General features: G+C 31.8%; 2 protein-coding genes across 5 annotated transcripts; one reads left to right on the plus strand and one right to left on the minus strand.

Annotated features, from left to right (window-relative positions):
• The first annotated feature begins 12,219 nt into the window (after positions 1-12,219).
• Positions 12,220-170,663, plus strand: LOC136982856 (serine/threonine-protein kinase BRSK2-like). 4 transcript variants are annotated; one of them, XM_067279393.1, is made up of 18 exons: positions 12,220-12,544; positions 58,104-58,198; positions 74,300-74,385; positions 74,491-74,631; positions 82,802-82,952; positions 100,492-100,560; positions 106,196-106,342; positions 119,124-119,158; positions 119,232-119,283; positions 119,353-119,465; positions 119,708-119,814; positions 119,904-119,961; positions 123,938-123,997; positions 148,230-148,450; positions 166,127-166,175; positions 166,262-166,385; positions 169,144-169,369; positions 169,439-170,663. In XM_067279393.1, exons 1-18 carry the CDS (start codon positions 12,445-12,447, stop codon positions 169,816-169,818), a joined length of 2,214 nt encoding a protein of 737 aa, XP_067135494.1. In that variant the 5' UTR covers positions 12,220-12,444; the 3' UTR covers positions 169,819-170,663. The 4 variants fall into 4 exon arrangements, with proteins under 4 accessions (XP_067135494.1, XP_067135496.1, XP_067135498.1 ...); XM_067279395.1 differs by lacking the exon at positions 123,938-123,997; XM_067279397.1 differs by lacking the exon at positions 123,938-123,997 and having other exon boundaries at positions 148,293-148,450.
• A 10,939-nt stretch (positions 170,664-181,602) lies between these two features.
• On the minus strand, positions 181,603-217,027 carry Hip14 (palmitoyltransferase Hip14). The gene is made up of 14 exons (XM_067279407.1): positions 216,797-217,027; positions 200,757-201,100; positions 200,546-200,616; positions 200,334-200,472; positions 200,085-200,247; positions 199,884-200,009; positions 192,561-192,700; positions 192,224-192,324; positions 190,214-190,338; positions 189,963-190,119; positions 189,714-189,797; positions 183,200-183,351; positions 183,033-183,130; positions 181,603-182,968 (listed from the first exon to the last, which is right to left on the minus strand). Exons 1-14 carry the CDS (start codon positions 216,848-216,850, stop codon positions 182,818-182,820), a joined length of 1,905 nt encoding a protein of 634 aa, XP_067135508.1. The 5' UTR covers positions 216,851-217,027; the 3' UTR covers positions 181,603-182,817.
• Positions 217,028-226,822: the final 9,795 nt, after the last annotated feature.

The raw sequence follows: 226,822 nt of genomic DNA on the forward strand, positions 1-226,822 counted from the left end.
AAATTTTCAAAAAGTATGATCGATTTTCATAAAAATGTGTTACAAGTTTAAAAATGTAAAGGTTGCATTTTTTTTTTCTCTGAGGGCACAGTTTTTCCAGGCTCAAAATTGGCTGGTGAGGATGGGGTTTGATTTATGCAGGACAGACCTCTTAAAAGCTTCCTGCTGAATCAAATCCAGGACATTAGTTGATAGATCTGTATTTGATCTGGATAAATAGGCTGGTGTCTTGGCCATCTGGCTGGCTGGTAAAAATTACATTGGAAAGAGATATTTAACCTTTCCTATTCACATCTCAACCAGAGAAATGGATAGAATGGCTAGCCCTTTATACATGCTGATTTTACTCTTTATAGATAACTTGAAGCACACATTAGAAACAAAACTAAGTAGACTTCAGAATTACACAGATTTTTATTCAAAATATAGATATTTTGAGTGAAAATTTGTATAATCAAACTGAAAATGAAAATTATCCCAAGTTTCATTTCAGTTTTCTAAATTTCATATATATACATACATACATACATACATACATACATACATACAGTGACCTCTCAGTTATACAACTCTAAAGGGACCAACGATAAAAGTCGTATAAGTGAGAGTTGTTCAAAAGAAAGATTGACCAACTGGAATGAAAAATGTTAAAAATATAACTTTAAGTACCCTCCAGTAGCCGAATGGATAAAACAACCGAACACCGTTCGTGTTAGTTTGTCGTGTGTTTGGATGTGGACAACGGGCTTGGCCACGTGCAGTTTTCCGGCTTTTCTTCACGTTGGTAACACCTAATTAGGGCCCAGCTTTACATAAAAGTCTTCCCTGGATGCATTCCCCTTGGCAGATCGCTCGCGTGTCGCGTTGTCGTAACTAAATAAACCAAACTAATTCTAACGAGCGATTATTTATTGTGACATCGTCAGAACGCCGGGCTGCAACTTTTCGTCACGCTGCTCTCAAATTTTTTAGTGAGGATTTGCCCCTGCACATCATACTTTTACTGTTAGCAATGGAGTCGTGTCGGTTATCTAACTCCGTTCGGGGAAACATTTGAATTAAAATAACATAATTTTCGGTGGAAACCGAAAGTTCGTATACAGTTAACCCGGGCCTCCTGCTCTTAAGTTTTCCATATCTGGTCTCGACTTTTAGCTAAATCCCTCTCCAGATTAAAGACGGACAGACGACTGTTGGAATTTATAAGTCTACATTTTTTTTTTTTCCAAATCGAATAGGAAAATTACATAATACGAGGTAACCGGCGAGCAATTTAAAGAATTTTTAAAATGTGTTAGATTGGTCACTCGGCGTGATAAACCCTTACGTAACATATTTTTTGTAGTTACAATATATAAATTAAATACTAAAATATATAATAGAAGGGTTAGAAGTACGGAATAATCTAATAATCTTAATGTTTGTTCTTATTTTCTGCTCTGCCAGGCTTACCTGCTAGTCATATAATATAATACATTAATAAAATAATTATAAAAATATCTCATATAAATTATATCTCAAAGTTTAATTGCTTCATTGTGGAGTTATAATTCATTCCGACAGTGCTAAATACGAATAAAGTTCACAGCTACTTTATTTATGAAGAAAATTTTTTAAAATAAGACGGACGGCTTTCTTGTTTACCATAAAAACAGATTAAAGGAATCATCCGTCAGTTCTTTACCCCAAAGTCGAAATTATTGGTAATTAGATGATTCGTTCATTGTTATGAAACAGTTTAAACTCAGCATCCGTGCTTTTCAATGAAAATATCTTTAGAAAGTTTTAGCATTTTGTAAATATCCCTTACATTTCTGTTGACAAAGTTCCACAGAGAAGATTAAGACAACTCTAGTGTGTGTATATCCAGTGTACCAAAGCCCCTTTAGCCGTCACTCGAGAACATCGAGTAACGTATCCACTTCCCAGGACGAGGACCTAGGGGTTGGATTTCGGGAATCAGTGTTGGTATTATGTGACGGTGTCGTTTACGGTAACGAAGCGTGATATGTAAATGATTGGATGCGACGAACAAACAAGATAATGGTTCAATTGTGAATGTTACGGCCAGGGATGTTGGTATGGATGTGTTGTAATGAAACTGATGAAATCTTCCAAATAATGAAATTCGTGCCTCTACGCCCTTAATACAGTGGAGCCTGGATTGGGTCGTGGACCAAAGACTTCGATGTCTTTCTATCTTTTCGCCACTCCTCCGCAAACCACCGTTACGTCGTCAGTCCTTTTTCTTAGGTCATCGTCTATCTTGTCCATCTACCTCTTTTCGGGTCTAAACTTCGTGCCGATTGATGGGTTAATACCTACCTGGCGCCGAGGACAACTTATTGCACTCCAAACTGGGTCAGACGGAGCGTGTAATTTGTGGTATATCTGGCGCTAAGTATCTAGCAATCCTGTAATAGTAAATGTCGTATATCAACAATCTATACAAATTTAAAAGCCTTTTATTATAATTAATAAACTATCTTTAAAATACAATGGATATATATGAAACAGAATAAGAAAGTCAACTCAGCATTAAAGCTGAAGACGCGTGACCATGGGCACTTAGCCTGCTAAACAAGTTGGGTATTTACAGTGGATGTAGGAAACGCGAGTTAACATGGGCGCAGAGCCAGCTGAAAACGCGTACAGTATTTACACGAGTAGAAAGGCGCGTGACCACGGGCACATAGCCAGCCAAGAGGAGAATAAACATAGCTGAGAGCCCGAAAGATTGAGCTAGAAAGAGCAGCTCAGCGCAAGTTGGCGGGGCCTGAGTTGGCGCGCTGGTTACAGTGGTACTCAGAGGTGTTGTTCCTGAACTGGTCCCGTTGGTAGTTGTTGCTGTGACTGCCATTGAGATGTTTGATGTATATTTCCCTGCTTGCACGGATGGTATCGCTGACCATGAGCTTTTTCATTATTTTGGCGTAATTTCTAGGGATAGCAAGACGTCTGATGGTAGATTCATTGGCTGAATATCCACCCAGCCGCCTAGACCACCTACAATGAATGCATCAACAAAGGTGTTATAACCCTTACCTTTTAAAAAGTCCGCCAGAGCCTTGTATTTTTCAATTTTTGCAGATCTAGCAGTAGAAAAGGCATCCTCCCCGTTTTCGAAGGGAACTGTCACGTCGATTATTGTTGCTTCCTTCGCTGACTCGTTGAGGAGTACTAGATCTGGGGCAATCAGGGAAGTCTGGAATCCGTTGATTTATGAGATTACCCCCTTTCTTGTCAAAGGCGTTGGCCAGGCGATGAAGGATGTTATTGTGCCTCTTGGTTATGTCAACCATGCTCGGGAGGCAGTGGCACATGACGTGTGCTAAAGTTTCGTTGCGGTGTGTGCACCGTCGACATTTTTTGGAGAAGTTACCATAACGTTTATGGCCATGGAGCGGAACCACACTCATGCGGGCACGGGGATGAAGCGCCAATCCGCAAATTGAGTATATTTTCCATCCCGCATGAAGTGGTTACTCTCCCTACAGGCGTTGGTGATGCGAAAGGCCTTACCTTGGTCGGGTTTGTTATGGACTGACTTTAGATGTCTTAGTCTTACCAGGCCGTTCAAAATGTTAGAGTAGGATTTCTTCTGGATTAAGTTGCCGTTGACCGTCAGGAGGGGAAACTTTCACCAGGAATCCATTCCAGCGGGAACAGCTTGCGAAGGCGTCTGGTTGCAGATCGTAGACAAGTCCAAGTAGATCTGATGTCCTTAGACGCAAGGCCAAATTCATCCTGTAGAGAACCATTGAGATACTTACAGACATCTGATACTACATTATCTAAATAATACTATCTAAACAAATACTATATTAACAATCCAAGGATTAGTTTGACTATAATATAGTTAAACTAATCCTTGGATTGTTAATATAGTCAAACTCCCGGGCGCTTGACTACTGTACAAAATTATTCCACTCGAAATTAACGACCCTACGACATTCTAAACTGCCAATTCCGAAATAAACTGTCTTACAATGCAAGAATCGTCTTTATTGTTTCTGTAATAATAGCATCAAAACAATTATTAAATTTTCAAGTGGACTATATGAGCTACTAGCTGATCCGGCACACGTTGTTTTGCCATATAAATTATTTCTAGGTAATTTCTAGTGTAGACAAAAAATAACTAACTTATTGTAAGTGTGTAAGGATGTGGTATATGCGTGAAATAGGCATGGAGCGCTGTGAACGATGAGGGAATATAAAAATAACAAATGCCAAACATTATTATTTTTAAGTTATTATAATTTATAGTTATGATATAGTTAAATCTAAGGGGGGTATTAATAATATGGATGGGTGAAAATAAAGCGTAAGTGTGCTTAAAAGCACTTTTCTATTCTTTCCAATTTCAGAAAGAAACTTTTATGACATTTACATGATAATGCTATTTTTATTGTACCGGATCTTATTTTATTTATATTATGTTATCATTATTTGTCTGTGAACTATAGCAAGAAATTTCAACGTATTCTATTCAAATTATCTTATATTTTTGTAGAATATAAAACTTCGATTAATGTCAAAAGATATGATAAAAATTTTTAATATAATCATATATTTTTTTCTTTTAGCTCACATACAAACATTATTAATAATTCTATAACTGTACAAATTTTGCTCGTAATAAATGAGGATGTTTGTTTGTTCACTATACACTCTTAGGCCGTTCGACCAATTGCTACGAAAGTAGCAGTTACGTTTTTACATACTTCTAACTTGGATAATGTCGTACATCCCACTCCAAAATATTTATTGAGTTTCTGTAAATCAATTAGTTTTATTTACATTCAATTTGCTGATTTATACGTAACGCCATCTATTGAAAAAAAATTTAACAAAATATAGGCCACGTTTCTTTATGTAGCGAGTGAAGCGAAAATGATGTCACAAGCAGTTATCGCTGCATTATAGTTTAGAAACGCTTTCCGCTCGAGCTAAACATGGATGCCGTAATCGATGCTTTAATTCCAGTTACAGCCGAAAATAGTGCTTTAGTTAAAGAAGTACATTATTTAAATAAAGAGATATAAAGAATTGATAATTTCTTTTCCTGAAAATGTGAGCAAAGTAAATAGATAGGAGCTAGATAATTATATTTATAATATAGTATTTTCTTATTCTTTAGATAACTTTCAGAATCATTTTAGAAAATTTAATCCTTCTTAATTTTTCTATATTATTTTTTATCAACAGTCACTTCGACTTTTTTTTATTTTCACAGCATCTATTTATATCCATTATACACGCAAGCGTCCGTTTTTGCTTTACACATGTGACAGACGTAAAAGCTGCTTTATCCTTGCTGCAGCAACCCTTTGCAGCAAACATTTAGAAACGGTTCAATACTTGATAACGCGTCATTTAGAAACGCTAAATGAGACCATAGCCAACAGCCATTTCCTTTTTCTAAAAACAGATACTTTATCTAGTATGATAATCTTCTCAGCTTATCTTCCCAGGCACCTGTGTGATCTATGGCAAAGTGACCTCGCTCAGTTCTTGTGATTGACAATCACGACGGTAAAGTGAGGGAGAAATACATTAGTGTAAAACATTTTTAAGGGCGTAGAACAGAGATTTCAGACATTATTTTCCACAGGCTTCAGCCAGAGCCAGAACCAATGAAAAAGTCTCATAACTGAGAGTTGCTGAAGTGAGATCCGGTCACTATTGTGTATATATATATTAGTATATTAGTTTGAATTCTCTATGAAATACAATATATTTAGGAACGAATTTATGGAATAAAGCAACGAAACATATGGACAACACGCCAAGGGAGGCCGTCCCTCGGGAGAGCTATGGGAAACTGGTCCTAATTAAGTGTTAGACACGAAGAAAACCCGGAAAACCGTAGCCAGTTAGTTCGTGAGGTGCGAACCCGCGAACTACCAGTGTTCAATGGTCTTATCTACTCGATCACTAGTAGGGGCATATTTCAGTACGTATTGTATTGTAAAGACAGTATTAAATTACTTCGTTGAATCTTAGTTATTTTGTAATTTGCATATTGCATCAAACCTTTTATTATAAAACTTTGCTGAATTTAGCATATTTCCGTTAACCTAAAACAATATATTTAATTGTTTTAAAAAATTGCAAATTTACAGAATATAATAATAATCTGGCTCTGGACATGTATTCAGACATTTATTTCATAAATGCACTCACGCAAAGACGAATAATAATAATCATAAATAAAATGTGGATATTCTCATTTTAAGATGCGTAAATAATGTTTAGAACTATTTACGATTTAGTAATTGTTCTAGTAGCTGCGTGCTTTCATGTGTAGGTTAATTTCTGAATTCATGCAAAAATAATTTAAGTCGATTTTAAAATATGATTTGTATTATATTAATGTTGAATAATTTATTATAATTTTGATTTATAAAACCGTAGGAATCATGCAGTTTAGCGCTGCTTGTACTTAATTATTTACGATATACAAAACAAGACTACATACAACTTAAATTTATTACATATACGATATATGGCGCGATTGTACAAGTCAGACATAGAATGGAAAACACGTGTGTACACAGCGAGGTCCGAATCGAAAGTGAGGTCACAAGCCAAGAAAGGTCGAAGGTCAGGTTGCCAGTTTGTTGAGTTTAGTGTGGCGACCTTTGGAAGTAAGACCAAAGATCGCCACATGCAGTATAAACAGGGCCATCAAATATGGGAATTGGGAATTTTTCTGGGCCAGCAGAAAACTTAGGAATCACCACTGGCTCCTATTCCTATAAAATAATATTATTTTTACTAACGAAAAATAAAGTATTTAAGACTGCTTTTTATTAATAAATAAGCATTCTGCATATTTAATTTGTTCAAAAAATAAAAGACATGGTTAGAAGGACCAGCTCTACTCCGGGTCCCTACAAGCTCTCTCAGTCATGTGGCGAACTCTCCCAGTCATGTGGCCCAGGGGGTCCTTGCCCCTGGGCATATAAATGGTAAATTATTTTGAATTATCATCACATCATACTATATTTTTACTTTCCTGGCTGTTATATATAACAGAGGGAAAGTATAGCAAGTATAGCAATCGGTCAAACAATGACCCCCCCTCCAAGATTTTTACATTTTTGGACTCGGAACCTCGAAACGTCGAGAAATACAAAATAATTAGGGGATTTTCCTGTATGTATGGATGTTTGTGTAGGAGACACGATTTTGTTCACCGTCTTTGAAGCTTAATAACTCCCGTACCTTTCGACGAAAATTTCAGAAACTTTCCAGGGAGGTTTGTGTATTAGGAGCATTGATACCGTTAAATTTTTGTGATTAAAGATCGAGGGGTGGGGAGATAGAGGGCTGCCCATGTGTCATATCTAGTGTGAGGTCAGATTCAATGAAGATTTTATTTTTCATTAGCATTTACAACTTTTTCTTTTATAAAGCTTGTCTGTACCCTCAAAATTAAGCGTATTGCCATTTTTATAATTAATAAAAGTATAACTTTTTTAAAAAGTAAAATCTAATTACAGATGGATCCACTCTCAGTTTTAAATGTCGCCGAGAAAGATAAGCGACTCGTGGCTGGATTTTTTTTTTTTTTTTTTTTTTCTAGAAATTCTATCTTATTCACTCTTAATTCCTTTAAATTCGTACATTTACCTAGAATATGTTTTATCGAGAATAAGTTGTCACAAAATTTACAAGTACTTATACTTATTTAAATCGGTTTATCGTTGAGGGTCAGAAGATTGAAATTTTTTGAACTTTTATTCCGGCGGCTCTTTTAATTTTTATTGCTTTTCCTTCTCTTCGTGTTTTGTATTTAGTTGAGGAGATACATTGTCCTGATTTAACTTTGAAAACTGTTGGGCATCAGTGGTATTGAAGTTATGAGTATTCTGATATTGTTGATATTGAGTTTGATTCTTTTATACTTCCTTTAGAGAGGGGTAGTTTTCGATTATTGGATGTAGATAATCGTACTGTTTTGCCTTGGGGGTGTTTACTCGAATTTTGATTACGTCTTTTGATGTAATTCATTCTTGGGCTTGTGCTGGTTTAGGAGTTAGGATAGATGCAGTTCCAGGTCGGGTTAATCAAGTTTGTTTTTTGATTAACCGGCCTGGGTTGTATTGTGGTCAGTGCTCTATAAAGTGCAGTGTTCTATAAAGCAAGAACATTTTATTAATAATCTTGAGTTAAATCTCATTTAAATAAATACTTTTTAAAAATTTGAATATACAAAAGTGGCTTTACTTGTAAGTCGTAATTACTGCAAGAAAACTGCAACAGAAATAAAGCTAGGACTACCTGTAAAGAGATAGGGCGTTCAAATTGTAGAATGCCATCTTCTTACTATACAGGGCCGCTACCCTCCCTCTCTCTTCTCGGACGGCCGGATGGCCGGTGGCTAAAGTGGTCCCTCTGGGGAACCCGAGATTGAATCCGGACGGGACGAAAAACCCAAGGAATTTTCGGGGGTGGTCCGTTGGATATGTCGAGTCCCATCCCTCACTACCCGGTCGTTCCATTATGGGTTTTGCCGAATCCACAATGGGCTTGTTAAAAAAGGCTTTCTTACTGTCCATAGGACAGAGAGTTAAATAATACAGAGTTTCTTCTGGGCGCCGTCTATCCTTTGTTTAAAAAATTATTAACAGATAGCTGTCAAATGCCCAATCTAATTTTTCTGATAAGTTACTTAAATAAATTCTCAGAGAGATATTCACTTTTATTTAAATTCATGACTTAAATTGCAGTTTGAAAAACCAAGCTTCTCATTTTTAAGGAAAATATTTCTTTCTGGTGTATAAAAATTATTTAAAACTCATAATACTGTAATTTGAAAGTGGAAATAAAATGATGTATTTTACTTAAAATATATTCATTTATTTAATTTTACACAAAGCATTTTGATAATATAAAAAATGGCAAATTTAGAAAATGTAAATTATTGCAATTCCTGTGAATTTCCCATTAACCGGAATGCTCGGTAATTAATATAAAATCCAAGAAAATGCGATGAAAATACGATGAGTAATAAAAACTTTTTATTTCTTCATTGCATTTTATTCAACACAAAATTTCTCAACTTTGTAAAACTCGTGGTACCTTGAAATTAGAGATCGTAACACCACTGTACCAAATTATGTTTTAGATTTTCTCTCTAACGTAATTCTTAACAATTTACAGGATTATTTAATCTTTCTTGTAATTTTACACAAACAAAAAAACTTTTTATCAAATGTTATTTTCTGGATTTTTGCCATTTCTTACATTGCTTGCTTTCCTTAGATTCTGTTGTGGGATGATCTGAAAAGTACAATCAGAATGAAGAAAATTAAGCATTCTTTATCCCTCGCTGCCGACAAATGAGCATTCCTTATACGGTATACCCGCCAGACAATGTTCTAGAACAAGGGTGGCAAATCTATGACATGCGTGCCCAAAGTGGTACGCAAGCAGAAATCATCCGGCACGTAACGTATTACACGATTTCGATTTATCACCTGTCTTTTTCAACCATTCTTTCGGTTTATCACCCGATCATCTTTTTTTCAATCAGGTTTTTTACTATTTAAAAGTAACGCTAAGTATGCTTATGGCACGCGAGCTCAAAAAAGTTTGCTATCCCTGTTCTGAAATGATTCCGATACATCTAGAACAGCGTTTCTCAACCGGGCGAAGTCGCTCCCTAGCGGGAGTTTATTGTATTCTAAAGAGCGATAAGCTTTAATTTATGTTTTAGGGCGAATTAAAAATTTGTGGGCGATTTAGCAACAAATTTTTCTATTTGTATAATTTGGCTCGGCTATAAGGAGGCTTCTAGCGACTAAAAACTGCGTTATATAATCGTAATTAGGCTACGTATAAGAACAAAAGCTAGATTTTTGTAATACGCTTAAGTAATGGAATTTCCTTAGATTGAAAAAAATTAACTCATTGTCTTTATTCTCCCTAACCTCTTACTGAAATCGAGCATTTTCTTCACTTATGAATGCATGCAATAAATGAAGGTAGTATTAGCTGTATATATGGTCATCAATATAAACAACAGCTATTTTCATATCATATAGTTGTTGCATTTCTCTAAAATTGGCATGAAAATTGAACCATGGATTCGTAATCCTTTTCTTTCTGATATACACTGTATTGCAGATGCTGACTTAACCAAAGATGAAATTATTGATCTTAGGACAGAAAAATTACTACAATTTGAGTTTATCTCAAAAAGCCTTAGAGAATTCTGGTGTTCTCTAAGAGAAGCCTGAGTATAGGCTTATAAAACGAGCTATGGAAGCTTTGCTTCCATTTGCAACAATATATCTTTGAGAATCGGGATTTTCAACACTTGTAACAATGAAAACAAAAAATCGAAATCGATTAAATGTCCAACATGACATACGTTTTGACTTGTCAAATACCACACCACAGTTTGATGTTCTGGTTAAAGATAAACAACAACAGTCTTCATACTGACATGTCTTTAAAAAATATAATTTAACTTTAGCTTCTCTATATTTTAAATATACTGTATCATCATCATCATCATCATCATCATCATCATCATCATCATCATCATCATCATCATCATCATCATCATCATCATCATCATCTAATACGTGAAGAAAGAATCATTATGTTTTTTATTTTGGTCGCTATTTTTCAATAAAGCTGGATTCCTTTAAATTTTACATTTTGCATTTAAAAACCTTCTGAAAAGGGATCCGTGGCTTTCACCCGACTGGCAAAGGGATCCTTAGAATGAAAAAGGTTAAGATTGCTTCTGCTTTATGGTATTTTTTGAATTTTATGCACATGTATATATAGTAATTAAAGTATGTTTCTGCTCTCATAAATTAGTTTTGCTTGAATTTTAATTCATAAATAAGATAAAATATTGATTTTTATTATAAATGGTATGCATTAAATAGTGCCGTCGGATGTATTAAAAGAAATATATAAAAAGAAATATTGAAATGGATAAATGAAGCTTTTCATGTACATATCTCTGCTATGCAGAGAATATACATTTACAGGCTCTGCGGTTATCACTCGTTACTTGATCCTATCATTAATGAAAAAACTTTTCCTTTCACTAACATTCTTAGATTTTTCTCGTTTTATTCGTCTTCAGTTGTTAATAATTGTTATTTTAGTTGTAATAGTTGTTGTTATCATCCTTAAAGCTACTACATAACATATATAAAGCTTTCTCGAAAAAGATTACACGGAGCTCAATTAAAGAGAGAATTAAATAAAAATAATATTATGATTTATATGTAAATAATAATAATTATATTCAACAATTAATATTTTTTTTTCTCTTTTCATAGATTAAAATGTTTATATTCGTTAACATTGATTTGAAATATGCGCTTAATAAGTTTTATATACGTTTCGATTTATTTTCTCGAAATATTTTATGTAGAGAATATATTTTAAAATGTTGTTTAGAACTAATAATCCTCTAGCGTATAAAAGGTATTTATTTATATACATAATTTAAGCATTTTTTTCATTAGTATTGCTCAAGCAGGATTATTAACAATTTAAGTATCGTTAATTTTAAAAATTTGTTCTGTTTTTGAGGCAATCGTCGTATTATATATAGATTCTCCTATACAGATTTATACTGAATATACAATGCTATGTAACTAATAATGACGAGCCCATTCCATGGGGGCATGATGTAAAGATCGGAGGGTGGGAATTGCGAACATCGACCCCGGAAGCTTTTCGATAAAAGTAACTCTAAGAACTGTAGGTGATTACAAATAATTATTTATTATTTTCAGCCTATATTATAAATAATATTAATATATGCACCCGACTCAAAACTCAATAAGTTTCCCCGCTAACGTCGGAGGGCAATGCCTTTCATGAGTGGTGAAACTTCGCCCATGCTAATAATTTTAATCTTTATGTATGTTTTTCCATCTAAATTATTAGAATACTTTACGTAATCTCTTTGTAATAATTCAAACTTAAAAACGTGCTTAAAAAATTATTATTTAACTCAAAAATCAGAGATTTATGCTGAAGAAGAGTCGCATATTTTCGTACAAAATAATAATTAACATTCGGAAAATTTAACTAATACAAAAGAAATATATATATAATCATTCAGTTTAACGAAATTAAAAGTTGGTGTTTAATAATAATTTTATTTTTCAGAAAAATTTATTACTATTACTTATTTTATTAAGGAAAATAATTAGCAAGGTGTCCTCTATTGGTGAAAATACGAAACTGGTCAGTGACGCATTATCTTCTGGCCAATTAATGGTGGTATATAACGTGTGGCGAGTTGTATTTAGAGAAAATATTGTCCGGCAGGGCGAGCTGACAAATCGATTAAGTTCCCGGATAATCTGATACCACCTTTGCCATTATGGCGAGGATGTTACCGATGTTATATTTAGTCCGGACGGAATAACGATAGTTTTACTTGTTAACATCATGTCTTCTCAACGTCCGAGTTCGTCCAGTGGCGACGTTCATCATTTCCAATACGTTGGTTCCTATCGTTTAGAGAAAACATTAGGAAAGGGACAAACAGGTAAGATTCGTTAATATAACCAGACGCGTGCGTTACTATAGGGTTTACCGCCAATCGGCGGCATCTTCGGTGATGTAATGGTTTCATCACGTTGCGTTATGACGTCATGAGTTGGAATACTTTTCATGTTTTAAATTTTCAATTAGAATTTACATTCAATTTTCTGTTTAATTTGATAATTATGAATTGATTAAATTCGCAATTTTATTTAAATTTAATTATCGATTCGTTCTTTTTTTCCCTTCTAATTTAATATATAATATCTTGTTTTAAAATCAAGTTTCTTTTAAATGAAATATTTCAAATATTTTCACTTTAAAATTTATAAATAAATATTCATTATTTATATTTAAAATAACCAAGAATTATTTTAGTAAGAGAGTATTATATGTTACTATAGTGTAAATCACAGTTCTTAATTTGATTAGTATCAAATTGTTGGACTTGTATTGATATTACAATAGACTCTTGATGGCCACTAAATGGAAAGAAGCATTATCTTTTTCTCCATTTTCATAACCAAAAAAATATGTTAGGATATTGTTGACCGGATTCTTATTCTTAATTTACATCAGATACGTCATTACTGTACAGTGCATAACAATATATTTTCTATATTTTATCCAACAGTGATTGATAACTGAATATAAAATTATTCTCTTAGTAACAGTAAATCTTTATCTTCTCAATATAATATATAAAAACAGGGAACAGTAGTAAAGAAGAGTATGATATACAGATTTTTCATAGAATATTCTTTATATATCTGTATGTATATAGTCTGCCAATACTGTTATGAAAATGTCTTTTAAAATAAATAAACCAAAAACTGGATAGTTGAAGTAAATGGTGATTCATTTATTTACCAACACGATGCCAAGTTTTTTGAATTTTTATGCCTTTTTAAATTGATAAAATTTCTAACAGTTTACCAATTTAAATTGAGTAATAAGCTATGATTCTATTCTCATTTAGTTAACTATTATAAATGTAAGAAACATTTAGATGTTATACTAAACTGCAAGAACCTTATGTATTTTTAAAATGTTTTAGAATAGAAGAATCTATCTTGAAGAATAAAATGAAGAATAATTTAAATTATATATGTAAAAGTAGCATTAAGCTTCATTTACATAATAAATCTATCAGGTTTAACAGCATTAGACAAAATAATCCTTAGGAAAAAAAAATCATTAAATATCTTGTCACTGATCAAAATATGATGGAAGCTATTTTGCTCAGTTATAAAATAAATAAAAAAGTAATAGCTAGCTATCATCTATCAATATTAAACATTTATAAACTTAATTAAAATTTATTAGTTAAGAAAAACATTGCATGAGTGTAATTCAGAGTTTTCATTGCAAGAAAAATAATTGAATAAATATAATAAAGTGATGCTACATAATAATTAATCATAACTTGTATTAAAAATTATGAAAATATAAAATAGATAAATAAATTCTTCAGATAATTATAACTGACATTTTATATATTTTTAATGTAAACTTAGTTTAAATTAATTATAAATTTATTTGAAATTTTTTTGGATGAATTAATTAAAAATTCATTAGACAAAATAAACTTAAGGAAAAAAATAATTAAATATTTAAACAAATCATATTTTATTAAATAATATTAAATAAAATTTTGTCACTAATCAAAATATGATGTTTCATTTACATTTGTGTGAAATTGTACTGTACAATATCTTAAAAAATTATTGTGCATTTATAAACTATGTGAAAAGTATAGACTTTATATAAAAGTAATATTTTTTAGAATTACAGATATATGTAGCTAATTTCATTGTAGATTAAAAATTATAAAATTTAAAAAACTTTTATGGTGAATACATATCTAGTAAGAGATGTATAAGATTATATAAGAAATATTTTAAAATATATACACAATCAAACCTCTGGACAACCACCAATGATGGGAACATTAAAAAAAGCCAATGTTTGGAGGTTGTTTTGTATTAATTTTTGCTTAAAAAGGAAAAATCTTGTGGAAAAAGGGCCTTTGTTTAGAAGTGGGCGTTTTTGGAGGTTCGACTATATTTGTATTTTTCTAAATTGCATTAATGTTTTTAAAATTTATTTCTAAAAAAATGTAACCTTATGTTTAGAAATATAATCAAAAGAACATTAATCATAACTCCTAAGTTTTTTACATTAAAAATAAACAAAAAAAATTTGTTTTAGAGAATTTAAAAAAAAAATGTTGGAAAATATATTGCCCAGAGAATATAATTTCCTGATTACTGTTATTTTTTTGATATTTCCAAATAAATTTATAATTTTTTTCAAATGAGGTGTATCTAAGATATGATTGTAAAATCAATTAAGATAACGCTAAAGTAATATTGACAAATATACGATGATGCATGTTCTTATATAATAAATCTTGGGGAAAAAATGTATATATAATGTATTAAAATTTTTATTGCTAATTTATATTAATAACAGCTTTAACGGAAAATACAGCTTTTAAATTTTAGTTAAATGTGATAATGGAGTTTTGTAATACACTGATATTATTATTTAATTATTAAAAAAGTGATCAAAAAGAGTAATTTACTCATTTACTAATTAACGTAACTCAACGCTTATCATCACGTAAATAATTGTGAAAAGTTGTTAGTAACTTTTTCATGTTTATTTAATTTTTATACATTACTTAATTAACTTGTTACAATTATCTTCTTAGTCATAATTTATAATAATTAATAAACATTTTAAATTACTGTATTAGGTATTTTTTATCAGTGTATTAAACAAGAACAGTGTTCTATTTCTGTGTTTAGACATTTTAAGATGTCTTTGTGAAAGTATTTCTAAGGCTGTTAAAAACACTTAGAGAGGCAATTAGAAAAGATAGAAATAAGATAAAATTTTGAGCTTGATTGAGGAAAAAGTAAATGCAATGTTCACTTTGACTGTTTGAAATTCTTACGTTATTGGTTTAAAAGGTAAAAAGGATAAACAGTTAGATATAAGTAAAAATAATTATAGTAAGCTGTATTTTAGAATTACAGCATAGAAATGAGTAAAATACAGATATTGCTGTATTTTTCGTCTATTAATGGCCTTATCGTTGCAAAACTTTAGACTGAGGGGTTAAGGGGATGCCGTGATCGAATCTGGGTGGTCGCAGGAATTTTTTCGTGGGTGTTCTGTCCCGGATATTTTGGATCCGACTTTCACTACAGGGTCACCCCATTGTAAACGAAACTCACGATGGGTATGGTTAATTAAAAAGGCATTAGTGCTCACGAGTCGGAAAGAGACAAATCGTTTATTACTTTTAGTTAATAATAATTTCGATATATAAAATTAGTTAATAAAAAATTAAATAACTGTATTTATTTATTAAATTATTGCTGTAGAAAATATATTATAATCTAAATAAAATAGCAGTATATATTGGATTAACATGGGGATTCTACTACTCAGACTAAGATTTTAAAGTGTTTTTATTACAAAATTCGAAAATATTAATAGTTTTGTTCATGAAATTCATAACATGTATGCCTATCATTTTATTTCTTGTGTGTAAATTTACATCAGATTTAAATTTATGCCATAAATAATTTGTGATTATATATCATATATCAAATATTTTGGAAATGAACTGAATTTTATTCGGTTCTTCCAAAATGTAAAATAAAGAAGTTTAACAGTAAGTTACATAATATAACTTACTGTTGGACTCCTTTATTTTACGTTTTGCCAGTTGGATGGTTAGGTTGAGGCATCAGTCTATCGCTGTGGGGTAGCAGAAACGAATCCGGGCGGATCGAAAACAACGGGATTTTTGGGATAGCCTGTCCCTTTTAAGCCTTTTCTCACCATCCGGCCGTTTTATTGTGGGTCTGATCGAACTCGCGATGGGCTTGAAAAAAGCTCTCTTAGTTCCTACAAGGCATAAGATAACTTTTTATTATGACAAAATATTCTTGTAATAAACGGATTAATATTACTTTAAAAAGTAATGTTACGTTAAAATTATATCTTAGTTTCTAATATATATAATGAGGAAGGAGGAAAATATAGAATTTCTTATTGATACAGTCCTATATAAATTCATCAACAAAGTAAAGTGATTTTTATCTCATTACGACATACGTATTATTGAGTAGATTTAATATCAACGCTAATTATATTAATTAGATTTTCCTAATTTATGCCAAGAATCGTTTATTTTCAATCTATATTAATTTCTCATATAGATAAATTGATTATCTACAACTTTTGAAATTCATTAACGTTAATTCAAACGAGGATAGTCATAAGATCTTTAAATAGTTGCGTGATATTAATTCTGTATCGGGTAATAAGATGATAAAAATGTAATTCTCACTCACATCATCATAATAATCCTCGTTATGCTATCTAATCTTGTACGTTTGGAAAGAAATGACCTTGCTGTCACGAAACTTGACATTTTAAAAAAGTAAATTCGATATTTGTATGCTTAGGGAGTGAATCTGTGTCGTAATATGTATCTATAAAAAAATCGATTGTTATAGAAATATTAAATATTCCATCGTTTTATTGTAGCAGAATGGAAACAATATATAATGATTTTCTTAATATTTGAACTTTTATTTTAAAAAAACGGCCAGCTTTTTAAACATTCTATTTGCATTTTATTATCAAACCATGAAATTATAAAACACAGTAAAAGTAATTTAACTTCTTTTTTTGTGTTGCATTATTCCCTTATCTCAGGAATATTACTAGATTACCCGATTATCGATTCATTTATTTAGGTTAGACGATGTGAACTGCCTACCTCAATGATCATAAAGTTCTATTATTTGTTATATTATTTTGTTGGATTTGGACGATGTTCGATTAAATGAACGAGAGTGATTATACTCGTATTATTTATATTATTCAGGTTTGATTTGCACGTAAGATAAACAGAAGCTTAGGGCCTTGCTTTTTGAACTCATATTTTTACATTTATTATTATTTTGTGGGAAGGAAAGGTCTATTATATGTCATAGCTTAGGTCCACAACAAGTATAAGTTCAGCTCTATTATCACGTAACACGTATCAAAGGGTGTCATATACTGCTAGGCTGTACTTTTTCTTAGCGCGCTTCTACGATAGAAAGACTATAAATAATATTTTATATAAATATTTCAAAGTTAAATTAATTAATAGTTCGTTGATTTGGAATTTACATTATTCGAAATTACTTTGACGTTTATTTTTTATATTACATTGTTATGAATATATGTGGACATAGGTTCGCCATTTTTGTTATGATGAAAGTTATTAATGTAATTTATTCATAGAAATTGTTAAAATTTTGTAAATATTTATTTAATAACACAGGATGACTCAAAGGTCAGTTATCTGAGATATACTGGTTGTTTCAGAAATGTGTGTAAAAATGGAGAGATTGTAGAGAAATTAATTTTGATTCGAAGCATTCTTTTTGAGTTATAAGCGATTAAAAATCATGACATCATTTTTTGTTAACGTATGGAAATTTCTGTTGACAATTGCATTCAGTTCGATACCCTTTATCATGTCTGTCTGCAGAAAATTTTCCAAGGGAGGGCGAAACTTGGAGACAAATAATTACATCAATAAATTTTTATTTAATTATTTGGGAAATTTTTTTCACAAATAGATTATAGAATACAATGTTATAAAGCGTCCCATGGTCGAGGTTACATATCTCCAATCACTTTTTTTTATTATAATTTGTGGAATTTTTATTTGATCCCACGGGAGGCTAAGTGCCCCTCTGTGGACGCCCATGCCCTTAATTTGTTATCTGCCATATAAATTTATTATCTGAAATTTGATTTTTTAAACAATACGTGCTATATTGGGTTTATGGGGAAAATAAAAGATGTAGTATTCGTTAGTAAGCTATCAATGCTTTTACAGGCATTACTGAACAGGATGAAAAGGTCTAAAAAGTCAAAATAATAATGTCTAAAAAAGGATCAAAATTTAAGCAATAAATTAGTATTGCAAATAATACATGAAGACAATTAAACTAACATGAAATTATCAACAGATATTTTCATAGACGTCGTTTTTGCTAAACAGGAAATGACGTCATGATTTTTAAATCGCTTATAACTGAAAATGAAGCTTCAAATAAAAAGAAAAAAAGCATTAGAGTCGTGGAAAGGTTAATTTTGAATCTAAAACTTCTTCATTTTTACATATACTTCTGAAATACCCCGTATTTTGTCACTGGCGACAAAAAACATTTTAAAAATATATATCGGTTAATTAACTAACTTTTGTGCTAATTTGTACATGGTTTATGGTCAACCACACACAAATTAGAAACCTATTAGGAGTAGTTGATCTGGAAAGAAGTTTAAATATAATGTAATTTCAGCCAAACCTCCAATAACGTCCACCTCTAAACAACGGACATTTTTATGTTTCCGTCAGTGACCGTTGCTCAGTAGTTTGATTATACTTAAATAATATACTAAGTAAATTTAAAGAAATCTTGTTGTTATCTATCAAAAGATAAAAGAGTAATGTAATTATTGTCTCGATGTTTACGAATGTGGATTTTTATTTACAAAATGATCTTTTTACAAAAAATAAAAAACAATGATAATTTACATTTGCATATGTAAATTTTTAATGACTTTTATTTAAGTTCGTGTAAGCAAATTAGATTAACATCAATAAATCATTTTGATTTAATTTAATTATTATAGCTTACGAGTTAGTATGGACAGAATAGGAAGTTTTAACTTCAAAATTATCAAAACTCGGTACCATATTTTAAATGTAAAGTCGAAATAGCTGTTTATTAAGGAAACCAGAATAATTCATTAATTAAATTAAAACAAAGATTAGATAGATAAAATTAAAACCGATGTATATTCTATATCATATATTAAACTAAAAACATTATATTTAAATTTTTTAAACAAAAAATTAAATGCTTGGGAATTTGTAAATTATACTAAAACCTGAGTCGATACTGCTGGAAATTAATAGACAGCCCTCTGTATGTACTGTCAGCCTTTGACATGATGCTATGTATCCGTTGTGACGGAAACATTTTTTTGAAAGTATAGAAGAAATGATCCGTAAATATTTAATTGAAATCTCAATTGGGCTGGTTTAATGGAATACGGCAACGCAACACAAGATCGATCTGCGAAGAGGTTTTGCCTCCGGGAGGACCTTCTATAGGAAACTGACCCCTATTTAAGTGTTAGACATGAAGAAGACCCGGAAGATTTCACAAACCCTTGGTCAGGCGCCAGCTGTGAAGTGGTGTTATCCACTCGGGCACTGGTTGGCTCAAATCTGATTGGCAAAACAATATTTCTTTGGAGACAGACTACGGCTAGTAAAAATTCTCGATGCATAATTGATCCATTAAACCTCTAAACTGTATCATAAGACGTTTCTAATACTGTATAAATTAAATTAGGCTACTGGTAATAATTGGGATTATTTTAAATGAATTCTGAATCTTTTTTAATTCTGAAAGGAAGTCAAACGTTTCATTCGAATTTTTGTTTCTTTCGGTTCTTTTACTATATCAAATTTTTGCTTTTATAGTTGCAGCTTCTCTTTTGAATTAATGAAATTTACCATGCTTAAGAGTTTAGTTTCCGTTGATATTTGAATTAATTCTATTTTCGTATTCTGGATCTAACCGAATGATTTATGCTTTCTGTAGAGTCCGGGATTGAATCCTCGAATAATCAAAATTGATTATTCGTGATTATTCATGAATGACAAAAGTGAAAACATATACGGAAAACGCTTAAAACGAAAGCTAGGTGTATAATTATATTTTTACTTTCCTGGCCGTTATATATAACAGAGGGAAAGTATGACGATGGGTCAAAAAATGACCCCCAAGATTTTCACATTTATGGACTCGGGACATCGAAACGTCGAGAAATGCAAAAAAAATTCGGGAGTAATTGCCATATGTAAGGGTTTGTGTTTGTGTGTGTATGGCACGATTTTGTTCATCCTCTTTAAAGCCTAACAACTCCTGTGCTTTTTGTCAAAAATTTCTGAAGTTTTGCAGGGAGGTTTATGTATTCGGAGATTGATGCTATTAAATTGGGGATTAAAAGTCGAGGGGATAAGGAGATAAAGGAGATCGTGTGTATCTCCAGTAGGGCCGGACTTTACTCGTTATTAGCATTTACAATTTTTATAAAGCCCAATCCTATCCTCAAAATTAAGCTATTTGCTATTTTATAATAGTTAAAAATATAAAAAGTTTTTAATAATAAAATATCATAACAGATGGCTTCACCAAATGTTTCCGGGAAAGTTAAACAACTATTTTAACGTCTCACTTAGATGGCCGGATGGCTGAGGCGGTAAAAACATCAAACTGCTACTCTAAGGAACTGGATTTGAGTTCAAATTCGAGTCATCTTAAAAATTTTATGGATAGGTTGATTCAGATTTGTCGCGTACCATCCTCATCACCAGACCGTCTTGATTATGGATCGGGCCTAATCCATGATGAATAATGGAGTGTTCGTAGAGTGATGAGAGTTAAAATTTAAAAAGTTCTTCTCAATGTCAGATGTGGTAGCTGCATATACGTAATGTGAATGAATGTCTCTTTAATCCGAATAAATAAATCCGGTAGACTTCCTCACAGCTATCAGGTTAGGTACTCCTTCCAATAAAGGAGACTTTTCTATGGGGAAACTGATCCCTATTTAGATGTTAGACACGTGAAAAAAACCTGGAAAAAGTCCTGGTGGCTAGCCCATTGGTGAGACTCAAATTCGCGACCAACTAACTACCCAAGTGGATAAACGTCGGTCGTCTTTCCACTTGGACAACTTATGAGATTTGAGTGAGATTTTATGTTTGAATTAACTATCTAAATCCCTCGGTCTTCACAGAAAGTATTCTAAAATAATCTTTCTTGTTTTAATAACAGTAGAGACTAATTTGTACGAAGAGCATTTTGAAAATCGATCAACTAGTTTGTAATTCTACTCTGTACATCGAAAATACCATAAAGAAAAATACTTTATTGAAGTACAGACGTAGTTATTTCGTCAAATAACATTTCCGAATAGCCGGCATTAAGATCTTAATAAAACTTCGATTTCGTTAAGATCATATTTTGTTTTGTAATAAAACAAAACAAAAACAATGGACCGATCACTCAAATATCGTGAAGAGCTTTGTCACAGTTGGAGGTCTGGTTATCAGTTCCATTCACGTTTTTTCTATCAAAATCGACTTTTCTCGTTATCTTTACTTCCTTTATTACTTGACATTTTACATAAATGTCAAACACTCTTAGGAAACAATGAAAATTGTTTCCATTAAATTACATTTCATTTTAAATATTTCCGAAAATAAGAAATAAACTATTAAATGCTTAAACTATTCAATTTATATAATTATTCACACATTATCTAATTTAACTAAATACATTAAAAGTCATTACAGGTTTAGTTACTTGGGCAGCAAATTAAAGAATAAATCTGTTAAGGAAATTATTAATAGCGCATAATGTAGGCTTACAGAGAGATGGGGCAACTTATTAAAGGAAATTGTTCTGTAACAAAGTATATCACAAAACCGATATGAAGAAGAAAATCGGAGTTTCCGATAAGCCAAAATGGGTTTTTGATCGAACTTCTTTGCGTTTAAAATATAATGTTTTGTATAGATAAAATATATAAAAATTGATTACATAAATTTAAAAATCGGAAACACTTTTCAACAAATATATACTGTACAATATAAACAAATCTTATATATCAATACTATTAATAATTAATATAATTTGCTTATTTGGAGATAAATATAAAAAAGACTATAAGGTATTGTATGGGACTGTCCATAAAATACGTAACGCAGATGTGATTTGTATGCAGGTAGGTAGGTAATCGTGACGATGCGTTATAAGGAAGTAGTAATATTTAAAAATACGTTATGTAATGCTAAAGTTGCAACGCTCAGATGACAGGACGATTCATTTTTGTTCCTACTATCTCGTAGCGAACCGTACGTTTTATGTCACTGCTTTATACAGTACATTATACACGGATTAATAAAATAATGTAACGTCTGGTATCCTGGTACTATGTACTATTCCTTAGTGCAATTAAGGGGATCGATCGTAATTTCGGTAGTGGGTATGTGCGACATCGTTACGGAATGTTATAATAGTCAAAAAGTTTAAAAATAAGGATCGTCCATACATTACGTAACACTATGTGCAATGGACGTTTTTAGTTATGGTTAAATAATAAGTTGATATGAAGTCAAAAGCTGTCTGAAAAATACAAATTATTGATCTGTAATATATCATGAAAGTCAGAAAGTTTATTTGGCTATCTCAAAAAAATAAACAGATAAATGGATAAAAACAGAAATAAAAAATTATTTGTGATTGTAAATGGTATGATTTTAGACATAGATTAATCATAAGTTTTTGAACAATGATATTAATGATTAAAAGAACTGACAAGTAATTAAACTTATTAAAAATTAATTTTTTGAGATAATTGTAATAAGGATATTTTCCTAATATTCAAATAAAATTTAAGAGGACAAAATAATAACACTTAATAGAAAAGTATTTAACTTAGAAAGTTTAGTTTGTAGTTTGAAATTTTTTAATTTTAGATGGATTAATCGCCTGATTAGAATGGACGACAGCGCTCTGAAACTGACTTTAGAAATATTAAGTATCTTGGAAAAAGAATATAAGCTGTCCCAGAAGTAGGTTGTGAAACCAAGAATATTTTAAACTTAATACTCCGTTTGTCTTAAATGGATAGCGGCTCATGGCGTCGTGGTTTTGATTAATTTTAGGTTAAAATTAATGTTATTATCAAAGCCAGCGCCAATACATTATACGTGACAAAAACGATTTTATTAGGGAGCTGGCCGCGCGTCTTCCTGCGACAGCACCTCCATATTAACGCCACAATCAGCCACTGTCTTAAACTGTTCATGATAAGTTTTTCTGCCTTCTCTCCCTGTGCACTAAGAGCACATTTTTTTCCATACCTATTGTGGGTTCTGCAGACCCACAATGGGCGGCGAGGTTGTTTGACTTATCTGGGACAAATCGGCCGTGAAAAATTTCTAGGGAATTGCTGGCCCCGATTTGATTCTGGGTATCCCAGAGCGGTAGGCTGACTCATTAATATCCTCGGCCGTCCATGATTATTATAATTTCATCACCCAAATATTTTATTTGGTGCAATTTGATTAATATCACAACATTTTAAATCAAATTCTTTCAAATAAATTGTGATTTATCACAATCCATTTGAAAAAAAAAGTTATAAACAGTTTAATTTTGAAATTATCATTATTTGTAAAATGTGAAAATAGGACCAAATGTCCTTTAGTTTTATTTTAACTTGGAGATGATTTATTAGTTACAGATCAACACATTACATATTTAAAGATATTTTATAAAACATAATTGGTAAACAACAAGAAGAGAACAAGAGGCAATCAAGTACAAAAATAATTGGTATTATAAATTTAAAAATTGGCCGGATGGCCGAAGCAATAGCCGCGAGATGCGAAGGCAATAGGCAGAGGCATCAGCCTATTGTTCTGAGCGGTCGAGAAACTCCAGGAATTTTTCAGGGTGATCTATCCCAGATATGTCGGACCATCTCGTCGCCCCATTGTGGGCCTGACAGAACCCACGATGGGTGTGAAAAAAAGGCTTTTTTAGTGCCCACAAGCTGAAAGGAGATTTTTTTAAATTGCAATTATTTAATTGCATATGCTCATATTTGCCAACTTTATTTCTTTTAGATTGTAGCCAACTAAATTAGTAATAGTTGTAGGAGCGCAATAGGAGAATATGGTTGCTTAAAGTAGTAGCGATTTTTCTGACATAAGTGCTTTTTGCTTTATGTATTATAGAGCATTTTCTCTTTATATATATATATACAGGGTGGGCCAGCGAAAACGAAACGGCAGTGTGTTCGTGTTCGTCCAAGCAAAGCGCTCGGACAGGTCGATTTTACTCTCGAGGGGACATCTTTTGCAATAAAGTTTTTGCGATTCTGAATACAACAGACAACAAAAAATTTTAAAAACTCATTTATTTTGTATTAACTAAACAAGCATTTATTTCGAAAAAAATGTTTGTTTAGTTAATATTCAGAATCGCAAAAACTTTATTGCAAAAGATGTCCCCTCGAGAGTAAAATCGACCTGTCCGAGCGCTTTGCTTGGACGAACACAAACACTCTGCCGTTTCGTTTTCGCTGGCCCACCCTGTATATATAATAATATATATATATAAGTGAGTCTAAATTCCAGGTAACTAAATAAGATCTAGGACGAAAAGGGTATTCGTTTATTTTTTTTCTTCTAAGATAATTAAGTTATATCTTTATAATACGGAAAATATAATCTAATTCAAATCATTCTTCGAGTTTGTAAAAAACGTAAAGGAAATTTTCAAAATCTTAATGGTGAGGAGTTTTGCGTCTTTTACTACGTGGTCCACCTATGGCCGAATGGATAAAACAACTGAAAACTGGTGGTTGGTCCGGGACTCGTGCCTCAACAATCTGGTCACCAAGTTTACTTGATTTTTTTTTCAATGCACAGGAGCGACAAATTACGACGATGGCTGTATTAACCAATCACTTTGGCCCGGTGTCAAGGTCATAAGAGAAAATTAGTGATAATAATTGACACTGATGTTTGTCTTAATTTTGTTGCCCGTGTGCATTGGCCTTAACATTTAAATAGAGTAAGTTTCCCATCAAAGTCCTCCTAAGAAAAACGTTCATGTGTTGCTTTGCCTTATACCAGAGATGACGAACATTTTTGAGCCTGTATGTCATATAGTAAGATACTTAGTTTTAAAGATGTTTAGGCGTGCCAAAGTTTTAGACTTGAAATTACAATATTTAAAAAAATTAAACGAATATGCTTTAATTAGAATAAATGTAAAAAGAACCTGTTTGAAATAAGGCTAATCAGGTGATAAACCAATAGGACGATTGAAAAAAACATAATAAATCGAAATTGTATGATACGTCGCGTGCCTGGGCCCACCAGTGGTTAGGCGGTCTTTGTTCCCTGAATAATGGGAGTTCGGTCGTGGGTTCGCGTCTCGCTCGGACGGGTGGCCACGTGGAATTTTTCGGGTTTTCTCCACGTCTGTAACACCTAAATAGGGACCAGTTTCCCTTAAAAAGACCTCCCAGAAGGCATCCCCCTAGGCAGATCGCGTTGCCATAACCAAACAAATAAACGTTACATGCCGTTTTGGGCATGCGTGCCATAGATTTGCCACTCCTGCCTTATACCATCAATCCACATCAAGAATTTAAAGATGTTTCGATATTGAAATATCGTTGCATGCAAATTACAACTTGAGGATGCGTGTATGCAATTTGACTTACAGTAAGCTTAATTTTAAAAAATATCATTTTAGATAACGATTGCTTTAAAATTTTGTTCTAAGTAATGTGGTGGTTTTTAAAATTTAATGTTGCTTTTAGATAAATTATTTCTGTTTTTCTTGTGTATTTGTGTTTTATATTTAGAATTAAACAAGAAGTTTTTGTCTTTCAAAGTTTAGTTTTGGCTAAAATTGGTGTATTGAAATTAGTCAACGCACAGACAAACGTGTATTCTATTTATTAACTATCGTTCAATTTTATCAATTAAGAAAGTTAAATATTCTACTGCGCTGGACATTCTAATATCATGTGAACTCTAGTCTTGCGTAACTAAAGCATAAAAGTGCATTCTCTCATTGATAGTTGGTTTTTCTCGTTTGTAATGCTAAACGCTCAACTCCTCTTCAGCTCCATCAAATTAATTAACACTTCTTATTTTCATAATACCGATGTCTAGAAAACGAGCGATTAAGGGTGGATACACACATGGATGCAGTTTGTCAAAGATATCGAGCCTCATCCCTCACCATTGCAGGCTTAGCTGAACTCATAATGGGCTTATTAGAAAGGCTCTCTTAGTGCCACAAGGCGGAAAGTGTTTTGAAAAATGTAACTGATTCGCAGATTCGGCCACAGTGGGGAAACTGGGTAATGATGGGTCTGACATATCTGGGTCGAATCGGCCATTAAAAATTCCTGGGATTTTACGATCATCTAGATTGGATTGATCTCGGATCTAATTTAGATTAATTTTTACACTTTAAAAAAGTTTCAAAGAAATAAAATGTATGGAGAAAAATACACATTTTTTTTTTTTTTTTGGCTTGCTTAAAAGTGCTAAAGGTCAAACTACATGTACTAGTAGGTGCTCGATGTACTGTACACCATGACAAAAATCAGCTGCTAAAGTTAAAAACCACTGTGCGACGGATTTATTACGGTTAAAAGCACCATAAGTTCTGGATGTTAACTAATAACGAGGTGATGATAAGAAAATAAAACTTTCTTTTTCATTATAATTCATTTAATTATCTTACATAAGTAGGTAACCAAATTATTTACCACATACAGAAATGGTTACTTTTCAACAACATTTAATCATTCATGAAAATCTGTTGTGATCTCGAGATGTCAATATTTTCAAACAACTAATTTACTGAAAATAATTACTTTGTCAGGAACATTTATTAAGAAATAAGGCTTTTTTTTATGAGAATCAAGAACGTTGCAGAGTTATTTATTTTTACAAGAACTATTACCGTGATATTTCGAGTTGCATTTTACGTTCTTTGAGCGACATTTACATTTTTTATCAATACAGTATCTTTTACACATTATAAATCCTTGCTTACTTCCATATGGAAGTAACATGGAAGCTGTGCGAAGTGTTAATAAAGTTGAGGGTACGTCCTGAATATGAATAAAATTACTCTCAGAAATTGTAAATTCATTACTAGCGTAAAGTCGATCAAGACTTTCCTTGTTTCCTAAATGATGGAGACCTAATGGACTAACGCTCGTAACAACAGCTAAAACATTTCTGGGAGCTGCACGTCCCCTATTAACATCAGGCACCCTAATTAAAACATTCGAACCAATTACAACTGCAAGAAATTTTGAGTTGGATAATGAAATAATTTTATACGCCTGTTTCTCTAGACCGGATTTGTCATATTCTCTCTTAGAATTGATGCTGTTCTTTTTTAAACCGAGCTTGCAAGTAACATTTGCACCAAATCTCTCATTCTCGTTGCTTTCTCCGCAAATAACGTGAGCATATTCATGACACACTGAACACTTGTGAGCTTCTGAGGTTTCATTTCGCTTTGTGGTCTTTTTGAGTTAGTCACAACGCGTCATGGCTGTTTTTACAAGTGCCATAACGCATTGTGGACTTTTTTCGCTCAATGAGCGTTTTCAAATGAGCCTAACACTGACATATATATAGAAAATCCTCGTTAATTTCGAACTCATATAATTCGAAATGGAATTTCGAATTATATGAGTTCGATGAGTTCTTAGCTGTACTTTTGTCCCGGGCGAGGATATAGAGATTCACATGTTAAAGAATTCGGTTAGTTCGAAATTCGAAGTGAAAATTTTGAAGTGAAAATTCTGTCATATGCTGCATATGTTAACTCGTTCGTTTAGATCGAAATACCTCCATACTATAAGAAAACAGTATACCAAGAACAACTCTAATCTAGTCAATATGACTGCTTTTACGGTAACACATTTTCGGGTGTCATCTTACTTGTGGACTACCCTTATTTTTTCTTATTTCAATAAAATAAGGCTGGTTTTCGGGATAGCAAGATTGGGCTACGGGTAGCATATTGAAATATTTGTAGGGCTCTAGGCTACTACTTTTGAGCGACTTTAAAAATAATTTGGGTTAATTTTTCGAAGAATTCGAAAAATTAACCCAAATTATTTTTAAAGTCGAACCCATTTCGAAGAATTCGACTTTACCTTTTATAATCTGGCGACCTGGCAACTTTACAAAATAATATTAAATATCACCAGACATCTGCTGTTTACCTGCAGGCTGCAGTTTATTTATATTATTATTAATTATAAAATTAACGAAAATAGCGTTCTGTATAAGTAGCCATATTCTGTTTTCTTAAAAAATTACATCAGTTATATGGCATTCGGCGTATTGTACAGTACGTAGGTATGTGAATCTCGGATAATTCGAAATGGCGAATATTTCGTCCTGAGTTTCGAACTAACGAGGACTTCCTGTATATATAAGGTAAAACATTTTACACTATAAAATTGTGGCATTCTATAATGGTATATAGAGTTACATAGTATATTGAAAATTTTTTCAGTTTTTTTTTTAATTAATATTTGTAACTGTTTCATTCAATAATTAAATTTATTATAATAGTCTTACTTTCTCACTTAAAGTAAAATGACTATTATAATAGTCATCTTACTTTAAGTGATTTATCAGAAACTAGCAGGTAGGCCCGGCGTTGCTCGGGCAAAAGTAACTAGCGAAGATTAAAATTATTACTTTATAGTCACAAAAGAAAAAGAGTAATTTCATCAACGAACTAAGTATTTCTAAAGAAAGATCGAATTTGAAAATCGAATGTTCAAATATTGTTCGATTTTCACGACGTGTTCTGATTATATCGTTCGATTTTCATCGAATGTTCTAAAGAAGAAAGGTCGAGAAAAACCGAACTAATGTGTTTAAATTTGAAAATCGAATGTGTTCTAACATATTACTCTTTTTCTTTCTTTCTTTTTTTCTCCAGCGCCGGTAAATCTTGCACGTCGCTTTCTCTTGTTCTCCATTGTTACGTAACACTTCCATTGTTGACACTTCCATTGTTACTTAACATTTCCATTGTTACTTGACACTTCCATTGTTACTTAACACTTCCATCAATAATGGAAGTGTTAAGACTTAATCCTGCCCCTCTCCCCCGCCTCTCCCCCGTGGGGAGGAATTTCGAAAAATCCCTTTTTAGTGTGCGTCCTCGTGACGTACCTTAACTGTGTACCAAATTTCAACTTTCAACTCCTAACCGTTTGAGCTCTGCACTGATCATCATCATCATCAACTCGTCTCGATTATATATATAGATTAAAGAATTGCAGATAATTTTATCATTTATTCGTTATCAATTCTTCTTCTTCTTCTTCCTCAGCTTTTCCCACTCTATGTAGGGTCGCTGTTTCTGATGAGTCGCCTCCACTGCTCCCTGTCTTGGGCTGCCTCCACATTCAGATGCCTCCCTCTCAAGTCCTCCGCCACAAGATCCATCCACCGTCTCCGCGGTCGTCCCCGCCTCCTCCTCCCCCTCACTGACATCTGCATAACCCTTCTTCCCACATACTCTTCTTCTCTTCGTACCACATGACCAAACCACTTCAACCTTGCCTCCTGTATCTTTGCTTCTATGTTCGTAACTTTCACAGTCCCCCTCACACATTCATTTCGAATGTGATCCCTTCTCGTAACCCCACACATCCAGCGGAGCATCCTCATCTCCGCCACCTCCATCCTTTTGACATGGGTTTTCCTCAAGCTCACAGTCTCAATAGCATACAGCATAGCTGGTCTCACCACCACCCGATAAACTTTCCCTTTCAACCTAAGCGGCACCCTCTTATCACATAACACACCTGACATATCCCTCCAATTCCTCCAGCCAGCCTGAATCCTGCCTGTCACCTCCTTATCCACACCTCCATCCTCCGCCACAGTTGACCCCAGGTACTTAAAGGTATTGACTCTGCGAAATACGTCTCCCCTCAACTCCAGATCCCTCTCCCGGGCACCATCCACCTCCCCACTACACATATACACTGTTTTACTCCTACTCACCCTCAAGCCCCTCCCTTCCAACGTGCCCAACCACCTTTCCAATTTAACCCTCAGCTCCTCTTTAGTCTCGGCGCACAGAACGATATCATCTGCATACAACATGGTCCAAGGCGCCTCTTCTCTGACCCCGTCCGTGATCACCTCCATCAGCATGTTAAACAAGAAGGGGCTCAGTGCTGACCCCTGATGTAAACCAACTCCCACCTTGAAGCACCGGGACACTCCAACACAGCTCCTAACCTTTGTGGCCACATCCCTATACAGTTCCTGTATCAATCTAACATACTTTTCAGGAACTAGCTTTTCCCTTAGACACCTCCAGAGTTCTTGTCTAGGCACCGTATCATAAGCTTTCTCCAGGTCAATGAATGCCATATGCAGCTGGGTTTGCTTCTCCCAATATTTTTCCAACATTTGCCGAAGGGCAAAAATGGCATCGACTGTTGACCGTCCTGGCATGAATCCAAACTGCTCTCCTGCAATGGTCACCTCTGCTCTCAACCTTCCGTCTAAAACCCTTTCCAAAATCTTCATCGTGTGGGACATCAACTTTATTCCTCTATAGTTTTTACACTCTTGAACATCCCCTTTTCCTTTGTAGATAGGTACAAGTATACTTTCTCTCCATTCGTTAGGTATTTCCTCCTGCTCAAAGACTTTTTTGAATAGGTCCCATAGCAGGTCAATGCCCTTCCTCCCCAATGACTTCCACACCTCTACAGGAATTCCATCCGGGCCCTCCGCTTTACCGTTCTTCATCCTCTTTAGGGCCCTTTCCACTTCTTCTCTGGTTACCATCTGTACCATGCCCATGTTTTGGCTTCCTTCCTCTCTGTTCTTTGTTTCATTCTCTGTATTCAAAAGTCCCTCAAAGTATGCCCTCCATCCTTCTCGTATATCGTTCTCCCTTCGAAGGACCGTCCCCGTTGTGTCCTTGATCTGCCTTACATGCGAGATGTCCTTCGTTGCCCTATTCCTGATTTTGGCTAAACGATATATTTTCTTCTGTCCTTCCCTTGTATCCAACTCCTCGTATAAATTCGCATATGCTCCTGCCTTTGCCTGTGCCACTACTCTCTTAGCTTCACGCTTTGCCGTTTTATACGCAAATCTATCTTCCTCAGTACGTGACCTGTCCCACTTCCGTTTTGCCTCCTTCTTTACCTGAACAACTTGTTGCACATTTTCATTCCACCACCAACCTTCCTTTTGCACCCTAATCTTTCCAGATGTTACACCAAGCACCTCCTCCGCACAGTTCCTGATAGCCTGGGCATTATATGCCCACCAGTCCTGCACCCCCTCCCATTCTTGCGAGATTTGTAGCAGCACCCTCTCCACATACTCCGCCCTCGCCCTCTCCTCCCTCAAACGAAACCACTTGATTTTCTTCATCTGTGTATTTCCACTTTTCCTATACATTCTTAACTTCATGTCTATGCACATCAACCGATGTTGCGCCGATACCTGATCTGTTGGTATAACCTTACAGTTTATCACCGTCGCAAGGTGCTCTCGTCTAGTAAGGATATAGTCAATCTGCGAACTATGAGGCCCACTGTTGAAAGTTATCAGATGACTTTCCTGCTTGGTGAAAAACGAATTCACAATCCCCAGATCAAAAGCCACAGCAAAACCCAATATACTCTCCCCCTCCTTGTTGGGTTCCCCAACCCCATGGCCTCCATGGATCCTTTCATAGCCCATGTTCCGCCCCCCTATGTGCCCATTGAAGTCGCCTCCCACAATTACTCTCTCCCCTCCTTCCAGTGTCCTCATTTCTTCATCCAATTCACTCCAAAAACATTCTTTCTCCTCTGTTGCACATCCTACCTGGGGTGCGTACACACTAAACACCACAAGTAGATCATCTCCAAAACTCAGTTTCATTCGCATCATCCTATCACCTCTCCTGTACACCTCTAGTACCTCGCTCCTCCACTTGCCAGCCACCACTATTCCAACCCCATTTCTTCCATTCCTGTTTGCACTGCTATAAAACAATTTACATCCATCTCCAAGTTCCTTCGCCTTGTCTCCCCTCCACCTCGTTTCTTGCACGCACAGTACATCAATCCTCCTTCTCCGCATCATATCCACCACCTCCATTCCTCTTCTCGTCATACTTCCCACATTCAGTGTTCCCACTCTCAACACCTTTTCCTCATGTAGGGCTTGCTTCTTTAACCTCATCCGCCACTGGTGAGGTAGCCCTTGCCCACTTTTCGCAGTTTTAGGGCGATCTAGCTGCGCGTCGCCTACAGGGTACGCCCTAGTTCTCCTTCTATCACAGTTTCTGAGACTCATCATGTAGTTTTGGCAAGATGTTTTACGGCCGGATGCCCTTCCTGACGCCAACCCTCCTCCTTTATCCGGGCTTGGGACCGGCAACAGCCATTTTCAGGGCTGCGTAAAAGACAATAAATATTCGATAAAATCGATTAATTTCACTTCGAACGATTCACTTTTTTTAATTGAATTGAAGTTAATTGATAACGATTTATTCGTTATCAATTAACTTCATTATATCAACTCACAGATTTACAAAATAATGTAAACATTCATTAAATATGTTTTAATTTTTGAAAAGTGTATTTACTTTGATAAAATATAATAGTCCTTGTTTGATATCTGATGAATTGCATTATTGTCGTTGTTTGTTTTATTTACAAATTACACACACGCATTCTCGTTAGAATAAGTTTCCAAAATGTTTTTTCCATACAATGAGAATTTCGAAACTTGAAGAAATTCATTATATACTTAATGGAATGTTAAATTTTGTTCTAATATCCTAGTCTTGCAAACTCGCTCTTTCTTCTAATTTATCATAATCGACTTTGATTACATTAATTACAATAGCAGATAACATGCTAAAAACATCAAATCTTCATAATTACCAGCATTTATTTAAATTGTTAATAATATAATCTCAATTTTTTTGTACAATATTTAACATTATGTTAATAACAAAATATACCTAAATCTATTAACAAGTTTTAAACTTAATAAAAAACTTTTTGAGTTTCTTTTTGTTTTGATCATTCAGATTACTGAAAATTCGCCAACGAATAGGCAAAGCTCTGGGGACCTAGGTTCGAATCTGGATCGGGAATTTCAAGAATTTCACCTTTATCGCTTGACTGCCTTAATTGTGACAATAATCAAACGATTGATGGATATGATTTAAAAGGCTGTCTGAGCGCCCTCAGGGCAGAGTCAAAAATAAAATAGGTTTAAAAAACAGCAAACTCTTGATGAACGACATGCAAGAAATGAATTATTCGATTTATAATTATAGTAAGTGTCGTTATTTCAAGTGTTCCGTTCTCTCAAGCATATCATTAAATGACTTTTTTTTTTTTTGCAATGAATGGAATTATAACTAACTTTTCTTCCTATTGGAAAATTTTCACCATTCACATATTTTTCATTAAATTCATTACCTGTATGCTTAAATGAACAATTATATGAACTACGAATTGCAAAAGAAGTTAAATTCCTAGTTTAATATTCTATGTTTTTATTAGAACATCGCAAAAATACAAATACTCTGAAAACGGTTTGGTTTAATTTAATGGGATAAGGCAACGTAACACGAGAACAATCTGCTAATGGTGGATGCAGCCCTGGGGAGAACATTCTATAGGAAGTCGGTTCCTTTATAGAAATTAAATATTTGAAGAAAACTCAAAAAACTCAACGTGGCCGAACTCCTGACCAACTACAATGCTGGCAAAAAAGAATATGCAGTGTTTTTCGTTAATTATTTTTTGAAATACAAATTAATTTTTATTAAACACTACAAACATCAATTACGACCTTGAATGAAATATAGCAATAAAACGTTTTGCAATTTTTAAGGCAGAAAATCTAGAAATAGTCATAAAAATTGAATTTGTATATGACAAGCACTATAAAACGCTTTCTTATTACATAGCAAATCTCAAAAAGGCAAGTTTCACATAATTGACTTTCTGTATATATATTATTTAGGTTCTGAAATAACAAATTTAAGTTAAGCAGAGTGGTGGTGTTTAACTAATTTAAGATGTACGAAGAGCAGAGGAAAACTTCAAAACAACTTGTAAGCTGAGATTTGCCTGCCCCCTTTCACTTTCTGCATGTCAGAAGACAGATCAATTATCTATTCATTATACGTGAAATGGCTATAACATTGTTATTTCTGAATTTCTTAAAAATCCTGACAAATATGGAAAGAAAAAAAGTCCAGGAAGACCCAAGATCTTGAATGCACGAGATCATTGTCGTTTTTTACGAATGACAAGCAAGCAATAAGTATCTGTTAAGGGTCTCAAGCAAGCCAGTGGCACTCCAGAATCTTGTCGAACTGTCAATAATTGTTTGAATAGATATCCACATCTTAAATGGAAAAAACTTAAGATAAAACCGTCTTGTCCTTGTAACACAAAAAAAGATCGTCCTGATTTTGGAGAGAAACATATCCCGGACAAAAGAATGATAGACTGTAGTCTTCAGTGACGAAAAAACGTCTAACATGGATGATCCTGATGGTTTCAGCTACTATTGGCATGATGTTTGAAAAGAAACTGTGTTTTACAAATTAAGATCGTGGAGGGGTGGCCGATCGTACGGGCTGACTTCAAGTCGATAAAGCATAAATTTTGTTTATTGATGAATGTTTGAATAGACGCAAATACCAAGAGATGCTAGAAAATCATCTTTTGTCAATTGGGCTTCTCATCTGTGGCCCAAATTTGGAAGCATGACAAAGAAAATTGTCCAGCAAGATAATGTCCCTTGTCGTGCTTCTAAACGACTAATATTTTAGAAACATTTTCTTCAGCATAGACATTTCAGAATATAAAACATTTTAGTCTGACATGTCTATTATGAAGGAAAGCAATTCGCTGATGTTCGAACTCTGTTTGGGATGCGTGGACCACTTTGAAAAAATTCGTGAATTCAATGAAAAATCGAATGTTTAAAGTAATTAGAAGTGGTGATGGCTGTATTTCTTATAGGACATACTGCTAACTTAAAACCTATCTTTTTTGCCAATACGACTTTTAATTTACTTCATTTGTTTCTGGATTTTTTTTGTAATTTATTGAAGAAAATAATCACAAATAAATACATTTCCATTAAAATACTTTAACACTAACTCAGTTTGTTGCAGCTCTTTCAGAGTGAGCCCACAAGTACAGAGTGGTGTTATTCACTGGTACTGGTGACTCACTCAGAAATAGAGCAAAATTAATAATAAATAAAAAATTCATAAGTTAGGAAACTGTTAACAATTCAAAATATTTCAATTCTGTCCAATAAATACAGCATAATCAAAATTTATTTTTGAAAATAAACAAAACGTAAAGAATTAAATAAGAAAGTATCTAATTTAATAATAATAATAATAATTAATAATAATAATAATATGCAACACTCACAAATGACACATGCAGAAAATGTCACATCATGCCAGAAACTATACAACACATCACCTCTGGTTGCAAGCTCTTGGCACAGACAGATTATTTACACAGACATAACCAAGTAGCAAATATAATACACCAAGAGCTTGCAAAGAAACACAAATTAGCAGACATCCACGAACCATACTACAAATACATTCCACAGACAGTATTGGAAAACAACACGCACAAAATGTACTACGACAGAGCCATAATCACAGATAAAACAATTTACCACAACAGACCAGACATCACACTCATTGACAAACACAATAAAATCACATACATTATAGACATATCCATTCCAAACACTCACAATATACAAAACGCATGCACTGAAAAAATTAGCAAGTACACAGAACTCGCCCAGGAAATAAGGCATCTGTGGAGGATGGATAGGGTGCTTATTGTACCTGTTGTTCTCTCCTCTACAGGTGTCATACCACACACACTACACAAAAGCCTGGGCACATTAGAATTGAATAGAAACACATACATCACATTACAGAAGGCCACTATATTGAATACATGTCATATTGTGAGAAAATTCCTGAATACAGACACACACACTGATACACTTCTTTAATTTCTGTTTTGGTTACTATGCCTTGACTTTGGTCCGGCATAGTACTTAGCCACCGGTGTTAACCGAGTATATCTAACTTAACCCAACATAATAATAATAATAATAATAATAATAATACATAATAACTCTCCCGTGGTCACCACCTGGTCGTGGTGGGAGAGCCCAGTAATTTTACTGATCCATAGGGCAATGCAGGCTGGAGCATAAGCTCCTGGTAGGGACACCCATGCCAGTAAGGTCTATGGGGAGAAATGAAGCTAAGAGTGACCACACCCACATTCTGTGGAGATATTTAGTCATGGTGATAACTAGATCAAAGTGTGATACCGGCTCGGACGTCGCCCGGGTTAACAAGGTCCGCGTTCGTGGGTTAGGCAGAGGCTCACGTTCGAAAAATAGGCCACAGTCTCCCTTGGTTACCGGTGGCGAAAGCAGCACCGGCCCAAGCATGGCTACTGCAATGCCCTCAACAGATGTGAGGAACAAACCCAGCCTTGGTGTTTCTGTGGCAATGCATCCACAGACCACAAAGGCTGGAAAACCACGCCAACGGATGAAATGGACAACGGAAATGAACAAGTTTATCATCCGTACTTATTACACCATCACAAAACTCGAAACAAACATGACAGCATACAGACAACAACTACACCATAGATTCACACAACAGTATCCTCATCTCACTGTCACCGAACAAAGGGTTGTTGATCAAAAAAGAACAATTATACACAACAACCTTATTCCACAAACAACACTTGAACTTATCAAACAACAGGTTGCTGATCAAATACATCAACAGACAGAAACATCTAACATTAATGAAGATCATGTAACCTGTCAGGATAATCCAGCAACAAGCATTGATAATAACACACATACAACAATTACCACTAATGATACTACAGACACTTCCTCATCCATCACTGATAACATAGACTTAGATTTAGTTAATACGCTCTCACTTATATTTCAGGAAACACTCACTAAATATACAGGTACAGATCCCACACAACGACCACGAATACCAAAAATCAACACGTCAAAGGAAGTAGGAAAAACACTAAATTATGTAAACACTCACTTAATACCACACTACATTCATTCAATTTCTACACTCGCAGACATTCATACATTAGTTTATGCTGGGGCAGTCACAGTAGTGACACACCATGGACTGAAAGTACAATCACAGACAAATACACAGAAAACACAATTCTATCACAAGCCTGCCTGGCAGAGAAGAATAGAAACACAAATAAATGACATTAGACAGCAATTAGGCAGGCTGACACAATACACTAAAAACAACATAACACCCAAATTAAGGAAACAGCTCAAAAACATTTTCAAGAAAATAAAAACACACACAAAACACGAACATCACAACACACGCATTACAGAATACATTGATACACTAAAACAAAAACTTGCTGCCAAAGCACGTAGACTCAAACGATACAAAACATGTACACTACGAAAACAACAAAATAAATTATTTACAAACAATGAAAAACTCTTTTACAGACAAATTAATAACAAAGCAAACACTGATACACAGCACAGTGGCACACCAACAGAAGAAGAACTCACAACATATTGGTCTTCTCTTTGGTCCAGTGCTGTCACGCACAATGCTGATGCAGGCTGGATCGAGGAGGAGAACAGAAACTTGCACAACATACCAACTATGCCCTGTGCTGAAATAAACATACATGATTTCCAATACACTGTTAACAGAACACACAACTGGAAGACACCTGGTGTAGACAACATTCACAATTTCTGGTACAAAAAGTTTACATCACTGCACCAGGAACTAGCTAAACATCTAACACACATCATCATCAATCCACAAGACATGCCAAATTTTCTTACTCAGGGCATCACCTACATGAAACCTAAAAACAACAATACCACAGACCCCACACAATACAGACCAATTACATGTCTTCCAACACTCTACAAATTATTGACATCCTGTATCGCAAACAAAATATACAAACATGTTGAAGAACACGACATTCTTACAGAACAACAAAAAGGTTGCCGTAGAAACCACAGGGGATGCAAAGAACAGTTACTCATAGATTCAGTCATTCTACGGCAAGCACACAAACAACACAGAAACATACACATGGCATATATAGACTACAGAAAAGCATTCGACAGTGTTCCACACAGTTGGCTGCTACATATTCTACACATGTACAAAATACATCCATCACTCATTGCATTCTTTCAAAACACTATGCAGCACTGGAGAACAACACTACATCTCAGGGTTAGTAACACTTCCATACAAACAAACCAAATTTTTATTAGGCGAGGAATTTTTCAAGGAGATTCCTTGAGTCCTCTCTGGTTCTGCCTAGCCTTGAATCTATTATCCAACATGTTAAACAACACACAATATGGCTACAATATCAGGCATGAAAAAACAACACAGTATACACTGTCACATCTCATGTACATGGATGACATAAAACTTTATGCATCCACACAAAAACAACTTCATCAACTCCTACAAATCACACATTCATACACAATGGAATTTGGCCTAGATAAATGCAAAACACTTCACATAGAAAAAGGAATCCTGAAGAAAGAAGATTTTGCACTTGGAAATGGAGACATTATTGAATCCATGGAAGAGGGCGAGTTCTATAAGTATTTAGGATTCCAACAGGCCAAACTAACAGAACATACACAAATAAAGCAAAGATTAATTAAAGAATACCAAAGTAGGTTAAATGCTATTCTCAGAACACAGTTAAATGCAAAACACACAGTTAAAGCAATAAACACATATGTCATCCCAGTACTCACATATTCTTTTGGAGTTATACATTGGACTCACACAGATCTTGAGCAACTCCAAAGGAAAACAAGAACACTTACTAAGCATAAACAACATCATCCTAAATCCGCCACAGAAAGATTAACCCTTCCACGTAAAGATGGCGGACGTGGCCTGATTGACATAGTTAACCTTCACTACAAACAAATACAGTCACTGCGAGAGTTTTTCTGCAAAAAACAAGAATCATCACAATTACATAAAGCAGTAACTCTAGCAGACTCGAATAACACATTATTAAACTTACACTCACTTCATATGGACACAACGCAACATATAAAAAGCATAGACACCATTAAGCAATCGTGGGTTCGAAAGGCACTCCATGGCAGGCATCCTTATAATCTGGTTCAGGATTTTGTTGACAAAACTGCGTCAAACAGCTGGTTAGCTCGGGGATGCCTCTTTGGGGAGACGGAAGGATTCATGATTGCCATACAGGATCAGGTCATAAATACTAAAAACTACAGGAAACACATACTCAAAGATACAACACTCACAAATGACACATGCAGAAAATGTTATATCATGCCAGAAACTATACAACACATTACCTCTGGTTGCAAGCTCTTGGCACAGACAGATTATTTACACAGACATAATCAAGTAGCAAATATAATACACCAAGAGCTTGCAAAGAAACACAAATTAGTAGACATCCACGAACCATACTACAAATACATTCCACAGACAGTATTGGAAAACAACACGCACAAAATGTACTACGACAGAGCCATAATCACAGATAAAACAATTTACCACAACAGACCAGACATCACACTCATTGACAAACACAATAAAATCACATACATTATAGACATATCCATTCCAAACACTCACAATATACAAAACGCATGCACTGAAAAAATTAGCAAGTACACAGAACTCGCCCAGGAAATAAGGCATCTGTGGAGGATGGATAGGGTGCTTATTGTACCTGTTGTTCTCTCCGCTACAGGTGTCATATCACACACACTACACAAAAGCCTGGGCACATTAGAATTGAATAGAAACATATACATCACACTACAGAAGGCCACTATATTGAATACATGTCACATTGTGAGAAAATTCTTGAATACAGACACACACACTGATACACTTCTTTAATTTCTGTTTTGGTTACTATGCCTTGACTTCGGTCCGGCATAGTTCACAGCCACCGGTGTTAATCGAGTATATCTCACTTAGCCCAACATAATAATAATAATAATAATTAATTATATATATTATAATAATTATTATTGCTTCTCCATTATTATTATAATAATTATTATAATAATGGAGAAGCAAACAATTACACGGTCAATTTCCAAAAAGGATATTGGATCAAGGCAATATAGATAGAGAGCTTGCATTTGAATGGATTAAAAAGCAATAAATAGCCCCAAGAGTTGAATCATTAATATTTGCTATTCAGGACCAAGCTGTAATGACACGACAATATCAACGTGACATATTAAAGGAGCCACTGGATGGAAAATGTCGCCTTTGTACGACCAAAGACGAGACCACACAGCACATTATATCAGGATGCGAAAAATTGGCGGGGACTTGTTATGTAAAACGTCATAATAATCTTTTCCAGTACGTCTACTGGTGCCTGGCCCGAAAACATAAAATAGAAGTTCCTAACCAATGGTGGAAGGAAACATTAATCCAGCCACAAGTTAAAGAAAATTGTACGGCCAAGATCTTATGGGAAATGTCTGTACAAACTGATGTCACTGTATCTCACAATAGACCGGATTTAATTTATGTTGATAAAAATCGCAATAAAACATTCTTAATAGATATAACTGTACCATCAGATTACAACATTGGTGCTAAAGAAATTGAAAAATTAAGTAAATATCATCTTTTGAAATCTGAAGTTAGCCGTCTATGGAATACACAGACAACTGTCATCCCAATAGTAATAGGAGCAACAGGAATAGTAGCAAAAACCATAAAGAAATACATAGATCAATTAGAATCCAACATTGACATCAGCATTCTTCAGAAACAGGCAGCCATACACACATCGCTCATACTCAGTAGAGTGCTTGATAATACTATCTTTGTGGTCAACACACCAGATCCAGTCAAGAATAATATGCAGCAATCTCAAGACATACAGCAATCTTCAGACACGCAGCAATTATCAGATAGACATCATTCATCAGTTAATCTAGAGTTACCCAATACGACTGTTGAGACTAGTACACAATGCTCATCTGGAAACCTTTTAAGAAGAGGAAAAGGGGGGAAAAGAGGAACTACTTGCACTTAAAGTGCATCTAATACAATAAAAGGATGGAAACAGATACCTTCTTTTCTGTGGGTTACGGGACGAGGTATTTTTTACTCCGATGTAAATCGTGCAGAAATAAAAATAATAATAATAATATCTTTAAGGTTGATTTTTATTAATATACAACGTTCTGAGTATTTCATTTGCACAAAAAATGGCAAAAGAGGCCCGCATTATTATTATTATTATTAGTTTTAGATCGGGTTCCCTTTAATAATAATTAATGCGGGCCTCTTTTGCCATTTTTTGTGCAAATGAAATACTCAGAACGTTGTTATTAATAAAAATCAACCTTAAAGGTTTATTATTATTAAAATCATCTCTTAAAGATTTTATTTTCTGTTAGTAAAAGTGACATTAATTTATAGGGACAATTTTTCTCCAGGCCCGGGGAAAAACCACAACGCCTCCTCCTCTCTACGGCACTGATTAGTCTCAAAAATTATTCGGGCTTCTGAATTTTTCTTTTTTTTTTTGTTTTAGCTTTGTATTTTATTCTCGTGCAAAAACTAACTAACTAAATAAATAAAATAAAAACATTGCTCCTTTATTATCGACGCATTTAACTTATTTATGAGACGTCTATCTAACATAGAAGTAATTTCCAGTCAGTATATGAAAAATTTTTCATTTTCGAATTATTTCTATACAAAAAATTAACACTACTGTTTCTCAACAGTAGTATTAATTTTCTGTATAGAAATAATTTTTCATATACTTTAATTTCGATTAAAGTTTATATTTTTTTTTATCTGATTAATGCAGTATATGCAAAAAATAATGTGTAGTTTTGTTTGAGTAATCAATTCCGATGCGTTATCAACGAGGCTACAAATAACAAACGAACTGTAACTGGGAGTAACTGTAATGACGCCATTTTGTACTTCGAGGAAATTAAATGTAAGAATTTATATACTATATAGAAATATAATTCTCTTCGCCTGATTATAAAAAATCAGGCGAAGAGAGTTATATTTAATGTTTATAGAAAATTAGTGAATTTTCTTTAAAGCAAATTACGGGAAGAAGTCATTGATTTATTTAACTACAGAGCGCAGTATCGTTATAAGTTCAAAAATAAATTTTTAAATATCAGTTAATGGAACCGTTCGAGTATTACATCAGTAAAAGTTTCAGTCTTTTTTAATTCTCTTTCCCTATTGATACTACTACAACGATTAAAATGATTTGAAATAGAAATTTTATATAATAAATGTAATTATTTAAATTTTTTAAAATTAAAATTATTTGTAATTGTAAAAGATGATTTTGAAATAGAAAAGAGAGAGATATTCATCGAAAAATTTGATTATTGCTTCAATTTTACATATAAAATTATAGAAACAAATAATCTTATAAGGTATTTTTACAACAATTTAATTAAGATGTAAAAAAGTTCCAGTTAAAAGCTTATGCAGAAAATGTATATAATTGACCTTAGTATTAATCGATATATCGCAGGCATATGTATATATATACTTATCTTTATTATTTTATTTATTCACTTACACATAGCCAAGTAAATAATGATGACAGTGAATAATTATACAATCGTGAATAATCTCTACATTTTAGTAAACGGATAACATTTCATTTCTTACTCAATTTATATTCATTTTGTCATACGTAAAATGGTGTTTATATTTCTTTTATAACTATTCTAATTACGTTTTAGAGTTTATTCTTAATGTTTTAATTCTTAGTAGCAAATAAAATGACAAAATTGAATCTAACCATATAAACGCTTTTTATTTTAGATTTTTAAATTGATTTCGAGCAGGGCTTCTTAAACTTTTTTTATTCACGACCCCATTTATGATTGTGATTTTTTTCGCGACCTCCCTCCCCCAATATAAAATAAAGATATATAAATATTTTGCAATATACATATGAAATACAATGAAAATATACATATATATTGAAGATATATACAAATTTGCAAAAACAATAATGGTGTACTACCACAGTTCACTCTTGTGTTACAATGGAACAGAGACAACTGAATACACTGAAAAGCAACAACACTACACTAGTTCACACTACAATCAGTGTTGCTGAATCGTTGTCTCGCTGCACCAGAAGTGACACAAAGTGCAACTCACGAAACCTACGACACAAAGCATGCCATTTTCAAACTCTCACAAATTATTTTCAATATTTTGCATTAAAATCTCGTTACCCCAAGATTTCGCTAAGCGATCCTAAATGGGGTCGAGACCCATAGTTTAAGAAGCCCTGATTTAGAGCATCTCATTATTCACAGAACTGTTTTAAATATACCTATAACACGCAGACTTCTTCATATTTGAATCTATGTTAACATAAATACAAAATATTATTTGGCTGCCCAATAATATTTTAAATTCCCACTGTCGTTCGTTCGTCGTTCGTCTTTCCTCATTCTCGAGAACTGAATTAGATAAATGATATCCAAGACCAGATATGGAAACACGTTAGAGGCAGGAGGCCCCGATTGACTGTATACGAATATATATACATTATTTAAATTCAAAAGTTTTTCCCTGAAAGCAGTTAATAGATGATACGTCCAACTCTATTGTTAAAGGAAAAGTATCATGTACAGATACTATTAATTTGAGGTGGAGAGAGCATATATTTTAAATTAAATAAATTAAAAATGTGATTAAAAATTGCAGGTCGGCATTATGACGAACTCGCACTAAATAATCGTTCGTTAGATATAAATAAAGGAAACTTCAGAAATTCATCTCGTTCAATAATGCTTAGTTCTTTCACCACAACGGCGACTGGTTGCAGATCGTTCATAAATTATGTAACGCTATTTTTATACTTTTCGACTACCATCTCATCCCCGTAACACCGACACATATGCACACCCCCAAAATTACGTAACGGCAAACTCGATCGACTTTTAATTGTATTAAGGAATAATACAGGGCAAAGAGTGAGTACCCAATGTTATTTTGTTAATTACATGTGTAAGGTACGGTACAAAGCAGCGACGAACAGTATAGTTTGTTATGCAACATTTCAGAAACAAAACTGATTCGTTCTGTTCTCCAAGGGTCGAGTCTCTGGCGTTACGTAATGTTTTTGTAAATACCATTACCTCTTGTAAGGCATCGTAAAGATTATCTGCGTAACCACGCACTCACATCTGCGTTACATAATTTATGGACGACAACGCTAATGATGAATTAAATTTAATTACAAGAATAACGATTATGATACTACTGTAGGCCTATTTAATTGCATTAAAAGAGAGAAATACAGTAATTTTAATTTTACGCATAATTCAAGATAAAATTGAAAATAATTACGTAATTTTGGAAAAATTTTAGTAAGATATAATGTTTTGTCTATAAGTAGGAAAATAAAAGAGTATATACCTGTATTCTTTCTATTTGAATCATTTTTTTCATATTAATATAATTATAATCGATTTTTACTAATAGAATCTAATAGAATTTTTACTAATAGACTTCTGATTGTATTAAACAGTTTTTATATTTAATTAATTAATCTGTATTAAATAACAGAGGGAAACTATGGGAGAATTTTTACATTTTTGGACTGGAAACCTTGAAATGTCGAGAAAGGCAAAAAAGTTTCGAGGTTTTTTGTTCACCCAGTTTCAAGCTTAATGTTTCTCATAACTTTTATCGGAAATTTCTGAAATTTTGTATATTAGAGGGATTGGTGCTATTAAATTTTGGTAGTTAAAGGTCGAGGGGATGGTTGATCATATCTCGAGTAAGGTCGGACTTAATTAAGATTTCACTGGTTATTAAAATTTACAATTTTTTATAAAATTTATCTCTACCTTCAAAATTTGCCATTTTATACCTTTATATTTTATATTATATACCATTTTATACCAATTTATAATTTTATATCTTTTGCCATTTTATAATAACTAAAACTATCAAAAATGTTTATAACAAAATCTGAAATAACGGAGCCATACACAAATTTATTTATGTTAATTAAAAAATAAATTTTATATTATTAAAGATCTCATAACGGCCGGAAAAGTCATGCAACTCGATGCTGGATTTTTTTACTAGGTTATTTAACAACTCTTACTAGTCAAGACTCCGACCGGTACAGAAATAAAATTGTAATGTAGTTGATCCATACAAAAATTAGGAAATCGTTCTTAGAGAATCGTAGTTCATAGCCGAAGGTAGAATATGGCGACACCTTGTCTTAATAATCCAATTTTTAACTCTTAACCATACAAAAGCATGCAAATCACTTAAAGCTTAATTTTGTAGCTAGCAAGTGGCTAGGTTTATTCAAAGGAATATGCAAAAGACATTTTCATAAATCATGAATAAATTGTATATATAAGCAAAACTCATCACTATGGCGTCTATTCAGTTTCTGGAATACAGTGAATTTTGCCGAAAGCTTGTGAAATCAATGTTTCTCGGCATAAATTCTTACTCTGCCAAAATCTCCTAAATGCAGGCGTGCACCCCGCAGAATTTGATCATTTCTATAAAATACACTCATGTTTGTGAAAATTGCAACACCATGAAGGAATTGTCAGAAATTAATGAAATTTATTCCACATATTACTGATAGTGGTACAAATAAACGATCAAATTTACAAGACAAAAAAAACAAAAAGATCGTCGGAAATCAGTACTTTGTGTGTCCACCACGCTGAGCTATGAGAGTCTGTACACGTCGTAGCTTAGAATCATAGAGGTTCTGAATGTAATCCTGGGGAATGGCATTCCAGATGGCTTCAACTTGATGCCAAAGTTCAGTCTTATTGTGTGCCCCACCAGCTGTACAAGCGAGTCGCCGACCAATGAATTCCCAGATGTGCTCGATGGGCGACATATCCGGGAAATAAGCAGGTCATGGAAGAAGCAAAACCTGTTGTGCACTGAAGAGGGCTTGTTCAGTCTGAGAAACATGTGCACAGGCATTATCCTGCTGAAATACTGCACCCGGAATGCGTCAAAGAAGGGGGAGGACCTCTGGCTCCACAATTTCCCGTATGTAGCGATCACTGTTGAGGTTGCCCGCAATGTGCACTAGATGGGATCGACAATTATACCCAATAGCTCCCCACACCATGATGCCAGGAGTTTGTGCGGTATGACGCTGGATAACATACTGTGGGAGCAGACGTTCCCCTCTGTAATGTCTGACGCGTACTCTTCCATCATTGTACTGCAGATTGTAGTGAGATTCATCGGAAAAACAACTAGTTGCCACTGGGCACGCCACGCACCGTGTTGCTGAGCCCATTGAAGTCGAAGGCGTCTGTGAATCAGCGAGAGGGGAATCCTGCGTAGAGGAACCATTGCGCGCAGTTCATGCTGCAGCAGACAGCAACAAACTGTGGAGCTAGACAACAAAACACCTGTAGTCGTGTTCCAATGTTGTGCTAACACACGAGAGAATGCTGTACGGTCCATCACAGCCATGCGGACGAGGTATCTGTCGCCCCGTGCCATTGTGCTATTGCTTGCCCCACTGCCAGGTTTTCGCCTTATTTGGTTTTCCTCTGTCCATTTCTTTCAAACACGCATCACTATTGTGGCATTACACTGCAGGCAGGCTGCAATTTCTCAATACGAAAATTCACCCTCTCGCATACTGACGAAGCCAAGTACATACAGCCTAGTACGAACTCGTATTTGTTGGTTTGGCTTCCTCCGCTTTTGACGAGGCATATAGACCACCAGTAAAATGTTTACCACAGACAGAGGAAGATAAACGGATTTCAATGCATCTTTCAGTCCTTTATATACCTGGAACAAGCGGCTGATAAGGAGCCATTTCTCGTTCCACGCATCGCAATCGCTTTGTAATTCTAATCATTTGCATGTCTTACATCACTTTACATTTCCTGTAAGTTTGGTTCAATTTGCACAATTCCTTCATGGTGTTGCAATTTTCACAAACATGAGTGCAATATATATATTTTTTTAGGTCATAAAAAAACTATGAGATTTTTTTTCACGAGAGGCGGCGCTGAACACGATTTTGCCCTTCGCTTGTCGTCTGCTCGGCTTTCGACGCGCAACTTTTTTTTAGTGTTGATACTGATTTCTCGAAGCTACTAGAGTATTCTGCTTGTTTACGGTATTTGGTTTGAAAAGTTTCACAAGAAATGCGCGTTTCGACGAGGTGATGGTCGTCATAGCTGATAAGAACGACATTCGATAGTTGTGGCCACTTTCATATTCAGAATTTGATTTCAATGCATGGGCTTATGAAAAAGACATTGCTTGCAGCACCAAAGGCATCATATCGGTGAGTTTTGGTACCAATTTTTATTTTTACAGAAGTGCCTTACGCATGTCCTATATTAGCACGTCAAATTTGGTTCCATTTGGAGGTTAATGTTACCCTAGGTATTGAAGATGGCGGCTCGTCTCCGATTCCTGCAATCAGAAGACAGGGAACAGTGGGGACGCACGTTCTAACCCAACCTAACATATTCTAATAAATTACCATAATTATTAGCAACCAAATTATTAGAATAGGTTAGGTTAGGTCCCCACTGTTCCCTGTCTTCTGATTGCTGGAATCGGAGATGAGCCGCCATCTTCGATACCTAGGATAACATTAACTGGCGTTTAATTATTTATCCTGAATGACTATGCCGGCTTCGAGTAGCCCACTCAAATGTTCGGGGAGTACTTGATGTTATATAGTTTTAGGGGAGTGGGGTGCTGAGACCAAGGTATATGTTTACGTTCGAAGCGTGTAGAATAGGCCAGTGTTCTGCAACATTTTTCTACTCGCGGCATACGTATGACTCAACATGACACACCAAAATGTTATTCCCCTTAAGAACATGATATAATATTATTAATTATGTGAGTTATACTTGGTTGGCACTGATGGCTGTGTAGTATGCTGGACCAGTCAAGGCATAGCATCCAAAACAAAACAAAAATTAAATAAGTGTGTCAGTGTGTGTGTGTATTCAGGAATTTCCTAACAATATGACATGTATTCAATATAGTGTGCTTCTGTAGTGTGATGTATACATTTATATTCAATTTTAATATTCCCAGGCTTTAGTGTAGTGTGTGTGATATGACACCTATAGAGGAGAGAATGACAGGTACAATAAGCACTCTATTCATCCTCCATAGATGCCTTATTTCCTGGGCGAGTTCTGTGTATTTGCTGATTTTTTCAGTGCATGTGTTTTGTACATTGTGAGTGTTTGGAACAGATATGTCTATAATGTGTGATTTTATTGTGTTTGTCAATGAGTGTGATGTGTGGTCTGTTGTGGTAAATTGTTTTGTGATTATGGCTTTGTCATTTTATGCGTGTTGTTTTCCAATACTGTCTGTTGAATATAGGGCTATTTGTAGTATGGCTCGTGGATGTCTAATAATTTGTGTTTCTTTGCAAGCGCTTGGTGTATTATATTTGCTACTTGATTATGTCTGTGTAGATAATCTGTGCCAAGAGCTTGCAACCAGAAGTGATGTGTTGTATAGTTTCTGGCATGACATGACATTTTCTGCTTGTGTCATTTGTGAGTGTTGCATCTTTGAGTATGTGTTTTCTGTAGTTTTTAGTATTTATGACCTGATCCTGTATGGCAATCAGGAATCCTTCCATCTCCCCAAAGAGGCATCCCTGAGCTAACCAGCTGTTTGACGCAGTTTTGTCAACAAAATCCTGGGTCAGATCATAAGGATGCCTGCCATGGAGTGCCTTTCGAGCCCACGATTGCTTAATGGTGTCTATGCTTTTTATATGTTGTGTCTGTGTCCATACGTTGTGAATGTAAATTTAATGGTGTATTATTTGAGTCTGCTAGAGTTACTGCTTTATGTAACTGTAATGTTTCTTGTTTTTTGCAGAAAAGTTCTCGCAGTGTCTGTATTTGTTTTTAGTGGAGGTTAACTATGTCAATCAGGCCATGTCCACCATCTTTACGTGGAAGGGATAACATAAGTAATACTTCTATACACTATAGTTGCATTTATATTGAAGATGCTATGGTGTACTAGAATGCACAATCATACAGGTTGAGTAAAAGTAAAAGCAATGCATTGTTCACATTGTTACTTCAGTGCATATTAGTGTTGCCCCAGAGAGTATCAAATGAAGAGGTGGTGCAAGTCAGTGTGATACAGGAAATTTACTAATTCCTAATTGTTCCTATAATGAATTTCTCTCTGTATCAAACAACTGATAATTCCCAGCAAATGCATATACAAACATGTGGGATTTATCCAAAATGGTGGTATGTAACTATGTAACAAATAAAAATCACCTTCATAATCCTAGCAATGGTTTATTAAAATTAAGAAGGTTTTTGATCAGTTTGACTGATCTTCAGTTAACAGCAACATGACATAAAAGACTACAACTTAAAAATAAAATGTAATGTTTGAATTAAAATAGGAACAATAAATTTAAAATAACATAAAAATAATAAATATATGAATAAAATACATAATAAATAAAAATAAATAAATAATAAAACAGAAATTTTGATAAAAAATGAGTACAATTTAACAATAGTATGTAAACATTTGAACAATAGTATTGTAAACGTTGAATTGACATGTGAATGAGAAATTTAAATGACACGAGAAACGTAAATAAATAAAAAAATAAAATACATGTAATAAAAAGAAGCAATTAATAAAGGAACATAAATAATTAAACCTCAAAAAGTGACTGCCAAGCATTGGAAATGGTATTGGCATTATGATGATTAATGCATGTGGATTTTCTATGAGCTTTATAAATATCCATCTTCTCTAAGTGAGAAAGAACATGTATGTTAGAGGTAGGCCTGATGATTTTTGTTTCTTCCCAATTTATCTGTATGTCTTGTTGATGTGAATAGGTTGTCAATGCAGCATTACAGTGGTTCTTGTTGATTGTATAGTTATACTCCCTGATTCTTTGATATAGATTACTTCCATTGACACCTATGCATACAAGCTTTGTTGTCATCTATTGGGATTGAGTAGATGTCTGGTGCAGAGTTGTAATCATATGAAACCTTATCATTTTTTAAAATTTTAAAAGTTGTTGGGTTACATTGGTATACCAATATAAGCTTGTTAGAGTTGAAGATATACATAGTTTATCACAATAATAAATCATAATAAATTAAAAACATCTATTGTTAGTAATAAATGTATCTCAGAATAGTCTTCTATTGTCTTCTATCTAGATGGTTCTTAATTATTTAATAAATTATTAAAATTATAATTATTAATTTAGTTAAGAGATGGCACCTAACGTCTACCTCTAGTAGCAAATTACTTTGTATTAATTATTTAAATTAGCAGAATTATAGCCCAATTATTTAGGTAATTGTTTGGTGATGTAACTCAGAATTGTAAGTTCGCTGACCTGGTGGAGGTTGGGGACTTAAAATCCCACTTCTTGGACACCAGTGTACGTTACTGACTTTTAGGGAGGATTGTTTATTTCCGTGTCAGGATGATCTAGGGTCGTTCGCATGTGGGTGTGGCGGAGGAGACGAATGATGATAAGTATCTTACAAAAACCCATTTATTTTAACAGGAAATAACTTACACTATGCACAAAGTTTTTAAACAATTGAAGGTTCGAAAGTTTTAAGTGTCAAGGATGTTTTTTTTAAAATTCTTGAGGGTTGGTCCTGGGGCAGCAGCTGGTGAAGAGATTTGTCGGTTGGTGTTGGCGGCACAGCTCTCTCAATGGGCACAAGGGCGGAAAACTCTGTCTTCCGTGTGTTGATACATAGCGTCTTTTTGCTCCTGACTTCACTAACTGAGTGCTTACTTGCCGAGTGCATCATGACCTTGATAATCAGGGATTATATCAATCTCTGTTCTCTCCCTTTTGTCCATTCTGATTGGTTTCCATCTCTTTTTTCCACTTCCCATTGGTCCCTTGTCTGTCCCTAAGTGAAAGACAAGACCTGTTCGGGTCATGAGAAGGCTCAGCTTCGGAGAATCTACCTGACACCATCCGTTAACTCTGGACAGAAGGTGTTTATGGGACTTTGAACTTCCACTCATATTTTTACTCCATTGTTGTCTATGACGTCTTAGAATTTCAATGATCCGACGTGATGTCTTGTTTTATCATTAACTTTTCCCCTCTTCAAAATTTTGTGTTCTCAGTATTTGTATGCAAGTGCCTTGTCAGAGGTTTATCTCTACTGAAGGCCATTCATTTACATTTATTGTGTTATGTTTTACATTAATAGTATTTTTTTCCACGTCTCGGTTTCATATGACTAGCACAACTGATCTGATCTTTGTGGTTTTAACAATGGAAGTTTTTTCTAATTTTGTTTTAATAAATTTCTATAATAAATGTTTAATTTCAATCTGTTTTTGGAACTTCACAGAATATATTTGAAGTATTATGTCATTTGAAGTAAAATTTCTACTGTTTGAAGTTTATGCCATTTTTCAAATCACTGCAGGAAAGTTTTGATGAGGAAAGCACAAAAATAATTTTTTTTTTGTGCTTTACTTGTCAAAACTTTATTAACACCAAAAGACAGTGATCTTAAACTTTTATTTGATAAAAATCTGGTGTGGAAAAATAATAATAATTTTTTTCATACTACAGGAAATTTTCTAATTAATAAATTTAAGGGAACCAATATTTTGAATGTTTGATATTAGGAGACTCTTTATATATGGAGAACAACAATTGATCAGTTACAAGTTTACAAGTATAAAATGAATGTAAGAATAAAGTTATTTAATAAAGTGTGAGTAAAACTAAAAATATATGATAGTAATTTAATTTCTTTGCATTTCCATTGTAAACCATTTATAATAGCACTACAATTTGTCATTACTTGTGGCAGTGTTCCAGAAATCAATCAATGATTATGGAAATGCTTATCAAACAGTTGCAAAACATCATTGTTTAATTGTAAAGGAAAGCTAATCTAAAATTTAACCTTTTAATTAATGGATGTTAACTCTTAATATTATAAATTCACAGATATAGAATAAGAAGTCAGAAGTTATTGTTTTAATAAGCAAAAACAATTGTAACATTGACAAAAATGGCTGAAAATTTTGTAGCTCTCGCAGCTTGTTCTGTCTATTCAAAATTATCCATAATTGTGGAAGGTGATAATGCTCAGATTTAGAGTGTCTTTAATTGCTCCTCAAGCATACATTTTCAATACAGTCTGCCACAATACAAATGGCTAGACTTCAAAATAAAGGGAATTTTACCAGTAATTTCAAAATTTGTTCATTATATGGCTTACCCAATATGGTTTAATAAATCCTGCATAAAAATCATCTTTGTAATTCTAGCAATGTATTTGTTAAAATTAAAAACGTGTTTGATCATTTTGGCTTACTTTCTTCAGTTAAGACTTTCTTGAATATAAAATTAATATATGTAACAAGTATACATGTAATACATGTAGTAAATAACATCATGCAAGGGTAAAACCAAAACTGTAAAAAATGTCAATAACACACATACCAAATCTTTACTTATAAGCAACACTTTTTTATTTAAACAAATGTTTTCAGCCACATTAATAGACATTCTTTAGCTTGACAACTGAATTAGAACATTTCAATAAATGATGTTCAAAAATAAGTGTGTTCTAATTAGAAGTTATAGATTTAAAATTTAAAATCATAATAGTAGAAGGCAAGTAAAACAAAAAATTACAAATTAACAAAAAAAAATGTGCATACAACAAAAGCAAAAATTAAAGCTATTGAATTTATACATAGTATAAAACATAACTTCATATTTGTTTTACTTGCCATGTAGTGTTATTTTTAATTTTAAATCTATAATTTACAAATAGAACACACTTGTTTTTGAACATCAGTTATTGAAATGTTCTAATTCAGTGGTTAACTTGAAGAATGAAATTAACTTCACATTAACTGAATCAATAATTATAACTTAATCAGAAAAATAATTTCATGTAAATTTGTTAATAATGTAAATGTTTAAATAAACAATGCTAAGAATGTAAATGTAAATTCAACAAACATTTTTTATCTTACACAAGGTGTAAGATCAAAAATGTGTTCAATTTTCATTAAATTATTTGTGATTATCAAGGTTTTGATTGGTGTACTTAGTCATAACTTGAGGAATGCCTAGTTTGTTTAAATAAATAAACTGCTGCTGGTAAGTGAAGGTGTTGGTGAGTGAGTTATTAACATGATTATAAAATTAACAGTCATGTCCTTTCAATTATTTAAAAACTTTTAAAATTTATTTTTTTTTAAATGTTCTGTTCTTACTGTGTTAGATATACAATAAATACAGTATCTTCAAATTTTTCCTGTTACTCTATAATTCAATTTAATTTTTTGACAACTGAAAACAGGAATTATTCATTCTCAGAATAGTTTCTTCCGTGTAATCAATAGTTATTGGGGTGTTCCTTTTCTATTTAATTTTAGAAAATAGTTTAATAAAATTATATTCTCTTTATCTTCCTCTTTTTCTATTAAATGATTAAGAAAATAAAGCACATTCACCAATTGTACAACATATCTCAGCATAAAAATTTTAATATAAACACAAATGTGTTTGATCATATTTATGGACCTCTATCAGGTAAGAGAGTCATTCTATAAATTGAATAAGTTACAAAACTTTCAAAAATGGAACACAGGTTAAAATTGACTGTGACACAGGTTGCTATGATAAAGGTTAAAAGTTTAAAAATTATAAATTATTCTAGATTTAACCAGATGTGGTTTTTAAATTATAAATCATAAATTATTAAAATACAAAGATACATACATAGATCAAATCAGATAGTATTACAAATAAAATTAGATGAAAACTATGCAAACACAGATTGAGTGTTATAATTCACAAAATATTATAAACTGAACATAAACAATAAAGGTATACCTCAAACAAACCAGGATGAAGTGTTAAAGACTCAAGAATGATAGGAATATAAAGTAAATTCTCGTGCTTATGGTAGAAAAATGCTACCATAAACATTAATAATACAATATCCTTTGAGAGTGACCTTATAAATTCCACAATATTCTGAGCTCAGGGTGTCTCTCTGTTGGTAGAAAGCTAGACTAATGCATAAGGTATTTGATGAAAATAAGCTAAGAACTATATTAGCTATTTGTACTGAGTATATTTGTGTGTTTTCATTTACAATAAGCGCATGTTATCAACTCTTATTTTGGAAAGCTTTATCTCTAGGTTTAGATAGTGAGCATTAGTTTTCGATTATTAAAACCAATGGGATCGGTGGTAATATTAACACACTAAAAATAAAGAATTTTTAGTTAAAAACAAGTAAAAATTATACTCTTTCCATTTCCGACTTCGAGGATTCTATGAGCCAAAACAAGACAAACAAGTGGCAAGGAACAATCATTACTTTATTAATGTATAAATAAAGTAATGATTGTTCCTTGCCACTTGTTTGTCTTGTTTTGGCTCATAGAATCCTCGAAGTCGGAAATGGAAAGAGTATAATTTTTACTTGTTTTTAACTAAAAATTCTTTATTTTTAGTGTGTTAGCATTAGTCTTGCTAGATTGTTCTAGGTTTGGCCATTAAGCCAATACCCATTATTGTTGATTGCAATTTTTAAATTTTGGATGTTAGGTTTGGTTTTCCATATCATTAAAATATTTTCGATATAACATGCATATAATAGAATGTTAGGTAAAATTCTTTCAAAAATTTGATGTTCTAGAAGTCAAAGTACTAACTCACATAGATTGCCAGAAAGAGAGCTATCCATGCATTTCTGAATGTACTGTACATGTGGTTGTTAAAAGAGATGAAGGATGTATAGCATAACATGTGCCAGCACCAAGATTTGCTAGTGATAACTGTGTATCTTATGGACAGTGCAAAACAGGAGTCACATAATGCACAAAAATAAGACTCAAGTTGAATTAAAGGTACAGTACATCAGTGGCAAGCCATCCATGGAAACTGTGGAATTACCGCTTCCCTTGTATTTTCTAAGATATAAATACATATTGTGCGATTATTTTCATATTTTAACATACTTTGAATTAATTAATGTGGTGTGACGGGTTAATGAGAACCACATTATATAAATAATACACCACAGACTATCATGTATTTCAGATATACAATAATGGTATCTATTTATTTCCAATCAACTTAAATTACAGATCTTGAAACTGTTCACAATATTACACTTTACCTTTTCTTTTAAGTACAGAGTTCTAACTTTTTATTTCTCCTCATTAACAATGCTCATAGATCTAATTACACATGTGAGTCCCGAAACTGGCCAGTTCACAATCCATTTCAATTGTCTTATATTACTAATTAAAACTAACTTATATTAAACTAAAACTAATGCTACTTAGGTTAGGAAAAGACGATAGGAAGATTATGTTAGAAGGGGGAACCCATTTTCTTTGTCTTGCAAGTTGGGTAATTTGTGACATCTATCACAGTTAATTGAGAGGATACAACCTGACCATGTGCACACCTTTCGACAAGACAAAATATCCATATTCGAATCCTCCTTTATCTCTCAATAGTGCCAGTTCTTTAACACAACTTTGAATCTCTGCTGACTGAGTCTTCCTTGAGTTCCCTCCTTGTGGTCATTCCATGTCTCACGTCTTACCCCTTTCTTCTCTGACTCCTCTATCAACAATAGTCCTCCTACACTATGACGTAGGTCAAAACCCCTTCAAGCCCAAAACTTGCCAGAAAATGCACATAGGTTGGGAGAGTTGAATGGGGAAAATAGTCAGGTTAATTAATTAGGTAGATGAAGAGGTTACGTATAACATAAAAGATTAATTAATAAAACATATATACATGGTCAAATACATTACAATAGAAATGTACTCAGTGTTACATTTCACACAGAAGTTATTATCAATAATGCATAATTTTATTTTATTATATAATGTACAATGACTCCAGTTTACCAGGTTTTTTAAAAAGTTTTATATTATAAACATTTAGGTCATGGAACCATTATAAAGAAATATATTGGATTGCACAAGCAAAAGTTTGAGAAATACTGCCCTAAGGGATTGGCTAATGTGTTTATATATCCCTTGAGGTGACACAGAGCTTCAAGGTGTCAGGGGAGTTCACCTATGAATTTGTGAGACTTGACTAGATTTGTTCGCTTGAATTTAAAGACTCTATTCTGTAGTTTGTCAACAAAAGAAGTGTTTTTTTTTTTTACTTAATAGAACATTCTCTCGTACTGGAAACACTTGTAGTGCAACTGGTTTTAGGTGCTCTACTTTATTTACTACCCCTGCTTCATCAGTGCTTTGTAGGGAGATTTTACATTAATTCTGCGGACGTAGCCACAATACATAATTATCCCGACATTTGTTAGGAAAACAAAATATATGTAGATATGTATAACAATTGTTTTAAACAGAAACACACAACATACATACAATTGTATTTTGATAAGTCTCTAGAAATAATTGTTCATGTTGCCATTGTCAATTGTTGGTTTAGAGTGAACATACAGAAAAATTGAAGAAGTGTCTATAAGCTGACTTTCTGTGTCTTTAATATATTTATTAAGCAATTAGATATGTGTGTTTCTTTTCAACACAACCACTGCTCTTGCCAGCTATCTTTAATTAGGGTGGTGATGGTATTCTGGAGCCAACATGTTCTATGTGCAATATGGTTTCACATCATTGAGTCCTCTGAATCACTATTCTGGTGGTTGAGGTTGAAGATTGCCATATAAGGGAATCCTTGTAGGTTTCATGGTAAATGTGTCCAGATTGTGTAAGTAGCTTCTCCATACTAGAGATGAATGTTAAGGGTCTTGATGCAGTAGCCTTCAGGATGAACATGGGTCTTTATCTCAGTGCCTGCCTTAACTAGGCATTCAGGAGTCTTAATTTGATCCCAGCAGATAAGTGGCTTAGGATTACATTTCTTTTTACTTAAGATTCAGCAAAGTCTTGTAACTTAAGGCAGACTTGATCTTCTAATTTGATGACACTGTCATTTATTTGATGCAGTGCTTCTGGGTCTTCTAGATGGAGATCATACTCTAATTTTATAAGGGTAGGATACCTTAGAATACATGTCATGTTTGGTGTTAAGAATGGCCTTTCTAAGATAGAAGAAATGTATTTTAGGTAACAGAACTGCACAACTGTATGGTAACTTAATTCTAAATATCATCATAGGAAAATCTTTGTTTTGTTGGCAATCAAGTAGAATTTTTTTTTTATTCATGTTGAAATATTTGATTTTTTAAAAAAAGATAGTATTATCTAGAATAATTACAAAATATACACAAATTAATGCTCTAGAGTAGTGGTACCTAAACTTTTTGATTGGCTATTGGGCATATTTTTGATTTTGGTACCTGTGATTGGTGCGCCAAATTACACACAATCACGGGTAGTTGAGCTACAAATATTTTATATATGACATATGTACTGTACAAAAAGATCTATTTCTATTATTTATGTAATGTCTCAAATATATTTACAGGACAGATTAACATGCCAGGAGACATAGTTTGGACACCAGTGCTCTAGAGTAAAATAAAAATAAATTAGAAAAGATTTTATAATTGTTTTACTATATTAAATAATTTTAATATTTTTTTAATGTATGTATGAATAAATATGTAAAAATATTTATTTTATGTCTAGGTCTTGTCAAACTTGGTATTCATTGTGTTACAGGAAACAAAGTAGCCATTAAAATAATTAATAGAGAGAAATTAAGTGATTCGGTGCTACAGAAGGTAAATATTTTCTTGATTAAAAAATTTCTGATTTTTTTTATATTTAAATTCAGTAGTGATTTTAAAACATTTATTATTATTTTAATAAATACAATAATATAATATATAATAATTAATGTAATATAATTAATATATAATAATTAATATAATATAATATAATATAATAATAATTTGTGAGAATAACTTCATTAGAATTGGTAATACTTAGATATGAACATACAAAAACACCAAAACCAGTTGTACAAGTCCAATATATTTACTTAAAACAAATGTCTTCATCTGTTTCGAACAGACATTATCATGTTACATAGCCTAATGCAGAATCGAAAAATATTTTGAACTGAAGAACATGCTGAAATTGAATTTTTAAATAGATTAAGACTGTACATGCACTGTACTATAAACAAATGAAGCTTATGATTATATCTAAAATGTCATTTTAAAAAATTAAAAGACAAAAAAAGGAACAAAACAAAGAAAAAATGAAAAGGGGGGACAAAAGGGGTTGTCATATGGAGTTCATACCATGCCTGTTACATTGAAAAAAGAGAGTCCATCTCCTTATAATTAATGGCTGTATGATTATTTCTGTTATAGTCAATTTGTTATAATCCTAAAAACTATCCTTGAAGGCAAAATCCTGTGAAAGAAAGAAAGAGGAAGACTAAAGAAAAAGTTTCTGGAAGAGGACAATGCTTCTATGTGGTTCTGAAATTATTATGAATGAAAAAGGAATGCATTGGACAGAGTATCTGTATATTACTAAAAGCTTTGCTTTTAGTAATATATAGATAGATATTCAATTTACAATTAAACTCAATAATTTTATTTTGTTATACAAATTACAATCTATATATATATAATCGAGACGAGTTGATAATGATAATAATAATAATAACAATAATAATAATCAGTGCAGAGCCCAAACGGTTAGAAAAGTTGAAATTTGGTACACAGTTAGGGTATGTCATGAGAATGCACACTAAGAAGGGATTTTTCGAAATACCTCTCCAAGGGGGTGAGAGACAGGATTAAGTCTTAACACTTTCATCAACAATAGAAGGGTCAAGTAACAATAGAATTGTTAAGAGAAAGCGACGCGCAAGACATTTTTTTCATTTTTGCAGGAAATTGAACATATTTTTAGACCCATCTAAAAATTCTGTAATTAGTCTGGAAACAGGGGGACCCAATTTATGCATTCTGTGAAAACGGGTAAGGTTGACTGTAACTTAATAATCTTAATTTTCGCTAAAACGGTTAGGAGTTGAAAGTTGAAATTTGGTACACAGTTAGGGTACCAAATTTAAGTACCAAAGTGTTAAGTAACAATGGAAGTGTTAAGTAACAACGGAGAACAAGAGAAAGCAATGTGCAAGATTTATGGGCTCTGGAAAAAAAGAAAAAAGAAAAAGGGTAATAGGTTAGAACACATTCGATTTTTCAAATTTAAACAGATTAGTTTGGTTTTTCTCGACCTTTGTTCTTTAGAACATTCGATGAAAATCAAACGATATAATCAGAACACGTTGTGAAAATCGAACAATATTTGAACATTCGATTTTCAAATTCGATCTTTCTTTAGAAATACTTAGTTTGTTGATGAAATTACTCTTTTTCTATTGTGACTATAACATAATGATCTCAATCTTTGCTATCGTTACTTTTGCCCGAGCAACGCTAGGCCTACCTGCTAGTTCAATTTATAATTGAATATAACAAATGTAATTCTTTAGTTGTTAAGTATAAAATAAATGAGAAATTTAATTAGTGATGTCTCTTTTGAAATCAGTATTTGAACAGTCTAGGGAAGATATTTCAGAATTTGACTTTATATACAGCAAGAGAACAGTGATGACAAAATTAACAAACATCAAGTCTTTAATGGTATCCTGTATATGTGGAAAGCAAATTCATAGAAAAAAAATATTGAAGGAGATAACCCAAAACTGTACTTTAAGTGAGCAATTTATATATTGTTTATAGATTCTCTGATTTACCAATTTAATCTGAGATTTGATACAATAGCTAATAATGTGATTAAGGGATTCTACTGATTCCATCAAATATGAGCTGTAAATTAAAGGAAGAAATAACAAATAAAATTTTAAATTATTATGCAGATGATTTACCATGTGCTTACTCTCTCTCTTAAACATGAATTAAAACTACAGGAAGGCATTTGGATGATATGGATGATATGCCTGATAGTATAAGGTTGACATAATCTAATAGCAGAAGTTGTTCTGAAACGTTCCCAAATATTACTAATGTTTTAAATTTTTTATTAATACCAGTAACTTCATCTGGTATTGAAAGGGCAAATTTGTTATTGAGACACATAAGGGATGATCTTTAAATATATTTTAACGATAAGACTACATTAAACAAAAGAAAATATTTATGTTGAGAAGAAACCATAATGCTTTTTTCCTGCTGTTGACTTTGTGAAATTGTGAATAATCTTAATCAGATATTATGAATCAACATCATGTCTGAAAAGTTGGCTTATCTTGAATGGAAAAAATATTCAGTATTTTCTAAGTTAGCTAAAACTTTTGAAAACATAGGAGTATTATTATAATATTATAATCTTTATTTATTTCACCATCATTGTCTTCATCATCTAGTTCTTGAAAGTCAATAGTAATATCAGAAATAGCTTCAATAATTTCTTAATCATTTAAGGAATTTGATGTTAGATAGTGTAGTGCTATGTGACTATGTATTGTAACTTTTCTTTTGTGTATATATATATATATATATATATGTGTATATATATACACAAAAGAAAAGTTACAATAATACAGAATAATGAAATTATTCTGTATTATTGTAACTTTTAACAATACAGAATAATGGAATTATATATATATATATATAATTCCATTATTCTGTATTGCATTTCCATATATTATTGTATGGTGTGTTGCAAAACCTTCATCCTGGTTGCCATGTTTGGAGCCTTGTAATTGGTCTGGGATAGTGTCAAATGTCAGTGATCTACTTCTGGGGAGTGGGAATTATGAAAAGGATGGACATTTGCATCAAGATACTTTTTTCTTTTTGGACTCTTAAGAAAAGATAGAAAGTGAGAGTGCAGCAGCTGAGCCTGAAAGACTTTGATTCGGACAGATAAGCTACATGAAAAAAAGGAACAAGGAAAGGGGAGATTCAGAACCAGGAGATAGTTGCCATCGACAAAAGGACATCTTGATCTGAAATTGAATGATCCATTAGACAGTAGACCGTCAATGAGGGATACACATATTTATGAATTAGGCTATTCAAGGCTCCAATTACAACGATTAGTTATGAGAATATAAGTTTTGTATGTATATGTTGTTGTCGTTTTTGTGGCAACCAATGTCATCCCGGGATCATGCAGTGCTACTGTGTATAAGCATTGTATTGAGGAAAAGGAGATGTACTGTACATTGGTGGAAATCCATTAGTTCTTAAGACTAAAATCATTTCTTATTCCAGATTTGTATAACTCATGTAGTTTCATGACTGTACTGTACATCGTGTACTGTGTGCTGTTGGACCTCATGTCGTGTATTAAACAATTTTTGCTCTCTAGGTTAAGTGTACTGTACATGTTATTGATTAATGCTTAGCTCCTTTCACATTAATTTCTTCATACGCCCTGTGGATCTCGCTCTACAGGAGTCATTACAATAGTCTTGTTTAGAGGAAACATTAAAGTACATCAGTGTTTGTAGTGTCAACAATATTCATGTACTGTACCTAAAACATTTTTAATAGTTTTGCAGGTCTTGTTCACTTGCATTTTTAGTATTTTGTGGTCCTTCACATGCTGATATTTCAACATTAATCATAGGAAAAAAGGCACTGTGATTTTTTTTTCCAGCAGTGTTTAATCATATCTGGACTCAGTTGTTTCCAAACTTCATTCAGCATGTACTGTACACTACATCTTTTACTTTACCTTAGTAATTTTTGATCATGTTATGTATTAAGTAATACAATTGAGGAAAGTGACAAAATTGAGTTTTATAAGTCTTAACTAAACACAATAATAGAACTGAGGAAGTGACATTTATGAGGATGATAAAAACAAGGAAAGAGTGTATTTTGTTTTACTCTGTTCTATGCTATATTCACATATAAAAGCATCTTATCAACAGATTGTTGATATGCATATCTATGTATTATTTTTGTGTGTCTACATAAAAAAAATGAATTTGTATTTGAACAAAGAGTTGTTATATGAATTTACTCAAAGCATTTCAACAAGATATATTCAAAAATAGTTTATAACTGGATGATACAGTGTTAAAATTGGTGTTATCATAATAGTTGAAGACAAAATACGGACAGATTAGCATTAAAAGTACTCAGCCTGCGAGGCAAAATAAAGGGAATTTATTCATATTTTTCAATTTAGTAAATGTAAATACAGTAGAGCGTTGTTTATCCAAAAGCCGAACAATTGAAATGTTGGTTATCCGAAAGCGTTCCAGTCGGACTGTGTCGTGCTGAATCGAACATTTTTGTTACTAGATTAACTTCCAAAATATCATTTTTTTGTTTTTATATTTTTTAATATATTTATTTTGTTTGTACAAAATGAAATAATTTTTAATGATACAATAGCCACCATTATTATTTTTAAAAATTTACATTAGGCTTAACATCGACGAAAATTCAACGCGAAGCGACATGCAATGGAGAAAAATTTCAACATGGGATAGATTAATATATTTTTTTGTACATAAGCGGTTATCCAAAAAAATAAGTTATCTGAACAATCCCAGTCCCCAATTGATTTGTATAAACGACGCTCTACTGTATATACTATAAAGTTTCATTTTACATTTTCCCTTGGGGCACAGAATGAAATTTTAAATGTAAAGAAACTATTTTATCACTTAGACAACAAGTATTATTGAAGTAAATAAACTGTTATCATGAATGAATGTGTACATGTTTCCTAAGCAACAGAGCCATTACATTTGCTTATATAATGTTGCCATCTAGTCAAAAAATACAATAATAATTATTAACAAGCTATTATTTATTGTGACATTGTCACAATGCCGAGCTGAAATTTTTGGACTGCAATATGAAAAAAATACAGTATTATTCTCTTGAACAGTAATACAAAGAATTGTTTAAGTGAACAGGAAGATAAGATACATAAAATAGAACAAATATTTCTGTTCACAATACCTATATGTTTCTATTCACAACGTTCTGAATTATTGAAGAATATCTGTATGATCAATATATATTGTAGTGCTGAGATGCAATCTATAATATCTCTTCAATACAATGTATTTGGGAGATTTATTTTGGAATATATCTTTATAGATGAAATATTTTACTACATTCTTGAATTCAAATCTTTATCTATGACATGAAGCATCTAAGTTCTCCAATTGTAAAAAGGAATTATCTTTACAAGTAGACAGTCTTCAAATGTTTTTTTGGGATATTAAAAGCATAATTTATGTGGAATTCCAAAAAATGTGTGTCATGTTGAATTTCTGTTATCTTGTGTTAAGTGATTAAAAATCTGTTATCTATTGTAAATAAACAAGCTTGCTCAATGAAGGTAATAATTTTGTTAGATGAAATCTATCCACATACCATCATAATAATTAAAACATGTTTAGTCTTTTAAAAAATGTTCATGAGAAACTTAAGAACTTTTTACATCAAGGAGAAGAAATATAATCAAGTAAATACATTATGATGATGATAATTTGGAAAGTAATAAGATAATGTTTTTTTTAAATTTTGTAATTTTTTGTAAAATAATTGTAAATTAATTTTTTAGTAGAAGTTGTAATCTTCTGCTGAAGAGGGGCAGTAGTCTGAAATGCTAACGTACAGATTTGGGTTACCATAAATATCTGAAAACCAATTGTTGTCCTCTAGTTTTTCCTGATGTAACAAGTCCTAAAATAAAGGAAGGTTCTTGTGAACATTTCTTAGAATATTTAAAATAAGGACAAGAAGCAGTTAACATAATGTTTAGTCATCTTTAGTTGAGAATTATGACTTAGTTATTCCTGAAAATTTTAATAAATTTTGATAGTACAGTATTGTATTTTTGTGGAGATTACTCACAGGTTATATGTTTTAAAGACAATTTGAGAGGATACAGATTATGTGATGGGCAGTTTTTAAGCTAATTTTAAATTTCAGTTAAGAATTCATCAAATAGGTTTACCTTTGTCTGAACTCACTAAGAGCATATTTAGAAAATATGAAAAATCCTTTGTGCACACTGCAGACATATTCTTCTGCATCACAATTTTTCTCAAAGGAAAAGCTGTTTAAGTTTATATAGGCTTTAATTTTAATAATGTCTTTGCCTCATTACATCATACTTTTCCTGTTAACAAGAGAGTCAGATCATGATCATCCATGTAACTGTTTATTTTAATTCAAAAATGTTTCCCTAGTGTGACTTCCAGTTTAAACCAGTTTGTATATAGTCACTTGGAGCCTCCTGTTCGTAAACTTTCTATATCTGGTCTTAACTTTCCTCTATCTAATTCTGTTCTTGATATCAAGAAAGGACAGATGACATACAACAGAGAGACAGATGCCAGTCAGAATTTATAGGTCTGCAATTTTGAAATTGCAGACCTATAAATTCTGACTGGCATCTGTCTCTCTGTTGTATGTCATTGAGCTGCAATTTTGAAATTGCAGCTCAATGAAATAGATGATAATTCAGCAGCTCTATTTCTATGCTCTTTTGTATATACAATAACTATTTATTTTGAATTTGTAATATTACCTTGAAGGCATTTTAAAATGTTAAAAAGGAGAGATTTTAAACTCTTAAACTGTTTTAGACCATTTTTTTGTTTAAATGTATAACTCATGCTTTTAATGAATGTACACTTTATGATTAATGGATTGTTGAGGTTTGTAAGTTATAACTTTTGCTAATATTTTGTAGATAGGAAATTTTTAATTTATATCAATTGTAATGATTTTTTTTGGTATTATTAGATAGCATGCATTAAATTTTTAAAAGTAATTTTTGTAATATAAAATTTACAGTCTTAAATCTTAAATTGTGAGTAAATTTGTATGAAGGGTGTTCAAATGAAAAGGTATGAAAAGTTGGCACAACCAAACCAGTTGAAATGGGAATATGCCACTTTGGGATATCGTAATGAGACATCTAGGGATGCGAATGTAATGTCCGGTGTGGTTGTGCATCATGCGTGTGCACCCGCACATGACGCAGGAGAGAAGCAGGCAGTTGTGGGTTCCATCCAATTGACGGAGCAATGTGTATGAGGACATCATGGTGTTCACATTGCAAAAGTTGACGATTAAGTTGTAACGAGGTGTTATCAGATTTCTGACTGCAGAAGGTGTTAAACTGGCCGATATTCATTGTTGGATGGTGGCCATATACGGGAGAGATTATGTGTCCGACAAGTCAGTGAGAAAGTGGAGTGCTTGTTTTCGTGAAGGCCGGGAGTGTTTGAGTGATGACCCAAGACTGAGCCAGGCAAACACGGTAATCACGGCCGAACTCATTGACAAGGTGAAGACCTGGTGAGACGTGATCGGCATGTCACAATGCGAATGTTGTCAGTGATGGTGGAGGCCAGCAATGGAACAGTGTGGACAATTGTGCACTACAGGTTGGGTTACCGGAAGGTGTGCGTGCATTGGGTGCCAGAAGTTCAGCAAACCGTAAAAGGAACTGCATATGGGGTTAGCACCTCAACACCCACTGTTCTGGTATCAAAGACCCCACTTTCCTGGAGTGGATCATCGCTTGTGACGAAAGTTGGTGTCATCACCTTGAGCCAGAGACATAGTGGGACAGCATGCAATGGAAACATGCATCGTCACCTCCTACTAAAAAATTCAAAGCTGTGCCCTCAGCAGGCAAGATGATGCTCACCGTCTTTTTCGATGTCCGCAGTCTGATACTCATTGAATTCCTCAAGCATGGGAAAACCATTAACAGTGACGTGTACTGTGAGACACTCTGTAGCCTACACAAATCCATCAAGAGCAAACAGTCTGCTGCTCATGGAAGGAGTGATTTTGTTCCACAATAATTAAATAGTAACACAGCAAACATTGGTCTTTTGTTTTCTACTTGAACTTTTTCCAAAAAACAGTGTGATAAGTTTCTTAAATTTAGTCGTCATAGATGTGTTAAAAATTTTAATGATAAAAAAAAGAATATTAAATGCTTATTATCATCAAAGCTGATTTGAACTGATATAACTGTTGAGCAGTATAGCCAAAACAGGTGGTGGTGCTGACTGTCAAGGCTGCTGGCATGTTTTTTGATGAAGCTTGTCTGTAGCCTTTTAACATACTATTTGAAATTAATTGTTTTGGATTCTGAACAAGACTCATAATGTGGAAATTTACTAACTGTTTAATCCTAAAATTAATTATTTGTTTTCTGATAATGGCTGGAATAGAACCCAATCCTGGTCCTTTCCCCCATTCCCCTCAAGTGATGTGTCGTTCCAATATGTAAAAGAGGGGATGAGGCTGGCCTCGGAATGAAAGTGTTAAAGAATTAAATACAGAATATCCAGATGAAGAAATATTGAGTGAAGAATTTTTACAGCTTGAAGAGGATTCTATTGGATATAACTCTGAAACTTTTAAACCTTTGAAAATCTCTGAATATTTTGAACCATTATCTGCTAAGGAATCTCAGATACAAACAGACTCACCATATTCCTTAAAATCAATTTATGAATTGATACAAAACAATTTCTCACAGTTGAGCCATGACATACAAGGCATTAAGAATGAGCTACATCGTATGAAGGAAGAGACTAAAAGGTATCTAGGAGAAATGCAGAAATTATCGCAAGAAATGAAAAAATTAGATGTACAGTACTAGTTAAGTACAATAGTCATCTAAAATGTACCTGTACATTGGATTTTGAATTAGATAAAGAGTTTAATTAGGTTAAATGATAAAGGTATTAATCCTATGGTCAAAATATCAGTAGATTCCGAATATAGTAGAAATCTAATTTTTAAAAAATTCTGGAAATCAAGACCTAAATTTAACAATGAAGAGTATAGGAAAGTGATTTTTACTACTGATCTATGTAAGAAATCTAGAGCCAGACGGAAAAAATTATTGCTATCCATAGCCTGTTCTGTATTAATTTCTTTGCTAGGAGGTTAAGCACTGATACACTGATAGGTGTATCAGTTCACAATTCACATATAGTATATATGTATTCATAAATCAACTATTCACATTTATATGTGTGACCTAGGTGGGAAAATAAAGGCACCTTATAGTATTTACTTTGTGGTATCAGTTGGGATGCACATTGCCCTGGGTAAAACAATCAGAGAAGGTAACACCAAAATGACACTTTATAAAATTTTTATGGAGTGTTTTGACAGAAATTTATTATTTTTTAAAAATATCCCTGTAGTTCAGTTATACTGTAAGAACAAAACACATTTTTTTCTAAGCCCAACTTGTATATAGTAATACCTCGACTTATGCGAACCCAGAGTTACGCAATTTTCAAATCTCAACGATTCATCTTTTGTTTGAGCGCCACGCAACTCTTGATTACTCACCCCCCACACCATTGTTCAGCTTACAGTTTATTTCGTGTTATTTATTTCTGTGTTTGTTATATCTGTGGAGACTTGAGAGATTCTACTATGCCATCCAAACGAAATAGATTCTTCTGCATCAAATAAGAAAATAAAAACTTCATCTTTGGAATGTAAAGTTAACATTATTAACGACTTTGATACAAAAATGAAAATTTGTGAATTGGCAAAGGAGTTTGATCTACCGGAATCGACAGTCAGAACAATTATAAAAGGTAAAGAAAAATTCTCGAAGCTGTGAAAAATGCTCAATCTTTAAATTCAAGCATCATTTGTAAACGTCACTGTATTATCACTGAGATGGAAACAACGTTATCTAAGATTTTATTAAACATTTTTTTCTAAATTTGTTTTCTTTAGTCTCTGGCCCTAATTAAAAATAATTTGTATGTATTTATATGTGAAGTTATACCCCAACTGGTATGTATGGTCGTCGGAATTAGATTAAGAAGGATGGAGACGGATTCTTATGAACAAGTAACAAGCACGTCTTTATTGAACAAGAAGCGGTACAGAACTGACTTGTGGTGCGCAGGCGCGCTACAACATAACATATAAGAATTGCCAGAGATGGCGCTGCAATACATAGCATCATCCCCTCCTAAGGAGAATTACAAACAAACATAGTCTTGTAAGTAGGTAGGGGTTTTACGATGTCTACGACTTGATTCTTGAGTATTAGACGAGTCTGAAGCTAAGGCAGTATCTGAAGAGGAATTTTTCATGTTATCTTTCTGAGGAGTGTTTTCTACTATTAGATTATTTTCTTCTTTTTCTTCCCACCACAGCTGAAGAGGAACGAATGAAGCACCTTGAGATTCGATGGATGCAGATGATCGAGATCTCAGTTGATCAATGTGACGTTTCCATACGGAACCATTAGGAAGCTCAATGTTATATGTAACAGGTGAAAGTTTCTGAATAACTTTACCTGCAACCCAATATTCTTTAGAACAAAAGTCACGAGCAAAAATTGTGTCTCCTATCATAAATGAACGCTGTGGACGAACTACGTTGTTATTCGATAAGGTTAAAGGACGCAACAAATCTAGTCTTGAGCGAAGTTTTCTGTTGAATAGCATCTCACTTGGTGTTTTACCAGTAGAACAGTGAGGAGTAGAACGATATGAAGTAAGAAATTGAAGGAGGGATGTCATTAAATCCTTTTCATGAATTAATTTTTTTAAAGAAGACTTAAACGTTTTGATAAATCCTTCAACTGCTCCATTAGTTGCAGGATGATACAGCGGAGAGAATGTCTGACGAATTCCGTTCTGAGCTAAAAACATTCTGAATTCACGAGATGTGAATTGAGGGCCATTATCAGAATGAACATGTAGTGGAAGGCCATGACGACTAAACCAAGATCTAAGTGCCAGAATAGTAGCGGAAGAATCTGTGGATTGCATTATTTGAATTTCAGGATATTTAGTTTTTGCATCAATACCTATTAGAAACATTTTTCCAAGGAATGGACCAGCAAAGTCAATGTGCAATCTACTCCAAGGCTCTTCAGGAATTGGCCATCTTAAAGTATTAGTAGAGGGAGGATTTCGATGGTAAGACTGACATAAAATACATTCTTTCACTGTTCGTTCTAGATCACTATCAATGCCTGGCCACCAAACAATTGATCTTGCTAACATTTTCGATTTAACAATACCTTGATGTCCAGAATGTAATTCAATGAGAACATTTCTGCGAAATTTTTCAGGAACAAATATTCTATCACCCATAAATATTAAGTTTCCTTCTAGAGAAAGGGAATCCTTGAATTTAAGAAATGGCTTAACAGTTGTATTTATCTGAAGCCAATTATTCTTGATACACTTACGCAAAACATTGAAAAGTTTATCTGTACGACATGCTTCTATAAAGGCACTATTGGTAAAAGGAAGGGAGTCAAACTGCAAATTAAATAATGAACTTGGAACTGAGTTACTAAAATCTTCTATGAATAAATCATTAGTAGTATTTCTGGAAAGGCCGTCAGCTATGATATTAGTTGCAGAGGAGATGTACTTGATTGTATAATTATAGTCATTCAGTATGATGCTCCATCTTTGTAGTCTAGCAGCTACAATCTCATTCTGTCCTCTTTTATCACCGAAAATTGCAAGTAAGGGCTTATGATCTGTTTCTAAGATGAAATGGCGACCAAGAAGATATTGACGAAATTTCTTGATACCAAAAATAATGGATAATGCCTCTTTCTCTGTCTGAGAATATCGACGTTGAGCAGGTGAAAGTAAAGCATTAGCAAACGTAATAGGACGTTTTACATTGTCGATAATATGGAAAAGAACAGCGCCGACACCAAATTGAGAAGCATCTGTAGCCAAGTATAATTCTTTGTTAGGATCATAGTGTATAAGAAGTGTAGCTTGTTTTAATGAGTTTTTTGCACTTTGAAAAGCAGATTCATGTTCTTTTGTCCAGGTCCAAGAACATCCTTTACGTAAGAGTTTGTAGAGAGGGTGTAGATAAGTAGACAGTTTAGGTACAAATTTAGAATAATAGTTCAACATGCCTAGGAACGAACGTAGAGAATGGACATTACGAGGCTTATGAGCTTTTAATATAGGATCCAGTTTTGAGGATAAAGGAGCAATTCCTTGTTTTGAAATCTCAAATCCTAAGAATTTTACAGAATCTTGTAAGAATTTGCACTTTTGTTTATTTACTTTGATTCCTTCTACTTCACAAATGGATAGGATTCTTTCAATATTACTGAAATGGTCTGACTGATTTGTACCAGAAGTAACCAAGTCATCAAAATATGGTTGCGTTTTCGGAATTGTGGAGAATAATTGCTCCATAGCTCTTTGAAATAAAGCAGGGGCAGATGCAATACCATATAAGAGACGATTGCACTTATACAATCCAAGATGAGTATTGATAACCACTAAATTTTTACTTTCATCATCCAATTGGAATTGGTTATAGGCATCACTTAAGTCAAAGGTAGAGAACTTCTCACCTCCAAGTAATTTCATGGAAATCTCTTCCAAACGAGGTATTGGATGGACATCTATTTGTAACATCTTATTCAGGGTTAGATTAAAAAGTCCAGCTATCTTAACACTACCATCATTTTTAACTACTGGAATTATAGGTGTAGCCCAAGCACTGTTGGATATCTTAGAAATTACTCCAGCCTTTTCTAACCTAGATAACTCTGCTTCAACTTTATCCCTGAGGGAAAAAGGAACTGTCCTTGGTTTCAGAAAAATAGGATGTGCATCTGGTTTTAAGGTTAAATGAAGGGATATTGATTTAGAACATCCGATACCATCAGAAAATACAGTAGAGTATTTGTCTAGTAGAGTAAGCAGATTAGAGTTTGTATGAGAAATCCCAGGAGTAATACTGTTGATTTTACATGAAAGCTTTAACTCTCGAATCCAATCTCTTCCAATGAGATTAGCATTACCATGACGAACCACATAAAGGCGAAGTTTATGGCGAGAACGATTGTAAAGAACTGGTACTGTGATAAATCCCAATACATTCAACTTGAAATTTCCATATGTGCAAAGAAAATGTTTAGACTCATGTAAAGAAAAGGATGATAAGTCTCTGTTGAAGGTGGATTCAGAAATGATGGAAAGTGGGGAGCCAGTATCAACTTCAAAACTAATGTTCTTCTTGTTAATGGATAGAGTGAGAATAATAGGTGGAACTGGTGTGGAGACATCTTGAATATTGAAAAGATTAAAATAAGTTGAATTATCTATCTCTGAATAACCATTCGAATCTTTGTTGGTACGAGATAGTTGGTGTACGCTCACATGAGGATGCTTAGTTTTTCCACAAACCCTTGCAATATGACCAGGTATGCCACATTTATTACAGGTAAATGTTCTAAATCTACAATTCTCACGGGAGTGATCTTTGCTTCCACAAGATCTACAAATGTAACTACCAGTTTTCTTTGTTTCGAACTTAGTTTTATCTCTAGAACTATTCTCACTAAACTCCTTCTTTCTGTTAGGGAACTTTGTGGAACGAATTTTAAAACAATCGTTTTCGAGTGGCAATTTATTGAAACGACCTGCATCAATCAGAGCTTGTTCCATAGCAATAGCATAATTGATCGCTTTCTGAAGGTCTAATTCCGATTCATTTTTAGCAAAAAGATTTGAACGAATTCTAGGGTCGTACAAGCCTGACACAAATTGATCTCTTAAACGTGTTGCAAGGGAGTCTCCAAAATCACACTTTTCGCTTAAAGATTTTAACCCAACTATGAAATCATTAATCGATTCTCCTTCTTTCTGTACCCGGCGAGTAAAGTTCGCTCTCTCGGAAATTATACTAACTGATTTATTTTTATGTGATCTCATTATACTTTTTAAGTCAGAAAATGTCTTCGAAGAGGGTTTATCAGGTTGACAAAGGTTTCTTAACAATTTATAAGCCACCGGTCCCATCTGACTAAGAAGAGTAGCCACCATTTTTCTATCGTCAGTGATATTAGACGCTATAAAGAATTCTTCCAATTGTTCCACATATTCATCCCAATCACTATTCACGTTATACGGATTAACGTTAATCGTTGCCATTTCCGAATAAAGGAAAGAAAATAATGATAATAAGCAATTCGGTAACTTACGGGTCAAAGGTTCAAAGTCTAGCTTGAAGCCACGTGTTGACTTCGTCGAGGAAAAAAAAATAAACGTTAGTATTCTTGCTGAAACTTGAATAGAATTGAAGAAATAGACTATCTTTAATCCACCTCGTCGCCAGAATTGGTATGTATGGTCGTCGGAATTAGATTAAGAAGGATGGAGACGGATTCTTATGAACAAGTAACAAGCACGTCTTTATTGAACAAGAAGCGGTACAGAACTGACTTGTGGTGCGCAGGCGCGCTACAACATAACATATAAGAATTGCCAGAGATGGCGCTGCAATACATAGCACCGACTTACGCGAATTTGACTTACGCAGTTATCGCTTGGACCCCCCTATTGCGTAAGTTTGGGGTATTACTGTATATCGATATCTACAATGCCAAAACTCTATGCTAACTTACTTTTCGATTTTCTAATTCATTCTAATCAGAGCTGTCATTATTACCAAATCATAATAATAAATACAAAAATATTTTACTTTTTATGAATGTAAAAGTTACAAAAATAAATAAATGTAAATATATATAGGCTATGCATATAATATTGTAACTGTAAGGTGTAATTTTCAATTTGCTAATTGTTTATGTTATTGACTTATCATTCATTATATATATATATATATATATATATATAAATTTATGATTTACAGTTAACAATAGTTTGTATTAAAATATTAGTAATGATTCTGTATAGTCAGGTAGAAAAACAGTTCTTTGGGGCAGTAATATGAATTATCACACTGAGTGACACCATTGCTTTTAGCTTTTACTTTCATATTTTTTTTTTTTTTTCAGTATACTTTATCCTCTCTTTTTATTAAATCTATGAATGTTGTTTTTTGAGTGTTCCTGAAAGAATCAAAAATTCTAGCATATAAACTATCTACTGATAAAACCAGGACAGAGGAAAATTGTGATGAATTGCTTTCCAGTCAGAACTATCTTTCATGCCTAATATAGTAATATATTACTATTTCAGGCATGAAAGATGAATTGAAATATTTTATTTATTTATAAGGCTGTTCGATTTACTTCCAAGAATATTTCTGTAATAAAAGATTCCTAACTAGATAACTTAAATGTTCATTAACTGCTTCAGACAGTTACACACATTGTACAACTCTACTGAAAGAACAAAAAGAAATGATGCCAGTTTACATGAAGTATGATGTATATATTCAAGTGCTCTTTCATGTAATATAGTGTCAGTTTTTTTATTTACTTTTCCAGAGTTTACATGTCCATTATTACTAGTGCTTTCAGGTTTTTACAAACCATTCTCATAGACATTATTCTTTACAGTAAATATCAAATAGTTTAATAAAGTTGTCAAAAATCATACACCCACAAAAATCTATGAACACGCTGTGAACTGATTATTTTTTGGGATTGTGATTTTTGACAAGGACTGAGTTCCTATATCTCAATTACTATTCTCACAGTAACTGAGATATAGGAACTTAGTCCTAGGAACAATGAGAAATAGATATAAACTCTGAAAAATGCAGTTAATGAATATCTACATTATTGGAGTTTTTTGTATTAAGTAAGTAATTAAACTGGATGAATAAAGTTGTATATTTGTAACATATTAAACAGTTTCTTAAGCAAATTAATGTTTTTTAATTATGACCAACCTAACGTACTTTTTTTTATTTGGTTGCTGTATGGTTTATAACTTTAGATATATTTTTAGGAGCCATGTGATTTACAATTTGAGTTTTGTTTGTTAATTATCAAGTTTTCTTCACAAAGGATTTTATTTTCTTTTAAATAAAAAGTTTACTATATAAAACATTTGATTTTTACATTTTATAATAATATAAATATTATTTGTCTGATAGGTGGAAAGAGAAATTGCCATTATGAAACTTATAGAACATCCTCATGTATTAGGTCTTTATGATGTATATGAAAATAAAAAATATTTGTAAGTTATAAATTAATAATATAGCATACATTATTTTGATTATGTAATCTTAACTGATGATGTATTCTAACCAATTTTTGAATTCTTTATATTTTTTGATTTTAGATATTTAATATTAGAACACGTTTCTGGAGGAGAATTATTTGATTATTTAGTGAAAAAAGGACGATTGACTCCTAAAGAAGCTAGAAGATTTTTTCGCCAAATTATTTCTGCATTAGATTTTTGCCATAGTCATATGATATGGTAAGTTAAATTAAAATCGGTAGAGTATTAATAATGATAAATAATTTGATCTTAAATTGTTAAAATATGACAGAAAATTTATTTTATCATAATTTTTTGTGGAAAACTCATGATGACATATACCCTGCAGAAAATTGCAAGATTGAAAATAAAACCATATAATCCACCTTATTATATACTCTGCCTCTGGGACAACTGTTGAAAGTAGACAATTACCTGTATGCAGTTTAGAAGTTGCAATCTCAAGCATTAAAATATTCCTTTTTCTGTTTCATTTACATTAACAAATTGTAGTTATACATAACCAAACCCAAATACTGTGGTTCCTTATACTTCAGATTTAATTCATTCCAGCAGGCCATTTGAACTCTGAACTGTTTGAAGTTTGATTAAATTTCCCCCTATTTTTTAAAATGTTTTTTAGAAATATAGGAAAGTAAATTAATCTATTCCCATACCCTAAACTAGTGTTTCCACCAGGCCAGTTTTGAAATTCATGGTCCGGATTAATTATTAATTTTTCTGGTTTTTGTAGAAATTGTGAAATTATGATGAAACAAAATAAATTTATAAAAATATTTGTGAGTATTTTATTTTAACAGTTAAAGACTTTAACTTCACAATTCCACCCAAACATTCTTAACCCCATTTTATTCCTAAGCTATGAGTGACAGAAAATGTACTTTTAAAATTCTAACTTGCAAATATCTCTGGTGAATATTAGGTTTGTTTCAACACAAGTCTCTGACTGGTTTAAAACTGGCATGCCCATTGTTCAGTTCTTGACTATAAAATGACATTGCGCATGTCTTCTACAGTTTCAAATTCAAACCAGTCAGGGATTTGTGTTGGAACAAACCTATTGTAAAGTGAATGTGACAGTTTCGGTTTACAAGTTCATAATTTCTATTTTAATTATTTAATATGACAACTCAAGAAACTGAAAATCCAAAAAAGAGGAAGTGAACTTGTAAATTTAATAAAGATTGGCTGACACAAAACAAATTTCAAAAATGGTTATGACCTGTTTGAGACAGTGTTGCCACTTTTTCAAAATTTCTGACACTATCCAGATCAACAATTTTTAAAAGGTGGCAACACTATTCTAAACAGTAGCAATTTTGATAAACTTAGAACAGCAGATACCTGTAATTTAAGGTAAAAATAACACAATTAAATGCCCTAATAATAGATTAAAACCTAAAACAATAAATAAAATACATAAGTACTGTATAATAAAATGGCATTGTTGCACACTGTCAGCTTTGGCATCTTAAACATGGCTGCCAGGCCTGCCACATGTGTACCACTTTCAATAAAGTTTGCTTTGCAATAAAGTTTCATGTATCTAAATGCAACCATGCTTTGCAATAAAGTTTCACGTATCTAAATGCCTTTTACCGGTGCGCGTATCATCCACAACAAAGTAGTTACAAACATTTTCGAACCTAGTGGTTCTTCATCAGGTAACAATCCCCTAACGGAATGCACTTCGATTCAAAGTTGTGAAGAAATACGATCCAGAACATTGTCCTGACTCGATGACGTCAATACGGACCTGTGCGCTAAGCATGTTGAGTTCTAATTTATCGTTTTATCTAGTAGGGCCTGCCATGCTGTCGATAGAGCTATTTTGTCCTTGTAGTTAATATTATTAATGAAGGTAATTGCATTAACTACAAGGACGAAATAGCTCTATCAACGGCATGGCAGGCCCTACTAGATAAAACGATAAATTAGAACTTAACATGCTTAGCACATTGGTCTGTATTGACATCATCGGGTTGGGACAACGTTCCAGATCGTATTTCTTCACGACTTTGAATCGAAGCACATTCTGTTAGGGGATCGTTACCTGATGAAGAACCATTAGGTTCGAAAACGTTTGTAACTACTTTGTTGTGGATGATACGCGCACAGGTAAAAGGCATTTAGATACATGAAACTTTACTGTTCTTCAGTGTAGGTATTCTATCAGCTTTGCAATAAGTTTCTGTTTTATCTCAATCATCAATATTACAACTTCCCTCTCAGGCTTCATTGCTTCCACGCACTTCTCAAATTCCAATATCATGGTTAATAAGTAAAAGTTATATTTGGTTGAAAAATATTTGGTTGTGTATTTTTAACAACTGCCATTACTTAAAGTAAATGTGTGATTTAATTATAACAGTTATGAAATTTAACACATGATTCTTAATATAAGATTGTATTTGTTGTTCAGAAACTTATTTTAAACTTTTTACTTCACATTTTGTTTGGATAAAAAGAAGTTGAAATGCCTTCAGATAAAAAGTATATCAGGCATACCATATTTTTGTGGATTGACTGGCATGCCACGTATAACTACGGAGACCAGCATGTTGGAAACTCCAAGGTTACTGGCATGCCAGTTAAACTACAACTAAAAAATAAAATTAATCAGATATAACAAAACTAGCTGTTAATAAAATGTTAAAGAAAATATTCTTCCAAGTACAATAAGATAATAATGTATCTTGACTGACTTCAGGAATGGTTTTCATTCAGAGGGCAATAAAACAATTAGTGGCTTATTGAGATTAGTATTAGTAGTAGTAAGTCAGTCAGTGTGGATTGCACTGATGATCTACTTCGATTTTAAAGATAACACCTTCCTCTTAAATTTCACATAAGGTGGATGTTAATCTGATAAATTGAGATAATTTACAGCAAGTTTGTGAAATTTGATGTGTTTATTTTTGTGGTTTTGGATGGAATTACAATAAAATAAACATATGGAGTGTCAAAAGTGCTTTTGTTGAGTATTTTACATCATTAGAAAGAAGACGAAATGCAAAAATTAAATATATAATCATAGTTTCGATGTAGTGCTGAGTTTTACAGTTTTAGAATAAAACTTATTAGTTTTTATGTGACATAACTTGTTCATTTTTTTTCATGTGCTTTCTAGAGATGGATGTATAACCTCACTTAAACTGGCATGCCAGCATTCCCTGGGATAAACCAACATACTGGCTTTTACCGTATGGAAATATCTGATTTTACGATCACCCCTGAATAGACCAACAAGCCAGACAATCCACGAAAATATGGTCTATCTTGAGAAACGAAGCAATAATAAATATATCTATTCCAATAACCTTAAACAGCTTCGCAAAGTATAGTTAACCACAAACGTTTTCGGTCCCTTAGGACCTTGTTCAGGTGGGATCTGAGTAGAGAGTGACCCTACGTTCTAAACTCCCGTTACAGATGCATTCCAACCCTCGCTAAAGATGTGTACTATAAACAAGCAACAATGCGTTGGTGACTATAATGCTGGATCGTACATCGCTTGCCATGCCTTCGAAAGTTGCTTTTCATCCTTAAAGTTGATTGAGATCTGATGTATATCGGTTCCATGAAGAGATCCCTCAGACAATGCCTCCAAGAGCATAAAATGGATATCGAGAAGAAGAAGAGCAATATTGCCTTGGCGGTATACGCCAGCGAAAATGGCATTACACCTGGGCTACACCTGGCGACCTTGATACGGAGAACTCAGCAGGTACACCATCTTAAGTATTTAGAGGCGCTGGAGATCTTTAAAGTGGATCGCCTGAGCCTCTCAATCAACTTTAAGGATGAAAAGCAACTTTTGAAGGCATGGCAAGCGATGTACAACCCAGCGTTATAGTCACCGACGCATGCACAGCATTGCTTATTTATAGTACACATCTGTAGCAGGGGTTGGAATGCATTTGTAATGGGAGTTTAGAACGAAGGGTCACTCTCTACTCAGATCCCACCTGAAGAAGGTCCTAGGGGACTGAAAACGTTTGTGGTTAACTATACTTTGCGAAGCTGTTTAAGGTTATTGGAATAGAAAATATGGTATTATGTTTTGAGTTTCATAAAGGATATAATACCATACAAACACTAAGAAAATTTTTTATCTGTATGGGAAAGATGCTCCAAAACCTCAAATGTCAAATGTGGTTTAAAAAGTTCTGTTTGGAAAATTTTGAACTAAAAGATACAAAATGTACAGGATGCCCAAAAACTGTCAACAAAGAAAAATTGCAGGAAGAAATTGTTAAAAATCAATGAATAACAATATATATATAACGAAACATACCAAAAATAAAGCAGAAAAAGCACTGAAAATGCAAGCATAGCATGATCAAGAAAAAGCAAGAGATGATTTGGGCATAAAACAAATTGTATTTAGGTTTTGAGTGTATTTTTTCACTGTGCTCAGCTCAATCTTTGAAGCTTTGTTTGAACTCCAAAGTGAATTTTTGTTGAATTTAGCATTTGAACTTTAAAGTGTTTGAAGTTAGTCATTCAAAGTATGAGGTACCACTATATTCTTTAATAACTGATATAAAATGTTTTCTAAAAGCAGACAGTTAGACCACTATCTTATACTATTGATAACATTAACTAATAATTACAATAATTTTTGAATTAAATTTAATAATAATTAAATTTAGTTCAAAATAATAATAAATGAAATTGACACTAATGTTGACATTATTTTTTGCTTTATTTTTTAAGCTCTGTAATGTAGAAATCCATTTTACATTAATTAAAGTAACATTTGTGTAAAATTTAAAATATTAAATATTTTCAATCTAAGCATGTCTTAACACACTGTACTCACTAGTCAACCTCTTAATTCAATTGCAGGTGTTTATGAAATGTCCCAATTATGTAAATTAAATTTGAAAATAAATAAATATAATTTATCATTTTTATTTTATGACTAATTTCCTTTGTCCAGTAATATGTAATAAACTCAGAAAAAAATTAAACTGGAAAATTTTATCATCAGTATTCAAATTATTTTCCATTTAACATGTTAACTGTGGTAGCATGTTAAATGGAAGTGGTACCTCATGTTCCATTTAACATGAGGTACTACTTGTGCGACTCACTAAAAATTTTCCTGGTGCTTCAAGGTACCTCAATGACTGATTACACAATATGCTCCATGGACTGCCATTAGTACCTCACAGAGCATTTCTGTAAATGTAGTTTAATAAATAAAAAAATAACACAAAATAAACTTGTACCAACCTGCAAGTGAGACACAGTACAGGTATACCTTGAGTTACGTCGTTCTCGATTATACGTCGTTTGCCAAAAAAGTATATGGAAAAATAAAAATCAAGTTTAAGTCATTTTATTCAACTTTACATCCGTCCGCCACAAATATTGAAGTCGTAATATCACTAGAAAAGCGTTAAAAGCACATAAAATCATATTAAAATATGTACATTTACAGTAAATGTTAATATACTCATCATAAATCCTAGAGAACAAAACATGAAAACATCTGTGTTTCTGCATTGTCATCTTATTTAGCGATCTTTAAGTGCTCATTATTGGCGTTTTCCATCGTAGTTTTGACTTACGTCATAACTACACAAGTAAATTCGACTTACATCATTTTTCGACTTACATCGCCTCTCATGGAACCAATTACTGACGTAAGGCGAGGTATACCTGTATATGCAATTCACAGCCTGTACAGTACATGTAAATTCATTTGTTTAAGCCTTCAAGCATGTATGTTGTAAATCAAACAAAACTTTCAAAATTAGCATAAATATTTTTTTAAAATCATTTTAAAACGATATGAAAAGAACATAAATCTATATAGAAAAAAGAGAATGGCCCAATGGACATGAACATTTTTTCAGTGGTGGTGGTTAATATATTAATTTTGTTCAAAATGTTATAACCTTTTAACTAAACAGTTTTGTCAGTTGTTTTAATATTTTAATTTTGTAATGCATTATCAATTATTTTTGTAATTTTGTTGCTAGTCATTGATTTTGATATTTGTTTGAATTGTTAATGTTCTTTTGTTTTAACTCATCATTGGAATTTAAAATCAGCTTATAACCCACTCTATCACATAACCAGAGGAAAAGTATGGCAATTGGTCAAAAAATGACTTTCTGAGATTTTTACTTTTTTTGGACTCAAGGGATATTGAAACGTCAAGAAATGTAAAAAAATTGGAGTATTTTTTGTAAGCTTAATAAATTACGGACTTTGAAGCTTAATAACTCCTGTGCTTTTTGTTGAAAATTTTTGAAATATTTCAGGAAGGTTTGTGTATTTGGAGATTCATGCTATTAAATTTTGCTGGTTAGAGGTTGAGAGAGGGTGGAGAGATAGAGGGAGTCATGTGTCCTATCTCAAGTAGAGTTGAACTTATTGACAATTTTACTTGTTTTTAGCATTTACAGTTTTTTATAAAATTTGTCCCTATTCTCAGAATTAAGGTTTTTGCTATTTTATAATAATTAAAAATATAAAAAGGCTTCTAATAAATTATCATAACAGATGATGTCACATGCAATTTTAAATGTTGCCAGGAAAGTTAAGCATCTTGTTCCTGGATTTCTTTCTATCAGTAACATTGCTGTGACATTATATGAAATCTCACATCTGATGTGAGACTTGTGGAAAAACTGAATTCAGAAATTTTGTGGCTTCAGACTCATCCATCACTATTCCAGGTAACCATCCAATTAAAGCATGCCACTCTTTGTACATATCATTATGACCTGTACTGGAATGAGGCATGTAAATACTGCTTTTCTAAATTATTTCAGATAAAATCAAAATTGAAGTCTCTTTTTACACAAGAACATTTAGAAACTTTTATGTTTATGTAATAGAAAAAAAAGTGTTGCATAACATTGAACCAAATAAGTTTGGACCTAATTGCTAAAAATTGGAATTCTTAGAAAGGTTAATATGTTAGTAGAAAACAGAATTATTATAGAAGTATTTTGTAAATCTTGATTTACAAAATTATTCTATGATAATTTGGCAATTTGGGATTATGTACAGTTAAAATTTTTTTAAGTTATAAAGCCAATTTTATTCAAGTTAATTTATATTTTATTTTAAATTCTCGAGAAAAAAGTGGTGCTATAATCTGTGTGGAGGCTGAATTAAGACTGCCTGAAATAGGGTGGATTATTTGGTAACTTTAGTTCATTTTTGGCGAGGTAATTGCTCTGAATTCATCTCATGTTTTAAAATTTTTCATGAGGAGAAAGGAACATTCCTATCTCTGTTAGTGCTTCATGCCAATAACAACTCTTATGCACCTGTAGAAAGCATTTGCCACTGACAGTTAAAGTCCAGTCCATCACTGACAATAATGATAACTTTAACAGAAATTACTTTACTTACTCTTGACAGGAATAATTGCACTAACACTAGCTAATGCAATCATTTCTGCCAAGCCAGATTGCTATGCCATCTTTTGCCAGACTCATCTCGAACTTAGGTGGTTTTTAAATATTAAATATACTACACATACTATCAATATTTTAATGTTTACTATTTAATTTTCTCAGTGTTATTTTAGCATTTATTATTATTATACATTTTAATAATAATTGGTAAATACAAAAGAAATGAAACAAAATGGTAAAAGTGTTTTCATTCTTCAATAATTTTGTATTTTTGACACTTAATGCAGTTTGGGTAGTTCTGTTTCAAAATAGTTTTTTAGATTGCATTAAAAAATGTATTAGAAATTAAATCAGGAATACTGGTAAATGTCTAATGCAATAAAAAGAAGAATCTACGTTAACGCTGAACTCAGTGCTACTTATCAGAAGTCTAATGCAAATTTTCCAATACTAGTAAATTGATTTACATCAATTTACAAGTTTCCTAACAAATGCTTATGACTCAAAATCAACAGAACAAGTTCTCTTGTTCCAAAGCTTCTGATGGAGTAGAAATACAATACTTGAGAATATCAGATCAATTCTTCACATGTGAAACTCTTAATGTCTGCTAGGCAGCATGTTGGAAATTTTTATTTACATTCTTGTTTTGAAGTATAGTGTTTGTTTCCTTTGCACTTACCACAATGTAGTCTGTTTCTCTATTATAATATCTCATATAAGGTTTTATAGTTGTTCATGATGTCTTCAGATACAAGACTGTTTACTTTAATAGGTGGAAGCAATGGTCTGATAATCTGTTATGTCAAAATCAACAATGTAATAAATAAGCATCTAACACAATAGTAGCCTTAAGAAAATAAATAGTTATGTAAATAAATTGCTTTTTAGAAAAAATTAATTAGCATTAATTAGTTATGATATATGATTACAATAAATGTAGAATTTTATGTTTAAATAATAATCCTTTTTTTATTTATCAGTCATAGGGATTTGAAACCAGAAAATCTTCTACTTGATGAAAAGAATAATATTCGTATAGCAGATTTTGGTATGGCTTCTCTGCAAATGGAAGGTTCAATGCTTGAAACATCTTGTGGTTCTCCCCATTATGCATGTCCAGAAGTTATTCGGGTATTTGTTTCTTTTTAGTCTTACCTTATACAAGCAGGCTTTTTATATATTTTATTTAATTTGTTTTTAATTTAATAGCTAACTTGTATTAAAAAAATTTTTATTTTTTCTTGTTTTTTTATATTTTATTTTTTCACATGATTTTCATGTAAGCATAAATTTATTTCAGTCAGTAAAGTATGTTTTTAAAATATAGTTTCTTCTTAGAACAGTTTAATTTCTGTGCAACTACCTTGTATACATCTGTATATCATTAGCACCTGACATTTAACAGTGTGGAAAAAGGTAAGCCAGTGTCAGCAGAGAATCTATAAAGAGTTATATACAGTGGAAACTGGTTAAAAAATTTGCAAAATAATATGAAACTTATTTTTTAATCAGTGTATTTCTTTAACACAGTTCTTAACATGTGAAACTCTTAATTTTTTAAATCCTTTAAATCACATTGGTTATTGATATTGATATAATAGATGTATTAATTTATAAAAATGAATGAATAAAATGTCATTTTTTGTCTTACATATAAAATACAATTTTTTCTGTGTCTCTCTATAACTTTTTTCCTTTCTCATTAAATATAGTAGTTTAAATATATTGTTTAAAATAAAAATTATTATACAATGGTATCTTGGTACTCAGACTTACTTTGTGCCAGAAGTCTGTTCAAGTACCAAATGCATTTTTCCCAAAAGGAATAATGTAAATTATCAGGTAATCAAAAAAGTTTGTGCCATTTTTGAGGCTAAAATTAAAACGTTAAAAAGTGAATGAAAATATTTTATTTAGTAAAGTAAGCATCATCACAAGCTACAACCTTTTCTCAACAAGATTAAAGTGTGGGATTTTTTTCAGAGTGGTATTTACAATCTTTAGAATCACAGAAATTCTTCAATTCCATTTCCAGTATTGCTCAGTTTCAAAACTGTCAGTTGTGCATATGATTGTCCAGTATAATTCAATGGTGATATATCTGGTGAGTATGGATGGTGGGATAGAATTTCCCAACCAGGGCTATGGAGCTTGTGCTGTGTGTAGTCATACATTGTTCTGAAAGGAATGCAGTGCCTTTACAATTAATGAGTGTTTTTTCAGCAGTGTATTTTAAACTCATTGCAGTTGTGTTGGGTCCATAGTGATTGTTTTGCCAGAGGGAGAAGCTGATAATGAACAATTCCAGCTGTAGACTACCAGACACACAACAAAGTTTTTTTTTTTTTTTGATTTGATGTTGTCAACATTCATCAAAAGTGGTTGATGTATATGGTAGAGATTCACTGCATGATAACCAATGTTGGGAATGTTTGGTGTTGTCATATATAACTCATTTTTATCACACATCAACAACCAGTCCAGAAATGGCTCATTGTGTTGTGAAAGCAGTGGCAAACAGATCATAAGCCTCTGGAGCTTGTTATTGGCACTCAGTTCAAATGGAACCTATTTGCTCAGCTTCCAGGCTTTTCCTAGTTGATTAAAATGCAAACGAATAATTTCATCACTCAAATTGAATCTTTTTTTGCAAGCTCCTGGCACATTTGTCTTGAATCCAACTTGATGGGTGCTTTCATCCTCATCAATAATGCTTGGTCTTCCCTCATAAGGGACATCTTCAAGAGTCTCAAAACATGATGTAAATTTTGTGAATCACTTTTAGGCCATGCATTCACTCACTGTGTTCTCTCCAAATGCTCTATATATCTTCTGGGTTGCTTGAGTTATGTTAGTGCCCAGTTTGAACTCATTAAGCATCCTCAGATAACTAGTCAGAATAGCCATCTTTTCTTCATTTTTTCATCATTTCAAGAATTATTTTTTATGCTGTTTTGATATCATCTGATTCAGCATGACAGGCTGTTGGCTATTGGCATGTGCATACTTGCAACTTTACCCATGTAATTTAATAACATTACAAAAACTGCAGGAACATTTCGGTCACCTAATAAATTAATCCAGACTCCCAAGAGTCCACTTATAAAAGCATTTTAATCAGAATTTAACACAAATTTAACAAGAAGTTTACAAGCCTAGCATGCATAAATCATAAAAAAACTTAAAAAATACTCATATGTCATGCAGAGTAGCAAAATATGCCTATTCGTTTTATTGGGTTGAACAGAAAGTTTTTGTATATTTTTTAACAGCTGTCATTACTTAACACAGATATGTGATTTATTGGTAATTATAACAGTTATAACATTTATTGATAATTAACATGTTATTGCTAATATGAGTCTGTATTCTTATTTTAGAAGCTTATTTTAAACTTTTTACTTCACATTTTCATAAAATCAAGTCAAGATGTCTGCAGATGAAATGCATATCAGGTGTACTATGTTTTTGAGTTTTATGAAGGATATAATGCCATACAAACAAAAATACTTGTAATGTGTATGAGAAAGATGGTCCTAAACTTCAAAGATGACAAATATGGTTTTAAAAGTTCTATTCAGAAAATTTTGAACTAAAGAATACACAACCAAAAGGTGCCTGAAAGCTGTCAATGGAGAAAAATTGTAGGAAGAAATTGTTTAAAATCAACTAATAACTTGTAAACTTACAACAAATCTTAATGTGTCACCAACATGTATTGTTGAAACACTTTATTGACTTGTAATGATTGCAAAACATGATGATTGTGTTCTGCACACATTAAGTGAAAAAACAAATTTGATTGAATATAATTTTGTCTGATGACAATAGGCAACTATAAGGTTTCATTTTATTTTTAAATTAATGACTCATTTTATCATAGAAAACATTTTTATGGGTGACAGAATTAAAGTTAAAATAAAAATATTTGCTATTAACTGAAAATTTGTTCTAGTGGATTGAGATTGTTTAGTTGATACTGAGTAAGTGGTCAAGAACAGCAATTTTTTTCTCTGGAAATGAAATATTGTTTGAATATCTGTGGTATTCACATGGTATTGTTTGAATACCTAATTGTTTTAGTTCAGAGTGGTTTGAGTACTGAGGTACCACTGTATATTATTTAAATATCTGTTTAGATGTGTAGTTATGTTAAAAATTATGCATTTACAATACTACAAGTCAATACTAATTTTAATATAATAAAAGAAATTAAAATTTCTTTTACTATATTATTTAGAATTAGGAAAAGAAACAAAAACATGGGAATAAGGTAAAATATTAAATAAATTAATAACATGATTTAAATTTTTAATTTTTATTGCATAATTTTCATATTTAGTACAACTATATTAAAAATCTCCATAGTCTTAAAAAATGTACATTATATAAATATTTTTATCATACAAGAACTTTTTCTGCAATTATTTTTATACATGTACAGTGCTATTACCACTTCTTTTTCTATTGAAAATGAAATGAAATCATATTCACATTGGTAATGGATGCAAATAACAACTGTAAACAGAAAACTTCATGATCATATATTTGTAATGTTTTAAAAATTAATTTTGGTAAAAAGAAAAGTTAGAAACAGATTACAAGTATATTAATTAATGCCATAAGACTTGTTATTGTGAGATCGAGAACCCAATTTTGCACTAATTTAAGGAAAGTTTTAACATATTTCTCTGTTGCAATTGTTGACACCAATTAGGATAGAAGACATTGCCCAAGAAAACATTGCACAGAAAATGGATTGAATGTCACCCTTTTCATCAACAACTGTTAAAAAATTATTACAATCTATTGTTAAAAGAAGGAAAGTCAATCTTTGAATGAGTAAACAGGATGAGTCTAACAAGTCTCAAACCAAATATTTACTATCAGCTCCATTTAAATGCTATCTTAGCATCATCAATGGCTTATCCATGAACTCACACCTGCAACTTTGTCTCCAAATAGCCGATTACCTGATCATCTTCCCAGGCCTAAGGAGGATAAGAGGAACTCAAACTTGAGACTAGCGGCGGATACCAGCGGACTCGACCATAGAACCCAGTCTACCATCTCGCCATATTTCAGCAGACACCAGTGCACTCCACCCAAGATCCCAGTCTTGCCATATTCCAGATCAGATTCCCTCAAGGCTCCAGTCTCACCATATTCCAGAAGGACTCCATCCAAGGCTCCAGTCTCACAATATTCCCAAGCAGACATACCCAGAGAATAGAAGCAGCTCTACTTGCCAGCTACCCAACAGCCTACAGACTACTGAAATTGAATCCATAAACATCGAGTAATCATCTTGAGGTATTGTACTTGGATTTGTATTTCCACATGTGAACTCTCTCCATTAGAAGTAGATAGAATGGGAATGATTTCCCTAGAACCTCGTGAACTCTGTGCTTACACTTAGTATATTGATGTATGTGTCACAGTAGCTCTACCTTGTAATCTAGGGCTTAGATATATATTAAATGTGTTAGCTTGTTTAAACCTGGTGTCGACTCCATTTTTCAGACTGTGAACCCCCTATTGGACCTAACAGTCGAATCAACCTGGTGATTGCATGTAGGCATATCTGGGATTAGCCTTCAATAACTTGCACTTTCTATAGGGCCATATTTAATGGTACAGTCATGAACCTAGTAAAAGGGTCTTGGGGATTAGTAGGAAGGCAGATAATGTGAACCCCCTATTGGACCTAACAGTCGAATCAACCCTCCTATTCAACATTTGTTTACGATTCATGAATTAGGACGCAATCTTTTAACTATCCTAATTGGTGTCAGGTCCTGATGTTGGAAGGATCTTGCAATCCCGACGACAATTTATCGAATAGCCATCCAGTGAAAAAGTGAGTGGGTTTTACCAACTTATTGCCAACTGAGTGGTCAATAGGGAACTTCTCTTTGCTCCCAGTTTCTCACATTATATTAAGAAATATATAAAAGATATATAAATATCTTTTATATAAAATTAATAATAAAATTCATAATTTATTATTATTGGTTTGTTTTAGGAAAAGAAAGAACATTTCTTACAAATTGGAAAGAAACTATAATAAACAAACAGAATACTTTTTGGAAATATTTTTAAAACAGGATAAATATCTTCAAAATTCAGCATCTCAGCCTGAGATCATCCTTGAAAAAGTTCAAAAGTTTTGCTATATTTTTCTTTGATTTAAATGGGAATGAAACCATTGAAAACTATAATGAGTTTATAAGAAACTTATTGAATAAAACAATGCAGAATTATATAGATTTTTATTGCTACTGTTAAGAGTTTTTTATTATAAAAGGAGGAGAAACAAATTTCTAAGAGACATACCAAAAATCATGTTCATTTTATAAACTGCTTGTACTTTGCAAGGTTTCTTTTAAGTTATGGAAATTTATTGAATGACTAAGAGTTGTTTTCTTAAGTATACACAGATTTCTAAATATTTAAATTCCAATTTAGATGATGATAATTTCTTAGTGCCATGAGAATTTATTTTCATGCCTACATGTGTATTATATAATATATAATATATATATAATGTTACATATATGCAATGAAATTTCCTTAGGCATTCATCAAAACTTGCACGGAAAAAATCTTCAGAGGTGCTCTTTTGAAAGAAATGTACTTTTTGACAGTGTCATATATAGAGACATTACTTTAACAAAAGGTTTTATTTGTGTTTGAAATACACTACAGAATATGGTGACTGTTTATTCAAACATCATGGTTACAACTGAACACAGCAGAGAACAGTATTGCCCACTACCACACTTTCCCCACTTACATTACACAATATAATCTTTCAAATATAAAGGCTGACAGTGCTGTTTTAAGGTTGAGGTGACCAGTTTACTTCTATTGGAGCTGAGGAAGTATCTTCTTTATCTTCAGCTTGAGAGGAATGCAAGTCACTTTCATCAACTGAAGGGGACATTACAGGAACATTTGAGATTGTTTGTCCTGGAACCAGGGCAGAAATATTAGGAAGAACAGTGTCTTCCCTTAGTTCTTTTACCTCATGGAGCAATGTGTTAAAGGGAAACTGTTAATGTTTGCCCATCAGGATATTGCATGTAGGCATATCTGGGATTAGCCTTCAATAACTTGCACTTTCTATAGGGCCATATTTAATGGTACAGTCATGAACCTAGTAAAAGGGTCTTGGGGATAACAACTGAGTAGGAAGGCAGATATCTGTTCTTGTTTGAAAAATCTCTCATGAGGCATAAAATTAGTAGCATTGCATAGAAGGGACTGAATGGTATGTAAAGCATCACATAGCACATCTTTCCATTGGTATGTGTTCAGATTAGCAGAGTGGAGTGCCAAAGAGATTGTTTTCCAAATAAAATCATTGTAATACTCAATGAGGCCATTGCCATGAAGATTATATGGAGTTGAGAAACTAGAGGCAATACCAATAGATGTAAGAAAGGAACTATGGCTGTATGCCATTTTATAGCCCTTTGTTCTTTTGTTATTCTGCAAATCCTTCCTGTTCCTTGTTCTTTTCACTTTCTATAACTTTCAAATCATCTTAATTACTCTTCCCCTTGGTTGTTAGGTCCACTTCCTGGAATATTCAAACAATGAATGCAAGGTTTCCTGAGAACACACATGGGGAGAAAGCTACTTTTGAGCTGGTGCTTGAAGAATGAGGATGATGAGATGGCTGCAAGGTGATTTTGTCTAGTGCCCGAAAACTCAAGTAAATTGATTACTTCAAGCAGGAACCTTAGAATTTCTGGATTGAAGTAAGCATGTTGGAGTCAGCAGCCAGTTCAGTGAGGTCAGAGTTTAGACTGAGTGACTGTTGAATTTGATAGGACTGCAAGTCTTTGAGCACCAAAGAGAAGATGGAACTGTGAGTTTGGTGTAAGGAGTTGTGTGGCTCCTCAAGATGAAAGACATGTAAGAAGACAATCTTTAAGACCCAGGTTCCTTCATTCTGTCCTGTCTGCCATCTTTGCTACCTCTCACTCCCTATCATTTTTTTGTTTTCTTAGAGTAAGTTTAGTATCTAAGGTTAGTTTTAAGAAATATTTTTTTGTAATTATTATGCAGGTTTATGAATTGAATACTGTCATCTCATTCCAGTGTGTCGTGGCCATTATAGCGGTGTAATATTTCCACTGATGTTTGGGTTTATTGTTACTGCTGGACTATCGTTCTAGAGTTGGCATTCTTGATTGAATCTGTAACCATTTATACCACGTGTAAAAAAATTGTTTCTTTGTTGTGACTATGGTGTGTACTTTGTCAGGTATTTACCTTAGTGGGCTAACAAAAATCTCCTTCATATCTCACAGAACAAAGTTCAAGAGATAAGAAAGCTGCTCCTCTATCAACATGTATATATGAAGAGACTCTAAAGATTGAAAACATCTGATGAAAACACTTAATAACAGGACCACTGTTGATATCAGTGCAATGGAAAGCAAATGGAAACCTTGAATATTTATCTACTGTTGTGAGGAGGTAGCAATTCTTTGACTTAGAAGGAAGAGGACCTTAAATACGATATCTAGTTCTATCTTGAGGAAACCGTGTTTTGTATTTTCGTTTCTTTTCTTTTCTTTCGAAGACACAATGTAGTGACGTAAACTTAAACACTGGCATATTTTTCGGTATTCCATGTTAAAGATGTTTTGTTTTATATACAATGGTATATTTATATACAGATGCAAAAATTCGCCCAGTGTTTAAGTTTACGTCACTACATTGTGTCTTCGAAAGAAAAGAAAAGATACAATATCTAATTGTTCAATGGGAGCTATAGCTTTAATGAGATAGTTTGAAGACTTAAGAAATTTTTGTTTTATTTCTGCACAGATGGGTCAGGATGCTGTTAGCTTCTTTGCTTCTAATGAGAAGGGCAGGAGGTTCCTACTATGCACCCAATAATAGAAATGGGTTATTCCTGGATGACAAAGGAGTTATGGAGAGTAGAGAGACCATCTAAATCTGAGACTGCACAACAAATTCTTTAGAGTATCAGCCATGGTGTTTTGACTACCTGGGCAGTATATAATATCAAATTTGTTGCATGATACTTCTAATCTCCATCTTAAAATCTTGTCATTCATGATTTTATTATTAGATTTAGAATAAAACATAAAAACTACAGAATGTTGGTCAATAATTAGTGTAAAATGATAGACAATTAAGAAATGCCTCCACTTCTTTAATACTTCAACTATAGTGTATGCTTCCTTCACTATGCTAGAATGTCTTTTCAAACTTTCATTCAGGGATTGTAAGAAGAAAGCTACTTGCCTACCCTCCTGGGACAATGTAGCACTGATAGCCAAATTAGAAGCATCAGTTTCAACAACAAATGGCACATTGTCAATGACAAGAGTTAAGATAAAATGAGATTTTTCAGCCTTCAGATATGAAAAAGTTTTTGCAGCTTCAGCTGACAATGGAAACAATTTGCTATGGGCTAGTGGCTGGATTTTCTCATTAAATCTCTTTATTAGCTAAGCATAGCAGGCCAACATTCCTATCATTTGACAAAGAGAATTATATCTGTAGGTAGGAGTAATTCTAGTAGAGGCTGGTCATATTGTTCCACCTTCAATTAGAAGAGAAGGAGCATTTTGCTTTATTGAGTGTTAAATTATACTTGAGGATCATGTCCATAAAAAGAACAAGATTATGATCGTGTTTGTCTTGAGTTTTTCCACAAATAGTAACATTGCCAATAGTAACAAAGGTATCAGCTAAGCCTTCTTTAGTGATTAACTGCAATATGGAACATTGAAACCTAGTAACACCATTTGTGAAACCAAAGCTAATCACCTTAAACTGCCACAATTTGTTACAAGCTTTAAAAGCAGCATAATGTCTATTTTCTTTAGAGATGGGAATATGGTGGTAGGCTTGATGCAAATCTATAGTGCTGAAAATTTTATAAGAACCTATCTTCTGGATCAGATCATCAATCCTAGGAAGCAGGAATGCATCAAATTCAGTATATCTATTAATAGTTTGAGAATAGTCTATAACTAACTGTTTTTTTGATCCAGATACAATCACCATCTGGTCTCTCCATGGTTAGTTACTTTCTTTTATTATTCCATCAGCCGCCAACCTCTTAATTTCTGCATCCAAATAAAACCCTGATCAGGTTTTGAGAAATACCTAAATTTAGTAGCAATTGGTCTTATGTCTTTAGACAAATGTTTGAAGAGATGGGCAGGTGCCTTAGAGAATGCTGCTGCAGAACAGATTGATGATGATTTATGAGAGCCATCAAATTTGAATGAACCATCAGTGTGTAAAGAAAGGAAATCATGTCCTAAAATTACATCAGCACAGAGACCAGACATGGCCAACAATGAAACCTTCAAATAAGTATGGCTCTTTAAACCAATAGAAACAATACACTTACTCTTTATAGTTGAATTTAAGGTGGACAAAGTCATGGAAACCTGAGCAAAATGAGGATAATCTTAAGCTAATGGTGTAATGCAAAATGATAATCTATAAAACTCTCAGCACTAGCACTAGGGCTTTGGTTAAGATATGATTTAACTGTATATCTACTATAGTTCTAGACAAAGAGCTAGAAGCAATTATTGCCAGAGTCCCAGCAGTCATAGTTGCTTTACTCTCCTCCTTTTTACAAACTCTAGAAAAGTATCCTCTCTTTCCACATTTGTTACAATTGTTTTGAGCAGAACACTCATTGCAAAGGTGATTCATATAACCACAAAAGGACATTTTCATTCAATAGCAGCCAACATGTGTGGGGACAAAGTAATATCTCCAAGAATGTTTAGATTGTCTTCTGCAGGTTCTTTTTGAGTGAAAATCCTAATAGCATTTATTATACTAGTATTGGAGACAAAGGTTTCTGACTGGATACAAGTAGATTCTAAAGCACAGGCACAACAAGACATCCTTGAGTTCTAAAAGACATTGGCAAATTTGACAGGATGATAACCCAGTGATAAAAGCATCACATACATCAGGGATGGGCAACCTTTTTCTACGTAAGGGCCACATTTCAAAACTTTTAAACTGACACGGGCCGCACACAATAGAAAAGAGGGAAAAAATGTTGGTAAATCATAATTCTTTTTTCATATATAATTATAAATTAGCATAGGTATACTTAATATAGCTTCTGGCACTGATCTAAATGTAATATCGGAAATATTTGGTTAAATATTAGTCACTGCTAGTTTTAAATTAGTTTCATATGTGTGTCTGTTAGCTGGTTTCTTGTTTTAATCTTTACTAAATTCATTGCGAAAAAACTGTTCACGAACATAAGTTGTAGAAAATAACGTTTGAATTTTTGTTGAATATCTTGTTAAACTGGAAATGAATATATTTATTCATATTTTATGGGTTGCCCATCCCTGACATACATATTCACTTTTATATTCTTCAGCAGAGACAGAAGTGAAGTTGCAGTCCTTGCTTAATGCCCTGAAATTCTGATAATATTAGTCAATAAACTCATCAGGTTGTTGGCAATGATTAGTGAGACAATGGCAAGCAAAAATTTCATTTACAGGCTTCACATATAGAACAGTCAAAGTCTTAATGGCACCTTCAAATTTAGAGCATTCTGATATATAGGAGTAGACTAGGGAACCAACAAAATTAATGAGAAGGCTAAATTTCTTCACAACTTCATTTCTGTCGATGATATGAAAAATCTCAAAAATTCAGTACCAAAACCATTCTTGAGAAGCACCACTAATTTGCATCATAATATACTGTATTTACTAGCATATAAAACAAGGTTTTTATTCATTTTTCATTGCTTCAAAAACCTAGGTCATCCTATATGTGCGAACAAAGGATTGTTTACATTTTTGCAATAATTTTTGTGAACAATGTGTTAGTATATTTTACCAGATGCTCGCCCTCTGGTGTTTAAAAACAAAAGTATTTTATCTGAATCATTTTAATTGTTCTTGTGTATTGTCAGGAGTAAAGATGAATAGCAATAGGAAAAGCAAAGCTTTTGAATTGAATTCCAATTTCAAATTCCAAAATCACACAGGAGCCTGATATAAGTTTTAATACATTCCCATGTGAAAACATGATTATTAGGAAATTAGAATTCAAAGAAACTCGTAAGTGTAATCGACGGAGAGTGGATTCAACTGTTAAGAATTGGCAATAAAGGTTTCTGATTGTCCAACTTTACATGAACAAATTATGTTGTCGATTTTACAAGATTTTTCCTTAAAGTTTAAGCCAATAATTTTTGTGGAACAATGTGTGCATTTATGTGCATTTGATATAAAATTAGAATTGTATTAATAAATCTAATTTTCTTTATTTTGATCTTTAAAGTCGCACCTTGTCCTAAAACCAAGATCGTCTTATAAGAGAATGAATATGGTGTATACTTTTGAATTTTGTAAAGGTTTTTTTCTCAATCTAAAATTAAATATATATTTTTCTTATTAACTCATACTATGAATAATTTTTTTTTGTTATAATGTGATAAAATATCTGATATGATTGTTATTGTTTTCTTCATAAGTCTGCATTTGGTATAAATATAACTATGAATTTGGTTGCATTTTGACTAAAATATATGCAGTAAATGTATTTGTGCAATATGATGGATCTGAGAATACAAAATAGAAAGCCAAGTTAATGAATATATAATAAGGTCAGATTAACTATTGGGATATGTAATCTATGTAATCAATTAGAATTTAGCTAATTGATTACATAGATGTTATGTAATTTGGATTAAAGGTAGGTGGTTATGTTATCATTTTGTATTAAATTTAATAACTATATTATTTTTGAGTTAAATTAATTAATTTAGTCTATTGATGGCTACAGGTAGCTTTGGGGGTTGTATGTGGCCTATGAGGTTTGAACTTGCAGCTCCCACAAAACAAATGATGATGACATATTTCCACACACATTATTTTTCAATATTTTTCAAATTTTTGTTATTAATAACTACTATGCTGTTCAAAAATTTTGCACGAGTTACAAATTATGTTATCTGCCCCTGCCTTGCAGAAAAGTTGTATCCTTGAAGACAAATAAAAGAGTATGGATGACTTATACAAAGAATTCTACAGGATGAAAACCATCTTTACATTCAGGCACAATCCCACTTTTAAGATTGACTCATTTTCTGGAAATCAATATGGTAGTCTAAGAAATGGATGAAATCTAACAACATTGTTACCTCAAAGCTTATGATTCTAAGGATATTGTCCTTATGTATAGGAATACTTATTGTAATGGCATCCTGTAATATGTATGTGATACCCACTGTTCCATAGCCCTTGACAGCTTTCACCATAAGCTCCGGTCAAGGGTATTTCTATTTTCTAAGATCACACTGGCAGGCCTCCTTTGTCTGCATAACACTGCAGTCTCTGTCCCTATCACACTTCATATCTTTGCATTTGCAAAGATGCATAAGCTTTGACCAGTTGTAGATAAATCTTTACATATCTTCAAATATCTTCAAAATACCACTTCAAAAGGACAAGAACAAATCTTGTTACACAACTTTCCTATGTACTGTACCTGTACTTTAAATTCTTCTATGACTGCATTATGTAAACACATAAATAACCACTCTTAAAAACCTTTTAACCACAGCCGTTTTTTACTATTCTTCTAACATTTTTGGTTATTTTTAATAACCTTTTTCAAGAAAGAAAGAAAACGAAGGCATGACTTTTCTGAAAGATAGGGGTGTGCTTATGGGCAGTACCCTCTCAAGCACTCTTTGAGAACTGGTCATTCTACAATTATAGCTTTCCATCCTTCTGACCTTTGACTATCATATTTTCTTTTATGCATGATATGTCAATGACATTCTTAAATTGCGGTAGCAAAAAACTTATATTCAAGATTTTATGACTAAAATCAACACCAATCCCTATGGCTTCTGTCGCTGCCTGGGACAGGACAACAAGCAAGAAGTTCACTTTCTTGATCTCCATCTTACATTATCCAATGGCAACATATTAACTAAAGTCTACAGAACGCCTACACATCATCCAATTTTCAACACTCGCATCTCACAAACCTTTTTTCTTCAAGATGGCTGGTTTCAATGGCTTATTTATTGAGCCTTCACCCATTTGTTTGATGCTCAAGACAGGAAGAATGAACTCCAAACTAATGCCCAGTATGCTAGACAACATGGCAACTGTCCAAATATCATCAAAGGGCTCATTTGTTTTCATTCCATTGCTATTACCAATATGTTCTACAATCACTCCCATGACATTTTTTACAAAGTGGTGCATATGACTGAAGACTGGCCACCCTTTACAAGTAAATTACCAGAAATAATAACTTCCTCTTAACTTACAGAAGAATTTCCTCAATTTTCACCCACTACAGATACATGACACCTCCCTGGAATATGTATATCCCTGTTATGGGTCCCAAATCTAATCACAACTTGAATAGGTGAGTGTTACAGAGTGACCTCACCTCAGAACATCAGACTTCCATCATTAAAGGGCTTGCCAACCACAGAAGTAGCAACCTATGTCACCAATGTTCAGATGAATTTCAATTAAATCCATCTCCCACAAGGAAGGGCTTAGATATTTAGAACAATTAGAAATTTACAAAGCAGCTAGAAAAAATGCAGCCATCAACTTTAAAAGGTAGATTCCTAACCCTCTGTTTGGAAGATGTTCTATGATATTTAGTTTTGCAAGTCCTCAATTTCAGATATACCATAATATAAGAATGTCATTGACATATCATACATAAAGAAGAATATGATAGTCAAAGGTCAGAAGGATGGAGGGCTATAAAACTCTCCTCTCTCTCTCTTACATCATCCATTTTAACATGTTGAAGACAATATCAATCCTAGAAATTTTTCTTTTTAAACTATTTGTTTTAACAGCTGCATTTGAACTTTGAAGGTGTTTTAGAATGACCTGTTTAACATGGGTGAAAATGTTTGCTTTTGTAGATTTTTGTATTTGCTGGATTTTTGGTTTTTTTAGTGCTGTTTGCATAGTTGAATTTTTTTTACAGTAATGAATATTTTAATCCAATGTTTCTAAATATACAGAGCAAAATTTTATTATAGTAAACTACTGGAGAAAAATATTTGTAAACCATTGCAATGAGTAGTATTCAGTAGTTCTCTGTGCTGAATGAATGTCAGAAGCTAGAAAACTGGATTGGCCCAATTGATTGTCTACTCACAAGGAGGGGCACGACCTGGAAAATTCACTTTGGGATGAGACTTGGTATATAGGTAGTACTTCTTAAGGGTGTTCAACCCTCAAAACAAGAAAGAACAATGGCCAGCCAATTTTGAGAAAAAAGCCTTTAAAAATTTGAGCTCAGCTTATGTACTAATAAGTTTTGCTAGGTCGGCAACCACTGAGCAGCTCAGTCGATAGCGTGCTTGGCTACTGCCAAGTCTTTCAGGGTTCAAATCTTGGTCTCTATTATTTTATTTTTTTTTCTTTTTATTTTATTTTATTTTTTATTTTATTATTTTTTTCTTTCTAAAAATTTTTTAAAATAAGTATTTTTAATATATAAATATTAAAATTTTATTATTATAAATAATTTCATTTAAAAAAAATGTTTAATACATATTACATGTCATTTTAATTATAATAATACAAAATAATTAATAAGTATATTAATAATAATAGTTATAAATGGTTATTATAGGAAGTAAAAAGTTTAGATTGTGTTATTTGTAACTTTTACATATATTTTTTATTACATACAAAAACCTGAATGATAATTATCACAGAAACATGTACATTTTTTGGCATCTAGCACAACAAACAAACAACAAACACTTACAAGAGCAATGTTCTTTCAGAAGATCAGTTGGAAAACAAACTTCATTTGCATTCATGTATATCTCTGTCTTCAGCAAGTTTAGCAGCATACCAAGCATATCTAATCATTTTATCAAAAATTGGCAATGACAGTTGATGATGAACTATTGATTGTATTTTAATACAGTCTTCTTGAGAATTTATTTCTCGATTTTGTTTGATTAAATAAGCAGAATTTGGAAAATTTTTGATTAGATCTTTTACTTTTCTATAAAAATAGATGTCATAAGGTTGAACGAGAGGAGTACACTTTGGAGGAATCACGTTAGTCGTACAAGTAGGTAATTCATTGTCATCCTGGACGATTTCACCATATAATTCAGGTTTTGTTTGTCCTTCCCAAGAGTTGATAAGTAGAAGAAACTGTTCTTTTCCCTTGTACGGTTTTAAACAGTTTTGAAGGAATTCAATATATAATTCTGTCGTAAGCTTTCCAGACTTTGATGATGATGTTATAACATTTTTATATTTTTGTGTGTATTCTTCTACTGTTTTCTGCACTTTTGGACCAAATTTACTGGTTGATTCTTGAAGACATACAAATACCTGAGGCAATAGTTTTCTAGATAAGGTGAGTGCATATTGTGCTGTATATGAATGTGTCTCTTTATTTATATCATGTCATTTAAAAGATACAGTTTTGCTACCTTTTTCTGCAAGAGTCCTATTAAAAGTAGATTGGTACTGGCACCCTAAAACAATAATAGCATGAATTATATAAAATGGATAAGTGTACAATTAAAATTGAGCATAATTTTAATACTTATTAATTATTTTGTTTTATTATAATTGTATTAAACATTTTTTTAAATGAAATTATTTTTTATAATAAAAGTTTAATATTTATATATTAAAAATACTTATTTTAAAAAATTTTTAGAAAGAAAAAAATAAATAATAATAATAATAATAGAGACCGAGATTTGAACCCTGAAAGACTTGGCAGTAGCCAAGAACGCTATCGACTGAGCTGCTCAGTGGCTGCCGACCTAGCAAAACTTATTAGTACATAAGCTGAGCTCAAATTTTTAAAGGCTTTTTTCTCAAAATTGGCTGGCCATTGTTCTTTCTTGTTTTGAGGGTTGAACATCCTCAAGGAGTACTACCTATATACCAAGTCTCATCCCGAAGTGCCCTCCTCTTGTCAGACCAACTGATAGCAAAACCATTCACATTGAGTATGCTCATGATGTTGGTGGTCGATTTGTTATGACCAATCAGAACATGTGTTAGCAATTAAACACCAGCAAATGTTTTAAGTTTTCTAATTTTTTAAAATATTTTTGTAATCTTCCCAATTAAAATTTGCAGATATGATCTTACTTCACTTATAAATTCTTCAAAAGTCTAAATTTTGTCATCTTTTCTCATTTATGTCAATAATTTTTTTTTTTAATTAAAATTTAAGCAGTTCTTGAAGAAACAAAGTACAAGAAAACATTTTAAGAACTGAGAAATATGTAAAGTTATATTTGATTAATTTGATAATTTTCATATATCCAAAGTCTGGTTGTAGTTTTGAAGCTCTCATTGCCTGTAGCTCACTGGCTGTTCTGACCCGACTACAAATATTTAACTTTTTAAATCTGTTCAACTGGTATTACTAGTTGGCCAACTGACTGCTGTTGTCATGGCAACGCAATTTGGAGTTGGTCATAAACTATGCTTCTCCAGGTTTTATTCAGTAGTACTTGAAGAAGTTGCTTAACTTAACCAGTCATCATCTGCAAAAACACAAATTTTTATAACATAAATTAAAACCAACAACTGTAGTGCCTTTGTGACTGGTGTGCTTCTCTCCTCTTTCTCTGTAAAACGCAAACGTTTTCGAACCTCGTTGGTTCATAAAACAAGATCCTACTGTGATTTCTTATATTGAGGTTTAAGAAACTGATTTTATTGTTCTTCATTTCTAAATGAACTTTATATTTTGTTGTATATTATTTAAAACTAAAAAAATTTATTTTATATATTTTTTGTTAAAGCAATATTTTATTTTATTCATAACAAAAATAATACAAAGGGAAAAAGTTATATATTTATCCATGTTTATTACATTGTAAACCTGACAGTAATCATGCCAAATTTATTGAATTATGTTTAGGATTAAACAAAGATGGGAAGAATTTAGAAGTTCTGTTGCAAAATATATTGAAATTTATGTTTACAGATATGAGACAACCAAGGAGCTGATTTAATACCTGAGTATACCTTTTGAGTTTAATCTGAAAATAAAAAGAATATTTAGAATATGATACAAAAATTTTTGCATGTGAGATATTGCTTATTCATCTTAAAATAAGTTATTTTTAATAATTAATTTGTAATGAATTAAAATTCTAAAAATAAAATTACTTTTAAATTAATTTAATTGAATTATTTAAATTTCATTTTCAGTGTGTCTGCTGAAATTAAAATTCTGTCATTTAAAATATATAATTTTATTATTTCAGTACTTTATGCTGTAACATACACTACTATGTTAAATGTTGAAATATTGCTGTTTCAAAACTGAAAGTGTTAATAAAATAAAAAATATCTAGTGTTGATAAAATACTGGAATATTCCTTATTCAAAATATGACATTCTGAGATAGTTACAAGTATAAATTTTAAATCATTTGATTCATAAAATTTAAAAATTACTGTGTGTGAGAATTTTTTAATATTAATCATATAGAAATGTGTAATAAGTAATTATCTCTGCTGACACTTCACAGGATGCCAGTTTTTATACTTTAATAATAAAATTTTATGTTGCAATATATATTTTAATTTCTCAAATAATGTAATTTTATAAACATAAATATATTTCAGGGAGAAAAATATGATGGTCGACGAGCTGATGTATGGAGTTGTGGAGTTATATTATATGCTTTACTTGTGGTGAGATTTTAATTTTGATTTATTTTGTAAGTTAGATTTCTTGATACTTATAAAATAATTATTTTAAAATTATAAAAAAAAGTAAAATAAAAAAAAATCTAAAGAACAGATTATATGGTAATTTCTATGGAGAATGATGTTATTTGTTGTCATAAATATATAACAAATGTGTCTACATACATACATACATACATACAAGATTTTATTATCATCTTTATCTGTAAAACTGCAAGCATATAATTTCTTGATAAAACACAAATGAAAATGCTATTAAAGTAATGAAAAGTCACAGTAAATAACTGAAGTAATTGATTAATTGTAACAAAAACATCTACAGTATGATCTTGCTGATTGATTGAAATGGCTCACTTATCCAGCTGTATTAAAGCTACTTTGCTGGACAATGCACCTAATGACAATAACTAGGTTTATTGAAATTTATGGAGGAATATTTTTGAATAGATCACTACAATTTCTACTTTTTATTATTTGTCCACTGTATTTTTTTTTTGTTAATAGCACTTTAGTCAAAGCTGTTCGTAGCTCCATTTTAAATGTGTCTCCATTTTTTTTCAGTATGTCTGAAAAACTGTTGTTTGTTATCCCAATAAACTGTATTCCCATAATTAACTGTATCCCAATATACAAATATGATACAATTTATTATTGATGGCTTGTGAGCACTAAGGTTGGCTTTACTTTACTGCTAGACTTATTACACCATCACAGGACATCAAATTAGACTTAGAAAAACACTATTTTATTTTCAGAATGCATTTCGGATGTGGAGTCCCTCATCAGCTTTTTTGCTACAAAATTAATTAATAGGAGGTTAACAATTTTTAAAAAAGGACCGTAATTGACAGGAATGAAAAAGGCTGTGGACTTTGTGCTTACAAGCCATTAAGAAGAGTAGACAAGAAGCATATCATAGTATACAGTTTATTATGTTCAATTCACTTGGTATTCTGTACATCCTGCTTATTTGATTTTTCCTTAGCATTGTTTTTTTTTATTCTGGACAAAATTATGCACTATAGAGAATCTGATTGATCTTTTGAATCATCTTGTACTTAGAGTGTTTAAAATTCTTTTGGTTTAAATGGTAGTTATTCCATACAATTAGCATCATTTTTAAAGTCTGATCTGATAATGAGATGCAACTCATCTTGAAAAACGTTTAATTAAAAAAATTAATTTGGACTCTCTTGAACTTTATTGTAAATAACCATCATAACTAATAAAAGATGGAATTTGTAGGAAAAAAATGATTCAATTTTCAATCTGTTTCATTTAATAGAATATTTTTAAGTAATTTTATGTAGATGACTCCTCTTATGTCTGAAAACGTTGAAAGTCAAGAATAGAATTGCATTTTATAATGGAGTTCTGTTTCCAGAAAGATAAAATGAAAACATCTTTTATTAAAATGGGAAAGTTTTGGATTTTCACAGTAAGTACATGACAAAATTTAAAACATTATAAAACCATAGGTTAAACATATAACAGATTATAAAAATTAATTTAGTGGAGTTCCTCAATATACAATGATTGGATAAATAACCATTGTCTAACATTAGAATGACTGACACCAGTCAGTTTTTGAGATATGACAACTCATTACACATATGTGGAGGTTTTTAATTCTTTTTTGTGGGCAAGTGCATGGTTATTAGAGGAAGGGGGAAGATAGAAGACTAGCCTTTGAATTTCTCTTCTGAGTCACATTTCTCATTTACTCCTAAGAATTATAGCTTTCTCTTATATTGTATATCTGCCCAGTGCATAACATCTTAGAATGTGTCAACCATGTAGGTAGAATAACTACAGGGCAGAAACAGCCAAAAATAAAAATAAAAAAAAAGGGCTGGCTAGGGCTCTTCCATATCTTTCCTGATGCTCACTTTGTTTGTTTAAGTTATGGCAATGCAACATGTGGGCAATTTGCCTAAGGGGGTGCCTTCCGGGAGGTCTTTTAAGGGAAACTGTCCCCTATTTAGGCATTACAGATGTGGAGAAAACCCAGAAAACTCCACGTGGCCAGCCTGTCCGAGTGAGGCGTGAACCTATGATCAAACTCCCAGTGTTCAGGGTACAAAGATTTCTTGACCACTGGTGGGCCCTGATGCTCAGATAGAAGTTAAAGGATATAACTGGATATTATAGGATTTCCTTTAAGACTAAAGTCCAATAATTACAATTACACTACAATATAAAATTTAAATGATAATAAAAGTTTAAAAGTAGTAATTTTGTAGAATTACAATAAATTTTTCTATTATTTTTCTATTAAATTTAAGTTTAAAAATAGATTATTATAGTTGAAAACATTAAAAGTATTGCTCATACTTAAATTTGTGTGTGGCACATCTGTTATGAGATTTTATTAAAAATAATTTTTTTATAATAATACTAATATAAAAGGTAAAAGCATTATTTTAGGGGAAGGGTGAATTTTTAAAATAATTCTAAGTGCCAATAATGAGTAAAATTTTCATTAAATTTAACTCCACTTGAGATGTGTTCCTCTACCCCTTCTATTTAACCCTTGACTTGTAATCTCCAAAATGTAATACCATCAATGCCCTATATATATAGAAGTATTCCTGCCAAATTTCAACTTTTATGTTCATGGGTCCTGAGATGTAAAGAAAAATACAGACTAACATACATATACAGTATATGCATACATCCATAATTTTGCCTCCTCTTTTGATGATTTTGGAATCTGGGAATCTTAAAATGTTTAGAAATATAAAAAAAATCCAGAGGGTCAAAATTTGTTAGTTAAAACTATTGTAATTATACCAAAAATCAAACACAGCTTTTTGAAATACTTAAAGAATTATCAATACCACCTTCTGCTTCTGAGAAATGTTTATTAAACAAAATACAAATGTTGTTAACCTAATACAATAGGTCATCTTCAAATGTAACTGAATTTGAATGCCTTTTCAAAAATGGAATATTTTAACGAAGGAATGTCCAAACTCTTACATTTAAATTTAAAACGAAATATTAGACAAATTAACAATTAAATAAATAAAATAAAATAATATAAATATTTATTATTTACATTGTTATTGTTTTATTTTATTTATCATATTTTATTTTTATCATGTTTTATATGAAACAAACAAAAACGCATCTTCATTCCTTGCATTTATGCAAACATCTTTTAATTTCCTTTCATAAATTTCAATTTTTTCTTCATTTATTACTAATGATGGGGAACATGTAGTCTTGAGGATACTTGCTTTATTCCATTTAACTGTGGAATCCTCTACTTGTGCCATAGTGGACAAAACTGTATTGCAGTGCACTTTTTTTAATGTCATACTTGTGCTTCTTAAGTCTAATTGCTAGATTCCTTGTTGTGACCTTAATGTAGTCTTTCTGTATTTCCAATTGCTGATTTTCAATAGGGTGCCATGTCTAGCTATTGGGTGTGTTCCTAGGGCATCTTCTCAATGAGGACATGCTGACCAGCATGTCCTCATTGAGAAGATGCACTAGGAGGCTTTGGAACACATCCAATAGCTTGTTGGAAAAGTAATTTCAATCGTATTATTAATGGTTTCTTCATTTCAAGTAACCTATTTGTTTTCTTTGTAACTTTATTACTTTCGGATTCAGGGGCCCCTACGACCTCTGGGCCCAGGCCTTGTAGGCCCTCTCCTAAAGACGGCACTGCAAATACGTGGCCTGTAATAAAGTTGTTGTTTCACAAGACTTGCTGTCTCTTTTCAAGGAACACCTCTCAAAGCTCAGTGACTGGTTTGCAAAATACTTTGAGGAAGACAATGTTGAGAAATTTGTGTGGATCCAAGATCTTTTCTGTGCTCAAGCTTCACCAGAATTCACTTTGCCGAAAGAACAGAGTCTAATTGAACTCTCCTGTGACAACATCCTGAAAACAAAATTTGCTTCTTCTGATTTAGTGGAGTTTTGGAAATCAATCAAAAATGAATATTCAACTCTGAGTTCAAAAGCTGTAAGGATCCCCATTCTCTTTGCGACAATGTATTTATGCAAAGCCGGATTTTCAGCTCTGGCTGTTATAAAAAGCAAATATTGCTCAAAAATCAATGTGGAGCAAGAAATGAGAGTGGCAGTAGTGAAGATCCTTATGTAATCCGTTACGATCTTTACGATGATCCGTCTCGAGTTGGTCTTTACGACTCGAGAACGTCCGTACGATGGTTTGAGGAAAGCTACACCTCCACACTCAATCCAGTGAATATTTACAGTTTATTTACAAAACAAATATTTACAGGATGTACAAGTTCGACAACATTACATACACTATGCAACAAAGATGTGGTATCTCATGTCGGCTTGTCTATTGGGGACTGTTAGACTCCAGGGAACTCAGGTCGCTTTTCGGAGCTGGTTCAACTCGCGTGGCCGTCCAATCTCTACACTAACCCTTCTCAGAGGAATTTCTAAGAGGAGAACGCTCTCTCTACACCTCAAGGGCTTCCCTAGTGTCAGAGACTACCACGTATCCAGTCTCTCGCCCTTCTCCCCGTTTCTCTTGCCACCCTTACAATTTAAGGGATTCCATGGCGACCACTTGCGACCAATCGGGTCCTTCCTTTCCCCTGGGAGCTTCCAAAGACATCCGCCCTATTTCCCGATGACGTAGCATCCCAAAATTCTTATAATCACTATAAGAAATAATGTTCTTTATTTAGTTCACCTGTTCAGGTGAACTAAATAAAGAACATTATTTCTGATCTGTAAGACTAAATATCTGCATCCATAATTTTCCAGTATAATAAGTCCTGTTAATATATAGAATGTACTAGTATACAAAATAAATTTTAAATAGAGTTAGAAAGGACAAAAAGGCATAATAATTAAATTTCACATTGTGAAGTTTATCTTAGGAGTTGTTTTCATTTCTGTGCCTGATTTATGTCATTGTACACATACTTTGACAAAAGTGCCAGGACAAAATACTAAACTGTAAGTGTGCTGAAAACTGATAAAGTTTGAGAACTCCTGTTCTAGACAATATTTTTTTGGTTTTCAATAAGCAATGCTATGAGAATTGCAAAAGTCCTTGCAGACATATAGTGTTATTCCACATTATCTTGATCTGTGAAATCTTTCTTGTGGGATTTTTTTATTAGTATCTGTAATCTTTTCTGTTTTCAGCATGAGATGACAACTACATCTACAGGCAAAGTTTGGAGAGCAGAAATATTGACATAAACCTATTCATATGATGTCAAAATTTTTTCACATTCAAACTCAAGTACCTCAGAAATGGAATTCTGAGGGTTAGCATTATGTCCTTGAGGACTTCATATATATAATTGATTTTCATTCTTGAAGTAACTTTTATATGATTTCTATTTAGAATAATACCTTCAGGAATTTAATCTTGTAAGTTTTTTATAAACTTTCAGATTTTTAGAAAAGCATAACAACAATTGTTTACTAATAAGCATTCTTTTATTTATTATAGATTATTATAAATGTATTAAATTTATTATTTAGTATTATACATAACAAGTTAATGATAAGAAAATTATTGAGAAACTGAAATATCATTTGAAGAAAAGTTATTGAAATGTGTTAATGATGATGAAAAAAATTCCCATAATGAAAACTATTATTATGATAGGGTGCCTTACCATTTGATGACGACAACTTGCGACAGTTGTTAGAAAAAGTAAAACGTGGTGTTTTTCATATTCCCCATTTTGTGCCTCCAGAATGCCAAGAATTGTTAAGAGGCATGATAGAAGTAAACACAGAAAAAAGATTAACAGTAAGTTTATATAAAATATCTTTTACACTAATCACTATAAGTAATATTTATATGATTGATTTTTGTGAAACCGTGTTGTATTATTCTTAGAAGTCTTGAACACAAATTCGTGTTAATAACAACCACATGGCTTTTTTCCACCTTTATTTAGTTGATACGATACACGTTTCGGGCTTTATGCCCCTCATCAGTCAACAGTTCTTCCCCAGTATGGCACTTGTACATGGTAAGTTTGGACATTACAAACTCAAGAATAAAAGTTGTAAATGTTCTCTCTAATGTACAAGAATTTTATAAGAGAACAAATAATGTACAAGAATTTTATAACTTTTATTCTTGAGTTTGTAATGTCCAAACTTACCGTGTACAAGTGCCATACTGGGAAAGAACTGTTGACTGATGAGGGGCATAAGGCCTGAAACGTGTATCGTATCAACTAAATAAAGGTGGAAAAAAGCCATGTGGTTGTTATTAACACGAATTTGTGTTCGAGCCTTCTAATATTTATATATTAAATTAGTTTTATTCTATATTGCTTTAAGTAACTTTTTTTTTATAGAAAAATAAAAAAAAATTGGTAGAAATTCTAATATTTCAATTTAAATTTAAAACATTTGATTGGACAAATAGTTATTAAGTTTCACTTTTGAAATTCTTTCTCAAATGAAATTAATTTGTGAAAAAATGTTAATTATTTCTGCAATTACTTTGAGATTATTTTTAGATAATTTTTTGAATAATCTTGATATCTCAATTCTTTGAATTTTTGTAATGCTTAAAATAACTTATGATAATAATAATAACTCTCCCGTGGTCACCACCTGGCTGTGGTGGGAGAGCCCAGTAATTTTACTGATCCATAGGGCAATGCAGGCTGGAGCACAAGCTCCTGGTAGGGACACCCATGCCAGTAAGATCTATGGGGAGAAATGAAGCTAAGAGTGACCATGCCCACATTTTGTGGAGATATTTATTATGGTAATAACCAGATCAAAGTGTGATACCGGCTCAAACGTCACCTGGGTTAACAAGGTCCGCGTTCGTCGGTTAGGCAGAGGCTCACATTCGAAAAATAGGCTGCAGTCTCCTTTGGTTACTGGTGGCGAAAGCAGCACCGGCCCAAGCATGGCTACTGCAATGCCCTCAACAGATGTGAGGAACAAACCCAGCCTTGGTGTTTCTGTGGCAATGCATCCACAGACCACAAAGGCTGGAAAACCACGCCAACGGACGAAATGGACAACGGAAATGAACAAGTTTATCATCCGTACTTATTACACCATCACAAAACTCGAAACAAACATGACAGCATACAGACAACAACTACACCATAGATTCACACAACAGTATCCTCATCTCACTGTCACCGAACAAAGGGTTGTTGATCAAAAAAGAACAATTATACACAACAACCTTATTCCACAAACAACACTTGAACTTATCAAACAACAGGTTGCTGATCAAATACATCGACAGACAGAAACATCTAACATTAATGAAGATCACGTAACCTGTCAGGATAATCCAGCAACAAGCACTGATTACAGCACACACACAACAACTACCACTATTGATACTACAAACACTTCCTCATTCATCACTGATAACATAGACATAGATTTAGTTAATACGCTCTCACTTATATTTCAGGAAACACTCACTAAATATACAGGCACAGATCCCACACAACGACCACGAATACCAAAAATCAACACGTCAAAGGAAGTAGGAAAAACACTAAATTATGTAAACACTCACTACCACACTACATTCATTCAATTTCTACACTCGCAGACATTCATACATTAGTTTATGCTGGGGCAGTCACAGTAGTGACACACCATGGACTGAAAGTACAATCACAGACAAATACACAGAAAACACAATTCTATCACAAGCCTGCCTGGCAGAGAAGAATAGAAACACAAATAAATGACATTAGACAGCAATTAGGCAGGTTGACACAATACACTAAAAACAACATAACATCCAAATTAAGGAAACAGCTCAAAAACATTTTCAAGAAAATAAAAACACACACAAAACACGAACATCGCAACACACGCATTACAGAATACATTGATACACTAAAACAAAAACTTGCTGCCAGCACGTAGACTCAAACGATACAAAACATGTACACTACGAAAACAACAAAATAAATTATTTACAAACAATAAAAAACTTTTTTACGGACAAATTAATAACAAAGCAAACACTGGTACACAGCACAGTGGCACACCAACAGAAGAAGAACTCATAACATATTGGTCTTCTCTTTGGTCCAGTGCTGTCACGCATAATGCTGATGCAGGCTGGATCGAGGAGGAGAACAGAAACTTGCACAACATACCAACTATGCCCTGTGCTGATATAAACATACCTGATTTCCAATACACTGTTAACAGAACACACAACTGGAAGACACCTGGTGTAGACAACATTCACAATTTCTGGTACAAAAAGTTTACATCACTGCACCAGGAACTAGCTAAACACCTAACACACATCATCATCAATCCACAAGACATGCCAAATTTTCTTACTCAGGGCATCACCTACATGAAACCTAAAAACAACAATACCACAGACCCCACACAATACAGACCAATTACATGTCTTCCAACACTCTACAAATTATTGACATCCTGTATTGCAAACAAAATATACAAACATGTTGAAGAACACGACATTCTTACAGAACAACAAAAAGGTTGCTGTAGAAACCACAGGGGATGCAAAGAACAGTTACTCATAGATTCAGTCATACTACGGCAAGCACACAAACAACACAGAAACATACACATGGCATATATAGACTACAGAAAAGCATTCGACAGTGTTCCACACAGTTGGCTGCTACATATTCTACACATGTACAGTACAAAATACATCCATCACTCATTGCATTCTTTCAAAACACTATGCGGCACTGGAGAACAACACTACATCTCAGGGTTAGTAACACTTCCTACAAACAAACCAAATTTTTATTAGGCAAGGAATTTTTCAAGGAGATTCCTTGAGTCCTCTCTGGTTCTGCCTAGCCCTGAACCCATTATCCAACATGTTAAACACTCAATATGGTTACAATATCAAACATGAAAAAACAACACAGTTTACACTGTCGCATCTCATGTACATGGATGACATAAACCTTTATGCAACCACACAAAAACAGCTTTATCAACTTCTACAAATCACACATTCATACACCAAGGACATACAAATGGAATTTGGCCTAGATAAATGCAAAACACTTCACATAGAAAAAGGAATCCTGAAAAAAGAAGATTTTGCACTTGGAAATGGAGACGTTATTGAATCCATGGAAGAGGGCGAGTTCTACAAGTATTTAGGATTCCAACAGGCCAAACTAACAGAACATACACAAATAAAGCAAAGATTAATTAAAGAATACCAAAGTAGGTTAAATGCTATTCTCAGAACACAGTTAAATGCAAATCATACAGTCAAAGCAATAAACACATATGTCATCCCAGTACTCACATATTCTTTTGGAGTTATACATTGGACTCGCACAGATCTTGAGCAACTCCAAAGGAAAACAAGAACAACGCTTACTAAGCATAAACAGCATCATCCTAAATCCGCTACAGAAAGATTAACCCTTCCATGTAAAGATGGCAGAAGTGGCCTGATTGACATAGTTAACCTTCACTACAAACAAATACAGTCACTGCGAGAGTTTTTCTACAAAAAACAAGAAACATCACAATTACATAAAGCAGTAACTCTAGCAGACTCAAATAACACACCATTAAACTTACACTCACATCACATGGACACAACACAACATATAAAAAGCATAGACACCATTAAGCAATCGTGGGCTTGAAAGGCACTCCATGGCAGGCATCCTTATGATCTGACGCACGATTTTGTTGACAAAACTGCGACAAACAGCTGGTTAGCTCGGGGATTCCTCTTTGGGGAGACGGAAGGATTCCTGATTGCCATACAGGATCAGGTCATAAATACTAAAAACTACAGAAAACACATACTCAAAGATGCAACACTCACAAATGACACATGCAAAAAATGTGATGCCATCTAAAAAACTATACAACACATTACCTCTGGTTGCAAGCTCTTGGCACAGACAGATTATTTACACAGACATAATCAGGTAGCAAATATAATACACCAAGAGCTTGCAAAGAAACACAAATTAGTAGACATCCACAAACCATACTACAAATACATTGCACAGACAGTATTGGAAAACAACACGCACAAAATGTACTATGACATAGCCATAATCACAGATAAAACAATTTATTGCAACAGACCAGACATCACACTCATTGACAAACACAATAAAATTGCATACATTATAGACATATCCATTCCAAACATCCACAATATACAAAACGCATGCACTGAAAAAATTAGCAAGTACACAGAACTCGCCCGGGAAATAAGGTATCTGTGGAGGATGGATAGGGTGCTTATTGTACCTGTTGTTCTCTCCTCTACAGGTGTCATACCACACATACTACACAAAAGCCTGGGTCATTACAATTGAAAAGAAACACATACATCACACTGCAGAAGGCCACTATATTGAATACATGTCATATTGTGAGAAAATTCCTGAATACAGACACACACACACTGATACACTTCTTTAATTTCTGTTTTGGTTACTATGCCTTGACTTTGGTCCGGCATAGTACACAGCCACCGGTGTTAACCGAGTATATCTCACTTAACCCAACATAATAATAATATTAATGAATTTTGAGTTATAGAAACTAGCATTATTTTAATGACATTATAAATATCACAATAAAAACAGTCTAGTTAGATTTAAATACAACTTGAACACCAACTATATAGTGTATTTACTCGAACACATGGCAAATTTCATCACTAATTTTTATTCAGTTGATACATGTGTTAAGTGCTTGTACACATTTTGGGCTGTTGACGTCCCTCTTCAGCCAACTAAAATACAAGTATATGGTTCCAAATTGAAATATATAAAAAAATAAAAGGTTATGCTGTCTAAAACATACCTTCAAATCACAGATGTTTGTAAACATAAAATTGTTTTAAAACTTCTCTGTACATTAATCAATTTTTGTCATCTGATGGAGAATTATGCATTAAGTATTGCTTTTTTTATCAATTTTCGATGACAATTCCATAAGTCTTTTTTATATATAATAATAATTTATAATACAAATACCTAGTCGGTCTTTTTACATCAAAGCCAGAGGTTCTATTGTACAAACAGATTCTTATTGATTTAATGCGTATGACTGTGTTCATTTACATAGTGATGTGGTAGATGGGCCACCTTGTGGCAAACTTATGTTAAAAAGACATTAATTTTATTTTATTATTTTACATAGAGATATTTTACTTAATTTCTATTTATAATATGCTGTAGTATCGAGGACCAACGAATTGTTCCTGACGTATAAAAATGGCAAGTGTGTAAAGGATCTCACAAATTTAAGCACACGACGAATTTTCAATAACTATATATTATTTATAAAACTTAGGATTACAATATCTACAGTTATACAATTACGTTTTTTCTGTTTCGCAACATAAACTAGGTGAATCAAATCTTATAACAAGCATATACCCGACAAGTATAAACAAATCTAGAACTACGCGTGAAAATATATATACAATGGGTACAAACGACGTTAATCTACAAAGTACTCCTTGATGAATTCCTCGGACAAGTCCACCGGTCCTTCCATCCAGTCGTTGATCCGGTCAGCGAAAAAAAGATGGCTCCACACATGGAGCGTTGCCATTTATATTGCCCGCTATCCAGGTTACAGCTGCGTCACGTGGTAAGCACCGACCAATCCTAACTCCACTTACAGGCACCTGGCAAAAGGGTAATATGACAACGCGAAAACAATTAACACGTGCGACGACATCTAGACTTCTGATACGGACAACGGAACTCCAATATATATATATATACATACAGTACATATAACTACCATAGTGATTAATCACTACATATCTCCCCCTTTTAAATCAATGCCCGAAATCAACTTTCGAAAATCAATCTTCCATTCCCGTAGGTTGTATGGCCTTGCCACACACACCACCTCCTTGTCTTGGTGACCTGACGTATCACTGGTATCGTTTACACTTCCCCCAATCTTATGACGCTCCACCAAGCGCATGTCAACGCCCTCCTCATCTCCATCTGGTTCAAAGCGCTCAACCTCCCTCACACACGGGTTCTTTCTACGTTTAGGCTGATCCAACCCATAGCATAATTTTAGTCTATCGACATGCACAGTATCCACGTTGCGTTTGTTACATCCCTCTACTTTATACGTTGTCGGATTTATCACCTTTATTATCCTAAATGGCCCCAAATAATTGGGAGAGAACTTATTCCTTTTTCGCCCCTTTTGCCGAACCCATACCTTTTTCTCTCGCTGAAAGACAATAATTTTTTTCCTTTGTTACAATAATCTCTATTCCTTCTTTGCCTAATGTCGGCTTGTTTACCAGCTAAGTCCCTTAACATGTGCAATTTGGTTATAAGGTATGACTTACGTTCATCGATAGTCAATTGACTTGTGGTGCAACTGAAAGCAGGGGTTCACGGGTCTGTGCCGAAAAGCAGGAATGCAGGCAACTCATTCAAGGCAGAGTGATGCGAGTTGTTATAAGCGAAGCAAGCGGGGGCAATGAGGTCATCCCACTCCAAGGTACTTTCGCCGGAAGCCTTGGAAATCATTTCAATTAGTGATTTATTAGCGCGTTCGCACATTCCATTGGCACATGGGCGATAGGCCGTAGTTATATTCCTCCGTATTCCCAGCCATTCACAGCAATCGGCAAAGAGGGATGACAAAAAATTAGTTTCGCGATCAGAAACAATCACCTTGGGAACCCCGTACCTACAGACAACCTCGTCGAATATCAAATTACTAATGGACCATGCAGTTTGATCCTTAATCGGATGGACCTCCATGAAGCGTGTGCATATGTCTACTATCACAAGGATGAACCAATTGCCGCGTTTTGTGATGTTGATGGGGCCAATGATATCGATAGCCACCTTTTGGAACGGGATGCTTGCTTTTTCATTTTCTTGAAGGGGGGCCTTACCTCTATGAATGTTATAATGTTGACACTTCTCACAATTTCTGATTACCTCCTTGACTACATGCTTCAAATTCCTTACGAAATACTCCCTCTCTACCAATTTGATTGTTTTACATACCCCCCCAGTGCCCTGCTAATTGATTCTCGTGAATTGCCTTAATTAAACTCTTAGCTATGCTTTCCCCCACACATATTCTGTCTACATGAGTTTCGCGGGCTTTCCAATAGAAACGCCTAAACAAACAATCATTCTTTATTATGTAATTATCAAAATAATCTCCAGGGTTATCACTCCGCAAAATATCCCTTTTTATAGCTCCAAAAACATTATCACTATCTTGGGATATGGATATCTTGCTCTCGCCTGGAATTTCTCCTCCCTTTATGTGATCATCCAGATAGTTGATGCCATTGACGTTCCGTGAAAAAAAGTCAGCCACCTTGTTTTCTGTCCCTTTAACATGGTTTACCTCTATATCAAAGTCAGATAACTCCATTACCCATCTAGTCAACCTACGACTTCCGTTGCGAATATTGCTCAAGAAAATGAGCGGTTTGTGATCTGAAAGGATTATTGTCTTCTGACCAAGAATCAGGTGCTTAAAGTGTCTCAATGCCAACAATATGGCCAGACATTCCTTTTCTATGGTGGAGTAATTGCATTTCGCACCTTGGAATTTCCTACTATAGTAACCTATCGGCGCTAGACCACTACTAGTTTTCTGTTCTAGTACTGCCGCGGCGGCATGATCCGAAGCATCAGTGTGTAAATAAAAGTCCTTCTTGAAATCAGGATGAGCTAAGATGGGAGGGTTGGATATGGCCCCCTTGAAACCTTCAAAACTTTTTTGGCAAGCCTCACTCCACACAAAACCCCTTCCCTTCTTGGTGAGCTCCGTAAGCAGAGAGGCTACCTCGGAGAAGGATGGGATGAAGTTCCTAAAAAACCCCACCATCCCGAGGAAGCTACGTACTGTACTTGCTTAACGCTAGTAGGTGGTTTAATTTCTTTTATAGAATCGATGTTGGTCGGGTCTGGAGTTATCCCCTCTCTATTTATGACATGATCCAGATACCTTACTTCTTGAGCTAAAAGTTGACACTTCTTGGGATTTAAGTGCAACCCCTCTTCATTTAACGTCGTTAGGACTTGCTTAAGTAACTGTAGATGATCATCGAGGCTCCTTGAGAACAGGACGATGTCATCTTGAAAGACATAGCAATTGATACCTATATAGCTGGCTAGAATTTTAGTCATTACAAATTGAAAATAACGCCCACTATTCTTTCCACCTTGGGGCATTCTACATAATTGATATTTGCCCCACGGGGTCGAAAAGGCGAATACATGTCTCACTGCAGGGTCTAACGGAATCTGAAAATATCCCGCCTTTAAGTTGAGCACAGAGAAGAAAACATTCCCCTCAAGTTGAGACAAAATGTCATCAATTCTTGCCATGGGGAATATTTGTGGCACGGTGATATCATTTATCTTACGTAAATCTAATGTTAGTCTGATCTCTCCAGATTCCTTCGGAACTACATGTAAGGGCGAGTTCCACGCCGATATGCTTTCCTCACACACTCCTGCTTGACTAAGCTCGTCTATCTTACGCCTGAGGGCTGGCAGGTACCCATATGGGATACGGTATTGTTTAGTATTTATGGGTTGGTCAGAGGTTAGTTTCACGCTATGCACAAAATTTTTCGTGCTGGAAATTTTGGTGATATTCTGCGCAGTAACGTCTGGAAACTTATCAAGGACCTCAAGCACCCTTTCCTTAGTGCTCTGCTCAAGATGGTCCAGGTTCCATACAGCCTTTACTACCTGCGATACTTTTGGTTATACAGTAGAGCATCGATTATCCGACTTAATTGGGGACTGGGGTTGGTTGGATAACTGAAAAGTCGGATAACCCAAAAGTATGAAAAAATACATTATTAGTATAGTGTATTAGGCATAGTTTAAATACTAGCCTTTCTTTCATGATCGAGCCAGTGCTGCCAGCTAAAACATGCAAAAATTTAACAAAAATAATATTAAAGTAGCCAAGACATAACTAAATATTGTAGCACCACATCACTAGCGGACATTTGAATTTGCCGACTAGAATGCGGTCGGTTAACCGATAAGTCAGTTAATCGGGGGTCGGATAATCGATGCTCTACTGTATTTATATTGAATTTATAGTTATATCCTATCCCTACTGGCTTTATCACGCGCCCCAATTGTCCCAATATTCCTGATTGTTGGCTAATAATGTCCATTCCTATAATGAGGTCGTAACAGGCACTCTCAGGGAATGCGATACTTGGGATTTTCACCTCGCAAATGCCTCCCTCACCCAAAACTACCCTTACAGCCATAGCCTCGTCACTCGAGATAATGGTTCCCGCCATTCCACTAATAAGTGACTCATTCTTCACAATACACTTTTCATCCCTCAGTTTCACCCAATCAGTTAGTTCCCTTCTTATTACGGTCCTTTCGACTCCCGTATCCACTAGTCCTCTCAATTCGCGTCCCATCAATCTACAATTAATGACCGGTAACCCGCGGTTATTTAACTTTATCTCATTGGTCAGTGTTAGCTGTGTGTGGCGGTCAATTACCTGACCATTTAATTGACCGTGTCTTAGTTTAAATTTCTACGCTGATTACAGTATCTCGATATATGTCCACGTTTCCCACATGAGTAACAAGTCCTACTCTCTCCTCTACTCTCCTTCCGACTTCCACCTTCTTTCACTATCTCACAGACTGACTTTAGCGACTCACTCAATTGTTTTATTTGCCGTTCAAGTTCGTCTATCCTATTGTCTCTCTTAACCGGGTCCCCTTCTTTATCCATGGTTACACATATCTCGCTAACATTTGTTCTTTTACCACAGGCATTTTCAATTTCCTCCTCACCTTCGGCCAAACTGATTGCCTCATCTAAAGTCCTTGGGCGCCCTTGCATTACTTGTTTCCTGATCTCAGGACATAATCCTCGCATGAAACATTCTTTTACTGAGTTATCTTTAAGAATCTCTTAATTAGGATTTCGGGTTATGGCTCTAGATAGCAAAGACTTGACTCTAATTCCGTATTCACAAACCCTTTCATCGCGTCTTTGGGCCACCTTAAGGACTAAACTAAAAGCGTCCTGTTCACGTTCGTTGCGGCTGAAGCACTTGATGAGGGCTTCTTTCAACTCACTATAACTAATAACACCCTGTTCCTTTAAGTCAAAGAAAACCGATAACGGCTCACCTTTTAATCTTGCCTGGATCACCGTTATCTTCACCGGTTCTTCCCAATTTGCCAAACTTGCCACATTCTCCACTGTCTTAAAAAAACGGCTGATATCTAGCATGTCACCAGGCAGGTTTGAAAAGCAGGGGATCATCCCCATAAATCCCGTCACAATCGGGATATTACTGACTTCCGTAGACCCAGATTGTTGAGGGCTGCAGGTGACTTGTTCTTCCATCGTGACGACCCTTAGCACGACAAATAACACAGCTAACCGACGTGTGCACACCTTAACTTATTAAATTTACAGTGGAAATACAACAATACTATTACAATCTTGATCCTTTTACAAATAGGTTCACTCTTGCCTTGAATTGATCCTGTCGTGGATGCCAATGTAGTATCAAGGACCAACGAATTGTTCCCGACGTATAAAAATGGCAAGTGTGTAAAGGATCTCACAAATTTAAGCACACGACGAATTTTCGATAACTATATATTCTTTATAAAACTTAGGATCACAATATCTACAGTTATACAATTACGTTTTTTCTGTTTCGCGACATAAACTAGGTGAATCAAATCTTATAACAAGCATATACCCGACAAGTATAAACAAATCTAGAACTACGCGTGAAAATATATATACAATGGGTACAAACGACGTTAATCTACAAAGTACTCCTTGATGAATTCCTCGGACAAGTCCACCGGTCCTTCCATCCAGTCGTTGATCCGGTCAGCGAAAAAAAGATGGCTCCACACATGGAGCGTCGCCATTTATATTGCCCGCCATCCGGGTTACAGCTGCGTCACATGGTAAGCACTGACCAATCCTAACTCCACCCGGCAAAAGGGTGATATGACAATGCAAAAACAATTAACACGTGCGACGACATCTAGACTTCTGATATGGACAACGGAACTCCAATATATATATATACAGTACATATAATTACCATAGTGATTAATTACTACAATGCCGAGCCAATTCACGTTTGTTTTTATACTAAAGTTTTTATTTATACAATTTTTACTTTTTATGATCTCTATGCTTTCTTTAAACTTTCTTCTATATGTTTCTTTTTCTTTATGAAGGATTTTCACATTATCTTTATCTATTTTGCAATCGTTCAGAGTACAATGGTCATGAAAGATGAAATTTATTCTATGATATTTTAGGTCAGCTATATGTTCTTTTAATCTGACTACCAATTTTTTTTTGTTTCTCCTATGTAGTTATTATTATTACAAGTACAGTACAAGGGATTTTATATACTATGTTTTTAGTTTCAGTTATTGCTTGTTGTTTTTTCAATGAGTTGAGGTATTTTAATCTGTTAGACATTTTTTGGTATGACGGTGCAAGTTTAAAGTCCATTTTTTTTATTTCATTGTTGATTTTTTCATATAGACTTTTGATGTATGGGAAAGCAGTATACTTCATATTATTTGCTATATTAAATACATTATATTTTATTTTTTAGATACTTACTCTATGGGTAAACTAACAAAACACTGTTACTGAAAAAAGTTGTTAAACAAGTTTGTTGTTAATGATTTATCTTCTCTTGCTCAATAATATTTTTGATGCAGTTCATTATCTCAAAAGCTTCTTGTTTTATGAATGACCTAGTTAGTAGAAAGCCCCTTGAAAGCTGAGAGTTTTTCTGGCTTCTCTGTGTATAAAGGGGGAAGGATGTTTGTCCTTGACAGGATTTATTATTTTTCTCATCTTCGTTGCTTGTTTTTTGTACTTGGTTTTTTACTTTAGCAATAATGTCATCTTTTGATAGGCAGCTAGGTCATTGATAATGTTGACAAAATCTTTGAATGACACTTCAACATCACTCATTACTATAATAACATCAGTTTATTCTTTAATATAATTGCCAGATTCTGATGGAAATTCCAATTTATTTAAAGCATCAACAAAGTGTTGATTTAAACTTACTTTTGTGAAGTAATTTGCAATGGTTCTTTACAGTACTATATTCTAAGCTTTGTTAATCATTTGCATTGAATCTAGTAAGTTTACTCTAAACTAATATGATCCATCTTTAATAGCATGCAACAACTCTTCATGATATATAGAATTCAGTCGAAATAAGCTTATATTAGGGATGTTAATAAAAATGTTGGGACAAAATAGGCTGTTACAAAAAAATTTAAGGATATAAATTGGAATTGCTCTATAATTTTATAACCAAAAATATATCTAAATTATTTCCATTTTATATTTAAATTAAAAGTATAAATAATAAAATAGTATTTTAGTAACTTGTTACTTATATTTTAAAAATTTTTATTATTATTCTTCATTTAAAAATATGTTTTTTTATATTTGACATTTCTTATTTCTATATTTTATATAAAATAATTTTTTGTGAAAACATTTTATATTTAGAATTATTTTAATTTTAGTTAGCTGAAGTTACCCGTCATCCTTGGGTTACAGCGTAAGTAATATAAATAATGAATAATTTGAAAATAAACAAAAAAGATTAAGATTTATTTTAAATTCAATTTTAGTGGTAGCAAGACTGAATTAGAATTGGAATTGCCAATGAAAGAAGCTGTTCAGGTGATTTATTGTAGTTTGTTTTAAATGAAAAGAAATTCAATTAACTGAATTTAAAAAATTTATTTATAGACCCATATCATACCATCTGTTGATGATTTGGATCCCGATGTCTTATCCAGTATGACATCTTTAGGATGCTTTAAAGAAAAGGATAAATTAATTCAAGAACTACTTAGTACATGGTGTGATTTATAAAGCAACTTTTAAAATTTAACAAAATATAATTATTTATTATTTAATTTTTATCAAATGTTATCACATGTGTTTCTGTCTTCATATTTAATTGTTAGAGGTTTCTTACGAAAAATCCAGAAAAAAAATTTATAAAATTTAATCTATCATAACATTTAAAATGCTTTAAGAGTTTTAATTTGAGTTTTATTTTAAAACATTCACTTATAAACTTCAAAATTTCTGTTTCCAGCCACAATACAGAAAAAGTGATTTATTTCCTATTGTTAGATAGGAAAAGAAGAAGACCTTGTTATGAGGATGAAACAGATTTAATATTTCGAAATCGCTCAGAATCAGGTGAGGAAATTTATAAAGAAAATTGAAATACTCGAATGGAAAACATATAAATAAATTTTATAATTATTTTTATATCATTTAATTTTCAGTTGATCCTCCAAGAAAAAGGGTTGATACATGTCAGTTAAATGGCAGATCTGGACCAAGGTATAGTTAAGAATAAATATTTGTGCAAGTTTAATTTTAGAAAAGTAAATGTTTTTATAAAACAGATTTAATTTTAAATTGAAAAATATTAAATATTGTACATAATCAGGTAGTACAACAAAATTGTTTAGAATAATTTTACTTGCTCGAGTTTTAATGTCTTTTAATTTTATGGAAATAATTTATAAAAATAAGAGATTGTGCAAACATAAGATTCCATATATTGATATTAAAAGCTAATTTTGTTTTTATATTGTATTTTTATATGTATTAAATTAGCAGTTTAAGAGAAAAAATTAATTATTAAAAAATAGCTTAAGATTTATCTTCAATAAATTACAAAAAATATTTATTTTTTAAGAAGGTAAAAGTTTTTGTGTGAGCAACTTGTTTGATTCTAAGAATGATTTAATTTGTTATTTCATATATTCTATTTGCATTAATTTCAATATAAACTGTAAGTCATAAAAAAGAAGAATTATTTTATTCCAAATTAATACTGTGTATGTATCTAAAATAATTTTATAATATATAGTATTATAGTATTTAATCAATTATATTTGATCATACTGTGTTATGAAATTGAATAAATACATATGAAATACAATAAGAGCATTTAATTTTAATTACATTTGCTTGATTATAAACTGATAACAAAATAATTCATTATATATGTTAAAATAAAATATCCAATGATATCAAAGAATTTAAGCATAACATCACTCAAAATTTTTCCCCCACTTAAAACTATTTATAATGACACATCTGCCTAATTCAGTTTTATATTTTTTAATTTGACCTATATTTTATGTAATCTATGTTACAATCAAATAAATTTAATTTTAAAATTATTGATATAAAGTCTACTTAATATCAAAAAGTAGTATTTAAAAAGAGTTTTGTAGTGTCATTTCTTTTAGATGATAATAATTAAAAGCTTATAAGATTAAAACAATATAAAAAAAGTTTTTAATGTTATTGTTTTCCTGTAACAAAAATAAATTTTATCAATTACAAATTTTAGAATATTGTGGAAATTTAATATCGTGAAAAATAACATAGAAATGTAAAAATTTTATAGATAACATTGCAGATTTTTATAGAAAATTTAATGATAAATTATATCAAAAAATAATAATAAATTTAACAATTGAAAATTCAGAAAATCTTTCATACAAAGCATTTTTCAATTAATACATTAATATTTATTAATTTTATATAAATTTTGACATATCGAAATAATGATTAAATTCTCAATTTAGGGGAGTTTTATTTTTTAATTGTTTAAAGTTCATACATATAATTTTAAAACTTGAACAAATTAGTTTTTAATTTTAATAATACAGCTTCAGAAAGACATAAAACTTCAAGATTATACTTTAAAAGAAAACTCTTAAACAGATCTCACAAGCCAAGTTTCCAAGTAACAAATGGATAGTTGAAATTTGTTTTGTACTGATCAAAGAACACTTGCTGATTAATCAGAATCAGCAAAAAAAAAAAAAAAAGCGATTTTTCTGTAAAGTTATTGTTCAGTCCATATTTGCTTGAAGTTGTATTTAACCGTATATTCAATTTTGAATTATTTTGAACTGAAAATATATCAATTATTTTTACATAATAACAGTTTTTATTACAAGAATTCCATAATTGTTTTTACAAAACAAGATCATTTTCAGATTTTTCAATATTAAAAATATTTAACTTTTTTAAAATATTTTCATGTGAAAGTTTTTATTGATTTTATCATAAAAAATATAGCTATAAATTTAATTATTTTTTAATAAAATATATGGAATCTTATTTTAGCCATTATTTACCATTTGTTTAAAATATTTTAAAATTTATGTGCTTTAATATAACAATTCTAGTTAATTTGGATTTTTAATTTCTAAAGTCTGTTATGAAAATTTTGAACTCCATAGTTTAAGAAACTTGAAATATATTTTAATGAAATTTTTAAGAACTTGGTTTTTATTTAATTGGTTTTGCTTTAAAATTATAAGTCAATGTTAAACTGTATTGTCATTTTATTCTGTTAAACAAATGTATATTGAATCTTAGTATATATGATATATGATTATAATTTAATAGATAAACAAGTAACTCATCATTTAAAATAGTTTTTACAGTGTAAAACATATATATATATATATACACAATATACACAAAACATTTATATTAATCTGTAATCAGTATTTTCTGGGTCTGTACTAAACAATTAGAAATGTTGAATAATAATTTATAATTATGAAACATATAAACATATTGAGATATACATGTTTTTGAAACAAATTTTACAAATACTAATGAAGTAAGAAATTCTTTATATTCATATATTAAAAATACATTAACATTTGGAATAACATATTTATTAAAATGATGATAATTTTCATCAAAAGTGTTGAATGAACTTCACAATAAATTGTGGTTATGATCTACTGGTAGATAAAAGATAAAAAGAAACATCAAATCAATCTCTTGATTTGAGAAAGTTTTAGACAAATTGTTAGTTGTTTTAATGTTTAATGCCAAATATTCTGCTGCATTATAATTGTGTGTATATTTAGGAATTTATTTATATGTATTTTTCAATATTATTATATATGTACAATCATAATAAAAATACATAACTTATATACATATAATAATAATAATATCATTATGAATGATGCACATAATAAAAAAAAATTTAATATAAAGGAGTTAAATTTTTTAATCTAATTGAAAATATGTTAACTTTGTAAATTATTTTAGTTTATTGTTGCTGTTGTGATGATTCTAACAATGTTGGATTTTATTACAGATTTAACAAAATCTGTAATAATTTTTATTATTATTTTATAAAGTTATATTTTTGTGATCTAGTAAAAGTTTTTTGTAAGTTTGTTAAATATAAATGTTAAAATGCTGATGTTTATAAAATGGAATGTTATAATTTTTTCTGTGTTGTACATTTAGCTAAATATCAATTTAGAAACATTTATAATTTAGGATGAAATTGAGCTTAAAATATTTTAAACATATTTATTACATTTGACATCTCAACTGCTAGTTAGTTTTAATTGGATTTGTTTGTTAAGCAGTCATATGTTGTATCTAGGCAAAAATATGCTGCTTAACAATCAAAAGCAAAAATAAAAACTTACAGGCTTTAAATTTCATTATTCTTCACTTCAAATTTTTACCTAGACATTTACAGATTACTTTAGTGTTTAGTTATTAAACAACTAGATTCTTATCAGGCTACATTAAACCTGATTAATGAATAAGATATTAAGAATTTGGCTAGTGGTATGCAGCTAAGCTGCCATCTCTTGTTAAATTTAATAATTAGAAATAAATAAATTTAATTTGAAAAATTCTGGAAGAAAAGATTGGCCTGGAGTGGGACTCCAACCTGTAATTCCTGCTTACTGTACAGATGCATTGCCAGCTATACCTTTTACTACCCTTACCTCAATTCAGTCTTTACTTCCAGACCAATTAATAAATTGACAATGAGTGACCTATACAATTATATCTAAAGTAATTAATTAATTGATCTTGAAGTGAAGATCAAATGGAAGTCTTGATAACATAATTGACAACATACAGTTTATGCACAGTAAACAGGTGTTGTGGTTCTTTTCTAGCAATAATGTACCCAAATTTTCTTTTATTGTTGAATCTCCATTATCATAGAGATTTAGCAATGTCCAATTTGTTTCAGTATAGTCCAGTTTCACTTTTTTAATATTGCAGTATAAGATATTATGTAAAAAGAGAAAATCAAATAAATTTTAACTGTAGGTTTAATGTTTTTATTTTTCCAAATTAAAATAAATAATATAAAAATACTTAAATGAGTAATGGAGTTCAAAATTTTTCTACAGCAGATGTCTAGTCAAGCAAGTATAATTGTGACAAAATTTCTTTATCATAAAAATTCAAATATATAATGTGTGTTCTACAGTGTCCATATCCTTTATGTCAGGTACAGTTTTGACATGTTAAGTGATGGGTCACCCTTGACCATGAGAAGATATCCTTATAGGTAAAAATACCTTTGTTCCAATTTTGACAAATTTGTCTTTTAGAACAGAGAAAATGGTTGTAGGGAAGACTCAGACAGTTATATTTTTAAAAACCTAATATTGAATAAGTGAAGAAATTAAAATATTGATTTGCATGTTACAATATATTTTTTAAGATCCTTTGACATAATTACAGAAATATTTTATTATATTATTTTTTTTGTTTAAATTCCTTATGTCATTTGCTGCAAGTTGTAAAAAATTTTTATTAATGACTCATTATAATGATAGAATAATATATCAATTATTTTACATATAGAATAAATAAAGATTCAATTGCATATTGATTCCTTAATTTTTATTTTATTTATTTAAAATTATTTCATATAAAATAAAAAGTACTATTATCGTACTGTTTCATTCAAAGTATCATTAGAAAATGGAGAAAAATGTAAGATGATTAATTTTTTTAGATATTTTATTTAATTTAAAAACAACTAAATTTTTTTCAATTTTAAATTGATTCAAATAGATAATTTTAAATTACAATTATGAAGTGCTTCATATTTTTGAGAAGAGAGAACAATTTTAATATATCACTGATTGATTGATAATTTCATAATATGGTGATATAATCCAGAAAAGATTTATCTGCATTAAAGCCAAATGATTGCAAGAATTTATCTGTATATAGAAAAGTTTTAAAATTATCAATTTTATAACAAAATAGAGTACAGACTCGTAAATTGGAACCCCGGTAATTGGAATCGCTGGTAATCAGCACGATTTTCAGTCGGACTGTGTCATGCTGAATTGAACGTTTTTGATACTAAATTTACTTCTAAAGTATAATTTTCATGTTTTTATATTCTTCAATATATTTATTTTGTTTGTACAAAATGCAGAAATCATTTTTAACGATACGATAGCCTTGATTATTATTATAAAAATTTTTGTTAGGCTTAAAATCGACGAAAATTCAACACGAAGCGACACGCAACGGAGAAAAATTTTAACATCAGACAGGTTTTATTCGTACATAATGGGTAATCTGAACAACCCTAGTCCCCAATTGATTCCAATTTTCGGTTCACTACTGTATCTCTGGCAACAAACTTAAGAAGAAAACAAAGTAAAATTATGAAAGATGTTGTTTATCTAAATGCAATGAGATTAATTATAAAATAATACAGTGGGTGATCGGTTAACGAACATAATCCATTCTAAGACTTTGTTCGCTATCCGAATTGTTTGTTAACCGATTATCGATTTACCACAAGTTTTTATGGGAATTTGATTAATTTGTTCTGGAGACCCCCAAAAATAAAAAATATATACTTTCTTACTACATTTATTTATATGTAATAATAAAAATACATATATACACAGTCTTGCATTTTTATTTGTCATGTTTTATCCGTTTGTGGAGCTAAAGAATCTGTCTAATGTCAATTATTTTTCTCTCTTCAGGATTTTTCAAAAGTAATTAATACCATTGTAATTGTAGAGATCTATAAGCCTATTAACCTCAACATGGTTTGGATGCCATTCTAAGACTGTTGTTCTGATATCCTCCCACTTCTTCAAAAGATCTTTAATAGCAGATACTGGCATTAATCCTCTTTTTCAGAAGAAAGCATATCTCGGGGAGTTTCTTGGTGATCATTCAAGAGTTTTTGACATTCTTCTGTTGTCAGATCTGTTTCAGGTTCCATTATGAGCTCTTCAATGTTCTTTATTTCTCAGATGTGATTTTTGTTACTCCTTTAGCAGCTTGAGTCTTCTTGATTATACTGTATCTTTCTTAGATAAGATTGAACTGTGGCCTATTGTAGACTTATTCAAGCCATACTGCCCAGCAACATCAGACATCTGTCCACTCTCTACCTATGCTATTATACTCTCACCTTTCAAAAATAAAAACTGACACAAAACTTAACGAGTGTCTGCTCAACAGTCTCGCAAATACTATAAAAGAATTATTTCTGTCAGAAAAATAAAAGGCTGGAATTACAAAGGAGAGTTTCAAAGTTTGGAGGAATACTATCTGATCGGTATATACTGGGTTTAGCATCAATGTCGACGTCTTCTGCACAACAAAAAGTTTTGATTATCAAGTGGTAGTCTCTTTAATCCGAATAACGGATTAAAGAGACTACCACTTGATAAGAGATTACCACTTTTTTAGGAGTTTTATTGTTTCTTACTCGCATCACTTATGTTAATAAAAAACCTTTGTTTTTTGTAGCACTGAGGAGGGATCAGGACTTATAACACTGATCCGAAATGCATATGTTAAAAAGCCAATAAAGGAGTTATTAAACCTGTTTAGCTGTGAGACAGTCTACCGTTATTCGGATTAAAGAGACTACCACTTGATAAACATAAAACACAGCTACTAAAGAAAATTTAATAAAAAGTTTTGAATTGTTGCCTGAAGACAAGGGAAGACCAATTGGTATTCATTATTTTACATTGCTTCTTCTTGTGTTAGTTCTGTGAGGTGTTCGTTATCCGAACATGCATTCGATGTCCAAACATAAAAATCTTTCGTGAAAGTGTTCATTATCCAATTTGTTCATTAACCGGTCACTCACTGTATAGATAATTTTTAAATATATCTGTCATGTGTAGTTTGTTCTTGATTATTATTGTAAACTTTGCACTCTAAAGCAAGAGTAATATGATTACATTATCATTATTATAAAAGAAAAAATGGTTAATGAGCTTATTTCTTCATCATAAAATCTAACTTATTTTAAATGTAAGTCATTCTTACTTTCTAAATTCAGTATTTGTAAATGCAGATATAGTTGATGACTGAAGCTTAATTAAGATTTTTCTTACTAGAATAAAATATCATTGACTATTCTATCTTCTTTGTCCACTACTCATGTTTGATTACATAATGTTTTATAATTTACATCACAGTATTCAAAGTTTAGATGTGTTTTTGAGTTTTCACAACATTTATTCATGAACACCAAACTAATCTTTCAGTAAATGTTAATTACTAACACCATAAGTCAAGGATTACACTCCAGAAGATCGTCAATTTGCGTATCCTTGGAGACACATGGTTCAAGTCATTTTTTTTAAATCTCTCTTAAAGTTAATGTTTGTTAAGATGTGTTATGGAAATTGAAGGCATTTGTAAGTGGTATATATCTATGTAAATATCTATTCAATATTTCTTTGGCATTTACATCACTTACCACATGTAGTGGTAAGTGATGTAAATGCCAAAGAAATATTGAATAGATATTTATCTTGAATATAACATTTTAATAATGCAATAAAATCCAAAATATTACATCAGATTATAATAAATAAAATCTTTCATTTTTATAATTATTGATTATTTCTTAATCATACTTTTGGTTGATTAATTGAACAAGCAATTAATTAATTAATTGGCAATTACAATTACAGTCAGTTTTTTTAATAATTATAGACCATAAAGTTTCTTAAATTTTTGAGAATGATATTTCTTTAAAAGAAATCAAAAAGCAAGGCAAAAACTTCTAAAATACATTTGATTAAAATTCTTTCCCAGACTTATTCCAATAATTCTGTTTAGTTATTCATATTTTTCCATTCGAATATATATATTATTAAATTATTAATCATGAATATGATGAATATGGCCAAATAATAACAATAGCAAGTATATTTATAATTATTTGAGATTTACATCAAAAAATTGATGTAACTGATTATTTTTAATAAACATTGCAATTACATTTATTGCATGATATAACAACAAATTTTCAATAATCTGTATATTAGATGTTGGATATAAGTATACTTCAATTAGAGTTGAAAAGTTATACAAAAAAATCATTGTTATTTTTGTATGTTCTGAGAAAGTTTTAAGAGTAGCTTTAATATTTATGGCATTAATATGAGGATATTACATGTTTAAAACACTATTCATGAAGCAAAGTTTATATATTTGAAAAATGTGAGTTTGGATAATTTTTTTTATCTTAACTGAATCTTAGCTTCTATTTGTGATAATTGGTTCAACAAAATACTTCTTAATCTTAACTTTATTAATAAGAAATTTATTTTATTTTGTTCTATAAGTACAATTTTGATCATAAATGTCAATGAATAACAATTTACATTTAAATAATTAAAAACCTGTATATAAATAGTTTAATTTATTCATTTTTTTACTTAATTACTATTAGTACAAATTCATTGAAATTAGTAGTGTTGTTATAAAGTTATATGATACTACAGAGAGTTTGTTTGATAAAGTTAGATTCAATTAGCCAGATGACATCCTAATATACATGTTGTTATCTTTTTGAATAAATGTTTGTTGTATTATGCAATTGAGTCTTTATTTTCAAAAAGCATTGACTGCATAGACAGAATAGTGCATCCTTTCCATTTGTATTTTTAAAATACTTTTAAACATCCTGCTTGCATCTGCTTCAATCAAAAATTGAAATATTCCTTTCCCATTGTGTTTTGGCACGTTTTATAATTGTATTGAAATACTGCATGTCATTTTTAGTACTTTATTATAAGATACATCATATTTAAAAAGTTATATATTTCTTTAATTAGAAAAACAATTTTGTTATATTCAGTATAATTAAAATATACAATCTGCTAATAAATTTTAAAATACTTTTAAATATATTTAAAAAATTATTTTTAATTTGGTTCAATTATAAGACCATTTCAATGAAAATTGCTTGTGTAGAGCATGGATTTTTAATGATTATGATTGAGTAATATTGAGAAGCTAAGAAACAAAACTCTATGACAAAGGATTCAACATCAAATAATTTAGAGTAAAAATTATGTTAAGTTAAATTATTGCACTATAATTTAATATTAGACACAATTTAATAATATATGTAAATGTTCTTTCTTAAACTCTTTTTATTAAATCTTTCTACTTAATATTAAATATTTTTGCATTATTATGTAATATGATATTAAGTAACTTCAAGATATATACAACAATATTTTGTTGAATATTTTTAAAAATATATTGCAGTGTTTCAAATATTAAATTTTACAGGGTGTCTACTTGCTTGGAAAGTCTGGGATTCTCTGGATTTTTAGTATGGAGAAACCTGGAAATCTCAGGAAATTTTATACTGGAAAGCCTGTCTAGTGCCAATTTTCATTTATTTCATCTCTCATAATGTTTTCATATTTTGCTTCTAACTTTTCATATTTATGTATTGCTTCAATTAATCTGTGGTATACCATGTAGTGTCAGAATGACCCCAATGACTTTAAAATAATGCCATTTGCTAACTTATTATTTTAAGGGCTTCTTGATTCATGCATGACTTTGTATCTATTTTACTATATTACATGCAATAAAAATTTGATTGCAAAAACTCATAGTAAGAAGGAGGGCACAAAGTTCATTGGGATCACTTTACCCATACAGCATTCCATGTAACTATCCTGACATAACTCAGATGGAGGTTGGTACCATCCCACTGTAATTAATTTGAACAATTATTAAGCGATGACACTTTTTCTTTCCTTGAATTGAGTAATTTCATTTTAACACTAATTGTATTAATTTATCATGGAACTACTCAAAATCTGTCCATTTGCAACCAAAGTGGAATTTGATTGTCTTTTATACTATCTAGTCCTCATTTAGCAAATTTTAGATTTAAATGTTACATTTATAAACAAACACCACTGATCCCAGGAATGAGATCTGTATTTATAATGTCAATTCAGTGAGGGGTGTGAGTGAGCAATACAAGAAAAAGAACAAAAGTGCAAGTGAACACTGAAAAGAAATGATTTTATTTGCATATAATTTATATTTCTATGACAGTATTATTATGTACAAAAGTGATTTAATACATAAGGTCAGTAGGGAAAAGATATCAGTTGAGGAAGATGCCACTATACTCATAACTTGTTCCTCAGCCAACAAAGGTCAGCACAAGTGCAAAGCCCATCCATTTTGTTTTGTGTTCGTCCATTAACATTTTGAGTATCCATCATGCTCACAATTTCCTGTATCATAATGCTACAGTTATGGTGATGCAAGTCATTGAAGACCATGTGTTATAAATAAAATACATTGAATTACCTTTCATTTTTGGTGTACGATTACAAAAACTATTTATTTACTTTTACTTTAATTTACAATATTGAGCCATCTATCACCCTTTCTTAACAATGCTTGTCAATCTCCCAACAATTGTGAAGCCCAAAACCGTTGCGTGTATAATGTTTCCATCGTCTTAAATTATTAATTAAAACTAACTTACATTAGACTAATACTATTACTCTTAAATTAGAGAAAGTGAAGAAAGAAATTATGTTATTATGGGATCCCTTTACTTTGTTCTGCAAGTTGGGCACTTAAGGTGGCTACCACAGTTAATAGGGAAAATTTAATCACATGGATACTCTTCAACGAGACAAAAATTCCACTTGCAACCTTTCCTCTATTTCTTGATATCACAAAATTCAGGCACCACTCTCATATGTCTCCACTGTGTAGATCTTCTTTTCAGTGCTCCTTCCCCTTCTTCGCCACATGCCTCTCTCCTCACTCTCTTGACCAAGAATGTACCAAAAATCATCATCCTCCACCATGACGTCGGCCAAATACCCCTTCTAGACCAAAATTCACCAGAAACAAACAATTAACAGTAGAAAGGGTTGAGCAGGGGAAAATGATAGAGTTAGTTATATATATATAATTATATAAGTTGAGGGAAGATGCCTTAGCTAAAGAATATGTTATAATATATAGGAGACTGCCAGTCATTAAGCTTTGAAAATTTTACAGGATAATTGAGAAGTTTGTTTAACTGTGTTTCATTGGAAAATACCAGATCTTCACTGATAAGATATAGGAAAATTTCAGTTGCTTACTATTTCATATATTGCATCTTTCCTGAACATATGAGTAAGATACTAGTGGTACTGGGGAAAGATACCAGTTATATGGAATATGAAGTTATCAATAATAAAATATATTTTTTGAAAGCTATAATATATATGTTATAGACAAAGTGATTAATACAGGCATTATTCATAATGACCAACAAAATCGGGCATTGTAATAAATTTCAATAATTTATCAAATTGACCGGTCATTATGAATACTGCTATCACCTAGTCGGGGAAAGTGATGATAATACGTTGAGGAGTGATGGCATACGCTAGCCAATCAGAACTTGCATCTTAGTTGCACATGTGTATTGCATTTAGTACTGAATTTTAAATTTATGTGACCAGTAGTTAATCTTTTTTCTTTGACAAAATTAACGATCATAGAGAAATCATTAAGTGATATGAATAATCGCTTCAACAACTGATTAAATAAGTTAATAGCAGAAAAAGGTGAAAACAATTAAATTTTTACAAAATCAGTGTATTTGTCAATGATACAAAAAGTGAGTGTCAAAAATGAAAGTTACTTCTAAGTTACTGGAAGAATATCAGTTAATAGTACTTTGAAATAATTCACAAAAAATAAATATTTCTAAATGAAATAAGTGGAGTTTTTTTTAATCAAATTTAAAATTCAGTACTAAACACCATATGCACGCACAACTCACAGTGCCGATTGGCTAGCATATGTTGGATGATCACTCATCAACGTATTATTATCACTTTGCCCGACTAGGTGATACCAGTATTCATAATGACTGGTCAATTTGATAAATTAATCAATATTTATTACACTGCGCTCCCTGTTTGGTCATTATTCATAATGCCGGGCATTATGAAAATGCCTGATTAATCACTTTGTCCATAACATATATATATATATATATATTCTTATATATATTCATTATATTCTTATATATATATATTTACTTACTTACTTATTTACTTATTTATTTACTTATTTACTAACTTTCAAAAATTTTGATTAAAATTCATCCTTAAAATTGTTTTCATTTACAAAGTAAAAACAGTTTAGTTGAGAGCATTTCTCTGTAGCCGTAAAACATTTTCCATATTGCTGAAGTCCATTATTTAAAGTGGAGTCATTTAAGACCCCATCTAGCGTGATAAGTAACTTTTTCTCACCTGGCATATCATGGATTAATGTCAACATCTCTGAAAGCCAGACAGCTTGATTTTCCTTCTACCAATTCAAAGAATCCTTGTTGTGCACAGAAAATTTAGTAGATAAAAATTAGCATTTTCATCTTCTGCTGAATGTTTTGAGTCTATTACAGACTACTGAGGAATAGTAAAATTTGATGTAGTGGTACTTTATACTTCAAATGACTTTAGAGTTCAAATGCTAGATTTAACAAAAATACACTTTGGAGTTTGAATGATACTTCAAATTTTAAAATGCACATGCAGTGAAAACATTCATTTGAAGCATAAATGCAATTTGCTGTGTACCTGTGTCGTCTCTTGTTGTCACTCTTGACTTATGCTCATATGTTTTCAGTGCTTTTTGATATTTTCCAAATGGAACTTTAAATCAAATTTTACATTTGAAGTTTGGAGTAGGAGCATCTTCTCCATACATGTTATGAATTTTTTTGTTGTTGTTTGTACAACATTATATTCTTTCTGAAACCCATAAAGCAATATGTCTGATATGCTTTTTATCTGAAGACAACTTGATTTTATTCAAACAAAATGTGAAGTAAAAAGTTTAAAATTAGCTTCTAATCAAAGAATACAATCTCACTAGCAATAATATGATAAATTTCACAACTGTTATAATTAAGTAAAATTTATATTCGGTTAAAGAGTTTCTTGTGTGTGTATTTTTAACAGCTGATGTTACTTAACATATATGTATGATTTAGCCATGGAATCTGAGAAGTGAATGGAAGCAACATAGTCTAAGAGGAAGGTTGTAATGTCAATGCTTGAGATGAAATGTCATGAAGCAAGAAAGTGGTATATATGTGGCTAATTTCCACTTCCTTTATTTCTCTCTTGTTCTTTGGGAATCCTTACTTTATCAAATTTAAAATTTTGTTGTTTGTTGAGATGGTATATTATTCTCTTTGCTCATTTTCTTTACTATTTTAGTTAATTGTTTCTTCAGTTTTTCTGTTGGATCATCGGGCAAGCATTCAAAATCATCATCTGACACATTCTCTGATTTCTTTATTTTAATGTCTTCATTATCCATAATAACTATTTGGTGATATTTGTCTATGGTTTTTGATGTTTATATAAAAGTTTTCTTTTTATTTGCTGTGCCTATGTTTGACTCGGTCCCCTTCTAAAGTGACTCTAGAGATATATTTAGAAAAATTTAAATATTTTTAAATTCCCTTTTTATAGAATTTATACTGACCCCATTGGAAACATTTGTTTTAATTTTTAAAGATTTCACTTATTATTTAAAACAAGGTTATTTGACAATTGAAAAGAGATCTGTAAACCCAAGAAACAACCTGGATGTTATAGACAATGAGTTTTTTTTTTTATACTGGATGGCTCAATGTGCAGGAAATAAAAGTTTTTACTATGAAAAAGGAAAGGATATTATACCAAAAGTAAAGTTTAGGTATTACTAAAGTTTCTGATGAAGGTTTTGGTTTGGGTAGCCATAAGCCTCATTGCTGTCTCAGACCTTTAAATGTATTTTTTCCTTTTAGTTTTTATTTATAGTCTCTTTGAAGTACAATTACAAAGCTATTTACAAGGTTGTAATAGTTAATGACATGTCAATTAGAACTCAAAATCTAACATTAGTTAGTTTTTCAAACGTTTTCTTTAATTATGTTATTTTAAACATGAAAAATTCTGAAAATTGTTCAAAATATCTTGAAATTAAAAAAAAAAGTTTTTTTAAGATTAAGTAGACACCCTGTTTTTAGTTTGAATTTAAAATTAACTTCAGATTAATGCAAATAAAATATCAGATAATAATAAACAAATAACTTAATTAAATAATCAAATAAAATATTACAATTATCATATTCACAATAAAACATTAAAAATGTTTGAAGTAGGCATACTCATGTACCAAATATCAGTAAACACTGTTAAGTACTATCATCCTATCCTCAAAATTGTTAGGTATTGGAGGAAGTGTTGAAGAACCTAGGAATTACTGCAAAGCAGCATGGAGTGTCCAGGAAATATTTGGGAGATTGGTACAAGGTGTTGATAATAGATTGCAAAGCTTAAAATGAAGTGAAGGTAGACTGAGAGGTCTTAAATCTATTGAATTCAAATGTCGAATTCAGCAAGTTTAAGATTATGACCTGAAGCAGGCCTATTAACAAGGTCAAAAATGTTTGTCAATATTCATTAAACATTCACAGGAATTTTATTATGGTTGTCTTTGTGTCTGCTAAAGACTGTTGTTTTGGTCTTCCGCTGAGTTTGTAAATTTTCATATTTTTAAAGAATACTATAAATAATTACAAAAATTAGCAGATTGTATGACTGAATTAAAATTATATACTCATTTATAGATAAAAATAAAATTTAATATTTGTAATTGGACATCAAAATTACTTTATATTCTAATGTGTGTGTTTGATTAATATGTAAATTAATACATTTAGTATAATTGTGATATATTGTATATAGATATTTGGTTTAAAAAATGGAGAAAATTACAACATAGTTTTATTTTGAAATTTTAAATTGAAAAAAATTATTATAATTGATTTTATTATATTAAAAATTAAAATATATAAAATGAAGAATATAAGATGACATTACCAAAAATATTAGACATGTCTAGTTTATTAGTGATTGCCTAGAATAAAAACATTTATGAAATTAAATATAAAATAGAAAAAGATAAAAATAGAAAATAATTAAAATATTAAAATTTTTTGTTAGAATTTTTAAGGAACAGAATTTATATTTCAAATAAAGGTAGTAACAGCAAATTAATTATAGATTAAAGAGATATAATTATGCTTTTTAACATAATGTTAACATAATGGAAGAATATAAATCAAAAAGAACAGAAATGTAAAAATTTCAGCAAAAAGTATAGATACTTTTTGCTGGAATACTTCAGCTCTTTGTTGTCATTCTTTAAACTTGTTAGAAACAAAAATGATTTTATAAAAATATTTCTTTTAAAATGAAAAATTGAAGATTAGAATAATTTTAGAGAGCAATTCAAAAAGCTATAAACATTTAAAAAATATATATATGAATGAGCAATGTTAGGGAGAATTGTGAATAGGAAAACCTAGAATTTCATAAATATAGAATAACCGATTCATAAGATAACATCTTGTCTAAAATAAAGTGAAATGCATATTAGAGATTTGGTGAATTTCTAATATAATACTGTTTCTATAATACTTCTAATCTAATAGCTGTTTATACTATCTCAATAAATTCATTTTTGAATGAATTTATTGAGATAGTATAAACAGCTGGTTATCTCAAAATAAAATATTATTAGATAATTGAAAATGAATGCTGGTTCAATAAAAATCAAAATAAAATCACTTGAGAATATTTAGAAGTATATGTTTGTCTATATATTAAAGTAGCAAGCACATATGAGAACTAAGTCCAATATTGCATAATACACTCATTGACAAAAAGACTTACATATGCATATGCAGATAGAATTGTCTGATTACTACAAAACTGGATAAGTAAATCATTATCACACAGATACATAAATGATTATAGTTGGGTTCAATTGCATATCAGGAAAGGCATAAAAATTCCTTTGTTCAAACATGATGTAGTGAAATCACTCAACCACTTGGCATTTTTCATCATTAACTTTTATTCAGTTGACAGTTTCAAGAATGTTAAGCATAATAATTCTTTAAACTCACTATTCCAGTATCCTATAAATGGCTCAGAGGCTCACTATCTTTGGAATTTTCAGTGTATTTGTTGTTTGGAGGTCTTCAAATGCCAGTCACATCTGTACAATGCAATAAAATGCATTACACACAGCTGATAGAGTTTGAAAAAGATTGCAATATTGAACTGAGGGAAGCAGGAAAGCCATTTTGCCAAATTGTTCATCATCTGGACCATTCTGACCTGACTGTGTGGAAGTGTTGGGTCAGTGGATATGTGAGGATACATATACAATGGACAAGCTCTGGATGCTCCAGACCACCAGCAAACATGATTGTCTGATTATGAGACAAGCACAAACAGCTATAGTGATGTTTTTATCCACCATCCAAAGACAGATGAAAGTCTCACTACAGAATCCTTTCTCTTTCAGTACCATTGAGAAGTACAAATTTGAATGCATGGCACTGTTACATGTCCTGCCATTACCCCAACACTGTCAGCTTTGTTTTCAGTAGTATCTTGACAGAGAAGTATGGACTACTTCTTATCTTAGCAACAAAGCCTAGTTCTATTTTGAAATGGACAACCACTGTATTAGTATGTGGAGTACCACTAATGAGTACTTCAATTTCACTTTTATTGTTGAGCAGCACATCACCAACAATGAGCTTGGACCATTGAAATCACAATTCAGATTTGTAGTCACAAGAAACTGTATCACAACAAGAAATTTGAAATCAGGAAACTGTAATCACAACAAAAGTTCAACAAACAGGATGTTTGTTAAACTTCTATGCTCTGATTACAATTCAGATCCAGATCCAACAAATAAAAAGTTTACATCCATATAATGTGTCAGTGTCTAGTGTTTGACTTCAAGTAACAGCCCATATGAATTACCATTCACATGTCTTAAGAACTCATCAATGTCAGGTTTTGAATGGCAGATGATACAGATGTCATCAATGTATCTTTTATTTCAGTCTAATGTTTTGGAAGAAATCTCAGGATGACCTTTACCTCCAGAAGGTGTATAACTATCTCACACGGGTCCACCAATAAGAGGCTCTCCCTTAATTGCAAGTAGATGTTGCTGCTGAATGGAAAGCATGACAAGTAACAAAGTAGATCTGCTAATTCTAAAATTTGGTGGTATTGAAACTTATTAACTATCCAATGCATTAATCAATCATGTAGCACTCAGAAGCAGGACTATAACTTGATTGAGAAATGAAAGAATTTGAAATCCAAGATTATAATATATCTAGTAGTGAGAATTATCACAAAATATCTACTAGCTCCCTCCCTAGAGTTAGTAATGTGAACTGGTAGTTTTCCAACTGGGTAGCAATAAGGTTGTGTAGCCCTTTCTAATTTGTGGATGGGCTCACCTTGTCCAAGACTGGTCTAAGCTCCTGCCCTTACTTGTGAGTTTTTGTAAAGATAAATAATTTTGAAATATCAGGAGACTCTATCACCTCCATGTCCAATTGTAGGTACTTAGCAACCCTTGAACACATGAATCTTGTGCACTGCACATAAGTGCACGATTCATGTGAAACTGCTTTAATATTTTCCTAAGGAGGAAAAAAACATTTTTTGTTCATTATTTAACTTGCAAATCAATACTGCAATAAGCACGTGCACATAAGTGGTCAATGTAACATTCATCTATTTGCTCACACACTGTTTCAATGATGTACCATTTTAATATTGCTTTGTGTGTCATATTTCATTAAAACCAGTGACCTATTCTTGTCAGCCCTCAGAATTGTTATTTCATTGTCTTCTAACCATTTTTTTGCTTCTTATTAGGTTTAGCCATGAATTCTTTGAGTTTCTGTCAGACTAACTAATAGTCTTTTAATAACAGGTATATTACACTCCAGATTGGAACTTAGAGCATACATAGGTCCTTTTCTTATAACATCTATGAAATAGTGTGGAGGGGAGATTCCATCTCAGTAAATAATAGGGACATCTAAGTCAATTTTGGATTTTTTAACTTTGGAACCTGAATATCCATTGCAATTTCCTTTTTACTTAATCCTTAGGTGCACCATCCACAATGACCAACTCAGGTACTTCAAAACTGGAAATTTTCAAAGCCAACCAAAAAGGATATTGCTTTAACTATAAAGAAGAGACACACTCTCTTCTTTAGTATTTGTTATTAAACTAGACATAGTACTTGTCAGTCTTATCTACAATGATAGGGATTGATAGAGATAGGTTTTCTTTTCTTGAAAAATCTGGGGTTTATGCTGTATGTCTTTCACAAGTGACAACTGAGGAAAATATGTGGTACTACATTCATCCACAGCCAGAATGCTGACAAGTTGTTTAGCAGAGCACCAGTGGGATATCACAAAATATGGATGCACCTTAGAGTTGACTAGGAAAGTTGCAGAGTCCAATTTCAACCCCTTGTGCACTTAAACCATCCTCCTTAGGGGTTTTGTCAATCATAGAGTATTATTTATTTGGGAAGCTCTCCTCACTTCCACCTTGTGCCTCTGCAATACATCCATGCATAAGCTTCCTAACTTGTGGATTGCACTTCACCTAAATTTTTCAACCACAAAGCCACACTACCCTAGTTGTCCTGTGTTATAACATGCCACAAACCCATGCCATAAAAAATTTCAGAGTTCTGTTGCATGTTTTGTTTTTGTTTGCATTTTATTTCAAATTCTGTTCTTTCTCATACTCATGAAATTTGAATCCCATTGAAATTTAAATGTTTGGAATAATTAAATTTTGAGTGTTGTAGGCCTACTACATGTAGTGACATTCCATTCTACATTCATTAGCTTAATGATATGATTTTCTATTGTTGAAAGTACTTGTGTTATAATAAAGATTTTAACACCATTCGAGAGTGTATAAATCTACTATTATATAAAAAAGAAAAAAGATTCTTGCATGACAAGCACTGTATGATTTGTCATTGTGATCTGATTATATTTTTCCTCAATTACTTGTTCATGTATCTGAATGGTATGTGTTTTTATTTGAATTAGACTAATGTTGCTTTTAATCTGTTCCATTTTAGAACAAGTTATAAACCTGAAGCAAATCTCAGATGAAACTGAAAACATTTGTTTTATGCATAAAATCTTTTTACTGGACCAAACTAAGGTTGTCTGTTGTAATGTACAGTACATATTTATCTTCAAAAACAGAGTTAACAGTATTGATTTGCAAGTTAAATAATGAACAAAAAATGTTTTTTTCCTCCTTAGGAAAATATTAAAGCAGTTTCTCAATTTCTTATTTGTTATCAGAATTTAAATTACATTAATGATATTTATGCAAAGCTATTTTTCTCTCTCTACTTATCTTCTGAGTATAATATGATATTTCTAAATGCTTTTCCTTCTGTTATCAGAAATATGATAACTCCCATTAATCAATTCTAATTGACTGTATAGTGACATTCAAGCAATAACTACTTTAGCACAGTTTTGTACAGTAGCATTTTTGCACTAGTTTTCAGATCCCAGTCCAGCAGACTTCTAACATAAAACCTCTAATTAGTACCAATTGTCAGTATTTCCTTGATATAATGCATTAAAATACTGAAGTATTGAAAGAAAATAAAACTAAAGAACATATTTATAGTCATTTTTATATATCTGAAAGAAATATCAAGCTAATATCATGTGTGATGCTTAGTATTTCCATCTAAAATTGTGTGGTGTTATTTAAATGAGCTTTTCTCAATTTAGCAGTAAAACAGAAATTGAATCAGAATTTACTAAATAAACTATATTACAAAGGAATAGTACAGAAATTAATAAGTAAATGTTTTACTTATTGGTTAAATGTAGTTTTGTTTAATGCATTTTGTTTAATTATGCAGAAAATAAAAAAATTGTTTACACAAGCTTTTTATTGAAATTTCCCATTACTCTCAAAGGATAATCAAAGGTTGAAAAGATTATTGTATGTAATTGAATTTCAGGTCTCCAAAAATATTATCAATTAATATTATTACTTGAAAACTTATAATATTGTAAGTTCTATTTTTATGGTATATTTTTCAAAGATATAATGAAGGAAGCAGAAATATTGTTTGAGTTTTAAATATATTTATATTAATTTTTCTATATTTTCTCATCAGAAGACAGTTTTTATTTTCATCAAGACATTGTTTAAACTCTATAAAATAAATATGAATCTGTTATCATTAAATTAGATATTATGTCTATGAAATTGCAAGCTGTAAAATTGTTTTTGCATTTTTTTTGTTTTGCAAATAAGTTTCTAATGAAGGAAAATAATTAAAAACTAAAAGGATATAATTAACACTATATTGATGAGAGAGAATTCTGAAAGATTTAGCAAATACAGTATTAATACTTGATAACGATTGAGAAACAATTCACTTTTTATAATTAAATTACTATTTAGTTTACAGCTTCTTCTGACATTTTTATTTTTTATTTATCTATAGATAATGATATACTATTTGCTATAAATTGTTTTACTGATCTAAGCCATCTTAAATATTCTATCATTCAATGTGAGAATTTTTAACTGTACTTAAAATGTATTTTACAAATATAAAAATAAAAACAAAAATGCTTTTATTTTTATGCAAAATGCTTTTCTTTAATTTGGAATTTTGCAACATTCTAATAGTGTTTGAAAATGAAAATGATTTTATGAAATTAATAATGCATTAAAGATGATATTAATGTTAACAAATACAAATATTAAATAGTAATAAGTTTAAACAAAGTTAAATAATATATTACTGTATAAGTTCCTTAATAATTATGCTGTAATTGATTTGATTGTCTATGAAGCAAAGTTTTTCTTCAATCCTTAAGGATTACCAGGAATATTTTACTTTTATCCTAGTAGTTATATGGTAAGTATAATTCCTTCATGGACATTGTAACCAAAAATAAAGCATAAGTAAAGAGATGGTGGATCTGGAATTCTCAGTAGCTTCACTGCACGTCATGATCTATTTAACCATTCATGTTGATGGTTGTATTGCTATAAATAGTAATAAAGGTATGATACTGTTGAATGACAAGTCATCCATGTGACTGTTTTCATATGCTAATTTATTCATTTTGTATTTGAATTAGTTGCATTTTTTGTTTTTGTTTTTGAAAGCAAATTATGAAATCTGAATCCAGTAAGTAAATTACTAAAATGTTTCATTATAAAACAAAATCTAAGATTATTGTACTTACAAATGTAATCTTTTTTGTATGACTTCTGTACATTGACTCATTACTAAAGAATTATCAGCCTTGCTCAATGGCTTATTCAGAGGGAAGATAGTTCAAAAACAAATTTTTTTTACTGTTATTTGTTTTCTTATATAGATTAATGATAAGATACTGTTTCATTTTGTGTTGAAAGATATTTAATTTATCATTTTATATATAAAATAAACTCTGGAAGATTACAGTCCTCTATGTGTGTAACTAAATATGTCAGAGATAACTATACTATACCACTGAGTTAAACTTAGTGTTAAAGTTAGCTTAAAGTTAGTGGTATTGTGTCCAAATTATGATCAGGGAAGAGAGAGACTTAACATGCTAGTCAATGTATTCCTGTCTGTTCTATAAATATACTTGCACCAAGGGTACAGGTATCTTTATAGAACAGACAGGATCAACTGGGCAATCATCACATGTTTAGAAATCCAAAATATAAATAACAAATAATTAAAACATCTTAACAGAAACTTATGTGAGTTAATATAAAACAAAATTATCTGAGGCTAACAAAACAATGACAGTTGATAAACACTCTTAGAAGACAGAACTTGGATATCCAAACAGAGTAAAAAATTATTGTTTGACCTTTATTTTAATTAAATGGGTGAATGGAATAAGAGACAATTTTAGGAAATATGTTTTCTTAAAATTGGGCCTTATTTAAAAAATGAACTAAGTAAAAAAAAATTCTTGTTTTTTAACAAAGCATTGGAACTTAATAATTTTAATACATTGTTAAACTCTAGTATTAAGGTTTTAGGCAGCTTTTTAGTCAGAAAAAACGTTGGTGAGGCTGTTGTCTTGAAATTTGGAGATTCATAAGGTTGTTTTAAACACAGGTTACAGAGTTACAGAGTAGGGGGCTGTCTGGAAGACTTAGCCCGGCGAAGAATGGGGGAGAAGGATGGGAGAGGGGTATAGGTGGAAAGTAAGGAAGGAAGGGAGTGGGAATGGGATCACTTGAGATCTTACAACGCAAGTATTTATGAAAACAGTAATAAAATACATACAAACTACCAATTTGGCGGAGATGAATGTTGGTACACTTACATACAATATATGCAATCAGTACAGCGAGTCACATAATCCAATAATACAATGTAAGAAAGGAAGTAATACAGGAAGAAAATGCGTGTACAAGAAAGATTAAAACTGTAATTTACAATGAGAACAAAACAACAAGAGTTTAATGGCTAGTACATGCATACACAGTATGCTGTAAGCCAATACATGAACGTGTACAATGAAGACAAATTGAAACAGAGATACAACATTACACAGTACACAAGAAAGACACATTCACATACCACAGAATGTGAGAGTTAATAAACTGTCCATGGTTGAGAGGCCAACAAGCTTTTTCCGCTTGTCCCTTAATAGTGGGAATAGTATCCTGCTGTTGTAGTTCAGATTGCAGGCTGTGCTGAAGTCTGTGTTGCCCGGAATATGCTGCAGGATTCGACGAAAGTCACTAGGTGCCGGTAAGCCTCCTTGTCCGCACAGAGAAAATCGAGTTGGGGTGGCCAGTTTTGGCCCTTTTGTATACAGTAGACAAATAAGTCATGCCTTTCTGCATCATAGTGCGGGCAGTCAATTAGAGTATGAAACACATCCCCCAAGGAGACACCATCACAGTCACAGGAATTGCAGTTGCTCTTCCCAAACCGATGTAGATAATAAGGAAAGTTTCCGTGCCCTGTCAGACACTGAGTAAGGCTATAGGTGGGAGATATGTGAAAAAGCCATTGCCGGCTCTGCACCGATGGTAGGAAGCGGAAGGTGGTACGCCCAGTGGTAGATGCAGTCCATTCAGACTGCCAAGTGGACAGAGTCTTCTTCTGAAGATAGCTATTTATGTAGCTTATAGGCACTGTGTTGAAGGAAGGTGAGACATCTAGTGTGGCTACTCTTTTTGCTAGCTCGTCTGCCCTTTCATTCCCGCTGATGCCATTATGACCTGGAATCCAGCAAAAGAAAACATTCCTCCTTCTTTTGAGGTTGTTGATAAGATGTCTTACCTTGACCCCTGTTGCGGTACACTTCTGCGTGCCCTTTATCACATTTAGGACGTATCTGCTGTCAGTGAGAAATTGAAAATTTCCTTTTAGGGTTTTTAGTTTTGCCGTTATTGTTGTTAGGGCTTTGCACATTGCCCAGAGCTCCGCTTGATTGTTGGAGCAATGGGCTTGTAGCTTATAATATTCCTCATGAACAACTGTGTTGGTGTTATTGTTTCTCACAATAAAAGCTGCCCCTGTCCCATTCTCATTTTTTGCTCCATCGGTATATATACTCCAGTTCACATCTGCAATGTTTTCGTCGTCCACTTTGTGTATCAAGGTGATGTTGCTATCGGCAGGATGCTGTCCCACCTCCACACCAGAATGGTACGTATCAACATCGCAGGTGCCAATTAGCTGAAGTAATTCCTGACAGCTGTCTGGATAGTCATTCTTGTTAATTATGTCCTGTGAGTTTTGTGTGTTCTCTCCCATCCTTTGAGGTAAATCCTTATTTAAAAGGTTCCACTTCCAGACAATGTTGTCTATTTTAATATGAATGGGGGTCAGGTTGGCCAAGACCAACAGGGCATCCGTAGGTGCTGTACGGTATGCCCTGCAGATCCGAATAGCAAAACCTCTTTGCACTGATAGTAATTTTCGTTTATTATGGATCAGGCTTGCCTTCTTGCCCCAGATCTGGGCAGCATACAGAAGTGATGGTTCGATTGCTCCTTTATAAATTATGCTACATTGTTTAGCTCCTAATCCCCAAGTATTGCGTGCAATGTAATATAGACTGTTAGCCTTTTGTTTAATCTTTTTGCAAAGTTCCTCTATATGATATTTCCAGCTTAAAGTTGGGTCGATGATGACTCCCAAGTACCTCAGATGCGAAGTGATTTTAATTTTGTTTCTGTTAATATAAAGGCAAAGAGGGCGTTGTAGTTGCTTACGTCTTTCCTTTTTTGTACAGACAAGGGCTTCACACTTTTTAAAATTTATAGGAAGCTTATGCTTCTCGCTCCAATTGTAAACTTCATGGAGGATTTCATTGCCTTTACTTTGTAAAATATTGCTATTTTGATGTTTAATCATTATGATCGTATCATCTGCGAAACCTTGGAGCCTAATATCTTGTGTACTTGGAAGTGTTTGGAGCAGATTGTCATAGGCTAGGTTCCATAAGCCCGGACCACTACGGGAGCCTTGTGGACATCCCCGGTTCACCTCTTTAACAATATTGAGCCCATTAGATAAGTATCCAGCTTTCCTATCCGTTAAGTAGTTATCCAGGAGGTTGTAAATATTTCTTGGGCAATTGGTATCCCTCAGCCTGTTTTTGACTGACGGCCACCAGAGGTTATCAAACGCCTTTTGGAAGTCAACACTGATCAACAATGCATGCTTGCCCTGGTCCCATGCTTCTTCCACAAAACTAGTGACACTATTAATGGCAGTGACCGTTGAGCTACCTGGTCGGAAACCATATTGGCTCTTCTGCATGAGGTTGTGGCTGGCCAAATGCCAGTTGATACGTCCTATGAGTAGGCCGTCCAATACCTTTCCCAGAACAGGGAGTAGGCTGATAGGGCGGTAATCCTTTTCAAATACCGGGTTATCTGTTTTTTGGAGAAACTTAATATTTGCTAATTTCCATCTTACTGGGAAATAGCCAGTATGGAGACAGCTATTAAACATAAGTACAAAGGCAATGGGGACCTCCGCAAAAGCATGCTTTACCATCTCGGCCGTTATGCCGTCGTAACCTGGGGCCTTCTTATTTGCCATGGTGGTAATCGCTTTTTGCACCTCAGTGAAGGTGAACCACCTGTCATCAGTTCCACAATAGGGTGTGCCAATAGATGTACGAATTTGGTGATGATAACTTTGGTCCGAAGTAATGTCGTCTTCAGGGAAGTGAAAGTCAAGTAATTTTTTGATGTTATCTTGGATACTATAGCTGGTGCTATTTGAGTTTCCACAGATTATACTTGGGAGGGCAGACCATTTGTTGCTCTTGAAGGTGATCCTGTAGGGTTCGTCCCACGGGTCCTTACCAGGGTTCCCACAGAACGGCCGCCAGGCCGCTGATCTAGTGCGGTTTATATTGGTCTTATACTGTTTGAGGGCCTCTGCATATGTTTTGCCCTTCCTGTGCTTTACATCAAGATCTTGCTCTCTGGCCCAGCTCCTCCGCAGTCTTCTGACTTGTTTCTTCTCATTCTCTAGGCTGTTGTTCCACCAATGTGTCTTGTGGGTTTTTGTTTTCAAGGTAGATGAGTGCCATGTGGCCTTTTCTAAGGACTTGGTCATGTGTTCCACGTATCTGTCGACTTCTTCTTTGGTGTTTAGGTCTGTGAAGTTGTAACCTCTCCAGTACCCAGCAAAGAGAGTGCTAAAAAGCTCCCAGTTAGTGATCCTGCTGTAATACATGCCTTCTTTGGTATTACTTTGTTGGGGGCAGCTGAGGACTGTGAGGATATATTTGTGATCACTTGCCGAGTCAGTTTGAAGGGTTTTACAAGAGTGGATCAGCCTGCCCACACTGGTGGGTGCAAGGCAGACGTCTGTCCAACCCTTAGCCCTTTCCGTTTGAAAAGTCGGTGTATTTGTTGTATTTAGAGAGATCCCGTCGATTTCGTTGAGTAAGTCTTGCATTAGTCTCCCTCTGTTGTCTTCCTCTTCATGGTACCAAAGGGAAGACTTAGCATTACAATCCCCCGCTATGATGTACGTTTTATGCCGTAATTTTTGTAATATGCTGCTCAGTTCTTTTATACAGTCTTCGTCAGCATCAAAGGGGGAGAAATAAACACTTAGGATGTAATCAACTGGCCCTTTGTGCAGTGCCACCGTTGTAATTCTGTTGGAGCTGAGCTCCGGAATAAGGGCCATGTTAATACTTTTGTTCTTTATAATAATGCCGCACTTCGGTCTTTCATTGTTGACACGTTTATTGATTATTTGCCAGCTTCCGAACCTCACAATTTGATCCTTGACTGTGTATGGTTCCTGGATGAGAATGACGTCAGCATTTAGATCGTTGGCAGTTTTGATTACCAACGATGACGCTGCTCGGCTCTTTTGAGTGTTGATTTGTAAGATCCTAAAGGTTGTATTATCCATGATTGCAGGTTAACAGGAAGTTGATCAGACGGTTGACTTATTCGTAGACTGTCTGTCTTACTAGCAGTCTCTTGTAGCTCTTTAAGATAGGGCAGGCTGGAGAAAATGCATTATGATCGACCTGGTATTTCATTCCTGCTGGTTGGTCCTTGTTTGCTTTTGTGCAGTGTATACATTTGGGATCATCCTGTTTTCTGGGGCACTCATTGAACTTGTGTTTCTTTGCACAGTGACTGCACCTCATTCTTTGATCACAATTGGCAGCCATGTGCCCGTACCCTGTGCAATTAAAGCATCTCAGAACCGGGATGTAATCATCCACCACTAATGTACCCCATTCGTAACTGATATGTTTTAGATTAATTAGTACATTTCTTATCGCCGGGGATACTGACATTACCACATGCCTATTCTCTGTTGTCTTCCTGGAATTGATCGCATGTGTCACTCTTATTTCTTGGGTAAAAGCTTCCAATGAGAACTTATCCTTTATTTCAGAATTCTGTTCATATATTTTCCTTATAAGCTCTGTTTTTTCTTCCATTTTAGGCACATTCAGGACTATGACCCTTGGTCTTCTCTTTCTGGGCCTAGTTATCCGGACCTTTTCGTTTATTTCCGGTAACTTCTCTATTGCCTCTTTTAAGTTAGTGGCATCCTGTTCTGACTTCAATCGGAATTTGATGCCTCTCTTTGGTAGCTTTGTTATCATCCGTAAACCAATATTTAGTTCAGCTGGGTCTATCTTTTCCTGAATTTTCCCCATCACCTCCTCTGGACAGAGCATATCACCCTCTTCCGACGTAATGGGTTCAATAATTAAATCCTGGTTTCGAGTTGTTGCTTCACTCTTGTTAGCAACAGTTTCTGCTATTATGTGTGTGGTTGCACTACCTGTTGGCCTACCACGTTTAACCACATCGGCGAAACTCGATTTTTCCTCCCTCTCCCTAGTCCTCAGTGCAAGGACCATGCCATATAAGCTATTTGCAGCAGCGTGCATATCTAACGCTGCCTGCCTTATGCTTTTCCTGTTATTTACAGAGACCGAGCCATGAGAGTTGGCCGGTAAGGCTTGCATGATGCAACCCAGTCCTTGTGAGATCACTTCGAGGAGGTTTTTCTCGGGCAGATCCATCCCTGATCTGGTGATGGCTTCAAAAACAAATGATTGATTTGGTCGATTTAGCTGAACAGTCCCCGTGTGGAATGATGTCCAAAACACAGTCACAGTCAAAGTATGGGTAGACGCACTGGTCACCAATAATGACAAGAGCACAAGTTCAAAGTTTGGATAACGCACTAGTACAAGGACGTAGCACAAGTTCAAGTTCAGTGCTTGGCAGACGCACTGGGATCAGACACCGACCAAAACTGTAACACACTGGCAGTACCCCAACACCAACCCGATGTGGGTGAGGGGGTGGATCGGAAAACAGAAAAACAAAATGGCCTCTGACAAGAAGGCAACCAGCACCACAGCCGGGAGGCCAATATGGCAGGCACCCAAAATACAAAACATGGGAATAAAAATACCCAAAAAATTTAGGCTTAGCTTAGCTAAGCCTAACAGCCCTGTTAGGACTACTATAGCCCTAATATGCTATATAAAAGCACAGGGCACCACCAGCTAAGCCTAATATTAGGCCTAGCAACCAAAGATAGAAAAATTTCACCCACCAAAACTTGAAGAGCAGAGCAAAGCAGGTCCTCTCTCTTCGAGGTCTCTAAAGGTTCCGGTTGTTTTTAAACAGTGCATCTACATCTTCCTAGAATAAAAAGATGTAGCTGAGATACTTATATTGGATATTGAATAGAGGATGGGAATTTTGGTTTTTGTAAATAGTCCTGAAACAACAAGAGTCTTCTTTATAGAGCTATCAGTGAAATTGGAGACATTTGTTTTGGTAGATAGATACAATTGAAAAATCATTTCCTTTTGAGTTGAAAATAAATAAATAAAAAACCTTTAAGAACAAACTGTTCACCTATATGATCTTTAAGGAATTGAAGAGAAATTTATTTTCATATGTATTGTATTAAATTCAATTTAAGAATAAAATATATATATTATGATTTATTATTTTTTATGCATAATATATAACTTGTTTTTCTTATTAATTTTACAGTAGAAGTCGTCAAGGAAGTCTCACTAATTCATTACATGTTGCTAGTCCTTCTGTCTCCCCCCTTAGTTCACCAAAACCTACACCAAGAGGAACACCTGATGAAAGTCCTTTAAATACTCCTCCTGGCTCACCAAATATTAATCAGCCGTACTGGAAATCTCGATTGAACACTATTAAAAGTAGTTTTCTTGGAAGCCCTAGATTTCATCGTAGAAAATTACAAGGTAACTCCATTTAATTTTGTTGATATATTAGTTTTTTACAGCATTTTTTATTCTTGTTTATATAATATAATAGGAATATTATGTGAATTATTATTAGAATTCCAAAAACAGTATAAGCAGTTAAAGATCTATAATTTGTATAATTTATTACAATAGAATATTATAAACTAGCAGATGAGCCTAGGCGTTGCTTGGGCAAAAAGTAACGATAGCGAAGATTAATATTATTAGATTATAGCCGATCTTACTTGTTTTTACCAGGTGCAAGAATTAGGTTCACCCTCTTCTGAGACTCCTTAGAGAGTTTTTAGATGGGTCTAAAAATATGTTTGATTTCCCACAAAAACCACATCTAAAATAGTACAGCAGGCCTCGGAGCGCTCACTTTTCTCACTTGTACTCACTTTTCTGAAGATCCTCACTTTTCTCACTTTTCAGGTCATTTTCTCACTTTTCTCACTTTTTTGGTCATTTTCACATGCTTAATTAAGATGTGGGGCAAACCAAAAATAATTTTAAAGCCAAACGAATTGCCGAATTATCGGACTATCAGAATAGAATTTTTTAGAAGAAAATACGCGGCCCTGAGCAGACTCAAAATTGCAACTGCCCGCTCAGTGTCGTTAGGTTATAGAAAACAAAAATTTATTTAACGTATTTAAAAAAATCTTTTATGCACTTAAAAAATCCCTCTCATTACAAATTCAGAAGCCAGTGTTGAGTAAAGTTATGTACTCATGCCATATTTTCATTATTCGCCAAAATCTACCTTATCCGAATTGCATTTCCTTCTACAGAGTTTAAAAATAAGTATTCTAAGCATCCCTGCAGTTTTGGCTGTTTTCTAAGAAAATCACTAAAGTCCTTTTGCAGGGGAAAGCACATTACGCAGAGGGATTAATCTCTCAAGCTGACAACACTGCTGCCGCTTTTAAATTCAAAATATATAATTATTAAAATTAACACGAGATAGTAGCGTAACCTCCTACCACTAAAAAAGATTTCGTTTCTGACCATTTAGTTATCCTGGTTATAGCCCAATAATTTGGCAGATTATTTGGTTTTAATTAACAATCGGGTTATGGAGTTGTCGTTTACAAAAATATTTTTTTACTTGATTTATCTTTAAATAATTTCATAAACTTGAGTTTAATAAAATTACTTTAATGATTTCATAGCATATTGTTAACGTTAAATCACATCTACATCTTCCCATAAATGTATGTTTAAATTGACTACAAGTATAATTATTCCATATAGTAAGTGTTATTTTCATAAAATGTGTGATTACTTTGCTTGTGAAATATCCATTTTTTAATCTTCTCTTATGCCGATTATAATTGTGCATTAATTGAGAGACTAAAAAAGTAAACGAAAATGTAAATTCATATTTACATATAAAATTTACCAAATAAATTAAAATATTCGAAGTGTTGTAAAAAGTACAACACGTAATTGCTTGTGAGAAAGATTTTCACAGGCTTCCCAAAGGTTAACAACTTTGCAACGATGTTGGTTTTTATTCATCTGCAGGAAAAAGTTTTTTGTTATTTATGAAATCATTAATAAAATATTATTTTACTTATATTATTTGGAGTATATTTATTTCAGATTTATTATTTTATTTGGAAATCAATATTTACACATCTCGAAGCATTAAAAAATAAACAGTTTCTGATAATGATAAATATCCGAGAATAGCCAAATTAGTGAAATCAGCATCGAAAATCCCGTTCCCATGAATGAGAGGATCAATTTTATGCCGGGCACTTTCTCCTGATAGAGCATCAGTGTTGGAAAGAATGCTTAATTCACTTTTGATTGTTAAGGAGGGACTAAACATGTATGACCAAAGCCCACACCTTGTACCTATTGCAAAGGACGACTGAAATTAGCTTCCTCGGTGCATAGAAATTATCAAGAACGATTGGAAAATGAAAAGAAGTTAAAAGAATAAGAGAAACGGAAAAAAGAGCACAGAAATGTTTTGAAGAACAACAAAAGAAAGCTGTTCGTAACATGAAGATTATGGAACGGCAACTGAGTTTAAACCAGAAAAATGTAGAAGAAAATGAAATACATGCGACAGTCTAAGTTTTGTTAGAAGCAGCAAACAAAAAAACTGGAGAAGGCTATTAACAGCAAGAACATGAATGAAGTACAAGCAGCACGTGTGATGCTTATTAGTGTTAAGTGTTCAAAAGCAAGAGGAAGCGAAATAGAAGGAAGTTGATAACATGCAGAATAATCTTAATAAAAGAACATCATCTTTCATGACTGATTATTTACAGAAGCCAAAGACTTTTCAAGTATTCATGGTTTACTGGAAATACAGAAGCCACTGGTTATCGGGAAACAGAAAAAAAAACGCGATATAACCGAGTAATAAAAATTCTGGGCTTTTACTAAACAGATTATACATGCTATGGAATCTCTGTTCTTTCATCAGCAAGTGTTTCTGATATAAAATAAGCTTAGTTTTTCAATCCTGAATTTTATTCGTAGGTTATATCGAATTAATTGACGTTTACGTAAACATCGAAACCATGAACGCCCATTTAGCATTGTTTCTTTAACAATGACATTGAAAGACAAATACTGTCGATATAAAAACAAAACATCAATTGCGATTTTATTATACAGTACTATATAAATCGCTTATTAGAAATTCGTGTAGTTTATATTTTTCAATAAAAATTATAAATGCTGTAATTGAAAATTTAAAAAAAATGAATATTGAATATATAATAGAACATCAAAACTTATAAAATTACAGAGTAAAAATTCTCTAAAAAGCAAAATGAAGTTACTACTGTATAAAAATTTTAGAAGTTTTCGTTCAGAATTAGAGAGATCTTTTCCTTACACGTTATGCGGTGAATTCGAAATTTCACACCTTTATGTGAATTGACGCAATACCGTTAATTCACATAAATGTATGAAATTTCGAATTCACAGAAACTTGTAAATGAGGAGACTGTACTTAAAACTAATAAATAAACAACTTTTATATCAAAAGGAAACAAATGACAATCGATCTATCCACCTGTTCTGCATATTTAGCTCTTTCTCGTATTTCGTTGCAAATAGAAATTCAGTGGTAATTGGTAATTTAAAATTAATTGACTCAAATGCTTTTAAAATTTAGGGGACCAAAAAAACGCGATATAACGAGTGGCTACTATATTACAGTATATACAGAAATTTTTAAAATGTGTTTAACCATAACAGAATAAAAAGAAATAACAATTTTTACTGCTGTTTTGCTGAGTTTTCCTTCTGTGTTTTCACTTTGTTTTGTCACTATTGCACTCACTTTTTATTCACTTTTTCTGTATTTCAACTCACTTTTCTCACTTTTTCAAAGGGGAAATAGCACTCCTAGGCCTGTACAGTAAAATCTGAATTCAGGGTAAACCTTAACCCTCTCCCCCATGGGGGATTTCAGAAAATCCTTTGTGTGTACATTCTCATGATATACCCTAACTGTGTACTAAATTTCAATTTTCAACTCCTAACCATTTGGGCTCTGAGCTTATTATTATTATTATCATCATCAACCCATCTCAATTATATTATAAGATTAGCATCAAATTTATGAGAAATTTAATTTTCACTATTCTATTTATCAGATATCTAATAGAAAAAAAATGATTAAAATCATTATTGAATTTTAACTGAATAAATCTTTAGTATTTAAAAAGATTTTTTATTTAAATAACCTATAAAATAAAAAAAATCAGAATTTTTCATTATAATGGAGAATTAACTTGCTTGATGATAACTTTACTCGAATAAAATGATTAATTTTAAATTTTAAAATCTAAAAAAAACTTGTTTGGAACAATATATTTCGAATTTGGAATGAATTCAAATATTTTATTTGAATTCATTTATTTTGGATTTATTGTTTTTCGGTTACCCAAAAAGTGGAAATGATTAAAATATTTATTAACTGCCAAAATGTATACTATATGTGCCACTATTTATTTTCCTTCTTTATTATTTACACTTTATACTGACTAAAACTAACTCTCTCCTCCTCTTTCCTTGGGAAGGGTGAAATTCCCAAAAATCTCTTCTTAAATGCAATCAAAAATTCAAAAAAATGCATCTAAAGTAGTACAGTAGAAGCCGAGTTCTTCAGGGTAAGCTTTAATCCTCTGCCTCTCCCCCATGGGAGAATTTTGAAAAATCCCTTCTTAGCGTACATTCTCGTGACATACCCTGTGTACCAAATTTCAACTTTCAACTCCTAACTGTTTGAGCTCTGCACTTATTATTATTATGTTGGGTTAAGTGAGATATACTCGGTTAACACCGGTGGCTGTGTACTATGCCGGACCAAAGTCAAGGCATAGTAACCAAAACAGAAATTAAAGAAGTGTATCAGTGTGTGTGTCTGTATTCAGGAATTTTCTCACAATATGACATGTATTCAATATAGTGGTCTTCTGTAGTGTGATGTATGTGTTTCTATTCAATTGTAATGTGCCCAGGCTTTTGTGTAGTGTGTGTGGTATGACACCTGTAGAGGAGAGAACAACAGGTACAATAAGCACCCTATCCATCCTCCACAGATACCTTATTTCCCAGGCGAGTTCTGTGTACTTGCTGACTTTTTCAGTGCATGTGTTTTGTATATTGTGAGTGTTTGGAATGGATATGTCTATTATGTATGTGATTTTATTGTGTTTGTCAATGAGTGTGATGTCTGGTCTGTTGTGGTAAATTGTTTTATCTGTGATTATGGCTCTGTCGTAGTACATTTTGTGCGTGTTGTTTTCCAATACTGTCTGTGGAATGTATTTGTAGTATGGTTTGTGGATGTCTACTAATTTGTGTTTCTTTGCAAGCTCTTGGTGTATTATATTTGCTTATTATTATTATTATTATTATTATCAACCCATGTTGATTATATTCTAACTTTTTTGCTGAAAATATATAAATATAAAAAGATTCTTTATTTACATATTTTATTTTATATTTTGAAATAGCCATTGATTTTGATAAGACTTTTAGAAATAAATTCTTAGAGAAGAAAATACAATAAGAAAAATATTAGTTTTGTTGAAATCATGCCTTCTATTTCTTGTTTTGTTTGATGTCACAACTTGGTGAATTTTGCCAAGTGTCTTTAAATTCACCAAGTTGTGACATCAAACAAAACAAGAAAAATATTATTTTGACTTTATATAGTTTTTTTTTTAAATCAGTAATGGCTTTAAACCATTTTATTACTTTTTCAGCTGTTATAGAACAGAAGGAAAAAGTATTGTTGTAATTGATTAACTTTTAACTCTCTAGGTTTTTTGCATTTCTTGACATTTTAAATCCTTTGATTCCTAAAACATGGGAACAAAATGGTCTGTTTATTTTCTTATACTTTGCTTTATATTTCAAACCCTGTGAACCAAACATTTTGAAATTGGAAGGAATACTTCTATACTTGGGGCATAGATGCTATTGTAGTATTGAGGACCAACGAATTGTTCCTGACGTATAAAAATGGCAAGTGTGTAAAGGATCTCACAAATTTAAGCACACGACGAATTTTCGATAACTATATATTCTTTATAAAACTTAGGATCACAATATCTACAGTTATACAATTACGTTTTTTCTGTTTCGCGACATAAACTAGGTGAATCAAATCTTATAACAAGCATATACCCGACAAGTATAAACAAATCTAGAACTATGCGTGAAAATATATATACAATGAGTACAAACGACGTTAATCTACAAAGTACTCCTTGATGAATTCCTCGGACAAGTCCACCGGTCCTTCCATCCAGTCGTTGATCCGGTCAGCGAAAAAAAGATGGCTCCACACATGGAGCGTCGCCATTTATATTGCCCGCCATCCGGGTTACAGCTATGTCACGTGGTGAGCACCGTCCAATCCTAACTGCACTTACAGGCACCCGGCAAAGGGTAATATGACAACGCGAAAACAATTAACACGCGCGACATCTAGACTTCTGATAGGGACAACAGAACTCCTATATATATATATATGTACAGGACATATAACTACCATAGTGATTAATCACTATACTACACTATTATATTTTGAAAATAAGTCAGAGGGGGAAGAGGGGATAGGGTCATATCTCAAGTAGGATCAGATTTAATAAAAATTTACTTGCACCAGTTTCTAGCTTATTAAAAACAATTATTATTGGCATTTATAAATTTTTTAAAAAATTCACTCCTATCCCAAAACAATAAGACTTAACCTCCATTCAAGTTCCAGGAAAGTCATAGAAAAGCCCTTGCCAACTGTTTGGAACAGTAATTATGATTACTACAAATAATGAGATGAGATTTTTTTCTATACAAACTAAATTCAATTTATTAAGTATTGACAATTTTTTTTAAACTATATTTAAATGCTAATAGGAGCTACATGCAGAATATCTTAATTTTCAATTATGACTTTAAAGAAATATGTAAATTGGTTATTTTATTTATTTAATTGAAAGTTATTTTTCTGCATTTTATCTCTAGTTTTTCTTTAATAACTAATTCTTTGCTTTAGTATAGCTAATTACATTGTTTCCAATGTTCTGAATACTATTAAATACAAACTTTTTACAAATATGAGAAAATGATTTCAAATTAAACTATTATTATTTAATAAAAACAAATGATTATTTATCAATTAATACTTCTTTTGTTTGAAATGTTTAGCTTGTAGATTGTTAGAATATAGAATTTCAAATTTCTAAAAAGTTACATAAATATTGTATGATAAAGTGAAAATTTCATTAATTGATCATACTGTCAACTTTAGCATCTTAAACATGGCTGCCAGATAAGTATTGCTTTCATGATTCACAATAAATTCCTTTTTCACCTCAATCATTGATAGTACAACCCTCTACTTAGACTTTTTGCTTCTACACACTTCTTGAATGTCATGGTTAATTAATAGTAGAGGTGAGTAGTTCTAGGTTGGAATCATTCTGGACTCAGAACTACTAGGAACAGTTCCACATCAAGAGTTGAGACAGTTAGTTATTAACATTCTTCATTTTGTGCTTTTATGAATATGGTTTCTCATGAATTAGTGAACTCTATCTGGATTTGAAGTTTAACTAAATGAAAATATTTCACAAGTTTTTAAGAATAATAAAATTAGTTATAGAGTATTTTTAATTTATAAAGATATTTTAAAAATTTATATTTTTATTAGAATTTGTAATTATTTGCTTTTATTAGTAACTAGCAGAAATGTCCCAACATTGCAAGTGAGAAGGCTAAATATTAAAATGTAAACCATATTAAAAGTTCAGATATTTTAACCTACTGTGAAAAGTGCAATTGTGCCCGATCACCACTAAGGTGATAATACAACAATATTGAGACAGTATAAAATGAAATAACAATAAATTTATTGAGCTAATACAATGCACAATAAAAGGGATGTGGATACCAACTCTAGGACGTTTGCCCAGTTCTGTCCAAGAACAAAAGGTTCACATGTAGACCTGCATGACAATCAAAGAGGTTTTCACATTTACAATAACAAAAAAAAAAGGGTGCAATATTTATCACAAGAATTTACTTTTTAAAACTAGCTTAAAACTAACTTATGCCTAAAGATGTGGAATGGGAAATTAACCCTTTGATGAATGGGTTAACAGTAACTGACTCCTTACCTTTCCAGAGTGAATTAGTTTCTAAACTAGGCAGAGGTCATTTTTGTCTGAATACAAATTAAGAATTGAACCAAAGTGCTTACAAGTCAATAATATTGGTTCAGAGGATCATCTACAACAATCACTTGTTAATGCTGCAACAGTGTTGTTGCCACTAGCATAAAAAATAATTTGAAAAATTGCACACATTCATGCTAGAAATCTTGTACCTTGAAAACTAAATTTTTTGCATCTGCTTTTTATTACATTTTCAATTCCTTCATCTCTTATTATGTAAATTTAAAGTTTAATCAAAATTGACCTATCAGATTTTAAGAATGAATTCAATTCTATAAATCACATAAGAGAATTCATTGATGCTCTGCCTCAAAAATGTAAGATTTACAAAAAAAAAAAAAAAAAAAAAAAAAAAAAAAAATTAATATCTTTTTCTAATTCATATTTCTTAATAAACTAAGCAATGTTTTCCTTTTCCAATTCCATTGTGTTGAATAGCTCTAACAATTCAGAAGGAGATCGTGAATGTGAAGGACAACTAAACACTATGCTAAATCATGATAGACTTACAAAAACCACACAAGAAAAAATTTTCTAACTTTGCCAAGAGTTGTCTATAAAGTTTCATGTTTGTCCATAAATATACAAGCATACTACAATGAGAGGAATTTGAAGAATGTACATACTACTATGATCAAAAAGTATTGGGAATGGTTTATTTAAACTGCATGTGCAAGAGTGTTCTGTTGTCAGTTTTTTTTTATTGTTTGGTATGACTTTCATTGACATCCAGCAGCAATCTGTAAAAAAAGGTGGGAGAGGGTTCCTGATGGGCCTGAAGCAGTTGCTTGTTTTACTTCCTGGTAAATTTGCCATTCATTAAAATCAAAAGGATTTCTTAATTTTATACTGTTTTAGTATTTTATTATATTTTAATGGCATCATAGATTTAAATAAATCTAAAATGATTTGTTAACAGAAATGAAACAGGAAAGGAAATATTTTATTGCTTAGATAGCAACTTCTAAACTGCCTACTGGTAATTATCTTACTTTCAACAACTGCTCTGGAGGCACAGGATATATGAAGATTTTATTTTTATTCTTGCAGTTTTCTGCAAGAATGAAAATAAAATCTTATGTTGACATGGCTTACCTGCCCAAAATTACAGTATTACTTTTTATTATATTTGTTAATTTCTTTGTAATAAAAAGTTTACCCAAATGTAAAGATAATCTCCAACTTCCAGATGTAATACACTCTTAAAATTCTGTATGAAAGTTGAATATTTGAAAATTAAGCAATGGAGTTGCATGGGAGTTCTGTTCCTACAGAGCTAAAACGAAAAATTATAAAATCTCTTATTAAGGTAGGAAAGTTTTACTTTTTAAAGTGAATACGTTGCAGTGCATAAAATATAATTGAAAACATTAAAACCACATAAAAAGTAATAAAAATTAATTTTTACAAATTATTTTACTGTTACCAAATATCTCAATTACAAATGTCAATAACAATTATGTCACATTGATTGTAGACTTTTGCTTTACTAAAATTGATTTAATATAATTATTGCAAAATCCTGGAAATTTTTAAAAAATATTAATAAAATTTACATATTAATTTACTTTTTTTATTTTTCATTTCATCCTATCTATATTTTTTTGTCACTATACATTTCTCATATCTTTATACTGTTTTTCATTAATCATTTAGTACTGTTAATATAGGTAAACTTTGTGTAACATATTTATTTTAGCTAAGCATGAGATCTTTCAAACTAGGATACAGTAATTGGTCATTTTGAATTTAAATCTCTTTAATAAGAGTTCTATAGAAGCTATGGTATTCTAGAAACATTGCATGCAATATTTTCAGAATACAATAGTTTTTATAGACAGCAAAATACAAGTTTCTGCTGTCACTAGGTAGCAAAAATTCCCACAGGTTTTTCTGTCATTATGTGCAGCCAATAACTATGCTGTTTTGCACTTTCATAAAACAGGGTACATTCTGGATTAAACAATTGGCATTTGAAATTTCAAGATATTGGCAGTGGAAGGGCTATAAAAAAGCAAGATTTTTCTCAGTAAATATAATATTTCCTGATTTGATCTTTGTTATGTCATAGAATTTTTATTTTAAAAATTCCCTTAAGTGGCCAATAACTATAGCATTTACAGAAGTGTTGAACACGAGATCATGTTCACGTGGCTTTTTCCACCTTTATTTAGTTAATTGTTACTAATACGATCTCGTGTTCAACACTTCTAGAATAATACAACACGGTTTCATAACAAATTAACTATAGCATTTTCCCTAAGTATGTCTAAAATATTTTTATATAGTTCTGATAATTAGGGTTATCATTATTCCAGTAGAGCTAATTTGAAAAATTGTATACATTATTGAAGTCAAGAAATAATCGTTGATATCTTTTCTATATCTATGGGCTAGTTTTCAAAATCTTACCTAACTCTAAAAAAGTACAGTATACACAAATTATATATTATTAAAAAAATTGCAAATTAATCAGTATATTTATGAATTGTTTATGATAGAAAATTAAGCTAAAAATTTTTATTGTTAGGATACTAAGCAAATCATTATTTGATGAAAATGAAAGCAAGAAATATGTTTTCAGCAATTTATTCACAACTAAATTTGTCTCCAAAATTATTCTCTAAAGCAGTGTTTCTCAAATTTTTTGGACCGCGACCCCCCTTCTGCACTTAAAAATTTCAAAGGACCCCCGAAAGAATAAGTATATGTCAAAAAACATCCCGGAGGGAGGAGGTTAGGCTCGTATTTAAATATTTATATTATTTTTATTATTTATATGTGCAATTTATTTAAGTAAAAATTATTTTATATGTTTTTATTTCTATTATTTCTAAACATGAATCCATAGTAAATTTATAAAATATTTGAAAAAATTGATCTGGCATCAATTTTTCAGCGACCCCCCCCAAATATTTTTCACGACCCCCACTTTGAGAATCACTGCTCTAAAGTAATCATGATATGAAATTGCAGTTTTCTGCTTTACCTTCAAAATCTCAGATGGAATTTTTATCATATCTTGACAGAGTACTTTTTTTTTTATCTGAAAATATTAAAATAATATATCTGTAACTAGGATCTTTTTGAGAATAATCATCATAATCAAAAGTTGATCAGGTAATCTGATATCTGTAGAGTTGAAAAATAGTAAATGAAGATTTTTTCCTTAGATAAAAATTTCTCATGGAAACTTACATTTAGTTTAGCACAATTTTTTATAAGGTTTATGAACATGATCAGATTTTTCTCTGTAACTGGCACATAATAATTTTCTTACAAGTTAGTACAAAATCAATTATAATAACTAATTCTCTGATAAATTGTGATAAACTAATTGAAACTGTAGTGTCTACTTCAGATATTGAGAATTTTTCAAGTTTTCATTGAATGAAAATATTTTGTTTGTCGAAAATTGAAAGATGTGTTAAAATCAAAAAAAATGTTTTCTGTTAATTTTATAATGTTCTTCAAAGAATTATCAACTAATTTTTCATCTCTATTGAAGATATTTAAATTACATCTGCTTATCATAGAAATCTGATTTTATCATCAAATTTCTGTATGTCATATACTATTTGAAATTCTTAAATATATCTTCAATATATTTTGATTGATCCTCTAAGAAATTATAAAGTTTTAGACTAATTCAATATGATATATTACATATATATGCATAAATTTTAAGATGATTTCCATTTTGTTTTGCAATTATTAATGAAGAATGAATTTTAGAGTTTTAAATTGTGAATAAGTCGTATATCTGTATTTGGTAGAATGACAAATTCTTCTGGTAATCAAATCAAGTAGTATAAATGTTTCTACACATTTTTAGGTCTGAAGAACCACAGAGTTGATTACAAGTTGTTCCTTGCATCCCTGTGACGTTCTTCAGCACCATTTCTGCTGTTCTGTGAGTATGTTGTTTTCTTGGCAGTGTTTTCTTGCCGTGTGACTTTTGTCAGTTAAGCAATATGAAAATTTCTAATAAGGATAACAATTAGCTTGTAAAGGATCTTTATTTGTACTTCTCTTCCAATGAAAGAATATAAATGATTTCAATATCAATATTTCATAAATTGTATAAAGACAGATATTTTATAAATATTGGAGTATTGGATACTTTCTGTACTCCAATACAGAAAGTGTTTGTTGTCTGCTTTGTAATATGGGCTTTGTCTGTTTTTTAGTTCTGATATTATAAGATTCTCTAGTTATTTTCCAAAAAATAAAGTTTAATTAGATAATTTATTTAAATAATATCTCAATATTGAATTCAGAATGGATGGTTTTGTGGTATTATTTAAGGTCATAGTTTTGGACTCTAATAATAATAATAACAATAACAACAACAACATTATAGTTTTTTTTATAGTAATTGTTTAAAATTTTAATTTGTTAAATTTAAAAAACTTAAAATTCTGATATTTTGTCTATTTAGTTTGAGAGAAAAGTGGATATTTATAACTTGTTATTTGAATTTCTATCCACTAATTAAGATTTTTTTGTATATCAAGAATATATATATATATATATTCTTGATTTTTTTAATTGAATATATTGCCTTCTTGAAATATAATATTTGAATACAAATTTTATTACTTTGTTTTCAAATTTAAAAAAAAAAAAAAAGATAAAGTTTAAATTTTAGTAAAGCAACTCATTTAAATATATCTTAATTTTAACTCAACTGCTTAAATTGGATATATGTAAATAAGCACTATACACATAACCAATATCCAGCAAGAAAATACAAAACTGTATGAAAACATTTACTTTCATGTAAGTTTTGTAAGGTAAGCACTACACAACCAATATCTAGCAAGAAAGCTAGATGTTGGTTATGTGTAGTGTCTACCTTAATTTTAATTTAAGAACTTTTGTTGGATATTATCAGTGGCGTGCCGTCATTGGAAGCGATGGAAGCACCGATTCCACCTTCCAATGACTTTCCCTTGTATTTTATAAAATATAAATTTTCATATTTTAACGTACTTTGCATTAATTAAAATTAATAATTTATTATAACTGCATTATGTATCTTTTACAAATTTCTATACTACATGTGAAAAAAACGATAAGATTGCTATTGTATATTCGAATAATTCAGTGGCGGAAGGAATGTCGAAACCGGGTCAGTTTCCAATCAGCCAGATTATATAGGCATTGGCACATGCGGTTTACAGAGCACCAACCTCACATGGTTTAGCTGGTAGAAGCAACACACGCATAAAGCATCTAATTTTATATCCCGGACCGGTTCTGAGCTGTTAGCCGCCTGCCTGTCAACTTCCAAGCAGCCAGATTATAGGCATTGGCGCATGCGCTGTACAGAGCACCAATGTCACCTGGTTTAGCTGGTGGATGCTTCACACATAAAGCTTCTAATTTTATATCCCGGACCGGTTGTGGGCTGTTAGCCGTCTGCCTGCTAGATATTTGGCTGCCCTCACCCGATTATGTGAATCATGAGCAGACTAGATCAACGGCGGGCAACCCCCGGTCCGCGGGCCAGCTACGGCTCGTGAAAAGTATCTATCTGGCCCACGAAATCTTTAATAGATTATTAAATTATTTTTCCAATTCTTTGTAATTTTCGAAAACAATAAGAGAAATAAATGTAGTAATTAACTTTTTATTTATTTATTTCATATTTGCAGACTAAAAAAATTACAAGTCACAAGAAGGCGTCAATTAACTACTACGGCCCACGGAAAAAACGTAAAATTTATTCTGGCCCACATTATAAAAAAGGTTGCCCGCTGTAGACTAGATTTATAACTTAACCCAATCGATAGGAGTTTACTGGCATGTTTTTATGATAGTTCTGTATAGTTGACAGGAGTTTTAAAAAATCCATTAAAATATTTAATATATTTATTCTGTGTTTATTCTGCTCTCCCATCTTATATTGCTTACGGATTTCAATGTTAAACCGGTAATATTACGATTTAGTACGTCCCATCTGTAAGGGGATGCAGAAAAAACGTGTACAATTCTAGTACAGTGTTAAAAAATTAACTGTTACTTTGGCAGCATCATTTACAACCAAATTTAATGAATGAGACGTACAATGGTACAAAAAACGCTCTAGAATTTATTTTCCTTAAATTTACGATTTATGTATCGGTTGTCATAAAGATTTCTTTCCACTTCTTTCCCAAGACTACAGATATTCAAGTGCAAAGTAACTAGTTTTGACTTATTTCTACTTAAGAAGTAGTTAAATAATTAAGCGATTAGGGAATTAGAAACATAAATGAAACCCTGATGAAAGAGCCGAAATTTTACTTAAACAGAAGCTTAACCAAACCAATCTCTTGCCAATACAGTGGGATTTGATCTCTTCATAATATTAGATGTAATAAAGACAGAAATTTTTCCAGTTCAATGAGAGTGACCGAAAAGTTGTAAATTTTGGAAATCCCTGTGAACACTTGGTCCTAAAACCAATTAGTTAGAAAACGAACGACGAATAATCTGTTAAGTTTAACATATTTAGATTTTTACAGCTAGGGTGAGAAACGTTTAAAATCTACAACAACCCTGTCGCATCTTTTGAGATATACTAGTGATGCGACAAAAGAGGCATTTGACATTGACCGGTATCGGCACCTCGGGATTTGGCATGCACACACCTACCTGGACCGTCTCTGATTCCATTCATTAGCCACTCGTAGGGAGCTATTTCACTAAGTGGATTGTTTTAAGATTTAAAAAGTAAAGAATATTTTGTTATTTTTATGTACGTTTCTTCACAAAGTTATATTTAATTATAAGTTTCTTTAAAAGTATATTCATACAATTGAAGAATTTTTTGTACTAGGCATGTATATTCGTCACACATTTTGTTTTACCAAGTAAGTTTTTCTGATAATTTTAATTTTAGCCCTTATATCGTTGCTAGTGATTCAAAAATTTATTTTAAAAAAGATTTGGCTCAAGACCATATAATGAAAAAGAAAACATTATTAAAAGAGAAAGACCAATGCCTAAATTAAATATAAATACGTCAACAAAAAAATTTCGACATTTTGACGATAAAATTTATGACGAATGACGATTCTTTCGTAAAATTGAAGCAATTTGGAAATCAAAGCGGAATAGAATTTAACATTGGTAGACAATATAAAATAAATATTGAAAATGATAACAAGATAATTACGATTAATAGACGTATCTAAATTAATAGATGCTATATGTTTTTTTCTCAAAGCAAGAATTGGCATTTAGAGGGCGTAGGGAATTTATTGAATCTAATAACGGAGGTAATTATATTGAACTCTCTTATTTATTAAGTACATCAGATAATCTATTAAAAATACATTTAAAGAAGTGTACGGTTTTTACTGGCTTATCGAACAAATGAATACGAACAGGCCCTGACGCGCAATTAATTGATTGCCCCTGTAAGTCGGCTTCTTACAGAAACACAGCTTCCCTATCATCAAATGTTACAGCACGCCACTGAATATTATATCAACAATAATTTAAAAACATGTTCTCAAAATACTTTTGTATTTTATAAATAGCATTTTAGACTTTAATATTTCTCATATTAAATTTTTTCTTCTTCCAATATTATCAGTTGCGTATTATAAATTACTGTTTAAGTAAATTAATTTAACATCATTGGGCTGCAATTTGAGAAAATTGTAGACCTATAAATTCCCACTGTCGTTGTCTGTCTGTCTCTGTCTTCCTTAATCTCAAGAACAGAGTTAGATAAATGAAAGATGAGACCAGATATGGAAACTTTAAGGGCAGGAGGCCTCAATTAACTGTACATGAACTTCCAATGCAAACTAGAAATCATGTTATTTCAATTCAAAACTTTTCCACCGAAAGCAGTTAATAGATGACTGGCACAACTCTGTTGTTAAAGGAAAAGTATGATGTACAGGGCAAGCCACTACTAATTTAAGGTAGAGAGCATATATTTTAAATTAAATAAATTAAAAATATGATTAAAAATTTGCAGCCCACATTGTGATGATGTCAAAATAAATAATTGCTTGTTTCATTTACAGATTACAAGACATCGTATAGTCATTTCTTTAATCTTAATCAATTTATTCAAATGAATTTTAGTTACATATATAATCTTGAATTTAGTTTAATGTATTTATTAAATAATAAAGCAATATTAATCAATAAAAGGTTCTGAAATACATTTTTGAACAAATTTATAATTAGCATATAAACAGCACAGAAACTGAATAACAATATCATTATTATTCAGTTTCTTTAATGATATCAAAGAAGCAAGAAAGCCAAAAACTCCAGCAAAAATGAAAAATATTTAATGGTAAAAAAAACAGTTTTGATAACTTTAGCTATCATCAGTTCAGATACTTATCGTTGTCAGGTTTCAAACATGCACAGACAACCTGACTATTACATGCAACTAGAATGTAATTATCTCTCATATACCTGGAAAAGCTAGAGATATATAGAACATGCAACAAAAATAAGATCATAAATTTCAAAGATAGCAACACCCTCCCTCTAGCATGGAGATCTCTTTTTGAAGTCCAGAAATAAACACTACATGTAACATCAATGTCAAATGACATAACATTAAAACCAATCAGATGACGACTCTTCCTTTAAATTAAGACATTCAATTCACTTATGTTCTTTTTCTAAATATATGTAACCTATTGATGATACATCATGATTTTGATAACAAACTATCACATGAAGATGTATTTATACCCCTAACTATATTATCCCAGTCTGCATCTACACTCATTCAATTCTTAAATTAATAATATTTTTCTGCATAATGATTGCATATGAAAATATACTACTTGAATACTAAAATAAGAAAAGTGAATATACAATATGGTAGAATTCCCAATTAACTAAGGTTTCTCATTATCTGAATCTGTAAGTGAATACATTATTTTTTTTATTTATAAAAGCTTTTTCTGTGAATGCATTCAGTATGTAAATACTGTAGTACTTTTAATCTCAATTGTACCAAGCAAGTGACTCTTTTTTAAACTCTTTCTGCCTCATGAGCACTAAGAGGGCTTTTTTTCTACATCGATCTTGAGTTTAACCAGATCTACAGTGAAGGTAACTATGTGATGAGGAACAGAGCTTGACATATCTGGAACTATCTGTCCCAGATATGTCAAATTCTGTTCTTCAATCGATGAAAAATGATGCTGAGGTGATTGTAGAACATTGTGGCAAAGAAGAGAGGATCTGCTGTAAAACAAAACTATAGCAGGTCCTCTCTTCAAAATACTCTAAAAGACATTTTAAAGAGAGTTTAAATGATAACATAGTATAAAATTATTTTCTTCTGTTACCTTTTATCATTTGACTTCAATATGAGACTTCAATTCATATTAAATGTAGCTATTGTATATATTAGCTGTATAATAAATGATGCAAAATTATTATTATATATGATTATAATCCCTAAGGTATAAAAAGTTAATATTACATAAATCTTTTATATTCATAATTTTTATTCCAAAATGGTTATGATTGTCCATTTTATCTGAGTTTTCAGTTACTCAAGGAAGCATTAGTCCACATTACCTCAAATAATCTGGGTTCTGCTATATTATCAGAATTATAGTTTATAAATTATAAATTTAGATTAGAAAGTGCACATTTTAAATGTTTAATGCAAAGACTTTGTTTAATAAAATTTCTTACTTATGCACATTCTGATTACATTAAAATTTTACTAATAATTCAAAATTGAAATTATTTTTCCTTGATTTTGCAATGTATCTAAATCCCATTTTTATCAATGCTTGATGAAGATAAATACAGTAAAAACAATAAATTATATGGCTTTTTTGTAGAAGCTATATAATTTATATTTAAGGTATCATTATTGTATATGTGTTTTAAGCTATCATATTTAAGGTATCATTTTTTCTGATTTAAATAATTGTAATAATGTATATTATTATTTTTTTTCTAGTTCCATCAGCATCTGATGAAGTTAACCTTACACCTGATTCATCACCAGAGTAAGATGAAAATTATGTTGTTAGTTTTTATTAATAATTGAAAATTTGTTATTAATTATAAATATAATCCCAAATGTTATAAACAGATTAACAAAGCGATCTTGGTTTGGAAATCTGATGACTACAGAAAGAGATGAAACACATGTTATTCTGGTGAAAGATCGACCTCTGAGCTCTGTGAAAGCTGATTTGATTCATGCCTTTTTATCGGTATTAATATTTTAAAAATTTTTAAAGTATTTACCTTTAGTCTTTATGAATGTAAGATTTTATCAAAATTTTAGGTTTATCAAATATATATTTTTTTAGTGTTAATATAAAATATAATTATTTTATATAATTCAGTACAATTTACTCTTATTTTACACTGGTAATGTGTTCCTGGAGATGGCATAAACAAAATCAACACAAATTAAATTCATTTTACTGGAATAAATGGTGATGTATTCCAAGCATTTTTAAATGAAATAATGATTGTATTTTTTTCAATAAACACATGTTTAGTACTGAAATTTTTACTAATACAAAATAATAATAATTATTATTATTATTTTCACACTAATATATATAATTATTATATACTGTGTTTCCCCAAAAATAAGACCAGGTCTTATATTAATTTTTGCTCCAAAAGACACATTAGATCTTATTTTCAGGGGATGTTTCATTCAAAGATGCTTGTTTGGGTATTTACAAATAATCATAATTTATAGTAATGTCAATAATAATAACTGTATTTAATTATATATTAATATATTAAATTTTAGAAAAGGTCTTTAATTCAAAAATATCATATATACAATGTTATAGAAATTATCAGTTTATCAGTTAATCAATTATCCATACAAAAATATGTTTCGTAGGAAATACTGCAACAATAATTTTTTAAATTTATCTGATTGTTATCATAGTCAAGAAAGCCATTGCATCTGATAACAAATTAAATGGAATCTTATTTTCTATCATTTGCAGTACAGATTTATATGGTTCTCCATAATTAATTTTAAAATCAGGTTCATTTTCAGTAAACAATTCCTTATGCCTAGCAGACATACATTTTGAATAATCCATCCTATTTGGATCAAAAGGAAACAAATCACATGTTTCAAACCCATGTTGAATTGTTTCCTATTTCAAAGCTTTCTTATAAGCTTTGAAATAGAATAAAGCTATAAAGTTATTTTTAGAAACTGATTTTGATGATTGTTGCTTGTGTTTTCTGACGTTTCTTCACTGTCATTTAAGCAGTCAAAAAATTGCAACATTACAAGGCTGGATAATATGAGTTGTATTTGGCAACAAACAAAAACAAGAATTTTTTTCTCAACACAAAAATTATACAGTTTTTCATTTATATGGGATTTATGTCCATCAAGAAGCAGTAATAGAGGAAACTGGATAATCTTATCCAGAAGTTAGGTGTAGAAGACATTTGCAACATATTCATAAAATGTGGCACTTATCATCCATCCTGAACCACTTCTGTTTACAGCAAAGCCATCTGAAACTGAATCTGCAATATTCCTCGGAATTCTCTAGTATGGGAACACTATCATAGAATCCACTCACTTGCAGAAAAATTACACAAAACTGTGATACACTGTTTTCTTGTCCTGATGCAATGTTATAAAAGTTTTTATGTACTTTAGGTCCAAGAAGTTTGCCAGTGTTTCGACAAAATAACATCCCTATTTCATCTGCATTGAAGATATGGGAAGGATTTTGCAGAATATCGCTTGCATATTCTTCTCTCAAATAATTATTTAATTTTTGAAACCAATTCCTTATCATCTCTTCTGAAATTGCTGCTCTCAAGCTTTGGATATCACTTCTGTATTCTTTGCTACTACATTAGGGTGTCTTTTTAGAAAAAGCTTTAGCCATTTTTTTCCCTGGGCAATCATCATTAAATGGGTTCTTTTATTTCATAACTTTCTGAACTGCATCTTTTACTTCATCAAGATGCATGGAAAACCCAATTTGGCTTTCCCAATAATCCATTTTTCCAACCTGTCTTCCTCTGCTTTAGTTAATGTTGCTCCATTGGTACCATTTTTTGCTCCATTGGTACCTTTCCATGTAATTTATTTATTAAAGTTTCTTTTGGAATGTTAAATTTTCTGTTACCCTTTTTAGCACTCATTTTATTTTCACATACTGCTTCTATAGCTGCATATAAATCATCATCACTATATTGAAAATGTCTGTAGGCTTTTTTCTTTTTATTTATTTCATCTGCCATTTTGAATTTATTTAAATAAAAATAAATTCAAATGTCTTTAATTATTCATCTCAAACCATTTTAATGTGCAGCAATGAATGACCACATAACTTTGAACCATGGTCATTTACTGGTACAAGTAGGTTTTTTGGTCATTTGCTCATACATTAGTATGAAACAACATTCACAGATTTTGAATTTTGTGCTCAGAAATGAAAATAATGCATATTACTTTATCACCATTAAATGACTAGTGTTCCTTCACTGGAGAAGAATCACTTTTCAGATACAGTGAGTGACTATCCCCCATCTACAAAACTATTTCTTTACTCACTGCTTAGGAAAATCAATAAATAATTATTTTAAAATGCTGCTATATGAATCCTTGCCACAATTCTTACCTTATTATAATGCAAGCAATATTACACCTTACACACACATCTCAAGAAAGCTGCCATATTTCAAACACTATCACACATTTCTGAATGACCAATGAAAGAGGATATTTCAAAATGTAGTTGATTTTCAGTAATTCAGCACTTCTGATTGGTTTTTCTTGCCATGGCACTTATTTTAAACAAATTTCTGACAATATGATCATTCACTAGTGCAACTACCTTAATTATAATCACTATGAACTAATACTGGTATAATAAATATCAGTAAAATTTTTTTGCCTGTAACTTTGGAAAAATAGTATATTAATTCCTTAACTACATTATAATAAAATTTTATTTTTAAATACAGATAGCAGACTTATGTCATAGTGTCGTATCACCTATGTCATTTCGTGTTGAATATAAACGGCCTGGAGGACCAGCTATGTTTCAAAGAAATGTGCGATTCCATGTAGATATAACTCTAGTAAGTGGAGATGGAGATAGTGTTGAATTGTCCAGTACACCAAGTAGTGATAAGGTAGAAGGAGGTGAAAGTCCAGCTGTATATTGCATTAGCTTTACACTCATTTCAGGTTGGTATAAAAATATCTCTCATTTTAAAAATTATGATAATTAGGTTAGAAAATTTCATATATTTGTAGGTCCTATTCGAAGGTTTAAGAGAATCTGTGAACATATTCAGGCACAGATATTAGGTCGCCGTCCTAATCATTCACCTCGCATCAGTCGGCGTCCCACGGCTGAACTCAGTGAAAGCTCTTCTTGTGGTTCGGAATCCCTATCACCTACACCATCTCGCCATCAGATATCAGATGATATGGTAGTTAATGTGGGTTCTTCTACATCAAATGTTTCTTCTGCTGTTATGTCTCGTTGTAAATCAGACCAAGACGCCACTGCTGATATTTTTGAGAGAGAAGAAAAACTGATGGCAGGAGGACAACAGAGAGATGAAACTAGGCCAACAACAAATGGCCATCGTATGAGTTATGATTTGAAATCATCTAAAGATAAAGTATGATAATTGTGATCATGTGATGTTGGATTTATCTTAAGCTGTTTTTAGGCACTGCCAGACACAAACTATCATTATATCTGTATATTGTGTACAAAACAAATGATAGATTTAAAAAAAATGAGGATTCTATTAAACAATGAAAATTCAACTTATAGATCCTCTTAACAATTTTATCTGTATTCTATTCAAAAAATAAGAATTTTGTTAATAGAAAGATTTTTTTAAATTACAAATTTATTTATTTGTTTTGATATTTGAATTATTTTTTTATGGATTTGTTTTTATTAGTTTTAAAATTTTTTTGACTATTTATTTCTTTAGAAGTCATGTTTAATATCATTTTTTAAAATTTTAGTTACTAAATTTTATGGCCAATTGATTTTGGATTGAAATCCCAATTGGTCTTTGTTTCCTTTCTCATTTTATCAGAACTGCAAGGTCTGTCTTCCTGATCTTTTCAGATGATAAGTTGATGACGTTTGGAACTTACTATGTTAACATTATACAATTGAAGTATACTTAATTATCTGACAAATTAATATTTGTTATTAAATAGGACAGACATCTTCAATATTTATTTCTCTGAGACAGAATATGATAGAATGTAATGTACATTCAGTTATTACTGAAATAAAAATAATTGATTCAGGTGAAGTCAAAAGCAAAAAGAGAAAAAGGCATTAAAATACAATAAATAAATAAAAGTCAGATGCATATATAATATAACTTATTATTGTAGTAGAGAATAAAAACTGAAACTTAACTTTAGAAGTAAGGAATTCTTATTGCCTAAATAAACTTACTTGGAATTTCTTTTATGATTGGGTTTGCTAATTTAAAAAAATATGATATTGGTCTGTTTCTTTCATGTGAATATATTGAATCATATTTTATGTATATGTATGTATAAAATGTAGATGAAAATGCTTTTTTTTTCTATAGATTGAGCTTATATTCTGAATATAAGAGACTAAACATAAGTGATTCTTTACAGAATTCTTCAGGTTGAAAATGCTATTTGCATTTATTAGTATAACAAAAACTTGAATTAACATTTATAAATTTCAGTCATTTATTGATAATTTGGAATTATTTAACTGGGTTATTTTCAGGGTAACATAAGAATAATTACACTAATGCAATAATTTTAGACATATTTCTAGCATACGACATCCACATAAACATATATTATTATTTTTATTTCATAGTTTTTCTTTGGCTTAAATTTGTCTTTATCTTGCTGAAAATCAAAATTTATAATAGTGAAATAGCTATCTTAAGTAACATATAATGAGGTATATTTTTAATTAATTTTGTTAAAAAATTTATTTATTGTTAATAGTGTTTTTAAAAAATTATAATATCCTAATTGAAAACATTACCAATGATATGGCTGTTCTTAAGAGATAATCATTGAAGACAATTTCATATAGAAACATATTAAATTTCATTGTAATTTTTGTTTTATATTGTTAGTAGTAATTATGAAAAATAAAAATTAACATGTTAAAAAATTATTCAAAATTTATTCCATTGATTGACACTATCTGGTGAAAATAGGTTTTGATTTCTGATAGCATTTATTAATTTTTTTAGTACTTAAAAGCTTACATATTTTATTTAAAATATCTTTTATTGTGAATATATTTAAAATAAATATATTCACAAGAAATATAACTGTAAAATTAGATTCATTATATTACAGATGTCTTATTTAATTTTGATTCTACAGAAATATACAATATAAGTAGTAATCACTTAGTATTCACTTAAAAGAATAAAATATTTTTGCTAAATTTTAATCTTAAAATGTTTTATTTGTTAGCAAATACAATAACAGTTATTATTTTAATACATTTTCTATGGCATATACTACAAATTGTACTTAATGTTCATCATTTTTATTAAAATAAAGATAATGTATATATTTAATGCAATGAACATTTGAATTTATAATTTTTGGCAAATACCAAAAATTTGCTTTTCTTACTTGCCATTTGATATTATGTGGCAATATAAAATATTAAAAATGCAAAAATGACTGTGAGAAATGCAATAAAACATAAAATATAAATTAATTTTAGTTACATACAGTATTCATAATGTATATATAAATCATAAAATTCAAATGTATGTTTTTAAATTGGTATGCAATAATTTGTTAAATTTTAATATGATAATGGGCTTCCATCCTGTAATCATTATTTAATTGCTTCTGTTTTGAAGTACACAAGAAAAATAATGCAGATTGTTGTGAACAATTTATTTTTCTTTCTCATTCCTCCTTTTATTTTGCAATATTATAAATCAAATAAGTCTAAAAAAGATGAAACAACTTTTTGTTTTGAGGAAAGAAATCTTAAAAATTAGTGTGTATGCAGACCAGTGTTCCGTAACTGGTGTGCCCTCACAAGGTGAAAGGTGTGACGTGAACTTTTACATATTCTATTCATTTCAAGTTTTATTTATATATTTTTATCACAGTTGCTGTGTTTCTTATGCTTGTATTTCATGCTTTGCCACAGCACTGATGAAATAAAATGATTGTTTATTCTTTATTATAAGCCATGCATTTTTATGTATTCTAAAAAATTAAATGTAAAATAAATTTGCTCACAGGTCCATGTCCATTTAATAATAATAAGTTAGTGGCATTACGTAATTCTGTTTATAGATCATATCATACATTTTAGAGGGGAATAACATTTTGATGTGCCATGTTGAGTCATGTCGAGTCATGGGTGTGCCACAAGTAGAAAAAGGTTGCGGAACACTGGCATAGACTATTGTCTAATTTTTTAAAATTTCAACTATAGTTTTATTATATACTGCAGTGTGAAATATGTTTTTTCCTTATTGCTATATCAAAATTTAGCTTATATTTATCATTAATTACAAAAAGATATTGTAACTAATCATTAATTAAAATTGTTTTTGGTCTTATATAAAAAAAATCTATTTTTATATTATAATGATTATTACCAAATTGTGCTATTTATTACTATACACTGTAACTAATAGTAATTTATTCTGTTAAGATATTACAAACTGAGAATGTAGTGGTTTTGCACAAAAATATATAAACTAAACATAACTACTATAGCACATAATAGGAACATCCATAATAGATGTAGTGAATCTGTGCTGTGGTAATTAATGTATTTAATAATGATATATTTTCATATATTTTAAATGGTCACACACATATTTATATATATTTAGATATTATGACTTTTAAGGATTTATATAAAAATTTATAAAGTGTTTATTTTCACAGATTTTATGATTTAATTCATGTGAAATATTAATTTTATTGGTTATTTTTAAACATGATATGCTCAGAACTGACTACTTGAGTAATAATAATTCAAAAATTTCAAAATTTTGATTGATTTTAGATGACTTTTAATGTAAAAATCATCTATTAATTAGGATAATTAGAAATGTAATTATCCTAACTTTTACCAAAACGATTTTTAAGCCAAAAGTATATTATATAGAACAATCTTGTAATGAAAGAAGGATATTTTTCAGCATAACTGAAATCTCTACAGAAAGTTTATTTAGGCAATAATACAAAACAACTCTTTGAAATGCATATTATTATAAATTCTGGTTTATTTATCATTTAGATAAGTCTAAAATAGTAAATAATTAAACCAAATCTCATAAATTTTTCAAAAAAAAAAAAAAAAGGCAGAATTAATTGTATCCAATAGTCAAGATATATTAAATCACAGTTATTGTCTTCCAATAAAATGAGAATGTATATACAATTATTCTATCTCAAAATACTATATTTCATTTTTAGAAAGGCTTCAACATGACACGATTTAGATTCAGAATGTCATTTAGGTATACTGGAATCAGTTTTATAGAGTACTAATAAATATAATGAGAAGTTTGAAATGCAGTGAAGAGATAGAAGGACGCACATTGAGCCAATCAAATCTCTTCTGATTCAAATTTTAGACATCATTTTGAAGAGATTTCTGTATAACAAAGGAGAAATGTGGCATGCCATATCCAATAAAGATCATTTCTATATAACAATGTCTAATCGTAAATGCATTATTAGTATTATAGTTTCTTATAAATAAAATTAATATGACATATCTTAAAAATATAAATTATTATAAATGTTTATTTTGGAAATATGAATAGGTTAGAGAATGGAATTAGAAACAATCAAAAAATAAATAAATATTTGTATATCATTGGATTTAAAAAAATATCACTTCACTTATGTAGTTCAGATTTTGGGTAAGAGGAAAAATCCTATGTAATCTCTGTTAAATATGCCTGTGTGATAGAAATATTATGTTTTAAGTTATTGTTTAAAATAAGTTTAAATATGGGTGTTCAAAAATTAGCATAACAAGTACTATAGAACATATCATAAATGTATGAGATTAGAATTGTAAAATGTTATCCATTTCCTATTGCTACTGTCAAAAAGTTCATCCTGGCTGTATGATTTTGCTCATCAACTGTGAAGTTTGATAAACATTGTTTTGGCACAATTTGTGCATGACAAATAATATAAAATTGTCCAAAGTAGATGATGGTGCTCCTAATTATAGCCAAAATACATTTTGGAGTTTAGTTATGTTTGTTGTTAAAGAGACTATATTTCATTTAGTATTTCATAAGGAAACAAGTACAGTATTTTGTTTTGCCAATCCAGGCAAACATTTCATGCAATTTTTTGCATTTTATGGTTTAATTGTAACTTCCTGCAAGATTTGTTGATTCATTGGAAAAGTTTTCATAACCAGTTATCACATGTTTGAGCTTGCATGTTTAATTCATCCATATTGAATTAAATTTCATGCAGTTTCTCATGTATCTTGTTAATCAGTATATTTGTAAAATGATATGGTACAAAGATGGAGAAAATTGTAGAGAAACGATCTTATAAATACTTGCAAACTTTAATTAAAGAATAAATTCTTTGCATTGAAACTGTCCAAATAAAATTGTTGTTGTATATCTTGTAATTTTTTTGATGATTAAAAATTTTTCATGAAAACATCCAAAACAAAATAATTTGACAATTTCTTGTCTATTTTGAAAAAAAACTGAAACCATATTCAAGAGTGTCTTTTTCAGACACTCTTGAATTACAGATGATATACAGAATTACTCTTGATAGATTACAGAATATTTATTTTAGGAAAATAGATAAAATCACACATTTTGTCCTAATTAGTAAGTAAACTCAAAGATTTCGTCTTTAACACATATGGTGCACATGTTGAGATTGAATATAGTCTGATATTGTGAGAGTACGAAATCTCCCCCCCCACTTGTTACATAATCAGAACTGTCACACAAGACATTATGTTTATTTTGTGACATTTTAATGTTTCAATATCTATAACAAGTATTGATAAACCAGGTCCTTCACATACCCTTTGGACGTTTTCTTATGGACTTATATCGGAAACAGGATGGAAAGTGAATTAGTCCATCTTGCCCTATGAAAAGCTTAATTCAAAAATTTGCCCTCTGTTTTTGTAATGCATAAGAAAACTTCTTGAGATTTTCAGTAATTACCAGAGAAATGTGTGTTCTGTTTTCCTTAAATACATACTACTATTTGTAATCTGTCAGTTCTAGAAAATAACCTAAGTGTATCCCCTGCAGATTATTTAAATTTCTGAAATAAATAAATATAGAAAAGTTAAAAATCTACTTAGTACAGTAATACCTTGGTTTTTGTTGACTTCGGTTATCATCAGTTGCCTCGGATTTCGTTGGCGAGACCATATGACCTTGTTGCTAATTTTGTGAAAACAAAAGGTGACCCACGTGTTTTCCTGCTCAGTGTGGCATTGTTTCTCGTTGTGTGAGCATTAGCCCATGCATCTAGCCAAACAAATCTTCTATGACAGCTGGATGGCCGAGCGGTCAAGGTGGCAGCTAACTGCTCTGGAAAACCAGGGATCAAACCCGGACAGGCCAAAAAATCTCCAAGAATTTTTCAGGTGGTGGTTCGTCCAGATATGTCGGGTCCAGTCTCTCACTACCCAGCCACCCCATTGTGTTACTGGCCGAACCCATAATGGGCTTGCTAAAAGAGGCCGTCTTAGTATCCACAGGGCGGAAAGAGTTTTAAAAAAGCCAAACAATTGAAAAGTTTCCAGAGCCAGCAGCCCTTCGAATGCCATGTTAAATGTTCGTTTATTCATTACATTAGTGTTTTATATTCATTTTATATTAAATTCTTATTGTTTTTAGTATTAAACACCATATTCATTCTCTATAAAATGTATTTTTGGTATGTATTTCGGAGTGTCTAGAACGAATTAATTGGATTTACATTGATTCGTATGGAAATAATTGCCTCTGTTTTCGTCAATTTCGGGTGGATTATCAACGAAAACCAAGGTATCACTGTATCTAAGTATTGTGTGTTTTTATCCTTATTAATGTCCATCTAAGCATATTAAGTTTATTACATACTATAAATTCATACCAAATTTTTAAAAAAAATTTCTTAAGCTTTTTGGCAGAAAAATTTGATGAATTTTTACCAAATAAGCAATTATTTATTGTGACATCGTCACAATGCCGGGCTGAAAGTTTTAATCATATTTTTAATTAATTTAATTCAAAATATATGCTCTCCACCTCAAATTATTAGTAGTGTCTTTGCCCTTGTACGTACATCATACTTTTCATCATACTTTTCATCATTCATACCTTTAACAACTCTATTGTTAAAGGTCATCTATCAATTGCTGTCAGGGAAAAAGCAGTTTAAATTGAAATAATGTGTCTTCCAGTTTGCATCGGAAGTTCATATATAGTTAATCAGGACTTAATCCTAACTGCCCCTGAGGTTTCCATATCTGGTCTTGGATTTCATTTGCTTCTCTGTGGCTAACGGGAGCTGCCTATTTAGTTTCCCAACTGCTGGAGTATGCAAGATGGGATATATTTTCTTGCCTTCGATCCACAGTTGGTGTGATAAAAACACAAGCCACCTTCTGGTTCCTTGTACTGTCAGCACTGCCGAGATGAGCTGTGTTTACGATTGCTCCAGGAAGTTTGAGAATTATGTCTCACTTGGTATTGATAGTGTGACGTATGTACTAGGATGGAAAGTTCTGTTTCTCGATTGAAGTCGTGATCAAGAACTGCTCCCGTTGGTTGATTGAAGCATGTGGCATGGTCAGCTCATGTATTTTATCAGTCTTGGCAGCAAGTTGTAATAGGCCTCATTTGATGTAGCCAAAATAGCCTGAGCATTCCTTGGAAGTCACTGGAATCACAATGACTTTAGCAAATCTTCACTAAAGTGTACACTGGAAAGATTGTGCATTTTTGTGAGCAATTATGATGGCCATTGGTTGTCTCCAGCCTTAGCTTGTAATAGAGTACAGAGTTTAGATGTTTGACTTTCCTCATAGATATCGATTAGTCTTCTTTTGATCATGTTGTATTTATTGTACTTGGGCAGTTTTGTCATTAAGTGGTGTATTATGGATTCTAAAATGTCTGAGTCAATCGTTGAAATGACAGTAATACTTCATTGTCGGCAGAGATGAGGCTCAATTTTCAACAAGTTGTGCAAACCTCAGATTTGAGTTGTTTTTCCAAAACAGAGGTGGTTTAATGGCCATGTGGGAGACTTAGGGAACTTCAGTTGGTTCCATGCCAAACAATGGTGAATTTTAGTGGAAATGAAGGTGGAGGACAGTCACTGACCTGTTTATGTAGTGAAAATGCTGAATCGCTTTCTTCCAAATTTGTGGTTTGACGACGGAAACAGATTACATTGTCCTCACAAGGCGCATCTCTTCGGTTTCGGCTCACCAGTTTGGTTGTCTCATTACCAAGCATAAAGGTAAGAGGAAAAGATGTCAGTGAAGAGATCATTTATACCACCTTGTGCAACTGCTGTCGGCCCAATTGCGTGTGATGAGAGTGCCACAAATTAAATAATTTTCTTCGTCTCAAATTACAACTGTGAATTTTTCTTTTGTCAAGATCATTAGCCAACTGAAGGTGAAAAATTTTGGCCTTCTTGAATTTTTGAACAGACACATGATGTTTCTTTTTAGTTCACCAAAATAACAACGTTTTGGAATCCTACAAATTATGAAACAACCACAATGTTCAATGACGTATATTTGAAAATCTAAATAAACAATCATTATTGGTTCTGAGGAATATCATAGCAAAGCCCAAGAAAATTATATAACCATTAGATCTTGGCCCTAGTTTGTGTTGTTATATTTGCCACACGGCTGACAATATCTCATAATCTTATGCATTTACACACTTACATTTCTAGAAGCTTTATAGATTTTGATGAAAAACTCAAAAGAACCTTGGAAATCCTAGAGTACTTTTTAAATCAATTTAGCTTCTAGATTCACTGCCACTCTAGGCTTTTTTATTTCCTTCTTTTTTTAAACTCTGCTCTGTGGGCACTAAGAGGGCCTCTTTAGCAAGCCCATCATGGGTTCAGCCAGGCCCACAATGGGGCAACCAGGTTGAGGGGCAGGGTGAGGCCAACATATCAGGTCGGATCACTCCCCGAGAAATTCCTGGGGATTTTTCAACACATCCAGATTCAATCCCAGATCCCTAGAGCGGTAGGCTGCCACCTTGACCGCTCAGCTATCTGGCCATCATCGCAACTCCAGGCTGTATGAAAGGCAAACCTTTTTCAGTCTGCATGCCATATAGTAAGCATACTTATCTTTACAGATATAAAATTTTGGCATGCATATACATTTCAAATAACAATATTTAAAGAAATTAAATGAATATGCTTTAATTTGAATAAATGCAAAAAAAGCTGATTGAAAGAATGATCAGGTGATGAACTGTAAGGATGATTGAAAAAGACAGGTGATAAACAAAAATCGTATGATACGTGCCAGATTACTTCTCCAACATGCCACTTTGGACACCCACACCATAGGTTTGCTACCCCTGCTCTATGACATAACAGGCTAGTGTTGTGACTGGTTTATTGTGATTGATGCTGTAGCTATGTTCTTTTAATTTTGCCCAAAATGATCAATTCATGGTCTCAATGTAAACTAGTGTACCATACATTTAGAGTCTCCAGCTATGATAGATTTAAACTCCCAGCACTCTTTGGACATTAATCCTCTTTTATCATTATGTAATAATCTATATACTGTCTGATTATGTTGCTAACTAATATTTAAAGGTAAATATCTGTCACTTCTGACTGAAGATGGACTTTTGAGTGGAGGATGGTAATCCATCCACCAAACTTTGAATTTCAGACATTTAAAACTTGAATATTTAAATATTGAAATACAAAATGACACTCATGTGATATTGTGGTCAGAGAGCTGAAAAAAGTCAGCCACAAGTTGCTTAACATTCTTGGTAACTTTTAAAACTACGTGCCTGGTGCCATCTCTTTATTGGCACCCCCCACACAGAAGCTTTTTGCCATTTTACAATAATTAAATTTTGTGAGAGCAGGGATGGATTTTATAAAAAAAAATTTTATAAATGCTAATAAGTCTGGCCCTACTTGAGATGTGACACATGATCCCGTATCTCTTCACTCCTTCAACCTTTGACCACAAAAATTTTATAGCACCAATCCCAAAACACAAACCTCCCTGCAAAATTTCAGAAATTTTCAAAAAAAGCACAAGTTATTCACCGTTTGAAACTTAATAAAATCACGCCTCCACACAATTCATACATACAGAAAAAAAAAACCTCAATTTTTTCCATTTTTTGATGTTTCAAGGCCACCAAGTCCAAAAATGGAAAAATTTTGGGGGTCATTTTTTTTAATCAATTTCTATGCTTTCCCAGCTATTATGTATAACAAAGAGATAGTAGTATTTCAAATATTTTATTTTCTGTAAATTTTGGTTTAAAATCAAACCTTGTGTACATGAATATAAATTGTGAAAGGCTAATTTGTCAGTACTCAATTCCCATCAATGTTAAGTTAAAGCATGGGAAATGAAACCTCATGTTAGACATGTATGCAGTGAATTATTCTAATGAGCAGCTCTGTCCCCATTTCTTGCTGCTTTATGATACAATTTACGTATACTGAATCAGTCACACACAACTTACAATACACTTTCCCTCATATGCATTGTTTGATTCAGGAGTGCTAACTTCTAAATCTTACCACTAGGGGTATTGTAAGCAGTCTCTTAACTTGTATAGTTATAGTACATGCTACCTTTTTTGCATGCTCCCTCTCCACTTGTGCAATTTTGAGACGATTCAATTGCTCTATGTTCAGGAATATCACCTTCTGACTAGAATCACTTTCAAGTAGTTTGGTGACCAAGTACTGGCCCAACATATGTTTTCGCCAGGCAATTCTGTCAGCAGTATCCAGCCCCTAAGTGAACATTAGTTCTAAATTATGCCACTAAGGCAACAGTGCCAATGGCAGGACTTAATTTGCAGGTAACGAATATCGCTATAATCACTAGCGCTTTCGACAAAACTATTTTCGTCTTCCTCAGGTGGATAAAAACGGATAAAATCCTCTTTCGAATTAAAAAATTTTCGAAATGCAAAAACCGCTTTAGAACTTTGGAACACACTCACCGATGGAACAGAGCGAGAAGAAATTTAAATGTGCGCGCATGGTGACGTAGCGCATGCGCTATAAATTACTGAAATGTGGAGCTAGAGGTGTTGTTTTAATCTGTTATATAAGCACCTATATACCCACAACCAGCACCCATACACCCCGCTATGGGACCAGGTGATGATGCTCAGGCATTGTAATAACAGGAGCGTCGTGCTTATTTGGGAGGCCTTTCTTACTGCTGCACTAAATCCGTGCAACACGCCCACGCTTGATTTGCCTGTTATGTGGGTTAACTTATATAACAGATTAAAACAACACCTCTAGCTCCACATTTCAGTAATTTATAGCGCATGCGCTACGTCACCATGCGCGCACATTTAAATTTCTTCTCGCTCTGTTCCATCGGTGAGTGTGTTCCAAAGTTCTAAAGCGGTTTTTGCATTTCGAAAATTTTTTAATTCGAAAGAGGATTTTATCCGTTTTTATCCACCTGAGGAAGACGAAAATAGTTTCATTGAAAGCACTAGTGATTATAGCGATATTCGTTAACACTTAACGCCTGGATGTGAATTTTCTTGTTTCTTGCTTATGAAAGAGATCGTAACGATGGTGGACTGCACGCCGATTCAATTTGTGGTATTTTCTGATCATAGTTAGAAATTACGAATAAATTGTTCGTAATTTCTGTGACCAGAACATACCACAAATCAAGTCCCGCCATTCGAGCTGTTTGCCATAGTGGCATAATTTAGAACTAATGCTCGCTAAGGGGCTGGACACTTGTGTACATGACGACATATTTTTACCCATATCCTTAGCACCACATATGACTTGGTGTGGAAATTTCAAAAAGATATAATATTTGCTATTTTTTGTTTTGTATTAAAAATAAAATCTTTATTTTCTATTTAAATTTTTAAATTTAAAGTTGAAAGTTTTGTTGCCATTTTAAAAATTCCCATACTTCATTGCAAATTGCCTTCCATTTCACGTGAAGTGAGAAGATTCAGAGAGCAATGCCATCATGATCGCATCACCTTCACTTGATAAGTGGAGAGCCAGCATTAGAAAATAAAAGGAGATGCAGTTACTACCAATTTTACTCAAACTGAATTCTGAAAACAATCCATAAATTATCCACATTATTATTATGTCTGTGTGTGGGTATATATATATACATGGCATTTTGATAAAATTATATATAAAGTAAAACAAAATTCTGACATTTAAAAAAAATTTAATTTTTCAAGGTACAAATTTAAATGATGGACAAAATACAATGATTAATAGGGAATAGGTTTCAACAAATTGCTCTCTATAAAAAGGAAGCAAGCATAAACATTCACATTTATAACCGAACAACATTACAACTTAATAAAATTATAAACAACACGTACCTCGACGACGCATGCAGCATTTCTCAACATAAATAAGAATTGTCAGACATGTATAAACGTGTTAAAAAGAACTGTTAACATTGTACACAATAAAAATCATTTCAGAGAACAGCAACGTGATGAAAATTCGGTTAAAAGAAAACTTCCACATTTGCATCTCTGCATACAATACTAATAATGGATAAGACTTGGCATTGTAAGATGGAAATTTTAGGAAGATATGGAAGAAGATAACACCGATGCTTGTGCTTGCAACTGCTTTGACTAGTTTGAGTGCTTGTGCTGGAAAATATCATTTGTAATTTATACAATAATTATCTCTTAAATAAATAAGGAGTCTGAAAAAAAGTATTTCAAACAAAAACGGTGGATTGATTGCCTACCAATGTTTATCTCTCCTCAAAATTATTAACCTGATGATTTTTGATCTTGACGCAATAAATAAATGAATTTCACAGACCCTTATGATGTTATATTTCTAAATGACAGCATTTTGAATAGCTTAAGTAGTTAATACCTAACCCTCCCAAAATCTCAAAACTATTAATTGGCATTTTAGCCAGATTGCAAAGGCACCATTGGACTTCCTGCCATAAAAACAAAACTAGAAATTATCACTATAAGTTAAGTTTAGATTTGGGTCGAATTAACGGGAGACTAAATTTTAGTTGCCTATAGAAGTACGCACGACACTAAGGGTTGACGGATCCGTATCCGGGCAGGAATACCACTAAAAGTAAAAATATAATGTCTACAGAAGCCAATGAAAAAATTAAATTGATTATCAAAAAAATGTTTTGGTCCCAGCACAATCGGGCAATGCTCAAATGTGTCCAAGCCAAAAGAAATCCTCTGAGAGCATAAACACACTCGCTCTTCTATTATGAATTATGTACATTCATTGGATATTACAAAGCCCAGTGTGAGAGAAAATAAATATACGTAATATCGTTTGTCCGAACAACAGTCGATCTTTCTATTAGGAAATTACACGGTTCACTAAACAAACAATAAAACTTGTGAACAGAATTGTCTTCACACATAATGTTGACTACGTGGCAATAATGACGCATTCTCTCCGGAGTCGTCCAAATTATAAAAATGCTTCCAGTCCTGAATGTTAGGTTTTAATAGTCCGAGACATCTCCATTCGAAAAAATCCACCAAATTTCTGCACACTCCACGGCTGAAAAAATTTTCAATTAGAAAAAAATCAAATACTAGAAGAAAAACACAATTTATAAACTTACTGAAAAGGGCTAATGATGATGCCTTGTTTGTTCCTTTTAAAATGTGAGTATCTAGCACAATTCATTCGCTCATTAGTTGTCATGGCCAGCCACACAATCTAGAAAAAAAATTTGCAAAATTGGTAACAAACCATTAAATTAAGAAGTAGCCAAATCTGACGACTCACCTGATAAATCTGACACACAAGTAAACAGCCCACCCACATGCCGTGAAGAGCGGCATTTGAGGCTATCCAAGACACCCAACCATTGACAGACAACGAGAGCCATAGGAAATTCAAAAAGGTGGAACTCTTCCAAGAAATGTGGTATAACCAAACTAAGATTAAATGAATAAAAAATAATTATTTTATTTAATATGAAATTAGTTAAATAACATAAAAATATTTGTTAAAACTTGAAAAAATCTGAAATTTGAATTGCAAGCAGTTTTACCATTAGAATTTCCTACATCATTGTATAAGATTTGAAAAAAACTATTTTTGGTTATGTATTAAAAATATTTTTTTTCATTTTTGACTCTTCCTGGTTGAATATTAAGAAGGCACTTTTATCCATGTCCATTGTTAGTTTGGCCAAACTTAAAATGGTGTTAAAAGACTAGGTTCAACATATCTGGAACAGATCACCCTTTGAAAAATTTCTGCAGGTGTTTACTCGAATTGGATCCAATCCCAGGTCCCCAGAGCAGCAGGCCAACTCTTAACCACATTGCCATCAATTTCATATACACAAGCATTCACTTAGTCATTGACAGGTTTTTGTAAACTGCAAATTTAGTGAAACAAAATAACAAAACCAACTCTTCCATAGGCTAAATCATATAAACAAGATGTACTGTCGACCATTAAAACAGATGCCAATAAAGCAAATTTTGCCATTGCCCTGGCAAAATGTCATTGTCATAACATTAATTTTCACACAATAAAGTAAACAAAAATTTTACCAGAATTTGTTAAACCAAAGTGTAAATTGCCTTCACAACCCCAAGAAATATAAAATCATTATTGGAAATAATCCTTATTCACATCAAAAAGTATAAAAAGCAAAGTGATACTATAATAAATGTTCTGTTTTTAGTAAAATAATTTTCACCTAGTAAGCAAAGACAAGTTTGACCTCCAGTTGTAGAGCAATTCAAACATCTAGTTTTAGCAGACTATTCTATTGTACTCAGAAAATAGGGGTTAAAGTTTAAGGATGCCCACCCTTTTAAACGGATGTGGTCCCATGCAAACACATGCTAATTTGCATATATGGGTGCGTACAGTTTGAGTATTTTACACCAAAAAATATTTTGCTTTTTCAAACAACCCTCAACAGAAAAAAAAATCAGATTTCTTTTAGCATTGTTTTATTTAACCATTCTAATATATTGCACCGCACTTAAATGGTAAATACTGTTTCCTCCTCATTTTGTTTGATTTGATAATCATTTAGACCATTATTTTATTTAGTTAAATTAATTCAAAATATAATTTAAAGATTTATTTGCCTATTCATCCTTAACTCCATAAATTATGCAACCTTGATCCTGACCTTGAAAACTGTTAGATCATTTTATTGAAACTTTGTATTAGCTACTGTTTCCCTAGTGATTCACATTAACACAAGTTGATTTGTAATTTGGTTAATATTGTTATAATTGGATCATGTTTGCAACCTCCAGTATTTATTCTCTTTCTCTTAAAAGAAACTCCACTGATTATGATTGTAGAATTTTCATTATACTTATAAGTACATTTGCTTATTTATGCTTGAGGAATGAAACAATGTAATATGAAGACTTTCTGTATTTGAAGGAGAGATGAAGAACTGAATTAAAACACAAAATAATGCACTAAAATTTTAACCTAAGATTAATTTTGAGAACTTCTGTTGATAGATGCATTTTATTAAAAGAAATATTTCTAATGTACAAGTCAAGTTTATTTTTAACTTGATTTTCTAAGAAACAAATATCAATCCAAACTGGAAAAAATTTGAGTATGTCCCTATAAAATGTAAGCATATTTTGTTGTTAGTCATAAATATATTAATATTGGTGACTTTTATAACTGTAAAAGAAAAAATAATGTGTTATAATAAATGCCATAGACTTTTAAAGCTTAATTCTTTACTCTATTTTTTCCATCAAATTTTAAAATGAAAATAATCCAGAATCTGTAAGGAATACTTTAATAATAATAAATCAAAGCAAATTACATTTTCCTACAAGAAACATCATATTTTTTAAATTCTTAAAAGCAAATTTATTCAAAAATTATTTTTATAAGCATTAAAAATAAAAATTACAAAATAAATTGTTTATTCAAATTGATAAGTCTAACAAAGGAAGGGTTGGGCATTCGGATCTCCAATTTGAACAAAACTTGGTGAGCATGTAGCTGTTAACACAAGTAGCTCCTTGTCCAAATAATAGGACCCATATCTCAAGTGTTTCTGAAAATTGAGGGTTTAGCTTATGAAGCTTTGGAAGTTTCATATTTCCTCGGAGTGGACAAGATGCTAGGCACTGGAACTATAAACATAGGTTCTAAACTTTGCAATTTTGGTTTATTCTTATGGGTAACATAATAATTAGCATTATTATTACTGTTATTATTCCTTGTATTTAACACTAGATCTGCAATACTTGTTTTACTCAATTTTACTTATTTGCCAGTTAATCACATTTGTCACAGGAAGCTGAAATTTAACTTTTCCTGAATTTGGATGTTTTACATTACAACCAAATTTTATCTTGATAAAATCAACAGATCTTAAGATATAAAGGTCTTTACTTACAACTGAAAGCAGTTATTTTGACTCTGATTTATTCCCTTGTTTTATTACCTTTTTTGATTTTTTTCACTTTTGCTTCACATGTCTATTTATGACTTGTGAATATTAACACTTTTATGTAAATGTTTCTGCTAGTCTTGTTCTAATAAAAGATGCAGAAAATACAAACAACTGTTTGCTTCAGTCTCATTGGCACTATTCAAACAGTGTATACACAAATGAATGGTAGATTTGATTATCATCTGCTTACTGGAGATGAAATTGCAAACATATTAGCAAATATTTCAGAATGTGAATTGAAAGATGAATCTGCAAATCACATTCATCATCTAGAGCAGGGATGGGCAACCTGCGGCCCGCATTCATATATTTTGCGGCCCGCGACGCATAAAATGTGAATAAATATATCAATTTCCCAGCTTAAGGAAGTATGTAGCAAAAATTCAAACGTTATTTTTACAACTTATGTATATGAATACTTTTTCCCACAATGAATTTAGTAAAAATTAAAACAAGAAACCGGCTAACAGACATATGGAAACTAATTTAAAACTAGCAGTGACGAATATTTAACCAAATATTTCCAATATATTACGTTTACATCAGTTCCAGAAGCTAAATTAAGTATACCTAATCTAATTTATAATTATATATGAATAAATAATTCTGATTTACCAACATTTTTTTTTCCTCTTTCTCTTGTATGCGGCCCGCATCAGTTCAAAAGTCTTAAAATGCGGTCCTTACATAGAAAAAGGTTGCCCATCCCTGATCTAGAGGATAGAGATAGTGAATAAGTCCCATCCAATGAAAGCTATGCTAAACAGGATAGCGATGAGAGCCATCCATAGTGATGAAAAACAGCATTTGATTTTTCCTAATCAACCTCTACAAAGATGTATAATATATATTTTTTGAGTATTCTGATTCTTACTGGTATGTTAAATATACAAGAAATATTTTGTTATAAAATAATTTTACTTAGTAATCTATGGAATATGCCTATCATTGCTTACTTTTGTCCCACTAAAAAAACTGCTTTTATGTCTATACAGGTACTGTTTATGATAGGCATCAACGAGGAAATTCCAACAGAGTAGTTTTCAATGCTTGCTTTTTATTATACAAATTATATATAGTTCCCCAATTTCAGGGAAAATCCTCCAAACCTTGAAATTCCTGCTATAATACTCTCTTGAAATTATATAATGTTGTAGAATGTTATTTTTTGGTACAACTACAATATAAAATCAGTATCAAATCATAAGAAACATACTTTGGAATAGCAGTCATTTTGATCTAAATCAGTTCTAAATCATACAGAGTCTAGTGTTAAAGCTTATAAAACAAATTAAAACTGATGCAAAAAGTAGAATTAAAAATACCTATACTGTGTCACCATAAGCAAATAAGCTTCAGACATTACTGTACATGGAAAAAAAAGACAAGTCTATTATGTTAAATTTCCTATGGTAGCTGCATTATATGTTGATCTGGTAATTGTCTCTTTAATCCGAAAAAATTGACGGTAGACTGCCTCACAGCTTTACAGGTTCCAAAAAACTCCTTTATTGCCTTTTTACAAATGCATTTCGGATCAGTATTATTTTTTCTGACCCCTCTTCAGTGCTATAAAACAAAGGTTTTATATTAACAAAACTAACACGAGCAGAAAAAACAAGAAACACTTTTAAAAAACCGTTTTCTAATACCTTAAGTAAAGCTGTGAGGCAGTCTACTGTCAATTTTTTCGGATTAAAGAAACAATTACCAGATCAAGTCTATTATGAAAATAGGGTAGATTACCAATAGCATCTCTGTAGAATTAACTGTTTCACACTGCTAAATAAAATTATTTCTTCATATTTATTTTCAGATATGACGGTATTGTTATATTTGAAATGTAACAAACATGAATGCATGAGGAAATGATCTATAACATTAACAATAAAAAATTACTATTGCTCTGCTCCCCTACTTTCATAACAGAACAGACTTGTCTTTTTTTGTCCACGTGTAGTAACATCTGAAGCTTATTTGTTTGTGGTGACAGTATATGTATTTTTAATCCCAACTTTTCACATCTGTTTTAATTTGTTTTTTTATAAGCTTTAAATGTGAAAAATAGTAACAATAATAATAATGCTAATGTTATGGTAAAATAATTATGTTATATATAAAAATAAATTAAAACTGCAAAGTTTAGAACCTACATTGTGCCTAGCATCTTGTCCACTTGGCTATTCCCATTCTTAGGAAGTGTGAAACTTCCATAGCCTTATAATCTAAATCCTCAATTTTCAGAAACATTTGAGAAGTGGGTCTATTATTTGGTCAAGGAGTCGCTTGTATTAACAGCTACATGCTCACCAAGTTTTGTTTGAAGAGGAAACCTGAATGTCTGACCCTCTTTGTCTCTCCTTGTCAGTCAATAGCTAAATATTAGTAAAAAATATGTCTAATTTATAGAAATTAGTCATTTTTCCAGTTCAAAAAAATGTATCTAATTAAAATATAATAATTGTAATTTAAATAAAATTATTAAAATATAAATAACCACTTAAGACATCTAGGAAAGTTGTATGAATTTAAGGAGCAAATTTATACTTGAGCTATGAAACATCAACTGTATATTTTCTTATGAATGATAAATCCATTTTCTTCAAAACTTCAGTATATAACAAATCAGATAACATTCTCCCATGAAATTTGCTAGATTTAATTTAGAAATTACCATATAAAAAAATTAATTAAATACCAAGCATATTGACTTCAATCATTTCATAGGTTAAGTGATGTGAAGTTTCTTCAACTTAACAGTTTGTTAATGGCTTTATGGTAAGATGTCAAGTTTTGATTCAGATCTAAACTTTTGTTTCTTTATCATTTACTGGGGTCATTATCATCTTTCTTACTGGTCAATTCCACTTGATTACGGGTAAATTAATGGATTAATTAAGTTTACTCATTATAGAGATAGTCTCTTCCTAATGTTTAAAAATACTTTAACCTAATGAAATAGTCAGTTTAAATACCTATATTAAAGTATGCTTTATTTTAAAGAAAATATTACTATACTCTTTCCCAGTATAAAAAGACACCAATGTTCATTAATCTGCATAAGCATAGGAAAATAGTTTCATGTTCATTAGAAATAAAACATTAAACATATTATCTATTCTATGTATAAATGGTTATAATCCACTTGAAATTTCCAACATTTTTGCAAGAAAACTGAATTACAGGAAAACAAACCAAAAATCATTACAGCACATGTGAGGTTTGAATTTGTAGACATACTTTCGAATATTCATGTTTAAGAACTTTTGTTGCTTAGCTAGTTGATAGTCATCATACACATTCAAAATCTGACATGTTGGATTCATTTTTATTTTGGGAAATACTAATCTCCTATAGCCCACCAGTGGCCAAGCGGTTCTGTTCCTAAACACTGGGAGTTCAGTCACGGGTTTGCGCCACGCTTGGACGGGCTGGCCATTTGGAGTTTTCCGGGTTTTCTCTATGTTTGTAACACCTGAATAGGGGCCAGTTTCCCTTACAAGACCTCCCGGAAGGCATTTCCCCTTGCGCAACATCGCACACCAGAGAAGGCAACGAGGAACCACTCTGGTTGCAACTTCCTCCAGGATACACCTTGGCACCTTAACTAACCTGCACCAAGTGCTTGCTGACGTCAGAATTTCTGATATGGCATGCAGAGAGAGAGAGTCTCCTATAAAATTGTTTTAACAGCATAAACTTATAACTTTTTTAATCTATTGTTTTTATTAGAAATTCTGGTTTTAATAAAAAAAAAATAAATGCATTTTAGAGAACTGCTTGAAATTAACTGGTAAAATTAATAATTTTTGTTAAAATCAAACTAAATATACTTACAAACAACACAACCATAAAGACACCAACATATCATCATGAGTAGAAAAAATAAATATGCAACAAAATAACAATGGTTTCCTATACCTAAAAAAAAATGAAAAATTATAAAATTAATGATTATAATTATTAAAAAATATATCAAATATATACAAAATATCTATACAGATTTTGTAATCTGTATAAATTACAAATTCTGATTTTAAAAAGTTTATTTTCTATTTGATTGTATAATTAAAGGTAAAAACACACCAACACAATTTCCCACCCACGGACAGTGATGGTCAAATTTTGCAATGCATCGATTGCATACCGCACAATGCTTTGATCTAAGAGGACGACGCACCAGGCAAGTGCTACAAAACCACACGGGATCGAATCCGTCTCTTTCTGCTAACTCTATTATCATCTATACGTAATAAAATTATATTTTTAGCAATTTAAGTTGATTTTATAAATAACAGCTCAAACTGTTACTAAAGATATATTTAAAATAAATTCACTCTATATCTTTGTTCCTGATCCATCTGAATGATACCAGGATCAGACTTCCATGCTTTAACAAAACTATAAAACAAGAGAGTAGATGATCCCAAAAAGCCTAAGGTATTCCATAAATCTCCAATATCTTACATAAAGTCAAGGATTAAATTTTTTTTAAATGTTTTAACTAAAAAATTATTCACTAAACAATTCTAAGTTATTATTACAAATTATTGGGTTCAATTTTCAAATTGCAGACCTTTACATTTGCATTGTTATCCATCTGTACTTTCTTAATCTTAAGAATGGAGTTAGATAAAAATCAAGGTCAGATATGGAAAACTTAGGGAGCAGAGACTCTGATTAACTATGTACAAACTTCTGATCTGAACCAGAAGTCACATGATTTTTAAATTAAAATATGATTGTCACAAATGCTGGGTTTACAATTTTTTAACCTCACAATAACTAAACAATTTTTATTATTATTATTTTTAACTTTTTCTTGTAGTAAGTATGTAGCAATTACTGCATAAACAGATACTTGAATAATAGTGTTTCTTGTCAGGGAATTTGAGAAAAAATTTCAAAGATATTTTTGTTAAAATAATGGCTATAACACTGTTCAAAAAGGCATGTGACATACATAAGCAATGTAACATGACATTATTCACCAGGAACCATCTGGGAACACTTGTTGTTACATTGGGATTGACCAAAAGTCAATTTTGACAGTAGGAATCCTATTTCTGTTCAGTTTTCTAGTCATAATTTAGCCAAAAATAAAGCATTTTATAAATGACATCAGCAAATCCTAAGTTGTTCATTAATCTCACAAACAATTTTGAAAATGGCTACAAAAGAAAATGTAATGCTGAATTATGAGGTTACTTGTAATCAACAATAACATTGAAGTGACTAAATCATCATCAATTTTTGAAATATTTTTGGCAATTTCTGCAAAATACTGATATTTTAAATAGCATAGCGCTTACTGAAACAGAAGCTTAACTTTTTAGTTTCCATTATCATTATTCGTTTTCAGGCAATATGGAGCTCAAGAAGACCTCATAGATGTAAATATTAAATGATAAGCTATATATTGAGATAAAATACTTGTCAAGTTAGTTAAATCTCAGCAAAACAGAGTTAAAACAGTATTAGAAGTACGTAAAAATTGAAAAATCTGTTAGTCATTTTGTGTTGAAATTGGCTCATATTATTAAAAATAGCAAGTTGGGTGTAAAAACAATGATAACTTTAAGTGTCAAATGAGAATAAGCATACATTTTGAATATATTTAGAGTATAGAAATTCAGGAGATTTGATAAGATTTTTTAATATCAAGTATGGGACCTCAAACCATGCAAATGGGTTCTGCAGGGTTAACATCAGATCTGTTTGTAGAACTACTCCCTGTTTATCAGGCAGTTCATTAGTTATCATTTTGCTTTCTTTTTCAAATATGGTAACTTTCATACATGTTTTTGAATCCAATTAATAAACACATTTTTGTTTAGTTTATTCACATTATGTTAACTCAAAGCAAAATTTGTTATAGTAAATAATGTATTTTATTCAATGCATAAATATATTAAATTGTCAAGAAAAACATTTTAATATAATAAATATATTTAAAAACAATTTTCATAATCAAAATCAAACCCTATTGAATACTCATTCATACATGTTCTCATTTAGAAATGATTTCTTTAACTGTAATACCATCAAAGGATTATATACAATATACCACAAAAACATCAGTAACCTGTCTTCAATTAAAACACTAATTTAACTATGTAAACTATTTTTAAAAAAGTCAATTTAAAAACTTATATACTACACAAGTATTTGGTTATTCAGACATGAGAAACTTCAGATACAAATACAAAAATTTTACCACACCCTAATAAAAATAAGTCAAGATCCAGATGTTATTCAATTCTTAATTCTTCTTAAATAATAATATTTAAATTTAAAATTTGTGTCAAAATGTTATAATTCAATATCAAAACACATTAAAAGGATACATGGCCAAAGGTATGTAAACCAAGTAACATACATCCAGAACTTGGTGGAAAGATACACTGATATTGGAATGATATTTAATATTCTATCATCAAATAGAAATCTGTAATAATTCAAATAAAGAATTATTTTCATTATTATTTTGTTTATTTACAAGTCTTCAATAATAATATTTGCTTAACATTTTATCCTATTAATATTAATAATGGTTTCTACTAGTAATAAACTAGCAATTTATAAACATGAATTTTTTGACAGACATTCCTCCTCCTGAAATATTAATATAAAATCGTAATCTTTTAATAAATAATGTTTACAGTCATGTAATAAAATACTTACCTGCTGACAACAGTCATCATGAGGAACAGACCAAATAAGAGACAAGCTTTCACCACATATGATTCTGCAGATTCCAAAATCATTCCAACTAGATAGAAAAGCAGGAAAGGGGATACAAACATTCCCCAATACCTTAGAGTCTAAAAAGAAAAAAATTTAAAAAATAGTTTTGTAATACATTCTAATAATTGAAAAGCACATAGTTAAAACAAGTATAGGAAATTCTTGTTAGTTAGGAATTCAGGGAAGAAAATATTCAAGACTTCAAATTATTGAATTTCAAACAATCTGAGATTTACATGTTTCTATACAATATGCCAAATGCCATGTAACTGATGTAATTTATTAAGCAAAGGGAATATAGCTACTTATACAAAACACTTATATTAATACAATAATATAAATAAACTACAGGTAAACAGCACATGCTCAGTGAGAACCTCAAATTGTAGCCCAATTTATTTTTAAAATGGTAAGTCACCCAAAAGCAGTAGTCTAGAGCCCTACAAATATTTCAATCTGTTACTAGTAGTCCAACCTTGCAATCCTGAAACCTACCCATATTTTATGAGATAAGAGAGGAAAAAAGGTAGTCCATGAGTAAGGTGTTATTGTAAAAACAGTTATATTGACCAGATTAGAGTTGTTCTTGGTCTACTGTTCTCTTACAGCATGGAAGCACTTCAATCTAAATGAATGAGTTAACATACCCATACCACAGTTTGGACAGAATTTTCATGTCGAATTACAAAGGCAAAAATTGTCAATTCATATCTCAGTGCTTTGTTAATATATATTATGAATCTAGATAGTTATCTGTAGTATTTGTTGACTGATTACTGATTGCTGATCTGTCAATGTTGACACAGTTCAAATAGGTAACCATTTGAGGAAAAAAAAAAGTATTCATTATGTGTACCAACATAACTGAAAAGAACAAAGAACATGATAATAAACTTAATATTGTATTGTAAAGATATTTAGTAGCTTCTGTTCTCATAATTCTAATGCATGAGAATGTGTTAAAACAATGTCATGTCACTGCAGGCAATGAGTGCTAGACACTACATACAAGAACTTAAATCCAGCTTAATGTATTTGAGAAGGCCTAATAAATAAATTGCAGTTAGAGTATAGTGCAGAAAATTTCCAATCTTAATATTTCCTGATTCAGCAAAAATTTGAAGTTTTTTCCATGAAATTATAACTTCAAAAATAATTTAACTGTTGCCTATTTGAACATTCTCAACATTTATTCAAATTAATCTGCATTATAAAAAAACAAACATTTGAATTCACATCGTTGTTTCTAAAAATATTTTTGACCTCCCTCAATTATTATTCTTTGTTAAGTGATGCAAAACTTAAACTGTAAAAAAAGTCATTTCAATCAATTATTTTTCAATTTTTATTTTGATACTTATGAATAATATTATGGTCAGAATTTAAGTTTTAATAAATTACATATATCTGTAAATAGTTTATAATTTAAAAAATAAACAATGACTAAAGATTTCCCTTCAGTTTTGAAATCTGTTGTAACAGATGCAACTTTTAAAAGTTGAAAAACATTTAACTTGCTTTGTAAAATCAAATATAAGAAAAAAGTTTGCTCTTTCATGGAAAGACTGTAGCATGGCTATGGAACAAATGCATGATCCTATCATTCATCTACAATTTTCCTTAACAGCACTGCTCCATCTCACATGAACACTTCAATTAATAAATTTAGATTAGGCTGGACAATAACAAGAGCCCAAGAAAAAAAGATAAAGGTGGCAGAGATGAGAATGTTGAGTTGGATGTGTGGAGTGTCAAGGAAGGATTTTATTAGACGTTCTGTTAAAGTGGGCCCCTTGAGCAAAAAGATGCAAGAATGTAGGTTGAGGTGGTTTGGCCACATAGAGCAAAGAAGTGACAATTATGTTGGAAAGAAGATCAGAAAACTGGTAGTAAAAGGAAAGAGGAAAAGAAAAAGACCAAAGATGTGTTGGAAAGATAAGGTGGAAGACGAACCAAAGGGGAATTAAGAAAGAAGAAGCCCTTGATAGGGAGAAATGGAAAAAACATATTAGAGAAGGAAATGCCAACCCCATATAAACATGGGAAAAGATGATGATGAAGTAGAAGATTAGGCTTAATTTCTTAAACTTGCCAAAGTACCAAATTTAATATAAAATAAATTAATATATTTCATCACCAACTGATATCATCCAAAACAAAACTGAACAATACTTTCAAGAATTTTACAATTAGAAGAAATGGCAAAAATTACAATTTATTATAAAGATACAGTAGAGAGTCATTTATCCGAACACCGGTTATACGAATGCTTTCCAGTCGGACTGTGTCATGCTGAATCAAACTTTTTTGATACTAGATTTACTTCTAAAGTATAATTTTTATGTTTTTATATTTTTCAATATATTTATTTTGTTTGTACAAAAAAAGAAATAATTTTTGACAATACAATAGTCTCGATTATTATTATAAAAATTTTCGTTAGGCTTAAAATTGACAAAAATGCAACACAAAGTAACACGCAACAGAGAAAAATTTCAACATCAGACAGGTTAATATATTTTCTCGTACATAATTGGTTATCCGAAAAATCAGTTATCCAAACAACCCCAGTCCCCAATTGATTCGGATAAACGACTCTCTACTGTAATAATTAAACATTAAAATTGAAAAATTAAAAATTTGAAATTTTGTAGTTAGCTGCTTTTCTTAGCAGCATTGTTTAAGAGAGCTTTTATGTGACAATAAAATATTGAGATTATTTTTAAAGTATTCAACATATTTTGAAAATATAAGAGCTACACTAAAGTTTTCTGAATTTAATTAACATTCTTCACAACTAATTAGTCAAAATGCTAAAGAATTTTTCCTGGCAGTAGATATTTGACTGTACCAACTTAATAAAACAAATAATTATAAATAAATCATCTTCATAATTACATTTAAAAAAAAAAACCTTCAGTATTTACGAATTACTAAATGCATTGCATTTCAATCATCATCAAATCATATGATTTCAGACTGTCAAATCTAAAATTTCTGTGTTATCTCATTATCATATATAATTATTGTTTCAGATATTTCAAGTTTTAAGTGAAACGCTATTAATTGCTAATTTTTCTTGCAAACTTTAAAATAAAATGGTATTAAATTGGAGTCTATAAATTTACTAAAAATCTGGTTCTACAAATTCTTAAGTAGACTGAAGTTGAAAAAGTGCTGTAAAAACACGAGAAAAACCAACATTTTTATTCATATTCTTATTAACTAATAAATAAATTAAACATGCAAGTTTCTGATAATCTATGATATAGATACTGGGTGCAACTACTTCAATAATGTAATACCATATACAACTACATAAAGTGCAAAAAATGGACTTTAATAGCATTTCTAAAAGCATTCAACATTATAACATTAATCTGATGGTCACTGAAGATAACAGAAAACATTAGTTTATGAGTAAAGTTCATTTTTTCCGCTTTATATTGTTGTGTATGTTGTTTTTGATAAGCTAATTAGGAAATTTTAGTAAGGCAATAAAATATTCATAGTATACATTTAAATTACATAGTCATGAGAGCATTAACCTTTGTGTTCCTTTTATTTTATCTTATTTTATTTGTTATATCTTATTCTATATTTAACCCATTACAACATTGGAAAAATCAGATCATGCTTCTCAAGTCCATTTTTATGGAATAAAAATACTTTTTTCAATCAGTCTCTTGAAAGTTATTTATAAATCATTTACTTATTGAAAAATACAGAGATTCATTTTAAAAGGTTTGTAACAATAACTCTAAATTTAATTTGAAGTTAATGTGGCATCACACTGACAATATACTTTAAGCAGTGAATGAGTAACTATTTTGTTTTTATATTTTCATTATATTTTTTGTCTTTCTTTTCTTGCATATTAAGTCCTAAGTCATTAGTCTTTGTTTTGATATACAGGCATTACCCTATTTACAAACAGGTTAGGTTCTCAAGATTTTGTTGTAAGTCAAAAACTAACCTAAAAAGTATATTTGTACAGAATAACCATTTATTGTTAGTGTTTATTCCTTCAATGTACCTAATAGAATACATTACACTCATTTATTTGCTCACAAATACTTACTAGCAGGTGTTTCAAATGCAATTTTCTTTACCTAACACACTTAGTATTACAATGTCCAGTTTAGTTTCTATGGTAATCGAGCAACACGTCTTGTATTTAGCTCCACTGCTAAATTCACTATGCTTTGGACACATTTTTGAAGTATTAATCATAAAAGTTTTATAAAAAATACAAACAATAGCAAAAATGCTATTACTCCAGTGTTATCAATTTTAACACCACCTCATGAGCTGCAATAAAACCTCAGAATGTGTGTGAAAACAAAAAATAATATGTAATAGAAATAAGCTCACATTAATTATTTATTACTGGCCAAAGACTGACTTCAACATCACCTCAAGAGCAGCAAGAGAACTGCAGAATCTATATGAAATTTAAATTGTTCACAAATTGAACATTTATAAGTAAGGAAGTACCTTTACATTTTAAAAAAACTTGCTTTATTTTTTTATATTATGATCTATTTTTTTCAATCTAAAAATCAGATCACATACATATGAGTTACATTGTGATGTTGAGTTTACATACGTTGCTGTTTTAGGAAAACTTCAGTTTTGCAATTACTGTAAAACTTCAATTTAAAAGACTAATTTGGACAATGGGATGTACTGTACATTAAAGCCAAAAGTCTGTTATATAATAGTTTTCCAAATGCACATGTTAAAAATTGACAAATTAGTTAGTTTATCTGTTTTTACTTGTGTAGATATGTTTGTGTAATTAAAATTATGTATGTATGAAAAGTTTAATTTCACAGAACAGTTTCCTATATATATTATTGCTTATGTACTCATATTAGTTCTGAAACTAATAAAAAAGTATACAATGTAAATCAAAATAACAAACAAACAAACATTTTTTGGAAAATACACTTTAATTGTATGTAACTGAACAAATAAATAATGTTGCCTGATTTTACATTACACTGTATTACATGTTAACAGTAAATTTAATTAAATAAGAGTGTTTTCTTTTTACAAAGTATCATCATCATCAATCATCATCATCATCATCATCATCATAGTATTTTTTGTTGATCATGATCAAAAATATCATCATCTTCATTTTTTTAATTTTTATCATAAACGTTTTTTTATGGATGACAAAATAAAACTATGTTATTAATTGAAAATTTGAGCATTTGTTCAGTTGAGTACCAAGTAGTTTTTTTTCCAGAATATGTGTTTAAATATACTGAATTGTTTGAGTTGGGAACAGTACAAGCTACTGCTGTTTAAAAGAACTTTACTAAATATGAAAATTAATCTATATAAACAAAACACAGTGACTCTCTTAAAGGCTAAAGTCTGAAAGCAATGACAACAACACTTGGTTGATGGGAACATTAGGACAAAGAAGAAAATACTGCACTATCAATTTTCATTAAAGTAAACCTGACAAAAGGCACAAAACAAATTGAAAATTTCAATATCTTAAAATCCATGGAAAATTTGAGACAACATGCATTCTTACTTGAATAAAAAATATCAAACAACAGAGTTTGCACTTACAAATAGTGAAATTTTATACGAAGGATTTCCCAAATTCTCAAACTCTGTTAGAGAAAAACCATGTTATAGAAGTAATGTCTTGTATGAGGGATATATCTATTTTTTTATGGAAAAAAGTATTGGAATGATTTTAAGCAAAGTGTGTGTGCATATTAGATTCATTAATTCATAAATATGTAATTAAATATCTAATGTAAGAGAATATTCTTATAATTTGTTTTGGATTAATTTTAGTGGTGTGCGGTGACATATGATGATAGGGAAGCTGTGCCAGCCCTGGATAGAATCCTTGGAAGCATTATACAATATTTTGGTGTGTAGCATCCATGAGCTAAACCGCGAGAGGTTGGTGCTCTGTAAAGCGCATGTGCAAATGCCTGTAATCTGGCTGCTTTACGCGATTCAAATATTTTCATCCCATATTTCACACTATGGCACTTCCATTGGGAATATACAAATTTATATTCAAATATACATAGCAATCTTATCATTGTTTTTCATATGTATAGAAATTTGTAATAAAATATATAATACAATTATAATAAAATATTAATTTTAATTAATTCAAAGTACGTTAAAATATGAAAATAATTGCACAGTATGTATTTATATTTTAGAAAATACAAAGAAAGCAGTGCTTCCACAGCTTCCATAGACTGATTAATTTCCACTGATTAATTTATAATCAGAAATATTTAAAATAGATGAATACTAATATAATTTTTATATTTACATAATATTTATAAATTATTTATATATATAATTTGTCAGATCTACACACTTCCCCACAACCATGAAATTTCTGACAAATTGAGTTAAATTATATATTTAGAAAATATGATTAACTTAGCATTTAAATGTCATGTTGTTAAATTGTTTTATTATTGTAAAAGTTACTATTTCATATATTTAAATAGTTTATGTAAAAATAGTAATTTGTGTTTTTAAATCTAAATATCAAAAAATTCAGATTTGCATTTGTATGTCATTATATCTGTTGTTTTCATGCTATCTTCAAAGTTTAAGTATAATTTATTTTAAATTAACAGCAAAGCAAATTTTTAAATTGCTTTTAAATAGAGAGATTAAATATATTTTAATAACACACCATATTTTAGAACCCTTGTTTAACTCCAAAAAGTCCATTTTGTAGAAAACAAACTAACATTTTCAATCCTTCTCCCTCTTTGGATCTTCTTCAAGTCCAGATTTTCTTACAAAAGTAAGAATCCAAAACAAACTTAATTTTATGAGTTCTAAACTTTTGAAGACAATGTTAATCTGTTTTCTACAAAATGACTTATTAGAGTTAAACAAGGATTCTAAAATAAGGTGTGTTATATACAGAAACTCCAATCTATAAAAAGTTTATGATATTCAAACTATATTTCAGTAAGTATAATTTAAAAAGCAACATAATTTACAAGAAAGCATATTTATTTAGAAGTTACTCTTTAGCACTTTCGGATAACAAAGTCCATTGTCAGGAAAATATTTTTTCAATCATACATCTCCCGATGATGGACTTGATTGTCCAAAAGTGCTAGAAAGTAATTTGTAAATAAATGTGGACTCCAGTAAAGCATTTTATTAGTTTTGTTAAAATATTCATGTATTTATTAATATATTTTAACATTTAAATCAATAAAAAATGATAATATATCTTACTTTGTCTTTATAAATACGAAGACAGCAATTTTTGTTAGGTAATTCTTTTTCTTTCTCAACTTCATGAATGCGATTAGCAATCCATGTTGCAGATAGCTTTTCTGCCATAGCACGTGGAGTGTCTCCCTAAAGAGAAAATTAAACTTTGAAAACAAATTATATCTAAGGTTCAATATAAAACCTAAATTTATATCTTCTGACCTGACCATTTTTTATAAAGACATTAGCCCCTTGTTTTAATAGAAGAGAGACTGCTACACCATTCCTTGCATATACTGCCCAATGAAGGGAAGTATTGCGATGATAGCGATCACTCATACTTAGACTAGCACCAAGAGTAAGTAGCAACCTTGTTGGATCATTTCTACTCATTAAAAATATTTTAGTATTACTACTTTAAACGCCTTAATGATTATTTCTTAAATTCATAAAACTATTCAAAAATCTTACGTTGTAACTCTATATGCTGACCACATAAGAGGAGTCATTCCATTATGATCCATAACATTTACATCCTGTCCTTTAGCAACAAGATATGCCACAATTGCTGTATGACCAAACTGTGCAGCTAAATGAATGCATGCACATCCTACAGAAAACAAAAAATATTAATAAAAATAAATAATATAATAATAAAAATTTCATATTAAAATTTAGTTAACCTTCTCCATCTCTTAAGGAAGGATCAGCTCCATGTTGCATTAAAAGTACCACCATGGCTAAGTGACCTTGCCTGTATTAAAATTTTATAATATATAATCAACTCTAAAGACACCTAAATCTAGTTACAATCTATTAACTGAACTAACTTTTTCATAATATATGTAAAACCAATTAAATATACAAAATTATCAGTAAAATATTAAATTATACCGAGTTGCCCAATGTAAAGGAGTAGATTTTAATTCTCCTCCAATTGCATCTACTTCGGCTCCTTTGGATATGTAATATTTTACAATTTCCTGCCGATTATTAATTGCAGCCCAATGAAGTAATGTAACATTTTCTTCGTCTCTTTCATTTACATCATATCCATCTTCAATTATTTCTTTACACCGTTCAAAAATACCATGTTGAGTTGTTTTGACAATGTGAAAATTTCTATAATCTTCTACTCCTGAAGTAATTGAAGGTTCAGAAACTGGATCTTTCACATCAGGTGCACTATGATGCCGATGTCTCTGATCTGTCGATATACTTTCATCTTGTCCAAGACACTGTTCAAAATTAATAAATTTATTTTGACATCATAAATATTTTCATTTCTAAGAAATAAAAATAAAGGCAAAAAGTGGACTTTACATAAAGTAATTAAAAAATATTAAAAGAGAAATGTTTACTGGACTGTAAAACAAACGTACTACACCTTTTAAGTATCCAGTAGGAAGTTTTATTAGAATAAAAACGTTTTCGGCCGCATTAATCAGCCTTCGTCAGTTAACGAATATCAAAAACGAACAAAATTCGAAATTACAAAAAAACGGCGTTCGAAATTTACAAACAACCGCGCTTGCGCATTGACGGGTTTAAGCCCCGTTTTCCGTATCAAAACGTGTATCAAAAACGAACAAAATTCGAAAATTACAAAACGGCGCTCGAAATTTTACAAAAACCGCGCCTGCGCATTGACGGGTTTAAGCCCCGTTTTCCGTGTCAAAACGTGATGCTAGTCGACAAGAGATTTCCAGGCCGATGATAGGCCGTCCGCATCCCGGTGGTTGATGCAAAGCGTAGATAAGTGCGCCTTATGTATTTCCATTTTTTCCAAGTATTTGATAGCCTGCCTGGATCGAGTGGCTCTGACAATGGAGGCCTTATCCCAATGCACCGTTATATCTTGTTGCCTAGCAAAGGTCGCTAGGACCGTGCTGTCACTGCCACAGGTTATTGAGTATTTATGCTCTTTTATTCTTTGTTTGAGGTTACGTAAAGTGGCTCCTACGTATACAATGTCGGTGTTAAAACGATGATCTTTTATCGGTATAGAATATACCCCTGTTAACTCACTGGAGTGATCTCTCCTCTTGTCGTTTCTCAGTAAACGGTAAATCGTTGGATTGCGTTTGTAAATTACGCGCAAGTTCTTCTCTCTGGCCACATTTTTGACAACCTTATTAAGAAAAGGCATATAGCTCAACACAACTGCTTTCCGTGAATTTCCATCATTGCGCTGCCGACTGTTCTCGCAATTTAGTTATTAGGTGATCAACAACACTTCTTTGGTAACCATGCTGTGCAGCCACCTTTTCGTATGTAGGCCAACTCCTTTAAAGTGTCTTGAATACTTGAGCAGTGGGTGTAAGCTCGCCGGATCCAGGAACGAAACGCCGCCATCTTAAACTGTCCGGGGTCTATAGAGTTACTGGGGATGACGATGGGAATAACCTGTGGCAGTGACAGCACGGTCCTAGCGACCTTTGCTAGGCAACAAGATATAACAGTGCATTGGGATAAGGCCTCCATTGTCAGAGCCACTCGATCCAGGCAGGCTATCAAATACTTGGAAAAAATGGAAATACATAAGGCGCACTTATCTACGCTTTGCATCAACCACCGGATGCAGACGGCCTATCATCGGCCTGGAAATCTCTTGTCGACTAGCATCACGTTTTGACACGGAAAACGGGGCTTAAACCCGTCAATGCGCAGGCGCGGCTTTTTGTAAAATTTCGAGCGCCGTTTTGTAATTTTCGAATTTTGTTCGTTTTTGATACACTTTTTGATACGGAAAACGGGGCTTAAACCCGTCAATGCGCAAGCGCGGTTGTTTGTAAATTTCGAACGCCGTTTTTTTGTAATTTCGAATTTTGTTCGTTTTAGATATTCGTTAACTGACGAAGGCTGATTAATGCGGCCGAAAACGTTTTTATTCTAATGAAACTTCCTACTGGATACTTAAAAGGTGTAGTACGTTTGTTAAAAATATTAAATATAACAAATTCAAATCCTTGTTAATTCAAACTATCTAAGTTTGAATTAACAAGAATTTCCTGTAGTATATTGGAATAAATCTGTATATATATTAAAAGCAAAATGTTCCATCTCACCAAAACTGAAACCAACACTTTACAAAGAAGCAGTATGTAAGTAAGGCACACCAAGTTGCCTGTGAAGTCTACAATTCGTTCCTCAAAAAGACCACCCGTTAACTTTCTCTGTAGACTCAGCATAAATTCATGGAAAGAGTTAATTACCAAAAGAGAAGGAAGGTCTTTTGCATATGGATAAAAGACATAAAAAGACTTCACTTTTGACTCCAGCTTGGAGTTGAAGAGAAAGCTATTAGTTTGCTCCTGTAGCAACTATTCTTTAAGTTTGATTTTTAAATAATAACCATAGGTATAAGTAAAATAACTGAAAATATTTAATGTATTATGTACTGTACTGTCACATTGCATAGAACTTTTTTAAAAATCTACTTACTTCCAATGACTAAAATTCATTCTTTAATCTATCTAGTTTCATTTTTAACTGCATATAAATCTAGTGGACAAACTAATTTTATAAATTTCAATGCAATAAAAATATGGCTTATAAATTTTTTCTAGTATGATTTTAGTTTTAGGAAGCACTAATATATTTCTACCATTAAATACTTTTAAGAACCAATTTCATCTAAATTTATTAAAATTAATTTTAAAATTAGAAATACAAAATTTTAGATGAGACTAACAATGTTCACAACACAAACATTGTATCATCGACTTTATATGTTAAAAATCATCACTTAACAATTCTCATCTGATAATCATTCCTGATGCCTTTATTATTTGGTTACAACTAGAAATGGCCTTCTCTAAAATTTGCATAGATGAATACGTCTTTGCCAGAAATTAAGTTTGAATAAATTGCATTGTCATTGCAAATAAAGATGCAAAGTTTTAGCACACTAAATCTTATAGAAGTAAAAAAAAACTTATCAAACATACTTAAAAACTCACTAACAATTTTTTCTTACAAACTGTTTTCTTCTGTAAACTTGAATCTAATTTCTAGTTAAGTGATTATGATAAAATTTATAAGATGTCAATATGTAAAAATAAATCTCTCTTAATTAAATTAGATTAAATGCATTACATTAAAAACATAATTTAAAAGAAATAAATTTTGTAAATTGTTTTTTTGACAGTGATGCATGATATGATATAACATATTATTTTGAGTTTAAAACAGTAACTTAAGGATTTCTAGAAAAAAAAGTTGAATAATATTTAAAAATAAATTAGTTTTTAAAAATGTATTAAAAAGTAAAAATGTTAATATAGTTGTAATAAAGCATAATTAACAAAAAATAAGAAATTGTCATTAAACTGTAAACTCTTCAAAAGTGACAAGTACCCTGAATTTAAAATCCTTAAATTTAAAATTCAAGAAACAATAAAAATGCAAGTTAAATTCAATTGTAGAAAAGAAAAAGTAACTTAGCTGTATCTAAAATTAAAACTTATTAAATGTAAAAAGAAAATAGAAAATTATTACAAAACATATTGAGCAATGTGTTATTCAAAGCTGGAACTTAACAATAATTAAATTCACACCTTCCTTATGTCTTCCACAATACTTTATTAAAAATTTGTTTTTAATAAAAAGCCCATAAACTAGGCTGAAAACATTTGTTTTTAATAAAGTATCGCTGGAAGTCATAAAGGTTGAAAGTAATAAAAACACATTATTAAAAACATACATAAAGTTTAAAAAAATAGATTAAAAAAATAATTTATTTACTTTAAGCTTGTTTCACAAATTTCTCTTCATACTCAATCATAACCGAATTTGAGTTTTGTTCCGATTGTTCACTAAGATGCATAACATGCAACAACCTGATTTGATTATAAATGCCAAATTTGCTGTGTAAGCCAAAAGAATCTAGCAGTTTATTTGGATGACTAAGATTTTCTCACTAATACATAATACAGTAGAAAATTCTAATGTTTATACAACAGTAAAATTAAGTGTCACTTAAAATATGACTACTGTTCTATGTTCAAAGCTACATACAAACATGCTAGTAATAACTACATGTGATATGTAAAATTATAAAATGGAAGACTGATCATGGTTCTGGTGATAAAGGAATATTAAATGAGAAATGCTTTCAGAGACTTGATTCCATCTGATAACAAATTTGTTAATATAATCTGAATAGCTTAAGAAGTGGAAGAAACTATTGGATCTAACAAGGGGAGGGCACAACCTGGAAAATTCACTTTGGGATGAGACTTGATATATAGGTAGTAATCCTTTAGGATGTTCAATCCTCAAAACAAGAAAATGCAATGGCCAGCCAATTTTAAGAAAAAGGCCTTTCAAAATTTCGAGCTCAGCTTATGTACTAATAAGTTTCACTAGGTCAGCAGCTGCTGAGCAACTCAGTCGACATCGTTCTTGGCTACCACCAAGTCATTCAGGGTTCAAATCTCAATCTCGATTAGTATTTTTTTTTTCTTTCTAAAAATTTTTTAAAATAAGTATTTTGAATATATAAATATTAAAATTTTATTATAATAAATAATTTCATTTAAAAAAATGTTTAACACATATTACATGCCATTTTAATTATAATAACACAAAATAATTAATAATAATAGTTATAAATAATTAGTTATGGAACAACAGTTTTCATTTATTATTCTATTGTATCAAATTTTTCGAAGGTTACTACTATTATTAATTCTCACCACTTAAAAATAAAAAGTATAAAACATGTCTTTTATATTCATCAGTTACTTCCATTTTAAGAAAAATAAACAACTAAAATGTTCCCAATTCCAACAGTATTATATAAATGAGATCCAATTTAACACTTCAGTGTAAAAAGTATCACATTAGACAGACATTTTCAACAGCAAAACAAGATTTTTCTCAAGGTCATAAAAATGTGTATGGACTTATGGACTGACTTGATATTTGGAGACAAAGTGTCATTACTTTTGGATTTCAAAGAGATCATAGTGTTCCGTGATATATCACACCATAATACAAATAGTTTCAATGTTTTACAGTAAAATGTCTGTGAATGAAGATACTATCAGTTTACCAACAGTTGTTGATGATTATTAATATACTTATTAATTATTTTGTATTATTATAATTAAAATGACATGTAATATGTGTTAAACATTTTTTTAAATGAAATTATTTATTATAATAAAATTTTAATATTTATATATTCAAAATACTTATTTTAAAAAATTTTTAGAAAGAAAAAAAAAATACTAATTGAGATTGAGATTTGAACCCTGAATGACTTGGTGGTAGCCAAGAACGATGTCGACTGAGTTGCTCAGCAGCTGCTGACCTAGTGAAACTTATTAGTACATAAGCTGAGCTCGAATTTTGAAAGGCCTTTTTCTTAAAATTGGCTGGCCATGCACTTTCTTGTTTTGAGGATTGAACATCCTAAAAGATTACTACCTATATATCAAGTCTCATCCCAAAGTGAATTTCCCAGGTCGTGCCCTCCCCTTGTAAGTATTATTTGAGAAATAATTATTACTCACACAACATAGAACTTTAGCATTTCACATTATTTTTAATTTTTTAATACATTCCAAAATATTGAATGCTGGTTTCATTCAACTTCTTAAAAACTGTTCTTTTAAATCTTTATCGAATTATCTGATTATTAGATTCAATCTACTTTGTTGTTTTCTAAAACTTTTTCATTTTAAAGAATGTACTTAAAATTTTATTATAAAGAATCATAACATTGTGTCAATTTTGACAAATATTTCACTTAATCTTAATCCAGCACTTTATTCAAATCTTTGTTTCAAACAATATTAAAATTACTAAAAAAAAGGGGGGATAAGAACTTTCTTATTAATTGTAAAATTTATATCTCTCAATCAGAAAGAATTTTATATATATATATTAAAAGTTGGTGATGCTGTCAGTGACAAATTTGTTGGTAATTATAAATTGATGATAAACAGTTTTATGATAGAAGTTGTAATGTTGATCTCAACACCATATATTGTTCACTTTTTAACCAATTTTCATATTTATTATAAATATGATACAGTTAACATCAAACAAAACACCACTACCATATATGCCACTGAGCTTGGGGTCAATGCTAATGTGCCTGTTGCCAAACTTGTGAGAGCCTTTCAAATATGATATAGTTAACAAAGAAAATTTAGTTTTAGATCAGATTTAAATTTAATTAATTTAGATCAGAACTTTAGAATGCCTGCAGACTTTGAAAGCATCTATTAAAGAAGAGTGCATTATTTTTAAGAGTGCCAAACTAATCTATGGCATGGAGAGCTTTCTTTGATAAACCACATAATTGGAGCACTTATTACATGATTTGAACTCTTTTCTGGTTTGAAACAAAAGCAAGTAGCCTAACAGTCTAATTCACGTCTCTCTCAAAATAACCAGATTTTTAGTTTTGTGAAAATTGCTCTTAAACTATAAATGAACACAAACTTTTAAATTAGAGCTTTTAGCTCACAGGTTTACTACTAATATTGCCAATATGAATTCTACCAATAAAGAGAGAACAATACCTCCTTTTAATAAAAAAAAATAAAATCAGTAGATTAGAACTTGCACTGAGTGGTGACTGTGAATGGTAGAAACTTATTATGTAAAAATGAACAGTAAGCCAATTGCCAGGTTAAATATATTATAGTTTGTATATTGTGAAGACTTGTAAAGTATTTTTAAAAATTCAGGTTCTCTTTTTATAAACAAATTTTGAACTTGAAAACTTTATCTATATTTAAACATTATCAGATGTTTGAGTATTGCAATTAGAGGCTAAATGTTTTCCATATTGCCATCATGAATATTCCAAATTGCAGTTAAGACTGACTAGCATAGTTTAATTAACTCTAAAGGTAAAATCTATCCTCTAGTAGTTGCTTTTTCTAGTTTAGATGATTTTGAATTGTAATTTACATACTTGATGATTGTAATTATGTTTAATTATTTAACCAATAATTTATCTGGTAACATTAAATACTATAAAAACGTTTTGAGAAACTACATACTTTTAATGTTGTCATTGTTAAGTAAATATTTCCAAATCAGAATTACTATTGACAGTATGTATTAAAATAGAGCCCAAAAGGAAATGATTCAAATTTTCAATAAATATACTTTTCCCTATCTTCAGAATTATAATTTAATTTCGCTAAAAAATCACTCTTTTGTTTTCACTCAACTCTGTAGACATTAAGACCATGTTTTCATACTTATCATGGATTTAGCCACTCTCACAATGGAATGAAAAGATCATAAAGGAAGGAGACTGAAATAGCTAAGTCAATTAACCTTGAAAATTTCTAAATAACAGCATGAATCTGAACTAAATCCTGATAGGTTGATACCTTTACTGTTTCAATCATGTTGACAATTGGAAAAAGATCTCTGATATTTTGAATAGCCTTAGATTTTTGTAAAATGCCAAAATTTGGAATTTTATTTGTATCAAAATATGTAACTTTATTATATTGGATTTAAATACAGGTGGTGGGTGTTCCGTTTTACAGATCATTTCACAAATCTTAGCCAGGAGTTACACATTGTCCAAATAGGGCCTTAGTGTTTAAACAAAGCATATACAGAATGTGAGATGTGTTTATTGTCTGTAAATTCATATAATGTACATTCTTTACATACTAACAGACTCAATCCTTGGGCATATTCAAAATCTCAGTGGCAGCCAGCACCTCTCAGCACTTCTGTTCAAAATCTCAGACATCTGGTTGCTGCCAGCATGCTTCCAGTAAACTGTGTCTTTTACTGGAAGGTGCTTGATACTCCAGCAAACAAGATGGCAGCCACTATGAGGTTCGTAAAAGCTCTATTTTGCATTGATAATTTTGAATTTATTTGTTGTTGAATAATCCCTGAATAAATTAACATTTGGTTAGTATATTAATAGATTTTTTTTAATATACTATTAATAGTATATCTATGTAAGACATCATATAATTTGTTTTACTTGTTAAACTGTAATCTTAGGATGGATTTAGTTAATTAAAACTCCTACAGAAATTTAAATCTTTATCCTTCTTTCTCTTTTCTAAATATTCATTTTTCATTAAGTTGTTCTCATTAAATAAGTTCAAAAATAAATTTAACATAACATAGAAATCCATATCATTTGTCATTTTTCTTCTTTTTCTTTCCTGATATCCCTGGCAGTCAGTGTTTGTGTTCTCTTGAAAACACCAGCAATTGTTTTACTTCTGGCAGCATCTCACTGGATTGATGCTGAAATTTTGAATATGCCCCTTGCTACTGATCATGACAGCTTGGTAAAAACTTGTGAAATAATAATTCTGCATAATTTTTGAATAACAACACATTATCGTGTTATAAAAAGACATTTACTATACAAACAAATAGAGAAAAATACTGATAGGGCTGTCCATAAATGACATCTATACTGAAAGGGAGGGAGGGAGGGGGAAGGATTACGATAAGTTGGCAATGTCGAACAAAGGGTAGCATAGGAGTTGAACTTCAGTGAATGTCCATTTTATTTCATTAAATTTTAACAGTTTATGCATTTTATTATTTCAAAATTTCTTGTGTTTCATTTCTACTTATGGTATCTATCATTCATAACCCCCTTAAAACCTTTATTACTTCAAGTTTTGTTGGACATCTGAAGAAGGGAGGGGTTATGAAAACTTGGACAAATTGGTACAAGGAAAGGAAATAAAAAGTTCAAGAAAAATGCAAATGTAAATTTGACACTGTATTCATAGTGTCAAATTGTCTATTCTTAATAAAATATACACCAAATTCAGTAATCTATTAGAATTACAAATAGATTACTGAATTTGGTATATATACATAATTAAATTTATGCCTATAATCATTCAGATTACAAAAATATTTAATGAAGATCTTTAGCTGAAAATACCAAATTAAATATTGAATATGATAGTATTTGGAGAAGATATTGTTCCTTTAAGTTTGTTGCAATTCATCAGGTTTTACAAAATTACAAACAATAAAAAGATGATTAAAAAAAATGAACTTAACTACCACATTTTACACAATATAGCAAAATATGCAGTATATTAAAAACAATGAAATTTGATATGGAAACTGATATATTTATAGTGAATTTTCTTTAAATAACACTAAAGATTAAAAGACAGTTTCAATTTTCTCGATCAATCATACAACATTTTAAAGGATAGTTTCTGTTATTTAAATTTTGTTTTTAAAAATTATGAACGAAACTGTACATTAACTTTGATTAATGTTTTTCACAAAATTTATAATAATAATAATACATTAATTTCAAAAAAGAATGAAACAAAAATCATCATGTGGCATCTACTTAAGAAAAAAATAATAATAAAGTTTTGGTGAAGTGTATTAATTTTTTTATTAATTAAGTATGAAAAATTCTCATGCCAATAAAAGGGTTAATTATTAGTCTGATATTAATTATCAAATGATCTTAGATGTTAAAAAAATTAACTCTAAAAGAAATGCTTATAATTCTGCTAACATACTAAATGTTTTTAAGAAATAGTCTTTGTTTTTAAAGATTTCTTCTTCCCTATTGAGATAGCTATAGAACAAAACACAAATTTAACATTTAAACTATATTTTTTAAATTTTAAAGATATCTTCAATCTATAAAGCATTTTCAAATGTCTTGTTTTCATCTTCATCATCATCATCATCATAATTAAATAATTTATACATCAAATTTTTTTGTTACATAAGTAGATATATAATTTTTAAAATTTAGACATTAGATAATAGGCAAACTTCTATATATATTATATAATAAGAATTTTATACTTGTTCTAAAAAGACGTGTATTTAGTCTGTTTCAAATATAACATTTAATGAAGATAAAGAAAGATATCAAAAATACATATCCTCAAAGTCTGTATAAAGTCTTTAGAGAATTTTAGAAATTTATTACAAACTTAAAAAAGATGGTAACAAAATTCTTTTTGCATATGAATAGGTTATTATTAAAGTTTTATTAATGTTATGTTTTTTGTTTCAGAGAGCAATTAAAAACTAAAATTTTTCAAAAATTACTACTCCACAAGAAAGAGGTCAATATGTTTCCTGGTTTATGAAAATAAAATCAGCTATTCAAACACAAATTACAGAACTAAATATGGAAAACATCTGGAAATCAGTCAAGCTGCAACCGGCCAAAGCAATTTATGAAAACAGGAACAGTGCTACATAAACTGACAACTGGAAGGCCAAGAACAATTGAAGAAAACATTGTGTATGTCTTCAGTCATTTTGCTGTAGCCCAACTAAGTCCATCTAAACTACTGCCTTCAACTACAAATGCCAACAGCAATAATTCACAATGTTCTTAAAAATCTGAGCCTTTATGCACAAAGTCCAACTTCAAGAAACACAAGTCAATTAAACATGATGATAAACAACAGAAAAGATATTTTGCTGTAAAAAAAATTGAAGATAATGATCACTTCCTTAACTGTATTTGCTTTACAGATGAGGCAACCAGCAAGGTCTGGAAAGCTTAATAAGCATGATGCAAAAAATTTGGAGAACTGAAAATCTCTACATTACTAGGTAAATTTAATCTCACAGCCCAAAGGTTAATATGTGGTGCAGAATTTTGTGTAATAAAGGTATTGGTACATTTTTCTTTTTGGAAATGACAGTAACAGCTGATGCCTACTTTGATTTTCTAACAATACACTGTGCCACAACTAGAAGAGCTCCATCCAAATGTTATCTTTCAACAAGATGGAGCACCATTCCTTTGGGAGCTAAATGTCTGTAAATTTTTCATTTAAAAATTTGTAAATTGTTAGATAGGAAGAAGTGGCCTGATTTCTTGGTCCCCTCATTCCCAGATATAACATCCATAAACTTTTTTTGTGGGGCTAAAGGACAAATGATCTTAAGCAAAGAATAACTTATTATTAAGACCACTGATGAAGCTAAATTAAAGACATGGACAGAAACTGAATATCATTTAGATATCCTCTGTGCAACAAATGTAACCCATACAGAAATGTATTAACAATTTAAAAAAAACTTTACTATTTACTCGATATTATGTAAACATTTCAAAAGTATCTAACTTCAACTGTAATTTTAATAAATTTTTGTAAAGACTTTGTGGATACCCTGTATTTTGAAGATGCTTTTAGAACATTAGTCTGAATGGTTAGTTTATGTATTAATATAGTCAAGAAAGATATATATTTAATATGATAACTAAAGCAAAAAGTTAAGATAAATCTGAATTTTTTTTAATTTTATCTTATTTCTAATCAAAGCAGTCTTTTTAATATTCTATTAAACCTTCTCCCTGTATCCTTTATTATATGTTTATTATTTGTTTAATTTAATTATAAATGACATTTTTTAAAAGGTAAATACAAAACATTTACAACTTTATGCAGATGACATAATAATCAATATCTCAGATCAATGAATTGATAGAATTGAAGAACAAGCAACTTACAGTGCAAAATAGATCAACAATAAACAGAAAGAAATGTAAATATATTTTTGTATATAAATGAAAATTCTTTACAAAAAAAAGAAAATCATTTATAATGATGAAATGAAATTAAGAACAGATATATATATATATAGTCCTATATATATACAGTACCTTATATTATATAGGACTATCTTATTTATGTGACAAGTATTCTTATTATAAGTTGGATTTTTACTTTTTTAACTGTGATTTGTTTAATTGTGTTGCTGTAATAGTTAAACATAGTCTTGTTGCAGATTTACATTTTTACTGTGACTTATTTGTTCTTTTCTTTTAGTTAATAGCATAAATGCACATTATTATAGTAATATTATTGCATGAATATGCGAAAAAATGAAATAATTTACTTTTTAAGTCAACAAAAACACCACTTGGACAAAAATATGTAAAACAGACGATAGACAGACGATGCAGTCAAGTGCTGACATCTGTTGTCAATAAATTCTAATTTCTTACGGTTTTGAGTTATTTTCTATGTGAGACTTTTTTTTATGCGGTCCCTGTTGACCGCATAAAAAAAAATAGTTTTAATTGTGTTGAGAAAACTATTATTTACAGTCATTCGTGAAGTTTCGTGAGATTTTTTTTATGCGTTTTTTTTTAATGCGGTCCTATATATATATATAGGACTAATAGTAGTTGACAAATTAACTTATTATAAGACTTCAAACAGGGATCTTCACTCTTTTTCAAACTTTATTTGTGTAACCTAAAGATGATTGCTTAAAGCTATCAAAAACGTTTGTTCATTAAATTTACAATTTTTTACTGGTGATTTGGTTTTGGTTCGTGTTTCTGTATATAGGTTAATACATCAAATTACATTTTGCAGATATTACATATTTTACAGAATAACCTTATTTGTTCTCTCCTTCTTTCTGTTATTCACCAGTGACAACTTTTTATTTAATTTTTCTTCTCTATAATATTAAACTACTGTATATAAAAAGAATAATGTTATTTATATTTCAATATAAATTACTAAAGAATCATAATCGACTATTTTATAGATATTCCTTAAAAATTAAAAGAATCTCCAGTGTCTCAAAATGACAAATAGAAAAAGATAGAATTGAAATTTAGAACTTGGTACAAATTATAAAAAATATAAACAATTACAACAAAATGAAGAGGACATTAAACACTATGAAATCACAAATTTTAAGAGCAACATAATTTTTAATCAAGATTTTTTTTGTTTCTGGTTGTTAATATTTCTTAAAAATGAATCCTAAAAGATAGTACTGTATTCTGAATTCCTCATTCATAAACTGTTAAAAACTTCTTTAAAAAAAAAAAAACCATAGAAACTTCAAATTATTATATATAAGAATACTCAATTTTTCATTCCTCTGACTCTTATTAAATATTTGTTCTTTTTTTAATTGTAAATATTTATTATAAGCAAATGATAATTTTTAGTATATTTTAAATATATGTAATTTTTACAATGAATTTAAAATACATATATTAAATATATGTATTTTAATAAAAGTTACTGACATCTTGCTATTAACTACAGGGAGTAGTTAAATTTAACAGAATATTTATTACATGATTTATAATAACACACATCTTTCTAGCATAGTATTTTTTTTTATAACAGTCTTGAAACCTGATGTTATTGATCCATCTTGAAACTTAAATATTTAACTTCTTTTTTTCCTATATATTACAGCAAGAATTAGTTTCATTAAAAGATAGGCAATAAATAGTAGAAAATTTATCTTTCACTAGAAATCAAATATTTATTGTTGGTATTTTTTGTAAAAAAAATAATAGAATGTAAGTTTAAAATTTCAAAAATTAAATAAATTTACACTTGTGGATGTAATGTCACATCTTAATTCTTTTAATTTTATTACTTATTTTATTTACACATTCAATTTATAAAACTAATCATTTTTGTATTTTATTATTTATAGTCATTACCTAAAAAATTTCTTTGTTATAGTCAGTGTAAACAAGTGATATATTTTTTATTTAGATATTATTATAACATATATACTTTGTTATATTATATTGATATACTGAAAATGTTATATTTACTCCAGAAGTTATACTGGTATATTTTTACTTTCATAAAAAGAAAACATTAGTTTTATAATTTTAGAAACTTAAATATAGAATGAATGGAGAAATATTGGCAATGTTTTGATAATATAACCATATGACTCCTATTGTTCTATTCATAATATTAATTTTTTGAAGTTTCTTTTTTCAATCTTAATATCCATCATCTTGAATTTTTTAAGTACTACCAAAATATATCATCATTGAACTATGATATGTCTCAAACACTTAAAAGAAAATTTAATGTGTCATTGTAGATATCATCTAACTTCATATGTATAAAATTTTTTGACCCTTATCTTCCCTTATCTTGATACAAGAATTAGAATACATTTTAATAAAATCTTATATAATTTGCCAGACTTAACAGACAAATTCAAAGCATGCAATTTTGCATTTAATATATTGACAAATTAAGTTATTTCAATATAATAACAAACTTTTATTTGAACAAACACACACACACTTTTATTTGAAACAGCTAATATTTTTATTACTTTCAAACTTCATTTTTTTTTACTTTACTTTGATATTTATAAAGGCAAATAAAGAAATTTAGGTTCTTTTCTGTTAATAGGAGACCAGTTGTAACTTTAACCTGATGCACAATACTGTTGTCACTCTGCTAAGACTCTAGCATTTAACTACTTAGCCCATGTGACTGTGCCATCTTTGAGTAGCCCACTTAACTGTTTGTGGAGTACTTGATGTTATATACTTTTAAGGAGTGTGGGGGCTTGCCCCCACCTTGGCTCTGAGATGTGAGCAACAGCAAGCACTGAAGCACATGACTATATGCTAAGCATGTAGAATGGTAGTAAACTGATACATCTTAAAAACTAATTTTTTGAGGCAAGTATCTTGTGAAGAGTCAACAATTCTGGGAAATGCAAAACTCCTTATTCAGAGCTTGAATCTTACCATTGCTGTGCATATCAGCTGGTGTCCCATTAACAGAAAAATACCAAAATTTATTTAGATATATTTTTGCATACTATTATTATGGATGTATGAATATTTATTTAAATAATATTCTCAAGTATATATGAATTGAATTCATATATGTAACATCTGTGTAAATACTTTCCCCCATTCAAACTGCCTCTTCTCAAGTTCACAGCAGTTTATAATATAGGATTGATAAAATCATTCAAAAGTTCTCTTAATAAAAGAGAAACGGTTGAATAATAAAACATTAAAAAATTTAACTTTTCATAATAAGTTTCTTTGAACGAGAAAAACATTTAAAGCTATAGTTTATCTACCAAAAACCAAAATTCTCTTTTTCTCATATGAAGCATGCAATGTCATAATCTTGTAAATGCCAAAAAACAAACTTATCAAGAGAGGTAAAAAAAAAACACTTTTCCTAGTGAATGAATTCATTTCAATTTTACAATCAAATAGTAAAAAACTCACTATATTACAAATTCTCTGGAATATCTAAATGATGTAAATGATACATTTACATACAGCCCCTTAATAAATAAATTTATATTTTTACCTATTATAAGATCAGTTTAAATTTAAATCGGATAAACTTAAAATTGCAATTTAACATTATTTTATTCACAAGAAATATATAAAGATACAGTTTTACTACAATTACAAAAGTGCTATGAACAAACAAACCAAGAATTAAGTCATTATGTGAAAACATTTCAAAAGAAGTTTATGAAATTTTTTATCTTAACAAAAAATATCCACTCACTTTTATATATTAAATTTTAAACAATCTTTTTAATTTTTTTATTTCACATATTTTAAATCTTTTTTGAAGGAGAAAATTTTATGGCTTTGGATAGAATTTTCAGATGCCACAAACAGAGCCATCAAGAATTGGTGTGACAAGAAGTCCCCAATTTCTGGGGACTCTCCTCAGTTTTAATATTTAATTGTAGAAAATCAATCTTTGAATATAGCAATTTCATACCCCAATATAATAGTATCAATTTATAGATCAATAAATAAATAAATTTTTTAAAAATCAAAGTTCAACCAGTTTTAGACCCCATTTTCAATGAAATGTGTCCCCGATTGGATTGGTGTTACGGTCAGCCTACAAGAAGGGGAGCTGAGGATTTCCCCCAGGACCCATAATAGTTCTACCCCAATAAAAATAATATTGTTTTTACTAACAAAAAATCTTCAAGACAAGGCTTTAAAAGGTGAAAGAGTGCTCTACTTGCAGGCCCTATACAAACTTACAATAGCCCTGGTCAAAGAGAAACGAGAAAATCCTAATTAGAAAAATTCTACAAGCCGATCTATTTAGAATATCTATATTATATTGATACTCTTCATAACTTTTTAATTAAATAAAAAGAAAGTAAAGAGAAACCTCATTTCCAGTAAAATAAACCGGCGCACAGGATGGATCCTGCTCTTCGGCCATTCTTTCCTAGAATAAGCCTTTCACAGATGTATATTTAGTTATTCCAGCATTCTTTTTATTTAAATATTTCATAACTTTTTCATTTTATACCGAAAACTAAAACATCACTACACAATTCGAGACCTCAAATCTAAAAACTCCTGGCTTCGCCTCTTCTGGAGTGCCCTCTAGAGTTATGTTTCGTCTCTTTAACATTAATGAAAATCTGATATGTAACACACAAAAATTATTTCTTAACGATATAATAGAAAAATCGTTTGGAAGTAGATTAAATTTATTTCTTCATATAATTATTTTTAAAATATTTATATAATTATTATTTATTTTTTTTCCTAAAATCTTTCGTAAAACTGCAGTATAATTTTCATTATTTTTCAGAAGATAAACATTTGGATCTCATTAAATAAGGCTAGAAAATAATGAACAATGAGGCTAATTTCAATTTTTTTTTTCCTTATTAGGTCGCGTACAGACTTCAGTACGAACGCTAATGAAAAAGGGAAAGCGTGGACGTCGGCGCGAGACGCGGCAGAATAGCTCAAACTAGAGTACCTAGATATCAGAGTAGCGACACACGAGTCATCGCCGCCATGTTCTGTCGACTGTCATCACGTGGTCTATGGGTTTACATTAAGAAATGACAATTTTTTAAAATTTAATAAAGCATTTTATTCGTAAAAATGCTTTATTAAACTAAAAAACATCGTCATTTCGTAATGTAAACCCATAGACCACGTGATGACAGTCGACAGAACATGGCGGCGATGACTCGTGTGTTGCTACTCTGATATCTAGGTACTCTAGCTCAAACTGTTTGCAGCACGGCCTCGGAGCGATTCATCGTCTTTCGGTCCATCAAAGGAAATTCGTGAGCAGTTTAGAAGACAGCTCGGACCAGAGCGCTGCTCCGAGCTGCCGTCTCCAAATTGGCAACATTTCAACGTTCAAGTTGGAGACGGCAACGTTGATTTAGAAGGAAATTTTTGGACGAGGGGAAAACCTAGGGGAAAATTTAAGGGAGTGAAAATACTGAATGTTTGGTCAGACACTACATCCAGCATGCTTTGCGAGTTTTATTTCATCTTTCGTTTTGGGTCGAGGCACGGGGACCATGGATGCTGGCTACTGAAAAATTCTGACAAAAAAGAAACAGCATTAAGGTACTGTATTTACTCGCATAAAAGACGACCTCGCATATAGGACGACGTGGGACTTTAAAGATCAAAATAAAGAAAATTAGATTTATTAATACAATTTTAATTTTATATCAAATGCACACAGTGTTCCGCAAAAATTATTGGCTTAAACTTTAAGGAAAAATCTTGTAAAATCGACAGCATAATTTTTCATGTAAAGCTGGACAATCCAGAACCTATTCTTAACAGTCGAATCCACTCTCCGCCGATTACACTTATAAGTCTCTCCAATTTCCAAATAATCATCTGTTTTCACCTGGAAATAAATTTAAACTTATATCGGGCACCCGTGTGATTTTGGAATTCAATTTAAATGCTTTGCTCTTCCTATTGTTATTTATCTTTAGTCTTGACAATACACAAGAACGATTCAAACGACCCAGATAAAATACTTTTGTTTATTAAACACCATAGGGTGAGAACAAAAATTATTGCAGAAACGCAAAGGATCCTTTGGTTCACAAATCCAGCGGTTCACAAAAATTATCGCAAAAACGCAAAGAATCCTTCGCTCGCGCGTATAGGACGACCTAGGAATTTAAAGCAGTGAAAAATGAATAAAAACTTCGTATTATATGCTAGTAAATATGATATATTATGATGCAAATTAATATAAAAATAATTAAAAATTAAAGTAAAATCTGTCTATTTTTGGTCGCGTGTTCCGCTTTCCCTATTTATTCTGTGTTAAAATGACCTCGTTTAACGCTGTTTCGTTTAGCGCTTTGTCGTCTAGGAACGCATCCCCGCGTTAAGCGGGGTCTTACTTACTAGTGGTTTTATCCACTCGGCTACTGGGGGACACTTATTAAAATTAAAAAAGTACCGATTAGAAATGAAAAAACCTGAGTTGTTAGATGTGAAAAATTAAATACTTATATACTTACTTTAGACTTTTCATAGGGTAGCACTTTCGATTCCAAGTAGGCAAGTGCTGTGCAACCTGTCTCAGTAATGACATATTATATTTACTTGACTGCGACAATAATATAGCGCGTCTATTTTGCGTTGCAGTAATTAAATAAATATAATAAATAAATATAATCTTTTCTTTTCTTTCGAAGACACAATGTAGTGACGTAAACTTAAACACTGGGCGAATTATTATGTTAATGTTTTGTCAATAGATAGCGTTATGTGTAAATCACCAAATTGAATGTAAATAGAAATTAATTGATTTACAGAAATTCAATATATATTTTGAGGTGGGGTGTACATTGTTCCATTTGGCCGATATGATCTAAGTTAAAGTCTATAAACGTAACTGCCGAGTTTCGTAGCAATTGGTCGAACGGCCTAGGAGAGTATGGCGAACGAACAACAAGCAAATAAACATTCTCATTTATTTATACGGCACATATATACAAATCGGTTATACAGGAACGCGGTTAAAACGACTGATGCAAGAATCGGCCGATTCTTCCATAATCAGAAATTGATAGCTGGTTGGTGAGGCGTTTTTTAACAGCATCAGTCTGAATCATGTTGCCATCTTTTCAAAACTGCTGACCCGAACATTTTAAAATTAGGATGTTTATACCGAGGCATACTCATTGTAGGAAACCATATGAGGCATGTCATTTTACAACCAGGAACTGAACAATGCGCATGCCCAGTTTTAAACCAGTTAGGAACTTGTGTTGGAACAAACCTAATATTTGCAAAATATTAGCAAATATGTTTATAAATTTATTTTATTTCATTATAATAACACAATTTCTACGAAAAACCGAAACCAAATGAACGATTAATCCGGACCATGAATTTAAAATCAGCTTGTCTTGGTGAAAACTGGTTTAGTGAAACAACTAGTCTGAACACTCTAGAGGTCCGGAATCGAGTTCCGGTAAGGAACCTCAAAAATTTTTATGTGGTCTGTCCCGGAAGCTTCACTCTCCATCTATACTATCGACCGTTCTCACTGTGGGACTAGTCGAACCTATGATGAGCTTGATAAAAGGATTTCTTAGTGCTCAGAGAGCAAAAAAGTAATAATTACCTACTTATCATCGAAATAGGTTGATTGTTCGTGGGAACAGACTTCCCACAATCAACTTATTTTGGACACCTAGTTTTCACATTATTATTTAATACACAATTAAAGAATGTCTTGAACAGTTCATTTCCACTTCCTTTTAACAATTATACCCATAGTATGCTAAGAATTCAAAAATCCACTGAGCAATATGCATTTGAATTGGAAAGGCACAGACACTGACTGCAAACATATTTTAGTGAAATCATTGTTCCATTTGGCCTAGCGATTCCAAAATCCGATGCAACAAAGTTTGACACACCTTTTGGTACTTGTAGAGAGTTAATGATCGGACTCTGTCAATGATCATTAACTCTCTACAAAGTTCCAGTACATTTCAAGAAATTATACGAAGACATTTGTGACTTAGTGACTTTACCTTTTTTGGTTCTAATAAATTAATCAGTGACAAAATAGAATCTTCACTTGGCATAGCATATTTAATGTTTTGCATTCGACATAGTAATAAATTTTGAAATGATATTTCTGTGAGGTTCCGATGAGATCCGAATCCCTCACAAAAATTCTATTTAGAAGCTTTTCTCTACGGAAAGGAATTTCGTTAGATAAACACTACGCGAAGGAAAGGGAAAAATAATAATAGATGTAATTGTCGGACAACCCGAGTTCACGTGTCAAATCGGGACGACGAACTTTAGCTTGGATGCTCGTAAATAGGACAAAATTACAGCAAACTTGAAGTTCTCTATATTATTTTTATCGATAAATAATTATCACGAGATGTATAGAAATTTATGGCAAGAGAGAAAACAAATATTATTGTTATTATTATTATTATTAATTATTTTCTCGGTTTCCTTTTTGTATGTATCGGGTTTTCTTGGTTTGTACCGTGTCGCGTGGAATTTTCTTATGATGTCACCTTAGGATACGTGAGAAGCTTTCTGATTGGTCCAGAGTGGGACAATAAGTGAAGCGGACTTCCGGAGAGCGGGAAATATAAATTGAGGGACTCTCACGATTGAGGACACTTTTTGGCTGCTTTTGGATTCGTCGAGGAAGGTTGCCGAGGAAGGGTCAGCAAGGACGTCGGAGTTAGACCGGGAGAACAGGAGTCTAGAAAGGGCGACCACTTTCAGTCGGGAAGCACAATCCGTTTCCATCGTAGTGTAATTGAGAAGTATCAACGAGGGACGTACTTCTGGTGACGTAAATTACGTTCAGGTATCGGAAAGAACTATTAGTTTTGTGAATTAACGTAAAGAAAAGGAACGCTTGGAACTCGAGATCGTGTTGCATTTACTTAACATAATACCGTGATTCGTCGAAGGCTAATATATGCAATTATTGTATAGAAGGAAAATGTGTATGTATATATGTATATAGAGTATTGTAAATTTCGTTAGTTTTAAGTCGTGTATCGTGTAAACTTGAGGGTTAGGAAGCATCTCGCGGTTATTGTACTGTTAGAATAAATTACTGTTGTTTCGCCAAATTCGTGCACGTGTAATTGGTCATTACTTGAGTCCTTAACATACATCCTTATTACATCCGTGGACTTAGATCCATCGGATAATCAACATTGGCGTCCGCGACAGGATATTGATCGGGTTGTTTGTTGTAAAAGGACCGACCAAACGTGCATCTTGTATTAACCCCTCATCCTACTGCCGCTTATATCTGTAATTATAGCCATTGGAATTGTAAATTATATTATTGTAAAACCAAAAGGTTTCGGTAAACTATGGATGAACAAATTACCAGCGGATCTTCAGGGGCAGGGGAATTGGGCAATGTGCCTATTGTAACGGGATTTATGGGCATGATCCCATGTTTTTCGAACCTGCCCGGAGATATTTTAGATGTGAGTAGGTTTTTCCAAACCGTCGAGAACGTCGCGTCGTTGGCAAGCTGGGATGAGACTGTGAAGGTCACCGTAGTTCAAGCCCGCCTAAAAGGTGAGCCCTTGTCTTTATTTTTCGATTTAAGGGACCAGGGCGTCATGAGCTATGATGAAATAAGGAGGGCTCTTATAAAGTGCTTTGGTCGTAAAGAAAAAGAACAGGACCCGTTTGATCAGGTATTAAAGATCTCCCAGAGAAGAGGGGAGAGGGTTTGCGAATACGGGATTAGGATTAAGTCGTTGTTTTCACGAGCGGTGACGCGCAATTCTAATTTAGCGACGCTTCGCGACAATGCTGTTAAGGAATGCTTTATAAAAGGACTACTAGCGGAGATTAGGAGGCAGGTGATGCAGAGGCGGCCGGACACCTTGGATGAGGCGATAGTAAAGGCCGAAGAAGAAGAGGAAATCGAATCGGCCTGCAACAAACGAGGTGGGATAAGTGAGGTATGCGCAAATGTTGAGCATGAAAGGGGGTTGGAGAGAAGGGAAGTACAATTGGGTAAGCGTGTAGAGGAGTTGGAGACTCAAATAAGGAGTTTGACCGAGTCCATGGCATCTTTACTCGAGCACATGAAGGGGAACAATAACCGCGAGAGGTGGGGAAAAGAGCGCCGTTGTTACACGTGTGGTGAAATAGGCCATATTTCGAGAAAATGCAACAAGAGAAGAGGTTTAAACTAGTCAGAGGTCATTTGAAAGGTCAGGCGAATGACCGGTTAGTTAAATTAGAACTGACCAGAAAGATCCACTTGTCAGACCGGGGGTTACCGATTGTAAGAGGTGTAATCCTAGGACGTGAAATTGCTGGTCTAGTAGATACAGGTGCAGAAAGGACCGTAATTAAGAATGAATTGACTGAATATATCAGGCGTGAAAATAGGAATTGGGTGGTCCCAAACAATTCATGTATTAGTGGGATGTCGGGAGCACTCATAAACAGTGATGAGGCCGTAGCAATCGAGTGCTGTTTCCACGATGGGAAAAAGGTATGCACGACAACACCAAGTGTTGGGTTTCCTGAAAGGGCAGGTTACGAGATGATCATCGGGATGGACATTATTTGCCAGCACCCTGGGCTGTTGGTGGGGATCGAATCAGTGGTTAAGGCAGATAAGCAAGGTCGTGAAGGGAGATTTTGTATTAATATAAATAGTGAGGTAGGGGTGGCAGAGGTAGAAAGAGAGGTGTGGAGATTGGATCACCTAGATGAACCGGTTAAGAGGAAAATAATAAATATTTTGAGAAAGTATCCGGACGCTATTGCTAGCGAAATTGCCGAGTTATCTGGCACTAGCAGACATATGCACTCTGTTAGCCTGACGTCGGAACGTCCGGTCAACGTTAGACAGTACCGAATTCCGTACAGTTACTTACCTGGCCTTAAGAAGCAAGTTAGTGAGCTGATAAAAGCAGGTATATGTGAGGAGAGCTCATCGGAGTGGAACTCTCCTATACATGTTGTTCCTAAAAGCTCTGGTGAGATTCGTATCACTTTGGACCTGCGAAAAATTAATGATATAACAGAACCCCAAATATTCCCGATGGCTCGAATAGACGACATCTTATCCCAACTTAATGGGAACAGATATTTCTCGGTATTGGACTTAAAAGCAGGGTATTTCCAGATTCCTCTAGATCCCAAGGTAAGACACATATTTGCGTTCTCCACACCATGGGGAAAATACCAACTTTGTAGGATGCCTCAGGGTGGGAAGAATAGTGGGAGGTTTTTTCCAATACATTATGACGAAGATCTTAGCAAAATTTGTCGGAAATAGCTGCTTTGTGTTTCAAGATGATATTGTATTATTTTCACAAAGTTTGGAGGATCATCTTGAGCTTGTCGATCGAGTAATTAGTACATTAAGGGATGAGGGCCTAAAATTAAATCCGAGTAAATGCCAAATATTAGCAAAGGAGGTGAGATATTTAGGACATATTATTAATAGCGAGGGTGTGCGACCTGATCCCAACAATGTTGAGTCGATCAAGAAAGTGGAAACACCTCGTAGTGTAAAAGAGGTCCGCAGTTTTCTCGGTGTGGTTGGTTTTTTTCGGAATTTTATCCCGTCGTTTTCCGATATCGCTGCTCCATTAACAGAACTCACCAAGAAAGGGAAGAGATTTTTATGGAGCCCAGAATGTCAGAGAGGTTTTGAAAAGTTAAAAGAGGCAATAGCAAGCCCACCAATTCTAGCTCACCCGGATTTTGATAGACCATTCTATTTGCACACTGACGCATCTGACAACGCGGCAGCTGCGGTGCTCGAACAACGGCACGAAAAGGGACTGGCTCCGATAGGCTATTTTAGTAGGAGATTTCAAGGGGCAGAAATCAATTATTCCACAATTGAGAAAGAATGTCTAGCAATTGTTTTAGCCTTAAGACACTTCAAATTTTTAATTCTAGGCCAAAAAACGATAATACTCTCTGACCATAAACCCCTTGTGTTCCTTAGCAACATTCAAAATGGGAGCAAGCGTCTGACTCGTTGGATAATGGAGATTATGGACTACCATATAGAAGTCCAACATGTGAAAGGCGTTGACAATAAAGTAGCGGACTTCCTTTCGAGGAACGTTAACGGGGTTCATCACTTCGATGTTGAATCTACAAGGGCTGTAATCCCTAATAGATACGAGATTGGTTTATCACAGGATCGCGATGAAACTTTTGGCCCCATAAAAAGGGATTTACTGAGAAGCCCCGGGAATAGAAATATTGGGAGCTATATGCACCAGTATGTAGTAATAAGCGAATGCCTGTATAGAAGAAGCCTCTTGAAGTCCCGTGACAAGTATGTTAGCCAATTATGCGTAGGGGAGGATCTTGCTAGGGAAGTGATTAAGGCTGTTCACGAAAACAATCTGTCGGGGCATTGGGGCGTGCGAAAAACTATAATTAACATTGAGAAACACTATTATATTCGGAATTTGAGAGAGAAGGTCGAAGGTGTCATTAAGACGTGTGAAAGGTGCCAGAGGCATAATGTACACAAAGGAAAGGCTCCTTTCCAAGAAAACGAGACGGCTGAGGCACCTTTCCAAAAGATTGCTGTGGATATAGTAGGACCTATCCGCACATCGAGCAGCGGTAACCGATTCATCCTTGTAATAGTAGATATTTTCACTCGTTTCGTCGAAGCACACCCTTTGAAGGACCAAACTGCATGGTCTGTGAGTAATACAATATTTAATGAAATCGTTTGTAGGTACGGTGCCCCAGAAGTAATTATTTCCGATAGAGGTACCAACTTTCTATCATCTTTATTCTCGGACTGTTGCAAGTGGTTAGGAATTAGGAGGAACATTACTACCACTTATCGACCCTGTGCGAATGGCACATGCGAACGGGTGAACAAATCGTTAGTCGAAATGATCACTAAATCCTCTGATGATAGGAGAGTCGAATGGGATGAAATGATACCTTCTGCATGTTTTGCCTATAACAATTCGCACCACACTGCCATAAATGAGTCACCTGCCTTCCTCTTGTATGGTGTTGATCCCCGTACCCCTAATATCGAATACCTGCCTGATGATATGTCTACCGATGAGCGTAGGGCATTCCTGGTCACGAAACTCCGTGCATTACGGGAAAATGCGAGTATCCATGCGCGAAATTACAACAAGAAAGGAAGGGATTATCGAAGCAAAGGGAGAACATTAGTAAGTTTTTCGGAAGGGCAGAGGGTTTGGGTGAGAAAGAAAGGTGTTAAAGGGAATAAGTTTTCTTATAATTATAAAGGACCCTTTCGGATCACCAAGGTGATAAACCCAACTACGTATCGTGTGGAGGGTTGCAATATGAAGGATCAGGAGACTGTCCATGTCGATCGCCTAAAACCTTGCTATGGCTATCCGATTTGTAATAAGAAAAAAAAGAGGGAGGATAGAGGAATTGTACTGGAGGATGATGATGAAGTCCTGGATGATCGGTTGGTGAGGAGACGTGGGGTGGTCACTAACACGCAAGGTGTTGACACAAGTGGTGTGCAGAAGTGCACTGACCTTGAGGTGCGTAAGAAACCTTATAACCTACGTGAACGCAAAATTGATTTCCGTAGTTTGCACTACGGGAAGTGAGTCGCTTGGGGGGGGAGATATGTAGTGCTACGCAACTATGTATTATTGTTATTATTATTATTATTAATTATTTTCTCGGTTTCCTTTTTGTATGTATCGGGTTTTCTTGGTTTGTACCGTGTCGCGTGGAATTTTCTTATGATGTCACCTTAGGATACGTGAGAAGCTTTCTGATTGGTCCAGAGTGGGACAATAAGTGAAGCGGACTTCCGGAGAGCGGGAAATATAAATTGAGGGACTCTCACGATTGAGGACACTTTTTGGCTGCTTTTGGATTCGTCGAGGAAGGTTGCCGAGGAAGGGTCAGCAAGGACGTCGGAGTTAGACCGGGAGAACAGGAGTCTAGAAAGGGCGACCACTTTCAGTCGGGAAGCACAATCCGTTTCCATCGTAGTGTAATTGAGAAGTATCAACGAGGGACGTACTTCTGGTGACGTAAATTACGTTCAGGTATCGGAAAGAACTATTAGTTTTGTGAATTAACGTAAAGAAAAGGAACGCTTGGAACTCGAGATCGTGTTGCATTTACTTAACATAATACCGTGATTCGTCGAAGGCTAATATATGCAATTATTGTATAGAAGGAAAATGTGTATGTATATATGTATATAGAGTATTGTAAATTTCGTTAGTTTTAAGTCGTGTATCGTGTAAACTTGAGGGTTAGGAAGCATCTCGCGGTTATTGTACTGTTAGAATAAATTACTGTTGTTTCGCCAAATTCGTGCACGTGTAATTGGTCATTACTTGAGTCCTTAACATACATCCTTATTACATCCGTGGACTTA

Source organism: Centruroides vittatus, unplaced genomic scaffold, assembly GCF_030686945.1.
Source record: "Centruroides vittatus isolate TY-2023 unplaced genomic scaffold, ASM3068694v2 contig_866, whole genome shotgun sequence".
Lineage (NCBI taxonomy): Eukaryota > Metazoa > Arthropoda > Arachnida > Scorpiones > Buthidae > Centruroides > Centruroides vittatus.

Excerpts from the sequence above, each read along its gene's own strand:
- LOC136982856 (XM_067279393.1), top strand. The coding sequence starts at position 12,445 with ATGTCTTCTCAACGTCCGAGTTCGTCCAGTGGCGACGTTCATCATTTC. Across the intron at positions 74,386-74,490 it reads TATGAAAATAAAAAATATTT|ATATTTAATATTAGAACACG; the intron begins GTAAGTTATAAA and ends TTTTGATTTTAG. Across the intron at positions 119,962-123,937 it reads AATGGCAGATCTGGACCAAG|GTACAGTTTTGACATGTTAA; the intron begins GTATAGTTAAGA and ends CCTTTATGTCAG.
- Hip14 (XM_067279407.1), bottom strand. The coding sequence starts at position 216,850 with ATGGCCGAAGAGCAGGATCCATCCTGTGCGCCGGTTTATTTTACTGGA. Across the intron at positions 200,010-200,084 it reads TCTTTATAAAAAATGGTCAG|GGAGACACTCCACGTGCTAT; the intron begins GTCAGAAGATAT and ends TTTTCTCTTTAG. Across the intron at positions 190,339-192,223 it reads GTTTACATACCTTTGGCCAT|ATATTGGAGATTTATGGAAT; the intron begins GTATCCTTTTAA and ends ACTTTATGTAAG.